This window comes from Rattus norvegicus, chromosome 1, assembly GCF_036323735.1.
Source record: "Rattus norvegicus strain BN/NHsdMcwi chromosome 1, GRCr8, whole genome shotgun sequence".
NCBI classification, from domain to species: Eukaryota; Metazoa; Chordata; class Mammalia; order Rodentia; family Muridae; genus Rattus; species Rattus norvegicus.
In genome coordinates, this window is record NC_086019.1 from 21,660,873 (window position 1) to 21,870,872 (window position 210,000).

At 44.3% G+C, this 210,000-nt stretch overlaps 2 protein-coding genes and 1 long non-coding RNA gene across 52 annotated transcripts in view; 1 reads left to right on the plus strand and 2 right to left on the minus strand.

Moving 5' to 3' along the window:
• Positions 1–17,360, plus strand: part of Smlr1 (small leucine-rich protein 1) — a 21,513-nt gene extending 4,153 nt beyond the window's left edge. Inside the window, exon 2 of the mRNA NM_001195606.1 lies at positions 16,995–17,360. Coding sequence (NP_001182535.1) covers positions 16,995–17,074 — 80 coding nt within the window. The 3' untranslated portion in view covers positions 17,075–17,360. The remainder of the gene's footprint in view (positions 1–16,994) is intronic.
• LOC134482583 (uncharacterized) lies at positions 2,629–12,673 on the minus strand. Its single transcript, XR_010058870.1, has 2 exons — positions 10,747–12,673; positions 2,629–5,895 (listed from the first exon to the last, which is right to left on the minus strand). It is a non-coding gene; the product is annotated as an uncharacterized LOC134482583 (long non-coding RNA).
• A 4,103-nt stretch (positions 17,361–21,463) lies between the features above and the next one.
• On the minus strand, positions 21,464–196,234 carry Epb41l2 (erythrocyte membrane protein band 4.1-like 2). Of its 50 annotated transcripts, none has more exons than XM_063265386.1 (23): positions 196,054–196,202; positions 124,101–124,269; positions 101,863–102,350; positions 101,068–101,283; positions 85,219–85,323; positions 77,413–77,455; positions 76,235–76,310; positions 71,880–72,098; positions 70,463–70,550; positions 66,221–66,373; positions 65,191–65,288; positions 60,429–60,601; positions 55,646–55,809; positions 51,149–51,211; positions 49,211–49,357; positions 44,795–44,962; positions 43,212–43,268; positions 42,453–43,013; positions 40,796–40,918; positions 38,746–38,844; positions 37,189–37,269; positions 33,638–33,746; positions 21,464–22,694 (listed from the first exon to the last, which is right to left on the minus strand). In XM_063265386.1, the coding sequence occupies exons 3-22, from the start codon at positions 102,334–102,336 to the stop codon at positions 33,639–33,641; spliced, it is 3,216 nt and encodes a 1,071-aa protein (XP_063121456.1). In that variant the 5' UTR covers positions 102,337–102,350; positions 124,101–124,269; positions 196,054–196,202; the 3' UTR covers positions 21,464–22,694; position 33,638. The 50 variants fall into 50 exon arrangements, with proteins under 50 accessions (XP_063121456.1, XP_063121500.1, XP_063121465.1 ...); XM_063265430.1 differs by lacking the exon at positions 44,795–44,962 and adding an exon at positions 47,951–48,040; XM_063265395.1 differs by lacking the exon at positions 196,054–196,202 and adding an exon at positions 141,725–142,904.
• Between the last annotated feature and the right edge of the window lie 13,766 nt (positions 196,235–210,000).

Genomic DNA, 210,000 nt, shown 5'->3' on the forward strand with positions numbered 1-210,000 from the left:
AGAGGAGAAGTGGGTGTCAGTCAAGGACCTGCATTCTTCACATACTTAAGTTTTATCTCCAGCTGCCTCTTTAGCAAGATAAACCGTACAATGTACAGTCCCCCCCCCCAAAAAAAAAACATATCAAGCACAAAAGGAGGCAAACGGATCACAAAAGCCTCTTGGATTTCAGTCTCCCAGTGGCCTCTGCTCAACAGTTACAATAGATTGGATGTAGTCTATAAAAAGATGACAGCTCGGTTCCACAGCTTTTCATATCCCCCGGGGAAACATCTGTACCATGAGAAACACGAGTGAGTACACAGTATTTTACCTCATATTTAGATAAGTTTGAGGTCTAAGCAAATCACGCTCCTCAGAACACCCTGGAAAGACCACCCTGCAGCTGGAAGTGTGGCCAGGCAACCCTGCACTGCTTCAGGGGCAGCGCAGACCAAGTGTTCTCTTAGTTATTGTGCCTGTCGCTGTGACGGAACGCCATGAACTTGAAGAGGAAAGGGCTTATCTGAGTGACTTTTCCTGAATCACAGTCCATTAAGGGAAGGGAAAGCGGAAACTGAAACTAGGTAGGATGGGAGGCAGGGGGTGATGCAGAGGCCATGAAGCGATACCGCTTACTGGCTCACTCAGCCTTCATTCTTATAGAAACCAGTACCACTAGCCCAGGGTAGGCACTGTCCACAATAGATTGGGTCCTTCCCAATCAACCACTAATTAAGAAAATGTCCTACAGTAGTTACTTCATAACTGTAATTTTGTTATTACGAACCATAATGTAAATATCTGATGTTCAGAATATCAGATAAGCAACCCTGTGAAATTTTTCCCAAAGGGGTTCGGACCCACAGGTTGAGAACTGCTGCCCTATAGTCTTGGCTACAGTCCAATCTTCTGGAAGCATTTTCTCAACTGAGGCTTCCTCTTCTCAGAGGACTTGAGCTTGTGTCAGGCTGACATAAAAACCAGTCAGGACAGTGTTGCGGACCACACTGCTCAGTTCAGAACTGCCCGATGTGTACATAACCCTGTAACTGTCGCATAGTGACCTCCATCTGTCCTAAGCACAGATGCCTAATGCCTCCCCCGGGAAGCTACCAGGAGATCCAGTCACAATAAATACTATACAGCTACATCTGTGGGTCAACAGATGGGGAAGTGCTTGGAAGCGTGTGGCCACAGAGGGCACATAACTAGTATACCTCCATCCCTTCTCTCTCTTTACCCCTTGTGATGGACTGTATATGCTTGGCCCAGGGAGGGGCACTATTTGGAAGTGTGGCCTTGTTGGAATAGGTGTGACCTAGTTGGAGTAGGTGTGTGGTTGTGGGTATATGCTTAAAGACCCTCCTCCAGTCTTCTCGCAGCCTTCAGATGAAGATGTAGAACTCTCAGTTCCTCCTGCACCGTGCCTGCCTGGATGCTGCCGTGTTCCTGCCTTGATGATAATGGACTAAACCTCTGAAGCTGTAAGCCAGCCCCAGCTAACTGTTGTCATTATGAGGGTTGCATTGATCATGGTGCCTGATCACAGCAGTAAACCCTAACCAAGACAGCCCTCCATGGTCTGACATGCTAATGAGCTTGTCCTAATCCTGGATTTTCAAAAACCATGAGTATATCCCTTCCCTCTCAGAACTTTCAGCTTTCCAGATAAGATTAAACCCAGGAGGTGGGCAGTAGCACTGGTAACCTCATACCACGAGGACCAGTCTGTGAGTGAAGTCCCTTAAACAGTTTTAAAACTTCCTCTGAACTTACATCCTACCTCTAGAAAGCAACCAGTTGTCAGTCATTCGACAAATATTTGTGAATCTGCCTGGGGCAGTTTTCTCCTCCTATGACTGAACACCACAGACTGAGTAGCTTTTTTAAAAAATGAAAGTTATTTTTCATACTTCTGAAGATAGGGAGGTCCAAGGTCATATGGCCCCATTGAGGTACCGCTTGCTAATACAGACTCTGTGGTCCCATAGCAAGAGGGATACACCTAAAAGACAGATCCAAATTACTTTTTAAAATAACACATAATCTCGTTACTTGTTACTCCATTCATAAGAACACAGTTATGTTTTTTTATTTATTTTTATTGGATATTTTTTATTTACATTTCAAATGTTATCCCCTTACCCCCACCCAACCTCCCACCCCTTCCTGCCTCCCTGCCCTGACATTCCCCTACACTGGGGCGGGGTGGGGGGCAGCCTTGGCAGGACCAAGGGCTTCTCCTCCCTTCGGTGCTCAACAAGGCCATCCTCTGCTACATATGCACCTGGAGACATGTGTACTGTTTAGATGGTGGTTTAGTACCTGGGAGCTCTGGTTGGTTGGAATTGTTGTTCTTATGGGGCTGCAAACCCCTTCGGCTCCTTCAATCTTTCTCTAACTCCTCTATTGGGGACCCCACTCTCAGTTCAATAGCTGGCTGTGCGCATCTGCTTCTGCTTGTCATGCTCTGACTGAGCCTCTCAGGGGACAGCTGTATCAGGCTCCTGTCAGCTTGCACTTCTTGGCATCAGCAGTATTGTCTGGGTTTGGTGGCTGTATGTATGTGGGCTGGATCCTGAGGTGGGGCAGTCTCTGAAAGGCCATTCCTTCAGTCTCTGTTCCAAACTTTGTCTCCATATCTAATCCTATGAATATTTGTTCCCCTTTTAAGAAGGATCGAAGCATCCAAGCTTTGGTTGTCCTTTTTCTAGAGGTTTTTGTGGTCTGTGAATTGTATCTTGGGTATTCTGAGCTTTTGGGTTAATATCCATTTGTCAGTGAGTGCATACCATGTGTGTTATTTTGTGACTGGGTTATCTCACTCAGGATGATATTTTCTAGTTCCATCCATTTGCCTATGACTTTCACGAAGTCATTGTTTTTGATAGCTGAGTAGTACTTGGTTCTCTGGAGTCTAACTTCTTGGGTTCTTTGTATATATTGGATATTAGCCCTCTATCAGATGTAGGATTGGTAAAGATCTTTTCCCAATCTGTTGGTTACTGTTTTGTCCTAATGACAGTGTCCTTTGACTTAGAGAAACTTTGCAATTTTATGAGGTCCCATTTGTCAAGTCTTGATCTTAGAGCATTGGCGCTCTGTTCAGGAAATTTTACCCAGTGCCCATGTGTTTGAGGCTTTTCCTCACTTTTTCTTCTATAAGTTTGAGTGTATCTGGTTTGATGTGGAGGTCCTTGATCCATTTGAACTTAAGCTTTGTTCAGGGCGTTAAGAATGGATCGATTTGCATTGTTCTACATGCTGACCTCCAGTTGAACCAGCACCATTTTTGAAAATGCTATCATTTTTCCACTGGATGGTTTTAGCTACTTTGTCAAAGATCAAGTGGCCATAGGTGTGTGGGTTCATTTCTGGGTCTTCAAGTCTATTCCATTGATCTGCTTGCCTTTCTCTGTACCAATACCATACAGTTCTTATCACGATTTTGTCACAACTGCTTGAGTTCAGGGATGGTGATTCCCTGAGAAGTTCTTTTATTGTTGAGGATAGTTTTCACTATCCTGGGTTTTTTGCTATTCCAAATGAATTTTCAAATTTTCTAACTCTTGTGTGTATTTGCTTCTTTTTGTTCTACAGGTTTTAGGTGTGCTGTCAAGCTACTAGTGCATGCTCTCTCCAGTTTCTTTTTGGAGGTGCTCAGAGCTATGAGTTTCCCCTCTTAGCACTTCTTTCATTGTGTTCCAGAAGTTGGGGTATCTTGTGCCTTCAGTTTCATTAAATTCTAAAAAGTCTTTAATTTTTTTTTTACTTCTTTCTTGACCAAGTTATCATTGACTAGAGTGTTTTTCAGCTTCCATGTGTATTGGGCTTTCTATCATTTTTGTTGCTATTAAAAACCAGCCCTAGTCTGTGGTGAGCTGATAGGATGTATGGAGTTACTTCAATCTTCTTGTATCTGTTGAGGTCTGTTTTGTGACTGATTATATGGTCAATTTTGGAGAGGGTGCCATGAGGTGCTGAGAAGAAGGTATATTCTTTTGTTTTAGGATGAAACGTTCTGTAGATAACTGTTAAATCCATTTGGTTCATAACTTCTGTTACTTTCACTGTGTCTCTGTTTAGTTTCTGTTTATATGATCTGTTCATTGATAAAAGTGGGGTGTTGAAATCTCCCACTATTATTGTGTGAGGTGCAATGTGTGCTTTGAGCTTTAGTAAAGTTTCTTTTGTGAATATGTGTGCTTTTACATTTGGAGCATAGATATTTAGGATTGAGGGTTCATCTTGGTAGATTTTTCCTTTATGAGTATGAAGTGTTCTTCCTTATCTTTTTTGATAGCTTACAGTTGAAAGTTGATTTTATTCAATATTAGAATGGCTACTCCAGTTTGTTTCTTGGGACCAATTACTTGGAAAATGGTTTTCAAGGCGTTTGCTCTGAGGTAGTTGAAAGATCCCACGCAGAGAGACCCTTACTCAAGTCTTGGGAAATCGCGGACCCCAGACACAGAGAGACCATTTTGGATGTAATAAGCAAAGGTGAGGTTTATTACGGAGACCTATTACAGAGATCTCCGGGCCGACACGTATCCCGCGCAGGAGACAGAGGTGTCGACCCCGAAACTCAAAAGTCAGAGGGTTATATAGAGAAGGCTAGGGGGTTTTGGCGTGGTTACATACAATTGGCTCATTCAAACATAGCAGTGAGAACAAAGCAGAAAGAGTACGTGCTAGAAGTCAGGGGCTTATCAGGGGCCGGAGGATGGCCCTCAGTGAGCTGGGGGGAGATGTCTTCCTGCCAGACGTCCCATGAATCAGTCCCATTAACTCAGGCTGGTTCCTGCATTCCTTTTCTTTATGGCTTGTCAGTCCTGCCTGAACAGTGTTTCCTGTGCTCCTTTATCTTTATGGCCTGCTAGTCCTGGCTGCAGGGCTTAGCCCTGGGTCTGTGGCCTTTTGGGGTTTATTCTTTTAATTTTTATATTTATAAACCTAGAATTCGTATAATTTTCTTTTCATTCCCGTCTTCTCCTATTAAATAATTCTAATCTTAGAATTTTGATATCAAGTCTTATTTGGTCACACCAGTTGTCCTAACTGACTGGTACTGTTGTCTCACAACCATCAACCGCACAGCACCCACTCAATTTTTAACAAAAGCAATTAACCTGTTTGTCACGCAGGAGCCAAAGACTAAAACCAAGAAAATTATTAATAATGGCCCAGCTGTAGCAGAGAGTAGGGTAGTCATCTAGGGAGATCTACTAAACTAGCTCTCGAACCATCTCTGATGTGTTTTCCTGTCTGTCTTTTGTCTAACCTTTTTTAAGTTTATTTATGGAGTCCTTAATTACTCTTGAATAAGCAACATTTTTTCAGTGTAGCACACAGGCTCCTTCTTTAAGGAATATCAGGTCTAATCTTTTCTTATTTTGAAGGACTACCTCTGAGAGGGAGGTTAGGTATTCTTGGAGGTCAGCTAAAAAGTCTTTGGCATCAGGATTCTATCTGGACACTATCTAAACCTATACACCAAGGTCATGACTGTCTTTCAGAACTTCTAAACTTATATAGGTAGTGATCCCTGAGGCACAGTCCCAAGAAGTGTTAGGAGTATTAACATATGTAATGTTACATCATTTGTAATAGAAATCAAGCCTATCCCCACACCTATCTCGATGGAACCCAGGACAAACATGACTGAATTTCCCTCTAGGTCCCAGCTCTCAGCCCTAACAGCTAGTACACGGCTGGTGAGGGCTGAGAATTGACGGCTGTCAGGGTGGTCAGCAGCACCAGGTACGGTCCTTTCCAGCGAGGCTCGAGTGTCTGGGCTCAGTGTAGCTGTTTCCGACCTGGAACTGATGGGATGTCTCAGGGGTCTCCGGGGCATAGGCTGCTGTCAGCTGTGAGCAGATTTCTTTCTGTATCACCTGTAGGTCTTTTAGCCTGGCACACAAATCATTATTACTATGACATGTTGGTTCAGTAACATCATCTAATACAGTCAGGGGAGCTGAGGCCCCATATAAGATCTCAAAGGGGGTAAAGCTGAGTCTGGAAGGGGTATTTCTTGCTCTGAAGAGAGCAAGAGGGAAGGAGTGTCACCCAGTCTGTGCCAGTCTCTATGGTCAATTTGGTCAGGGTCTCTTTTAGAGTTCTATTTATTTACTCTACCTGTCCTGAGCTTTGAGGTCTGTAAATACAATGTAATTTTTAATCGACCTCTAAATACTTGGCCACACCCTGGCTTACCTTGGCGGCGAAAGTAGGGCCGTTGTCTGACCAGATTACCTTGGGCATTCCAGACCTGGGGAAGATTTCTTCCAGTATCTTCTTGATGATTGTAGAGGCCGTCTCTCGTTTGGTGAGGAAAGCTTCTATCTATTCCTGAAAAAGTATCTACAAGCACTAGGAGATACTTGTGATTATATTTTTTTGGTTTTATCTCAGTGAAGTTCACTTCGACTTTTTATTAAACTCTCTAGGTCTCTTTGCCCTGTTTGCTTGTTAAGCATTTACTTATTGACATATCTTATACTTTTTACTGTCTCTCTTGGCTAAAATCTTAAAGTCTATTATATATATTTTAACTATTTGGACAAACTTCTTATCTCTTAAATGAGTCCATTTTTTAATTTGGCAAAGTGAGTCTTTTGTTTGTTCTTTGGGGGGTATAGCTTTCTCCCCAAGTGTGTCATTGTCCTTTTATCTTTTAAACAACTTGGGCCTTTTCTTCTGTTGTACATTCTAAGTGAGGCCATCCCTTAGTCCGATCCTAGTTCTCAGTGGCTGTTTCTTGTAGGCCTGTAACCAGGATAGGCTCCTGCATAGCCACTTTATCTGTTTTGTTATTGTCCCATGTCACTGAATCTCTTTCCTCCTGATATCCTGAGCAATGAATAGTACTCACAGTTGTTGGCTTCATCAGGGCATCTAAGAGATGGCAAAGGCATCTGTGGCGCTGATGTGCTGGGGGGGTTGGGGTTTAGCCATTCTAGATGACATTGTGTTGTCCACCATGGCAGCACCCACTTGTCTCTGACCTTCATTCATGAAGAGAACTGTTCCCGTCTGTGGACAAGGTCCTCGGCTTTCAGCAGGGGTCAATCAGCCAGTCGCAGAGGTCTTTCCTCCACCCATGTGTTTCTGTCAGTGTTTGACACTCGTGCTGTGGTGGCTCCAGGTCCGGATTGGGCAGCAAGGTGACCAGATTGTCCCCAACCGGTGGAGAATTTAGTCCATGGCAGCTGACCAGTGGTCCCATCTTTAGGGACACTCTATCCAAAGGCAAAACATCAGCCACTCTATCACAGTTTAAGTCCTGAATTGGGTGATAATTGTTAGTGCCCGGCTGGCAGGAGTGATGTGTTTCAGGCCGAAAAGCACTAAGCCACACATCTCCCAGCATCAGGTACTGGTGCACTGAGACAGGTCTTAAGCTCCACATTTATAGTCTGTAGATATGCATACACCTGGCCTCACCCAGCCATTTTAGCCCACGTAAGCCATTTTGGAGAACAGTTTTCTCATGAGCAAGGGATAGGGGCAGTCAGGGATGACCATGAATTAGTGGGTGGGTTACCCGGCCCACGCCAAGGTCCACTGTTCTTCGGGCAGTCTATAAGTATTGTTCGTTGTCAGTAGCTCTTTGTACTCAAGGTCTTTGGATATTGGCCCACTGGGGGGCATAGGAGCACAGAGCATTGGGTCCCTGTATCCACAAAACAACTGGGCGGGCTTCCCTTCTATCTCTGTGTATAGCCAGCACCAAGAGGCTCTCCAGTGTCCCCTCTTGTTCTTTTTGGGGCAGTCCCTGACCCAATGTCCTTTTTCTTCGTATTAGGCACACTGATCTTTAGCCAGGAATTCTCTTCTGTTGTCAGGTACTATCTTCCTAGGTTCCCTAACTACTGTGGCCAGTATATGTTCCTCTCTTGTCTTTTATCTCTCTTTAGCTCTCTAACTTCTTTTTTTTGTCTCTTTTCTTCCCTAGCTTTCTGTTCTTTTTACCTCTTTCTTTTTTAACCTTACTTTCTCTGTAACTTACACTAACTCTCAGCAACTTAACTTAACCCTTCAAATTTTTGTAACTTTTTTTTTTATATCCTTTCTTTATCTTAGCCAGATTGGTGGGGCATTTTCTAGCCCCTCAGAGACCCACCCTTGGAGCCTGGCAGCAGACCTGGCACTCCCTACCTTTAGGCGTCTGAAGAGAGCAGGCAGAAGTGAGGGCCTTCTATCCATCTCTGGAACACTTTTTCTGGCCTCTAGTAGGATTCCGTCTTTCCTCGGTGGTAAAGAAGACCTGTAACAGTTACTAACAAGCATCTCAAATGGGATGGTGAGAAAACAAGGGAATCTTGAGAATAGAGGTCCACTGAAGAGGGCAAATAGCATTTAGTCACACAGCTAAGCCAGGAGGCTTTCTTGGGACAAAAAGACCTTGTGTCTGTGAAACAGAAAAGTGAGCAGAGGGGCAGCCTATCTGTTACCGGCTGTCTCTCTGGACTTAGATTTTCCCTTAAGGAGTACCTTTTTTTAGTGCCAGCTCAGTGGCTTTATCGCTCAAGAGACCCATCCTCTAAATGGCACTAGGCTTCCAGTAACAACTAATAACAAAAGGATGGAGAGAAGGTAGAACCTGGGTGTTAGATACTAAGCAGCTGACAAAAGAATTGTAACCAGTTTACCTGGGGCTTTCAGGACCTCAGTAGCAGCCCTTTACCAAACTTTCTCAGTGGGCTAAAGGCCCATGGAAAAGAAAACATTAATCCTGACCTTCGCCACAGCCAAAGTCTGAATTCTAAATTCAAACTGGCAAAACAAAACAAAGTTCTTTACAGTTTGTTGTAGATTCTTTGAAACTATTTTAGGGGCTTCTCTGTCCCCCAACCTGGGACATTTCTACCACAGGGGCAGGAACTGGCTGCTGTGGGGATAGGATCAAAGGCATTCTCCATGCTAATGATGACCAGTGAGAAAAGTAATTTAATGCTGGAGACTGGCTCCTCTCTTGGAATAGGGCCAGCAGATAAGGCAGGCTCCTTAAAGAACTTCTAATGAGCACTCTCTTTCTGTGAGCAAGAGTTGAAGGTCTGGTCACTAAAAGCAGAAATTCCTTTCTTGTTCTTGTTTTTCTTAGAGTCCTCTCTCACCTCACTCTCAGCCTTTTTAGATTATTCTTTATGTAGCATTTTTAACACAGCCTGTCCCTTTTTTATAGCCTGTTGACAGCATTTCTGATCTTTTAGGCAGCTAAGCACTAAGTGTCATACCGGCTGAAACTCCACCTTTAAGATTTCTTTGTTCCCAAGCAAAATTTAAATCTTTTTTTAGCTTATCTCAGCTGTCCACCATGAGATTCCCAGAGATCGCGAACCAAGGTGTAGTAATTCACTAAGAAATCTCTCTATAGTGTTTCTTTTTATCTTAAGCCTTTTCCTTTTAAACAGCTCCTGAAGAGCCAGAAAAATTGGGTGAGACTTGAGAAGTCCCCATGCTTGCTGCAGCAGCTCCGCAGCTAATTTCGCTCCCCCCTACTGTGTGTTGGGAGCACAAGCACAGATAAAACACTATGTTTTAAAAACTTAACATTGGCTATCAACCAACACACCGCCACTAGAGCGTGGTCCATAAAATTAAGTTTCTTACTCACTATACTTGTTTTATACCGGAGGCCTAATCTGGGGAACTTTTTTATTTACGAGCGGTTTTGTCCTAAAGGTTTTTGTTAATGTCTGTTTACACAACTGTTAACAGCAGCTAGGCTGATCAAGGGGAGTAAAGGGAGGGGCATCTCTCCTTGGGGAGGAGGCTCAAGAGAGAAAGACAAAACTCCCTGGCAGAAAACAATTTTTCTCAAGCAAATTATTTTTAACTCTTAACTTAAGCACCAAGAGGACCAAGTAAAACTCTATGACGAACAAAGCAAACAGTTTCATGATTTCAAACACAGTCGTCAGTCCAAGATTTTAAACACAGTCATCAGTCCAAATTCAAACACAGTCGTCAGTCCAAAAGTCAAAAACGAAACAAAAGCCAAAAAGACACTCGACAATACCACAGAAAACAAGCCAGACAAACAATATCAAGACAAAGCATCTTATAACCAACTTTCACAGATGCCTGGTACCTTCAGTACGTGGCCCAAACTGCAGCTTAACCTTAGCTGCTTTTGGGATGAGATGGACCATCTGATTCCACCTCCCAACAGGATTCCAGAGTGTCCTCTTGTCCTAACGACCAAGCACACTTGTCCGTGCCTATATTTAAATAGGCAGCCGAACTCGACCTCTGACGGAGTGGGATTCCTCGTCCACTCCCGCCTAGGTAAAAGGAGCATTCCATCTCCTTTGTTCCAGAAAACCAGAGTCAGGTCCTCCTGACTGTCCATAGCCGGGCTCTCCCGACTGTTCTCCGCCCGTGGAACGTCTTCCAGGGGCTGCAGCCTTGCGGGCCCGGGGCGTCCCCCCTTCCGCAGCCAGAGGGTCCTCACGAACCACAAAGGCAGCTGCACTGAGTGGGGATACACATCCACTCTCCTAGAACAGGGCAGGAACACACATCCACCCTCCTAGCACAGGGCAGGAATACACATCCACCCTCTCAGCACAAGGCAGGAACACACATCTGCCCTCTTACCACAGGGCAGGAATACCCATCTGTCCTCTTAACACTGACCAGTATTAAGACACACATATACACACACACACACGGTGGAACCAAAACAGAGACAGACACAGACTGACAAATGCGGCGCCGCTCACACAGAAACACTCAGACAAACATCTAACTCACCTCCAAGGGGTCTTCGGAGTCTGGGGTGGTCGCGAAGATCCCGGACGAGCCCCCATAAATATGAAAGATCCCACGCAGAGAGACCCTTACTCAAGTCTTGGGAAATCGCGGACCCCAGACACAGAGAGACCATTTTGGATGTAATAAGCAAAGGTGAGGTTTATTACGGAGACCTATTACAGAGATCTCCGGGCCGACACGTATCCCGCGCAGGAGACAGAGGTGTCGACCCCGAAACTCAAAAGTCAGAGGGTTATATAGAGAAGGCTAGGGGGTTTTGGCGTGGTTACATACAATTGGCTCATTCAAACATAGCAGTGAGAACAAAGCAGAAAGAGTACGTGCTAGAAGTCAGGGGCTTATCAGGGGCCGGAGGATGGCCCTCAGTGAGCTGGGGGGAGATGTCTTCCTGCCAGACGTCCCATGAATCAGTCCCATTAACTCAGGCTGGTTCCTGCATTCCTTTTCTTTATGGCTTGTCAGTCCTGCCTGAACAGTGTTTCCTGTGCTCCTTTATCTTTATGGCCTGCTAGTCCTGGCTGCAGGGCTTAGCCCTGGGTCTGTGGCCTTTTGGGGTTTATTCTTTTAATTTTTATATTTATAAACCTAGAATTCGTATAATTTTCTTTTCAGTAGTGTCTGTCTTTGTCACTGAGGTGTATTTCCTGTATGCAGCAAAATGCTGGGTCCTGTTTACATATTCGGTCTGTTAGTCTATGTCTTCTTATTGGGGAATTGAGTCCATTAATGTTAAGGCATAGTGATTGTTGTTTCCTGTTATTTTTGTTGTTAGAGGTAGAATTGTTTGTATAGCTCTTTTCTTTTGGGTTTATTGCAATAAGATTACTTTCTTGCTTTTTCTAGGGTATATTTTTCCTCCTTGTGTTGGAGTTTTCCATCTATTATCCTTTGTAGGGTTGGATTTGTGGAAAGATATTGTGTAAATTTGGTTTTGTCATGGCATATCTTGGTTTCCACATGTATGTTAATTGAGAGTTTTGCTGGATATAGTAGCCTGGGCTGGCATTTGTGTTCTCTTAGGGTCTGTATGACATCTGTCCAGGATCTTCTGGCTTTCATAGTCTCTGGCGAGAAGTCTGGTGTGATTCTGATAGGTCTGCCTTTATATGCTACTTGACCCTTTCCCCTTACTGCTTTTAATATCTCTCTTTGTTTTGTGCATTTGATGTTTTGACTATTATGTGACAGGAGGAGTTTCTTTTCTGGTCCAATCTGTTTGGAGTTCTGTAGGCTTCCTTTATGTTTATGGGCATCTCTTTAGATTAGGGAAGTTTTCTTCTATAATTTTGTTGACTATATTTACTGGCCTTTTAAGTTGGGAGTCTTTGTTCTCTTTTATACATATTATCCTTAGGTTTGATCTTCTCGTTGTGTCCTGGATTTCCTGGATGTTTGGGGTTAGGAGATTTTTGTGTTTTGCATTTTCTTTGACTGTTGTGTCATCATTTTCTATGGCATCTTCTGCCCCTGAGATTCTCTCTTCTGTCTCTTGTATTCTGTTGGTGATGCTTGCATCTGTGACTCCTGATCTCTTTCCTAGGTTTCCTATCTCCAGGTTTGTCTCCCTTTGTGATTTCTTTATTGTTTCTACTTCCATTTTTAGATCCTGGATGGTTTTGTTCAATTCCTTCACCTAATTGGTTGTGTTTTCCTGTAATTCTTTAAGAAATTTTTGTGTTTCCTCTTTAAGGGCTTCTACTTGTTTACCTGTATTGTCCTGAATTTCTTTTTTTTTTTAAATGATGGGCAGAAGGGGTATTATATGTATTTTTAAGTAAATATAAAATAATATGACCTTAATACTTTTTTATCTTTATTTTTTTAATTTTTTAAAAATTTTTTATCTTTATTAACTTGAGTATTTATTTACATTTCGAGTGTTATTCCCCTTCCTGGTTTCCGGGCCAACATCCCCCTAACCCCTCCCCCTCTCCCTCTATGTGGGTGTTCCCCTCCCCATCCTCCCCTCATTACTGCCCTCCCCCCAACAATTATGTTCACTCAGGGTTCAGTCTTGGCAGGACCAAGGGCTTCCCCTTCCACTGGTGCTCTTACTAGGATATTCATTGCTACCTATGAGGTCAGAGTCCAGGGTCAGTCCATGTATAGTCTTTAGGTAGTGGCTTAGTCCCTGGAAGCTCTGGTTGCTTGGCATTGCTGTTCATATGGGGTCTTGAGTCCCTTCAAGCTCTTTCAGTCCTTTCTCTGATTCCTTCAACGGGGGACCTATTCTCAGTTCAGTGGTTTGCTGCTGGCATTCGCCTATGTATTTGCTGTATTCTGCTGTGTCTATCAGGAGAGATCTACATCCGGTTCCTGTCGGCCTGCACTTTTTTGCTTCATCTATCTTATCTAATTGGGTGGCTGTATATGTATGGGCCACATGTTGGGCAGGCTCTGAATGGGTGTTCCTTCTGCCTCGTCCTGTATTTTTTTTTCTTTTCTTTTTTTTTGGAGCTGGGGACTGAACCCATGGCCTTGCGCTTGCTAGGCAAGCGCTCTACCACTGAGCTAAATCCCCAACCCCTAGTCCTGTGTTTTTTTAAAGGGGTTATTTATGTCCTTCTTAAAGCCTTCTATCATCATCATAAGATGTGATTTTAAAATCCAAATCTTGCTTTTCCGGTATGTTGAGATATCCAGTATTTGCTTTGGTGGGATATTTGGTGGGTGCTTTGCTCTGATAATACCAAATAGTCTCGGTTTCTGTTGCTTAGGTTCCTGCACTTGCCTCTCCCCATTTTGTTGTCTCTGGTGTTAGCTGTTCTATCTGTAAGCCTGTGTCAGCACTCCTAGAGACTGGCTTTTTCCCAGTGGGATCTGGGTACAGAGAGCTGTGTCACAGGCTCAGCTCTGGGCCCAAGTGGAAACTGGAAGGATCCTGTCCCAGACTGCTCCTCAGTTCCTGTGTCCAGAGGGCTCCAGACTGGTTCCTCTTATGCCAGGAATGTGAGCAGAAGTGGTGGTCTCCCCTGTGCTCTCAGGAATGTCCGCACTTCTGACAGTCCCTCTCTCCCCCCCATGAGATTTGGGTACAGAGAGCTGTGGGATCAGTTTAGCTCCAGGTACAGGCAAAAACTGGAAGGATCCACAGTTCTGTTCTTAAAGCCCCCATCTGGCCCTAGAGCTTTAGGACCTCACAGTGGGTGTGGGTAAATTTTTGGTGGCAAACCAAAGTAAAGCACTACTATGTACTTTGGTTTGCCCTAGGCACTGGGATAGACTTTCAACTATAAAAACTTTAGTTCAAGAGGAAACGACTTTGCATTTAGAAAGCCAAAATTATTCATCAGAAAAAAAAAAAATAACCTAACACCAGAGATGTTAACTTTGTTTCTGATATTGGCCTCAGGCCAAGTTAAGGCCGAATTCTGCCCTTGAACCTAGCCAAATCTAAACCCTAATCTTTTACTTCTACATCTTTTCCAAAGTGTCACCTGTCACCAAGCAGGATCCTCTGAACACCTACGGACCACCCAGTGGTGAAATATACCACCTTCTTCATTGTCACTCTCTTTTGCTGGCTCCTAATAAAGTGTACCCAGGCTGTGGGCAGGGAAGGGAGTATGGGAAGCTGGAGACAGTGGAAGCACTGTTTCTTACAGGGGGACAAGTGTGTGCATCAGTTATCAAACATAGTGGAAGTCTTGCCTCTGGCCTGTAGCTTAAAAACTGTAGTTCTTCCTGTAGTCATTTCCCAAAGGGTGTGTAGTACCGGTCCCTCTGCAGTTAAGAGGGCAAACTAGATCCTTAGGCCACAGATTAAAACATCACCAGTTTGTACCCCTATTTAACAACATCCACTTCAAAATCATAAACATATAGGCAAATGCCATATAGTTTATCTTCTACCAAGAGCTACAAGTGTACCAATTCCCATTTTGCTTCTATAAAGAGCAGGACATTGACAGATTAACTGGTGTGTTCATAGAACCCCAGAAGTCCAGAAAAACAGAAAACCAGCTTGTGAGCTTCCTAGAATGTTAGACAACTGGGCACTTCAGGATGGGATGGGAAGTGTATGAGGATGGGATGGAAAAAAAATTGTCTTAGAATAATTATGCCACCCCAAGGTGACTCGCCTGGAAAGCAGTAGGCAAGAGATGAATCTCAGCAGCCTGCCTCCAGTGCTAGCCTTCTCAGTCCACACACTACCAGGCAGGCTTCCTATGAGCTGAGTGCATCGTTTGCTTGTTTCTTGTGGGGGGAGGGGGGTCAAGCAAATAAACTTACTGGCAACTGTGGGAAGTCTGTAAATAAGGAAAGAATGCTTCCAAAAGCTTTGGGTGGGTTGATATTTTAATATAAAAGAAACACAAATGAGTCCTAGGGAGGGTAATTCACATAAACATCTACCCCATGCCAGGAAGACTCTTCCTTCACCCAACAAAGAAAATCCTTATTGCTTTCAGAATTCTCCATAACAAACTCAGATGCTTTCCAAACCACCTGCTGAATCTGCACATCCTCCCCAAAAGACTTCAGGGATTAAACTGATAGCCCAGTTGCAAGCTCTTTTTGCAAAGGCAAATTCCACTTCTCTTATTCTCTGCAGAGTGAACAGTTTTGTCACTGGCTGGATGACTGACCACAGCTGGCTAAGCTCATCTCCCTCATCCCAGTCTCTGTTCTTTTAGCTGTCTCCTTTCACTCTTCTATTTGGGCTGCCCACCTTCAGCTCTCTAATGTATATCTTAGTCCTGCATTTAAAGCACTTCTTATACACTTCTGGAAGAAATTACTATTTCAATGAGTTCATAATCTGAGTCCAGGGTTATCTCAAAGGAATATATTTGAAATAGCAAATCATCTATGTGGAAAAGCAATGTAACCCAGTGGCTGAAAGCACAGACTCTAAAGTCAGGTTATCAAACCCTGGTATCAAATCCTGAATACATCCGTTTCTGTAGTTTGGGGAAAACTGCATTATCATGGTCTCTCTCTGCTCACTCATGAATTACGAAGTGACCAATTTATGTCACAGCAAGAATTAGACAAGTTAAACACATGCAAACTTAGCCCAGGGTATCTGGTACACGACTGCTGAACAAATGTTGACTATTAAGTACTGTGGCTCACATAGCCTGGATATATCCTCATGTAAAACCCAGAGCATTTCCTAAGTATGTTAAGTAAGGGATCTCGGAAGGATCCAAGCCAGGTAGAATGTTTACCAGGTACATCTTGAGGGATTGATGCCATAACTTGGTGTAGATACCAAGAATATGGTCAAGGTCAATTTCATACGCATGGCATTGGAAATCAATGTAGGTTGCTGTCAGGAACAAATACTTGTGAGTGTATGTCTCTGTGTGTGTGTGTGTGTGTGTGTGTGTGTGTGTGTGTGTGTGTGCGCGCGCGCACGCGTGCGCGCGTGCGCCAGAAGCATCTACAGAATGTATATTTAGATCTTAACAGAGATCTCAGGGTTAAAGTCAAATTTGGTTGCTGACACACTAGTTGAAGATCGGCGGTCGGCGAGAAGGTTGTATGCAAGGCAAACATATGGGAGTAGGTCACTGGTGGGAGGGATGAGCGAGGGGCTGTGCTGCTGTTAGAGATCTGGAAAGTGGGGACTGGAAAATGCCACTGGTTTAGTAAATCAGCATAAGTAGTGCGCTGCCTAAGGATTTTAGTATTTAAAGAGCGGTGTTAACTTAGGAATTCACAGGCTCTGGAGAGTTGCAAGAATTGCCAGTAAAAGAGTTGCCTTGTCTAAGGATGGCATATTCCCAAGTGTATTTTGGGAAAGGAGAAAGGGCAGAAACTCTGTTTTCCTAATACCTCTACCTCCAACCCCTGGCCCACACACAGTTACTGGACATGAGAACCTAAACATACACTAAACAAGACGTTAATGATCTTTAATTCAGTGACATCTGTCCTAAGCAGGGACAATTTTAGGAGCGACTGAGGAGGGCCAGAGAGACAGTGCAGTGTGTAAAGGTGCTTGCCACCAAGCCTGATGGCCAGGGACCAATCCCTGGGAGCAAATGGTGGAAGAACAGACCAGTCCTTGTTGTCCTCTGCCCTCCACATGGGCTGTGCCATGTCCATGACTACATGCATATACACACAGAGAAAATATTAATACAACTTTTTAAAGGAAGCCAAAGAAGGTGAGATTCTACAATAGACACCCGGTCTTCTGTAACTCACGGGGTGGCCAGTAGCTCCTAACGGGCTCTCAGATGTCTCCAAATTCACCAGTGTTTTTTTTCTTTCAGTTGAAGAACAACTAGCTCAGATGTCTGGTCACCAGAACAAGTTTGGTTCTTCCCCACACAAGAGAATGAGACAAAGGTGATGATTGGTATCATGCAATGGACAAAGCATCATGAATTAAAGGTCACAGAGCAGCAGTCAACAGAACCACCAGGCAACGAGAAAGAACAGTGAACACATCAGGTGCTACCAGAGGACTTCCGTGTGAGCCCATGTTAACGGCAGATCCTTGGAAAGTACCATGAACTTATAACTTCTCTTTAACATGCTCAATGTACTAGGCATTCCATGAGTTTTCCTTCACTGTGACTATGTTTATTTACTTTGCAGGGAATATTTTTAAAATAAAATTCCTAGGTCTCACCATATAACTTACTCTATGAAATCTCATATAATTTTCCCTTTAAGAGTAAGGAAACCCTGAGAGGAATCAAACAATTAGCCAAAGATGGTGCTCTGAGGGAGCCCAGTGGATGCTGTCCACGAGTCCTTCTACTTGGCCCTCTAGCTAGTCTGAAACATGGTAGCTTCAGACAGTGTTCAAGACCTGACCTTGTGTCTCTCCTTTCCCCAGCTTTTAATGTAACCCATCTCTGTGGCACCAAGCACGTGAATCTCAGTATTAGCTATGGGTCAATCACCAACGAAGCTTTCCCTGTGGCAGAGATATTGATGAGGTGATATGTGTGGAAGAAAGAGAAGCCAAGTGTTCCTCTAATCCCCCGAGGAGACCAACTCAAGTTGGTCTTTTTGTTTGTTTGTTTGTTTGTTTGTTTGTTTAGCAAAACCCAAACACCAGGGAGCTCTAAGCAGAAAGTCAGCATTTCAGAAGCAGGATTCGTATCATTCACTGGGCTCTAAAGAACATAGATGACGGAAGGCACGTCCTTCAAGGCTGCAGTTAAACAGATTACGTACACTACTGTACTCTCCATAGTTGTCTAGTTCATAGCAACAAATGCCCAGCAGTCTCCAACCCTGGCTAAAGTCCACCCTTTGTACACGATTCCATTGGTGAGTGGTTTTACGAAATAGCCAGTGTGACCATCTGGTTTGTTTTGTTGTTGTTGTTCTTTAAGCACCAAATTTGGCAGTGACAGTCATCCAAGACTGTAAAGATTGAAAATCACCACACCTCACTCAGTGGCCTGGTGTTTCCCACCTTTTCCTTTCAGCCCCACCCTGGAATTCTTCACAGGCACCCAGTGAGCTTTCTGTTGACACACATTGCAAAATTTCTCAGATCAACTGACACCACTTGTTTCTCCATTTAATAGTGCTCAATTCTATGGAGACTGTTGGGTCTTCCAGAGTTGGGTAACTTCTAAGTGTTCATGCCATGTGGAAGAAGTAACCCTATTCTTTTGGTTCTGGGAAAGATCTTTAGCTCCTAGTGGAAGCAGTTTGTGTAAAGCTGTGTGAACGGTCTGAGAGACAGGACACAGCAGAGTCCCAGACTGGGCAGCTGTCAGCCAAATCTGGGGCTCAGAATCAGCTGGCTTGCTTTTCCTCCAGAAATAGGAACTTCAGACATCGGAGCTTGTGCTTTGGTGGCTGCCTGACTGACCACTCACTTCACTGTGTAACAGATGAGCTCGAACACGCATGTTTTGAACAGTAAGCATGATCGATTGTTACAGGATGGCTTCATGGTGTTCATGGTGAACATGAGAGCGAAGAATTGACAAAACTATATGCCTGTGCTTTTTATAAAAACATTAGTTGGCTGGAGAGACGGCTCAGAGGTTGGGAGCACTGGCTGCTCTTCTAGAGGACCCAGGTTCCATTCGTAGCACCTACATGGTAGCTCACAACTGTCTGTAAGTCTGGTTCCAGAGGATATGCATGTGCGTGCAGGCAAAATACCCATAACATAAAATAAGTAAATGTTACAAAAAAACGTTAGCTGTCTGTCTTGAAAAGTCCCCAGGGTTTCATTACCAACTCAGTGAAGGCCCTGGCAAATCCGAGGACAGTCAGCAGCTGCAGGGTCGAACCTTTGCTCAAATGTCAGTTTAGATCTCATTCAGTCCTCACAGCTTTTGGCAGCTACCTCAGACCAGTCTGTTTACATCATCCCGAAGCTAACTCAGACCACAGTCTCCTTACATCACCCGAAGCTAACTCAGACCACAGTCTCCTTACATCACCCCAAAGTCAGCTCCATGCTCCGAATCCCCAGGGAGCCACTTCTATTTCCCACAACCCCAAATCTTCTCATCCTGGGACTTCCTCTTTTCTATCCCAAACTCACCTTACTGCTAATATTCCTGTCTACTATCTAAAAGAAGTATCCAGTAGGTGTTAACAGTTTTCAACTCCACTCTTGTATTAAAACTTCAATGTGTACTTCAATGGCTCTTGAAGTACGTCAATGAAAAGAACTAAAAACTGTTATAGAGCTACGAAAGCTTGGGGGCAGGGGGCGCAAGTATGTGGTCTAGAAGTCAGACAACTCATGGTCCTCCTGCCTCAGTCCTTCAGAGTGCCAGGATTACAGGCAAACATCACCACACTCGCGCAGCTTTAAGGCTGTGTTAGTTTTCCAAAGCGTTTTTGCTGGGCTGTGTTGTTGTTGTTTTGTTTCCTGAAGTAGCATTTGGCAGTTTGGTGTTGCCCAAGATGCTCCTTCAAAAGACTTCTAGAAATGGACTGCAAGTCTGTGGCTACTTCATACCCTGAACCGAGTTGGTAAGTCAGAAAATTAGGCAAAGGTAAACACTTCGCGTCCTCCAAGGCAGTATTTGCAGTCTCTTACCCATAAGGTGATGGTTAACGATTCCAGGGATTCCGGTGTTTCCAAGTAGCAGTGGAAAAGTCAATAAATTTTTCTTGAAATCTCAAGTTCTCTGGCAAAAGTGTATCTTAGACATCCAAATTCATACCTTGTAACTTGTCATAATTTAGAAATGTTAAACACAACTTCAGATAAAAATCATAAAGGTCGTGCTTCAAATCTGCAATGTCCCCCCCAGGGCAGGTGTTGAGCGCCCCGCTCCCAGCTTTACTCAGCTCTGGATAGAGCCTTTAGGTGGGCCCTGCTTGGCAGAAGTGAGACACTGTCCCTGTCCATGGTGCCTCCCCTGATGCACTGCTTTCCCATGCATTATGAGAGGATTCTGACACATGCTTGCTACCTGCTCCCCTGTGCCCCTCCAACTATAACGGACTGTAACCTCTGAACTGGAGAGACTATAAACTTTCCTCCTTTAGATCCCGAGTTACCAGTGTCAGGGTGCGGTACGGATCCTAGCATGCATGACCAAAGGGAATGGAGCAGAGAGCACGCATTGTAAGATCTGTGTTTACAATCAGGAAGACTAAGACTTAAGAAACATTCTTTCTACTTAGAAATCTCAAACCTGTACCTTGAAATGCTTCGAGCCACTTTCCTACTTACCCTGCCATTTAGCAAGTGATGGGATGAAGGCGTCCTGCTCCTGCTGCCTCAGTAGAGTAAAACTGAGCCATGCACTGCTTCACCCATGGCTAATCTAGAAGCCCTTTCCACCACTGCTATTACCATTAGATACACGTACAAAAGAGTTCTCTCATCCACTGCCACAGGAAGGGGAGACAGATGATTTTTTAAACATGGACTCTATATCCCCTGACTTTGTGATGGGAAGTATATTTACAGAAGCACGGTTGGTCTCTTAAGATCCCCATGGCTTGGCTAGTTGAGACAGGCTTCTGCAGACAGTTGTTTCTGTGACAATTACAGAGAATGTGAGAAAGGCCTTTCGTTTGGTTTTTTTTTGTTGTTGTTGTTTTTCTGGAGCTGGGGATCAAACCCAGGGCCTTGAGCTTGCTAGGCAAGTGCTCTACCACTGAGCTAAATCCCCAACCCTGAGAAAGGCCTTTCATAAGCTGAGAGATAATTTAGTAGGAACAGATCTCAAAGAAGACAGTCTTGTGAAACATAGTTCCTGTGCTCATTTTAAATGACTACAGAAAGACACTCTGTGTGACACTTTAAAAAAAGAGCGTATGGTTGACCATTTTCTGTATCATGTTTAAAACACCAGTGGGTCCATAAGGTGGTATGCTTGGTGAACGCTCCCAGTGAGACATTTTAGTCACCGGCGGATGCGGTCCCTCAGCAGCCTGCTCCGTGCTCCGTGAACACACAGCAGACACAAGGCTGCACACAAGGCACAAACTGTGCCACAGAGATATCGCCTGAGGCACACAGGGAAGAGGAGGCCGCCTCCCCGGTGCAGCCCATCCCTTAAACCCTGTAACTAGCCAGAGCATCATTTACCCAAGTGCAAGGACTCTGGTGTGTGGGATGCCGGATCTGCAAAACTTTTCACAGCTTCCGCTAGTTCATCAAGGCTGGCAGTAGTAACAAATTAAAAGATAAAACAGAGCTTAGCCACTCTTAAAATGCTACTGTTTTAAGTATCTTGTAAAAATAGCACTCCAGTTGATTTCTTTAATGTTTATGAAAAGAGAGGTGACACATTCATAGAATAAACAAACTTTTATTTTTTAACAGTATTACATAAAGCAAAATATCATTTAACACAACTTGAAGCTGCAATAAATCTAATCAGGCGTCATAACTATACATAGTCAAAAGCAAATGAGAAAATGTTCAATACAGTTAATAAATCCCTATCAGCTCTGGTGTTAGCTTTACATGGTACAGCTTTCTTACAACCAAATCCCCACTGTCCCCCAACCTGGTCTCCCCAGCATCCACAAAGCTGCGAGTCCTCAAACTATCTCAGAAATACCTGCCCAGTGGCAGAGGGTCAGTTTACATGGAGACAGAGGAGTTTCGTACAAAGCGAGTGTTCTACTCAAGTGTTCCGATAATGGGAAGAACTGGGATAGGGAAGGTTAAGAAAGGAAGCTCTAAGGCTCGAAGCTGCCTGGATTTCTTTTAGTAACAGGAAGGGCACATGGAGCGGTTCTCCTGCTCTGGAATGCTGTGGCAAAGCGCATGTCTGAGAAGCACTGCACTGCGGACCGACGGTCTCTCACACAGACCCGGTCAGTGAGCTTCGTAATTCTCCAGTCCAGAGAGTCTCGGACTCTAATAAAGTACAAAGACATAGGACTGGAAGGTCAATGGTCAATGTAAAAATCATCCATAATGAAACTTCCTAATATTAGAAAAATTTTAAGATGTAAGAAATGCTTTTAATCGGTATTAATATGTTCTCACGCAGTATAACTACTGCAGTCTGAAAACTAAATATTCGCTGTAAGAGTTGAATGGAAACAATCTTGAAGAATGAAAATTGCTATCTAAATTAGTTACAGAGTTTCCTTTCCACATAACAGCACCTGTTCAAGTGAACGGCACCTTACCAGCCCGGCTGGCTTTGTTCACTGTCATTTGATCAAACGAGTCAAAAAAAGCAGGTAGGGACAGGAAACAAATACAAATCCCTAATAAAAAACAAAGACTTAAAAAAAAAAAAAGAAAAAAAGGACAGCAGGGAAAGAAAGAAAAATAGGGGAGCAAGGGTGTCTAGAAGTGGTTATAAAACAATAATATATTAGATATGTATGGGAGAGTAGAGACCAGAGCTGTTAAGGTACAGTTTGCTGTTGGCTTTTAATTCTTCAGGCTTCTGGTCATTGCCGGAGTACAATTTTGCTGCTGGAGTAGTGGTGTGGCGTTAAGACTTGGAATGGTCAAAGTTCTTCAGACTCATGAAGTTAAATGTTGTTTAAAAAAAGACTTTCTAGAAAAGAATAAAAAGACATACATCTTAAATATTCCAAAGCCAGCAGCTTAGAAACAAAGTTAAACAATCAAAGTTGTCAACCTAGTAATCATAGTTATCAGCCTACTTTAACAGGAAACAGTGTATCTACCAAAGCCAAGCATGAGGCAAACCCAGAAGCCTTAAATTTCCCGGAAACCCAGCAAGAATAGAAGAGGCAGCAAGACTTCGTTAACGCCAAGGAGACAGCATGTACAGTGTGACGCCCGCAATGCCAAGTATCCACTGCCCTTCTACAGCTGCAGGTCCCCAGAGCCAACTGTGGCCCACAGACACAAGAGAAACTCAAAGCTAAAGCTTGAAACATAAGACGGATGGTCTCTCGCCCAGCCCCACCCACTGTACGAGCACACCCTCCTCTGTCCAGCACAGAGTACTGCACAGGGCACTAGCCATTCTCCACTTAGCAGCTGTTTGGTTATTAAGTCAAACACCCCAGTATTTCAGTAGTTGCCTTCTAGTAACCTCTCGTTTTCTTATTAATAGTCTCAAAGTGCCTGAGCAGAGATGTCGACAATTCAGATTTGCTAAGAAGTCCCAGCAGGTTTCCCTTGACTGAAAAGCAAAAGCACGCACCAAAGCGGGCAGCGTGTGGAGGTTCAGTACTGGTTGGTTTCAGGCATCCTAACGGAGAGGTGAGACATAGGAGCCCTGGTAAAGCCCCCACCCCAGCCCCACCCCAACTATAAAAATCAAAGTTATCCGATGCAGGCTTTAAGCTCGGCCTCGGAAGGTCTGCCTGCTCTTTACTCACTGAGGTGAACGGGTGGTGACTTCAGGTGGTGAGAACAGGCGAGGAGACACAGAAGGCACAGAGTTACGTCCTGAGATGGGCTTAGATTTATGTAAGGAGACTGGAGTGAATGAAAGACAAGTACAGAGGCAACACCGTCAGCATGGGCACACGGTAATAAGGGTAAGATGGATCAGGTCTCTTCTTAACCAGAGTAGAAAGTACAGACTTGAGCCAATAAAGGTGGGTGTGTGGGGGAGAGGAGGCTCATGGGAAAAGTCAACTGTAACAATCTAGAGCAGAGTGCAGAGCCAGGGAGCAGAGGGGAGTCAAGAGTGAGAGGGTGAAGATCAGAAACAGAGAAGATGAAATTACTTCCCCTTCCTCCTGAGGACGTCTGGCAGAGTTGGATTCATATTCTGAAAGAGAGCCTTGTTACAATTTCAGTGGCTGAGCCTGCTGAAGGGGAAGAGGAAGAAACCGAGGCCAGAATGCTGGGCAGAAGCACCCCAGGTCTGGCTGGCTGAGGAAGACGGCGATGAGCAGGCGTCATCATGAGAGGGGATGAGACTTGAGCTCCTGCCACAGAATGGGACCAATGATGCCCAGTGGCAGCCCACGCCTTTCACCCTAGCATTCAGATGCAAGTGGAGCTCTGGTTTTGAGGCCAGCCTGATCTACACACTGAGCTCCAGACCAGCCAACGCGACACCCTGTCACAAAACAAAAGCTAAAAGCAACAAAAGAGTAAAAGTGGTTATATAATACTACAAAGTCTGGAACCTGAAAGGAGGCCCAGAGCCTGTGCGAGCCACAAGGCCTACAGACAAGGATCCGTGAGTCAGCACACAGGGATCCAAGCAAGACCAGCAAGTGCAAGGAAACCGGACGTGAGCATCGGAAAAAAAGGCAACAGTCTTGGGAAACTCCTAAGCCCACCATTAAAGGCGGACAGCAGAGAACAAGTGATTCACCATCCCTGAGCTAGCAAAGGGTTTTTACTGTAACTGTTTTGTATTCTATGTCAGCTTGACAAAAATTCTGGTAAATGTGCTAATTACAGAGGACAGTGGACATTAATGTTCTTTCCAGAACATACCAATCCCAAAATAAACTGAGAATGTACAAGGTATTGGTCAGATAAAATTCTTATTTTGAGAGGGAAAAACTACTCCCCATTACTCAGAAGCAGCATAGATGATATTAGAACCTTGATTAACCAGGGCGGGGTGACTGATGAAGTCCATTGTTTCCCACCCGCTGTCTCCCTTGGGCTATCTCACTACTCATTAGCACTTCTGCTTGAGCCCAGGCAGGGAGATCAATGGAAGCAAAGTCTTTTGGCTGGCAATTCCAAAGAGGAAAGTGGGGGATGGTGACCAATCAACTGCTCCCGAGGTTATCTGTGACCTTTGGCCTGGCTACCCCATCTTGCACTTTGAAACCAAGTATCTCTGCTCTGCCTGGTAAGAATGCATCATTTCTTCAACACAACTGCCACGGCTGTCTAGTCCCTCTTTCCACTGAAATACTGCTGTAGGCACAACGGTTAGGCACTTTTTTAAGACTGGAGGGAGAAACAAGGTCGGTGTCGACTGTCGGAAAGTCTACAGAAGAGATGGCATTTACCACTCTTCATGGCATTTTTCTCTAGGTTTTTAAAAACGTTTAATAAAAATATTATAAATTGAAGATGAGAATAAATAATTATGTTTTTATATTATGGGAAAACTAGGAATATATGAAACTGAAGACAATAGAGAAAAATCTTCAACCTATTCAGTTTAACAAAATAAAAAATACATTAAAAAGTCCTTTACTCCCATCTGGTTACAATGAAATCACAAAAAGGGGTATAAAAGGCTAATTTTTCTAGTAAAATCACAAAAAGCAACAGGCTTCCAGAATTCCAAGCAGCTTGTAGATTCTAAGAAACTTACATTTCAGTGTCAAATGCATTAACTACTGTTGAGCCTGCGGTGAGCTTACAATCAGTTAACGGATCCCACTGCAGACGGAGGAGCACTAACTCGAGTTGTACCTGCGCTCCTGCGTGCAAACACAGCACATGTCCCTAAGACCTAAGCATCCAAACTAAGGATGGACCCATTGACATCTGTCCTGCACTGGTGTGGACAAAGAGAGAGCAGTTAGGCTAAGGGTTCTGCCATGGAGTTACATCTTCAGTGCACAGCCCTCTTTTTCCTTCCCTTTTTTTTTTTTTTTTTGAGACAGGGTCTCCCTGTGTAGCCCTGGCTGGCCTCAAACTTACAGAGATCTTCCCAGCCTCTACCTCCCAAGTGCTCCGATTACATGTGTGCAGCTCGGCCTGACCTTTTTCATCAGGACAGAATTCTGTCTTGTATTTTTACAGAATCAATACAAACTGACAGGCATTGGTATCTTCACTTCACAGTTTGTTACAGGTCAAATGCTTTAAGCTTGTGGTTATATTTTATGTATTATAAATGTGGTCACAGAAACAAGAACCACCCTGGGTTTGTGCAATGTTAGCAAACGTTTCTAACTACTACAGTTGTGCCCAAGCCTCTGTCCCCCTCATTTGGCCAATATGAAAATGAGTCAATGTGGCTACACATGATAGGTCTAATTCCATGGTCAAGTGAGTCAATGTGGCTACACATGATAGGTCTGCTTCTTTAAGGTCAAGATTTCTCTTTCAATGTTTTTACATTTCATTTTATATTTAAGTAACAATCAAGATTTATATATTATTCCTTCTCTTTAGTTGCTCTTGATAAAGTGGTAGTCTCCATTGCTTTCCCTGTTTTTCCTCAGTTGAATCACTTTCTCAGTCTCATCAGGTATCTCAGAGTTTGGGAGGTCAAGTTCTTTAAGGGCACGCACTGTCTCCATGCTTACTTAACCTTTCGCTCTCATGGCTTTAGAGATCAGCTTTACTTTCCCCAGGGGCATCCGAGGAGCAGCTGAGAAAAAGTCAGGTTTGCAGACGAAAAGTGCTGTGGTCTCACTTTGGAGGCAGAAGCTTAGGTTTGAGGTCACGTCTCAGCCTTGAGACTGCTGAGCTCCAGAAGGTGAGTCAGAAAACTGGCTTTAAAAGCATTTAATACTGCCTGTAAGCAGTGCTATCCAGTGAGGAGTCTGAATAAAGACAAAACCATGGGTTTTATACAAAATAATGAAAGAGAAAAATGAAAAACTAACACAAAGTCTTCAAAGTAAAGAAAATTCAATTACTGCAAGGCAGTAATAGAATCAGAGATCTACAGAACAAACATTCATGTAAGACACAATACAACTATTTCTGAAATTGCAAGTTCTGTATGGTCAAGCATGACAACTAGGGATACAAGGGACACCTCAACAACACGAAGGCCATTAACAACCAGCCCACAGCCAACATCAACTCAAGTGGAAAGAAACTCAGAGCGTTTCCACTATAAACAGGAACGAGACAAGGATGTCCACTCTCTCCACATCTATTCCACTTATAAACTAGAGCACTCTTAGCCAGAGCAACAGGACAACTGAAGGAGACACCGAGATGCACAATGGAAGGAAGAAGTTAGTGTCTTTATCTGGGTGGCATGACAGACAGTGTCCACCAGGGAACTTCTGCAGCTAGGAAACACTTTCAACAAATGCAGGATACAAGTCTAACATACAAAACCCAGTAGCTTTCCTACCTATAAATAACAAATGAACAGAGAAAGATAGCAGAGAACAGCACCTTCCATAGAGCATAAGTATATATCATAGGTTAACTCTATTCTATAATAAAAACATTGAAGGCATTAAAAGAAGAAATCAAAGAAGCTACCAGCAGATGGAGAGGTCTCCCATGCTCATGGATTAGCATAGTGAAATGGACATCTTACCACAAGTAATGTACAGACTCAATGCAATCCCCATCAATTCCACACAGTTCTTCACAGAACTTGTGAGGTCGATTTTCAACTTCAAAAAAACTAAAACCAAAACCGAAACACAGGCTAGCTAAAACTATCCCAATCAATAAAAGAACGGCTGGAGGCATCTGACTCCATCTTTCAAGTTGCATTCCAGAGCTGTAATAAAAAAACTGCATGGTGTGGCAGAAAAACACACACATACTCACATTGATCAATGGAATCAAATTGAAGACACAGCCATAAGTCCACATACCAATGGACACCTAATTTTTGATAAATAAGTCAGAAATATACACTAGAAAAAAAGCATCTTCCAACAAATAGTGCTGGTCAAACAGGGTGGCTGTGTGTGGAAATTGCAGAGATCCAGTCTTTTCACGCTGCACAAGACAACTGCAAGGGAATCAAGGACCTAATGTAAGGCCAGGCACGTGGGATGTGTCTGAAGGTAAAGTGGGAAAGAGTCTTGAACTCACTGGCATAGGAGAACTCTGAACAGAAGACCACAGAAAGCACAGAACCAATGAGCAATTAATGAATGGATTCTCGTAAACCTGAGAAGCTTCTGTATGGCAAAGGACATCATCGTTTGGGAAGAAAGTAGCATCTGATAGAGGGCTAATATCTAAAATCTATGAAAAACTCAAAGAACTGCACACAAGGAAAGCCAATCAGCAGCACGGTAACCCACACCTTTGATCCCACCACTTTGGAGACAGAGGCAAGCAGCTATCTGAGTTCCAAGCTAGCCTGGTCTATAGCATGAGTTCCAGGCCAACCACAGCTACACAGTAAAGCCCTGTCTTGAATGAAGGAAAAAAAAAAAAAAGAAAAGAAAAACTTGAATTAAAAAAATCGGGTATCGATCTAAATGAGAATTCTCAAAAGTAGAAACTCAAATGACCAAGAAGTGCTTCAATGTCCAACATCCTTAATCCTCAGAGATGTGCAGATCAAAACTACTTTTGAAAATACATCTTTTACCAATCGAAACGGTCACAATCAGTAAAACAAATGACGGCTCCTGCAGGTGAGAATGTATTTAAAAGGGAGCGCTCCTGTGCTGCTGTTGGGAGTGCAAGTCTGTAGAGGCACTAGGAAATCAGTGTGGAGGTTCCTAGGAAGACAGGACAAGTTCTATTTCAGGACCCAGCCAAAGGACTCTACGTCTGTGTACAGAGAGCCTTACTCACTCACGTTCATTGATGCTCTACCAATAACAGCCAGACTGTTAACAGCCTAGATGGCCATCAACAGACGAATGAGTAAAGAAATGTGGCACATTTACAGAGTATAATACAGACAGGTAGGGATGAAATCATGAGCTCTGTAGGTAAACGGAAACAACTAGGAAAAATAAGTCCAGCTGGCTGAGGTACCCCAGACCCATAAAGACAAAGTGGTCTGTGTGCACATGTGTGTAAAGACTACCTGTTACGTCTTGTTAAGCAGGCTAGAATTCATATAAATGCAAAGCAAGGGGCAGTGTGGGGACAGAGAAGCAAACGGAATAGTTATGGATGGAATGGGGAGGCAGACTAGACTGGGAGATCAAATGGGGTGGGGAAGAAAGGGTTACAGGTGACGAAGGAAATGCAGAGAGGGACAGCTCAAACTGAAGGCCATTTGAGGGGTCATGTGGAAGCCTACTAGAGTAGAAGTCCCTTAAAATATATACACATGTGAAAAAATCTAAATAAATCACCAACCAATGGGAGGAGACAAAGGCCCAGGTGTCCATCTCTCGCCCCTAAATGAAAGCTCAGTGTCAGGAATGGGCTACACCTAACTGATGGCTGCTAAGGGACCCTAATCACAACAGCTTCCTGCCAAAGGTAGTGGCCGCCCTCCACAAGCTGATGCAAAGCCGCACCGCTGCCCGCTGCCGACAACAGCTGCACACCTCACTGAACCTGGAGAAGCCAAGCTGCTGCCTACACAGAGCCTTCCCCCCTCACGGGCTACTGCCCACGGTACCGGAAGGTACTCTGCACACTACCAAAAGACTGCACCACAATCAGCTACGAACCTGACTTACAGAGGTGTCCTGCCTGCAGGACACGCAGGTGCAGTGGTGGCACAGAAGCTGTGGCAGTGACCAGCTGCTGGCTGACTGTTGGTTTTTAAGGCCTGTTTCATGAGATGAAACACATGCTCAACGCTGCTCATACGGTCAAGAACCTAAGACTAGCTGGGTAACGGGTGTAAGAGGAAACCTAAGACTACTGCCCTGCTAAAGAAACAATACGACTCCAGCACCACTCTGCGACGCTCGCACATCAGTGCCTTGTCCAGCCGTCATCTGAGTGGCTTCTCTTGAACTAGATGCTAACACAGAGACCAACAACTGGACAGTGTGCAGGAAGTGAGACCTGGGAACACTTGGTCCTGAATAGGACGTCTCCATCAAACCCCTCCACACAGAGCTCAGTGACCTCTGTAGAAGACGGGATGGAAAATTTAAGAGCCAGTAGGGAAGACACCAAAGAAACAAGCTTTCTAGACACTGCAGGATTGACATTATCACGCACGGGGGCTGCACAGGTCTAAGTCAGGTATGGTCCCAGTACTGAGAGAAGGGACACGAGTCCCACCCCTAGCCAGAAGGTACCTCCAAATGATAACTGCTCTCAAAAGAAAAAGTTATTTTCTCGAATGAAGTCTCACTGGATACATACACTATACACCTTCCCAGATGGCCAACACACACACAAAAAAATTTCAGTTGTATCTTTAGAGGTTTTATTTTTATTTTGTTGTTTGTTTATAAAACGGTTTCCAACTTTTGTTTATATGGGTTTTCTGTATATGCAAATGTGTCTTTGCATCTGTATGTGTTTCTTGTGCTTTTTTTTTTTTGCTCCTTTTTATTGTTTGTTTTGTACTATTTGTTTCAATTTATTTTTTAATGACTGTTTTCTAAGGAGAGAAACAAAGGGTAGAGATTTGAGTGGGTGAGAAGGTGGAGAAGAGCCGGAAGAAGCTTGGGGAGGGCAATCATAATCAGAAAATATTATATGAAAAAATTCCATTTTCATTTAAAAAGAGACATACATCTAGGTGCTCAGAATCCGCACTGAAGTTCCTGGTGCTGGAGAGATAAGCAGCTACCCAAAGTGGGTCCAGGGATGCAAACACAGTTCCTCCGGAAGTACAGTCACTGCCCCACTTTTCTTCTACATAAGAAGACTCATGGATAACATTTGGAGCAACAATAGTTTCCCACCTTATCTTTTGTACTGGCTGATTTGTTTCGTCAACTTCACAGAAGCTACGCTCATCAGAAATGAGGGAGCCTTAATTGAAAAGATGTTGCCCTAAGATCTGGCTATAAGGCATTTTTCATAATTAGTGATTAATAGGAGAGGCCCCGACCCATTGTGGATGGTGCCATCCCTAGGCTGGTGGTCCTGGGTTCAACAAGAAAGCAGGCTGAGCAAGCTATGAGGGGCAAGCCAGTAAGCAGCACTCCTCCACAGCCTCATCAGTTCCTGCCTGCCTCCAAGTTTCTGCCCCGACTTCCTTTGATGATGACCAGTGCTGTGGAAGTGTGAATCGGATGAACCCTCTCCCCACAAGCTGTGCTCCATCATAGTCACAGACACCGAGCATCTGCAGCCCCGGTTTGTCCTCCAACATTGAAAAAAAAAAATAAAGGAAAAGGTAGAGAAAAAAGAAAACTAAATACTCAGGACTGAATTAGCAGGCTGATTAAACCATCTATATGGCAATAAAGAATAAACAAGAAGAACAAAGGTGGGGACACACATCGACTATCAAGAGCTAGCATGAATCAAGACAGCGAGGCAGCGAGGCACAGATCCACAGGAACCAATGGAACCAAGTGCCAGAGCACACCTTCCACACAAGCAGCTGAGCCGAGACACTTCAGCATAGAAAGGACCAGCTTCCCAGTAAGTTGCTGGACGGCTGCCACTGCTTTTAAGCACGCAGGAAAGGCAAGTGAAGGTAGTTTGATACTTGCTATATGAGGAGCTTGTAAATTCAGTTACATTAATAATGAAGTAAGCACCACAAACCTCAGGCTGTCATTTGTAACATATGACAACATAAAGAATTAGTATTAAGATCAATTCTAACACCATGAACCCCCTATTTGTAACATATAGTATCAAGAATTAGTATTAAGAATCAATTCTAACACCATGAACCCCCTATTTGTAACATATAGTATCAAGAATTAGTACTAAGAATCAATAAAACCATGAACCTCATTTTGTAACATATAACATCAAGAATTGGTACTCAGAATCAATAAAAATACCATAAACTTCACATTTGTAACATATGACAACATAAAGAATGAGTATTAAAATGAATAAAAACACCATGAACTTGGTATTTGTAGCATATGACATCATAGAGAATTAGTATTAAAAATCAATAAATGGAGGTTGGAGTGCTGACTGAATTATTAACAGTGCTCACTGCCATTACAGAGGACTTGGATTCAGTCCCAGCACCCACATATTGGTTTATAACCCCTCTAACTCCAGTTTCAGAGGATGAAATGCCTTCTTCTGGCCTATGCAGGGCCCAGGCATGCATAAGGTACAACATAACAAGCATGCAGGCAAACAATCGGACCTATAAAAAGTAAATAAAAAAAATGAGCAGGAGAAAAAGAAAACGGGTCTTTTACAAGGTGAGCAGCAGTTCTTAGAAATGTTTTCAGTTTTCTGGCTATTCCCACTTTCACAGAAGAAATATGAGAGGCTAAGAACCAAAGAAAAAGATATTAGTGGAAGGAGCTGCAATTCCAATCATAGTTGTGTTTTATGTCCCCTAAACTAGCACAATAAAAACGTCAGAGCTGAGGCTGTGAGCTGGCACAGGTCTTCACTCCCTGCAGATGGACTGGCAAGTGCTCTTACTGGGCAGGGCAGAAGGTAAATAAACGCTCCATGGCCTGTCACTCCTGTGAGCCATCCGCCCTCTGACTGCTCAAAGTACAGACGTAAGTGATCTCACCCTGCACTCTTGGTGATAAGCTGTTTGGTAAAACCCCATGAGGCAACTGTGACATTCACGCAGTCCACGGGGGCTCCTCAGCCATCACACAGAAGCAGCGAGTGCACGAACGTCTTCCGTACTATGGGTCATTTTAAGTGCCTCACGTCATGCTACAAGTGTGGGTTGGTCTGATGTTAAAGGCCTTACGGTATGAACACTAGTGTTGCTACTGTTATGCCCAGGTTCCTCATGGACAGATCTGACTGGCTTTTTAACAGCCATGATACTTCTGAAGGGGAGTCTCGGCAAACATCTAAGTATTTAAGCAAATATACTATTTTAATTTTTATATTGTTTATTTAGTGTGCACATGTATGTATTTGTGTGAGGTACACATGACATAGCACACATGTCAAAGTCAAAGGATAACTTGAGGGAGTTGTTTCTCTCCATCTGGCGAGTGAGTCCCAGGGATGCAACCAAGGTCGTCTGGCTGACAGCAAGAGCTTTTACCTGCTGGGCCATCTCACTGACCCTTATTAAAATCTTAAAGGTAGTTTACAGGGAGGTAACTATAATGTAAATACTCTGAGAGAGGATTTTCCAAATTGTCTTCTAAGAAATAAAATATACAGTATGTAAATAAAAATGGTTCCTTCCCACAATCTCAAAACACACATTTTTACCACGTGGGTGAAAACTGTTATATTAGACCTGTAATTCTTATGACTTAAGCAATGGGATCAGGGCAAGGGTTTTCGTTTTCACACGGTTTAACCTGTGTAATCACCAGTCCATTTTTCTCCACAAGTGTTTACATTTTCTTTACTAGGGTTCTCAGTTTGTTGAGAATATTAGTCCTTTTCTGCTGTCATATCAAATGCCATTTACCATCACGTCCACCCTTTGATCCAGCTAAAGCTTTAAACTTCTGGGCAGTACAAGCTTTTTGCTCTCTCTAGAGCTCACTGTTCGATAGATAATCTTTACTGTGTAGGTTTTAAAGACAGACCTCTCACATAACAAATCTAGCTCACAGGTGGCAGCACCACCCTTCACAGTCCCTGTGGACACTGACACACCTGACGAGAGAGGGAACATAAAGGCCCACTGCTCGCAGCTTCTACGAGGCCATGAGCACTGGACAGACAGCAGACCGGAGACTCTGATCATACGCCCTTGAGCAGGCACACGTAGAGGACAAGAATCTAGAGAAAACCATCCAAACCACGGAAAGCAAAGACACTGGTGTAACACAGGGTCACAGAGCAGTCAGGTAAGGCCATGGTGGCCAGGCTTACCTTAGTCTTCTCCTTCCTCCGCCAACTCTGTCTCTTTGTGCACTACCACCCTTGTGACCGACATATCAGGGTGTTGCTCTCTGGCCTCCCGTATGGCCTGAGCCAGCGCCTACCAGGGCCAGAAGAACAAGGAAGTGTGAGCTGAGCATACGTCTCCGCCCAAAGATGGTGGAGAACATGCACCTTCACCAACCGGACAGAGTCCCAGCAAACGGCCCTGTGTCTTCACTTGCAGTAACGGGGATGTTTGAATCGGGGCCACGGCTCATTTCTGACAACACCTGCCATTTTCTACACTTGCTGTCCTTCCTGCATGCCTCCAAGGAGTGATGCATGAAGAACTCGCTGGCTTTGATATCCCTGCTCACTGGGTACTGTCCTTGCACTCACATTAGGAGAACGTGGTTTTTCTCTGAGCCTTATATAACTCTTACCTGGAAGCTCAGACTAAGGCAGTAAAGATCATTTTGAGGTTTGCTGTATGAATTACCTATGTAATGATGTCAACCAAAAGTGTAGCCACCACACAAAGAGCTCGAAATTCCAAGACATGGGACCAGGCCTCCTAGTCTTTGCAATCTAATTTAAAACATTAATAGAAAAAAATGTCTATAAACCTAGAGGAGACAAAAAAAAAAAAAAAAAAAAGAGCAGCAATGACAATAAAAACCATCACTAAGAGAAAGACCAGGAGGACTAATTCCCTGCAGGCCCTTATTTGCATCTGAAGACCCAAAGGTCAGCTGCTGTTTCTCAAATCCCTGCGGCCATCATTAGCAGCAAGTGAAGAGGATCCAGTGTCAATAGCACTGCTTCACGGTCTCATCCATGGACAAGGAAAGGAGAAAGAATACCTCTGTCTCATCAGAGAGCAAACTATGTTAACATGGAAAGACCCCAGTTTTGAGAGACATACCTTTCTTAATTATTGACAATTTTATTTGTAAAGAAGGTTTGGGGGAAAAATAAAGAAATCAAAACCACACAAGAACAAAGTCTTGGAAAGAATCTTAAAAGAGAACAAAAACAAAACCCCCAAATTCCTCTAAGATACAGGTCTCCTCCTTGCGTAAGGAAACCATGTCGTTGGAAGCAGCAACGAGCAGCTCGGCGTTTCTTTTGCCGGAGCCTGCCTGCGGGACTGTGCACCGTCGGATCCCAGTGCAGCTTCTCTCTGCTGTAAGGCCATGGAGCACATCCCAGAGCTTTGCTCATTAAACCCAGAAGAGCTAACCAGCACAGGGGACGAGCAGGAGCCCTCGTCAAGGCCTGACACACCGATGTTTCTCTAAACGTGCAGGGCATTTCGCTTGCATGTGTGCCTGTGTACCCATGTATGCTGTGTCCTCAGAGGCCAGAACAGAGTGTAAGGTCTCCTAGACCCGAGTTACAGATGGCTATGATCCACCAAATGGGTGCTGAGAAGCAAGCCCAGTCCTCTGGAAGAAAAGCCACAGTCCTGTAACCACTGAGCCACCCTTTCAGCCTGTATCTAAAATCATGCCTGTAATCCTTTCATTCTATATCAACTCAAGAAATTAAATGCAGTAACATGTTGAAAAGACATAATATGGCAACAATAAAGATCATGACAAAATATCACTGTCAATTTTCACAGGAAAAAAATGTGAATGGGTCTCGGTAGAGTCGGTTAGTTTTGAACTTCTTGGGTTCCTTCCACTCTATTTTTGGTTGTGAGCCCAGTCTTTAACGGCTGAGCCACCTCTGCAGCCCAGGTTCCTTCTACTCCAGTCTCCTAAGAGCGGAGAACTGTTTACTAGGAGGAAATGCGTTCAGAAAAGTATCTATGGTTGTGTGCTGCAGGATGAAGCAGGGGTCGTGGCCAGCACAGAGCTCCGAGCTGGTCCTAGGGCAGCAGGCCTCTCAGACCTACCGATGGGAGGAGGCATTTCTTCTTGAGTCTCCCTCCGATAAAGGGATAGCCAATGAGGTTTCTCCTACACAAGGAAGTCAGAAGAACAGGTGCGAATGGAATATCAGGGTCACTATGTAACCAGAATCGGTGTTTGCCGAGAAAGCCATTTTCACTTAAGTTTACATAGTTCCAAAGATCCCAGAACAGCTTTAAGGAGACTGCGAACCTATCGTGGGTCTCTGGAGGGGAGTGTCCAGGTTGGACCTCACTTTAGCAGTGCTGAGGCATGGGGAGATGGCATGGTCTCACAGCCACAGTTAAGGCTGCTGAGTCATCCTTCTAAATTAGGATTGTGTTATTACTTTCCTATCCATACGGTTCATATTTGTTGTATTTGCCTTTCACAAGCAATGCTACACAAATGTGAGTTTTCAAGGCAAATAGGCTAAAAGGTGAAAGAAAGCACTGAACCTAAGCTACTGGGGAGTGGTCATTACAAAGCAAGTGAGGCCTGCATTTCTTTGAGGAGAGAGTTAAAGAAACAATGGCTGGGAGAATTTCACCCTCCTGCTTACAATGCTGAAGGAAGTTACCAAAAGGTTCTTGAACAAGAAACCCAGAGGGAAATGAAGAGTCAGGTAAGCTCCACCTCCAGGTCAGCGGAGTCCAGATCCTAGAGGGCAACAGTGGACCACACCCTCTGTCTGGGAGACTGTAAGCCTCACTTCCAACCCAAGGTTCTTTCCCATGGTGAGTGTACTAGTCGCCTCCCAGGAACCCCTCATCCTAAGTTCACACTGAGCATCCACAACTTTATCTCTAACACTCAGGAACCAAAACCAAAACAAACCAACAAGCAAATGAAGCCCCATAAATTATACAACATGTAATTAAAATGTCAAGCACGCAGTTTTTACATCTAACACCACACTGTGTTCAAAGCTGTATCTACCACTGCCCCTCTTCCCCAGCAGATGCAACCCACTGAAAACTTCCTTTCCTTTCTTGAAGTTGTGAAAGAAACAAAAACAACAACAACAAAAGAAAAAAAAAACCAAAAAACTCATTCTCCTTTTAAAAATCAGTTAAAAAAAAAGGTAGAGAGCTAGAAAGGAAGGAAGAAAAGGAGAAAGGGAGGGAGGAGGGAGGAGGAGGAAGAGGAAGAAGAGGAAGAGGAGGAAGAGGAGGAAAAGGAAGAAGAAGAGGAGGAAGAGGAGGAGGAGAGAGATAGGAGATAATCTTTTCTTCCCTCTATTATCCCAAATTATAATAGGGAAAAATTCTTAGTAGTCAATTGCCTAACTTTTTCCTTTGCCTCAAAAATGCCTTGAAAATATTCAACAACTAGGCATAAGAAATCTTGGTGGCTTTTGTTTTGTTGTTTGATTTTTAGGGAACTGTCACTAACTGCCATTTGTTTTAAAATGTGTGACGACTTTAAAGCAGGCCAGCCAGAATCCCTTCACTGGTGACCAGAAGTCCCCGCTACCTTACAAGTAGTCACTGCAGTTGGGTGATGAACAATACATCCTACTGTATGCCAATGTGCTTAGGACCTCTCACAGGGCGGGGTGCTCCAGGCTCAGCAGTGACTATCCTTTCTAACAAGGGAACTGGACTCCATCCAGGCTGCACCAGGAAGTCACCACAGAGACACGGCGGGAAAGGCGCTCACCTGATCATGATCCAGAGCCGCGTCTCCTGTGATCACAATGCGTTTCTCAATCCGTGTTTCTGAGATCCCACCTTTCACAGTCTAAGGTAGAGAGAAGAATGGACAGTAACCGGGGCTGGCCATCAGAGAAAAAAGGTAAAGCCCGACTTCCACCTGTCACCATCTTAAGACCAGAGCAGTGCAGGACTTGGGCTCCAGATATTTTCTGTGCTGTACTTCTCAACTCAACACAGAGTCCTACTGCTGGAATTATTACATTACCATACGTGTCCTCTGATTGCAAACCTCCCTTAAAATACCCACATTCTGGTGAGATTAAAATGGACCAGATGCCATTTTAAAATCTAAGTTTTTCTGTTGGGATACATTCCCTAAGTTTCTTCCCTATCAGTTGACCAATTTTTGAAAAGGGAAAAGTAGAAAGAAGAAAAAACTTTGGGATTTGTAGAGTTTCAAGCATTTTAGATGGGTTTTTACATTTAGGAAATTGTTTGATACTACAGTTTTGATGCTTGATTCCAGTCATACAAATTCATTCCGTGAGTTCATTCAATTCAGTGCAATTAAGGAAAAATACTTATACTTGCTTAAGATAAGGAAAGCAAATGAGCTTTTCACTAAAGGTTTGAGCTGATGACTGCTTCCCTGTGTGGTTGTGCGCACGGACCGAACACACTGCAGAGGCTATGCAGACTGGAAGGACAGAGGCCCTGAACGAATGGCCTCCCCAGCGTTACTGCTGGAGACCCTCTGAGATCCTTGAAACTGAACACAGCCAATAGCAGAGTCCTGAGAAAGCACACAGGTAACCTGTACGACCTTCACAGTTCACATACCAAGCCCCAGGGAGTGGCGCTTAACTGAGGACCTGCTTATTGCAAGCTTTACGACTTGACAGTGTGAGCGCCCACACATACTGCACCTTTAATTTACAACATTTCTTGCTATTTTTGTTTGCTTCTTTATTGTCCAGAAGCATGGGTGGAAAGGGTATAACAGACACATTTAAGACCATTAAGCACTAATGCAATGTGAAAAGAGAAGCAAAATGAAATGCTGCAAAGTCAGCCTTGAATGCACTGATGTGCGGCAGTGACAGCTGGACGCTTCCTCCCAGGGTCTCAGTAGGTCTGCAGTGACCGTGGTCTTTCGACATCCACACCCCAGAAGCAGCTAGCTGATGCTGTCAGGCTGAGGACTAGGGCTGATACAGTATTAAATGCTTAGAAAAGGCTCTGGGTAAATGTCAGGTCTACACACTTGGATTTAAATAAGCGAGAGAAGTTTCACAGTTTGGCTAAAGTACTACTGTCTATGCAGCTGTCTTAAGTACAGCCAGTCATATTTTTACCCCCTTGTACTTTACAAAACTGAAATTTGGTTTGAAACAATTTGTCTTTGGAGCCTGATTTCCTGGACACTTTCAGAAGGACATTTCAGTCCGCTGGCACTGTCTACGTCTGTCCTAGAAGTGTGCAAAGAAGCAAAGGAGCGACACAGGAAAGATCTGTTTGCCATGTACCATCCTCTCCCTAGGGCTCCCCTAGGTTGCTTTACCTTGGTGATGTGTGTGGTGGTCGTTGTTGACGCGGACTCAGATGTGATGGTTTGTGCGGTCAGTAACACGCCCGAATCACCACCAGCCCCGCCGTCAATCTTTGGACAGTTGGAGGAAAAATACAAAGTAACGCTTAACGTCCATGTTGTCAGAAAAGCCCCCCCACTGTTAACGTCCATGTTGTCAGAGAGCCCCCCGAGCATGCATCTTCTAAGACTTCCACACTGGCAGGAGGTCCTAGCTTCCTATCCTCTGCATGTTGTGGTTCATGGTCCAGAGAGCAGCTGGCATTGGAAACAGAGCTGTGAAGACCGAGGTGTACAGAGAGAGACGAGCCGTGTCAGAGAGGAAGAGTGAAGGAGGAGTGGGGCTGTCGGTCGTACGAGAGTAAAGAGCATTTGTAAAAGCCAGAAAAAGAACCCGAGGACCAGAGGAAGACGTCTCCACAGTGACCAGAAGTGCTGGCTTTGCTACCGTTTTTAAGCACAGGTGGGTAAAAATAGGTAAACATTTCTCAGGATACTAAGTAATGGCACCTGCTGAGGACAGACTGAACCTTCGTGATTTGGTTACTTCTCTCCAATACATTCTGTAAAACGTACCAAGTTCTTCCAATGGTTGACATCTCATGAGTGTGTGTATATGAAAGCACGTAATAACACTGCATGTGTGGACATACGCACATTATGCCGCTGTCTACATTTTTAAAAGAGCTACTTTGTTTAACACTAGAAGGGGCAGAAGACTCTATAGAGTCTGCCAGGAAAAATAACAAAGCAAATTAACAGCTTAGTTATGTGAGAATCACAGACACAGCTGCCTACTTCCTGACAGGAACGCAAGGAAGCGTCTCTCAAACTCACCTCAGGCACCCGATCCCCTTTCTGAGGGGCTTAACCACACTGCAGACCTGGTCAGAGCAACATTCTCATTCTGCCCACAAGAAGTCTGCCTGCTCTTATGTGGGATCCACACACACATACAGATGACATGCTAGAAACTGTTTTAATAAATGTTGCATACATATCTATCCGGTCTTCAACTATTTTGAGACCTGACATCTTCACCACGATGCAATCCTACCAGAAAAAGGTAAACTACTTATTGCATACATTTTTGCAAAGGCCATTTTGAAATGATGAACCTTTTTGTTCCATTTTATTTGTTGATATCTGTATGCATATGTTTGTGGAGCCCAGAGGACAGTGTCAGGTGTCTTCCTCAACTCCTCCCCACATTGGTTCTCGGGCAGAATCTCTCACTGAACCTGAAGATTACCAATTTGAACTTGGCCGCAGTGCCCACAGATCCCCCTCCTCAGCACTGAGATTACAGGTATGTGTTACTCCCAGCTTTGACAAGGGATCTGAACTCAGGTCCTCATGCTTGTGTGAAAAGTACTTTTACCATAAATCTAAGCAATCTCTCCAGCTTTCTCATCTAAAAACATCTTTGCAGAACCAGAGCCTGTAAGAGCTGAAAATCAAGTATTTGGTTCCTGTAGTCACTTGGACTGCTACATGGAATTCGCCACACATGTCTAAGGGAAATGACCCAGGGTAAAAGAGAGAAAGTATGTGGGTGCCCCTAAAGACAGAAAGAAATCTGAATTTATTTGGCCCGCCTTCATGAAGTCAGTACAGGGAGCTTATAACATTACAAACCTACATATCATATCATATATCTCGTAAGCTGTGCAAGATCATCTGATTCCCAAGAATGTGCATTTTTAGATGCAACAGGCCAGAAAGGCCCCGTGGTAACAGGATAGGGCTTGTGTCGTAACTAACAACGTGCACGCCTGTGGAAGAACCAGGTTACCAGCATGTACTTCCTCTCCTTCTCTATCTGAGGTTTCTCTTTAGGTACCTGGGACTGAGTGCAGCTGTCTAAATCTAAGACAGCAACAGGGCTAGCCGTATTGTTCAAACAGGTGCGATGTGTGATAAGTTATGTCAAAGCCAGGAACAGGGGAAGACACCAAAAACAGAATTATTCATGCTAAACAAGAAAGGGGATTCAAATAGTGCAAATCTTGAGTTTTTGTACCTGTGGAGACTCATATGTGATGGTTTTGGTCTCAGTTTGAACAATGGGGACTTCCTTGGTGGAGATTTCTGTCCTTTGTGAGGCATCAGAAATTGTTACCATCTCTGTTTTTACCACTGGTGGCTGAGGTAGAAAAGGGAAAGATAAATTCTAGTGGTCATGAAGTAGAAGTGTTTAAAGGAACCTTCAAAAATAATTGTTAAAAAATATCCAAACCCGCGCTCATGCATGGAAAGTAAGAGTAAAAGCCAGTGAAGTAAGATACAGAAGCTGTATGTCCCTCAAGTACGCATCACACACAGACACATGGAAAATAGGCCAAAACCGTGGCTCCCTAAGCTGCATTTACTCTTCAAACTGTGGTGGTCCTAAACCACTACACTGACACTTGCTCATTTTACTCTGGAAAAAAATGAAGGGAACAGTGTGTACTGTATACAGTAAGTACCCTTACTGTTACTGAAGCTTAAAAACCAAATGTGAAGGCTTGTTATTTTTAAATTGATTGTAAACTCTGTGAACCAAGATTTGCTCCTTTCCTCCCCAATTTCTGACACCATTGTCAGAAGAAGTATTTTCAAATGAGTATTTTCAATTACACACATCTGAAACTTTGCTCTCTTTTGTATTAAGTACAATAAAACGTTATATCTAAAAGTAGTGAATGCTCTGAACAATTCTAAGCATGAAGAGCAGTTCTGTGTCTGTAAACCCCGCTGGACATCCATAGCACAGCAGATGCCAGCACTACCAAATGTTAGAGCATGCCTTTGAGAGAACGCTCCCAACAAGCAGACTTACTTAAATGGAAAAGGCAGTTCAGAGTGTTCAAAAGACTCTTAACGATATCTTTTCTGAAGTGAAATGTGAAATTTAAAGTAAACGATTTACTCCAAAACAAGCCACTTAAAGATTGCCCCCTCCATCAGAGAGAATGCTGATAAATCCTGACAACGGTAGGCATTCTGGAGTTGAGAGACATCCCTGGGCAGGTAAGCTATCAGGTGAGCTCTCCCGATCAAGAACCCGTCTGAGAGGAATGTGCAAGGTTCTCTCTCTTGAAAATAAAAGGAGGAGACATCTAATAGAGATCGGTCTACAAAATACTGGCAAACCATCCAGGACCAAAGAACATGAGGCATGCACTTCCAGTGGACTGTTTAGTCCTTGGATGCCAAGAAGAAACAGACTTAACCAAACCACATTCTCCCTGGACTCTGAGGACAAGTCACAGTGGCGCTCCCCACTGCCTTACAGCAGTCCTTACCTCAGGAGCACACACTAAACCCAGTGCCTCTTAACTCTCAACAGTACACACACAGTTTACTACGTAAACCCATGAGGAAAGGCGTGTGATCAAGGAAGCCGTGCAAAGAAAGGCAAGGAAGCATCCAGAACATGCAAAGGAGAACTGGACTGCGATGAGAGACAAACGAGGCGGCTGCAGCCGCCCTGCGGCCAGTCGGGCCGAGGCACAGAAGGAAGCAAGTGTGACCTTTCGAGAGGCTACAAAGCAGTGCCATCCCTTCTTCCCGCAAGACAGAAAAACCAGATCCTTGCTGAAAAAGCCAAGGAGAATCAAGGGAAGGTGAAGAATGGCAGGCGTTTCCACCTGAGAGACAGCTGCGGCTGAGCTCATGCCGAGCCTCCCATTTACCTCTGAAGGACACACAATCTCTGGCAAACCATCAATGTCAAGATGGGGCACCTCTCCATTAACTCTGTGCTGGTCTTCCTCGGCTTCTTCGCTCATGTCTTGCTCAGCAGTGCCTCGGTGTGCACCCTTCTCTCCAGGTAACTTTTGGGCAACTACATTTTCCTGGGCCTCTGTCTCTACCGGGAGCACACTGGCCCCTGCTTGTCTGTCTGGGATGGCTTCAGGCATTGCTGCCTCCCTCTCTACTACCTTGGCGCCTTGGCCGGGTTCTTCCTCCAGCTCTTCTTCATACTCCTGCTCTTCCCTTATGGTGCCCTCGGTCACTCGGTGGTGGGGCTGGTACTCGCCCACGTCCTCCTCACTCTCACTGCTGCTGCTGCTGCTCTCAGAAGACAGGGAGGTGGAGTCTTTGTGTGCCATAGGCTCCACCTTACGAGTCTCCCCAGGACCACTCCCCGGTGACAGCTCTTTACCATTCATTTCTTCTGTGATTACGCTTTCGCCTTTCCCAACCTCTGCCCGCTTCTTCTCCTCCACTACATTCAGAGTCTCATGTGAACTCTGTACAAAAACAAGACGGATGAGGGAAAACAAAAATGTATGAATAAATAAAAACAGCGGAAGCCCAAATTAACTGATGGCAGATTCATGTCATGAAGAAGAACAAAGATGACTGTGACACTGTGATGCGGACTGAAAGGGAAGGGGACACGAGGGGATGAGAGGCGTGAGGGAACGGCATTAGCATGAGAGGAGAACCTTAACAGCGTCCCTGGTTCCAGTGCAGGGCCCTTCCGACACGAGAGCACGAGGAGTCTGCGGAACAAAAAGCAACCGAGGACACAAAATCAATATGGTTTTACCTCAACAACCACCAAGACAGACACGAGACAACGCAAACAGAGAATGGCAGGACTTAACTCTCCTGAACCCTGTCTCAAGGTCACACACGGGACAAGTAGACAGATGCCGTAACACACACACACACACACACAAAACAAACAACAGCAACAACGACAGCACCACAGCCAGTATTCTTACCAAGACAATTTTAAGAAATTATTAGGACTATTTATAGACTTGAAAGAAAAATATGCTCTTATACCCAAGCTCACTAATTAGCTTACAGGATAAACTTTACAACTTAGAAGTCTGCCCCTCAAATATTCTAGTCTGCATCTAGAACAAGGGCTGGGACCCTACACCCTAAATAAATGCGGCATCAGGATAGATTGATTTCCTCCTGTTTGGATGATGCTTTTAAAAACATCCTGGATTGGAAAAATCATGGTTGGTCTCAGCTATTAACATTAAGATGTTCGTTCCAGAAAAGTTTTTAATGCCTCAATTTGTAATAGAGATACAGCAACATAAATTACTATAGTCCAGTATTAACTGGGGTACAGGGTTCTTTTAGAGGAGGTTTGATGCTTCATGCTAACTTACACTTACAGAAATAAAGTACAGAAACAAGTTTATGCCCTGTGGTCCTCTTATTAGTGACCCAAAATAAATTAATAATAGTAATAGTAATAATAATAATAATAATAGTTGCTGGACACTAACTCTTGTGTCATCAAGACACTAGCTGTAACTCAGAGGTCTTCCTCAGTCACATCATGGGTCCCAGCAACCAAGGACACCCAGAGCTGAGTGATACAACTGTCTGCAGCTCCTGCAAACACATGCTACTCTAACTAACCGGTCACTCTGGAAGGCACGGCCACTGCATGCCGAGTTGCTCAAGATGCATGTCAGAATCACTGAAAACTCAGGGGTTTCAGATATTAAACTGAAAACCTCAAGCCTGTTTTTATAAGCAAGCAGCGTTTAACTACAGACTCCTCTGGAGATGAAGATGCCTAGTGCTCAGGGCATCTCTAAGGGACGTGTCCAGCTTCCTACAGGCCAGCGGCAGAACTGTTACTGAGCCTCAGTGGCTAGACAGGTCTGGCTTGTTCAGGATTCCAGAGGATCATTCCAACACACTTAGAGCAGCAGCTCTGGTCGGGGCGCGAGTGCTGCTTTAAATGATAGACTACCAGAAGCTCCTCAGTTAGGGTTTGGAAAACTTGAGCCTGCAAAGCTCCTAGCTGGCTCTGCTCAGGTGAGGCTTTTCTTCTGTGCAGTAACCGCAGACTGGACCTCAGTGCTTTAAACAGTTCCCAGAATTCTGGCATTTCCCCCCAATCTATGAGAATAGCTCTATCATCATGGTCTCTGTCTCCTGATGTTTCTCCCAGTGACTTCGCTAGTAAGTGGAGGGAAAGGTGCCTAGACGCCCGCAAAATGAAAGTCCATCTCATGTGCTTTTAGTAGCAGGGAAATGAAGTAAAATGCACCTCAGGCAAACGTGAAAAGGGCGCAGAAGAAAGCGGCTCTCTGGGTGCATTAGCGTTCACAACAGTGCCCTCTGCTGTCCAAGTGGTGGCTGAAGGGAAGGAGGCTTTCACACTATGAGAAAAGCCCTGTCCACTAAACAAAATGGATGTTATCTCCTCTTCTAGGCTCTAGAGGTCAGAAAAGGAAGAGCAAAGAGTTAGCGATACATCAGGACAGACAGCAGTGACCTACTGAAGGAAAGAAGGTTACACAAGAAAGAACAACAGAACAGCATACAACGAAAGGAAAGGTGAGAATGCTGGAAGCAGGCTAACGTGAAGGCCGGCCTGGACGCCAGCTTTTGACTGCATCTTGACTGGCAATGTCTGGCAGCTGTAGCCTACAGAAGCCAGCTACAATGCCATTTGTCACTGAACTGTAACAAACGGCACCCCAAGCCCTCAAGCACTGATGTCTGAGGTAGCCCCTTGGCCCCTTTCCAGCAGGCCCTCCATTAGAAATGCTTCCTTCCTGTGCTGGAGCCTGCTCTCCATGAGCTTGCTTCCCACGGCACCATGGGTCTCTGACCGCCCTCAGACAAAGCAAAACCACCTGACTCCTGCGCTCTCTGCTCTACCGCACAGAACTGAACCGTCTTCGAGGAACATGGTGGGGCCCACTTTTTTTTTCTTTCAAAAACAATTTGAAAAATAAGACAATCCCAAAATTGAAAACTCAGTGTCCACACATATTTAACTTTCAGGTTTCTACCCTTTAACCAACACTCCCTAGCAGCCTAAGAGGACAACAGACAAGCTGAGACAATCCTCAGAAACCTGGAATGCCAGGAGGAAGGCACCAGGAAATCCCTCCACCCCTCCCACACCCACCAAAAGGAACTTTGTGAGAATTCTTAATAAACCACATTCTCTAGCAATCTTCTTAAAAAGATAAATGCTTGTCATGTATAAAGTGTTCTTCAGAGTGGGAGAGTGTGGAAGTTCGTAAAATTTTCAGCAGAGGAAAAGTTTCTGATCTTAAAAAAAAATTGTGAAATGAATGTGCTATGCACGGAATCAGTATTGTCAAAAGTCTCTCGAGGACTGGGGATGTTGCACACATCGAATGTTTGCCTTGCACGCTCAGCATCCTGGGGTCCATCCTCAGTACTGCGGCCCCCCAAGGTACCTTAAAGCAAAGTGTAGCTCATCTTTCCTAGAGAGTCAAGAGAATACAAGTTGTAGAATACACAATGGTTACTTACCCATTAAAGACTAAAAATCTATTGGCTTCTAGTTTTCCGTTCTGCCCCCCAAATTATTCATGGTCAAACCAAAGCCATTTTGAAAATTCAATGTATTTAATTTTTAAATAAGACACCACTTCTTAAAAAAACCCAACCCAACCAATCAACCGACCACCTAGGGGTTAGAGATGAGAGATGGCTCAGCAGTTAAGAGCCCTTGTTCTCGCAGAAGACCGAGGTTCGATTCCCAGCACCCACAAGCATCTGTAACTCTAGTTTCGGGGGATTGGATGCCCTCTCTCTGACTTCTCTGGGCACCAAGTGCACAAGGCACACATACATATATGTTGGCAAACACACATAAAATAAAAATGAACAAATATTTCAATTATTTTTCTTAGACCAAGTTACGAGGATTTTGAAAATTTTAAGCAAATACATGTACATGTGTACATTTTCCCCCACTTTTCAATGATTATTACTCAAAGATAGATAAAACCCTGGAAAAATCAACAGTGAAAGAAAGACATACAAATACTGACACAGCATCAGCTCAAGTCAGAGCCTGAGCGCACACTTCCAACAGTGCTATGTTACCTCGAGAGGAAGAAAGAACATGGACAAGTGGCCAGTGAAGGTTTCATGGGTGAAAAGGCAACCAGACAACAGGAACTAGATCACCTGATATATATAGTCTAGACTTAGACACATGACAGAAAATAGTCATTTCAAGTGTATATAATCCCTCTAGGAAAGTTCCCCGATTAAATGTCACATAATTTCACTTTATAAATTATTTTATACTGTACATTCATAAAACATGAGATCCAGAAAAATGATAATTTAAAATATCTTCACCAAAATTCTAGGTCATACTGCCGAAAGCCCTTATCAAATGATGCCATTTGAGTTGGCTTCTGTGCACCATGGTTGATATTCCCTCGTCATTTAGCCATTTTGGGTCTTTAAGGCTTAGACCTCGGCGGTTGTGTGTGTTCTTCCTTTAGCGTGGGAAGATCTTCTGGTCTAACGTTCTTACCACTAAGAACCCACTTCAAATGCTGTCTCCTCCCGACCCTTCTAACACACACGAAGATTTACCCTTTGGCACTCGCAGTGAGTGGCGATCCCTAATCACTGAGTGTGTGTGTCTGCTGCCTCCCTCCCCAGCAGACTGTACGTTCTCAGGGCTAAGAAGCCAGGTAAGCAAGCAGACAGGAGGGAGCGGTGGGAAGAAGTGGAAAGTCTGCCTCCTCCCTTGGGACACATCGGGGCACAGAGAGAGAGAGCAGCTACATACAATGGTGTATCTTTTGTCACATTAAATGTCTGGAAAATGAAAAGTCAGATGATTCCCACATGTGATTAGTAAGTTATGACCCAAAGCACAAGTAATGTATTTTAAGAGCAGCACTGTGAGCCTAGGGGACATACAGTGCGTTCCCATGAGGCTCCTTCCCAACCACAAGCCACTCGTGTCAAATGATGGATCATTTGTCACCTAACACGGTTGATATTCCTGTACTGCCATACTCTCAAAGTACACGCGAGGTGTTAACACAGCAAGTTTCTCCCCAGTGTTCCTGTAGTCCTGATACACAGGAGCCCAGCTTTTGTTAATTTTGTTTTGTTTTTCCAGACAGGGATTCTCTGTGTAGCCATGGCTGTCCTTGAACTCACTCTGAAGACCAGGCTGGCCTTGAACTCACAGAGATCCACCTCCCTCTACTTCCCCAATACTGGGACTAAAGACATGCGTCACCACCCCTCTGGCTTGGTTTTTGGCTATTAGGAGCCTAACTTTTTAAACATTCAAAACCTATCTGAAGATAAACTGGCATTAAAGATCGTATTTCTGGCTGTGAGCAGATACTCATGGAGGAGGGGAGCGGAAGCAGACACGAAGACGAGCGGTGAACACCTTATGCACCTGGGTTGCCTCTTCAGGTGTCCGTGCTGCCGCCATCTGGGACATCAACTTCGCGGACAGAATATCCTTGAAAAGAGTCTGGCTGTTTCTCTATTGTTTTAAACAATGACACAATCAACACAAAGACACATGCATCACAGCTCAGCAACACACATAAAAGCATGGTGGGGTGGTGGGGTGTTGGGGCGTTGGGGCGTTGGGGCATTGGGGCGTTGGGGCGTTGGGGTAGACGGGCAAGCCAACGGAACAGTACACAAGCCATTCAGCCCTAGGTCAGAAGCCACTGCTTCTCTAGAAATCCCAGACCAAGCTGCTGAACCTGCTCCCTGGTAAATGCTGGTCCCCTCCTCACAACACCCAGCTTAGCTCAGCTACTTTCTCTATCTGACAGGTTCTCTTCTTTAGTTCAGCAACTGCTTCTGCTCACTGGTTTTAAAGCTCTGCTTCCCATTCAGTGCCTTGAACTTGGAAACTCATTACTACTTGGGGCTTTGCTCTGAGGAGGGGTGAGCAAAACCAACATCGGAGTATCCAAACCGAATGTGGAGACCTGGGCTACATAATCACTACATACTCACTATTAAGTCACTACGTAATCAAAGGGACATCATAAAATTAGACCATAGTAGCTTTCGAAAGTGAAAGCAAACTACATCAATCTCCTCATGGGACGAGCCCATGAACTGTATCTGGAAGCATCAAGGAAAAAAAATGGGGGCAGAGAATGGAAGGGATGCAGAGGGATTCTGAGAGGATCCTAAAGGCAATTCCCAGTGACGTAAGCAGCAAAGACAAAGAAGACTGTTTGGGGCTCACTGGTGCTTATAATGTTTTGCCGAGAAGTTTCATGAGTGTATAATGTTACATCTCAGAACTTTTCAACAGAGCTTGTCAATCTCCAAAGGTACTTAGCTCCTTATCTTCCTAGCAATGACCTTAAACCAATCTATACACAGTATATTTTCCTTCACAAACCGCCAGTAACTAAGCTTCTCACATTAGTTCCTGAGTTGTCCTAACAATTCAATACTACTTATTTATTACCTAAATACAATGATAAAATTACAGTGAAAATATTTCCAGTATACTTTGAAACCTGATAATTAATCCAACAAATATTACATTGTTAATACTTAGTAGTTTAAAAATTGTTAGCAATACAAAAGAATTTACGTGGGAACATTTTCTAACACCTGAGAATCAACAAACAATTTGCAGGAGCATGTGAGACACAGAGCTGCCAGGCAGCCGGTGACATACCGCTAGTATCTGGCAGGACAGAGGTGTGACTCGCCGCTTCTCCCACTCACTGGGGCGAGGCTCGGGTGTGGACTCCATGAAATTGCGCTTGAGCTCACTAACGCTAGCCTGGTGTTTCAGAATGGCCTCCTGGGCCTTATCCAGGTCCTAGCAACATGTAACATGACAAAGGGGGAATCCAGACGAAAAACCCAGCAGGGCAAAAAGCAGAACCAAAAAAAATACGATAAAGTAAACTTATGATTCAAAAACATAATAAAGCAAGAAAAATGCCAAGTCTCAAAAGCCATATTATTATCTGTGGATAGCCCTGAGTTCATAGAAATTTGAAAACCAAGTCATTGAGTTATTTTAACTCATATCTGAATGATTTTAATTTCTTCTGTTTGGGACTTTAAAGGATTTTAAATTACTCACATTAGAAGGGAGCCAGGGTACAGACTATAACAGCTAAGAATTCATATATACACACTTAGATTTAAATAGCAGCCTGTGACCTTGTTAACCCAAATTTATCTTTGAGATAAAGGCTACTACTAAGTTGTATTCTGTGAATACAGTAAAACCAAGAAGGGTAAACTTACAGACGCATTTGGCCTGTAGGAAGAAAGCCAGTCCAGAACCATCATCAAAAGTGGAAAAAGCAAGGGTGGGCTTTGTCAGGAAATTCCAAATTCCAGTGTCTTTTAATTCTTAGTGAATAAAAATTAACTCCTTCCAGAGACCTTTTCTCACTGGTCTCTCTAAATGAACTGCAGACTGGTCTCATGCAGTAACAAGAACAGATAAAACCCATCCATCTCCTGAACACAAGAGAAAAGTGGACTTGTTCTGTGGGCCTGACGAATCGGATATTCAGTAGATTTAGAAGAAAAAACAACAACAAAAATCAAGGCCAAATGGACCCTGGCTCTGGTAGGTAGTGCATGCTTAACCAATGTTCAGGAATTTAATGGAATTGTAAATGTTTTGTTGTATTTCAAATGTAACAGGCTGCCTGTAAATGACAGTCCCACTCCCAAAGGCAAACCATGCATCTGATTAAAATTACCTAATCCACTGTCAGGCACAAGCGTTAATAGCTCACCGTGAGCTCCTACGGCCATCTGCAAAAGGTCAGGAGACCCTGAAACTGTTGCATGGCATGGGAAATGAATGGCTTGAGATCAGGCACGTTTCTTGCATCCGTTCACAACAATGTTACTTATTATATATACAGCACTTTAGTAAGGCAAGCGACAATACACTTAACATTACCAAAGCTGCCAAAGCAACTGAAGAGATTAGTCAGTTACCGGGAGCTGCAGGTGTCCCTGAACGCTGCACACCCCTCAGCACAAGAAGGAAAGATGCTCTTCTGAGACATGGAGAGCACTTTACAGCTCCCAGTGTCTCTCTATCTGCATCTCTCTCCCCCCTTCCCTTCCCTCTCCTCTCTTCTTTTAGTAGGAACAATCCTATTCATTAGCGTATTCTCAGTTCCAACTCTTTAAAGGGAGCACACACCTCGTCACAGAGATGACAGTGAGACATTAAGCAGGGGAAGCCATAGTTCAAGGGTCAAGTAAGTGGGCCAAAGTTATATAAAAATTACCTACATTGTTTAATGTATATTAAACTTGAGGTTGTGTTACTTGTATAGCTTAAAGGTAATCTATTAAAGGAAACAGGCTTACTTAGTAAGGAATAAATCCAATTTAATAAAAAGAGCTTTTCTCCCCCGCTTTCAGTTTGCGAGCTTACAGCAGATACATTCCTACCTAAGCCATCTAGGAACCAAGGCGGACTGGTCGCATGCGCTCCCAAGACCAAGAGCCCCATGCAGTGCATGCACCGTGCGTGCCTGGAGAGAGCAGCCAGCCAGTCTGTGCGTGCCCCCGTCCACAGCAGCCTGACAGCCAGAGGGCAGAGTGCAATGCTTTCTCAGATCATACAAACCTCCAACATTAAATTGCTATGTCTGACATAAATATTATCCCCGTCTACTCTCAAGGTATTTTTCTGTGAAATTAAATCACACACAGGGAGAAAAGGCAAATAAACACGTGTATCAGTCAGCAAGCACCACAAACAACTCAGAATTTTATAATCTAAGGTTTTTAAAATAAAAGAGAGTAAAAATCTTAAAAGCCACAACAAGCAAAACTCAGGTAAAATCCCAAGAGTGCATTCGGCCGTCATCGCCCAGCCCACCCGGACCCCTGCCCAAGGAGCAGCAGGCAGCAGGCAACACTTATCGTCTGACCTAAGAGAAGTGGGCACCTGCTCCCGGCACAACTCTGCATCCTTCCATCTTCCCTGCAAAGCCACTGGCACCCGGGCAGGAAGGACGGCTCCGGGAGGGCTCCACCACCAGGGCAGATGCGGAGTCCAAGATTACAAGCCTTGCCCCTGGGCCTCGGGACACGCTAAGCCAGTGGCTGTCTTCACCTAGGTGCTGGACGTGATGAAATGATCCTTTGTACGGGGGGATGGGGAAGGCAGCTCACTCTTTCTCAGTCCCTAGAGCACGTTCTGCGTTTAAGAATTTTCTTTTTCTTTCTTTTTTTTTTTTTTTGAGCAGAATCAAAGTGAGGGTACAAACGATGGCCAAAGCCAAGCAGTGATGGGACAAGGTACAGAGACACCAAATTTGTCTTCAGCTCCGAGTGGGTTACAAATTCTACATCATTATACACTGTCCCATCCGTTTTTAAATACAGATTTTCTTGGGGCAAAATTTGCCAATTAACTTTTTCGTTACTTCATTTATTAAAATGGGTATTTACAAATAACCTTTCAAATATAGCCACTTTCTTTCCATAATTTTTTATGCAATAGTTTTCTGCAGTTGGAAACCCAAATATTTAACGACCCCAAAAAATCAATTTGGAAGTAGGACTAAGAAACATTGAGTAAACACTGACATTGGAGACTCATGTCAGAAACAGAAGGACACAGAAGGGAAGATCAGGTTCCCAGGCTAGCCCATCCACGTGCTCCGCTCCTGGCTGTGGTGACAGTGCCACAGTTGGAAGGAACCCTGTTTTCTAACCGTCCATGGTATGTGTGAGAGTTGGGTGGGAGCTAAGGGCTTTTCCCACCTCCATATCAGAGGCGAGAGACACAGCAGAGCCACTGCACATTTGTGAAGAGTCCGCCTCTACTTTCTTGGTCAACATTTAATTCACTAAAATGTGGATCTGTGGTATTTCTCAAGCAAATGTAAAGAATTACAATTTCTCCTACATGGTATATTCATTTCATTTCTTCTATTTTTGTTATGTTTGCCCTGAATTCTGTGATACGTACTCTTTGTTGATAGAATCCGTAAGATACAAGACACCTAACTCAATCAATGAGACCATATTGAGCAAAACAAAAATGCGCTGCATATGGTAAGGTGACCTCCTAGTAGTGCAGCAGTGAACACTTCAAACGAGCTCTGACGCAGGAGTAAGAAGTCTCAGACACTTAACTTTAAATACAGTAAGAATGGAAAGGCCAACCTCTCATATTTAGTCTAATGTCTCAAAGCCATGGTTCATTTTTAATACATACTATACAGAATTATCACCTATCCTATAAAATACCTGGTAATGACTCATATAATTATACAATCCGAGGGAGAAGAAAGAGGGCCAAGTAAAATTTATCTACTTGGCCCCCAAACACTAAGAGTGCAACAGATAAGGAGTTTCTGAGACACTTTCTGAGACGTCGGGAGTGTAATTTACATATTGGCTTGGCTCATAAGTGTGAGTTCAAGCTTGAACTCTGATCAGGATTAAAATACTAAGTTCCCCTGGCACACGTTAGCTATGCTTCAGAACCTGCTTAAGGAATACCACTGGTACTCATCCTCAGAGCATGGCCCATATGGGGACACTACAGACTTCCAGCTCAGACACTCCGTTAACACCCTGGCACGATCTACGATGTGTATACAATCATCTTACCAGTTTGCTCTGAATTTACAATGTGTATAGACCTGGACTTTGGACAGCAATGCGGAGAAGTATCTTAACTTACTGCTCTGCACGCATGTGTGTGTGTGTGTGTGTGTGTGTGTGTGTGTGTGTGTGTGTGTGTACTATTTTGAGGGTTGTCAGTTAAATTGAGGCACATGTTTAGACTATGTTACAAAGGGGCTGTAACAAGAACAGGTGGGTAGGCTTTGGAAGCTGAAGCTTATGGAGGCATGGTGGTCACTGCTTCTTCTTCCTCTGGTTTGTCATTCAAATCACAGTCATAAGAACCATGCAGTGAGGTAGCCTTCCCCTCCAGATAGCAGAGGGCTAATGCCAGGGGAAGGGAAAAGGTAAGAGAAAAAGCAACTGACTGAGAAGCCGAGAGCAGCAGCCCGAAGCTGAGGACGAGAGAGGGGATGAAGGAAGGTGATGTGATGGGGACATGATGCCGCACGTCAGCAGGGAGGAAAGAAACCCAGAGCTTGGGGAGGCTGGGGAATGCCAGGTACCCATCTTCATCAAGAAGGGATGGGAGGCCAGAGGCAAAGCACTTGTGAAACGTGAAGGCAAAGGAACCCAGCTCAGCATCCTTAGGGACGGCCGGTTCCAGAGTCTTCTCATGCATGGACGGGCCCTCAGGCTGGGGAGGGGCTTCCACAGGATCTAAGACAGAATCCAGTGTAGCCACCTCAGGGTCACCCTGCTCTGATGCCCCACCCACAGAGAGCAGCTCGAAGCTATCTAGTGTGGTCTCATCAGCCTCCCCAAAAGGGTCTTCCTCTGAGATGTCGGACAGCAAGTCCACTTCAGGGACTGGCAGGAGGTACGGGGTGAAAGGGGAAGGAGAACAAATGAGAGGTGACGGGGGGCACGTGCACACGCTCTATTGTAAACAACCCACGGTTGGGTATGAATCCCACAATGGTTATGGTCAAAGGAACAAGAAGGAAACAGGAGAAAAGAAGAAACATTAGTGAAAAGTCTACTCCCCAGAAGGTTTCATAAAAACAGTGATTAAAAACTTAACGGAATAACCCACTTTTAAGGAAAGAAACCAGACTCCTTTTATCACATAAAATTTACACATATTAATGACTATGAGTTTTTAACTAACATTACTCAAACCTAGTTGCTGACATATATATTAAAAATGCTAGCAAAATGCTCACAGAACTAGTCATTTGCTAAAGACAAGAAAGATTTCATTTAGAATCCAATATAAGAAACTTTTGTTGTCCAGATTTTTTCCCTTAATTACATATATCAACTTGAGACAAACTGAACAGAAATACTGAACTTTTTTTTTAGTGGCTGTTTTCTCAGACACTATGTAAACATAATTTAAAAGATCCTCGCCCCTTAGCACCCAAAGGATTGCCATGGAGAACATAAGCTACTTTGTTTTAACTAAATGGTGTTTAGACAAATAGTTTTCAACAGGACAGTCACAAACTGTTTAACAACAGGATGAAAATGATTTTGTATTTCCCGCTGTGTAATGCCCTGTCCTGTAGCCATGCGTCTGTGGTGGCCGCAGAGGTTGCCAGGCCACAGGAACTCCTACAATATCAGCAGATGCTTCAGGTACAGTTCCTGTAGACGTTCATCTGGCATCTTTACATTTTGTAAAGCCAGAGTTAAAAAAGCACAGTAAGTCAAAAGGATGATTCAGGCCGTGTGTGTGAGTGTGTGTGTCTGTATCTGTGTGAGTGTGTATGTATGTGTCTGTGTCTGTGTGTGTGTCTGTCTGTCTGTGTGTGTGCCTGAGTGTGAGTGTGTGTGTGTCTATGTGTGTGCCTGTCTGTGTGTGTGTGTGTCTGTGTAATTTATTTCCAAGGCTACATATAAAATAATGCTTTGTGCGGGCAGGGAAATGATTTGTGAGGAGCTTAAAAGCTCTTTACTCAAGTGACTGAGAGCCACCGGAAATGACATTAGTAATAAAGTAACAGAACTGACAGAAGTGAGAATGTCTCATTGCTGTTGCTTCTTCGTTCACTATGGGGAATGCACAAACAAGGCAGAGACTGCATACAATCATTCACAGCTATGAATTATTAATAGATTTTCTTCATAAAGAATATCTTCATTTAAAAGAATTAAGTCAATGTAATAAAAGACAGGGATTACCTTTGAAATTGACTAGTAATAAAATATGCAAATTTCAACCCAGGTGGCTTTTATCATCAGCAAGTCAACTGATAATAAACTAAGAAAACAGGAAAGGCCGGTGCACTGCTTTCTTATGTCAGTGCAATTTACTGTTCTGACGTTAGTATAACTTATACTGAAACAAATATTTTACTCTGAAAAATAATAAAAACAAAGTTAGAAATAACAGTGCAAAGTAGCAGCTCCATTTGAAACACCGGAGATTGTAAGCATAGACTACACAATGACAAGAAACTGAGTCCTCCAATACTAAAGGCAGCAAGGGCCTCTCATCTGAGCATCCTCCACAGCAGCACAATGCTAATGGCCGTACCTTTCCCTCAGCGAGCAGGGGTGTGACTTTAGTTGGGCTCTTGCCGTCCCTCCGGCCATCCTGGACTGTAGTATAGCTGACAACTCCAGGGCCAGGCACTGATCCCTCTCCAGGAGGGCCCGGAAAATCCTTCATAAGACTTTGGTCCACAACACCAATCGGGGCTAATCAAAAGATAAGTTGAAATACATTAGACCTAGGAATGTGAAGCCTGGAAGAATATAACCCCTTAACCAAATGTAGCTAGAGTTTTGAACGTTGGATATATCAATATGTAATATAAACTCGTTTTTAAACTAATCCAAAACTCTAATATTCTGGGTTTTTAAAAATTAATCCATTCGGCAAATCAGATTTTTGAGCATGTGGCTCACCCAGAAATGGTCCAGTAGGAGGAGCTCTTGGCCCGACTGCAGAATTACAATGTAACTAATACACTGGGATATCTCATCAGTCCTAAATCTACCTTTAAAAAAATAATTATCAAAATAATTTTTTCAAGGGATTTTAAGAAATCCCCTACAAATTAACTTATTTGCATACTAAAAGATAGTAGATTTAAGAAATAACCTATCTTATGTTTTTCATTTTTCTGACACTTCTGAACTTCTCAACCTCAGTCAGTGTCCAGGACCCCAGCTGCTGCCCCAAAATGGCCCTGTGCCCTGCCTTCTCTCACTGTGAGGCAGAACCTACTGTGTGCTGCTCTCCCCTCTCTCACTGTGAGGCGGAACCTACTGTGTGCTGCTCTCCCCTCTCTCACAGTGAGGCGGAACCTACTTTGTGCTGCTCTCCTCTCTCTTACGTTGAGGCGGAACCTACTGTGTGCTGCTCTCCTCTCTCTCACAGTGAGGCGGAACCTACTGTGCTAATGTTTTTGTCATAAAGATGGATCACCTTAAGAGTCAGCAAGCCAAATGACAAGTCTTTCCACCAGAGGTTCTTCCTGAACGATGGAATTCCCCCCAGGTCTTTTCCTCTTTATAAAATGCTTTACACACACCCTGTGATTTGCTTTTCTTCCATGCACCAAGAGAAATTCCAGTAAACATAAAATCCCACAGAGCTTGAAGGTGTTTGGAGGGTGGTATAGTAAGCCATTACAGTTCACGGAGGTATCCTATCCCTTCAATCTTTGTTCTACAAGGTAATCCCTCGCCTGCCCTCTGACAACGATGTGCTCCTTCCCTAGCCCTGATTTATCATCAAATGATAATTCTACTTAAATCCATCTGCTTTAGACAGGAACTTCAAATTCTAGAACATGATCCCTTGCATATATTTTTAAGCATGGTGTGTGTGTGTGTGTTTAACCTCTATTTCTACACCATTTCAGTCTTTAAAATTTTTCCAATCTATAATAAACGTACTTTCCAAAACCCACACAAATTGTTAGAATATTAAAATGAGCTCACATCTTACATTATACCTACTTATTTCCTGGAGCTGGTTTTTGTTTGTTTTTTGCTAAGATTTTACTAATTTTCCAGTGTAGAAGCATATAATTATACATACCCCTTTGACTTATTTACAATTTTAAGCACTCACTGCAATCACAAATTATTACAAAATGAAAAATTCTCACCTAAAGGTAGTTTCAGCTATGCTGATACTGAAATGAGTTAATATAAAATTAAAAATTACAAAGCCGAGTTGACAAAATGTTGCTAGCACACGTTTAAACACTCTCCCATTCTAATGTGCTGTAAGCAAGTGATCTGCTCCAACCCAAGGTGAAGACACAGCAGCTACTGTCATGTGACCACTGCAAGTCAGTCTGTGGGCTTCCTGACTCAGTCCCCTCTCCCCATTCTCCTGGGACCAGTGGATTCTTCAAAGCTAGCACTGCTGTCTACACGCTAACACCAACACACTGAGGATTCCCTCAAAGGCCGCCTCAGAGTGGACCCAGCAAGCCTAGCAGCAGCAGGCTCTCCTACAAGGCCTAAGTGTGCTGTCTTTTCTCTGCACCTCCCCCTGCCTGAGATGACCTACGTTCTCCTCTCATGTCATGGCTGCCTCCCTTCCATCCTTTCAGGCCCCTGAGGGAGGCTTCCCTTCCCTGACGACCCTGCTTAAGCAGCCCAGCATCCCTGGCCCTGCTTCCCCACTTCCTAAGCATAGAGGAGGCTCCTGCTTTACCATGGCTACTCTCTCTGGGTGATCTTCACTCTTAAGTCTTCTATGTACCTTAAACGCTGCCTTTTATGCAATCACTAAGTTATTTTCCTAAACTTTAAAAGGCAGGTTATTTACCTCTCTATCCTGTTCTAACCTTCAACACAACACACATCGCAACACTAATGGAATGCTGATAAAAAGGGCTCAAGAAGCAGCTCTGGCCTGGGTCAGAGCAGCTGTGCTTTGCCGGGAAACACGTGCCCCAGCCAGAATCCACTTGCCATTCTAGCTTGAAGTCGCCTACGGCTCACAGTAACACAATCATCCTTTTGATGACCTACCCGTCTGATGGATCAGTGTCCAAACACAAAGGGGACATAAAGGATTGGTGCCACGCCTGTTGCTTTTCCTTGGCAAAACTGTTTCCCTCTGTGTTAACTGCTCAATCAAGATACAGTGTTTCCTAAACAAATGCACGGACCACAAAGATGCCCTGGCTGACTGGTCTTCATTAGCCCTAATACAACATGAGAACTCCACAGCCTCCTTTCTTAGAACAAAAGCTGGCAACAGTCCCCAGAAGGCTCCTTGTGGGGCAGAAACAACGGCAACTGCGTCTTTTTGAGAGTTGCCTACTCAGATTGGCACATTTCTCAGATCTACTTACGAACACACTTAGCTGTTGGCTGACGCTGCCAATTCCCTACATTGAAAGTCTTATCTGGAAATAGAGACATTCATTTGCTTGAAGCATGAATTTTTCTGGGGGTTCTTTAAAACTCTACGGAAGACTCTCCCAAGTTAACTGTTGTTGTAAAATTATAAAAAAAAAAAAATGCTGTCTTTTACCCTACACTAGATCTGGCACCACAGTGCCCCAAGATATCTGATAAATATCTTCATCTCAGTCAGCAAAGCCTCTCACCCGCTTTGCTCTATTCCATATCACACTTCTGATGGCCTCTCTCTGAGTCTGGCAACAATCTCTCTACCCATCTAGTTCCCAAGGCAGGTTATCACCATGCCAGACATATATATCCCAATTCCTAGTGTCAGCTGCCACACTCTCTTAGACTTAAATCGCCACATGAAAGAACACACAACACAATAACCTCTGATCCAACTGATAAGATATAATTGCCCATCTAGACATACAAAACCCTGTACACGTCTATCCCTTAAGAATATTCCTAACAATCTGTAAAAGTACAGAGTGGAATCTTAACATCAACCTCCATGTTCTCTCAGCGGCTTCTCTGCCTTTCCATTCCAGTCTCCTCCTCTTCTGTCAAACTTTTCTCCCACCCATCCTTCCTTCTCGTCCAATGATAGGCCTCGTTCTATCTTGTACCTGCCTCACCTGTATGACATCATCCTACAGTTACCAATCACATATATCAAGATACCCACAAGCAAAGCCCAGGAACTAACTGTGCACCTGCACCTATTCAATGATGACTTCTACCAGGAAAACAGAGCAAGGCTAGTCTGTGTGAGTCCTCTATTAATGAAAGACTAGTAGTCTAGGAATCATCTGGTTTACCCAATTATTTAACATCTTGCCATTCAAGTTTACATTTTCATATTTGTGTAGCTATATACAAATTTGTACAGGAACAACAATCATAATGGGATTTTTGTTAATAATGCAATTTCAAATTCTAACTTGTCAAACTACTTAACATTAATATTCAGTATAATGAAAAAGGTTGAAAAACTACTTCTTGTCACTAAAAACTACCATTTTGCTCTATAACAAGAAAAGTACTTTAATAAAAGCATTACCACCATCTTTTGTACAAGAAGCATATGAATTCCTAGTTTACTAATAAGCAATATGGCAAACGCAAGAAAGAAACATCCCCTGACTTCCACGCAACTCTAAGAGAAACCATTAATGTCTACACTCTCGCCCCAGACACATGCTGAGTACGGATTTCTTGTGTTATGGTTATTTAAGGCCATATTTAAAGTTAATACTTTTGAAACCTAGAATGGTTTTTATTTCGTGAGTTTGGTAAACTTCTGAAAGCACACCTTCAAATCTGAGTAGGAGAACTGTTTTATAATTATGGGAAATTCATGTGCAAACATTCCCCCAAACCCCCTCAGACTGATGTGAGCGATTAACAAATATAAGAAATTGAGTCACCTTAGAGATCATAATCAAATAAAACCAAGAGACACACATTCATCCAATAGCTTAGAACCACAAAAATACATGTTACTTATACATGCTGCCAACAACATACATAAACAACAACAATAACAAACATGTGTGTTCAGAGTGACAACCTGAACACCAAGTTGTTTTATTTGAGAACATCAACACTTTACTGTCTATCCCTTGAGACCAGTGGTCCTCAACCCTATGGGTTGTGACCTCTGTGGGGTCCCATATCAGATACCCTACATGACAGATATTACAGTCCATAACAGAAGCAAATCAGTGATGCAGTAGCATCAAACTGGTTTTATATCAAACTGGTTTTATAGTGGCGGTTACCACAACAGAAGAAACTGTATTAAATGGTGTCAGCATCAGGAAGGTTGAGGACCACTGCCCTAAAGGGTGTCTGGTGGTCTTATTAACTAGATCACTGTTTTCTGACCCCACTGGACTAGAAAAGATGAGTAGAATCCAAAATTATAAATGTGTTACCTCCATCTAGGCTCCTCGAGACGCGCTTACTAGAGGCGCGCTCAAACTGTGGCGCCGGCCTGTCTATGAGGGTGCTTGCTTCTCGTGTCTGCGCCTGCGTGCGGCCACTGTAGCGGAATTTGGACCCCAGGGTCAAGAACTTGGTCTTTGGTGGCTGCTCTGGAGACACGAGTCTACAAAGGAGAAAAAAATAAATAAAGACAAAGTCTTCGGGTGGATTAAGAAAAACAAAAACACAGGTATGTATTTTAAGATCTCATTTCATATATGATTAGTCAGAACCACTGCTCCATAGCTTTAATAAAAACACCCTTCCTACATATGTGCTGTGTTATCGTTTTGGGTTTTGGAGACGAGTGCTGGAATTAAAGAGCAGCATGGCACTGGGTCATTGCAGTTTTGAACAGTAATGTGCTCACTTTTTTTTTTTAACCCAACCAGAAGAGCAGCTGCTGTGGGTGTGTACTGAGAGCATCTATGTGATTTAGTGTAAATCACTTACGTAAACACGTATGTTTGGATCTGTGCTGCTAGCTCTAAGGGTCAAGTAAAGCGCCCATTATCATTAGCAATTGTTAATATTTATTCCTCTTTCTGGTGGGGGAAAAAACCTGTCTAACTCAAGGATCTATGCAGCCAAGTAATCCTTCCTGAGGAAGAGAAACTAGACAGAGAGTGGTCCTCAGAGATGGCTAATACTCTTCCTACCCCTCGGAACTCTACCAAGCAACTGGCTTCACAATCCGAAAATCCAAACCTTAATGACAGAGCATTTTCTGACCTATATAAAAACATGCATTTAATGATACTGTCTTTGAGACAACTGAAATTATCTTGCCATTATCTGAATTGGAAAAACACTTAACAAAAATGTCCTCTCAGAGATCTTACAACTTATTGCAACTTTAGTTGACGGTTCAGAAAGAAGGAGATTTTATTCATTTCCCAAGGAAAAGTTGGTTTTTGTAAAAATTGTTTTTCTAAAAGCATTCTAAGTATTCCCAGATCTTCTGCCTAAGATTTTAGAACTCTTCTGATTAGGGAAAGATGAGTTCTAGGTCAAGGTGGTAAGGAATAATAATGCTCAGAGGTAATCTAGTCCTCTGTTACCTCAGAACAGTATTCACTCAGAAAGGCACAGTCAGAATTAAATGATAAGAGAGCCAGAGACTTCAGGCGTTCTTGGCCCCGATCTATTCTTGTAGAGAAGTACACAGAGCTGTGTGCACGTCATAACCATACTCCACTTTCTACCTGCTGAGATACAACACAGAGCACCGCGCTGAGAGCACGCACTCTGGTGACTGGTCACCTCCGCCTGTCTCCTGATGGGCTGAACATGGAGTTTCCCTAGCTAGCGATGCTATGAATATGACTGCTCTGCAGGAAAGCAGTCAGCTACAGAAATGGGAGGAAGATTGCTGGGAGGTCTATCCGTGCTGCCAGTGTTTGAGGAATACTCTCTAGCCAAGTCCCAGGGCTCCTTCTTGTCTGTTACTGAAGTCCACTGGGGAACAGAGAATATTTAAAGACACATGGATCCCTCTTGTCTGTTAGCAAAGTCTACTCAGGAACAGAGACCACTGCAACAGAGAAACACGTGCTGAGCCCTGGAAGAGATCGCCACGGAAAGATCTGAAATACAGGCAGGGCATCTGTTTTCACAAACTATGAGAAAAACTTAAAGATCATGTATTTTCAAGAGATATTCCTCTTTCAAACTCTAATATATTTTCTGTTTCTTTTACAAAATAAATGTAAAACAATTAAACTTCTTATGCTTCAGGAAACAATTTTAAGGAAAATGTAAACCCTCCTGAGGCATTCCCCAGCTTTGCAACTGTTAATTTACTTTTCGTCACTTCATCAGAACCTGTGGGTGCTTGCAGGAGACCTGGGGCCACTGTCACCTTAACTCTAGACACATCCAAACCCCAGCTCAATGGGCTTCTTGCTTTCTTACATTTGAGGGTTTCACTATGTTCTTAGACCGGCCTCAAACCATGAACTCAAATGACAGCCTGCCCCAAGTCTCATCTGTGTCTGTGCCGCCATCATTGACATGCGCACATGTGCACACACACTCGTGCACAGGCACACACACACACACACACACACACACACACACACTCACTCGTGCACTCACACCATACACACGCATGCACAGCCTCTTCGGTGCTCTCCTTCCTGGTATCTCAGGGATGCAGCCTTAAGGAAGTGGTTTTTGTGTTCGGCACTTTAGAAATTTAGGAAAAAGCAAGTGCTGCAAGCCCAGGCCTTTGACCTCTGACCTCTGACCCACCACTCCAGCTGTTGCGGAGAGGCTCATCCTAGTAGAGCATGAAATATTAGTCCTCATCCTCCTCCCAATCTGAAAGCTGACCTTCTCGTTACCATGGTTTGGGATGGCATCTACTGTCCTTGTCCATGTGAAAGGAACTCTACACAATCAAATTTATCTTCTGTTAAGGTAATAGTCAGCCGGTTGGTTACTATTTAAGTATATATCCAGATGTTTAGCCATTAGAGTATTTTGCATGAAATATTTTATATAGGTGACCACTTAATTATTTTTTTGATCTTCCTTCCATTTTACACAGCACACTGCTGCAAGGCCTGTGTCTCCATAAAAAACCTTGCAGTCTAAGACATGTGCTGCAGTAAACCGCGTCTAACAACAACACTCCTAGCACTGTCGTTTCCAGCAGGAGCCTCGCTGTTGGTACTGTTATTTGATGGCAAACCTGCTATCTGTCCACTCAAGACCTACAGGGCTGGTTATCTAGCTTTAAATAAGACAGGCCCACATTTCAGAAAACATTTATTCTAGCTACCAAGAAAGAAACTTTTCAAGGACTTCTACAATTAGTATAGCTGAGTCAGCCAGATTCAAATATATGCTGAATTGTACGTCTTCTCTAAAGTTAGCATATTAGGGTGTGCATGAAAACAAATCTGTCCCACGTCCCTGTAAGAGCTGGTCATCTGTAATAACTACCGTGTGTTTTAACTGGCACTGGTGACATTATTTCACATTATTATACACCAGAAATAACTTATGTTTGCTTCTCATGTAAAACGCCATTTAATCTTGAAAACAAGCCCTAAGGAAATAAAGGAACCCTTCATTAGCATCGCAGAGGGACAGCGAAGGTAAAGTAGGGACTGTATAACCCGTCACTATTACATGGCTAGTATGTGAGAGACCAGCACTCCCTCCTAAGCCTGGAGACAACACTTAACCCAGTCTGGCTTTACAAACCAGGGACCAAGACAGAGGCGACGAAGGTGACCAAACTCCCTGTTAACAAAGCAGGAAAGGGGGTTAGGTCCCCAGCTCCGGAAAAAAAAAAAAAAAAAGAACCAAAAAAAAAAAAAAAAAAAAAAGCAGGAAAGGACTTACAGTGAGACGAAACTGTAGCTATGGCTTGGAGTCCAGGGAAAATTGGAGGGTTTGTGGGTTATTGTTGCTCTGAGTATGTTTATTTATTTCTCTATGTAGCTACAGCTAGCCTTGAACTCAGAGACCTGCCTTGCCTCTACTTCCCACATACTGAGATAAGAAGCTTGGGGTTTTTTTTTTTTAGTTTGGGGCTTTGGTTTTTAAGGAAGGCATGGATATGTAACTGGCCAAAGAAGTCAGAGGTGTCTGGGCTGGAGAGAAGGCTCAGTGGTTAAGAGTGCTGGCTGCTCTTCTAAAGGCCCTGAGTTCAATTCCCAGCAACCACATGGTGGCTCACAACCATCTGTAATGGGATCTGACGGCCTCTTCTGGTGCATCTGAAGACAGCTAGTTATATAAAATAAATAAATCTTAAAAAAAAAAAAAAGCCAGAGGTATCTATTAGAACATAAATTTACCAAGCAGGACTCCTTGCTGTCTTCTAGACTGAAGTCTCTGAACTGTTGCAAGCATTCAGTAACTTAAGTGCTGATACACAGCCCTCACTCAGCACCCTCCGCTACAAAAGACCGGAGACGACTCCTGAAGTCATCACTAGTTCCCTTTCCTCAGAGTTAACTTGGGCTAAATAATACAGGAGGGATGAAATAAATAGACCAAAACAATGTTTACCCATTCGTTAAAACTGGAAGGTGGTAGAAGGAAAGGAGGCAATTAAAGAAAGGTCCCCCAGTTTCTACAGTGAATGCACTGCATGAAGGGCAATCCTGAGGAGAGGCCAGTGTAAGAGGCTCTAGAAGACTATGAACGGGAAGACTAGGAACAGTTCAGATGCCACAGGAGGCTGGCAAGCTGAGAGGCAGCAATGAGGATCCCACTAATGCTGAAAACTAGTTTCTCAAAATAGCATTAATACACAAGGTTGTGATACTGTATCAATCACCATAGGAGTAGTACTTAAGCTAACACAGAAATAGCCATGTCAGGATATCAGATATCAGATGTAGCAGCACAGGGGTAGCTGGTATGCTAGGAGACAGGGGCTTGAGGGGGCTAAATCCTCTTAACAAACCAACCAAATAGAGCAATGACAGGCTCTAGGTGACTGAGAAAGAGCTGATAAAAAAGCCTGAATCGTGTAACTAAGAAGACAGAGACAGAAAGGACGGCAGGCAGCAGGTGGGGTTAGCAGATAGTGATGGGGACAGAGGGGACAGACAACCAGAGGGCACACTGAAGCATGGCAAGCCAGCGTGAACTACAGCTCTGACGTAGGCAGGGATGCACCTGCAGGCCGCCCAGCCCATCTGACCCGGGCAGGGTTCCACTGGCAGGCAGCCAGTGCCTTCTTCGCCTCACCTGTAGAAAGTGTGATGCTCCACACAGACTTTCCATAGCCTTTTAGCTGCCCGGTGGTTTGGTAGTTTGAATCCAATGGTGCTCTCAAACTGTTCCAGCTGGAATAAAGCCATAGAAACAAACTCAGTCCATTCTTTAACCAATGGCTTCTGTCAGAAGTAACTCTTTAGAAGATAAGTGTTAGTCAATCTCTACGTATAGGATGTCATACAGGTGAGGGCAGGTACAGGATAGAACGAGGCCTGTCACTGGACGAGAAGGAAGGATGGGCGGGAGAAAAGTCTGAGGGAGGAGAAGGAGACTGAAACAGAGAGACTGGAAGAGACTGGAGGAAAAGCCGCAGAGAGAACATGGAGGCTGCCGTTAAGATTCCACTCTGTGTATTTACAGGTTGTTATGATCTTAAGGGATGTGTACAGGGCTTTGTATGTTTAGGTGGGCAATTATATCTTATCAATTGGATCAGAGGTTATTGTGTTGTGTGCTCTTTCTTATGGAGAGTGTGTGGCGGCAGAGACACTGGGCTGCCACGGGGTTGGGATCTGTGCTTCCTGGCAAGATATTCTGCCAGACATCTTGGGGCACTGTGGTGCTGGATCTAGTGGGGGCAAAAGACGCTTTTTTTTTTTTTATAATTTTACAACAATATATATATATGGTCATGCAGAATAGCAAATTTCCAACTGTGACACTGTTCCTATGAAAAGCAATATTAATTGCCCACTGCCTAAGTGAACTGATTACTCAATGCCACTCAACACATTCCCTCATTCACCTGAGTCAACAACAACATCAAAAGGCTCCCACTACATGTGGGCGGAGAAAAAAAAATCCCTTCCTGTGAACAACCTAGTGGTTTTCTCTATCAGTAACAAGTAACATATCGTCAAGAATGATGTCTTGTCTAGCATAAAACGACAAAGAAGGGTTCCTTCTGCAATATTTTCAGAGGAATTCATTTACCTCTCCTACTGGGAAAGGGGACACTAACAGTGCTTTAGCCATGCCGAGGGTACAAGACACTGCTCACCTCTCCTGGTCTAACTTTAATGTAGAAATTACTTCGCTTATAGGAAATCTTCAAAATCTTCGGCCAAGCAAAGCGATTGATTCTCAGTCTGTCTTTGTAAATGAGAAGGCCATTAGCGCACACACCCAGCTTGATGTCCACACCTTCAGAGTCCTGCCAAGTGGAACATAAGCCATTCGACAGTTAGAATGACAAGTTATGTGGACTGAGGCAAATCAAACTTCAAATGATTGAAAATGTCAACTTAATACATTTACATTTCAATTTTAGTGAGAGTACCTAAATTACTCCAAGAGTAATTCACATGATCATATTAATAAAATGATTCTTCTTCCGGGGTCAGGTTGAATTTACAAAATGATATGAAACTATCATTTATAAGATATAATCTGTAAAAAAATTAATTTATGCATTTTCAAGCTCTGTAAAAATTTAACAAGGAAGAAAGAAGAAAAGAGTCATACTGAGGCATTGTGAGGACACAGGACAGGACATGTCCTGGAGCAAGGCTAGCCCTCGTGGACAGTCCGCTGGCCTGTTCTTAGGCACATTCTACTATTTTAATTCACCAAACTTACAAGATTATTCTAGCTGACAATTGGTAAAATTATACCTCTATTTTGCAAACACCAACCACAGTCTTCTAGACTGACAGTGTTGAGGCCTCTGAACTCTTGCTAACACTCAGTGATTTAGGTGCTGATGCACGGCCCTCACTCAGAGCCCTTCATCTACAAAGGACTGGAGACGACTCCTGACGTCATCATTAGTTTCTTTTCCCCAGAGAGTTAACTTAGGCTACATGATAATACAGGATAACCACAAGCCTCAAGAGGTCTGGTTTATTTACCCACATAAACATACACACGAAAGCAGAAGGCTGACAGCTTGACACATGTTTAAAAAGGAACTTCCCCCATTAGTCACTCCATACTTAAAGGATGCACAATGTTCAAAACACACAAGCAGTTTTTCCACCAGGGGGCAGGTGATCTCGGCCAAGATAGGTAAACTTAACACTACCACTCAAGAGAGGTACACATCTTAAGAAATCATGAATAACATGTGATAAAATTTCACACAAAGCAAAGACAAACACATTAAGTCTCAATTCAGTGACAGCACACTTGACAGCACAATTACAGAGAATGATGTGGGGATGGGGATTTAGCTCAGTGGTAGAGCGCAAGGCCCTGGGTTCGGTCCTCAGCTCCAAAAAAAAAAAAAAGAATGATGTAATATAAGTTAGTTTTTTTAAATAAAAGTACAGTATAGACAATTGATACTAATTTCATTCTCTGCTATGATACCTGAATAATTCAAATACAAGGACACAAACTTAAATCACACCACACTGAGCAAGTTTTAAAGCACTGGGCTGCAGACAGCCAATGAAAGTTTGCAGCAAAAGTCCAATGACCAAAGCTCAATCTCCAGAGCCTATGGGTGGATGGAGAAAACAAACTGCAAAGTTGTCTCTGACCTCTACAGACCATGGAGTGTACACCATAGCATGTGCACACCCACTTACATATCACATGCAGAAGATTTTTTTAAAATGTACAATAGCCTACGCTCTCTGGTATCCTACAGCCTCAGCTCTCTCTAGGAATAGCAGATAAAGCTGGGTGAATTAGGCACAGGTGCCCAAACTACTTGGCATCAAGCATAAAGTGTTCAAGATAATGAAAAGTGGTTTATGAAAATAAAAGTTTCCATGGTATGTACATCGTTAAACCCCCATAGGGCTCCTCCATGGGCCACAAATACAATGGTCATTGGCAGTCTAACAGGTGACAAATAGGATGAATGATGGCACTGGGTGTTTTTACTGCGCTGTTCCTTGCTGTGCAGCAAAACCTGACAGTACGTTCATAACCAAGCTTGCTTTTCTAACTCGAACGTTCTAAGAACCCTGACACTTTCAGTACTTGTAAGAACTGGGTTCCACACAAGGGTCTACAAAGCAAGGCAACAGAACAACTACATACAGGAAAGGCTGCAAGGTGCAGCATGGCTGCAGAGTATTGCCTAGCATGGCTGAGGCCCTGGGTTCAAGCCTCAGTCCTCCCACCCTCTCAAGAAAATCATCTATTGCAAATTTAACAGGAGGTTAAGATTAAAGAGCCTTCTTTGGTTCCAGACCTGTCCTCTCTCATCCTATTTTCTTCTATAAACAAAAAGAAACTAAAACAAGCAAACAAACAAAGCCACCCCAGCATTAGTCGGATTAGATTTACTGTGTACTAACATTTATTAAAGTCTCAGGCAAAGGTGACTGCCAGCGGTAGACAACATCAGACAATGTGTTCTCTTTACTATTTCACATATTTATAAAACAAATACATTCAAATCTCAAAAGACAGTACGCATGAAAGCATTTTTTAAAACTAAAAAGAACTGCAGTTTAAAATATGATATTACAGAATCTCTCAGATGTTGATTCTAGACAAACCAAACCTGTTTATCACTTTTCCTCTTGTCCTACTAAAGTCTCACCAATCCATGTAGGATCACAAAACAGGGAGGCTTGTTAGTGATATCCTCCCAATCAACCCAGGCTTCCTATCACAAGCCTCCATCATCCCATCCATGCACTACAGCTGAAGCCTCCATCATCCCATCCATGCACTACAGCTGAAGCCTCCATCATCCCACCTGTACACTACAGCTGAAGCCTCCACCATCCCACCTGTGCACTACAGCTGAAGCCTCCACCATCCCACCTGTGCAGTACGGCTGAAGCCTCCACCATCCCACCTGTGCAGTATGGCTGAAGCCTCCATCATCCCACCTGTGCAGTATAGCTGAAGCCTCCACCATCCCACCTGTGCACTACAGCTGAAGCCTCCATCACCCCACCTGTGCACTACAGCTGAAGCCTCCATCATCCCACCTGTGCACTACAGCTGAAGCCTCCACCATCCCACCTGTGCACTACAGCTGAAGCCTCCACCATCCCACCTGTGCAGTACGGCTGAAGCCTCCACCATCCCACCTGTGCAGTATGGCTGAAGCCTCCATCATCCCACCTGTGCAGTATAGCTGAAGCCTCCACCATCCCACCTGTGCACTACAGCTGAAGCCTCCATCACCCCACCTGTGCACTACAGCTGAAGCCTCCATCATCCCGCCTGTGCACTACAGCTGAAGCCTCCACCATCCCACCTGTGCACTACAGCTGAAGCCTCCATCATCCCACCTGTGCAGTATAGCCGAAGCCTCCACCATCCCACCTGTGCACTACAGCTGAAGCCTCCATCACCCCACCTATGCACTACAGCTGAAGCCTCCATCATCCCACTTGTGCACTACAGCTGAAGCCACCACCATCCCACCTGTACACTACAGCTGAAGCCTCCATCATCCCACCTGTACACTACAGCTGAAGCCTCCACCATCCCACCTGTACACTACAGCTGAAGCCTCCACCATCCCACCTGTACACTACAACTGAAGCCTCCACCATCCCACCTGTGCACTACAGCTGAAGCCTCCATCATCCCATCCCATCCATGACTTAGAGCCAGGGCAGATCTGTACAGCTTCTGGCCCTTCCATGCTTCTGGATTTGCTTTCTTTTCCCAAAAAATAGGAGAGGAAGAGAGAGGGAGTCCAGACAGCAGCACTGGGTGTAACAGAGGGGTTCTCAACCTTCCTAATGCTGCAACCCTTTAATATAGTTCCTCATGCAGTGCTGACCCCCAACCACAAAATTATTTTCACTGGTACTTCATAACTGTAACTTTGCTACTATTATGAATCATAATGTAAATATCTGTGTTTTCTAATGGTCTTAAGCAAACCCTATGAAAGGGTTCCTCAGCCCCCACACTGAGTCATACACAAACCACAGGTTGAGAGCCACTGGTCCAGCAGAAGATGGACCATATCTATAAACCAGAATCATGGGGTAAGGAGTAAGGGCTACCAAAGACATCTATAGTAAGAACTCTTTTTTTTTTTTTTTTCTTTTTCTTTTTTTTCGGAGCTGGGGACCGAACCCAGGGCCTTGTGCTCAAGCACTCTACCACTGAGCTAAATCTCCAACTACAGTAAGAACTCTTAAAGAGGCATTAATAAAACTGACAAAAGAAGAAAGTAGAGAGATGACAAGGGATTCCCACGCCATGAATTTTATGAGAAAAAAGTGTAGAGAGACAGCCTTTTCCAAAATGAACCAGGCTCTGTGAAACTGGAGATATCGCAGAGCTACAGTCACCGAAATGGAACGTACGATACCTTGGCATGGTGCAGGTCAACGCCGTACATGGAAAGCCTCTTCGCATTTTCTAAGAACTGAGAATCAGCCTGGGCTGGAGATAAGCCCCTGAGAATAAAAACACTGTGTCACCAGGAGGTGCAAGCGTGCTCACAATAGGTACAGCTGTGTGCAGGGCTACAGGGGGTGACTGCCCAGCTGTGGAAAGGCACAGCAGGAGACGAGTCGCAGCTCTGCCTGCCTCGCTAAGGTCAGCGAACCTCAGCTCACTCAAGCACATGGATGTCCCCCTCCCCACTCTGTCCTTAGCTGGACACTCTTCGTTGTTCTCTCGGTGGAGAGCAGCCCGCAATATGGGTGCAGCACAGGCTAACCAGGAGAGAGTGAGCAAACTGCGACTTCACGTTCAAAACTGACACATTCTCAGTTCATTCAAGTGTGCTAGGACTGGTCTGAATTACTTGTATTTGACTTTCTATTTCTTCAGCCAAACAAACTTAAAAGCATCTGGCAGACAAGCCTCTGTGCCAAAAGCCTTCATTTCCATCATGGAATTCCATGCCTACCAATTCAAATCTGGGTGACAGAATAAATGTCTGTTGAGTAGACTTTCGATATGGGGGAAGGCAGAGGGGCTGGTCAAATGATGCTCTTTCACTTTTTTTAAATAAAAGTTAATGTATAATTCCCCTTAAGAGTTTTAAATCTCTGAAAGTTTTTCAAATGATTTTAGTCAATATTCTATACAATTATGGCTTTAATATATAAACATTTTGTAACTTAGATATTAAAAACTCATATAGAACTCCGTTAGCCAGAAATATGAAAGTATTCAAAAGTACGCATACCATTCAAGTAATTTAAGTACTCCTAAACAAGAGGACATTTTCTGTGGCTCCTAGGGCAGCTGTCCATTTCAGCTGTCCCCATCCATCAGCATCTGAACTCCTAATTCAAATCCACAAGCTTCAATACCTTCCTAGCTTTTAAAAAAATACTATTTTGAAAAATTTCAAACATGAGTATAGTGTGTTTTGATATCTACCCTGACTATCTCCCCAGCTTCTTTATAAAACATAGTGATACTTTCTATTTTAAACTGAGGCAGAAGAAATGTTCTGTCAGACCGGTATGCACACATGGTCTGCTTCCGTGTATTTGTTGTATTTGTGTATTTGTTGAGGATGATATGGTGAGGGAGAAGTGTCCTATAGGAATAGACGTTATTCTCACACAGGGGTTTATCAAGAACACAATCCCCATACCACACTGAAAAGAACAGTAAAAGGGCATCTCAAGAGCTGGAGGTGGTGTCCATCATGTTGGACAAGCTCCCGGAGGAGCCAGGAGCCAGGCTACCATGCCCCTCAAACGCTGAGCAGGCACTACCCCACGTCTACCTGCCATGGCGTCGGTCTCCCCCGCTCATCAACAGACCTGTGAGTTTTATGCAGTTCTGCCACCTTTTCCTCCAGCTCCTTGTTGTGGGTTGGGGCAAACTGGAAGTCACCAAGATCAATACTGTCATACTCTTCTGGGTCATAGTCCCCATGCTCAGCCTGCAGGGTGTAGGACCCCAAGAGGGCGTGAGTCACAAAGGAGCAGGGCAGGCGGCCAGAGGAGATGTCCTGCCTCAGCTGAAGGCATAGGAAGTATCTGTGAGAGGCAGGGAGAGAAACATCAGTCACCCTTGCAGGTGAGCGGTCCGCTGCAAACAAATACACAGTACTGGGGCTACTGATAGTCACAGCGCAAACAGCCATTTCATATCATGAATACCTGCTCCTTGAGCTCCTAAACTGCTGGCTCATTTATAAAACTAAGTCTGAAAGTTAATTAAGACAATAGACATTTTGACAGTAATCATTTAACAAAAAAAAAAAAAAGGAAAAAAAGAGAAAAGAAAGTAATCTAGTCACTCACTCCTCCCACTCTACCCTTTCGTGCTAAGTTCTTCTTTTCCCAAAATGCCTTTAGCAACACTCCTGCTAATGTACCCTGACAGCCTTGCTGGTTGGTCCCTGGAGGGTTAATGTACTTGCCCAAGGCTAATGTGTTGCCTTTGCAATGAGAAGCCTTTGAGAGTGAGAGTTAAGGTGCCACGGAGCCCGGGAATCACTAACTGACCGCTGTAATAGCAATAGCTACCTGCTGTGCTCAACGATCTAACTGTCTCAGTACGCCACTGTATGAGAAATGTTATTTTTACTAACTTACATGAAATGTGATTTGTTCTCTATGGAGATTTTTTTTTCCTTTCAGCTCCATTATCAACCCCTTTTGGGGACACAGATTAAAACCTAATCTCTGCTCTCCAATGTTACCATTTGCTGAAGTTTCCAAGGACCCTGAGATGAACAGCAGTGACCTCACTTAAAAGATCTTTTCAGGGTTACCCTTCATGATGACCTCCCCCGTGGTTGATGGATGAGCTTTATCCACACTATCTGTCCCACTGTGACTCTTTTATTTTCTTCTTTTTTCTTTTTTTCGGAGCTGGGGACCGAACCCAGGGCCTTGCGCTTGCAAGGCAAGCGCTCTACCACTGAGCTAAATCCCCAACCCCTCCACTGTGAGTCTTAAGAGCTGTGAGTCTCCCCCTTTTCTTGCTCTCTGTCCTTCAGGCAGGGGTGGCATGGTCTCTGGGCAGGCCTCAAGGCTGGTAAAGCACAGAGCAACCAGACAGGGTTCCAGTCAGCTTAACTGCAGCCCAGTTTCCATGGGGTCATCCCACGGGAGACAGACTCCAGGATCAGCACAGTCCCACACTTAGAAAAGGACTCACATAAGCATTGACAATTGCTCTAGAATGTTCTGGTTAAAGGATCTTCTCATGATGTTACAGTCTGAGTATTTTCATGCACTTCGAAGTCCTCTTTTTAAGGAAGGTTGTGTTCCTTTGACTTGAGAACCAAACATAACAGCTTTTCTGGAGAACTGAATTTTAAGCTGGACCCCAGGCTGCTGGACCCGACCATAGTTGTGCTAGGTCTCCTGCAACTGCAGCTCCCTCATGAGACCCCAGGCCTTGCATACCAATCCTCCCGTTCTCAGCCAAGTCAGAACATTGTCAAACAAGAACAATGATTTCAAACAAGCAAATGATTGCTGTCAAAATGTCTGTTCTCAGTGGAGTGCTGGTACTCAGCTCTACATGTTATGAGACTTCAGTCTGAACAGTGCTGCAGGCCTCCCTGAAAGCCTGTTGACCTCCATGATGTCAACTCACGGTGAAGATTTCAGTTGGGACTTCCACAGTCTGGAGGAGCTAGTCCTGCTACTCACTGAGGTCTTCAATTAGCATAGCAGACACAGATCTTTCTTCCCAGGACAGGGACACTTCTCAATACTATTTATATAGAAAACTAAGCATATGTCTATGCAATAGTCAAGATCACTAGAGGATTATCATTCCTCAGGCAAATTACTGCAAGGAAAGGGAAGAGTGCATACCAGAGGGCACTGAATGGAGTCCATGACGTCCATTGCTAAAAGGCACTTCTGCAGGGGAGCCATGCCCTACACACCAACACACAAAGGACTGTGCCCAAGAAAGTCACTGCCAGGTACAAGAGCTACTGGTTACTCTTTGCTAGCTAGGGCTAACTGAATCAAGGTGTGGTTATAATGGGAGTGGTGATCAGTGAGCACAGAAGTGCTCTGGTTCTCAGCAACGGCAAAGTGCTAGTGCTCAGTAACAGGAGTGCTGGTACTCAGCAACAGCAAAGTGCTAGTGCTCAGTAACAGGAGTGCTGGTACTCAGCAACAGCAAAGTGCTAGTGCTCAGTAACAGCAGGAGTGCTGGTACTCAGCAATAGGCAAGTTGGTGAGAGCAATAAATCTTGGCAATAAACATCCATCATTTCAAGTATACATGAATATTAAACACTGCCAACCAAACTGGCCGATCAGAACCAAAAGCAAATGATCCACAGTCGGTCTCCTCTAAGACCATCTTGTTTTCTAATGTATAGAAACTGCAGTCTTTCTTCCCTGGCCATGAGAATGATCATCAAAGACTAACATAGGAATCACCATTTGCACTAACTCTCACGAAGTTCCAAAATCCTAACACTTACACAGTCTACACGGGACTAAGATGTCCGTGAACTCCTCTGCCCACAGCCTTCCTCGGTTACCATGAAAGACCCTGTCAACCCAAGATCAGCAAACACTCTTGCTTCTAAACTGAATCCTGTATTTGCAACTTACAACTATGTCCTTGTGGGCCACATCGTCTCAGGAGAGATGAAAATGAAACTGCTACCACTGGCTACGCAACTTCTACTCTGTTGTTTCTGTTATTGTGTGGGGTAGGGGAGAAGGAAGAAAAGTCACCAGGCCGTATGACTTTTAAGACAAATTTACAGGGCAGGGAGAACTCGCACAGCAAAGTGATTGCTGTGCCAGCAGGAAGAGCGGAGTTTGAGGTCCAGCACGCATGCAAACCTAGGCAAGGTGGAGTGTGCTGCAGAGGGACAAGGGGCCTCTGGGGCTTGCCAACCATCCCACAGTGAATTCCAAGTTCACAGAAGACAGTGCCTCTAAGAGCCAGGAGGGCCGCAGGGACTGCGCAGTGGTTGAGGGCTCACACTGCTCTTAGAGGACTGAAGATCAGTTCCACGCATCCACATTAGGTGGCTCAGAACTGCCTGCAATCAAATCAGACGTCCTCTTGTCTCCTGAGGGACCTCCACTCAAACATACATACTCACATGTATTTAAAATAAAATGTTAAAACAAAATGACAAAAGCCAAGGTAGGGTTAGAGAAATGGTTCAGCGGTTAAGAGCACTGGCTGCTTTCCAGAGGTCCTGAGTTCAATTCCCAGCAACCACATGGTGGCTCACAACCATCTGTAATGGCATCTGATGCTCCCTCTGTCATGCAGGTAAAATACTCATATACATAAATAAAAATAAATATTTTCTAAAAAAGACAAGGTAGATAGCTCCTGAGGAACATGTCTGAGGTTGACAAGTGACCTCTAAATTAATAAGAATGCTTCCATGTGTGTGACATAAAGACAGACAGACAGACTGACAGACAGATTCTTTACCTACTAACTGGGTAAATATAAATCTATGATACCTGTATACACGAGACTAGCACAGGTATACATGGGACAAACTATTAAAAACCTTTCGCATTAAAACCTGAAACACTGAAGGTCAGTGCCTTTCACCATATATAACATAGGACATACAGCTGCTGCGACACTTTTCTTTAAGTGTTTCATTACTTGAATATAAAATAAGAATCAAAGAAGAGTAAATACAAGTCTTGACACTGGCAATACTTCAAGCTGTTTGGGACAAGATCCAGTTTCCAGTGAATGTCTAAGTCTGTTTGTTTTGTTTTGTTTTGGAGGTTGCTGGAGGCGAGCATGAAGGTTCAGCACATGAAGCCCAAAGATGTGTGCTTACTAACCCCAGCTCAATCCCGAGAATCCAGACAGAGGTGGAGAAGAAAGCAGAGTCCACAAAGTCACCTTCTTACTTCCACGTCTGCCCCACACACTCTCTGACATGCACAATAATATGTATTAACTGAGAGGGCTCAGCTGCACTTACTGCTCTTACAGGGAGCAGAGACTGGCTTCACAGAGCTAACACACAGGCTCAGACCCGCCTGCAGCTCATCGCCCTCTTCCTGGGGACACCAGGCATGCAAGTGGTACACATACAGATACGTAGGCTCTGACTTTCAGTCCCAGTTACAAACATACTCACAGAACACAGAAATAAGTGATAATAAGAAAAGATGCTTTTCAGAATGTCAATACAAGGTACCTGGTGATGTCTTCAGTCAGCTGAGAAGGATCCGGAGGGTAAAATTTCACATTGAAAGTGAACAGCCAGGGAAGACCTACAATTATAAAATGTCAGTTATTTATCAAATACCAGGTTTGGCTGGGTTCTACTTAGACTAATTTGGCATCACCTAGACATTAACAATAAAATGTTTTTAAAAACTAGACATTAACATAAATAAGCCTGATCTACAAAGGAAGCAATGAAACAGCCAGGGCTGTTATACAAAGAAATCCTGTCTTAAAAAAAACAAAACAAAAAACAAACAAAAAAAAACAAATAACTAAAATACAAACATCAAAACAAAAACAAAAAGAACATACAGTTCCAAATAGAAATGAATAATACAATCATATTAGGTATCGCAGAGCATCTCAAACGAAAGGTGGGATCTGAGGCTGCTGAGATGGCTCGGCCTGCACAAGCACGAGGTCTGAACTCCATCTCTAGCGGCCATGTGAGTGCAGGGTAGAGTGAGGACATGCACCTGAACTCCAGGCTGGGGAGGCAGACACTGTAGAGCCAGGCAGACTGGTAAATTCAATGTTCCAGCAATCAGTCAAATTGATGGACTCCAGGTTCAGTGAGAAATTGATATCTCAGAAACAAGGTGGGGAATAATCAAGGAAAACACCAAAGGTTGACATCTGGCATGGGCTCCCACATGCACACACAAACACACACACACGTGCACACACACGTGCACACACACGTGCACACATTCAGATATATACAACATATACATACAATATAATGTCACCTCAAAAAGGTCCAGTTTTTTTTTTTTTTTAAAGCCAGGCTGTTATCTCTTACAAGTAGGCTTCACAGACATGTAAGACTAAGTCGATTGCGTCCTCAGAGGGAAGGCTCTAAGGAATACAGTCACAGACTCTTGGTTTGTGGTTTGAGGTAGAGTTGCACCGTTGCCTGGAGCCCAGGATCCTTGCCTCAGCCTCCTGGGTGTTAGGACAGCAAGCACCTGGTACTATGTCCAGCTAAAGTCTCTTTCACAGGTATCTTACAGTATTGATGATTTCAGTATGCAAAACAGAACCAGCACCCTATTCTATGTTACAATTTTAGTATTTATCCCCATAGGTTTTTATTAAAAGTAGAAGTAATATGGACTAGTTTAAGCATGGTTCTTAAATACTCACTTCTCAGCTGTCTCTTTATTTCCTTTGCAGGATCTAGCCAGTTCTGCAGGAGGAAAGAGAAGTTAGTTATGCATAAGAACTATCCCATGTCCCCAAAATAAAATGGAACCGTTTACAGTCCATACCTCACATCTCATATCTAGTTATATAGCTTTCACTTGTCAGCATTCTCCTGCGTGTACGTGTGTCTGCATGTGTGTACACATGTGTGTGTGCTTTGTGTATACATATGATAAAATGTTAAATCTTTGCTACAATAACAGTAAGGGGCAAATTATCTCTGTATAACTTTGTTACATAGACCTGCTTCACAAATCACATTGAAATAAGTTGTTCCTAGTTTCTTGTTACTTAGGGCTAGAATGTGAATTGTAAATGTTGGCTCAGAAGTGTGCATGCCCCGATCCAATCACATCAACCTCTATAGCCAGTTTCTTCATATCCCTCAGCCTCCTGTCACTAGACAAGACACGAAGAGATAATGTCAGATTAGAGACAACACTTACCTTTCTGTCTTAAGAAAAACCCTCCCTCCACCTCCCCCTCCCTCCCCCATCCCCTCTCTCTGTTTCTTGTTTGAATTTAGAAAACACAATTCTAACGTTTTTGGAATGTAACATCCTTCTATTTCCTCTCATTTCTACTCTCTGAAAAAGCCAACCAGAAATCAAACAAAAACATCTTAAATGAGAGAGAGAGAGAGAGAGAGAGAGAGAGAGAGAGAGAGAGAGAGACCACATGAGGATAGTAAAGCAAACAGTCCCCACATATTACCAAAAATGTGTACTTGTGTTTTCTCACCCTACTGTTAAGTCATAGGAAAGCCATTCACCTTCCTAATGTAGGACAAGTACGCTTTTTGAAAAATAACACATTGATTCAAACAACTGACTTTACATACAGCAAGGAAGTCCGATGTTGAGTCTCCCACCCAATGTGTTACAACACTTGTATTTAAACACAGTCTTGTTCCCACGCAGAAAGAATAAAATGTCTGCTGTTACCTATGAAATAATTGCCTGTCAATCTACTGAATACAACAGAACATGACCCACCACAAAACATATTAACAACATCATCTTCTGAAAGCACCCCTCAGATTTTACTACACCATAAACTCTGGCAGCAAGAATCCAGGCCATAACCAACAAGGTGTATGTGTCTCTGTCCTAACACTGGTGACAGGCAATGCTCTCATTAAAGGGCCAGCATTGCATGGTCCACTATTACTGATGCTCCAGCTGCACGGAGCACTGATGTGAGGGGCCAGTGAGACCCTGTAACAGCACCTCGAGTGCTGCCTTAGGAAAGAGCTCTATTTTTTTCACTCAAAAAGTGTAGCATTCAGCTTCCTTACTCTGCAGCTGCTGTCCTAACACAGCTAGTCACAAATGGGTGACTATGATAAGGACACAAGAACAAGAAAAGCACATCTTTCAGCTTCTTGTCAGGCTGGACTGAGGCTGGGAGAGGTGAGGGAGGGTTAGATGTGTGGCACTGAAACCAGGACACTAATGATCACAAGGGGACGACATCAGGGCCAACTGGTACAAACCCCACTGACAAGACCCCTTCTATCACTGACACAGAAAACACAGTCAGGGAGCACTGCTCATCTCACAGACCTCCCAGATTCCAGTTTCCTTAAGGGTAAGCTCACACAGATGGCCTGCAGAGAGAAGCAAAAGGTTTCTGTGTTCCAGGAAGGAACAATGGAACCCCGCACATGGGCCCTAGGTCCCAGCTACCACACTTTCCAGCCTCAGCACTAACTCCTCCCAGTCACCTGATCACGGTGAGGGAGGGAGGGGTCTACAGATCTAGACATTTATGAGTGGCAAATTGGCAAATGAGTTGAGGCTGTCACCTGTAGGCCACTTGTCACAACACTGACTGCTAAGACGTGTGAAGGCTGCTGTGGCATCTTGGTTAGCTCTGTTCTAGGTCGCTTTCCTATTCAGATGCTAATCACCGACAAAAGCATCTTGTGGGAGGAAAGTGTTTCTATGCACTGCACTTGTAGGTCATACTCCATCCCTGGGGGAATCAGAGCAAGAACTCAACCAAAGACCCAAAGCAGAGACCACAGAGCAATACTGCCCAAGGCTTCCTCTTCTGCCTCTCCCACTGGTTCATTCTCAGCAAGGTTTCTTTTTTTTTTTTTTTTTTTTTTCTCAGCAAGGTTTCTTAAATAGCCCACACCCACCTGCTTACAGATGGGACTGCCCACAGCAAGTTGACCACACCCACCTGCTTACAGATGGGACTGCCCACAGCGAGTTGGCCACACCCACCTGCCTACAGATGGGACTGCCCACAGCGAGTTGGCCACACCCACCTGCCTACAGATGGGACTGCCCACAGCGAGTTGGCCACACCCACCTGCCTACAGATGGGACTGCCCACAGCGAGTTGGCCACACCCACCTGCCTACAGATGGGACTGCCCACAGCGAGTTGGCCACACCCACCTGCCTACAGATGGGACTGCCCACAGCGAGTTGGCCACACCCACCTGCCTACAGATGGGACTGCCCACAGCGAGTTGGCCACACCCACCTGCCTACAGATGGGACTGCCCACAGTGAGTTGGCCACACCCACCTGCTTACAGATGGGACTGCCCACAGTGGGTTGGCCACACCCACCTGCTTACAGATGGGACTGCCCACAGTGGGTTGGGTCTTCCCCCATCTCCCATCAATCAAGATGATCTCTAACAAACATGGCCATGGGCCACTTGATCTGGGCAATTCAACTGAGGTTCCCTCTTCCTACATGACTGTAGGTTGTATCAAACTGACAACAGACAGTATCCAGCACACGGTCCTTACCCGGAGATAACAGAGGCTGTGTTTACACAACAGGACTGAGCAGAGATCCTGTTTCCATGTGCCTACCTGGTTTCTCGTCCTAACCACACTGGCTTCCATTCTGCAAGCTCCGCTTCTCCCATGGAGGCAGGAGATCGATCCTGTCCACTCTGGGACTACAGTGTGCACAGGCATAGAGAGACTATTATCTCTGTTCTCTAGGGTGCCTGGCGTTCTTAGGGAACCTAACATTAAATATTACAAATCAGAACCCAGAGTGTTATCTGTCCATTTGCACTTTCCTCCTCCCCTCAAGTCTTCTTGAATGGCTCACATTATTTGATTAAATTTGCTTTTACTGAATAGTAATCCTTGAGTATGTAGGTTATGGTCGGTATATAATTTCTTGACTAGTGTTATAAATTCTCGAGCAAAAGTTTAAAATATTTTAAGGTAATATCATAGAGGAACTCAGGTATGTTCTCTGAATTACCAATTACATGTAAACAAGCATAAACATTTTGTGCTGCTCTGTTCTGACTCCTAAAATAGAGACACACTATACAGTCAGGCCGCTCTTGGTACTCCTGACCCTCCGCCTCACTTTTCCAAGTTTTAGGAAATTATGTATGTGCACCACCATAGTTCACAAACAAAAATAAAATAATGAAAACCACCTTCTCTGGATTGACACTTGGAGAAAAAGTGAATAAAGCACGGGACACGTAAGAAAGGAAAACCAGCATCAGTGAGTAAAGGAGATGTGAGATTAAAGTGTGCCGAGAGGACACAGGCACACGAGTGTAAGCACACACACCAGCCCTCAGGCAACATTAGGATGTATCTTACTGTGTTGAAGAATTGGCTACTGTCACCACAGTACACTCTGGGCTTAGAAATAAATGGAGCAAAATCCACACTTCCCACCAATTCCATGACCTCAATTCATCTCTCACCCCCCTGAGCCTCAATTTCCTCAAGAGCAAACAGAATTCATGACACCTACCCAACCCATCCTAGAATCTCTCACTGTTCTTCAGGCTGGATCTTAGGATTTCAGAGTTTGAACCGCTCACTCCCAATGAAAGTTTGCCCACGTCTTTGTTTTCGGAGTCTCAGGATGGCTATGAGAGTTTAACAAATTCAACCAAATTCACTTGTGTCGGGCAAATGCTAATGGACGAAAGCAGCCTTTTCTTAACCCTCCATTCTCCCTCAGGAACACGTACTGCTTCACCAGATCCCCTTCACTATGTCCACTTAACCACAGGAGAGAAATTCCGGGTTTTCTGCATCACAGTGAAACTTACAGCCCATCTAGAGAACAGAGGATTGTAAAGTTTAAATGAACTAACTGTAGGATCTTGCTTCAAGTCAGTTACTACAAGCCTTTAGTTCTGCTTCTGGAGACAGATGGTTGGCTATTAGTCAACTCCGTGAATCTTCACAAAGGCAGCATGGCTATCAACTCGACTTCTGAGAAGCACTTCTTGCAGTACTGCTTATAGGAAACTGATTTATATAATGCCCGGGCCAAATGTCGGACTGTTCACAACAAAAACTCAAGACGTTCCACTCTGAAGAGAGGTCAATGTCTTTAATGATGAATTCTTTTACACGTGAATAACAAAACTCACAGACTTACAATTCCGTATCGAAGAAAAGCATGTTGCTGGAGTCTGTAAACTTTTAGTACTTCCTACAGCAAAGTTTACATGGGACTTTAACAGATGGTGAGAAGTTTGACACTAACTCACATGTTCATAATCACTTCCAACTCCATGTCACAACTAAGAGACACAATACTACACACTAAAACGAAAGACAGCATAGATTTTCCCATATGACAAATTGTTATATAAACTACTTACAGCTCTGTCTAAATTCTACTTTACAAAAGGCTGAGATAACCACCCAAGGCTTCTTTAAATACACATAATAAGTAGTGGGAGAAAGGAGTGCAGAGCGGGAGTCTGGCGAAGTGGTGAGCGCGGGTTTGGCATCTACACAGCACAAACAGACACACCCCATCTCTTACAGTGGAAATCAGGAGCTTCAAAGGAGGACTGTGAAGCTAAGTCTGACAGTAATAATTTTCTGGGGAGAAAAAGGAAGATGTAAACATCTATATCGGGAAAAATGAAAGTTCTTTTGCCTAACTGTATTTGAGACTTGGATTTTTCCTACACTATTTATTATATATAAGCACATTATGTCTAAAATGATTATAGTCACATAAATATGTAACTTAACATATTCAAACTATATCTGAGTGCTCACTTTCTGAAAAGTGAGTTTCCCAAAGGACACAGATGCAAAGCATAAGTACTAAAGTATCCATCCCAGTTTACCAGCTTGTTCATGTGACATTTTGTAAGAAACACTGACCACAAACTAGGTAAGGAACGTTCGACTCTTCTTCAGTAACTGGTATCTTTCTGTCACTGAGAAGGTCACAGTAATCCCACTACAGTCTAGCCTTACATTGTCTTAGAGAAGACACAAATTGCCCCCCTCTGAGCTATGCTCCCACCCCCCTCTAGTCTCATCTTCTTTTTTTTTTTTTTTTTTTTTTTTTGTGGTTCTTTTTTTTTTTTCCGGAGCTGGGGACCGAACCCAGGGCCTTGCGCTTCCTAGGTAAGCGCTCTACCACTGAGCTAAATCCCCAGCCCCTTAGTCTCATCTTCTTAACCTCCCAGACTGTAGCCATCCCCTTCGTCACCACACAACTCCCCACTTCATTACACTTCAGCGTCCTGTTTCCAGATACAACCAGGGTAATGAGGAGAAAAAGCAACACACGTAAGGTTTGTATTAATATTAATATGCGGATGACAGAAGAAACTGCTAAGTCACCTCCTTGGGCTGGGGAAAGGATGGTAGCAAGGCCATGGGTGGGGGAAGGACTTCTGACAGTAGGATGTTTAGAAAGGCAAGCATTGAGATAGTAAGGGAAAGGAACTGCCAATGAGGCATGGTATGCACGAGCTGACAGACACACCAGCAAGGCTCCCTTGGGAAGCAGAAGCTGGCATGCACTGACTACAGCTGCTGTGAGTCGGTGCTGAGGAGGACACTCATGCCAACTGTAGCGGATTAAACTGCTGTGTGCAATTCCTAAGTGATGGAAAGATCTCAGACACCTGACTGTTCAGAGGCAAGGAGAAACTAGAGTCCAGAGTGAGCCTTCTGGGACAGATGACATTTAACGGGAGGATAAAGTTTGCTTTGAAACCAGGAGTGTTCAGCACACAGCTGAGTACGGGGATCAGAGGCTCTGGTGTAACGTGGGGACTAGACATGTATACTAAAAGTTTAAATGAAAAACAGTAACAAAAGCATTTACAACATACTGAATTATTTTACAAAAATTAAATGTTCCTATGAATCTACCAATAGACAATCTCAAAAAAAGAAAGAGAAAGAAAGAGAAAAAGAAAAAGAAGGAAAAAGAAAAAGAAAAAGAAGAAAGGAAGGAAGGAAGGACGGACGGACGGACAGACGAACTGGCAAGTCGCTTTCTCCTTTGAGTTTTGAGGGTGACGAGAGCACTTGATTGGAACCATCACCAACTTGCTTCCCAGGTAATTTACTGCTTTACAAGGCACTCCCGTTTACTCAATGCAGCATGTTTGCTTCTGAGGAGAGCACCCTAAACAATTCTAATAAAAACACACACTATTCAACAGGCAGGCATGCAATTTGTCTTTAATTTAAAAGGTAGAATTAAACCCCTAAATTACACATCAGAGATTTAAAGCTGAACAAGTTGAGAAAATTTAATTTGCATATAATTATCATGCTTAAAAAGAAAACCCTTTATTGCGTTTCTGGGATCTGTAAATACAAACAATGGCAGTGTTTGGGCAAATAACAGCATGCACACTATGCCTCCTCCCATGACGCCTGTGTTCTACTGGCTGAGCTATGAAGGCTGACATTAGACAGAACCCTCTCTCTCACTCTAACTCAGGGCTCTATATGTCCTAACAGGATGCTCCCAGTGAGCCCGTCCACACGGCAATCTGACAGACTAAATGGGCTTCCTCTGCAGGGTGCGACTCTGGACAAACTCACACTCTTCCCTCTTCCAGTAAACATCTCACCCACACCAAATCTAGACACTCAAAAAGTAAGGCAGAAGAGGAAAAGCGCTTTTCCTAACAATGTTGATGACTACAGGCTAGCCCTGGTCCTGCCAGAAAGGACTAATGTTTCGATCCTTAATTTACCCATGAAACTGAGAATCTTTTACTACCATCAGATCAACCACCCTGCTCTCCTGCTTAGTGTCTTGGAAAAGGCTCAGCGCGCTCCTGACATCCGGCAGCTCTACTCCCAGGCCAGTCCAGTACCGGCTGGTCAAACATCACCTGAGAAGAGCTGGCCCTGCCACCTCTTTTGCCAACAGCCCAGTCACAGAAACTCCAGTTCTTTCCCACACAACGCCACTCAAGTCCTCTAAGCAAGACAACACTTCTCCCAAGCCTCTGGCGCCCAGCTCCCTGTGGTTCAGGCTTCTTCAATACTACACGGGTTTTGCACATCTGTGTTAGTAACAGAAGCCCACCTGGCCTCTGCACTTAAGAGCACCATGAGGCAAAAACAGGACATGGCTGAGGCAGTATTATTTAAAAGATTCTTCACAGTACAGCATCAATTTCCCCCACTGAATCTTTTAATGTATATTTTGAAATCCTTTCCCCTCAACAATTTACTACATAAGTTGATTCCACTGTGAATTCAAGGCTAAAGCTTTCCCATAATTGTAAAATCAGCTTTTCAATCTCAAACAATTAAGAAACCACTGCATTCCATCTGCGTATAATACAGGGTACACACCCAAAACGCCAGAAAGTTTTACTGAGCCTCTCACATAATCACTTTTAAGTATTTGCCAAAAATCTCTTTACAGTCATGTAAACCAGAGTTAAATTTATTCTGAAATTAAACTACAAAAAATACACATAAAGTCATAAAGCTGAAATCACTTACTTTCTGCTCGGGATGCTCCTGAAATATAAGTCCAAAGTAGTCCTTCTCCAAGAGGTTCAGGTGCTCACACACTCTGTCAAACAACGCTTGTCCCTTAGCGCGTTTCTGCAGAAAGACAGAGCAAGCCTTTACTTTTCTAAAGGCGATGAGGAGAGAGAGGGAGGAGGTTGGTGGGAAAGGAGGACACATGGGGCACAAGAGAAGGTGGGGAGCTGCGGTGGGAGCAAAAGGGATGAAAGTGGGGAGAAGAGCAGACAAATTTTTCAGAAAACCGCCATAATAAAATCTACTTTGTATACTGACAAAGTTAAAAGATTATTTTAAAAGCACCAGTAATTTATTACAAATTAATATAAAGTATTTATTTTCTAGTGTCCTAACGATGCAAAGTATGATTCTAAAATCCATAACCAAATGCATTCTGCTTTATTGCTACTCTCACTAACTACTAATGAAATTAAAAAGCAAACTGCTGAGTACTTGTCTACTCATGTGAATAAAAACGTTATATCCCAAGTTCTCCCTCAAAACCTGAACACGATTCACAACTGTTCTAAACATCCGATGAGACCTCACACAACTCCTATAAACTCCACCCTGTGACCCTGACTGATGTGACCTCACACAACTCCTATGAACTCTGCCCTGTGACCCTGACTGATGTGACCTCACACAACTCCTATGAACTCTACTCTATGACCCTGAGTGATGTGACCTCACACAACTCCTATGAACTCTGCCCTGTGACCCTGACTGATGTGATCTCATACAACTCCTATGAACTCTACTCTATGACCCTGACTGATGTGACCTCACACAACTCCTATGAACTCTGCCCTGTGACCCGGACTGATGTGACCTCACACAACTCCTATGAACTCTGCCCTGTGACCCTGACTGATGTGATCTCACACAACTCCTATGAACTCTACTCTATGACCCTGACTGATGTGACCTCACACAACTCCTATGAACTTCCGCCCTGTGACCCTGACTGATGTGACCTCACACAACTCATATGAACTCCGCCCTGTGACCCTGACTGATTGACCTCACACAACTCATATGAACTCTGCCCTGTGACCCTGACTGCTGGCAGCACTGAAGCTTTATTATTTCCTTGTTGCTGCCATTGTAAGATATTTATACAACACCAGCTTTTTCCATTTAAATTACACTTTTATTTCTAATTTTCAGGATACTCATTCTTTAGGAAACCTAATAAAGATTTAAAGGCCCCAGGAAGACACAGAAGAAGTATCTGCTGTTTAACCGGCGACAAAGCACTCTCATTTCCTGTTAAGATGCAGAACCCAGAAATGTCCTAACTGTGCGTCAGTCAGACAGGCGTCTCCTCCTGACAGGCTTACGGACAGCACAACTAGTCAGCCAGTGAAACCAGAGCAGCACCGATAAAAAGGGGGCTCGGCCACCCCATTATTAAACTATAACCTATCTGTTCATGCAGTGCATAGCAATTACACACACAGAGAGAAAGGGATAAGGAGACAAAAAGGCGGCAGGCAGACAGACAGAGATCTTGGGGCATAAAATCTAGTACTTCTAACTGTTTCATAACAACATTTCAAAAATATGATTATTATTTCAGCAGTAAATGAAAGAAGTTCACACAAATTATATTTCCATAAGCAACGTGCTATGTCTGCACTGTGGATTATCAATCAGCAGCTGACGGTTAAGTTACTATGGGAGACGTGTTTCTACTGTTTACATGATTACAGTATACAAAACTAAATACGTCACTACCTCTTAAGATACGTGACTGAAGGCAAGACATTCACCTTACTCCACCACGTTTCCACAGCTGTGAGAATAACAGAATGTAACACAAGGTATATGGCTAGCATGAAATAAATTAAAATGTGTAGCTACTGGCTACAGTTCTCGAAATTAGGAATATTTTTATTTGGTTGTGAGCCTAGCCTTTAATGGCTGAGTCATCTCTCCAGCCCGAAATTAGGAACATTTAAAAGAGATATCTAAGATAATGTCCATAAATACATGTCATAGAGTAAATACATTCCAGTAAACTTGTGTCTTTCTAATAGTTTCTCTCTCAGACACAAGCTCTACTGGACATTTTATCCTAAAAGGCTAGGAGGAACATATCCACAGAGCCAACCACAGCCAAGCGCACCTAGGCTGAGCAATACACCAAGCCCAGCACGGGGGCTGCAATCAGACCCGGATGGCCACATCACTCAGGAACTTTCCTGTTACTAGACGGCATGGCAATGGGAAACCACTTAGCTTCCTACTTGTAACTCAGAAGCACGAACCACCTCACCATCTGTAACAGTGAGTTAATGAGACAGGATATGCCAAAGCATCTGGATCAACCACAGCCGAGTTTCTACTCTGAGCTGCTCTGACTGGGCCCGCATCTCACAATTAACCAAAATACTGTCTCAATGAGCAGGCCGCACTCCTCCTATTAGGCTTCCAACCCTCCCTAAGACAGAGATATTTTAGCAGCCAATGAGAACACACAGCCATTGCCTAAACTTCCACTCCTAATCTCCACTCCCCAGTGCTATGGAAACGCCAAGGACCAGCAACTGTACCTAAGGAAAACACAGCTCCTTCAAGAATTTGACATTGCATGTGAGTCTCGGAGGAAGAAATGGAGGACACAGGTATCTAAGAGGTCTTACTTCTCACTCTGGTGCTCATTAAGCCTAGTGGAATGAATTTCTCCTCAGAGACACTGCAGGATCCATAATATGAAACAGGAAGCCACCGTACACTGAACAGGCAGTCACTATGGTGCTAAGTCCTGTCTCATTCACACATAGGTGCAGTGTTTGCCGGGCTAGAAGGCTGAATACACTGGCCGAGCAGCTCCCGTGTCAGCCAGTGGAGAAACAATGACGAATAAAACACAAATGGTCAAGAAATTTTTATTCAACTAGGAAGGACAATGAACTCAATGGACAGTAAAATGTGACCTATTGAGCAGCACTTGAAGATGTTGCTGAGAGAATTAACTGAGGTGTGCAACATGTTTAATAAAACACACGAGCCATTTCATGAATTCACAGGTCTGTGTAGAACTTGAGCTCTACTAAAAATTAAAGTGGCGTTAAATATGATTCGAAAGTTTCCGTTATTTAATTCAACCTCCTTTGAAATCATAGGAAGTTGAAATGATCCAGTTTTCCCATCTGCTTTTCTGAATATCTTTTGTAGAATTAATGATAGGTATCTGTAAGTGTAACACTTACACTTCTGTCTAGGGAGGTAGGTTTTTCTGTGTTTGAGTTCAGGCTGGCCTCAAATGTGAAATCCTCTTGCCTCAGTGTTCTGGGTGCCCTGAGTGTTTTCTTATAAACGACTGCAATTCTGTAGGTGGAAGGACTACAAATGCGCAATGCTAATCAAGGGAAATGAAATACGTCTGCTTACAACGTGTAGAAATTAGCAGTCAGTGTATACATGCCTATAAATAAGCGTGTCCAACTCCACTTATGTGTGCCTGTACATAAATGATCTCGGGGCTGACCACCTGACACTGGATAAGCAATGAGGGAGCCCAGCCTTAGGAAAGACTAATTATTCCCTCCACACATATACCAATAACAACCAAAGAAAAGGAGGCCATACACTTGAGAGGGGCTTTGGGTGAGTGTGAAGGGTGAGGGAGGTTGGACGAGGATGACATGGGAGGTATTGTGGGAAGGAAATGAGGTGAGAAAATGATAATCATACAAACACATATATAAATATACATATATATACACATATATATTAATTAGTTCATGGGCTATCATTATAATTTGGTGATTTGGGCCCAGATAAAGAGGACCCTCAAAGTTCTTTCTCTAGATTTAAAACAACTGTATTTGTGTGGGTTTTGTGTGCACCACAAAGCACACACAGAGGTCAAAGAACTTGCAGGAGGGGCTCTGCAGCCTGAACTGAGGTCGGCGAGGCTTGGCAGCTGCTCCCTAACCAGTGAACCAGCCTTTTCTACTCATCTCTGAACGGCAGCGTTCTGCTGTGCTTCTTAGGCAAATCTCTGAATTTTCACCTACTATAAAACCTATTCCAACCTCCTAGTATTTAGATGTTCTTTCTTGGCACCCTTTGGCTTCCTCCCATTTGATGGATTTCAGTGACTAGGTTCTTTAAGAAAAAGCATGTCTTGCCTCAAACCCAGCAGGACAGCACTGGAATGGTTTGTGTCCGGCAGAGTTGAGTACAGAGTCCAGTCTTTCTGGATGACAGGCAGACGCAATCGGTGACACAGCCACAAGCCTGCGTAAGTGTTTCCTTAGTAAAATGAGAGCCTGCCTCTGGAGAACTCTGCGTTTCTCTAGAACAGGCTACACCCACATTTATACGCTCATCTGCTCACTGGCTGGGGTTTTCAGGTCGTGCCAGGTCTTCACTAAGACCTCAGCGGCAGCACTGAAGCACTTCCTGGCTTCGGATCTGTTCTTACGCTATGACTTAGGTAAACTTTGTCAGTCTCTGTTCTGATGATGTAGCACAGTCGTCCATCAGTCAATAAAACCACATCATCAGGAAAGGGCCACCCCCTCAGTGGTACAGCATCCATCAGGCCCTGGGTTCAATCCTGAATATGGCCACAAAAAAGCTCATAAAACTTACCAAGCACATTTGGAAACAGAATTTCATTTTTATATCAAATTCCAACAAGCTTCACATCCCCCATGTGCCTCTTGCTAACCCGATTAGCATCTCATCGCTGTAGAACCAGGGGAAAGAAGGGCGCAGTGGAGAAGACCGCTCTAATCTCCAGGCACGGATCAGACATTTTACGTGTCTGTATGTAGGGCTGATCTGTTTAAGTTCACGCATGTGTGCCCACATGGTAAGAGGTGCACATGCACATGTGTGTGCTGTCTTCCTCATCCTCATTTCTGAAGAAGAGGTCTCGACTGAATCCGAAGCCCACTGGGTCCAGCTAAACTTCTGACCAGCAAATCCCAGGGATCCTCTGCCTGTCTGCCCAGCTCTAACAGGGCTATTGGAGCAATGGCTAGCCTTTCACTCTGGGTCTCTGTGCTGACACTGTACGGGCTGAGACATCTCGCCAGCCCAGAATTTTTGGTTTTGTTTGTTTGTTTGTTTTGGTAGAAGCTGCATAATATATTGGAGACATGCAAAGAAGATACAGTAAGCTGATTTACATGTGTTTTCAGAAATGCTTTACTCGGCCCCCAGCTAAAGGAAAGCAGACTGAGATGTAAGCCTGAGCTCAGGGCTCTGGGTCTGTGCTGTTATCTGTGGCATTTGTTACTGAAGCCAAAATGGGACATTTCTGGAGCCCCCCCCCAACTTGGAGGAATTTGGGCAACTGCTTACCCTGCATATTGCAGAGGATGCCACACACCATGGCAGTTATCAAACACCATCCCTGTCTCTGTGTGGGCCCCTCCACAGGGCCGTCATTGTGGGCCAAGAGGCCAGTAACGGGAAGCACACAATGCAATCCATACATTACTCCCCAGAGCTATGCATTGTACACTGGCTCAAAACTGCACTGCAAATATGAAAGGCCAAGAACGAAGGTATGCACGGAGCCCACAGAACTCTAGCGCTGTGGGGCGGAGGAAGTGAGCTAAAGCTGTACAAAGTGGGAAAGGGCCAGCCTGGGGACAGGATTGTCAGAATTCTTTTCCTGCCAATGAGTCACCTGTCCCCAATCTGTTTCTAAAGTTCATTCAACTTCTGGCGAAAGGAAACCAGAGCCAACGACTTTTTTTTTATATGTTCAAAACATAACTCTACAAGTAAATAAGTCATTTATGTTTCCCTGATCATTGATGAAAATTCAAAAAAATTGAAAAAAGGTTATTTCAAGTACTCAAAAAATTCCTCCCAGTTGAAGACGCCTACAGAAATGCCCTATTTGGAGAAGAAAAAGTACATGTAACTGAACACACATCTTCCTTTGTCCTCATTCTTAAAGTGATGCAATGTAATATGTACTTACACTATATCAACACTGTGTTATAAACTCTAAGTGATCCAGCAGTAAGTTCAAGTCTACAGGAGGATGTGCATATCAAAAATACAAGGCTACTTTACAGAAATAAATTTATATTGTGTGGCTCTGGGTACTTGAGGAGGTTCTGGAACCTTTAGATACCTAGGAACAACCAGATTGCAAGGAAAAAGTTAAACAAAAAAATATATTTTGAACAGAATATCCTTCCATCTCCTAAGACAAAAAAAACCCCTCCATTCTAACCAATTAAATAAGCATGCAAAATAATTTAATTATCTAGAAATGTGTAAGAAAAAGATGAAAGATCAACACTGATAAAATCATCTTTAAGAAAACTAGCAACAGGGGGTTGGGGATTCAGCTCAGTGGTAGAGTGCTTGTGTAGCAAGCACAGGGCCCTGGGTTCAGTCTTCAGCTGGGGGGGGGGGGGGGAGGAGAGAGAGAGAGGGGAGGGAGAGAGAGAGAGAGAGAGAGAGAGAGAGAGAGATCAACAGTGTCAAAATAGAAGTTGTAACCCTGCCAGAACTAATTCAAAGTCTTAAACGACTTTAAAAACCTAACTTTAATATGTGCTACATTTAAGGTAAGGAGCCACCAGTTTATTTAAATCTGGTGATAAAACAAATTATAGAAAATGTTACATAAACTAGGATTTAGAACCGAAAACACACACTTAACTCTGATCTCTAGACAAGCTATTATATATAGTTTAGTGGTGAGGTATGAGAGAATGCACACACACACACACTCTCTCTCTCTCTCACCCAGCCGCTGCCACACTGAAATTCACACCAACCAAACTTCAGAAAGCAGCCTCAAAGGGCAGGAGGTGGGCTGTACATTTCCTTCTTTGCAGCCTGTCCCATGGATGGTAATGCACCTCTCAGTAAGATTACACAGTAGTGTAGGGGAATGTCGGGGCGGGGGGGCCTTATAGAAGAAGGGGAGGGGGATAGGATAAGGGGCTTTCCTGGGAAAGGGAATAACATCTGAAATGTAAATTAAAAAATCCAATAAAAAAAAAGATTACAAAGTGAAGAACTAAGTTATTGATGCTATACTTAGTAGTAATGTATTCAGTGACTTTGAATAATGGCACTAGTCCTAGTTAAAGCCACCCAAGTAAGCATGCTTAGCTCAAAAATGGCAACACTGACCCCATAAAGCCAGCTGGTGGTGTATGGTGTTTGGTGTCGTGTTAGTAGAGTCTTATATACTGCTCTATCTAATATACCGTTCCTTCTACAGACGTTAAGAGGAAGCAAGTCTTCCTAAAGCATTCTGTTGCTGCATGAAAGATGGCATCAAGGACTTTGCATGATAAATTTTGACAAAAATCTGGCATTTTTTTTTGTTGGTGTTTGATAGTCTCTGTTCAAGAATTTGAAGTTGTTTAATCCCTCCATAGTTAGAGATAGAAAAACATCCCTATGTAGACTTTTACCAATTTTATTCTGACTTTTCCCAGTATAACTTAAATGGTTCTTCATTTTCTAAAGAGAAAAATATCCCAAAGAAATGGCAACCAATTAGGTCTCAAACCTAATTAGGTCGCAAATGGTTAACTGTGATGCCAGTTTCTCCCAGAATCCTTCAGTCCCATCAGTAGTTATAAGGTATGGCTGGCAACCCCCAAATCTACCCTGAACTCTCCAGCCCAGAGGCTGGGCTCCCTCCCTATAAAATCCAGCTGTTTTGGTTCCTCGGCCCTTCTGTCTACCCTTACTCTCCTGACCCCTGGCTCTCCTCTCCCCGGTCTCCTAACATGGCCAGGGTCAGGGTCAGGCTCACTCTGGACTGCCCCAGATGCCCCCGTCTCTAGCTATGCTCTCCTTCATACCTACAGTCAGTCTCCTCCTCCTACCAGGAACAGTCCTGTCCTCCATGATAGCTCTTTTCGTCATTCACTACCAACAAGTGGGCACAGGCAAAGCTAACACCACAGACTCAACCCAGTGCCAGGAGAAAGGGTCAAAAACTCACAACTCTAAGTTACTTTCTTTCTTTCTTTTTTTTTTTTTTAAAGATTTATTTTATTATATATAAGTACACTGTAGCTGTCTTCAGATACACCAGAAGAGGGCATCGGATCTCTTCACAGATGGTTGTGAGCCACCATGTGGTTGCTGGGAATTGAACTCATGACCTCTGGAAGAACAGTCGGGTGTTCTTAACCACTGAGCCATCTCTCCAGCCCTCTAAGTTACTTTCAAATGGAAAGTTCATTGCTTTCAAAATGCAGCAACTGTCCCAAAAAAAAAAAAAAAACAAAACAAAACAAAAACAAAAAAAAAAAAACCACCTGGTATTTTAAAACCCAAAGTGCAAAGAGTATTAGAGACTTGCATGACTACTCAAAATTCAAAATCATCCTTTCAAGAGGAGACATTATTAAAGAAAGAAAGTTGGAATAAGGCATCACTGATTCACCCTTCCAAGCCCAACCCAGTCAGAGATTTACTACTTCAGGAAAAGTGAAGAATTCTCACAGTTCCCTGCAGGCTGCCAACTCCAGAAGGCTCCCTTCTGTAAAATGCTCTCACTCCTGGGTCTACACAGCCTTCTGCAGAAATATACCGAACTGTTTTCACTCAGTAAGGCCTGGAGAAATTTCTACACGTCAGCCAACTGCTCCTAAGTACTGAAGAAGCAGTGAAGAGAGGAAAGATGAGATTAGGAACACAAATGCTATCCAGACATCTTAGGAGAGAAGGATATGAAGTCTATAAAGTAGCCGGGCACAACCTTAATCCCATCTGGAAACAAAAGAAGTAGGATCTCTTGCAGTCAAGGCTGAACACACTAACAGCACATGAGCTGAATTCAAATCATGACTGAACACACCAAGAGTATGTGAGCTGGATGGGAATCAGATATGACAGACAAGAGTCATATAGCTGAGGAACACAAAAAGAGAGAGGATATGACCTATGACCGGGAACTTTATAGGAGAGCAGACAACTCAGGATGTGAAGGATGAGATCATTTCGTTTGCACAGGGGAGGGAAGATAGCCTGGGGTCAACACCTAACAGTCCCCAGTGACCAGCTATTTGTGGTGTAATTGAGACCAGCTGCTACAACTATAGGTTCTTTGAATTCTTGAAGTGAAACCAGAGCTTCTACCACTTCCAAGGCATGACACCCCTTGCCACTTTTAAAAAGAAATCAAGTCCTTCAACACAATTACCACCTTAAACCTTTTCTGTAAGGAGTAAATGGTCAGAGAACTACATTTGGATCTAGTCACTGGAATTCTAAACGTGCACATAAATTATTCCCAGCATGTAAGCTGGACGTAAATACACACGCCCACGCCCACCCATCTACGTGGGGTTTTTAGAGTATCACAACTTCTAGATCCACTGAAAGTATGTCGCTAACTTAAGGGGCACAACTGTAGTGTGAAAGCCAGCATGAGGCGGCAAAAGTAGACAGACACACCTGCAGGCAAGGGTAGCGAACGTAAGGATCAGCCTGAGAAGTACAGAGACCTTGCGGCACTCTGTCCTCTGCTGACAGCCTGCTCTCCAACTGCCTTACTCATTAATCAGGAGGAATGGTTCTGACATTCCAGTGTGGGCTGAAACAATGCCTTCAATTCTCAGACAAAGTCAACACGTGGGAAAGCTCGCACAGGCCAGAGGGGAATGTGAGCCTCACTCCAGATACAAGCGTACCCATGCTTCTCAAGTCTCCCCACTTCCACACTCTCCAACTTTCAAAACTACACTCCAATTTACAAGCTGTAGAAGATCCAGCTCAATCCTAGAAATACAGGAAGCAAATATTTTCATTCTTACTGAATCTGAGAATAGAAGAAAAGGCAGGAAGTCACTTGCCCAAGACTTACAAAGAGTCAACAGAAAGTAAACACAACCTCTGGCTATCCCCAGGACTTCAAATAAACCTCACTGTATTGTTCCTTACAGGAAAGAGCCCTGCTGTTTTAGCACACGGAGTATGTAAATGACTTCTGCAGCAGCAGCATAAAGACTCCTACAGCCAAGTGTGCGGAGACAGCAAAAACCCAGAAGACCCTGAAGTCTGCACAGCTTAAGCTCTGGTACCAATAGGTTGTCATATGTCACTTAAACAACAGAAGGAGATGAAAGCTGATGGGACCTTCATTTAAAAGCAGTAATCCTCACTGGTGACAGTGGTGCACATCTTTAGTCTCAGCACTCGGGACAGATGCAGGCCGACCTCTGTAAGCTGGACAACATGGAGAGCTCTAGGCCAATCAGGGCTAGATATATTTTGAAATCCTTTCTCAAAAATAATAGTAAAAATAACAATCCTCAGAAGTAAGATTTAAATTTTGTGTAAATTGTGTATAATTCAATTTATCAAATGATAATTTAGAATAAAATATAAAAGCAATTTTCATGGACAGTAAGTGAAATGTACTTAACAGTCTAAGCAAATGCATGAAGATACAGTAAGCTTTGGATAGAAGGAAATAAATGCATGAAGTCGCCGTGAACTACCGCTTCCTAAGCCAGAGAACACATAACTGAGTGCACACTGTCAAACCATTCCCACGGGGCCCTCTGAGCTTAGACAGTGTCTAATGCACTGTATCCAATCTTTGCTTGTCATTTCCACCTTCTGGGAGTCTGGCAAATGTGTGAGACATTCTTCAACCTGTTAATCTTAACTGGCCTCTCCTTTCTCAGAGGAAAACCAACTTCAAAGGTGACAAAGTTTTTGAAGCCAGTCTATTTGGCAGCTGTCTTCATCCTGGGGCTCCGGAGCAGAAGGGACAGATTCAGGGGGTCCTTGAGAGAAAAAGAATTTTGAAACAGCCAAAAAGAAAAAGAAAAAACCCAAAAACAAAATAGTAAGGGAAGTCACATGTATTCTACTGTCCCAGATACTGGGTGGGGGAGGCTGAGGGAGAATGTCCTCAGCTAAGGAGTTTGAGACCATCCTTGATAACATAGTTAAGCCCATATCAGAAAAGAAAAGAAAAGAAAAGAAAAGAAAAGAAAAGAAAAGAAAAGGGAAGAGAAGAGAAGAAAAGGGAAGAGAAGAGAAGAGAAGAGAAGAGAAGGGAAGGGAAGGAAAAGAGAAAGAAAAAGAGAGAAAGAGAGAAAGAAAACTGTGTGTGTTCTTTTCACTATCCATTCCTCTCCTACACACATAGGGGAAGAATGAATATTGATGGGTATATAGAAATGAACATATTAATACAGTTAAAAAACAGTAAAAATAATATATAATATGTATGTGTATGAGTGCATTACACATAACCTGAATGTTCATTCTATGCCGAGTGATCTAATGAGAAGAGATGACAGGACAAACCAATCTTACAGAATTAAGTTTCCTAACATTAAAGATATTCAATATAATAGTGTCACATCAGACAGTCAAAAATGGACTCTTCAGTGACAAAAACACTGATAGGTAATGCAGACTGCAACTTGCCCAAGTGGCCCAGTGCCTCAAACAAATCATATAACTGTCACCCACACGGGGCCATCCGTGCATGGACCAGTGCGGTGAATTTTTAACACCTACCCCTCCGCTACTGCAACAACACAGCTAACATTTTCCAAATCCTAACTGGCATCTTGGCCTTTTCCGACCCACTGTTCCCGGCCCCTCGGGTCTGGGGTTAGTTTCAATCTTATACCAGTATTTGAGGTCTTCCAAATCTTCTCTATTCTATAAAGACCGTGTGAATCTAGACATCCCATGTGGATTTCCTACAGTTGCTCACTTCTCTTTTCTTTGTGTTTGTTTTAAGACAGAGTTTCTCTGTATAGCCCTGGCTAAACTGGAACTCCTCATAGACCTGAGGAGGCCTCTCAGAGAAGTGGGATTAAAGGTGTGCAGTGTTTGTTTTAAGACAGAGTTTCTCTGTATAGCCCTGGCTAAACTAGAACTCCTCACAGGCCTGCCTCTGCCTCTCAGAGAAGTGGGATTAAAGGTGTGCAGCACCATATGCTTCTGGTTGGTGTCCCTCTACCTCTGTGGGGGAGAAATGATTAGGTCCTCTCTCCTGGCATGTCACAGAACCTAAGAACTGAAAACCAGACACAGTCCATACGGACATGGAAGACGAGAGAAATACAATTTTCTCCCAAGCCACAAAAACCCCTGCATGCCTTGGGCTGGATGTGCCTTTCCCAACTGCTCAAAAATTCACTAACAGCTAGATTCACACACACACACACACTTCCTCAAGCAGCACTCAGACACTAATTTCCGGTGTAGATCTGCAGACGCACAGATGGGCAGCTTCAACACATCACCCAGGAGTTGAGGCCAGCACTAGACAGGAAGCATGAGAGCACCCAACTATGGCTCACCCACCTCTGCACTCCACTCCTGAAGAGCAAACAGTAGGTCTGAGGAGACATCCAAATTAAGGTTGCCAAGCAACCACAGTGAGAAGAAAATTAGATGAAAGAAACATTAATTGCAACAAGGAGATCCAGCACGTAGCTTCTGCACTACTCCAACATCTACTAGGAAGAGGTGAATACGTCAGATTTAAGTCCTGCTCAACAGCTCAAGGAGCAGTCGGTGCCTAACGTCCGCTGCAGGACAGCCCCAGGAGTGTCTGCCCTGTTCTGTTTTGCTTTGTACCTGAGAAGAGTAAGGCATTCCCTCAACACAGCTGCTGTAATGCTGATTTACGACCTACTGTCTTCAAAAGTTTCTTCTTAAAATAGCATGTTAAACAATCCCATATTAAGGAAAAAGAGAATATAAATGAATACTCTCATAAAGTTTCGAGACTCTTATGCTTCCCCAATAAGCTTAATTCCTGGTGAATGAGAGGTGAGCTGCAGCGTTTAGCCTTGGGTACTGTCTAAGCTCTGCTTTGAGGAAGCACAACAAACTGACTTTCTGCAAACAACAGAAGCAACCGCACAAGACCAGCTACTCGTTTACTTGGTAGTATTCTAAAGCTAGGTCAGAGATCTCTACACACGCTGACACAGGCACAGGAGAGGCGAACTCAAACCAGTGTGCCTAAAAGACAGACACTTCCCAAGGAAAAACAAGAAACGTGGGGCACAAGTAAACGAAGACACCGCAAACGCAGGAGGGAGATACAGTCATAGGCATCTGGGCTATGAGAAAACCTGTGTAAACCCACCAGTTACAAGATAAATTTAAAAACTGGTTACTTCCATTTAAAAGGAACGGCAGGTGGTGAAGCAGGCAATTCCTAACCAAAGCAACTCCCTACAGTAATATCGGTACCTAATAAAATGGACTTAAGGTATAACAAATGATCAGGAAAACTGCCAACAATATGTAACTCTGAAGTTACTGATCTAGCCTAAGACTTCAGAAAATATAAATTTACAGGAATACTAAGGCAAATTATGAAATGAATGCAGCCGTTTTAACACACTTAGAAATCAGTAGTCAATGCTGTTAAACCACACAGACAAAAGACAAACATACTTAATTGGATCAAGGACAGATCCAAAGCTGTATAAATAAAAGAATGCCATGCTTACCCATGCTGACCGGATATCCTGGTTTAAGTGATCTTAGGCATAGCAGAATCTCTACTTTAGACCCCATTCTTAGCACAATATAACTAAAAACTGGGATTCTGAAAAAAAAGGAAGATTCTCCCCACATGTCCAAATTCTAAATCATACTCATGAAAAATTCCAAAGTCAAAATAAACTGTAACGCTATAGAAAATACTAGAAGGTGAAATTAAGAGCCAGAAAAAGCAGTATTTCTAAGTATTAAACTCAAAAATTAGAAAAACACAGGAATGGGCTGGGGGGGGGGCATGCTGAGTAAGCAAAGGGGAAAATATTACAAAGTAAAAAAGAAATATTCAGTAAACAAAACTTAGTTGTTGGTTTTGGGGGGAAATAACAGTACATTTGCAACAAAAATATATGGGAGGAGAGGGGAGGGGAGAGGGGAGAGGGGGGGAGGGGAGAGGGGGGGAGGGGAGGGGAGGGGAGGGGAGGGGAGGGGAGGGGAGGGGAGGGGAGGGGAGGGGAGGGGAGGGGAGGGGAGTATCCCTGGAGTGGATTCTGTACTTATCTGCTGGAGTTTCCTGCTAAGTGTTAGTTAGGGTCCTTTAAGTATAAAATCACAGCAAATCAAGATGCTTTGACTTCTTCCTTTACTACTTGTACCTTGATCTCTCAGCTGTCTCACTGCTCCTGCTATGACTTCAAGCATGATACTGAATAGGTATGGAGAAACTGGACACCCTTGTGTCTCTTGGCCTTGGGCTTAACCATGTATTAGGAGGTGGAGCCTCCTAACAAGTCATGAGGGTTCCATCTTCATGACTGATCTTCGTGCACTCAGACAAGACATTAAAGGAGCTGCTAGCCTCCTCTGACCCTGAGCAGCAGTTTTACTCCTCCAGGGCACATGAGGGATCAGCAGAAAGAGGCCATCTTAAAAACAGGAGGCCACCCACACACGCCGATCCACTGATACCCTGATCATTTTCAGTCTATCCGGGGGTTCTCAACCTTCCTAATGCTGTGATCCTTTAATACAGTTCCTCATGCTGTGGCGACCCCAACCGTAACATTATTGTCACTGTTCCTTTTGCTAGTGTTGAGAATTGTAGTATAAATATCTGATATGCAGGATGTGACCCACAGGCTGAAAATCGCTGAACTCTATTCTTTAAAATTTACCTCTTCTAAAGTATTTTGTTGTAACACAAGAACCAACTGAGATTAGGGGTCTTAATTCTTTGTTACTCCATATTTGAAATGCCTCAAATGACAGAACTATTATATATGCACAGGTAGAAGGACTAGACGGTTTATTAAAAAAAGATGATATAACAATTATAATGCTCCCTAAGTATCCTTGCCTGGCAATAGAATATATTCAACTATAATAAAAGCACCATTCAACTAGATAGACACAGATGTTTTTAGCAAGCTGTTAAATATGAACGCCACCGGTGATAGCACATGACTTTAATCCCAGCACTCACTCAGGAGACAGAGGCACGCAGATCTCTGTGGGTTCAATGCCAGGCTGATTTACAGATCAAGTTCCAGGACAGCCAGGGCCACAGAGAAACCCTGTCTCAAAAAAAACAGAATGCCAGGAATTTGGCTAATTTCTAGTCAGACCACCAGCAGTGCCAGACCACCAGACAGCTGTAGTTCCGAGGACACATTCATGAGCCCGAGTGCCAAGCTGCCACAGCTGCAGGCTGGGCTCTTCCAGCACTGGCAGTTACTGAGTCTAAGCCCTTACCTTCCTGCTGTGACCCTGAGAACGGAGTCTTACATGAAACGTAAGGAGCCGTTCAAAGAACTTCAACACAGTTGAGTGGACATTAACTATCAGAGCATGTCCTGTGAAAAAACGTCACTGTGAAGGACTGAGGTGACAGAAAGCCCTGAGCGGGTGCTCTAAGGCACCACACTGGCCCCTCGACATCGGTGCGGGAAATTACACCTCTTACAAAGCAGGCATCGTTTTACTAAACAAAACTGATGACCTAGGTTTACATCATTCTCTTTCTCAAGAGTTTAACTACCAAATTCTCATTATTCTAAAAGTCAACCTAAAACTACCATTTCTCAGGTAAGGCATCCTATAGAGGTAGTAGTCAAAGCTGATCCTTCAGAACAGACACAAACCATAGAGACTGAATGGTCGTGGCAGAACATCACCCTTGCTTGAAGGAAGTTAGTACATCAGGCATGGAAACAATGGCGTTCTTTCTACTTGGCAGTTAGTGTTTTAAAAGCACAATTGCAACAACCTGGCCTAAAGGAACTTGGTGAAAGGGGACACAGACTCATTGTGCGACCGAGAGAGCAGACTGCTTCCATTCTGCCAAGAAGACGAGTCTCTGCTCTGTCCCTGCCTCACCTCAAGGTCACAGCTGAATTCTGTGCCATCTAGGAGGGTCACTTTGGCCAGGACAGTCTTGGTCTTCTTGGCGGCTTTCTGAGAGGCCACCTCTGCCTTCAGCTCACTTGTCTGAACTTCCTTTGTCTCTCTTTTGGCTGCACCTCCTTCCAGTTTCTCTTCCTGTATATCCTGTATCACTTCCTCCTCCTTGTCCTTCCTCACTTGTTCAGCAGGCTGCCAAAACAAAAAGTGAGTCCGCATTAAAGTTAACTTGTAGAAGGCAACGTTAACAGGAAACAATGATCAAATCCACTGCTCCATGCAGACCGGTAACTTATCCAGGTTATGACTACAGCCCACACCCTCAGCCCCGAGAAGAATCTTTAATGAGAATTAGGATTTTTCAGTCTAACCGCTTTAAACTTAAGCTTTTAAAGCTTTTCACCCTTTCTTGTTCATTTTATCACCCACTATTTTGCCCGGTTAGTGATGTAGGCATTAAATAAATAAAAGAAACTATATTCCAGCGGCTATACTTAATAGCACGGAAATAACCAAGTTCCTAAAACCTTAATCCACAAGAAAACCTAGATTTCTACAGGCAAGCCAAACATGTGTCATTCTTTTGTTTGGTTTTGTTGTTTGGGAATGGTTTTTAAGACTCACAGGGAAGACTGAAGTGCAGTAATCCAAGTTTTGTATTCCAGACACACTAGGCTGAAGTAGTATCTCAAACAGAAGGGGAAATGATCCCAAACCAGCCAGCCCCTTTCCCCGTGTGCTGTGCCCTCATTCCAGTCTTCTCCAACCTACCTGGATCTCAGCACTGCTTTTCAAGGCTGATTTTTCTTCCCTGACCTCCACCTTAACCTCCAGGTGCTTCCTCTGAGCCATTTCTTCTGCATCCCCCTTGGCCCGACTCTCTTCTTCGGGAAGGGTATCCTCTTTGTCTAGGATCTGGTCTTCCCCATCAGCTTGAGTAGGCTCTTTTTTATCTCCGCCATCTTTGGCTACTACAAGGCTGTAAGACTTCTGCTTCTTAAGCCATGGGGGTATGAAGCGAGAGATGCCCCTGTTCTCAGATGGATCCTTCCCTCGCTTCCGCCGGTGGGGACTGCTTTGGCTTTCAGCTGTAGGGCCTGGCTGGGAGGCTTTCCCTTCGTCCAGCTCAGACGCTGCAGTCTGCTCATTCTCTACTACTTCTTTAGCTTTCTCCTTGTGGGCATCTGCTCCCGATGGGTCAGAGCCCTTCTTCACTTCAGATGCAGAGGCAACTTCAGTAGTCATGGTTACAGCTTACACTGCAACAAAATAGAAACCACAAGATAATATTTTAGAATTTCCCACCTTCAATCTGGTGGTGAGGGGATGGAAAGGGCAAGGCAGGGTAGGAAGAGGAACAGACGAGAAACCGCAAAGGCACTGTTAAGGAAAAAGGCACAGACGAACTCAAGACTACTTGCTCTATTAGAACTCCGGAACCCAGAAGCATCACAATGGTGCACACTTTGGAACACAGAGTCACCCAAACCTAAGAGAGAGCGATTACTGTTATCTGATCCCAACTAGTTATATAACTACACAGAAAGTCTAGTGCATATGGTTCTCCTTTACTTCTGGCCTTTATTCCTTATTGGCAAGTATTTTAAAAACCACTTTTAAATGCTGGGTGCTTAATAGCAATAATATCTTACTGAAACAAGACTGACTAATATTTTGCTTTCCAGTGTTATATCCTGATTCTCCTGCACTTTTCAAAAAGTTAAGCTTCTAAGAAAATTAAAGCCAAAATCAGAACTCCAAGCCTCTACCCTACCCAATCTCAATCAATCTCTCTCTCTCTCTGTCTCTCTCTCTCCCCCCTCCATCCATTCCTCCCTCCCTTTCTCCCTCCCTCCCTCCGTGTGTGTGTGTGTGTGTGTGTGTGTGTGTGTGTGTGTGTGTAAAAAGTAAAGGTCCTAATCCAAAGTAAAAAAAGATATTATAGAATATATATAATTAGGGAAAATATACCTAATGACCCTCACAACTAATGAAACAAAACTGATCCAATCTAAAAATAACTGGCAGCCTAAACTTTATACAAGCAGAGAGGGCTCCTTAAGCATAGCAGACAGGAGGCACACGGAGCCAGCCCAAGCTCCCTGATCCCCTCCCCCTCATGGTGTTATCCCATAGCGTTCTGAGTGCTGGTGCCCTAGTTTCTTAAAGGGTACAAATACCAACAGCTTTAAAAGGAAACTAAAGCACAACTGTCTTAAAGCAGAGTCACAAACCACACAAGTGACCCTGTGAAAACACACTGTGTCAATATACTAGAATGTGGTTTAGTCAAGAGAAGAAGGCTGTAACACATGCTCTCTCACATGGGCACATACTGAAATCAAGTGCTTCCAGAGCTCTGGAGCCTTACGTACTAATGTGATAAGATTCTTGTTTCAACAGCCCAGCCTGACTGTAGGGTCTAAAATGGGACAGAAGCAGAAAGACAGCTGGCAAGTGGTTGCAAAAATGCAGGCATGGTTCATTTATTAAGGCCAAAGCAATCAAGAAGAGAGTAAGAAATGAATCTCATGAAAAAGACATAAACCATGGAAAGAGAGAAAAAGAATCTTGGGAAGTTATGGGAAGTTGGGGAAGTTATCCGTGGATACAGGATATCCAGGAAGATGGGTCTAGCCAAGACATAGAACTTGACTTTGTTTCCTGTGACTGCCAGATTTGTAAAGACGTCTAGCTGGCCAGTAGAGAAAACAGGCTTTGAAAGAGTCTAGATGTGCACTAGGGACAGCACTTGGGAGCTGTGATCACCTAGGGACCCAGTTCTGCTCAGTACTAGGGGACTCCACAGAGAGTCCTCACTACTACCTACAGAAGGAAGACAGGAAAGGCCTGGGAGCCAGGAGAGAGAGAGTGAAACGGCAGAGCAGAGGGCTGACTGACTGTCTCTGAGCGCAGTACTACAAAGGAAGACAGAGTTAAAACTACCAAAGCCACGGGTCTTCCCATTCTCAGGTATTTACAATTCAAAACACCCACCAACAGGAAGGGAGATACAACTGGATCTATAATGCCCAGAAAATGTCTTCCTTCAATCATATTTAAGATGACTATATATACATTAGTCACATAAAACCAAAGCTGATTTCTAGCATACACTTTCTAAATTACATCTTGAGAAGTGAATAAATATCTAGGTAAAATTAAAAGAGAAACGCCCCACACTTGTACAAGCTAACCAAGATAAGCTGGCAGCTAAGTACTCGGCCACAAGAGACAGGGGAACAAGCACCTGACCATATGGCCAAAACATTCAGAAAGCAGTGAAATACAAAACTGAGGTCCACTGTCGTGTTAACAAACCAATACCTGTGCACATTTCACTCAGGACGGCCCACTGTGCTGGCTTTGGGAACAGCCGCCAGAGTGCGAGGCCAGTGAATGAAGGCCTCAGAGGCTGGCACTATTACCAGGGGTGACTGTGGCCGGAAGTGTGTTGCTGTGGGGGCAGGCTTGAGGTCTCCTTGCTCAAGCTGGGTCCAGTGTGGCACAGAGTGTCTCCTTGCTGCCTATGGATCTATATGAAGACCTCTCAGTTCCTTCTCCAGCACGTCTGCCTGTTCACCATGCTTCTTGCCATGATGTCCGTAAACTAAACCTCTGAAACTGTACGCCAGTCTCGATTAAATGTGTTCCTTTATAAGAATCGCTATGGTCATGGTGTCCCTTCACAGCAACAAAACAATGACTGAAACAAAATCAGCAGCTCACTGTGTCCCACAGTGTGCACTTTCTGTTCTTTAAAACATCCATGAATGGATCACAAAACTCCTGCTTTACAAAAGATCCGTGTCAGTGTGTGGAAATGATTATAGAACATGCTTTAAGTGTGTTCTCTCCATAAGTAGCTCTACCCCACAAAAACTTATCACATTGTATTTGAAAGTCATTGCTTAGCCATGTGATCAAAAACTAAAGAACAGAAGCTGAGACAAACTGCTAATGTGGAAATACAGAGCGCAAGTGAACCAAGCAGAGCTGCCCCTCACACTGCACCAGTGACCCCTGTCCACACCCCGGAGCTGCCCCTCACACTGCACCAGTGACCTCTGTCCACACCCTGGATCTGGCCTCACACTGCATCAGTGACCCCTGTCCACACCCCGGAGCTGCCCCTCACACTGCATCAGTGACCTCTGTCCACATCCCAGAGCTGGCCTCACACTGCATCAGTGACCTCTGTCCACACCCCAGAGCTGGCCTCACACTGTACCACTGACCTCTGTCCACACCCCAGAGCTGCCCCTCACACTGCACCAGTGACCCCTGTCCACACCCCAGAGCTGGCCCACACACTGCACCAGTGACCCCTGTCCACACCCCGGAGCTGCCCCTCACACTGCATCAGTGACCTCTGTCCACACCCCGGAGCTGCCCCTCACACTGCACCAGTGACCCCTGTCCACACCCCGGAGCTGGCCTCACACTGCACCAGTGACCTCTGTCCACACCCCGGAGCTGCCCCTCACACTGCATCAGTGACCTCTGTCCACACCCCGGAGCTGGCCTCACACTGCACCAGTGACCTCTGTCCACACCCCAGAGCTGGTCTCACACTGCACCAGTGACCCCTGTCCACACCCCGGAGCTGCCCCTCACACTGCACCAGTGACTTCTGTCCACACCCCGGAGCTGCCCCTCACACTGCACCAGTGACCTCTGTCCACACCCCGGAGCTGCCCCTCACACTGCACCAGTGACCTCTGTCCACACCCCGGAGCTGCCCCTCACACTGCATCAGTGACCTCTGTCCACACCCCGGAGCTGCCCCTCACACTGCATCAGTGACCTCTGTCCACACCCCGGAGCTGCCCCTCACACTGCACTAGTGACCCCTGTCCACACCCCGGAGCTGCCCCTCACACTGCACCAGTGACCCCTGTCCACACCCCGGAGCTGGCCCACATCACTCAGTCGCACAGCTGCTATAAACAGAAAGCAATGGACAGAGCTTACCAAGCTGTGGAGTCAGCATGAAGGTAGACCTAACTCTATATAAACAAGCTTGTTCTTAAAACAGCTCAACCCAGCTCCACTCTGCTTACAAGATGACCGCTTAAACAAATCTCTGCATCAGGACAGCGTGACTGCCACATGTGCTCACCATAATCACCACGCTTGTAACTCTCGCATTCAGATGTGGAGGGGCCTCCGCCCAGAAAAATGAAGACCGGGTGCCATGTGGTATGCTTCCAAAAACGGAAATCGGGGTTGTGAACTCCTCGAAGGCACGGCTCTTTCTTTCATGCACAGCAGGAGCATCTAGACTGGTCCTCGGAAGGTGGCAATCGCTATTCAGAAAATACTATTTTCTGGGCATTGTGAAACTCTAAGTATCTAGTTCATGTAAACCGGGAGGTGGCGGCTCAGGCCTTCAGACCCCATACTTGGGAGGCAGAGTGGATCTCTGAATCTGAGGCCAGCCTGAAGTACAGAGCAGGCTCCCCGATATCCAGGGCTATGCACACAAACTCTGCCTCAAAAAACAAAAACCAAGAAACAAGCAAAATCTGGTCCGATATCCTCATTTTATCAACAAGGGAAAAGATTGAGCAAGCAGGATGTGCTCAAGGCAGCAAAGCCTAACGAGCAAAGACAAAACAAACCAACATTTCTCAAACTATATAGCGCTCATTAATCTTTAATTAGAATCGCCCAACTCCATCATTAGTATATAGTTATATAATATACTAAGTAAAGATTTCTCTACTTATCAACAACCAAAGGAACAAACAGCCCATTAGATGCTGGTCTGACACAATTGCCATGTTGGCATTCTCCAACTGGGGCCGATGAAAGTGTCTACTATTGTGACAGCTCCAGGGGAGAAAGCATGCATCACTGAACAAGCAATCAAGCAGAAAACTATCAACAGAGACCAGTGATGGTTAGTAGAAATGATATTTAAAACAAACGACAACAAAACACTCTTTATGTCCTTGTGGTTTAAAAAAAAAAACATTTATACCAAGTTGTTGCTGCTATGCCAGCTTAAACCATCTACTATACACCTGCTGTTTAAAACACAGGTTAGTCATCAGCACTACACAAAACACACAGCCACACGACTTCGGAAAAATGTCCAGGGTCAGCGCTAATGGCGGCTCCAGGTGTCTCCTCCAGACCGTAAGGAGGGCTATTGGCTCCCTCCCTGTGCTAAGACCAGAAGCAACCCATTTCTCCTACCACAACATAAAGAAGTATTCAAGGAGCCAAGATTAACAAAAGGGGAACAGGAACATTTTTAAACTTCAACACTAGTGGTAATAGGCTGCGGGATTTTTTTTTTCCACTCTGAGAAACAGAAACAAAACTCTTCTACAAATAGCCATGAATATAAAAATATATTGACAATGTGTGGACAGTTCTAATTCAGCTGTTTTCTAGAGCTAACAAAATTAATACTCATCTGCCATGTTCGTGACAGCCTAAGAGATGAGTAAAGAACCTTGCTAACACCCACAACTGCCCACTTGTTCATCTCCCCAAACTGCCCACAGCCAGAGAGAAGGTCTTTTTAATACCCACGATCTTCCATTAAAACAGACAGATGATTCAGCAGCTACCCAGTTCTACTGAGGAAGCAGAGGGTGATGCTTCTCACATATACTAAACAGTAAAGAGGAAGAAAGGTGGGAGAGCAAAGGGGAAGGGGAAAGGGAAGATAAACATGAGAGGAAAGAGGAATAAAAACAGGCTGACAACATGGCTGCGAGGACTGATGTATACAGTTCACTAGTCTAAAGTGTGCTAAGCGTGAGGGAGGAGGGGGAGGGAAGAGGAGGAGGGAGGAGGGAGGAGAGAGGAGGAAGGAGGAAGAGTCTTTGTAGCTTTGTTTCTCCTAAGCATGAGATGGTCTAGAAATGCTATGCCCGCTATCCACTAAGTACAATACTCTAAAAGAAATGATTGGTCAGTGCACGGCCTCTGCGAAACGGCATCGATGTAAAAATGCTTACTGCTTCTATAAAGACGTAAACTAACATCTGCTTGATATTAAGACCACACACTGAAAAGACATGAGCTACAAACTGCCCTTTGCTAGTTCCAGGATAGGCTAGATCGGGTTTCATCCAGAGCACCGAGTTTCCCTGTCTCTTTTTTTAACAAAACCCATGTTTTGTTCAGTCTCTGTCGCCTAACTCGTGTATGGACATTCACGATGGGTCCCAGGGCAGACTCTGTTGGTTTACAGCAGCCCTGCGGTCTCCCTTTCTTTGTGAAGAAGACATGCATTCATCCGTTCGCGTGTTCCCAGGAAAAGATTCCTCCTCTACGAGGTAGTCAGCTTAACTGGCTCTGAACACTGTAGCAAGGTTGTAATCATCTCCAATCCACTGGGAAGAAAGCCTAAGGAGGAGTCGGCTCAGGACAGAGTGCTGAGGGGAATTACAGAAAAGAGGACCTCCCCGTCACGCCAGACCAGTCGGGTCCCATTTTCTGTGACATAACATAACATGCTCTCCTGTGGGTGAAATAATTGCCAAAAGGCATTCAGAAGTTGACATGGCTAAAGGTGACCATGGAGCTGAAATTTAAAAGGCAGTCAGTTGCTTGCAGTCCTGGTGAGAGAAATGTACCCGAAGGCCAAGCAGGAGCTCATCTATGACCTTGACAGACAGGAAGCTGAACCAAGGTAAGAGGTCAGTCCAACTCTCATCTGGGCTATTTAAAAAGAAAAGGGAAACACAGCTACAAATTTATAGTGGAGGTAACCCCTTAGTCACATGATCACTGAGCACGCCTACTGATAGAGTTGCGTTTGAATACCGATGTGCTGAAGACTATCTGCTACAGACAGCCGAGAAATCAATTTGTGAATAGCTATATCCCAGGGAAGAGCATGATGGTACACACCTCTTATCGAAACCCTGGGGAGGTAGACACAGGTCTTGTAAGTTTGAGGCCAGCCTGCTCTACATTCTGAGTTCCAGGCCAGCCAGAGCTACCAGCGAGACCCTATCTTAAAAAGCAGAAAGCTATCACAATCCCAAATATGTATTTTAAATCAACAGTCTCACTAACCTAAATTTTAGTTTGAAAGCATAGTATGTGAAAGAAATAACGTTCACGTGCACACATGTATCTACTTGTATACTAGGAGACTAAACTAGCTGGTTTTGTGTGTCAACTTGATACGAGCTGAAGTTAGCACAGAGAAAGGAGCCTCAGTTGAGGAAATGCCTCCATGAGATCCAGCTCTAAGGCATTTTCTCAACCAGTGATCAAGGGGGAAGGACCCAGCACATTGTGGGTGGTGCCGTCCCTGGGCTGGTAGTCTTGGGTTCTATAAGAGAACAAGCTGAGCAAGCCAGGGGAAGAAAGCCAGCAAGAAACATCCCTCCATGGCCTCTGCATCAGCTCCTGCTTCCTGCCCTGCTTGAGTTCCTGTCCTGACTTCCTTTGGTGATGAACAGCGATGTGGAAGTGTAAGCTGAATAAACCCTTTCCTCCCCAACTTGCTTCTTGGCCATGATGATTGTGCAGGAGTAGAAGCCCTGACTACAACAGAGACAAACAATAAATGTTCACATGCACATTGTAGCTACGTGTATACTAGGGAGCAATCCGGAGACTCTCCAAGAGTAACCGAGTGTGGGAAGTGAGAGAGTGAGGTGCAGTGCAGGAGAAAGGAGTTCTCACTGAGCCAACATGCTAATGAGATGAAGTACTTCCGCACTGCATGAGGACAGGTTTACACACTGAGAGCGCAGCAGAGCCACCCTGCCCTGTCCCCCAGCTCCAAACATAGAAACAGCGTGAGTACAGACAGCTTCCGGGCCACTCCAACTCAGAAGCACGAAACCGACTTCCTAGTGAATGGAGTTTAATGCCATCTCTTATAATGCTCAAAGTAACTGATTTTTGTTAGTCTACCTGAAATATTCCACAAATTAACCTCATCTCACATAGACTGTTTAAAAACCTATGCGTTTAGAATAGTGGTCCCTTTTTTTATAAAAGTATTTTCATGGGCCTTCAAGATGGCAGAGTAGGTAGAGGCCTTGCCACCAAGCCTGTGCTGTGCACTTGATCCTGGGGCTCACCCATGCTCCTTGGCACGCTGCACACACACCTTATACACTCTTACGTAAATGCAATAAAAAGTAAAACTTATTCTCGGTTCTATATTTAAAATGAGAGGCTGGAGCTCCTGAGAAAGCCTTGCTTGTTCCTTTACCCTTCCAACCTCAGGGCAGTGGAGAAGTATTGTCTTCGACAGAACGGTGTGGTGCGGGGAAGCTGACTGATCACTGCTACCGTGTGCTGAAGGAAGGGAAGCATGGCGTGCACCACTTCTCTGAAAGCAGGGCATCTTTTTTAAAGGGAAGATAAAGCAAAAAGGGAAAGTGGGTGTAAGACAGTCACGTGTAAGTGCTCCTGATCCCTTTCGGCACCTTCCTCTTCATTTGTTGGAAAAGCAGCAGCAAGTTGGCCTCATAATCACGGAGATGTCACACTTCCTGTCCACACCTCCTCTCTGGCCACATCTGCTACCCTGCGCCCATAAAGAGGGACATTTTTGTGAGATGAGTAAAACTTCATGTTCCCAGCGCAATGCCATACATCCGGTGGTTTCTCAATAATACTTTTACGTTGTTCCTAGTAGCTAGGGAACATTTATTAGATCCTCATCAAATATACTTCTCAGAGCAGGGTCAGAACCATGACTCCTCGTGAGTTTAACAGACACGGTGAAACACAATTTTCTTGAGCTCACTACAGCTACCCTCTCCATACAATGCTCATGCAACTGGAACGCTCGCACTTGGCATCAAGTGCTAATCAATAACCAGTTACCTTTTCCTGTCTAAATAAACTTAGTCCTTCGGCAACAAAGTAACAGCTGTATTTCTACAGGCTCTTCCCAAAGAAGCTAAAGACAAAGCCACCAAGGTTAACTGCATGGGATAAACACGCGGGCTGCAGACGCTGCATTTTAATGGGTCATAAGACAAAAGCTTGTCAAAGTTAATCAATGTCCCAGACTATGACATGTCTACCAAGCTGGGGCCTGCTTTCAAATCCTCTTCTGTGTAAGCCCCGGAATGCTGTAATATAAACACGCATGCTCTCGGGGAGGGGGGGTACGGTCCCTCATTACAGCAGGGCAGTCCCTGTGGTGTTAACAGAGCCACAGAGATCACCAGCCGGTCACTGCGTACCACTTTCTACTGTTAGGGAGTAGCGATAAAACCAGTTTGAGGTTTCTCTTCATTTTTAAAGGAAGAGTACTGGATGAGTAAATCCGATAAAGGTAAAACAAAACTTACCTAATCCCATATAAATGTCAGAATCTAAGCAACAGAATGAATTCCCTCAGTATAGCCAAACTAAGTGTTTGGAAACAAGACAGAGAACATTATGAAAAGAGCGTATAGCTCTTGACGACAGCAACTGCAGAGGCGGAACTGTGGGAGTTCCCAGTTCCCATCTCTAGGAGCTAAAGAACAATTCCTTTTCCAGATACATTAGGGGGGAATTCTGTAAATTACTACTACAGTGAGATTTTTCACCCTTCAATGTTAAAAAAAAAACAAACAAACCCAACAACTATGCAACTATGCATTGCCTTCAGAGCCATTAGAGAAGAATCCTATGGTTCCTCAGACAGGAGGTGTCAAACAAAGTAGAAGGTGAGGCAGCAGGACAGGTGGGTAACAAACCAGCCCACTGCTCCCCAGGCCCCATCCGAAAGGCTACTTGTGTTAGATAACCTAGAAAAATGCAAATGACTGGTCTGAACAGGATTCGGGCCACTAAAAAACACCTATGAATGCAGTCTCAGTCTGTCTGTCTGTCTGTCTCCCCCCCACCCACCCCCCCCCGCGCGCGCACACACACACACACACACACACACACACACACTTTGAAAGGGGCTTACAGCAAATGTAACAGCACAACATTCTATTACCAGAGTATGCATACCCGACTCCCATCTACTCAGTGCACTGGCAGACCCCAAATTGCCAACCTCCTAGACTAATAAGCACACTTTCAACAACAAACTTCCTTTCACAAGCAGAAAACAAGCAGCAAGTACCAAGTGCTCCAGCAGAACTCTTCTGGACACACATACGAAAGCAGCATCGAGGTCCACGCCAGCTGCCTCCTGTTTCCCATCATTGGAAGGCTGTGGAGAGCCTATGGAAAGCCAGCTCCTAGAGCTTAGTGAGCAGGCCCCACCCTAGGGGACCCTGCTGGAGAAGGGCATGCTCAGTAGAAAAGCTCAGCTTGCTTCCAAGTCACCTCATTCCTCAGCTAGAAAATTCATGTGGCCCAAAGCGCTTCCTGCTGCCTTCCAATGCAGTTAACTACATAAAGACTGTCTCAGTGACAAACTCCCATTCTGGAACTGCAATTTTCATGATTGAAACCATTACTAAGAATGCCTTACATTTTACATTTTATTTACTTACTTAGAGAGAGAGAGAGGAAGAGAGGGAGGGTGGCATGGAGGGAGGGACAGAGAGACAGAGACAGAGAACAACTTCTGCCAGTCACTCCTTCTCTCATGTGAGTCCAGAAATCAAACTCAGGCCATCAGGCTTGGCAACAGGCATCTTCACCCACTGAGCCAGCTCAGAGGTCCCATCAGTTTGATGGTAGTAATTTTTGTTCCCCTCAAGAGCCAAAGACTCTAACATTAGGCACGAGAAACTCTTCTGAGCTGTTGTTAATAAGGCTGTCCAAGAAACTCACAGAACATGCTAAGTCCCTGCTGTTGCCTGTGGTTGTCCCCTAAAGGGGGAAGTAAATCTGCACTGGTGACACACTGCAGACACAGGGCCAACAGGACTTTGCTTGGATGTAGCAAGGTCTGAAAAGTTTGAAAAGAGTATTTTCCAATCAGAAGGAAAGCATTTTAGATATTTCAATAACCAAGATTTCACCTGTACCAAATAGCCAAGAAAGAATGTCTTCTTCATGAGAAGACGTACTCAAGGTAAGATTTTGTAGCAGCTCCAAAAAGATTCCTCTGTCAAACTACACAAATGTAAACTTTAGTGTTGCTCTACACAGTGAAAGCAGGCTATCCCCAGTTTTCCCTGCACAGTGAAAGAGCAATTTGCTGAGATCCTCAGTAGAACCCATTTTATTTTCAATTCAAAGTATAACCCTTTATTCATAAATTTTAACTATAAACCTACTTTAAACTTACTTACACTTACTTATTCTGTACATTAGAAGCATATACAAGTACGCGCACCATGGTGAGTATGTAAAGGTCTGAGGAAACTTATAGGAGCTAGTTAGTGTGTTCGTTCTCTCTCTCTCTCTCTCTCTCTCTCTCTCCTCCCCCCTGAGTCTCAGACTGAACTTAGGTATTCAGAGTTGCCAAAAAGTACCTTACTCACTGAGCAACTCACAAGCTCTTAAAACACATTTTAATAAATATTGGTCATACAAATTTATTACGTATACAGTTTCAGACTTTGTCTAAAACATACTGCTCCGTGGAATAAAGAAACCCAGCAGCCACTGACCTACAGCACTAACACCAGTGACCTAGGCATTAGCCAGCAGGTCTCCAAGCCCTAGCTCAAACATCTACCACACCTGCATGTCCTTCTTTTCTTTACCCTAGCTGTGGAGTAAGCAACATGTCCCCTACAATCTGCACTCTGTGGTTGGAGGCTTTAATAGGATCTAACAAATTTGGAGTGAGGTTGGGGCAAGGGGTCCTGATGATAAAGGTAATGGGGCTACGAGAACTTAGACCACAGCCACCTAACTATAACCCACAAGGTCTTACTAGGAGTGCCGCTGCCAATTTCAGTCTGGACGTGCAACCTCCAGAGCTGTGGGAGGGACGGTGAGCTTCAGCCAGCCAGTCTCTGATGTTTTGTTACTGCAGCCTGACCCTCACAGCCATGGAAGCCATCGCTACTACTCAGCTTCTGAAGCTTCAAACTGAAGACCCCATTCATGAGACCCCTGAGCCAACCGCACGCTGGAGAGATGGAGAGAACTAAGCGGCAGTGCATCTATTGAGGCTCCAGGATGTGGAAATAAACCCAAAGATACTAAGTGTGCTCCTGCACTCATGCGCCCATGCAGAGGAAGGCCAAAACTACACTGGAGCCTGCTTCAAAGCAGGCAACTTTCCATCTCTGTCATCAACACCCTTGGTTTCTAGATTATCAAACTGCACCCAGGGGTGAAACAGCCTTGGCAGCTTAGCCACAAGATTGTCGGCAGAGAATTAACAAATGTCCAACACCATGTAAATTACTTATTTCTGAAAAGATTCTGAAACAATTCAAAGTACACAAGCTGAAACACGGCTTGCATTTTGTTGACACACACTTGTATGTGTTACATGCGTCTTCAGAAAAATATTTTTAAACTCTATATTTTTAATGCTGTACCATCATTATCATAAAACTAAAATAAGAAAGTTTCTCCTTAAAATGTGGTTTGTATAACTAGTCAAGAGAACTGTTTGTACAATTGTCGGGTAGAAAACATTATCCTTTATTTGTGAATAAGAGTCTATAGAGATTTTAATCTTAAACCTGGGGGGAGGACTCAATAACCTGGCAGTCAGCTCAAGACTCCAAACCCTGGAAAGTGCAAACTCAGGTAGCTGTGGCACCATGAAAGGACCAGAAACATTCTGTGAGTCTTCCTTAGCAAGTGAACATCACCTGTCAAACCAGGGGACACACGGACAGCACAATTTCCTAGCAGAGCCCTGAAACCACATGGAAAGCCTGTCTCACCCCAAATAAGCCCCCTCCCTCCTAAGACAATTGGACTGACTGGGACGAGACATTCCCACCCAACAACCATCTTGTGAGACTGTACACCTCCACCACGACCCCACTATGGACGAGTTTCCTGACTCTTTAAATGGATGTTCATTTTCTAAAAGGCTATTGTGTCTTAGGACAGTGGCTCCTGGTCCATTAAGCTGGGGTCAACAGAAGACAGAGGCAGGACAGGGAGAACACCTGCGGTTCCAGGTGCACACTGTCTGTGGACCACACAGCATCGCTTAATGGCTTTCAGGCTCGGAATACAGACTGATCTGTAGATGAGTCCTCTGTCCTGGCATCATCATGCACACATGTTCAATTGTATTCCTTAAAATGCAGCATTCTACAGATCTGTAGGAAAAAATGCACGATATGACTTGGCTTTTTCAAGTTATACAGAGACAAAGTGGGGCGAGTACAAGGGAAAGGAGAAAGCAATAAAGGGGTAGGGGTCACAGCTCTGTGGAAGAGAGCTTTCTTAACATGCACAGGGAGCTACGTTCAGTTCCCAAATACCAACACACACACACACACACACACACACACACACACACCCCGCAAAATAAGATGGTGGTTCAAATATCCTAATTAAAAAGTTACTGCTTTGAAGTATCAAAAAGTATTCTGACAAAGCTCTTAACAAAAAAAATAAATAAATAAAAGACTATAGCATAACAGAAGTATACAACTGGACTAATGTCAAAATTCAGCAACGGTGTCTGTTTTCCACTCTACTCTGTGACTGTCAGAAGCCAAAAGAACAACCCACTGTCAGTGACCTTAATCTGCTGAAGGCACGGTGGGCGGCACCTAGACCTGGAAGATCCCTCAGTCTATAGAATGAATAATAATAGCTGAGAAAGGGGGCTGCTGGGAGCAGAGACAGAACAGACTGATGTTCTCAGGGCTAGCTGAAGCAGAGAGGACGGACTTTCTAAGTTCAGGTAAACCAATTAGTTACTGTAAATGGCTTTCAAATCTGGCCCTTTCAGAGCTCACTTTGAAGGCGGGACACCTAGCAGAACTCCACTCTGATTTGCTTGGGTGGGGGGCGGGGGAGGGTGTCTGCTGAAGCCAGAGGAGAGGCATTCTCCCAACCAACAGTACCTAAAATTTTTATTTGAAATGCTTAAGAAGCATTTGCTGAATTCCTCCTTGCTATCAGACCACATACATCAGGAGACAGACACATAAACAAATCATTAGGCCACTTGTGATAAGAAATGTAGGTACAGAAAAGATGCAGAGTTGTCCCACCAACTCCCCAGGGACACGCTCTGCAGTGAACAGAGGCTACAGTTAGGTAGGAACAATTCCCAGGCTGCCTTAAAGGTGAACAAGCAAAATAAAATGAATTCACCACAGAGAACAGTACCAAGAGGTAGCCACTCTACAAGGCGATGCAGCAAAACGGGGCTTTACAGAATCAAAGCGGAGGCCAAAGCTGGCCTCACTGTCCATGTACCTTGCCACAGCCCTTAATAGATGGAGAGCCCGAAGCCCACACTAGGGCACTATCTGGACTGCACAGTGAGCCAGCAGCAGGTCTAACCAAGATACATAGCTGATTGTGAGTCATACCCCCCCACCCCCCAACCCCCGAGTCCTCGCCCCATACTGCAGCATGCCCTGCCCGGGCAGAGAAGGGAAAGGAAGACAAAGCTAAAGGAAACAGAAAGGAGGCCTTTACTGTAACGTAACACCAAGAAGCGCAGATCTAAAGCACTTCTCAGCCGGCTCCAACTTCTGTACTTCAGAAAAGCCAGTACCTCCCAAGGACTGCCTTCCCAAGGGCCACTGCTACAAACTTACCTCTTCAGGCTAAAGCGGACGCTAGTGGCCAGGATGGAGCATTTACCAAGCCTGTGGAGGGCTGGGGTCCATTCCCAGCCTACAGGGCAGCTCACAGTCGTGACTCCATTTCAGGGGTCCCAGCACCTTCTCCTCGGACACTTACACGCAGGCAAAACACTCCTATCTATCTATTTCACCTGGGAGAACATTAAACTTACACTCAAACCACTGCCCTTACCTACGGCTACAGAACGAAGGGATCGGCCACTGAAGGCTTTAGCAGGCTGGCATTAGGATCGGTAGAGAATGACCACAGTTGCTGTCAGTGAAGTGCTAACACTGCCAGAAGGCAAGAGACTAGCAAAAGCCTTCGACGGTCAGAATTGTCAGAGTCTTTCTCTGGCTGAATTCGTCCAATATTAATTTCATTTTTAAAAAGATATTCAAATATAATAATCTGTCTAACCAAGCTGATTTATTTTTTTCTCAATATGCAAAATGCAAACTAACCCACCTCCTGCAGTTCTCGTCAAATCTCTCCTCGTCTGGCTTTTAAAACAGCCATCACTGGGGAGGAAGCCCTGAGGCTGGGCCCACAGCATCCACACAGGGCTGCTCTTAGTGCAGTGCAGCTGGAGGCCTGGCAGTGTGGGGGAGGGCCAAGAGAAGATGGGCAGCTCCTTGAGGCTCACTGACGAACAGGCCTAAGCTGTCAGTAAGCTCCAGCTTCAGAGAGTCTGTCTTGACAAATAATGAAGAGAGCAACCAAGAAAGACATCCAACGACAAGCGCTGGCCTCACCGGGCACACACATGTGCACAAACCCACACACAATGTTCACCCATTCACAAAGAACATAGACATCCCTCAGCCTTTAGCTACCGTTAACATAAAGAGGCCACATGGTCCAGTGAGTAACAGTGATTGCTGCCAAGCCTGGCAACCGAAATTCAATGCCTGGGACTCCTGGGGCCATCCTCAGACCTTCGTCCTCACTCCTGTCCACACACAATGCAAACAAGTTCTAAGACAAGCATCAAGTTATACACAGCGGAACACTGATTGCTTCTATTAGGAACATGAAGGTGTGACCTGAGGGGCAGTGCCTGGCGCTCAGTCCAGCACAGCCTGGGAGGTGCACCCCTGAGCTCAGGCTACCTCTCAGCACTTCTGCTGCTGATGTCCTTCTGGAGGTCTCCGGCTCCCAACCGCAGCTTCACTAGCATCCTACCTGGAACTCCATGGTAACCTGAGCAAGAATGCGCTGTCAACCCAGTGCCCTCCGTCCAACACTCAAGTGTGCTAGCAGGCCTGTACACTGTTCAAGACTTTGGCCTAGGAGATCTCCAGCTCCTGGCTGTGTGGGAGGAGGGCTGGAGTACACAGCTGTAAGCATGATAAGGGAAGCACAGACAACGCAACAGTAACTGACTGGTGCGGGAGAAGGCTCCCAAGGTGACCTTGAGGGATAAGAAGGAGCATCCCGGCCTGAGCAGAGGATCTGTGGGCGTAAGTACATTCCAGACTGTGGGAACAGTGGGGAAGGGCCCGGGACGTTAAAGATAAATGTGCTGTTGAGAACGGGGAGTACCTCATCGGCCTGGAACATGGGGTGGGGAGTGGAGATGGGAAAACGGAAGCAACAGCCAAACAATGCACGGTCAGTACTGAACTCAGATGTTCTCACTCAACCCTGTAGGCGATGGAAAATAATATTAACTCTGTGTCTCTGGAAGACTGCTCTGGCAGACATTTGAGAACAAGTGATACAATGAAAGGAAGCTGATATAATGCTCGCCCCAACGATCCCTGACGGGGCAACCGAAGTACAAACAGAGAGGTGGGGTGCAGAACTGTTTGGTGAGCAAGCAGACATGACTGGATAGTAAGCTCAGCTGTGGGAGGAAAGGAGAGCAGAGCTCCTAGGCTGCTTGAAGTCAAATGCCAAATAGGGATACTGCGGGCTTAGAGAAACTTCCGAAAGGACCAGGAAATAGAACAAGGGGATCAAATCTGCCTGGATGGTACTTGGACTGAAGTGCCTACATACTACTCAACCAAAAAGGCTGGGTGTGATGGGACAGCAGAGGCTCCTAGGTAGGTAGGCAGTATCAGAGTGGGTAGAGCTCCCCGGGGCAAAGGGGACAAGGAAGACACTCCCAATGAACTTTTAAGGAGCCTCATGGAGCAGTGCAAGGTCCATCCGAATGGGTGAGGCGTCCAGACTCACGCAGGACAGCAGCTGCAGGGACCCACGAGGTTAAGGATGCTAGGAAAGTGTGGTGCAGGAGGGAGAGGTAAGCAGGCCTCGAGCTCTGACAGCCAGCACCAAGGAAGAGGTAGGGAGGCAGCAGCTACCACACACTTCACAGCTGAGAGGATGACAACACACTCCACTTACATAACTTTAAAGCACGTCTTAGAAAAGAGGGGGGAAAAATCTCTTCTAATAAGTGACGATTCCCCCAGAATGCATGTAAATAAACAGGAAGTGCAGAATCCGTTAGGCTAAACAATGTCCAATGAGAAGGCATTGTTTCCTTCTGTTTTTTTAACTTCTCAATGTTTGGAATTTCCTGTATAATCTTTCATCTTCTGATATATAAGCATGATCTGTAAGTCAGTACTTAGTAACCTACCATGAGGAACACGACCAAACGAGTGTCAATGTGCCTGACTGTATGATGCAGAACTGAGAAACTCACCACTAAAGCTGAAGAGTCTAAGGGCGGGCGACTTGTTCTCATCAGTGTTTGCCAAGGGCCCGACTAAACTGATTTTACAAGGCAGAGACTACAACTGTGATCCCCATTCTGAAACTGAGAGGCCTGTGTCTACTACAAGCTCAGCTCACGAGACAAACCAATGAAGCCCAGCAGCACCGACAGACCCCATAAGCACATGTGAGGTGATGAACAGTACTCCCTTTACAGAGCCGAACCCTTTCCAGGGCGGGCTTTAAGATGTCTGATAGTGCACACAGATCCTATCTCTGGAGCAGAACCAAACAGCACAGCTGCAAGACATCTTCCCCGCTGCTGTAAGCGACTCAATCGCAGCTCTCCCCTTTCAGAAGAGCCTATAAAAGCCAGAAGCAGGACTGGTTCCCCTACAAACTGCTTAGAGGAACTGCACTTTCCTGATGCAAACTTTAGGGGAAAAACTAATAGACACAAGACAGTTACTTTACCTTAAAACGGAACCATGAAAACCTGAGAAAAGTCTCCAACTGAACCAGAACAAAGCAGATAAACGTGCATCTGCAAAGCTGCAGCTGCCATCACCGTAACAGGGAGTTTAGAGCCACAGTGGCAGAAGTCTGAGAAGCTTCTAAGTAGTAGTAATAATAATTTGTATTCATATGAAGAGTATTTATCTGGACAACATATTTATGGCATGTGGCTATTCCATAACAGCTAAGACTAAGAAAAAGCTATCTTAAAAACCACTGAAGTAATACCAAGACAGGCTCCAGCAGCCCAATGGGCACCTCCTGACACCATCGCTCCCACAGCAACAGATTCCCCTAGTCAAATACTTCATCTGCAGGCAAGACAAAAACCAACACCCACTTCTCAACAGCCAAAATAAACAATGAAATCAATAAATAAAAATCCAAAGAAATAGGCCTCCCAAATTTCACCACGCCAGTTCCAAACCCTCCGATTCAGGTGAGCACCAGGTGCAGTTAACCAGTGTGAGCGTCTTCAGGAGCTAAAGACCAAGAACATAAAACTGCCCAACTTCTGGACAATAACCATTCTGAAGAGCAACCACAAGAGAAGGAAATAAGCAACTGTCAACAGAGGAGCTTGGAATGTTACCTGCAACTGTCACAACCCTGAAGGACAGCCAAGGCACAGAGACAACCCCTGTCAGACACACCTGCAGGTCAGTGCCAGTGCTCATGTTGCAAAGTACATGGAGCATTTTCCTCATCACAGTGACCTGTCTGCTTCAGGAACAAGCTCTCCCAAATTCCAACCATCCTGACTTAGGTCAAAGTCTCTGCCATCCCTTAACGGCGCAGAATGGAAATCCCATGGTGGCTAACCATCAGTCTTGCATTTCCACAGTCGGCTGTGGGATTCCATCTCGATCAGCATCCTGACCACCGATGTGGAGCAGAACCTTAACCTAGTTTGTGTTAGGCATTGTAGCACTGCACTGTGGTCCTTGCCTAAGTCTTAAAGCCCAACAGTCCAACCAAACAGAGTCCCATCTCCCGACCGTTCGCATTTAGATACAGATGTTTCCACACACAGGACTGCCTGAATAATTTGTACTCTAATAAATTTTCTCAAAATCATTTTTTAGATATATACAATGAATTATAAAATGTGGAGAAAAATAAACCTACCACCTTGGTCTGTGTTCCAGATACATGTACACACACACACACACACACACACACACACACACACACACACAGCCCTTGCATTTAATGTTAAAGCACTAGCAATGGCTTTGTACAGAAGTTAAGAAGGCTTTGCCTGTTCAAGAACTACAAAGTCACTTAGGATGTGTGTCCACATAGCAGACGTGGTTGCGCATATTTTGAATCTCAGCACTAGGATGGCGGAGCACACAGATCTCTGCAATACTTCAGGTCAGTCCCGTCTACAGAGCACACTGCAGGCAGCCAGGGCTACACAGTTAAACACTGGCTAAGGAGGACAAGGCATGGAGGGGGAAGGTAACAAAGGAACCACGGTACTTCTGAGTTCTAGTTTGTTATACAGTGAGTTTGTAAACAGCCCTTGTACATGTGGGACATGCTGGGCCACACAAGATCCTGGGCCATTGTTTGAATGAGCCATCCTGGCTCCTGGAATGGATCCTGGTTGCCGTGAAGCCAGAGGGTTGCAGCAGAGGTGAGCAGACACTGTGAGTCTGAGTTCATCAAGGAAAGACTCCAAAGCAAGTGCGGATAACGATGCTCAACGGCATCACAGAGCATCCGTGCAGAGCATTCGTACAGAACATTCGTACAGAACATTCATACAGAGCATTCGTACAGGGCATCCGTGCAGAGCATTCATACAGAACATTCGTACAGAGCATACATACAGGGCATTCGTACAGAGCGATACTGGGACCTACACCTGCTACCCAGTTCTCATAAACCGCATGGGCTCTAGGTCTGTGGTGGCCATCATCAGGGAAGGTGAGGTCCACATCTCTACAGCCATGGTAGGACACACTGACTCATCTGAGGCAGCCTGGGGTGGGAGGACATTAGCAAGGAGATTCCATCTATGATGCTAGTAGGCAGGGTCAGAAGAAGGCCAGCTGGGGTTCCAGAGCAGCAACCTAGGGAAAGGGGAAGCCAGGGGGAGCACACAAGCTGCTCCCCACCATAAGGGTTTGAACTCCAGAGTCCACCGAGGACAAACTACCTCTTTGAACAAGAACACAAGCCCATTCCTTTCCCATCAGCATTTCCACCACCCCATCCCAAGTGAGTTTAAGCCCCAACTTTGTGTCCTTTTGTATCCTAGGCCAGCACAATTTGGATCATACCCTTCTATACAAAAGTGGAACATTGTAAAAGATGACCTCACCTTCCCAAAGGAACGACATTAAAACCCTCTGCGTAGGAAGAACAAACAAAAGGGGCTGTCTACAGATACCAAACACATATAGAAATATCCCATTGTCCTGACTTCCGATGCTCTATCTACTGTCTCCTGGGTGAACTTACAGCTCATATCACATTCTCTAGCTGATATAATCACCAGATTTAAGGGTTGAAAAGATATTGCAGATTACAGTTATGAATTGAAGAAATCTGAATGCAAGTTTGAAAATCAAAAGTTGGGCTCCCCAGAACTATGGAGACAGTCTTAAAAAGTGAAAAGCCAGACGCACAAGATGTTCTGGGAGAGAGTGGGTGTGGACTACAAGCCAAGCAGCTGCTTGAGCACCCACTAGACCTAAGTCGCATGCGAAGGTAAGTTACTGTGATGCTGTATGCAAGGATGGCCACCAAAGGACACCAATGAATAATCCTATTCATAAAAATGGGAGGGTCATCCAGGATCATATCAAGACAGGAAAACAACTTGAAAAGTTCAACACCTGGAGTCAGGCATGGTGGCACACACCTTTAATCCCAGTACTCCAATGGCCAATGGCTGAGGCAGGGAGAGCTCTGTGAATTTGAGGCCAGCCTGGTCTATACAGTGAGTTCCAAGACAGAACAGTCAGGGTATAGAGAGAGAACCTGTCTGAAAAAGAGGAGAGGAGGAGGAGGAAGTGAAAGATAGGAACAGGAAAAGAGGAAATAGAAGAGAGCAAAAAAGGAGAAGAGAGTAAGAGGAGGAAATGGAGAAAAGAGAAAGGGGAGAGAAGGGGAGAGGAGGGGGGAGGGAGGGAGGGAGGGAGAGAGCGGGGAGCGATCGAGCCAGTGCATGAGCGCACAGCATTGTAGGGTGATGTCATTATGCAGGTAAAGGTGGACAAGATAAAGCAAAGCTTGTCATTGGATGAGAAGGAAGGGGGGACAAGGGAGGAGGGGCTGAGAGAACATGGCGGCAGATGTTAAGATTCTTCTCTACGTATAGTTACAGGTTGTTATGACTATTTTTAAGGGATCGATGTGTACAGGATTTTGTGTTGTCTAGATGGGCAAATTATATCTTATCAATTGGATCAGAGGCTATTGTATGGTGTGTCCAAGAGACTGTGTGGTGGCGGGATGCACCAGGCCCGCCATGGAACTGGGATGTGTATGCCTGGCATGGTGACAACCCGCCCTGGGAACTAGATGGGTAGAGACTGCTGCCAAGCTCAGAGAGTAGCCATCGGCAGTGTGAGGCGGGACGGAGCTCTGAGTGAGGACAGGGTGCCGCACTGAAACGGCTCTCGGACTGCCTGGATCAGAAAGTACTTACGGCCAAGGAGATAAATTAGCACTAGTTGCAACAGCCCGCCAGAGCTGGAACTAGCAAGAGAGCGACTGCCAGGGTACATGCAGGGAACCCTTCCGCTCTTTTTCACTTTTTACCACAACACAACATCTTTCCATCATAGACACACTGCAAAATCTGCACACAGACACCTTCTCACCACCCTTCAACACTGTACTCAATGGAAGACAGACAGCCTTCCTCTCAATATCAGGAAAAAGAGGATTCTCCTGGACACTTCTGTCCAACATTCATTCAAATTTCAAGCCAGGAAGAAAAGTCGTCCCCCCCTCCCCCCCCCGGGGGGGGGAGGAATCTATGTTTTTAAGAAAAATAAAAAGCATTAAATTAAAACATAAAAAACATCTAAGAGGAAAGAAGCAAATTATCCCTACTGGGAAATGCACAATCTGCAAAGAACAGTTTTAAGATAATGAACCAGTTCAGCAATGATTAATATTTTTAAAAAAGCAAGTGTATTTCTACACAATGAACAACACAATAGGATAATGTTTCCACTCACCTTCAAAAAGAATAAAATGAGAGGAGTAAGCTCAACTGAGGAGCTAGCAGACACGCCACACACTGGAAAACACTGGCCGGCGTGAAGGAAGCCGTGAGTGTAGGAGGAGTGCTGGACGAGCCAGAGGATTGGGGGTGCAGAAATGGCAGTCGCTGCCCTCCACACAGATCTATAGACACAGGAATGAACCAGAGGTCAAGCTGGTTTTTGTGAAAATGACAAGATAATTCTAAAAGTATGAAGTACTGTAAAGAAAGACTTGAAGGGCTACCATATTAGTAGCTAAACTAATATTGAAAGAGAGGACAAAAGTGAGCTCCATTTGAAAATTAAAATACTAATTAAAACATTATAGCACTGGAATAAAAAATACATACAGGGTAATGAACAGTAACTGTTAGCCCAGAACAAGACTGGCAAGTCTATCAATATGAACAAAGTCTTCTAACAAATGGTGATGGGACAACAGCTACCTTTATGCCAAAGAAAACCGCGAGCCCTCATCTCACTACAGATAAAAGTAAGTCCAAAGTGCAACAAACACCAAATGCCAGAGTAAAATCTATATAGAAGCTTTTAAGAAAAAAGTGTGTAAATAAATCTTCATTATTTTTCTGGATTAAATATAAAACCAAGAGCAATACAACAGAAAGCAAACAGATGAACTGGACCTTACCAAATTAAAGGAACCCACGGAGGGGGGGGGGGTGTTAAAGCAAACAAGTGAATAGCCAGAAATACTCGAGAGCATGTATGTGACAAGGGTCTCCAACACAGAACACGTGAAGTGACTTGAACAGACATTTCTCACAATGTATTTACAAATGGCCAATCACAACAAGAAAAAAACAGTTTGATTATAAAATCAAACTCACCTGCTGGGTTAGCAGTTTTAAGAAAAAGATGAAAAACAGTGTTAGACCAATGTGATCACACGCATGTGTAATGCCAGCACTTGGAAGGCTGGGCCAGGAGCTGAAGATCAGCCTGGAGAACATAGCAAATCCCTGCCTAAAGAATAAATCAAAAGTGCACAGGCCTGTGTGTGCGCACGAGAACACACACACAAGGTGCTCCTGAGAATCGGGAAAACCTAGAGCCTGAGTGCTCTGCTCATGGCAACAGAAAGTGGAAGTGAAGGTTCCGGGGCTTTGGGAAGAGTGGGAATGGCTGTTTAGGATGCAAGGTTTCTTCTATGCAAGAGAAAAGGGTTTAAGGTCCTACGACACCATTGGTAGTATAAACACAGTGTAGAAAACAAGGTGTAGAACCCAGGATTGGCAAGGACCAAACAGAAAGCTGTGCAACAGACACAAACAGAAAAGTAAGGGGCGAGATGGGACTTTTAAGAACTTAGGAGAAATTAATCCAGAGAACTTTAAATTCATCCACTGATGTCTAAATGGTGAACAAAGAATAACTCTAACCTAATCCAGGCCCAGAAGAAGTGCATCCTTGAACTGTATGTGAAGACACTGAACGAAGTGGAAAAATTAAAATGAGCAAACTATCTCCAAATTCATACGGAAGCACAAAAGCCCCCGGCTGCCAAATAGTCCTAGAGAGGACGAACACTGCTGCGGGGCCCGCCTGCCATTCCAGAGGGCAGGACACATGCCAGGGACCCAGAAAGGAGCAACACTATATGACAGCAAACAACAACAGACTCACAGACCAGCACACACACACACACACGCGCGCACACGCACACACACACACGCACACACACACGCACACACACGCACACACGCACACACACACGCACACACACACGCACGCACACACACACACACACGCACACACACACGCACACGCACACACACACGCACACGCACACACACACACACACGCGCGCACACACACACGCGCACACACACACACGCACACACACACACACAAACACGCACACACGCACACACACACGCACACACGCACACACGCACACACACACGCACACACGCACACACGCACACGCACACACGCACACACACACGCACGCACACGCACACACACACACGCACACACACACGCACACGCACACACGCACACATGCCTACAGCCATTTACTACTTAACAAACATAACAAAAACATGTGCTAGAGAAGAGAAAACATTCTGAATTAATGGTCTGGGAAAACAGGATGTCCATATGTACAGTGATGAAATCAGACTCCAATCTCACCTTGAACAAAACTACTAAGGGGACCAGAGAGCTAAGCATGAACACTGGAACTGCTATAAGAAACCATAGGCGGTATCCACATGATACAGGTTTAAGAACGGACTTCCTGAGTAGGACTTTGCTTGCCCAAGAATTAAGGCAACAATTGATTGTGGGACTTCATAAGACTACGATGCTTCTGTAAGAAGAAGCCCACAGAGAGGAGGAGAATCTTTGTTAGCTATACATCTGATAAGGGATATCCAGAGTGAATAAATAAATATATATTCATGCACACATATCAATACATATCCATATATGTATCCATATACATAAATACAGATACACACATACAAATGACCCATTCAAAAGTAGACTTCAATTCTAAGCAGAGTTCTTAGACATATAAATAAAACTGGCTAAGAAATATCACAAAACCTGTTTATCGCCACTAACAATTAGAGAAAAGCATATGAAAACGACTTTGAGATTTCATCTTCCCCTGTCAGAAGGCCAGGATGGGCAAAACAACTCACAACAAATGCTAGAGAAGACTTGGAAAGGGAACTCTCATTCACTGTTGGTGCGGTTGCAAAGTAGCCCAGATGCTCTGGAAATGAGTTTCAGATCCTCCGAAAGCGAAGACTAATTTACCATACGCCCCAGCCACAGCAGTCCTGGCATGTACCTAAAGGACTCTACACCCCACTGCACAGATCCCAGCTCAGCCGTGTTCACTGAGGTTCAAGTCACAGTACCTAGGACATGTCCTCTACCCAGCAAACGATGGAAGAAGATGTGGATCAGAAGCCCTATTGAGGACCATCTGTCCCAAAGAAAATAAAGTCTGCAGATACGTGTAGTTCATACCCTTAGTCAAGAAAACGTATCTCTGTAACAGACAAGAAGCTTCAACCATTGCAGAACACTGATCGCAGAGCTATGGAGCCCAACCCTGAGTAATGCACCTACCATGGAACGCTAGCACCTGAGGCTCGGGGCTCACTGAAGAAAAGAAGTGAAAGGGTTCTAAAAAGTCAGGGGAATGGGGATTTTGCTGTGAGATTGTCTCTCAGGAAGCAACACCCTCGATGTGTCACCAACATGGCATTCTAAACATAACCTGAGCAGGGACACCAATAGACGTGCTAACATTGAAGTGGGACAGCCCTGTAAGCCAAATACAGAATGCTGAGAGTGGGGACACAGTCTTCCTCAAGGGAAGAACACACCAATTTATTCTCATACCAAAATGGTTAGCCCTGAAAACATATACAAATAACATCTTATGGACTAAGCAGGGTGTCTGTGTGTGTGTGTGTGTGTGTGTGTGTGTGTGTGTGTGTGTGTGTGTGTGTACACATCAGCAATAGGGAGAAAAGCTATGAGTTTGAAATAGAGAGGAGGGACATGGGAGGGTCTGGAGGGAGGAAAGGGAATGGGGATATCTAAAATGTTTTTTAAAATTCTAATTCAAAAGACGACAAGACCTACTGAAGCTTAAGCTTGCTAGTACTGTCTTTGGATGAGGGGATGACCTTAGGAAAGAAAATAAGGTCTGCTCTATATTTTCTGAAGAACTAGAAGAGAGAGTAATAAATCTGTTCAGTGTTTCACTGTTCTAATGCCTATTCCTTTGTTTTTCAAGAGACCAGAATAAAAACACAACCACTTCCCAATGTTGGGGATTGGGGCTAGTGTTTCGTTGGATATCAACATTAAAGTCAGCCATGAATGAACTCACCTATGTGAGAGTTGTGAAGGAGATAAAGTGAGCAAATACTCAGCAGGATGGTGAGAAGAATGTGGCCAAACAGACTGGGAGGGAGGAGGTGGTCAAGGAGCTGAGCAGCAGAGCCTTTCACTGAAACCATTATCACAGTGAGGGATGCATCCAACTTTAGATTGGGCATCAATAAGACAAAGACATAACCACTAAGTGGTGGTAAACTGAAATCAGACAAGTACTCAATTAACTTGCAAAGACAGGAAAAGAAGAAAAAGATGAAATGGAAAACCAATGGCAAGGCAGCACCCACCTACATGAAAAAGTACATGCAGTTATCTAAGGCACCAACGCAAAGGCAGAGTGCAGTGCGGAAGAAGAGGCCAGAGCCACAAAAGCCAGACTCAGGCAAGGCAGAAGCAGTGGGCTCTGGGTAACTGAAGCTGGCAGCTGCTGAGCCATGGAATTCAGCACCGAGATCAGCCTCAAGACCCAGAGTGTTGTTAAGGGAAACTGCACAGTTTACTTCAAGGCAAAACTGTCTGATTACATTATGGAGATGGTAGCCAAAAAATACAGTCAGAAGCAAATGACGAAAACTGGCTGCTTCTAGGGAACAACACAGCTCAGTTTACCATTTGCCTTCATGGTTATTAGATAAACTCAACTCTGCTCCAAATGAACGTGCATTTGGTTCTCAACCTGTGGGTGGTGACCGCACCGGGAACTGAGGGTCACAGGGGTCAAATATCAAATATTTACATTAAGACTCATAACAGCTGGGAGGAAGAGGAATGGGGAGAGGGGGAAAGGGGGTCAGGATCAGTGTGGGAAGAGACAGGTAGATGTACAGAGGGTCAGGGGATTGAACAGAGGTGTGTAGCAGTGGGGAATGAGGAACTTGGGGTAGCAACCAGAAAGTCCCTGATACCAAGAAAGCAAGAGGCTCCCAGGACCCAACAGGGATGACATCAGCTGAAACACCAACAAAGGGGAGGTAGACCCTGTAGCAACCATATCCAGAGGTTAGGCATGGCCCCCGACTGAAGGATGGGGCCATTCACACATCTCAAAAATATTAACCCAGAATCGTTCCTGTCTAAAGGAAATGCAGGGACAAAGTGTGGAGCAGAGACTGAAGGAAAGGCCATCCAGAGACTGCCCCACCTGGGAATCCAGCCCATATACAGACACCAAACCCAGTCACTAGTGCTGATGCCAAGAAGCGCTTGCTGACAGGAGCTCTGCCACAGCCTGACCAATACAGATGCGGATGCTCTCAGTCAACCACCGGACTGAGCACAGGGACCCCAGTGGAGGAGTTAGGGAAAGGACTGAAGGAGCTGAGGGAGTTTGCAATCCCATAGGAAGAACAACAATATCAACCAACCAGACACCCCCAGAACTCCCAAGGACTAAACCACCAACCAAAGAATACACATGGAGGGACCCACAGCTACAGCTGCATATGTAGCAGAGGATGGCCTTGTCAGACATGAATGGAAGGCGAGGCCCTTGGTTCTGTGAAGGCTTAATGCCCCAGTGTACGGAAATATCAGGGCAGGGAGGCGGAAGTGGGTGGATGGGAGATGAAGCACCCTCAAAGAAACAGGGGAGATGGGTTGGGGGTTTGCAGAAGGGAAACTGGGAAAGGGGATAACATTTGAACTGTAAATATAAAAGTATCTCAAAAAATCTTCAAATAAATTCAAAACTATTAGTGTATGCACAAATAAAAAAGATTCATAACAGTAGCAAAATTGCAATTATAAAGCAGCAACAAAAATAATGTTGTGGTTGGAAGTCACCACAATATGAGAACTGTAGAGACCTTTCCTGAGTGATATAGTATATAAAACCTTCTGAGGGCAGCGCCGCTGAGGGCAGTGCCGCTGAGGGCAGATTTCACGGTTTCTCCAACCTCATAGGAGCAAAAATGTCAACAGTGAAGCCTCTGAGGGAGACAGCACCCTCTGAGGATGGGATAGATATTAAGTCAGACGCAGATGTTCGCACTGATCAAGACCTCAGTTTTGTACAGGACTCCAATCTTGGAAAGCCTACAATGGCCCTTACATAGGTTTCTTCTTAATTCTACTGAGAATTAGCAAACGCCTGCAAGCAGAAATGGAGTTGCTGGAGCTCATTTAAACAGGCTGCAATTTCAGCAGCAGCCAAGCGGGTGGGGGGGTAGGGTCACAGGCAAGCAAGCGGGTGTACAGAGGGCCAGTATATGAACAGGATGTCTGTCTCTGCTTGACAGGATCACAGGCAAGCAAGCGGGTGTACAGAGGGCCAGTATATGAACAGGATGTCTGTCTCTGCTTGACAGGATCACAGGCAAGCAAGCGGGTGTACAGAGGGCCAGTACATGAACAGGATGTCTGTCTCTGCTTTATTCCTTTCCCACTTCCCTCATCTGCCACATTAGTGACATGGCTCTAATTCTAACAGTACAGTATTTCTTTCCCAACTTCTAAAATATCTACACTCTAAAAACATTCAGTGTTATCTGAACTTTCAACTGAACCTGAAAGTGTCTACATATATTCTAGGATTTTTTTTTTTTTTTGGTTCTTTTTTTCGGAGCTGGGGACCGAACCCAGGGCCTTGCGCTTCCTAGGGTTAGGGTTAGGGTTAGGGTTAGGGTTAGGGTTAGGGTTAGGGCACTGAGCTAAATCCCCAACCCCTATTCTAGGATTTTTAAAGCTTAAAATCATAGCCAAAACACTCAAATAACAACATGTGGTCCACAAATTACTAAAAGCAACATGAAGACACATATACACTTGATGCATTTTGCTTTATTATTCTTCAGAAAAACTTACTCTTTGTAAAAGCATGGATATTATTTTTACACTTTTGAGAAAAATGTAAAGAGTTTACAACCATGGCTGTAACTTGTTCCTCTTGGATGTAAACACACACACCAAGGGCTTTAGAAAAATGCTTGTGCAGAAGTCATGTATGGCCCTAAGTGAGCTTCCTGGAAGTTCCAATTCAGGAGGAAGACTGCAGCAGCCGTCAGCCTAACTAGCACAGACCTGGTATGTACTGGGTGAGCACTGGAACATTTGATGAATTTATAAGCAATAGCACAGAATCATGGAGTAAAGGCTACTACTAACCCCCCACTCTAAGGAAAGCACAGCAAGACAGCGGAGATGTGTTCCTGGCTCTCCATCCAGGCCAAGTGTGGACGTCCTCTGTACTTCCTCCTCTCATCACGTTCTCATCTTTTAAGTCTTACTATCAGTGTCCTGCGAACTCAGCAGCTCTGATTTCTTACTTGATGTTGAATCTACTCAGCCCAGCACGTGGAAAAAAAAAATGGACATAAAAATGCTTTGTACTCAAAGGCGGCAATTACCAAAGTCAACTCCTCAACTGGCCATCTCGACGTCCCTTCATTCCTGGGCAGGGATTTACAGCTAGAGACTTGACCAATTCATCTTTAAAGGAAGTAACGTTTAAAAAGAAAAAAGATAACTGCACTAATACCAAGGCTACGGATAAAACTTAAAGGATTAGTTTATATTTACCTAAAATTATACACAAGGTTGTGCCTGTGTGTGTGTGTGTGTGTCTGTGTCTGTGTGCACGCGAGTGCATGCATTTGTATGTGTGTGGTTGTGATTGTGTAAAAGGAAATTAAGCCACTTGAACTGACAATGCTCCCCACAAAACCCCAGCATGAGACACCTCCTTTCCAATGGTTGGCCAGGCTAGTCCATGTGGCCCCCAGAGCATACAGGTTATGGATGTAGTCTTGGCTGCCTTCCAGGGGCTGAGGATGGCCCCTATAACTGAAGATAACACAGTTAGGGGACAAGACTGAGATGATTCCAGGGAGATCCGACCTAAAGTCTCCTTCTGAAGTCTGGCTTCCTTGGCACCAGAAGATAATTCTTTGCAAGCTGCCAAGGGAGGAAGCAATTAACAGTCCCTCCCAGCTGTCGTCCATGTCCCCTTCACAGCACTCACGCCCTTCAACTGCAGCCATACCAACTTCTGCCACAAGAAATGCATCTCCATGTTCCCATGTGCATTAATACACACCTGTCTCTTAGGTCTAAACTGTCCAGTTCTCATGACTACACTTAAAAGCAAACAGACCAACACAACTCCAACATGGCCTTGCAGATCTAAGACTGAAAATAGGCACTACATGACCAAGTAGAAGAGTGCACCTATTACTGATTTTACAGATACGCAGAATGGCACTTGGGCCTGAGCAGAACACAAGAGCTAATTGTGAGTTTATGGTACATACACAAATAACAAAAGCCATGAAACTGAAATCTAGATGGCAAACCACACCAGCTAAATCTGCCAGTAGCAAAATCAAAGTAGGATTTCAGAATGTGTACTAAAATGGGCTAGGTATAACAAGACTCGTTTTCACATGACCCTGAGATAGAGCATGACACTTGAAGCAAGTCCTCCCCATGCAAAGAAGGACAGAAGGACAGGAATCACAGGAGACAAGACAGCCCGGGTGCTCTCTCTCACCTAGCCGTTCACACCCTATGAACCACACACCCGGTGACAGTACAGAATGTGAAGTGGCTGTGTGAAGGGCAGAGTGGCAGGCCTAACGGTGGGTAGTCACCACTGACCTGGGAAAGAAGGCGGCAGAGCCAGAGGAACCAACAGACCTGTACTCTGGAAGGCTAGACATTCCCTCCAGATACAGCAGATCAAATAGAGCGTCAGGATTTGCCCTGGAGAAGTAAGGGCTGGTATGTGTGTACAGAGGTGTATGCACACGCACCCCACATGCACCCCACACCCACACCCTGGCAACTTCCCATTTGTCCTACTTGTATAAGCCTCATTGTCAACACTAATCTCCACATATTCAAGTAGTATGGTATGGAAATAATTGGGAACTATATCATATCTTCCCTCCCAATCCTTTCCTATTTCCTTCTATTCTCCTTGGTAATTTTAGTTTGACCAATTAGAATAAACTAAACCACAAAGTTTTGACTCAATAAGGAATCTGCGTTTTCTGTCATTTTGTCATGGGGTTGATTTTTACATGATCTGCCTATACCATTTTAGATTTACCTTTTAAAGAAACAGATGGGATATCATGTCATGGGGCTTGAAACCACATCACATGGGCATAGCAGACGCCCAGATAGACACAGGCACTGTTAACCAAGTTCAGATAACAAGAGTCAGCTCACATTTGAAGCAGCCCTTGGAAATCTGCAAATCAGCTCTCTAGGCCAAGTTAAGGCTATGTGACTAGATCTCTGTTTCAATAGCTCCTTAACAGTTAGAAAGGACCTGCTGTACTTCTATGATCTCAGAAAATGTCCAGAATGGTGACCTATCCCTTTCTGTGTCACAACTGTAATCAACTAATATACACCCCTGCTACTAAATACAAGCTTGCAAATGAAGTTAATGTTTCCAGACACAAACTCACACAAATGTTCTTACTGCCGTGTTCTGTCAACGGAAGGTAAGTTTAAAAAAAGAGAATGTTGTTGTGTTAATCGACACATGCATACCACAAACCAAAGTCTAGGGATGTCTAGCCAAAATGCTAGCTGCTGATTCCAAAAATATGGGCACAGGAAGATCGAGTTCTATTGTATTTTTCTGTTACCGAGTTTTCTATACATAATATGTGTTGACACTGTAGTAAAAAAGAGTAGGGCCATCGATGGTTCACCAGGTACAGATGCTTGCCACTAAATCTGATGTCCTGATCCAACATGGTAGGAAAATACAACTCCCACAAATTGTCCTGATATACACAGACATATACACAAATAAAATAAATGAAATTGTGTGTATGTGTATACACACACACACACACACACACACACACACACACACACCCAATGGCAGTGTTCCGCTTACCTGAACACAGAGGTGCATTCAGGATGTGCCCCCTGAGCTGGCGGGCACACAAACTGCTGGACTCTAAACGACCAAGGCTGCCTGCCAGACACTGTTACTCCAGGGGACTTCCAAAAGTCTGATTTCAGCTGGATTCAAAAGAATGAGAGGAATTTCCTGCACTTTATCAAGGCAATTTCCCAGCAGATTTTTGCTTCCAATTCTTTTGAATACAAGGGTTAAGACCACTTGGCAAATAAACTCAGAGACATTTAAAGAGCAATACATATCGAATCATTCTAACTGTGAAGCTGGTCACAGTGTCAATCGTCTGTGGTCACATCCAAGTGCAGAAGGAATCATCTGCTTTGGGACCACACAGGAACACATAACATACACCTCCCAAGGATGTCTCTGTTTTGTTATCATATGACAAGTGTTCTCTGTAACTTCATTACAACACCCACCACAATATATGCAGGATTTAACACAGAAGAGCCAACACACTTCTCAGAACTGCAAAATGGCATCTGCAGAATGTCTCAAGGTAATAACAAAGGCACTGTTCCCACTAAAATACTACAGGGCTGTTGACTTTTGGAGGGAAAACCCAGTAAAAATTTACAAAGCAGAACTAAAAATGCAGAATAACAGTCTACGGAGAAAAATTAAAACTATTAGGACACAAATCTCCCTCATTTCAACATGGAAGAGAATTTAGTAAAAGAGAATTTAGTTGCAAATATGAAACTTACAAAGAAAAACTGTTAACAACAACTTCAAAACGAAAGTTATCAGTGGGGTATTTATGGCTTCTCATGAGCAGCGTGAGTCCCAGCTGTAGCAGCCCCCGAGGACCTTTACTTCCTCATGGCCACTTCATGAGAACTTAGTCAAAGCCTCCCTCTAAAGCTAAGGACACTACGTGTCAAGGAGACCAAGTTTTAATTCCAAAAGCCTTCACTTACCAGTTAGCACACTGACTTTCCAAGACTATGAACGAGGAACGTTCACATGGATTAAATACAAGCCATTTTCAAAATGGCCCAAGAGCATCCCTAAAACAGCACTAAAAATGTAGCTAGATTAATGACTCGGGAGGAGAAAGAGAAATCAAGGCACACTAACTCAGTCAAGGAAGTGACCTTTTCAAAACCCTATTTATTAAGAGTCGCTTTAGAAATGAATCGGGGGCTGGTAGACCCTTAGTGGTAAAGCACACACATCACACACCAAGCACAGGGCCCTGGGGTGTATCCCACTCACAATGCAAAAGCAAAAGCCAACCAAGAAATGGGCAGGAAACCAAGTGCCGGAAGTGGGAACCCCAAATAAGGAAGTGCCTGCATGCAGGGCACAGGAAAAGAACACAGGAGATTAAATCACTCTCCTGTGTGCTCAGAGGGCATCAAGACAGCGCCCCCAAAAGGCTCTTTCATGGCTATAAATAGACTAATGTACAAAAGTCACCCACAAGTAAACTGTTCTGCCTCTGTTTCATACAACTTACTAGTCAGCCCTACTTTCCAGGATATTACTTCTCAACAAGTCTCCCTCAATTTCAGTTCTGACAGAATCATCTGTGTGCAGAGAACCTGGGTGACTGCAGTCACAGACAGCAGGTGGAGTTCCTCACCTGGAATGCAGAAACCTGTAGGATGCTGGCTTGAGCACCTTTCAGGCCTCGTTTCCCCCAGGGAGAATGCTACAGGGCAGCAGGGGAAAGCCACAGAGCCTCGAGGCTCACCCCAGGCCTTACTCTGAAGGCAGCAAGCAGGGCTGAGTACCAGACATCACCATAATCACTGAGTTGAGTCCCTGCCACCCATCCTTCACCCCACCCTTCCTCTCCTCTGGGTTCCACTGTGCTCTCCATATCTCAGAGCTTCTTACATACAATGTATGCTTAAAATTAGATTTGAGAAAAGTGGGGCAAATGGAGGAAATTCAGTAGACCTCCATTTTCAAGCAATTCTGACAATTATGATCTTATTTTTCTGATATCCAAGACAGTCATGTAATGATCTCATAGCTATATTATTAAATTAACTAGCACTCTAATGGCACATACATTTTGTCTCATTTTTGTCTCTTACACTGCTCATTAGGAAGTTCAAGACCAGCCTAGACTATGGAGAGAACCCCCTCAAAGACTCTAAGGAAAGTAAAAGAGGCAGTCTCTGAAACAAACCTAGAATGGACCAGAGTACAGACCCTTCTGAATAACAAAAACAAAACCAGCCCAACCAGCACTTACTTCATAACTATCAAAGAATCTGAGAAACTTTGATCTAAGTCCATGAGAGGGCAGCTTTTCAAATGTTCTAAGAAAGGCAGAATGCCCCCATCCCCAGGCAACGGGTATTTGCAATTTGTTTCTTTCTGACTAAACTCACCCTCACTCCCTCTCATCTCAGATGAAGCTCATTTCTTCTCCTGCCTTGCAGGCCTTGCAGGACAGTGCCTGGTACGTTACACTCTTGTAACGCTACCACTCAGGAAGCTGGAGGCAGGACAGGCCAACCTAAGCTATAGTAGGACCTCTTAATATAAATCTATAGATGGACAGACAGACTGATGGATGGATGGACAGATGGGCAGACGATGGATGCAAGATGGCGGGTACTTTTCCAAACTGCAGGAATGTGCAACATAGGTTGTCAGAGCAGGATGGGGAGGCCTGCTCCTTACAGGTTCAAGTTGCTGTTAGCCTTTACCACACCTGATCAGGGTTCTACACAAGCACCTCAGGGAAGGCTTTGTTCCCGGCTGGCGTGGGCCACACATGGCAAGCTCCCCCACATATAACACTATGGTAGGCCTTTGTGCCTGCCTACCAACCCTATGGACATGGGGCTACCATCAAGAGAGCAGGTTTACCTTAAGCCATGCTAGAGATGGAGGACTTTGCTAAGACAAAGTACCTTCCTTCCCAGAATCCCCACTCCTGGCTTTCCCAGGGTACTTAAAAGAGCCACGGCCATGCCTCCTGGCAAGCTGACCGTGTCTGCATTACTCAGAGTCAGCCTTGCACTCCTCCGCTAGCTCTGTTCTAAGCATGCTTTCCTCACATGGCTTTCGTCTGTCCTTCTCTCAGCTGCCCTCCCAGCCCTGTGGCTGCTTGTCTGCCATGTGTCTGACCTCTCCTAACTCAGACAGCATGGCTTCCTCTTCTCCATCTTCTACTCACAGCAGCCACCAAAATTAGTCTGCTGTCCTGCAGCCTCTCGCTTAAATCCCATTAAAGCTGTCCTCAAGCTTCACAGTCTGCTCTTCAACATCCAACTAACACGTCTAAGGACCCAAAGATGAGACCCAAACGTCCCTAATAACAAAATCTTATCAAAGGTAAAAAGGTGCCTGGAAAAGTGGGGTTGCTCTTTCTGGAAAGCAGTGATAGCTATCACAGCCACCACTGACTCTTCTGAGCCCCTCAACTATAACATGCAATGGTAACACAGAACATTTAGGACACTGCTAAATAAAATACAGCTTGCCTTCTAGAAACCTAGTCAGCCTAATGACCCGAAAACCAAACTGGCACAGTGCCTCGGCCGGCTTGCAGCCAACTCCTCACCAGCCAGATACCCTCTCGGGCTGCAACACAGCAGAGCCCTTTGGGACCAAGTTCAGATGTGCATTTTGTTCAGGGAGAGTAATACCATCAAAAACAAACACCGCTCACCACCCGTCAAGCATCAACTGCAGCATCCCAGGGAAAGCACAACACACAGTACCAGTGATGGAGTCCTAAGCGCTCACGGCCCACACCTGCCGTCCAGGTCTGCAGTCACTGACACCACCTTGCTCACAGCCCTGTGCAATCCAAGGACGCCTGGATTAGGATAAACCCTTAAGCAGCAGTGCTGACACAATTCAGTCCCAGCGCTTAAGTCAGAGGCAGCACAGCTCCAGGCCAGGAATAGTGCCACCAACACTGGAACCCAGAGATAAACACAAGCATCTCTAAGAAGCAGTGCTTCCTTCCAATCATAAAATCAATTCCTGAGGTGGCTTACCTTTTCTCCAGCCAAACAGAAAATATCCCCAAGTGTCTTAGAGAGTATACACAACTACTAAATATAATAAATCAACAAGCAAAAGATAATCAAGAGATGAGAACATTCTGGCAACAGTTTTGCACCAAAACAAAGATAAAACAAAAACAATACTATTCACTTTCCCTTTTTAAAGAAAGAGAGCATCCGTGTGCGCTTAGACACACATCACACAGATGGGCCAGGCCGTGAGGTGCCACAGCTGCTTGTGGAATGAGTCATGCCTGCTACACATACTGACACCCCACGGTCAAAAGTGGGGTATGGATGGCTCTAGCGAGAAGCAATTTAGGGGTGTCTATTTCTTCAATCAAAAGGAAGACTCCTGACACTGAAAAAAAAATGTTTGGCTTAGAGGAACTACACATCTACCATCAGCTACATATAGTGAATTAATAAAAACTATTCAAGAGAAAGGAGAGAACTCAAGTACACGATAAGAAACACAGAGTGCTGCCACCGGGGGGAAATGTTTTTTTAGTTGGTTTCCCTATCCTAACTAACCACTTGGCAGGTTGTAGGTTGCCCTGGTGCTGTTCTATTTGCTGTTAACTCTGCCTCCTCAAGAGGGGCTGCCCCCAGGAGTGAACAGATGGCCATTCAGGTGATCTCACTGAACCTTCTCCCCATTTTGATTGGTCAAACAAAGGCTGGAGGCGATGACGAGACAGTAGACAGGAAAGGTGGGAGGGAGGCTTCGGAAGGACGGAGGAAGAGGAGGTGGAAGGAAGATGGAGCAGAACCACGTGGCCTGGAGAAGCCGCATGTGGCAAGGGGTCCCATAGCTGGGGAATACACTAGTATAGTGATAGATCTGCCCCATCTAGGTAAGCAGCTTACAAATATAACAACTGGTTGTGTTTTAATATGGGCTCACTGGGATAAGAAATTACTGCAACACTGGCCAATTTGTTATGTTTTTCTAATTCCTAAGCTGTCATCTCCAGAGAACTTTCCATACCCACCCCAATCACTTTTTAAATCTTGTAGGAAATTATCAATCAACTCTGCCAAGTGACAGCTACACGGACTCCACCGCGGCCTTTCTTTCCATCTTCCTAGTCTCACTCTCGCTCCCTACAAAAAGGTGCAATGATTCAGTCCTCCTCACTCCCTGCTGATGAAGACTTTCAAGACCAATGTCTCCCTCCTCCCTCCTCACTGCAATAGCTCTCAGACCAGGGCAGCCATGCTTGCTGGGTCCTTCCTACAAGACCAGGACCCAGGGAGGCTGAGGCAGGCTCAGAAAATAAAGCAAGGAACTGGATGCTTGCCCATCTGTTTTCAGACACTCCTTCACACCTCACCACTGTGTCTTCGCTCATATAGTCCTTAGGGTCTGAAATGACTTCAGAGATGTCAGTGACTTTGAAGCCATAATAAAACTGTAACTTTAATAAAACCACGGGTGCCAAACATGCCAGGCTTGTTTATCCCTCAGAGATACTCCTATAGATCAGCAAGGCCAGCCTAAACCCAAGAGATCATGTTTCCTTGTGAGCTCCTAAGGTGTTGGAGCATCTTTAGTGAGCCAAGGAGAGAAGCAGATGGCCCTGCTAGGAAGAAGGGAGCAAGCAGAATAAGAGAAAGGGGAAGGAACACCCTTGTTCTTTAGCATAAAGCCTGGCATGGTTAACAGTGCTGAGTAAATTCAAGATAAGAGCAGAGTAAATGGCACAAGAATATGTGCGAACAACAGCCAAAGGGATTAAAAAGCTACAAAATCTTAGGGCAGATATACTCCAGAGTAAAACGTAGGTGAGCTATGAACTACTTCATCAAAACGCTTTTTAAAAGCTCTAAAGTATGCTGGAGAGATGGCAGCCAGTAAAGGGTTTGCTGTGAAAAGACTGAGTTTGACCCCCCAGCACCACACTGGGGGTAGGGGGAGGAAAGAGAGTAAGGAGGAAGAGAGGGTGGGAGGGAGAGCACAGTGTAGGGAGAGCTTTGTGCACACAAAGCCTTCTGAGTCTTATACTCTAAAAGAGTAGAAAAGAAAAATACCCAATATCCACATGCTAAAGGTAAAACACATTTAACTCCAATTCCTTTCAAGCCTATATCAAACTCAAAGGAGCAACAAAGCAGCCATAGCACAGTCCTTCTCAAACTCGTCTGTCCTCAGGCCACAGTACTAAGTAGCTGTGCTTGGGTGGTCTCAATATTTTATTCCTTCATACTCAAAGTGATAGGTGGATTTAAGTCTCTGAGGTCAGTGATCTGTAATTTATTCTAGAACACACACCCATTTGACCAACGGTCCTGGTAAGTGAGGCCAGGCAGAGCTCTGTGTATAGTAAGAGGTGCAGGGACATGGACTGGGGCTGGCCACTCCGAGTGACAGCAGTCCTGACAGTGCCCTGAGGGAGGACAGTTACCCTGACCTAAAGTCGACTCTGGCATGGCATGGCATGGCATGGCATGGCATGGCATGGCAAGCTGCAGACAAAGTGGAAGTGCATGAAGAGAGACTTCTAGGCCCGACACAGCCGAGACCACTTCCCAAAATGTAGACGGATTTGCTCACAGAGCATCTACTGCATACACTATGACTGCAGAGCACAAGGATAAAAACATGAGATTACTACAATTACATGTAAAGGGAGGGAGAAGACTGCCCTATTAAGACTCGCTGCATCGCAAAGTCTATCTGATGCACCTCCAGTAAACAGCCAATCTCTCAGTCCACTTGACATTTAACAAAGTTCTTCAACCTTTAGAAAATAGGCTAGTTATCAATAGCTCTCTCAGGAAAACTGAAAATGTGGTCTTCAGGAGAAACGGAGGGGGAGGGAGGGCAAAGGTTTTCCCAACTTCTTCTCCCTGAAGAGTGAAATCCCTACCTCACCCAGTGTCTTCTCCCAAACCCTCTTAAGCAAGTGACTGAGCTCAAGGCACCTAAAGCGGGAGTTCTAACCCCTGCAGTTTTCAAAGACTGCTCCCACCCAGAACTGATCCATACAACACCTCCCAGCAGTGCCTCACCACAGCTTACTTAACAAGAGCAGACCACAGAGAGAAAAGACAAATGATCTGGCCCCCAGGGAGGAAGGGGGAGGAAGGGGAGAGTTGGGAGGAGGAGGCTCCTAGAGAGCCTCAGCCCGTGAACTGTGCTCTGCTTGGGACACCCTGAAATGTCAATTTCTCTGCTTTCAACTTTTCACAGAAGACAGCATCAAATCCTGCCAAGACAGTCTTAGGAGGACTAACCATTCCCAGCTCTTTTTACTGGGTAGCAGGTCTCAGAGGGACTGGGTCTTGCTCTCCTATCTACAGGCAGTTCCTGAGACTAAAAACTGATTTGGGGGCCTTTGGGATTTAAAAAAAAAAAAAAAAAAAAAAGGCAGCACATCCTTAATCCTTATCTCACCAAAACCAGACAGTAAGCATCTTAGGGAGCACGCAGGCTATGGGCCTCCTCTGTAACAGTGTCTGTCTCTCATGGTTTACCTTCACCATCAACTCAGCTGGACTTGAGAGATGTGTGACTGAGTTCCAGGCCCCCATGCATAGGAAGCACTCTGAATGTGATCACCATGCGTTCACTCCCCACACTCCTGTGGTCTCCCAGGCCCAGGGCATCAACCGTCTGTGCTTTTCCTCTTCTCGCCATTCCCATCCTGTTCCCACGGTCGCCCCGCCTTCCGAGCTTCCCCAACTATGACCCAGAAATATTTACTGCCTGTTGCAACTCACAGGAACATAGCAAACACCGCTGCTTTAAGGGAAACCATGTTTTCAAATGAATGGCCTTCCCTCCTCCCCTCATTCACGTAAGGTCTTTAAAAGCATCGTGTGGTCCCGAGTCTCATATTACTTACTGTTCCCCTTTACGGGCTGGGCATGACCCTCAAAAGAACTCCCTTGAAAACACAGTTGAGCTCTTTCCTTTCGCTGCTGCATCCGCTGAGTATGCACAGGTTACAGAAGAGGCTCGCCTCCAGTGTCCTCCTCTGTGGTAAAAAGGTGGCCGGTTGGACCTCAATGAGACCAACGAAATCACCAACGCCAACTCCCGTCAGTCGATCAGGAAGCTGATCAAAGATGGGCTGATGATCGGAAGCCTGTGACTGTCCATAGCCGGGTCCACTGCCGGGAAAACACCTTGGCCCGCCAGAAGGGCAGCCATATGGGCATAGGGAAGGGGACGGGTACTGCCAATGCTCCGATGCCCGAGGAGGTGACCTGGGTGAGGATCCTGCACCGGTTTCTCAAGAGATACTGGGAATCAAAGAAGATTGACCGCCATATGTATCACAGCCTGTACTTGAAGGTCAAAGGGAATGCATCCAAAAACAAGCAGATTCTCATGGATCACGCCCGCAGAAGCTGCTGGCTGACCAGGCGGAGGCTTGCAAATCTAAGACCAAGGAAGTAGGAAAGTGCCCGGAGGAACGCCTCCCAGCCAAGAAGGAAGAGATCATCAAGACTCTGTATAAAGAGGAAGAGACCAAGACATAAAGCTTCCCTCTCGTCTGTACGTAGTGGCCTGGCTGTGACCTCACATGGATCAGTCATTAAAATAAAACAAACCTTTAAAAAATAGGAAGAAAACCCAGTCTACCCTGCAACCTTACCACACCTTCAGCCTCTGGCTCTCCCTAGCTCTTCAATGCAAACCTCAAACGCCAATTCCAGCACTTGCTTGACCATAAGGAGTCTATGCCCCTACGCTCCTCCTGAAGCAGCCTGGATTCCAAGTCATCAGTGTGGCACCTTAACTCCTTTGCCCACCCTTGCACCACCCTAGTATAGGGCTGCCCACACCCAGGTCATCTAACAAAACCCGCCTGTGTTCATGTATGAAATCCTCAACTAGTGAGTGTATTTTTTTCTTAAACCATCACAGTAACTTCTCTCATCTCAGTATCCAAGCAGGATAAATCTTTAGTCAAAACACTCAGGAGGCTGAGGCAGGAGAACGGCCATGAGCTCAAGGCCTACAGAGGGAGAACCTATCTCAAAGACAAATCAAATAAACTATCTGACAGTTACAAACCTTAACGGGACCTCTACTGAACCCAGAAGCCCTACCCAGTTCTTTAGTTATATACATTTCCACAATCTGACACAAATCAGCTTTCTATCTGTACACACTTAAAAAAAAGTCAGACACTCAGCCATGATCAAACTACAGGTAAGCTTCGATGGAAAAAGTCTCATGCCCTGTTAGCAAACTCTATTACAAAGGCAACGCCAGACACTTGAGGAAAGGAGGAGGGAGGTTAGAGGGCACAGGAGGATTTGCCCATCGGCTGAAGGCCAAACTCTAACAACACTAAGTTTAGGGGTGCACCAGCTGCTTAGCAAAAAAGGAACCTTTACTCTCAAACAGTGCTCTATTTTCTTCCTTGATGATGGTGATATTTATTATTTTCTCTTCCAAAGTAGTTCGAGTGTCCATCGCGGCTGGGTATAACAGCGCATTGTCTAACTACAATCTGTCTAACCGTGCAGACACTAGGGCAGCCAGGCATGGTCAATGTCATGTCCAATAGCACAGCCACGTGATAAGCCCTACTTGTGGGCCTTCTCAATGAAGGAACAACTTTCCCACAGTTACCTCTCATTGAATCCGAGTGTCTATGCTTTCACACAATCCAAAACAATGAAAATAACAGACTAGTTACTCTAACGTGTAATATTTATACACACAGAAGAGTCAACGCTAGAGAAAAATGATGACGCTGTCTCTCTGAAATTCAAGTCAGTACAACGTGCAGGCTAAGGCAGTTAAGCTGTCCAAAGTACAAGGAACCCCAGCTCAGAGCCCAAGGGCTGCAGGAGCTCCATGACTAAACCTCGTCAGGACCTCAAGGACCACTCCTGTCACTCTCAGACCCAGTTCCTCATGACTGGGTAAGATGGAGAGGGAGGGGAGAAGGGGGGGAGGGGAAGGGTACCCAGGACTACAATCCGTCCTCAGAGACAGCCACTACACAAAGATACAGGAGAAGCTGCCGAAGCAAAAGGAAGAATGGGCCAAAACCAAGGCTGTAGACCGGAGAAGTAAGGGGGCAAGAAACACCGGAGGAAAAAATGACTCAGGGAAACGCCATTACCACAACCAAAACAATGTGGCATGTGAGGCCCAGTCAAGAGACACATCTACAAAACAACTCCACACCGGAGGCTCCAGGAGCACCGAGGGACAGAAGACTGTGAGAGCCAGAGGATCTCTGCTACAACTGTCTCCTAGTAATGTCAGCAGCTACACACACTCTCACCAACATGGCTGCCCAAACATAGCCTGAACAAGGACAACCACAGGTGTGCCAAAATGAACACGAGAAAGCCCAGGAGCCCTCCCCCAAGACCGAGAACTATAGGCAACTATGGAATGCTGCATGAGACATAATAGTCTACCCCAGGGAAGAGCACGCTGACTAGTTATCCAATCCCAAATAAACGATCAGCCCCAAAAATACATACATTATACAGACTGAGCAAGTTACATTTAGGAATATGCAGTTATACAAACATATACAAATACACACATATTTTAACAATAATTTTAAAAGGTCATAAATTTGAAAGAGCAACGAGGGGTACACAGGATGGTTTAGAAGGAGGAGAAGGAAGGGAGAAATTATATAATCAATTATAATTTCAAAAATATAAAATACATAATCAGCTATAGACTGCTCCTTTCATCTTAAATGTAACAAAAAAATCATGAATTTATGCTGCAAAACCCACAAGCTGATCACAAAACACACAGAAACATCCATTTCTACTAACAGATATATGACAGAGGTATCAGGTGAGGTAGGGAACAGAACCCAACACAAGGTCAGCTTCTGTCCTGTAGCTTGGAGCTGGGGAAGCAAATAGATACCCTCTTCCTCCAATTCCATAATAAGAAAGACTGCCCAGAACTGAACCATCTCGCTAGGAGAAAGCCTCCTCAAGTCAGGGTCTCTAAAGAATCTGGTATGCGGCCCTGGGTCTCTGCTTGCTAGAACTGGACTGCTCGACCTCTCCAGCTTTAACATTCTGTTCTGAGGAGCAGCACTGCCCATACAGATGCAGCCTCTCTGCTCTGTACACCAATGGACCTGCCTTCCGGTGGGACTGAAAACCTCTGTGCGAGATGAGGGGCCAAAGCTGCTTAACACGAATACAATTATTAAAACCAACACTGCTGAGTATGACGAAACATTAAGAGAAAGATTTTGCCCTAAGTAGTTACTTCCCTGCATTAGTGAAAAGCTTAGGTGCCCCCAACAAAAGACAAATGCCAAAAGTGAGGTCAGAGAGTCCAGCAACATCCGGAGCTTTTTTAGCTCAGTGGTAGAGCGATTGCCTAGGAAGCGCAAGGCCCTGGGTTCGGTCCCCAGCTCTGAAAAAAAGAACCAAAAAAAAAAAAAAAAGAAGAAGCTAAGTGAGGCGGCCGCTCCTCCTTCACACCGGGAAAGTTTACTGCATGATTCAACGCCTAGGTGAGGCAAAGCTAACCTAAGTCAGAGCTTGGTGAGACACTAAGCAAACCAAGACAACCTTTACTCCACATGTGTAAGCACGGTCCACAGGAACAATCCTTCAAGACTTTTATTCTAAAAGATGAGGATCTGGAATAGCAACCACTTAAAATAATTAGAGCCTAGAGATGGGCTCCACATCCCAGCTCCAACCAGTTGTTGGTACAGGACACCCTCTCTAACCTGCTTCCCTTGTGAGGAGCCCTTCAGGTGACATCGCCAATGTTCGGTTATCAGCATTGTGCTTGGTACAGGACACAACCCCTCTGCCTGTAAAATTCACGTTTACCTTCATATAAGGCAAAGGAAAGTGGGTTATCTCTGATGGCCAATATTAGAGTAAAAGTCAAGCAGAAAAGTTACTTCTAACACTACACCACTTTCCAACTTCTGCTAAAGCAACTATTTCTCCAGATTTCTGTCTAAAATCAGCCAAGGCATCATTTCTAGTAATTGGGACTTAAATTCACTTTATAAACTAACTCGTCTGAAAGGTTTAGTGACAGAGGGAAGGATTCTCTCACACAGTCCACAGCCCATCTGCAGTCACTCCTCTGCCTCCTGCTTGTTTTCCAATTTTAAGCTACTACTACAGGTTGTTCAGACCTTTGGGGGCAGCACAGGAAACTGCCCTCCTCACCCATCCCCTCACAGACATGGAGTCACTCTCTAAGCAAGCCCTTCTCCCAAGGGTGCAATGCTTGGTGAAGCCAAATGTACACAACTTTTCATTGAGCAACCAGCCCCAAATATTTTACATTTTTGTGAAAATTGAAAGCAAGTCGCCAAAGACACATAGGCAAAGCTTTATGGAATCTGCTCAAAAGTGTGTGCTATGCCAACGTCAATGTTTACCGGGCATCTGGAGTCGCAGCTGTTTGTGCTATAAATCATCAAGGGCATGGAGCCGTTTCCTACACTTAATTATCCTTAGATTCATTCTCCACTATTCTCAGCCCATCATATTTTATATTATTCAAATAAGGGGCGTAGAGGGGTTTGCTTGTTTTAAGTCAAGCAACTCACTTCTACCTTTGATTTTAATCTCCATTTTGCTACAATCTGATACATCAGGTAAAGGCATTTGGGCAAGTCACAGGATGAAACTAAAGGTCCTTGTGAACTTTTTATCCAAGTTGTTTACACAAACAACTCACAGATTCCTCCATTTATTTAAGAAGTGAAAGCAGGAGGTGTTAAATTACCCAACAACTATAAAATATTGAATTTCTAAAAATAAAGCCGACACTGCCTCTTTAATATAAAATTAAAGACACACTTTTGAAAACCAAGAATTCCTTTGGTCCTCATTTGGCTTAAAATTTCACATACTGATCATTTTATTAAAAAGAAAAAGAAGCCAAAATAATAAAAAGGCAATAAAAAATAAAATTCAACAGTGCTCTGTACTGGGAGAATGCCAAAATCCAATCTGTGAACAAAATTCATGATTCTTAAAGAAAAACAAGTATCTGGCCAGTGTCTTCCAAGCACCATTTTCTGTGTCCAAAGATGACTTCAAACTACAAACAAGTTCCAATAATAACACAGTGTACGCACTCACACACACACTCTGTCTCAGGTAAGTAACTGTTGTCATTCTGCCAGGCCCACTGTACCTTTGTTTTAAGATTGACCCTGACCTCACTATGTAGACAGTGATGGTCTTAAAGCCTGATCCTCCTGCCTCCACCTTCCAAGCACTGGCTTCAAGATTAGCCTTGCCACACCCAATTTTAAGCAGTCCTAGAGACAGCAGCCACACTTTCAAGGATACTAGGCAAGCATTCTAACCAACTGAGCTACATCCCTAGTCCAAGTCACAAACAAGACTTGGATCTTATATAGGATAACCGAAAGACTACTGTCCGTCAGAGTTCAATATGGGGCGGTACACAAATTAGGCTGACATCCAAAACTCCTTTTCAGGGGAGGAGGATGGGATAGGGGGCTTATGGACGGGAAACCAGGAAAGGGAATAACATTTGAAAGATATCCAATAAAAAGAATGAAGGGTGAAAAAAAAAAAACTCCTTTTCAAAGGAACTTTCAATCTTAAAAAACAAAAACAAGCAATACAGATGAGATAAGGGAAAGATCCAGAAGCAGACCAAGGCGCTCCAGAAACTCCAATAAAAATTGACAGCAAACAGGCAAGAAAAGCTCACCTGGTATTTTTGGTACTTTTCCTAAGTTTAAAGACAGCGTCCACAGTGGAGCAAAGAGTAGTTACAGACATTTTAACCCCCACTGGCTTCACTGTTACCAATACCAGTGATGGTGATGGACTATCATCTCCACAAACGACACAGCACAGGTCACTTTACTGTTTAGTATCTTATCAGGGTCTTCAAAGGACGCTGGCCTGTTGTTTTCTACAGTTGAGAAAGCTGTGTGGCAAGAAGAGCTGCTCAACACCAACATCGTTGGAGATGATCACTAAAATCCCAGCATGCTTTTCTCTGCTGGCCGCTCATGTTCTCGCACATTTCCTTCCGAGGACAGGACCAGCTGAAGAGCAACTGGCCACGGTCACGCAGAGGTCTGGCGTACAAAAGCAAAGCTCCAAGTTCAATTTTCAAACACAAGGGTTTTCTGGCCCATGTTAGAAAACTCCAGCCTGGGGAAAATGTGCCTCAGATTTGAGCTAACTGGACAACTGGAGACTGTGTCTCCATCTTTCCCACTGAGGATGTTTTCTGAACAGTAGACTAAGTCAGCAGTTGGTGAAATCCCATCCCACGTGTACCTACAGGCAGCCCATTCTCTCGAGTTGCATTAGCAAATGCACAGCTAACTGTGGCAAGCGGTACGGTGGGCAGAGGCTGGCCCTACTTCTAAACACACTCTTCACACGGCGGGTTTAAGGTGCTGTGCGTGCTCTCTGTGTGTCTGTCTAGTTTACTTTTTACTTTTTACAGCACGAGTGCTGAGTGCCTGTCATGTACCTAGGAAGACAACTGTGGACACCTGGCTCCAGTAGAGCCAGTGCTTTCTTTAAGATGGGTTCCAGCTAGGTATGAATCGCCCAATTTGAGTGCTAGAAAGGCTGAGAGGGGCGGTTTCCTGGGTTGCTGCGACCGATGGCTGACAATCTGCAGTAGCTTGTGGTAGAGAGCGCCCTGAAAGGAAAGAAAACTGCAGTTCCCAAGCTGCTCTGTTCTGCTGTACAAAGTGATGCGGGAGTTCCCATCCTCCTTCACTCATCTTTCCCACTACAGTTTCTTCAGAAAAGTCTTTGCAATTATAGAGCTGTGATCCAAAGGCTAATGGATGGCACACTGGAAGCCTGTTTCAGCAAATGTGTAACTTCTGAACATTTGATTTTTTTCCACTGTTATTCATTAGCAATTAATTCAGGGTATGGTCATTAATTCAGGTATGGCACATTCCTCCCGAATTCATCCTGAAAATATTAAAGCACTTAATAAGAGAGGGAAGAAAAAAACCTGAAACCAACTTTAAATGTGCACACCACACGATTATTCACTGATGGGAAGAACTATGTGTCTGGTCTATATAGTGAAGTCAGGATAACCTGAACTACACCACGAGACCCTGTCTAGGGTAACAATACTCTCAAAGGGGCAGGGTAACAATACTCTTAAAGAGACACATCAAGTGATGGGGGAAAGCAGGCAGAAAGGGATTCTGAGGGCAACCCTAGGCTCACCCCAGGTTTTTAAATGCACACTAAGGATCAATGGAGAGACAGCAACCTTCCAATGAGCTATCATTAGTGCCAAGACCTTATCCCCAGATCTCTCTGATAGAAAGCCTAGCATGGCACTTCTAAACTGTACATGATTTATTAAGGAGTAGCAACTGAACTGAGAACCAGAACAGAACCACCTTATTCACACAAATGGGGATCCCCACAGATGACGACACGCTTCACCAAAGACTTTATAACTTAACATTTTGTCAGCTGTTTTAATAAGCAGATAAAACCGTGTCACACATAAGCAGGCAGTGAAGGTACACGGCTGTGTTCTGAACTCAGGATCAGGCTCTCAGAAGTCACTGAGCAGAAGGCAGTACCTCCTGGGTCAACACATTTCCCAGCAGCTACTGCTGGAGACAGCATGTTTCACAGGTCAACGTTGATCTTGTATGTTTATCATTATCACTATATTCATACTCTTGATTTTAGTTCAACACTACGGTTTTCTATGCTCACACATAGCTCTATTCAGGTCCATGTTCTTTTTTTAACTCCTATATAGTACTCCATCACGAATAAAGTGTTCTTTCTGCCTCCTAATTGGAAGGTAGGTTGTTCCTGATGCTTTGCTACTATAGATGTCTCACCGGAGAAGTACCAGTTCTCCATTGCCTTCTTAACGCAGGACTTTCTGAAAGCACTCCCCAGAATGGCAGGTCTGGTTTTACCCCACAGTCCCAAACTGTTCTCCAATAGGGCAGTATAGCGGTGCTAATTCATCTTCTCAGCAACGGTGTATGGCTGCAACATCTGCAGGTCTCCCCCGTGCTTACCTGGTATGTGTGGATCCATGATGGTTACAAGGAAGTTGCTATGTTGACCTGTTTTCCTAATGACTAGAGAGCTCCATAAGCTATAACTCTGGGGCTTTTCTGTCTGGTACTACAACTTGGCCGCTACAAGGGATCCCTGTTGTCTGTCTGATAAAATGCTGTTTTGGCTATGCAGGAGGTCCCCAGCAGCCAGTCAGCCCTGAGACCTGCCCACTCTAGGCACATCTCACATCCCTTCTTCCCTTCCCCCCTTCCTTTCCCTTCCCAACTCCCCTCATTGACTGTCCACCATCTTCCCTTGCACACCCTTAGAACCTCAGTGATCCACATTGCAGGCTGCATAGTTACTGCCATTTTTAATCTATTATGTTCAGTACTCTAGAAACAGCTTGGTTACAAGAATTCTCCTGTATTCCCTCATGCCAACCACATATGAAAGGGACTAAGCAGGCAAAATATATATACACACCATGAAGTTTTCCATCTGTTTCAAGGCTGGACTCACCATCGCTTCAAGGCTTACTCTCACTACTTGCAAGCCAGACTCATTAGGTACAATCACTGGCTTCGCTCTGCAATACACGCAGTCATGACAGGAAAGCTAGAACTTAGTCCCATACTGAAGGCGCATCACTCATGCAAGCCTGTACTTTAACCACAAAAGATGGTCAGGACATAGCTTTCTCTCCACAGGGCCATGTCCCTATGGACCAGCTTAGTTCCCCTGGGACATAAGTGACTGGGTCCCAGCAGACTGTCGCCTAGGAAGTCAAACAACTAAGCATTACTTCACACGCCTGCAATGTTTGCTAAAGGCAACAAGGCTAATACTGAAAACACAGCCAACAATTGATTATGTAATAGCTCTGTGAATGAGTCAAAAACAGCACTAGCATCAACTTTGAAAAGTTAAGAGGACATTACATCTTCAAAAAGTGACATTCTTATATGGTATTTTTCATCTATCTATCTATCTATCTATCTATCTATCTATCTATCTATCTATCTATCACATAAGTACACTGTAGCTGTCTTCATACACACCAGAGAGGGCATCAGATCTCATTACAGATGGTTGTAAGCCACCACGTGGTTGCTGGAAATTGAACTCAGGACCTCTGGGAAGGACAGTCAGTGCTCTTAGCTCCAACCTGTGCTCTTTAGTATTTATTGTGACCTAATATTTAATAGAGACAGCAGCCTGTATATCGCTGACCAAACCTTCCTGCGTCACAACAGAGATCATTTAAAGCAATTAGGATCATTTTATTTTACATTGACAAACACTCTAGTATGTCACTTCGTAGATAAGTATGCTAAAAACTAGTAATGCCTTACGATAACTACCAAACTGGAAAAACATTGATTTACTAAAGGAAAACAATGACTTGCTCATTCAATTACAGAGTATTGAGCTCTTCATCTAAACACAAACTTTCACAGTTAATGAGTTTGATTTCTCCAAAAAAGTTTTATAAATCATTTAAAACTGACTCAAGTTGCCCACAGTTCTTACAATATTCCAAAGTCAATGTCAATTCACTTTCTGCTGATAATTTTAAAAACTTTTATTAAAAATTCCATGATTAGAAATACTTCTGAAGAGAACAAGCCAATCTTTTCTTCCTAACTTCTACAGTTAAGTGCCCGCTGAGAAGTCAAGTGACTGGCTTACAGTATCCTTATTTGACAGTGCAAGCGCATTTCAAAAGATCTCACGGGGCTGGGGATTTAGCTCAGTGGTAGAGCGCTTACCTAGGAAGCGCAAGGCCCTGGGTTCGGTCCCCAGCTCCAAAAAAAAAAAAGAACCAAAAAAAAAAAAAAAAAAAAGATCTCACAAGCAGCAAACATCAGCAGATCAGCAGTAAGGAAATGCCAGCACTGTGGCAGTTTAAAGTTAGATGCTGACAAGAGTGAGCACGTCTAATTCATGAACTCCATCTGAGTTTTAAATTACTGCTCTGTACAAAAAAGGCTGAGGAAAACTCAGTTAACACTACCAGTCACCTGAAACGTCAGAGCTGCTACATCTTCTAAGAACTAAAAGCTACTGGGTGCAACAAACCAATCCGTAGGTCCCTTTAAAAAATACACCCCAAAGAGGTCCTTCGTGACATGAGCACATGAAGCAGTTTTGTCCTATGCACAGGAATAACATCACCCTTCTGAGACTAAGTGCCAGGTCAGTAACAACCATCCTTTGGTGTGATGACGTCACTCCGTAAGAATAAAGGAATGAAGAAAACACTCCACTGTCTGAAGTTCAGGACACAAATGCTCTGTTAACAGCTGACTCTAACTGGTTCAATATTTTAGAGGCGGCAATGCTAATGCTAACCATACTGTGATGGTTTATATATGCTCGGCCCAGGGAGTGGCAGTACTAGGTGTGGTTCTTGTTGGAGTACCCGAGGCCTTGTTGGAATGGGTGTGTCACTGTGGGCGTGGGCTTTAAGACACTCATTTTGGCTGCCTGAAAGTCAGTGTTCTGCTAGCAGCCTTCAGATGAAGATGTAGAACTCTCAGCTCCTCCTGCACCATGCCTGCCTGGATGCTGCCATGTTCCTGCCTTGATGATAATGGACTGAACCTCTGAACTTTTGAGCCAACTCCAATGAAATGTTGTCCTTATAAGAGTTGCTTTGGTCAGGTGTCTGTTCACAGCAGTAAAACCCTAAGGCACCTATATAATCAAATGATTAACACAGAATCAAATCATGAAGCCGGTTCAGACTTTAAACAGTCATGTGCTATATAACGTTAACATACACATTCCTCACCAGCCTGCACATCTTACGTTTACAAGAGAGGGTCCCAGCTTTCTGAATCAAACACCAACTTACATAGAACAATTTATCTACACATAGACCACTTGTATGGGCAGCCATTTGGGGCACTGTAGCCAGTTACTATAATTACACATCAGATATTGTCACCACTGAACTCCTCTACTTATGCTCATGACCCAAATGCTGCAAACAGCACTTAAAGCAACGCTTCTCAGTCTGTTGTATCTGAACCTGACGTACTTCAGTGCCTGGTTACATCTCATCTCCCAGTCAGTCTAGACTGACCCCAATGGAGAAGAACCCCCTTTAATGCACTGCACACCCACAGGGTTCTTACACCTCTTCTTTATTCCCCAAATTCTGGAAACACAAGACCGTTTTGTTAACGTCATCCTTTAGTATCTAGCACGATGAGAAGACTTTATTCAGTTTATTAGGATTACACATAAAAGTCTGGTGTTTGTTGTTCCTAAAAATTTAAAAATAGCATTGCCCATCCCACCTAAGCATTTATGAAAAAAAAAATCCATCGCAGTAAAATTTACCAGTGAAATTCTGACGATCATGTGGGTAAATACATCAAACAGAGGTTAAGTTTATGTCTTAGTCTCATTCTGTGGACGTAGAGCCTTTAAGACACAACCATACATACACACATAATCAAGGACTGCACTGTTACTTTCTGTATTTTTAAAAGATGCCAACTTCACTTCAGGATCTGAAAGTCCATTTGCCTCTGTGGACCTCTGAACAGGATTCAAATGCCCAAGAATGTCTTAAATGTATGCATTTACTTTGGAAACTTAAGAAACACCTACGAAGTTACAAAGCAACTGCCTGAACATTCCAGCAAAGTTAGTGGCTACCGAACAGCGCAAAGGGAGCTTTAGTCATCCACATCCACTGGTGACACCACAGCTCAAGGTCTGAGCCAAGATCTGATTATTCTGAGCAATTTAATCATCAATACAATCACAAGGTTGGACAGTGGGTTCTAGGGGCTGCTGTGTTGCTCCATAAAGTACTCGAAGCCCAGGGGATTGGACCTTCTGGATGAGGATAACAAGAGAGCTGCAGTCACCTACAAAGACTTACGGACTCAAGTTACAGTCTTGGAACCCTTTTTTGCTTCCTGATAACTACGTTAATGAAAGGTTCAGAGCTCTGCCAAGGGTGAGCTTCCTAAACATGAGGTCTACGTTTACAACAAGAAGCAAAGGCTGTCCTATCAGCAGTGCCCAGCCCATCCTTTACCTAATGAGAGTAAGTCCCAGCTATGTGCTCTGTGGCCCTTGCAGTCTGCATTTCCCATTCTCACAACAACCTCTCTGATCTTTAAAACTATTTGAAGTAATGGCTCACACAGGCTCTCCATAAACTATCTGAATTTTATTACTGGACTTTCTGAACATCATTTCTCAATTGACTATGGCTACTAGTTTGCCCCACCTTTACATGTTTGCCTAAGTTTTTCTTTGGATGACAGTGAGATCCAACTAAACTATGTTGCCTCCTCTACATATTTCAGATCCTCAAACACATCTCTCTAACATGCATTGTCTTAGTTTGCTTGCTGCTGTGAAAAACACCATGACCAAATCCAACCTGTGAGGGAAGGGGTTTACTTCACCTTGGATAGTCGAGCATCAGCAGACACTAAGACAAACCCTCAAGTCAGGAACGTGGAGGCAGGAGCTGAAGCACAGACAAGAAAGGGTACTACTCCCTGATTCATTCCCCACAATTTCTTCAGCTTGCATTCTCATAAAATCCAAGAGAACCTGCCCAAGGGTGGCATCACTTACAGTGGGCTTCCCCCATCAACCATTAATAAAAAAAAAAATGCCTCACAGGTACCTAATGGAGAAAATTCCTCTTCCAGGTGACTGTACTTTGTGTCAGATTGACAGAAAATGGCCAGCAAACACTATATTCCTAAGGAAGCAATTTCTCCAGCACTTACCTCAGTACTGAACTATTCTTAATTGAATCATTTATTTAAAAACTCCAAAGTCATTAAAGCTATCTGCAATTAAAATTGTATAATATTCAAATGATCAGTAAATTAAGATCCTCTACCTAGGAATTCCAAAGGTTCTAACTTAGATTTATTTATTTATTTTATGTATATGAGCACACTGTAGCTGTCTTCAGACACACCAGAAGAAGGCATCAGATCCCATTACAGATGGTTGTGAGCCACCATGTGGTTGCTGGGAATTGAACTCAGGACCTCTGGAAGAGCAGTCAGTGCTCCTAACCACTGAGCCATCTCTCCAGCCCTGGTTCTAACTTATAAAGGCTTATAAGAAATATCCAAGCATGTTGCCACATGCCTACCATCACAACACACAAGAGGCTGAAGCAGAGGATTCTGCCTGGACCCAGAGCTGAAAGCCAGTTACCAGAAACACTGAGGGCAGAGGTAAGACCAACTCTTCTGCTCCCAGCAAACTGACTGCGGGCCTCAGGACACACAAGCCCAGGAACAGTCTGGGACAGGACCCTTCAGGTTTCTGCCTGCTCCTGGAGCTGAACTGGTCCCACAGCTCTCTATACCCAAATCTAGCTGTGGTCTACAGGAGTGCTGATATACAGGCTTACAGGAGGATCAAGCCACTGTCAGAGACAGCAAGATAAGCTAACACCAGACACTACCTGATGACAAGAGGCAAGTGCAGGAACCTAAGGAACAAAAACCAAGACTACTTGGCATCATCAGAGCCCAGTTCTCTCACCAAAGCAAATACTGGATATCTCAACACACTGAAAAAAACAAGATTTGGTTTTAAAATCACATCTCATGTTGATGATAGAGGACTTTAAGAATGACATAAATAACTCCCTTAAAGAAATACAGGACAACACAGGTAAATAAGCAGAAGCCCTTAAAGAGGAAATACAAAAATCCCTTAAAGAATTATAGGAAAACATAAACAGGTGAAGGAATTGAACAAAACCATCCAGGATTTAAAAATGGAAATAAAAACAATAAAGAAATCACAAAGGGAGACAACCGTAGAGATTAAAAAGTTAGGAAAAAGATCAGGAGTCCTAGATGAGAGCATCACCAACAGAATACAAGAGATAGAAGAGAGAATTGCAAGGGCAAAAGATACCATAGAAAACATTGACGCAATGATCAAAGAAAACGTAAAACACAAAAAGCTCCTAACCCAAAACATCCAGGAAATCCAAGACACAATGTGCAGGTCAAACCTAAGGATAATAGGTATAGGAGAGAGTGAAGACTCACAACCTAATGGGCCAGTAAATATCTTCAAAAAACACTACAGAAGAAAACTTCCCTAACTTAAAGAGAGATAAGCCCATAATCATACAAGAAGCCTAGGGAACTCCAAATAGATTGGACCACAAAAGAAATTCCTCCTGTCATATAATAGTCAAAAGACCAAATGCACAAAACGAAGAATATTAAAAGCAGAAATGGAAAAAGGTCAAGTAACATATAAAGGCAAATCATCAGAATTACACCAGACTTCTCACCAGAGATTATGAAAACCAGAAGATTCTGGTCAGATGTCATACAGACTCTAAGAGAACAAATGCCAGCCCAGGCTACTATATCCAGCAAAATTCTCAATTAACGTAGATGGAGAAACGAGGATATTCTATGACAAAACCAAATATACACAGTATCTTTCCACAAATCCAGCCCTACAAAAGATAATAGATGGAAAATTCCAACACAAGGAGGGAAAATGCACAATACAAAAAGCAAGAAAGTAATAATCTTGCAACAAACCGAAAAGAAGAGAGCCGAACAAAGATAATTCCATCTCTAACAAGAAAAATAACAGGAAACAACAATCACTATAACTTAATATCTCTTAATATCAATGGACTCGATTCCCCAATAAAAAGGCATAGACTAACAGACTGGCTACATAAAGAGGACCCAGCATTTTGATACATAGAGGAAACACACCTCACTAACAAAGATAACCACTACCTCAGAGAAAAAAGCTGGAAAACAACTGTCCAATCAAATGGTCCCAAGAAACAAGCTTGGAGTAGCCACTGTAATATCGAATAAAATCGACTTTCAAACAAAAGTTATCAAAAAAGATAAGGAAGGAAGCTTTATATTCATCAAAGGAAAAATCCACCAAGATGAACTCTCAATCCTGAATATCTATGCTCCAAATGCAAGGGGCCTACGTTCAAAAAAGAAACCTTACTAAAGCTCAAAGCACACATTGCACCTCACACAATAATAGTAGGAGATTTCAACACCCCACTCTCATCAATGGACAGATCATGGAAACAGAAACTAAACAGAGACACAGAGAAACTAAGAGAAGTTATAAACCAAGTGGATTTAACAAATATTTATAGAACATATCATCCTAAAACAAAACAATATACCTTCTTCTCAGCACCTCATGGTATCTTCTCCAAAATTTACCATTTAATTGGACACAAAACAAGCCTCAACAGATAAAAGAAGACTGAAATAATCCCATGCATCCTATCAGATCACAATTGACTAAGGCTGGTCTTCAATAACAAAAAATGGCAGAAAGCCCAAATACACATCGAAGTTGAACAACGCTCTGCTCAATTATAACTTGGTCAAGTAAGAAATAAAAAAAGACCCGCGGATCCCGGCCCACAGCAGCTCTCTGCTCCCAAACCCCGTGGGAGAGAGACCTCACCGCCTGATCAGGTGGGCACTCCTGAGGCTGCAGAGTGGAGAAGACCACCAACACTGCCCACCCCTGCCCACGTCCCTGGCCCAAGAGGCAGCTGCGTAAGGCCTCTGGGTTCCCGTAGGGGAGGGCCCAGGAGTGGCAGGACCCCTGCGCCTGAGACACCCCCGGAACCAGAAGGAAACAGACCAGATAAACAGTTTCTGCACCCAGATCCCGTGGGAGGGAGAGCTGAACATTCAGAGAGGCAGACACACCTGGAAGACCAGGGGAGGCTGCACTCTGTGCACGTCCAGACGCCAGAGGAGAACACCAGGCGTCATCTGGAGCCCTGGTGTGCGGAGGCTCCCAGAAAGAGCGGCGCAGATCTTCCCGGTTGCTGCCACAGCTGAGAGGACCCCACGAGCAGTACCCTACGAGCAAACTTGAGCCTTGGATCCACAGGTGGGACCAACTTTTCCCCTGCAGGAAACCTGCCTGGTGAACTCAAGACACAGGCCCACAGGAACAGCTGAAGACCTGTAGAAAGGAAAAACTACACGCCCGAAAGCAGAACACTCTGTCCCCATAACTGGCTGAAAGAAAACAGGAAAACAGGTCTACAGCACTCCTGACACACAGGCTTATAGGACAGTCTAGCCACTGTCAGAAATAGCAGAACAAAGTAACACTAGAGATAATCTGATGGCGAGAGGCAAGCGCAGGAACCCAAGCAACAGAAACCAAGACTACATGGCATCATCGGAGCCCAATTCTCCCACCAAAACAAACACGGAATATCCAAACACACCAGAAAAGCAAGATCTAGTTTCAAAATCATATTTGATCATGATGCTGGAGGACTTCAAGAAAGACATAAAGAGCTCCCTTAGAGAACAAGTAGAAGCCTACAGAGAGGAATCGCAAAAATCCCTGAAAGAATTCCAGGAAAACACAATCAAACAGTTGAAGGAATTAAAAATGGAAATAGAAGCAATCAAGAAAGAACACATGGAAACAACCCTGGACATAGAAAATCAGAAGAAAAGACAAGGAGCTGTAGATACAAGCTTCACCAACAGAATACAAGAGATGGAAGAGAGAATCTCAGGAGCAGAAGATTCCATAGAAATCATTGACTCAACTGTCAAAGATAATGTAAAGCAGAAAAAGCTACTGGTCCAAAACATACAGGAAATCCAGGACTCAATGAGAAGATCAAACCTAAGGATAATAGGTATAGAAGAGAGTGAAGACTCCCAGCTCAAAGGACCAGTAAATATCTTCAACAAAATCATAGAAGAAAACTTCCCTAACCTAAAAAAAGAGATACCCATAGGCATACAAGAAGCCTACAGAACTCCAAATAGATTGGACCAGAAAAGAAACACCTCCCGTCACATAATAGTCAAAACACCAAACGCACAAAATAAAGAAAGAATATTAAAAGCAGTAAGGGAAAAAGGTCAAGTAACATATAAAGGCAGACCTATCAGAATCACACCAGACTTTTCGCCAGAAACTATGAAGGCCAGAAGATCCTGGACAGATGTCATACAGACCCTAAGAGAACACAAATGCCAGCCCAGGTTACTGTATCCTGCAAAACTCTCAATTACCATAGATGGAGAAACCAAGATATTCTATGACAAAACCAAATTTACACAATATCTTTCTACAAATCCAGCACTACAAAGGATAATAAAGGGTAAAGCCCAACATAAGGAGGCAAGCTATACCCTAGAAGAAGCAAGAAACTAATCATCTTGGCAACAAAACAAAGAGAAGAAAAGCACACAAACATAACCTCTCGTCCAAATATGAATATAACAGGAAGCAATAATCACTATTCCTTAACATCTCTCAACATCAATGGCCTCAACTCCCCAATAAAAAGACATAGATTAACAAACTGGATACGCAACGAGGACCCTGCATTCTGCTGCCTACAGGAAACACACCTCAGAGACAAAGACAGACACTACCTCAGAGTGAAAGGCTGGAAAACAACTTTCCAAGCAAATGGTCAGAAGAAGCAAGCTGGAGTAGCCATTCTAATATCAAATAAAATCAATTTTCAATTAAAAGTCATCAAAAAAGATAAGGAAGGACACTTCATATTCATCAAAGGAAAAATCCACCAGGATGAACTCTCAATCCTCATCTTCGGTTGGTTTATATACAAGTGTGCAATTTCTAGGCTTGAAAGTAAAATGATGCTATCTGGTGCTGGATAGAGGAGCCTTATTTTTTATTATGGCAGCTTGCTATTTTTGTAACATGGTGATTTGGTTGAACACAATAAAGTACAGTAGTAACTGATCTCCCCTTCTTCCTGGATGAGTGAGGAGATGATTAAATGTTGATGTCAGCATCCTTGAGCATATTCAGATGAGCTTCTGCTTCTGTTGAAAAGGATGCTGTGTTTGATTGTGGTCCGAAGCTTTGAAGCACTACTTGGCATTTCCTTCCTTGGAGGTCTCACTGTTTAAAAATAACAGATTTGATAGCTTGTTGGTAAGGTGAGGTCCAGCTTGTCTCCACTAGGTCATCTTCATGTGAATCCGGTGGTTATACGGTTTTGTTCTAGGGATATTTCATTTTTTTAATAACGGTTTTAGCTGACATTCATGGAGAGAATGAATCCTTAGAAGTGTGCCACTAGTGAAAGGAAATCCTGTCTAGAGTATGTTTCTTTACAAAGCTGTGTCACACCATCCTTTGGGCCCTCTGCTGGAAAAGTAGAATCAAGTCTCAAATAATGCCTTTTAAATTGTATCCTCTAGTATTATAGATGTAGGACAGTACTGTATCATACCTCTGTGGATGTAAAATAGCTTGTACCTGCTTTATGATACGTAGTAGTGACCGTGCTAGTAGTAGTGACAGAGCTGTTTTTAATGATGTTGCTCAGAATGTTTTCTTTCCAGATGATGATTGAGAAGCTCATTTAAAAAAAAAAATGGTGCCAGGTACCACAAGAGTAACAGAACTGTGCTGTTTTCTCGGGTTTTGTTTTTTTACTTTTTTTTTTTTTTTTTTAATGGAGTGTGCTGGATGTCTCTACAGTTTTGTTCAGATGACTGCAGAACCTGGAAAAGCTGTTGCTGCTGTTGATGCATAACACACTGCTATTATTGGTCTTTTTATATAAATATAAATATATATATACAGATATATAATTTGAATTTTTTGAAACTTTAGCTGTGCTGTCAACTTTTGAAAAAAGTATCTCCGTTTACTGTGTTGAGTTGGCACTGTACAGAAATTAACAGCCATATTGGTCTAGAAATGTTGAACTTAAGTTTTTTCCATTTGTACAGGGGTAACACACTGTATTAAATATGTAAGGTCTTATCAACGTGGGTTTGATTACAAAAACTAATAAAGTATTCTCTAAATTTAAAAAAAAAGAAAAAAAAAAGAAATTAAAGACTCTTTAGAATTTAATGAAAATGAAGGCACAAGATACCCAAACTTATGGGACACAATGAAAGCAGTATTAAGGGGAAAACTGATAGTTCTGAGTGCCTCCAAAAAGAAACTGGAGAGAGCATACATCAGTCGCTAAAAGCTCTAAAACAAAAAGAAGCAAACACACACAAGAGGAGTAGACGGCAAGAAATAAACTCAGGACTGAAATCAACCAAGTACCAAAAAAAAAAAAAAAAAAAAAAAAGGGACCATAGAAAGAATCAACAGAAACAAAAGCTGGTTCTTTGAGAAAATCAACAGGATAGATAAACCCTTAGTCAGACTAACCAGAGAGCACAGAGAGTGTGTCCAAATTAACAAAATCAGAAAAGAGATGGGAGACATAACAACAGAATCTGAGGAAATTCAAAAAATCATCAGATCTTACTACAAAAGCCTATATTCAACAAAACTGGAAAATCTGGAGGAAATGGACAATTTTCTAAACAGACACCAGGTACCAAAGTTAAATCACTATCAGATAAACCATTTAAACAACCTCATAACTCCTAAAGAAATTTAAACAGTCATTAAAAATCTCCCAACCAAAAAGAGCCCAGGACCAGATAGGTTTAATGCAGAATTCTATCAGATCTTCATAGAAGACCTCATACCAATACTATCCAAACAATTCCACAAAACAGAAACAGAAGGAACACTACCAATTCCTTCTATGAAGCCACAATTGCACTTATACCTAAACCACACAAAGACACTACAAAGAAAAAGAACTTCAGACCAATTTCTCTTATGAATATCGATGCAAAAATACTCAATAAAATTCTTACAAACCGAATCCAAGAACACATCAAAATGACCATCCATCATGATCAAGTAGGCATCATCCCAGGGATGCAGGGATGGTTCAATATAAAGAAATCCATCAATGTAATCCACTATATAAACCAACGCAAAGAAAAAAACCACATGATCATTTCATTAGATGCTCAGAAAGCATTTGACAATATTCAACGCCCCTTCATGTTAAAAGTCCTGGAAAGACCAGCAATACAAGGCACATACCTAATCATAGTAAAAGCAATATTCAACAAGAAAGTAGCCAACATGAAACTAAATGGAGAGAAACTTGAAGCAATCCCACTAAAATCAGGAACTAGATAAGGATGCCTATTCTCTCCATACCAATTCAATACTGTACTAGAAGTCCTAGCCATAACAATAGGTCAACGAAAAGGGGTCAAATAGATACAAACTGGAAAGTAAAAAGTCAAATATCACTATTTGCAGATGATATGATAGTATAGTTAAGTGATCCCAAAATACCACCAGAGAACTCCTAAGCCTGATGAACAACTTCAGCAAAGTGGCTGGGTATAAAATTAACTCAAACAAATCAGTAGATTTCCTCTACTCAAAGGATAAACAGGCTGAGAAAGAAATTAGGGAAATGACACCCTTCACAATAGTCACAGATAACATAAAATACCTTGGTGTGACTCTAACTAAGCAAGTGAAAGACCTGTATGACAAGAATGTCAAGTCTCTGAAGAAAAAAATTGAAGAAGATTTCAGAAGATGGAAAGATCTCCCATGCTCATGGACTGGCAGGATTAATATAGTAAAAATGGCCATTTTGCCAAAAGCAATCTACAGATTCAATGCAATCCCCATCAAAATTCCAACTCAGTTCTTCATAGAGTTAGAAAGAGCAATTTGCAAATTCATCTGGAATAACAGAAAACCCAGAATGGCAAAAACTATCTTCAACATAAAAGAACTTCTTTTATTGGATCAAGGACCTGCACATAGAACCAGATATACACAAACTAATAAAAGAAAAGTGGGCACTGGGGCAAATTTCCTGAACAGAACCCCAATGGCTTATGCTCTAACATCAAGAATCAACAAATGGAACTTCATAAAACCACAAAGCTTCTGTAAGGCAAAGAACATTGTCATTAGGACAAAATGGCAACCAACAGATTGGGAATAATATCCAACACGGTCACCTATGTTCAAGCTTCCCCCAGCATTATCCACAGTAGCAGAAGCATACAAACAGGGCAATACCCAACAGGTACACGGGTAAACAACATACAGACTACCTATTGTGTGTACATGCAAAATGAAATACTGTCTTGTCTGAACCAGGAAGGAGGTTCTGGCACATGCTACACCACAGATGAGTCTGGACAACAGTCACTAGAAAGTTAAATACATCAGATAAAGAACAGGTGTGTGACTGTGTGAGGTGAGGTTCCTCAGGGCTAGTGGCTACTTAATGGGTACAGAGTCTACACTGAGAATGCAGGGAGCTGCTCCGTTGGTAAAGACATGAGCTCTGTTCCCAAGACCAATGCAGAAGAACCGTGGTCTAGGCCAAGGAGGGCAGATGACAGGCTGGCCAACCACTGTAGCCAATCGGTTTCAAGCTCAGTGAGAGAGAGGCCCTGCTTCAAGAACTGAGAGTACTAGCAGAGGTCGCCTGACAGTGACCTCTGGCCTCTGCACAAATGTGCACACACTTGAATGCATGCCATATATAGGTACGTGGGCACACAAACATGTTTTTTTAAGTTCTGGAAATAGCGGTGAATGTTGCACGCACTGCGGATATCCTTAAAACCAGTGAATTACAGTTAAAATGGAAACATTCTGTTCTACAGAAAAACCTCACCGGTAATCCAGGCCAGCCATGTACCTACCCCAGGCTGACTTCAATTTGCAATTTCCTACTTCAGCCTCCTCAGTGCTGGGATTGCAGGTGTGCGCCACCATGCTCAGTCAAAAATGGTAACTCGTAAGTAAATGTTATAGAGTTTCAATGCATCTTCCATATAGCCTACCAAAATAAAGGTAAACTACTACAAAGGCTAAAGTCTATAGCAGAGAAGTGTGTGAGCATCAAAGCATTCTCTGGTAGACAGGGGAGCTACAAGTCAGCTGAGTCCCAGAGCTGCCAGAAGCACTTGACAAACTAGAGCACTTCCATTGCAAATACGATGTGACTGTGAGCTCTGATTCTAGTGACCACACTGGAGGTCAGCAAGAGCAACAAAACCACACTCCCAAGAGGTTGCGAATGCCTTGTTGACCGCATAGCTCCAAGACCATCAACCAGTAAAAGATAAAACAAGGTGGAGAGCAGGCCACGCCTCTGCTCTCCTCCACACGGTTCTCCACACGCTTGCTTTAGCCTGCATCTATCATTCAGCCTTCCTCTCCAGCCGCACACTGCATTTACTTCAAAATGGTTATTCAAATGTCTTGAAAATTATATTTGGACAATCACCCTCCAAGTACGTTTCTGAATCTACTCAGTTCACTCTCGGACTCTATGAAGGCTTAGGCTGGCGTAATATTCTGAGTTATTTCAGAGCAACAAAGAACACTAAGCACAAATCCCAGGGGGGAAAAAAATCCCAGGAAATCAATATGCTTAATCATCTTAAAGGTTTACTGTCCCAAGAAGCAAAAAAGAAAAGATTCTTCACCCCTAACTGCATGACAATAGACACTAACTGTCCACGTGACCCACACCACACACAAGGCTCTTGCCAGTTAAGCAGCTCACCAAGGCCCTCAGTGCCACAGTCAAGTTGAGGACACTGACTGAAGATGTTATCTTTCCATGGAAGCTACTCATTAGTACTCTAGCAGAAGACAGTCTCAGTCCCTCCTAACTAAGGAACACCGTATGCAACAAGGAACAAGGCTAGACGTGGCACTGTCATTGGGGATGCTAGAACAAAGTCTCCAGGTACTAAATGAAAACCTTGTTTCCAGCACTAACCAATGAAAGTCCGAGAGCTGTGCTGTGCACCTCATTCTGCTGAGATGTCTCTGAGATGAAGGCCCTAATGTGGTCGTAGGCTTACACTTCAGCTCTCACCTTCTGCTCTCTCTGACACTGCTCTCTGTGTGACCCGAATCAGACACCTTTCCAATTGAGGAAGAAAACGTGTAATGAGTTCTCGGGTAAAGATGCTAAGAGGTATCACTGCCCTAGACCCTCTTATGAAGAGCTTCGCGCTCAGTGAGAAACAAGACACCTACGAGAAACAATTACAAAATACTTAAATGGGCCTGGCTCCGACCAGCCCTCACTCAGACCTAAGCCTGCTCTCTGAAGACTTCACCTCTTACACCTTCCTGCCTTTGTCCTTATTTCTAAAGTGTGGGTATCAGTGCCCTGCAGAGTGGTGTCTAAGGAACAGAGAAGGAACCAGCCCCCAGGTAAGCTCTGAAAGCATGTCATCAGCAACAACAGCACTGTTCATTACTGTGATGGCATCGTGGTCCCTAAATGACATTTGGTGCTGCACCAGAGCCTATGCTGAACTGATAGAGAGACACGGAATGGGAGCTAAGACTTCGATGAGGAGAGCATGTGAAGTGAGCAGAGGCATCCACTATATCCGAGTCTGCGGCTACGTTTCTGGCATAGGTGAGGGCTGCTTAGAATCACTTAAAATGTCAACATCTTGGGGTTTCCGTTTGTAAGGTAAAGGTTCAATTAAAGGATGGCTACAGCGTTCTACCACTCAAATTTCAGTAACTGGTGTGGTTCTATAAAAGAGAGCAATTAAGATACAGTCTATAGACACGGCCAGACAGATAGCTCAGAAGCCAAGAGCATTTGGCTAGTCTTCCAGAGGACCCAAGTTCAAGTCCCAGCTCCCAGTTTGCAACCACCTCTAACTCTAGCTCCAGGGGATCTAAAACACTGCTCTGAACTCTGAGGGAACATGTACACTTACACAGCAAAGATACCCACATATGTGTAAGTAACCAAAAATAAAAATTAAACCTTCTTTAAAATTAGAATGTCATCAAATCTGGAAAAAGAAAGCTGCTGAGCAGCCACAGGAAGTCTCTGGCTAGAATGGACATCCAGGGAGGGGAGACAAACCGCTAACTGTGGACTCTGACACTAAAAAGGAGCTCTTAGCTGCTCTGCAGTAGGGAAGTGACATCATCAAGCACAAAGAGCAGCTCAGAAAGCAGGAGGATAGACAACATCAAAGGGAAAGAGGAAACTAAAGAGTGGGGCTCAGCACTGCAGCGAGTGGAATGGGAATGGGGTCCACGAAGAAGATTCTAGCATCCAAGCTGTTGCCCCACGTTTTCAGAGTAAACAGCTCCTTCTCTTGAACAAGGCCCCAGATCTGGCTTTCCTCTCTTGCTACTTCCAGTGAGTCTAAGAGTCTGGCACCTTTTCCTCTTTGAAAACCCCTGAGATGACTGCAACATCGTCAGCACGGAGCACCACTGCCTACCATAGACAGGAAATACTAAAGAGCTGCAGTCAATTAACAGGACTGTGATTAGGCCAGAAGTGATAGGATTGCAGAGAGTCCCTGAGAGCAGACGAGATGAGACAGCAGATGAGGCCACCTGTCATGAGGGACAGGAGAGAGGCAGCTGAGGCAGTACTCTGTAGAAAAGCACCGTTCCAGCTCCTTCTCCAATGAAGAGCCTGTCTCAAACTCTACTGTAAGGCATACCTCACCACCACCAGCATCCAGAATGTCTACACAGTAAAAGGAACATGCGAGTCAGTGAAGTACGCTCGCTCCTAGGGAGGAAAGAAAAGTAACAGACTGTTGGCGCTGGACTTTCCATCACCGTGACAAGCAGTACACAGAATCAAAGCAAAGCATGTTCTAGCTCAGCCATAGCCATTTGCTCCACTACAGCCCGGAAAACACGCATGCCAAGCAGCTCAGGTCAAGGCACCCCGGAATCAGAAAAGAAATGGGGACGAGGAAGAGGCGAGCATATCCCAGTAACCTACTGCTCCAGCTAGGCCCCATCTCCTAAAGTCTCCCCTGCCTCTCAGAACAGCCTCAACTCAGAAGCCTGTAGGCGACATTTACATTCAAACCATGACAGTCTGAACTTCATTAAGACTTGTGTTTCATTTACTAGTTTTCATTCATTCTGTAAATACCCAGCGAGGGCTGTAACGCATGCCAGTCACTAGGAACACGCAGAGTGTGGTTGCTGCTCTGGGAAAAGGCAGGCACTGGAAACACCTGCACGCTCAGCATATAAAATGGACCTGGTAGATGCTGTGACACCCACGAGTGACAGAGAGCAGTAAACCTACTTGTGGCAATCAAATTACTCGCTTTGAAGGGATCAAGAATTAGGAAAGAACTGGCTCCAATGTATAAAAATCATTCAAGAAATAGAACTTAGAAAAGGCTCAACTACTAAACTTTCTGTTTAAACAGTCTGGCCTCAGACTTGCAGCAATCCTCAGGCCTCAGCGTCCGGAGAGCTAAGATTATGAGCTTCCAGCCTTAATAACAGTAACTTCCCTTTTACAAAATGGTTTTGTCTTATACTGTAAAAACTCATAGGATCGGGAACTTATAGGATCAACACTACTAAAATGTTCGCATTCCGAGCTGAAGAAGCCTCATTTTAGAAGGCAAAGGCCAGTCACAGGGTTCTGTTATAACCTCAGCACTGAGAAGGTGAACTCAGCATTTCTGAAGCTTCCTGCTCAGCCAGCCCAACTTGCAGTACGAGAGCCAATCTCATTTAAAAAATAAATAAATAAATTATACAGTACTTGAGGAACAACACCCAAAGCCTCCAGAGACATGTACATACACATGCATACACATGCATACACATGCATCGCATACACATACGCAAACACAAATACATACACATGAATTTCAGGATTAAAGAAGGAAAATGTCTTCAATAACTGTCAACAAGCGTTTCCAAAGAATAATGGTACATTAGAAATAAATCAGACATTCCACTTCTGTGTGTGTCTGTTTTGCTATTTTTTTTTATATAGAACGAATACTTTTTGGGGTTATAGATCATTAACCACATAGTATTTCTTATACAAAAATAGAAATAAAAAAAACACAATCAAATAAACAGAATATCTTCAAAACCTAAGTAAGGTCACAGTTATGGCTGCATGTATAGATATTTCTCTTGGATATTTGCTTTTAAGAATTAAAACTGTAAGGTGGCCTAAATTCATTGTATGGTAACACACAAAATAACAGCCATTCAACCTCCAGACACTTGTACTGTCATGGGAGAGAGAGCATGGCTTACAAGGGATAATCCCACACAACCTAAATTGAACTTATTCACAATTCAGTAGTGTTATGAATATGAAAAATAACCAAGTATTCATGCCATTCTTGGGGCTGCCCACATCTGGAACAGCCACAGAAAAGCCTTATCTGCTAGAAATGACAGTGTTCAGTTTCTGCAGCTTATGCAAGTTTAGGTATTTGTAAGTGCTGCTTCTTTACAAAATAAGTTTCCTATGGTTATAGCTTACAGCTATAAAATTTTATAGCTGCCATGACTGAAACATATAAAGAATATTTCTAACTATAGCATAGTATGGCTTTTTAATTTTACTTTAAAACTCAACTCCCCGGAGAGTAAACAGAGAATTCCGTTATACTAGTTTCTATTCTTGGAAGAGAAACGGCTTTCCCAAGCACAGCATTTGGTTCGTATTAGCGTGGTATGCAGCTGTATTACGTGTACTGCAGCCCAACATGCAGTGCGTGCCCAAAGAACTTAGACGCTGGAGGTTCCTAGTTAATGCTTAACGAGAGAGCCATGACGGCAACTCGGTGGGAACAGATAAACCAAGCCACATTTACTCAGGAAAGAAAGCCTACAAAACTAAAAGAACTGCTGCCCACACAATGCACACAATGTGCATTAAACTCCATTGTAGGAAAGGGAAGGAAAGCCATAAGCCACTGCCAGATAAAAGGTCAGATACTGTTTTCCCAGAGGTATGGAAGGAAACATGATGTGTGCATGAAGACGATCGGTTACCGAGCCTTTACAAACTCTCACACAGGTCCTAGTGTGACCGGTTTACTCCAGCAGAGGAAGCAGAGCTGCCTCAGGAAACTCTCAGCAGTCTGCTAATCCAGCACACAAGGTTACCGTCCAGGCCGCTTTAGAGTGAAATAAAAGGCAGAGGTCAGCATGCAAATCCTTCCTTGTCCCCTCGGAGCATGGAGCTTGTGACTCTGAAAAACTGAAGGACGTTGGAGCTCTCAGGGCTCTGGGTTGAATCTGTGACCTGGAAAGCTAACTGAATAGGGAAAAAATGATGACACCTAACTTAAAAAAAAATAATGATACACAAACTCTTAAAATATTTTGTTCCAGTAATGACTAGATGGCAAAACAACATTTTAAGTGTTAAAAGACCACAAACCACACAGGGAAGAGAAGTCCTAGACTATCATCCGGTTCCTACCTGTTGATATCATGGCGTACACTCTCCCCCTTCACAGCGTTTCTTTGTATCTTATAAACTGTTTTGTGAAAGCTAATGGGGATTTGATGGTATTCTAAATTAAAACAAAAAAAGCATTGTCTTTATAAAGTCATTCCTTTTGTTTTTTCCAAAATTTGATATGGGTAAGTCAAAAAAAAAAAAAAAAAAAAAAAGACAGAGCCAGGGCTGGAGAGATGGCTCAGCGGTTAAGAGCACTGGCTGCTCTCCCAAAGGTCCTGAGTTCAAATCCCAGCAACCACATGGTGGCTCACAACCATCTGTAATGGGATCTGATGCCCTCTTCTGCTGTGTCTGAAGACAGCGACAGTGCACTCATATAAATAAAATAAAATAAATCCTTATTTAAAAAAGAAAAGGCAGAGCCAGTGTGAAAGGACTCAGGAGGGAGGAGGGGAAAATCAGGTAAGGGGGGAGGGAGGAAAGACAGGAAAGGAGCCCAGAGAGCCAGGAGAATGAATTACACCATGCAGCAGTGTGGGATGGGGGCAGGGGGAAACCTCTAGAAAGTTCCAGAGACCTGGGATGTGAGAAGCTCCCAGGACACAATGGGAATTTGACCTTAGTCGAAATGACCAACATGAGGAAATGGAACCGGAAGAGACCACCTCCAGTGGATAGGCAGGGCTCCCAGTTGAAGCAGGGGACCACCCTCCCATTTTCAAAATTTTTGACCCAGAATTGTTCCTGTCTAAAGGAAATGCAGGGAGAAAATGGAGCAGAGACTGAAAGGCCAGGCAGTGACTGACCCGACTTAGGCTCCACGCCATGCACGCACAGCACACCAAATCCTGACACTAGTAGTACTGAGGCCATATTGTGTGTGCAGACAGGAGCCCAGCATGGCTGTCCTCTGAGAGGCTCTGCCAGCAACTGAATGAGACAGACGAAGATACTTACAGCCAGCCACTGGACTGAAGCTGGGGCCCGATGGAAGTTAGGGGAGGACTGAGGGAGCTGAGGGGATTGCAACCCCATAGGAAGAACAACTGTCTATAACCCTGACTCCTCAGAGCTCCCAGAGACAGAGCCACCAACCAAGGAGCACACATGGGCTGGGCACATGTGTGACAGAGGACCGCCCTGTCTGCCTCAGTGGGAGAGGACGTACTTAATTCTGTGGAAACCCAGGGGAAAGGAAGGCTGGTGGGGCTGAAGTGGGGTGAGTGTGCTGGTGAAATACCACCCTGGAGGGGAGGGGGGCATGAAAGGGACAACACTTGGAATGTAAATAAATAAAATTAATTAAAGAAAAAACAAACATAAAAGGCCTCAGGAAACATGGACATCATACAAGAAGAATGAATGGCCAATCAAGGTGTAATCCAGCATACAGCAAGTCCCAGATTCAGGAGGTGAAAAAATGTCTGGTAACTGCTTGAAATCCACACACCATATAACAGTTCTTAAATCAGTGAACATACTCCCAAAAAAGAGTAGGCTGCATCGTTAGCTTTCCATTGCTGAGAAAATACCTGAGGCAAATTAACGTCTAAGGATGAAAGCTCCCACAGTGAGTGGGCTCCGCCATTCCTAGGCCCACAGCAATCCAGCTCGAGGTGGTTGGCGGGAAGCCTAGCAAGGATGCTTCCCTCCGGCAGCCAGGGGTGCATGGGGGAGACCAAGATTCCAACAGGCCTGCAAGTGTAAGTGCCCACGACTCAGCTCCCTTCCTGCAGGTCCCACATCCTGACCACTCACCCCCTCCCATGCCACAGGCTACAGAAATTGCTATACATGGACATCTGGCAGCATTTAAAGCCCAAAACGTTTTCCAAACTGCAATAAAGCAAAAAATTAAACATTCACCCAGTGTTTCTTATTTTAAAACTATTTTATGGTAACCCGAGACACCACATTGATAAAGGAAAACTACTTAGCAAAGAGCAAGCAAATAAAGTAAAGAGAAGAAGGGCTTTAAGTACCGAGGCCGGAAAGCTGGCTCAGCTGAGCAGCACTGGCTGCTCTTGCGCAGGACTGAGGAGGATTTGGTTCCTAGCCCTGCAACAGGAACTCACGGCTACCTGTAACCCACGTTCCAGGGGACCCGACACCTCCTGGCTTACACAGGCACTACATACACATGGTGGGTGTGCTGAATACATGCAGTCAAAACACTCACGCATACAATTAATTCTCTTTCTTTAAGGCGTCCAAATGCCATTTTGGAATACATAGTTTCAGTGCTGTGAGGATCAGGACATCACCAAGAAAACTAATGCTAAACGATGTGCTTTAAGAAGATCGAGATAGTACCCTTGTGTACTTGGATGACAATTCTTTAAAATTCCTCTTTATAACTTTTGCTAATTCCAGGAAGATAACTGGTTAAAAACCACCAATGGATACTACATTCAGTAGACGTTGGATGAAGAACTAGACATACATGTATTGCCATAACTTTGCTCCTCCCAGATGATACACTGATATCGAAGGGGAAAACCTGATTTCCCAGTTGGAAGATCTATCATGACCTCAGATGACCCTGGCTTTACTAATAACGATTTGTACGGCTCCTGCTGTGATGCAGTGGCTTGGTTACCAAACACTCTACTAAAATGTTTATTCTGGCTTGAATTCTTCAGACAGACTTTTACTTTGACAGACAATAAGAGATACAGAAGAATGCACTAAATACACCATGGAAACTGTAAAACCGAGTTAGAGAAAGGAAAGGTCTGAGTTAGGAGACATGAGGCGACATCATGTCTTTCTAACAAGTCACCATCATGAAAACATACTGAACTGAGAAAGGGGCTGAACTATTTCAAATTAAGACGCCAAGTGGCAAAGGCGCAGCTGAAGTGAGGAAGTGGCCTTTGCAACACTGGTTAAATACGCGCACTCCAGAAGATGCCATGGGAATGACTGCAGTATTATACCAAAACTTAGATGATGTTAGAGAATTTCTGCCAATGAAGTTATGAAAATAGCAATGCTCTGAATACATGTTAAATTCCCCTTTTCACAGATCCGTAATAAAGATGCAGAGATGAAAGGCTCTGAGCTCCGTAAACACACGAGAGTAATGTAATCACACAATGCACCCGCAATAGTAACCTATCAGTGACTACTGATCACAGGTGAAAGATGGGAGAGTTTATAGATCTGCCGGAAGCCCTGACTCACCTTCATCTCGCAGCCAGCCAGCCACAGAGTATCTTTTGTCTGTACAACGCTGTGTGTGTGTTGTGTTTTGTACATGTATGGGGTCAGAGGACACCTGACAGGAGTCACTTCTCTCCTCCCACAGGTGCCAGGCATACATGTCACTAACCCTACAATAGTGTCTTCTGAGGAGATGCAGAACAAAGGAAAGTAATGGAGGAGGACTCTAACTTACACCCACCAATGAGCCTTGAACCTCGCGGAGTCTCTGCCTGCCTACTTACAGGAAAACAAAAGGCACAGCATAGGAAACATTACCACAGATGCAGATTCGATAAAAAAAACTGAATATAAAGCTTCCATAGAGCAAAGCAGCTCCAACAAATAAACTGAAAAAAGAAAAAGAGGCCACATACCACTCAACGGCCACAGCATTAATATAAATGCAACTCAGAGGTCAATCTGAATAACAAAAGACTAAAAAAATAAACAAGGATAAAAATATACACCAAAACACGAACTGCATTGAGGAAAGCCTTGTAGATGTGGGGGTTTGAGCCTGAGTGGTTGGGGTTGCTTGGCTTTCGGGGTCAAGCTCTCCTCTCGCTATGAAGCTCTACATTGAAGTCCGCACAGGCCTAACGCCTGCAGAGACCAGCCTGCCTCGGCCTCCCAGGCGCTAGGATCAAAGTCAAGCCTTTTAGATATAATCTTGAAATTCTGGCTGTGATTTTCCTCTTACGCTTATCCATCAAGACACGAAGAAACAGAATGAGATGATCCCATGTCTTGGATTTGCTTTAAAATAGCGCACACCAGAGACACAGAAATTACTGCAGCTAAAAGCCCGGGGCTCTTCTAGAGGATTTGAGCTTAGCTCCCAGCACCCGCAGTGGTGAACTTACAACCGCCTGTAAATCCAGAAGATACCTGCCTCTGGCACCGGAGAGCATCCATACCCAGGTTACACACACGAACACCCAAGAAAGTAAGAATAAATACTGGGTTGTTTGTTGGTTGGTTTGGTATGTGTATTTAAGATAATCCAACACATAATTGGGGGAAGACCCAGGGGTTTAGATGCTCTACAGAAGAAACTGGATTAGCCATATGTTGAATTAGATGAAAGACGGTACGTGAGATTCATTATTCTCTCCTATGCTTGCATATGCTTCCTGTATAAAGAGAACTCATTTCAAAAAGAAAGACAGTAAGAAGGAATGTCATCTTAGCCATTATCCAGGTCCCTCCACCTGCTACCTAAAATGAAAACCAACCAAAATATATACACAGAACTAGAAAAATATCATTAGCAAAACCAGCATTGCTAAAGACAAAGGACCCACTGTGTGCCGCACGTCTGAGAACAAATGGAAAAAGCAAAGATTCCAATGGACAGCAGTATAAGCCCGCCCACTGCCATCAGAGACAGACGAATGGTGTCCATTACTCTACTGTCTTCTCTGTTTTTGTATCTGAAAAGTTCCATTGAAAGAATCAGAGCTGGTGTGGGACGGGGCAGGGAGGGAGGAAGGGAGGGAGATGGGCATTACAAATGTCCTTCAGAGAGTCCCTGCAGAACACGTATATTTGATCTCCTTACACATCTCGGTGTCATCTCTAACACATCTCTAACTTGTCACTTTCCCTTTAATCCTTACATCCAACTGCCGAGAGAGAGAGAGAGAGAGAGAGAGAGAGAGAGAGAGAGAGAGAGAGAGGAGAAAAAGTACACACGGATACTTGCTTCCTGGGTGGGAAATCTAGGCAACTGGGCCATCCCTGCCCTGGTGTGAGAGAAACCAAGACTGACTCGCACGGCCGTAAAGCATCTTACTTTTACTGCAAGCCAGGTCCTGTTTGAGGTGTGTATCTGGGTGTGGCGTTTGCAGGACATTACTTCTCAAGTCTGTAAGGGTTCAGCTGACTCCAGAAAATGAAGGAATCTCAGCTTCCTTACAACTGGTTTTGGAACACGGCCTTAGTGGTATTAAGAAAAGAACAAGCAAAGCCAGAGTTCTGGATGGAAAGAACGCTCTGCATTGAGGACTGGCTGCTCCTCCAGAAGGCCCAGGTTTGCTCCTAGTACCATGCTGTACTGCACAGCTGTCTGGAACGCTCATCCCAGGAACTCATCCAGAGGCCCCCGACTGCATACAGGTGAGCATACATCCATGCAGTTAAAACACATAAAATTAAGGGTAGAAAAAAGAAAAAAGGGGCTGGGGATTTAGCTCAGTGGTAGAGCGCTTACCTAGGAAGCGCAAGGCCCTGGGTTCGGTCCCCAGCTCCGGAAAAAAGAACCAAAAAAAAGAAAAGAAAAGAAAAAAAAACCGGGGCTGGAGAAACAGCTCAATGACGAAGGACTCTTCTTCACAGGACCTGGGTTTAATCCCCAGCTCCCACAAGGCAGCTTGTAACTTGCTGTAACTACAGCTCAGAGGACCTGACGCCCTCTTCTGGCCTCCTCAGGCACCAACTTTTCATACACATTAATAATACTCATTAATAATAATACACCTCAAATTTTTTCACAGACATTACAAATAAGAAAAAACTGGCAACTGATTTGTTTTAAAGCTTCTGCTTACTCCTACCGACGTAAAAGCGACAGAAGAACAGAGCAGCTGACAGAGATAAGTGGCACCCCAGAAACTGTGGGAATGGTTCAGGACAGATACCCATCACTTCACACAAAGGTTCTGAGAGGAAGCAGAACCTTTCAGTTAAAGAGGACTGAAGAGAACTATCACCAATCACAGTATGTGGGCCGAGTTTGGATTCTGACTCAAACAGTATAAAAACAGCCAGAGCTCAGCTGCTATCCACGACATCCATGTGCCTTCAACCCACAGCACCTGGTGATTCTTAGAATGCCAAGTTTGTCTACCAGCATAAGATGCAGTCTTGGTCTCTTCTGAAGCACAGCTTCTGCTGGGCTGACTGAGGACATACTCCCAGACTTATGATTCTCAATGACACTGGTCTCTTAACCACTGCCCCACTAACCAGCACCAATTCAATGGTGCCGACTTCCTGCTAATCCCAGCTCTTCAGCACCAGCTAACCAGAACCACAGATTCTTAATTCAAGACATCACATAAACAGCACCACTGGAGTCCTTGCTTCCTTCTGAAACTTTGCTCTCCACAGTCTCTTCCAAGCTCCAACAAGACAACTCACTGAGCTCTGAGCACTCGATGGCTTTCATAGCCCATAATTCAATTGCCATAACACTCCTCCCAAAAACACACAGTCACACCTGCCACAGTAAACCCCACTCATGGTACCAATTTCCATCATAATTAGTGTTTCTGTTGCTTTGATAAAACACCATCGCCCAAATGAAAAGGATTTATTTCATCTTACAATCTGGATGCAGTCCATTATCCAAGGAAGTTAGGGCAGGAAGCCCTCAAGGCAGGAACTTATGCAGAGGACACGGAGAGCACTGCCACTGCCTTGCTCCACCTGCTTTCTTCTACACTTCCAGGAGCACCTGCCCAGGGGTGGCACTACCCGCAATGGGCAGGCATTCCCACATCAATCACTAATTAAGAAAATGCCAGGCAGGCTTGCCCTCAGGACAATCTGGTAGAGGCATTTTCTCAAGTGATGTTCTCGTCCCCCAAGTGACTCTAGCCTGTATCAAGTTAAAAACTAGTTACCACAGCCAGGAGAGCACACTCATCTGTCTATCCTGGGGATTGCTGGACACAAATGAGAAAATTCCACTGGCAATGATAAACAGGGAGGTTTTTCTCCATAATTAACATCAAAGATGAGACACTGGTTGCATTTCCTTCTTCGGAAGGTCATCAGCATGTAATGCACAATGTATGTAGAGGATGTAACACTTGGGAGTGGAAGAAGCCTTTTTTGCTGGTAAGCCATGGACAGTAAGCCCGTATATTAATGGGTTAATGCTGACTGTCAACGGGATCTAGTGTCACTGAGAAGGTGGACATGTATAAAGGAAGTTCCTAGAGATGTGGGTAGCATCAGTCATAGGCTGGGGTCCTGGATTGCAGAAAAACCAGGTGTCTTAGCTAGGGTTTCACTGCTGTGAAGAGACACCATGACCAAGGCAACTCTTATAAGGACAACATTTATTTGGGGCTGGCTTACAGGTTCAGAGGTTCGGTCCATTATCATCAAAGCAGGGGCATGACAGAGTCCAGGCAGGCATGGTACAGAAAGCTGAGAGTTCTAGATCTTCTTCTGAAGGCTGCTAGCAGAAGACTGGCTTCCAGGCAGCTAGGATGAGGGTCTTAAGTCCCACACTGACAGTGGCACACCTACCCCCACAGGTAACGGTGCTGCGCCCTACTCCGAGCATATACAAACCACCACATGGAGAAAGCAAGCTCAACTCGAACATTCATCCTTTCTGCTTCCTGACTACGGATGCAATGCTCCTGCTGCCATGACGACTGTAAACATGAACTATGGGCCAAAATGCACCTTCCCTTTATTAAAATAAATAATTATAAATGTTTTCGACAGTTGAGAGCATTGACTGCTCTTCCAGAAGACCCACAGTCGATTCCCAATAGCAGCTCACGTGGTGACCCGTGGCAGATCTGGTGCTGCCTTCTGTCCTGCAGTTCCAGGTGCGCATGGAGTACACAAACATGTATGCAGGCAAAACATCCACACACAGAAAAGAAAATAATTTTTTATAGAACCTGGAAGGAAGAGGCAGAATCTTGTAAAAAGCTAAGCTAAAAACCACGGAGAGTAGAGCCAGTGAGGTGACCTGTGGGTAGAGCCCTTCCCTGTGACCCTGGTAATACACACTCAAACCTTGGAACCAAAGGTGGAAGGAGACTCCGGAAAGCTGTCCTCTGATCTTCAAGTCCAGGTCGTGACACATGCGTGTCCAAACTCTCTCTCTCTCTCTTTCTCTCTCTCTCTCTCAATAATAATGATGATCTCGGTGATAATTCTAAACCAGAAAAGGAATGGGGGTGGGGGGGGGGGGAGAATAAGGTATAAAAGTTGTACCAGGCTAATTCTCACTTTATATTAAAGTGTTTTCACAGAATTTATAACTGGGGAAACTCAACAGCTTATTTCTTCTAGCAAAGTTTGTTTGTCCATCTACTTTGAAACATGGCAATGTATACAACGTCTGGAGTTTCCCTGTAAACTTCTACAATCCAAAGGAGACTGAATTAGTATTTCAAATGGCATCTGTAGGTCAGTGGGGACAGGTACCTACCTGCTGCTGAGCCTGACAAACTGCGGCCGGTCCCTGGAGCCCACGTGGAAAGAGAAAACACACACACGGGTGGGGTGAGGGTGTGTGTGTGTGTGTGTGTGTGTGTGTGAGAGAGAGAGAGAGAGAGAGAGAGAGAGAGAATAATGGGCAAGGAGCACTGAGGTGATTGTAAGTAATAATAACATGTTGTACTATTTTCAAAAGCTTACAAAAGAGAATGTAAATGTTTCACCATAAAGAAATGTTTGAGATATACTGAACATCTCAAATATTTCACAACATACACATGTATCAAAATATCACATGAAAATTCACACACATATACAATTCAACCTCTTTCTGGGGTTGTTTTATTTCGAGGAGACAGAATCTCATGTGTGTAGTCTGGCCTAGAACTCACGACTCTCCTGCCTCCACCTCCTGAACCAGACCTGCTCCACCACACTTAGTTCACGTGGCGCTGAGGACTGAATCCAGGATCCTGTACACATGAGGCATGCACCACTCAGAGACACATGCACAGCCCGATCTTTATGTCACGTATCAGTTAAAAACAAACGTTGATCCTGGGTATGGCGGTATGTACTTTTAATGTCAGCAGTGGGGGAGAGACAAGATCTCCATCACTTCCAAACCAGCATGGTCTACACAGCAAGGTAAAGGGATACATGGTGAGAGCTTCTCTCAAAAGCAATTACAATTAAAACATTTAAAATAAAAGCATCAGTGAGAGCCAGATGGCAGTGGCACACGCCTTCAACCCCAGAGGCAGCGGCAGGTGGATCTCTTTGTTCTAGGCCTGCCAGGTCTGTCGTGAGTTTCCTGACAACCAGGGCTACACTGAGAAACCCTATCTCAAAAACCCAAATAAACAAATAAATAAATCCATTAGTGGAGAAATTATATTGGATAAGAGAGGGTCAATGTTAAGATTTCAGCTGCCACCAAACTGCTTTCCGCTGTCATTTTTCCAAAGTTGTCGTAATGATACCATAAAAACTATCAAATACCCTACCAAAATCTTTCACCTATTTTTTATAAGGAAGGACATTTTAAAATCACTTTCACTACAAAGATAAACTAATGAGTCACAGGCATATGAATCATTTTCACCAAACCTGAGCCGCCAAAGAGAGAGCAGCCACTAAGGCCATGCCATGCTGCCCAGCACTGGACCGGGAACATGGGGCTACAGTCCCACTGTACTTCAGAGGAAAGCGGCCAGAGGCAGCTTCTAATCACCTGATCAATGAATATGCTAAGGACTAGCACACACTCCTGTGAATGACTCCGCACTGGCCGACCACAGCCTGTGCTCCAGTCTCACACTGGCCAAAAGTACTCAGCTGAAGACAGGAGATCTCTGAATCGGCTGCCGCCTTCCTTCAACTCCCGCCTTCACAAGAGCCTTTGTGACTTCTCAGCATTCCAAACGGAATGCACAGACCACCTCAGAGGAAGGGGTGGGCTCGAGAGAGCCTAGGAGGGACGAAGATATTCATCATGTCTCTCTTGAATACAGAGTTTTACTATATGTAAATGAGTCATGATTTTACACACACCTGACATAAAGGGAAAAGGGAGAAGAGGCTGGGGTGCGGAAGAGAGTAGGGGGAGTCAAAGTACATGATATATTGAATGAAGACAACATGTGCTCAAGGTGCTTAAATAAAAACGTCTTTACACTTCACAGTGAAATCAGCTAATTCTTTTTTTTAAGATTTATTTATTTATTATATATGAGTACACTGTAGCTGTCTTCAGACACACCAGAAGAGGGCATCAGATCTCATTTACAGATGGTTGTGAGTCACCATGTGGTTGCTAGGATTTGAACTCAGGACCTCTGAAAGAGCAGTCAGTGCTCTTAACCACTGAGCCATCTCTCCAGCCCAGCTAATTATTTTCTAAAGACGGAAAAGGAAGGGAATGAGAATTAGAACAGAGTATGATTATATGTTTGCATGAAAGGACACAAGGAAATGCATTACCTTGTGTGCAAACCTTTAAAAAGTCTATTTCAAAAGTAGACGTTATATGCCTGTAAGAGCTAAGACAGGAGATGTGTGGGTGCTAATAAAACCCTCCCTCCAGTAAAGATAGACACAAATGTAGACACCACTGGTCACCAACAACTCTCCACAGGCTTCCAGAGTTCCCTCCAAGCCATAAATCAGACCAGCCACAGACCTGGAGCACAGTTTCAGCAACTGTTTCCAAGTTGCTAAATGAAAGTGTCCTCTGGTGAACAAGTTATTCCCAAGTGCAATAAAGCAGTCCTGGCTAAGGGGCCAAAGGTGCAGATACAAACAGGTCTGAAGGGCTTTCTACATTCTTATCCATATACAGGGCAATGTTTAGAACAAAAGACTCTAGACAGAATGTTATCCTGTTAATTAAGTAAGTGAGTTCCTGAAACCTGAAGGGCCTCAACTCTAGGATTCCGCCTACAGAAATCAGTTTCTACCAAACTGCACCACTATCAGGACTCGGCAGTAAACCCGAGTCAAAGCTCAATGCTAGGCACAAAGAAGTATCCAGAATGCTGTGTCTTTAGAATTCGATGCCTTTTCGAAGAGACTGTAATTACATGTAACTTAAAGTGTAAACTAGTTCCAATATAAAAACCCACTTATTAGATAAGAAAAGCATCTCAGTATCTGACTTATCTGTGGCTTTGCTGCCTTTTTCTAAGCCCAGGACATGGTCAGTGTAAACGTAACAACGTTGCCAACAGAAAGAAAAATACCTCGCTTCTTTTAGCTCTCACAAAAACCACAGAACAGGGGTTGGGGATTTAGCTCAGTGGTAGAGCGCTTGCCTAGCAAGCACAAGGCCCTGGGTTCGGTCCCCAGCTCCGAAAAAAAAAAAAAGAAAAAGAAAAAAAAAAAACCACAGAACACCAAAGGACAGAAGGAAAGAAAGGACAAAAAAGGAAAAAGAAAATCTAAAATAAAAAGTCGGATGCAGGGAGAATCCGCATATCCACAAACTTCACCTTAAGAATACACTAAGGGGGGGTTGGGGATTTAGCTCAGTGGTAGAGCGCTTGCCTGGCAAGCACAAGGCCCTGGGTTCGGTCCCTAGCTCCGAAAAAAAAAAGAAAAAAAAAAAAAAAAGAATACACTAAGGGCAGGAGCGGTGGCACACTCCACCCGGCACTCAGGAGGCAGAAGCAGGGGGATGTCTGTGAGTCTGAGGCCTGCCAGATCTACATACGAACTTCCAGGCCAGCCAGAGCTACACTGAGACCCTGTCTCAAAGATAAAAATGCGACAGTTAGATCTCTTCTGCTCTGACTTCACGATCACTTGGAAGTTTTCTGTCCCGGCTCGCTTCCGCACTGCAGTCTGTCTCACTGCTGGTGCTGGCTAAAGCACACACAGTGCTATCTTCACACAAACCTGCTCTCAGTGACAAAAACAATACTCAGACATCTGCTTCACACACGACAACTAAGTACGGTATAAATGAACACCTTACTCAGAAACGAGTCCGTTGTAAAGGCGAACCTCGGACACCAGGAGTACATAACAGGGCTCCCCATCACTTACTCAGGAAATTATATACCGTTCAGAATCCACTTCAAAATACTGTGGGCAAGCCATGGTGAGCAACGAGGAGAGGCACAATACACATGAAGGGCTACGTGCTGAGGCGGCATGGGCACGCGGCTCTCTAATACTGCTCTACTGATGGACACTCTGCAAATTAAGTACACAGGGAAGCTGAGGACCCAATTTGGCTCAGGTCTTAAGTCTGGACCTGGAGAACCAAAGGCAGAACAAGGGGTTCAAAGCCAGCCTCAGCTACAGCCCAGCCTGCATGACATGAGGGTCTGTCCCAGTCGAAAGACTTCTGTTTTCTGTAACTGATAATGATACGGTAGAACTGCTTCCAAAATAAAAAAGAGCAGCAGATACACACACACGCACGCATGCACAACACACACACACAGACACAGACACACACACACACACATCACACACACACACACACACAGCTTCAATAAATTACATACACACAAAGAAAAGTCCTTAAAAACAACCCATCTTCCCCTGCAGCCATGTATGTTGCACAGAGCAACTGACACACAGGTCCCCGTCTACAGAAGGGTCTAGAATCTAGCCTACAGTCTTTAACGTAAGCTCGCAAGCCCAAGACGAAAGAGAACTGGCATCGTGCATGCAGCCACCGCCACGCCTGCCCCACACATGCGCCAATCCAGTCCTTTCAGGGCTGCAGACGTTAGGGAATGCCCTCCTCAGACCTAGTTCTGCTTCCAGGGTTAGGTGGGGGCCCTGAGAGAGAAACCAGTGTTTTCACATTCCCATATGCACCCAATTTAAAACGGACGTGCTTGGCATTAGGAAAATTAAGCCACAAGCTTTAACGGCCATGATCCAAAAACAGTTCTGGCTACAGGTGCAGAGGGAAATCTTGATTTCTTTGTTAGACAGGCTCAAATCATTACTTGATACTCTAAGTTCCCCTATGCATCGTTTTTATTTATTTTATGGAGGGAGAAAGCTTCTCTTTTCTTCATTAAGAGAAGTGGATTAAAGGAAACGTCTCCAGGAAGATGTTCCGTTAGCTGCTTTCTTTCTACTGCAGCCCAATTAAGCAGAGAGTCCCAGGAAGACACAAGGATTATTTATTATAGTAAATATGGTCTCCCAAGCCTCCGCTGACTGTGCACGCTGTCTAGATACCACTGGGGCCACATTTGCTTTGCAAACACTTCTGAAAGCATTTGGCATCGTTTCCCGGTGACCCCCACCGTACCAGACATCCTTGTTTTTTCAGTTATTTCAAAACCTTGACACATTTATTGAGCTATTTTTGGAAGACCTCGGTCTGTCTACCTTCAGGGCTCATGGTGCCAATATATAAAAGCTACAGGACACCCCTTAGCTACGAAACTTGGCAGGCTTCCTGGGTCTCCAAGAAAACTCCAATTAGCTGCTTTATTGCAGCAAAGGAGTAGAATGGAGAAGGGACCACTGAACACAGGAGCCTGGCCAGGCCGGCCGCCCGAGTGGCTTCCACTTAGTCTCTTCCTGGCTTGCCTTTCTTACCTGTCAGAGCTACTGAACAGAACTTTTTTTTTAAATAGAATGATGAAATGTTCTAGAGATTTCTGTTGGAAAAAAATTAACTTTAAAATTAACAGGTTATTTTAAAAATTAAAGAAGCATGCTGGGTATACACATAATCCCAGCACTAAGAAGGCTGAGGCAGAAGACCTGGGCTGCCAGGAAAACCCTGTGGAAGAAGAAAAGGGAAAGAGAAGCCGGTCAGTCAGCACATAGCTTTATACTGTTACCAAGAGTAAAAAGGACTGTATAAAAAAAGCACGGCCCGGGCTGGAGAGATGGCTCAGTGGTTAAGAGCACCTGACTGCTCTTCCAGAGGTTATGAGTTCAATTCCCAGCAACCACATGGTGGCTCACAACCATCTGTAAAGAGATCTGATGCCCTCTTCTGGTGTATCTGAAGACAGCTACAGTGTACTTATATATATAATAAATAAATCTTAAAAAAAAAAAAAAAAAAAAAAAAAAAAAAGCACGGCCCAAGAAACCTACCTTCCTTGGAACCAACCCAGTGGGACTTTGAAGGGTTTGGGTTGTTTTGTTTGTTTGTTTGTTTGTTTTTGGATTTTTTTTGCTTTTGTTTTGTTTTTGATGTATGTGTATTGATATTTTGCCTGTATGTATGTCTGTGTGGGGGTGTCAGGTTCTCTAAAACGGTTGTAAGCTGCCATCTGGACAGCTGGGAATCGAACCCAGGTCCTCTGGAAAGCAGTCAGTGCCCTTAACCTCTAAGCCATCTCTCTAGCTCCAGGTTTTGTTTTTATTTGAAACAGGATCTCCTGTAGCCAAGGCTAACTTAGAGCATACTATGAAGCAGAAAGCGACCTTGAGCTCTGCCTCCGTGTCAGATCACAGGCATGCATCCCCACACCCTGTTTTAGTAGCTTCGGTAATTTGTACAAGACTGTGCGCCCATTTTATAATTTTCCCAAACCCTGGATTAATTACTTGATATCTGTCTCTAGGTCACTTTAAAATGTGAATCCACTTCCAAGACAGGCTAAGTAACAGAAATGAAGGAAGAGTTGGAAACAATTGTTCATCTGCGTATTCAGTCAACCAGAGGCCCGGAAAGTCTGCACAGCCCCTCCATTGTTACTACACTTCAGGGAGACACTGTACTATTTAGAACATGCACTACCTTCTCACAGAAAAAATACAGGGTTTGAATTTATAAACTTCTGAAACCCACTGGGCAAGTTAACAAACCACACATTCGCAGTCCTTAGCCCTTCCTAGACAGCTCAGCCATACTGTCACCCCAATAGCAGGCTTTACACAATCCCTTTTGTGTCTCAACATCCCCAAATCCACTCACAAAACCCTTAGCATCCACATGCACATCTCATAAAGCTCCTTACACCTTACCTAGCAATGAAGATCTCGACTTTACAGTATGGTTGTTCTAATTCCCAAATAATATTCAAATTTACATATGCTACTATTGATAGAGTGTATCAGTTTCAAGGCAGACAAATTAAGAATTTACTATTCTGGGGCTGGGGATTTGGTAGAGCGCTTACCTAGGAAGTGCAAGGCCCTGGGTTCGGTCCCCAGCTCCGAAAAAAAGAACAAAAAAAAAAAAAAAAAAAAAAAAAAAGAATTTACTATTCTAAATTCTGAAAGGTATATAGTCACCAAATCTGTTGCCACTGTGTCATGTTAAATTTACCTAAGATAGCTCATTTTTAAGTTTATACTAAACTAATCCTGGAACAACCACAGAAGTGTGTCTGTGTGAGACAAAAATGAGTTTCCTGACCTCTTCTCAGGAAGAGCAGTTTTGTCGAGCGTCAGTCACCCACTGTAAATACAGACTCACTAATCTGATTTTTCTATGTACTTTTACACATAACTTAAGTCAGCAAGTGAAACAGAAAAAAGAAATAGATTCATTATGGCCGCAATAAGTACACATTAAATACCACAATAATCCAATAATCCTATTTTTAATCAACATAAAACCCTAAATCCAGACAATTGAGCATAGGTTAATTTCTACTCTTAGTAAACTAACAGGAGGAAAATAAAACAAACATTACAAACAAGAAAGGAGAGATTAGGGGCTGGGCAGCACACACCTTTAATGTTAGGAGCTTGAAGCAGAGCTACTGAGAGTTCAAGACCAGCCTGTGCTAAGACCTGGTCTCAAAACCAAAACAAATGAGGGTAAGGAGGGAGGAGAGCTATGCAGACAGACTGTAGGACAGAAAGGACCTGACTTAGCATCAGAAGTTGCAGCCTGGCTCCAGGCTTTGGCAGACCCAAAGGAAACCGAAGGCCCTGGCACCTCAGGCCTGCAGCTTCCAGGCCCCTTGAGGCCTGACAAAGAGTAAAATGCAGACATGGGCTGCAAAACAGGTCCTCAAGCTCTGAGGGAAGTAATCAGTAACCTGGAATCCGATACAAGGATACAAGCCGTCGACTGAAGATGGCAGCCTATCTTAAAACCTACCTGGGTCCGAAGAAACTGACCTCCCACTTAAGGTTTCTTGAGCAATTGTTACCTGAGTTCATGTGAAATCAGAGTTAAATCTTAAGAAATAAATACAATGTACAGGAAACACAGAACCCAGGGAAAAAAGACAGTTAGGAATTCCCAAAGTCTAATTATCTCTAGAGAAGTTCAGAAAATAAAGCCCAGGATGACAGAGGGCCCAGAAAGGAGGGGGGAGGGGCACTGAGGAGATAATCAGTACAGCACTTGCTATGCAAGCCTCAGTCAGTAACCATGATCAATCCCCAGGCACCCACACCAACCCAGCACAGGGAGACAGGGGGATCCCTACAGCACCCTGGTCAGTGTCCCCGTCCACAAAGTAAACAACTCCTGAGAACACCTAAGGCTCACCTCTGCTTCCACAAGCACAGATGTAGACCTGCACACTTGTGCACACTCACATGCATGTACACACACACACACGCGCACACACACACACACACACACACACACACACACACGGAACGAAAGACTGCTTTATGTCTGAGCTTAACTGCAGGAACTGTAGAGCTTCCAACGCATCTGGACTAAAGGGGGATACCAAGAACGCCAGACGAATGAGACAAAAAGCAAAACCGTCTCCAGGATTAGACATAGAAATACTGCTTAGAGGATTTTTACAGGCATAATCAAAGCGTATTACACTGCTCATCTTTCTAAATTAGAGAACTGGAAAGAAGAGAGTAAGTCTTATGAGACTAAAACAAGCTAAGTCTAACCAAAATGGAAAGTAAGTAGCTCTACCATTCACACGTACAAGAAACTGGAGTGAAGAGACATCCGCAGGACTGCAGAGACTTGAGCGTCCCCACAGTGAAACATCAACTAAAACAACTCCTGATGCACAAAAATACCTCCACAGCAGCCGAGGAAACCACAGGGGCTGCTGAATGTCTGTGGAACCAAGTTCGTCACTCCCAGCATGTCCCTTAAAAAAATACAAAAGATTTAACAAATAATAAAATGAAAAGTATTTTATCATTTTCTTCAAGTCAAGAAACTGTTGTGAAAATATAAAAAATAAAAAAGGGGCCATCCCACAAGAAACAAGAGAGTTGTGTTTCTTAGAGACCAAACGCATCAAAAAACAAATTCAGAAATATTGAAAAGTAGTGGCTGCTGGGGAGCTCACAGTCGTTAGGGTTTGGGCAGTGCCTACCCACTGTTTCCCTTGTTTCCCTACATCGCGCCTGATGTTCTAAATCATGCCAAGGTGCTCTAGGGAGTGCCACTTCCACTGTAAATTAAATAGTGAAAGTGTGAAAGCACATGAAGGGAAAGGCTGCTTAGGAGAGGGGGAAAGCCACACTTTATTTTTATACTTTACAGTCTGGCACGTTTTGCTAACATCGGGATAGCAGAGGAAAAGCATGAACGGCAAAGCGGAGGTCATTCTCCACTGGAGTAGGAGGTCAGCTCTGTGGTGCACGTGCAGAGCATGCGGCCCTGCCTCAACCACAGTGAGTAAGAATTGCACAATCAGGCAGTGCTCAGCCGTGGGACACTCGTCACTCAGGGCTTCAAGATCACGAGGTAGGGAGGAAATGAGGGGGTACAAAGCCAAGCAGGAACGCAAGCCTATCTCCTATGAAAGCCAGATGCTGAAGATGCCAACAGCCTCCAGAACGAAGCCCAGTTCTTAGGCACAACATCGAATAACTACCGGCCCCAGTGGGCAAAACTAACATTCAACAACACACGCACTGGGTGCCATGAGTGAGTCAACCTTGACCTCCATCTGTAAAGTGAACTGCATACCATACCAACATGTCTTCCTCCCTGCTGGCTTGGCTTTCTGGCTTGCTTCTCTCTTTCCTTTCTAACACTGTTATTGACTGAGGATGATGCTGCCCTTGATTATGTACACACAGAAAGAAGGCAGCCCCTAAGACTGAATTGAACCCATCTGTGCTGGGACAGTACCAAAAGCTTGAGGGCCACAGACCTGGACTATGGCTCAGTGGTAAAGGTGCTTGCAACCAAGCCTGAGGGTCTGGGTTCAACCCTGAAACCCACAAGCTGTGCCACCAGCTGTCCTCAAACCTCCACAGTGCTCCGTGGTACGCGCAAGCCTACACGCGTAAACATAAACCCACATACAAAACGAAGGTAAAATCAAAATTGAATAAAAGGTATTAAATAAAAGCCTATACCTATGGAACAATCTCACAGAAATAGGAAAGAGGGGGAACGAACGGGGCCATTTTCCTAGATCTAATTACAGATCAAAGGGAACAGGAATACGTTACCTACACCACAGGGATGAGAAAACAAAACCCACACTGTGCTTAGCACACATGACAATCAATTATGCTTCTTCAACAAAATACACTGAAAGAAATAATAAGAAATAGATAACTAAAGGCCATAAAGACAAAGTGTATGTACCAATCTTAACCGATCTTCATACAAAATTTGACCTTGAAGGACTAGAAAGATTAATGTCTCAGAGCACTTGCTACTCATGCAGAGGTTCCATTCCCAGTACCCAGAGTGGGCCACTAGTGTCTGTAACTCGAGTTCAGGGGATCCAACACCCTCTTCTGGCCTCCACAAGGACCAGAACACATGAGGTACAGACATACGTGCAGGTGAAACATTCATACACATAAAACAAATGTTTTAAAAATGACACTGATTAAGTTGACACTTAGCTGGTTGGGAATGGTGGGGATACACCTCTAATCTCGAAGCTGACTCAGGAAGCAGATGATCACAAATTCAAGGCCAACTTGGGCTACATAAAAGAATGTGAGGCCAGACTGAACTGAAAAAAGAAATTTGAAGCCTGTAAGGGCTACACAGTGAGCCTCTGTCGCAAAGCCTCCCACTTAAAGAACTGGCACTTAAGAACACCAGAGACCATGGGGCTGAAGAGATGGCTTGGCAGTTGGGAGAATTTACTGCTCTTACACAGCACCTCAGTTTGGATCACAGAGACTAAATGAGGCGGCACACGATCACCTGTACCTCCAAGCTCCAGGGGACTTTCACAATGTCTTCTGGCCTCCAAAGACACCCACAAGCACTGTGAACACACTAGCAGGCAGGCACACACACAAACGTGCACTTAAATACAAACCGATTTTGAAAAGAAAAAAATTAGGAATCAAGACTTTAAAGCGGACAGACAACTTGGTAGCTTTAAGAAACGTCCAGTGAAGTGATGGTATTGCAATTAACGTTATAAAAGTGTACTGTCATCCAAAACTGAAAATGAAATGAGAATCACAACTAAAACAGCACTTTAGTTTTTCCAGGGCTGCAACGGAAGCTCCATAGGTAGAGTTCATGGGGTCCTAAGCTTGACTCCAGCACCACATAAATCAGGGCTGGTGGCTTGTGAAGCCCTGGATTCTCGATGCTTGAAAGGCGGAAGCAGGAGGAGGAACAGAGGCTCATGCTCATCCTAGTCTACGTGGCGAGCCTGGGATACGTGAGACCTCCTCTCAAAAGGAGTTGGCTTTGAAAATGTAGAAGATACAGAGAATGGGACTTAACCCCATATCAAGCTGCTGCCTCAAAATCTGAACTCTGGCTGCTCCGGTCTTTGACCATGACACCTGGTAATGATCAAAACTACCAAGTAACCAGATAATTAGTTCACTGTGTCCAGAGATGCAAGCGGTGGTCAGGCTTGTTCTGTGAGCGTTTCTACATGGTATACATACTACCTTCTCTAGCCTTCGTAAGTCATGTGACCCCTGTTCTTTCTCAGCATTCGAAAGGTAAAGCAGCACTGCTTCCCCACATAAGCCTCCGCCTCCTCTCTTCTCTCCCAAACACTGCATTTCCTGAGACCACACAGCAAACTGCTGTACAGACTGCTTCACAGCCGGAACCGAGGGGCTGGTGCAACACGAAACAGAAAGGATGAACTGAAAAGCATCACTTTAAAACGCCAGCTAACATCTAAATCAGGCACGGTGGTGGGCTACTGAAGTCTGAAACCAAGCTTTAGAGGATGAAGCAAACTGCTTACCAGTGAGTGAGGAAGTCTAGAACCAAACCGTACAGTTCCATACGTCATTACTGAGGGCTTACTGCACAGTGGACGTGGATCAACCATGACCCTGATGGCGACCCAAAAGCCCCTTCATAGAGGGAAAGGCCCAACGGGAAGGAAAGTCCTACCGTAAGCCACACTACTCACTGTAAGGTCGTATAGCCTCATCTGCTGTCACCTTCACCTGCTGTTAAATAAGTGGAGAATAAATCTAACAGTTGGCTCACACGATGCAACTGAAGCAGTCTAGAGAAGAGTTTCTTAGCCTGTGGGTGGAGAGCCCCAGAGCCTGAACGTCAGATATTTACATTACGATGCATAACAATAGCATAATTACAGTTAGGAAGTAGCAACAAGATAATTTTGTGGCTGGGGGTCACCACAGCATGAGGAGCTGTGTTAAGGGGTCGCAACGTTAGGAAGGTTGGGAACTGCTCTAGAGATAACATGAAAGGGAAATGGGGAGCTGAGACTGAGGCGTTATCAAAAAGCATGCAAGCTCTGTCTGGCTGACGGCCCTTCCGGTCGAGGCGAATGGAACCAGAAGTACCGCAATCCTCCAAGCTTCCCACCCAAATAAAAGTATTTATATTAGAATTCTGGTTTCATAATACTGGCAGATAGTTTAAAATTAAACACTACACTGGGGGAATATATGTCTGCAGGATTACTTCACACATAATACAAGGTACTGGATCTAATAAAGGTTACGTTTTAGTGGTCATTTGCCAGAGTTTAAACAACCAGTAAAACACCCACTTACTATGAGCCTTATTTCAGCAACCTTGCTTCAAGCTACAGAGAAAAGAAGTTGTTAGACAGCATGTGCACACTTCGCTCTCAGGATCTGTTACCGCTAGCAACACCACAGAGAGACTACACTCTCCCCAGACTGTTCGAACCAGATCCCAAGGGCTTCAACACATACATGGATGGCACTTTGTGCATTGTTTTAAAAAAAAGGGCGGGGAAGCAAGATTAAGTTGATAGTTTCGAAAAAGTTTAAAAATATAAAGATACTGTACTAAAAATAGTTTTTAAAAGGCATTCAAAGCACAAAGAATCCCAGCCCCATATCAGACTCTGCTTCCACACAGATAACTGGTTCCTGACTGCAGAAAATGTGCTTACCACAAGCCACACACTAGCTCTTTTCATAGTCGAACAAACAACGCTCACAGACGCCAGGCACTACGTGAAGCATTTTAGAACCACTGGCTCATTTAATTCTCATATCACTTTATGAAATAAGTATGATTTTCTCTCTCTCTCTCTCTCTCTCTCTCTCTCTCTCTCTCTCTCACACACACACACACACACACACACACACACACCATTAAAGAAATGGCTTTGTAAAATATTTTGCCCAAGGTCCCTGGCAGAATGACAGCCTAGCCAACACCAACCAGCACGGACATGTTAGTGGCCTTCTCTAATACAGCTCTGCCCAAGAACCGTCTAAGGAAACAAAAGCAGTCCGCTAAGCTCACAGGTAACAGTGCAGGTGGCTAAGGTTGTCTATCAGAATTGAGTTTCGCCTGGACAACAGCACAAGGGGATCCACTGAAGAACCCAACGGAAAGGAACTAAGAACAGCCAGGCAGGGGAGGAGAGACAGCAGTGCCGACGTACAACCATACCACAGAAAGAGAAGGGGGCAGCGTCTCTGAAGACTTGGGACTTCCTAATCCCCAACATTTAAGAACTAGGTCTGGGATGCAGTCCAGCTATACAGTGTGTGTGGCCCAGGGTCAATCCCCAGCTCCACATAAATAGGATGTTCCAGGTCCTCCTCAGCCACACACCACGTTCGAGGTCAACCTTGTCTACACAAACACTTGGCTCACACAACACTAACTATTACTTAAGATTAAGTGCTGAATTCGATCTGCAATTCGAAACTTCTTCTGATCCCAAGTAATCTCATACTCCTCTTTTGTCTTCCTCGGTGCTGCCCTTACTACATCTTTCTTCACTCACTCAGACAGGACTCAAACACAGAAGGGCTCTTCTTACCACAGCCCAGGCACGCCCCAAGCAACATTCTCACTAAGCTCTCGAACCTCAGGCCAAGAGTGTAAATTAAATTGTCTAAGCACACTTCTGACCAAGTCTCCCCAGAATAGAGGCTGTAGGTGAGTGCGTGTGAATATTCTTAAAAAGTAACCTCTCTGGATAATGGGGAGAAAAAACAAAGAACAGTAGCAAACAAAACGACATCTGAACACCTTCAGACTGATGAGACACAGACACATGCTGTAGAAGATGGTGATACAACAATGAGTGAGCTCGGCAAGGCTGTAAGACCCTGATGGGGTCCCCTCCAAAGCTCACCCAGAGGCCCAGAATTCTGACTTAAAGAGCATACCTGGATGACAGATGAGCCTATATGCCATTTTTTAGTTCATCTTAGAGGGCACTAAATAAAAACGTGCTAAAATGGGGGGGTGGGAGGGAGGGTCAGTTATCTGAATGAAGCATTTTAGCAACACTGAACTTATGAAATTAACTCAAAGCTCATTTGAGGGGAAAAAAACAGAAGAATGTGAAGGCACTGTGAGTCTATAAAGATCTGACTTGGGATCTGAGATGACATTAAAGAAAATTCAGAAAACATCTCATTTCTTATAAAAAAACCTAGTTCTAATAAATGCTAGTCCTCAAACCAGGGAAATAGCGTATAGATGATTTACCGTCCGAGACACGAGAAACATCTAAACCCTACACTGATCCCAATCCTAGTCTTAACAACAAGGGACTATGTCCAGCACTTTTTTTAAGGCAAGTCCTCTTTATTATCTACATGATGTTTCTACATGAGCTATAACCAACCTCTATAAAGTTGAATCAAGCTTGCAAGACACACAGCTGGAATTCTAGCAACTGGAGACAAGAGGAACAGAAGTTCAAAGCCAACCTTAGCTTTTGTATGAGATAGAAAGGAATAGACACACAACACCTATTTTACACATATCTGGTAAATGGGGGATCAGTAGTAGACCCATAGTAGGGTCACCATTCTAAACTGTATGGTTTTGTTGGTTTTGGTTTTTTGGAATTTTGTTTGGTTGATTGGGTTTTTTCTTTTGGGTGGTTGTTGTTGTTGTTTTGCTGTTGTTGTTTTGTTGTTCGCTTTGTTTTGTTTGGAGACTGCTCAGCAGTTGAGAGCACTTGCTGCTCTCGCAGAGAACCCAGGTTTGATTTCCATCACCCACAGGGCTTACACCTGGCCTGTAACTCCAGTTCCAACAGAATCAGCACCCTCTTTTGGTCCGTGTGGGCATCAGGCACCCACATGACAATACATACATACATGCAGGCAACATAATCACACACACAGAAGTAAACCCTTAAAAACATGCAAAAAAGGCTCAATGAATTAATTTTCTACTACTGATCCCCCATTTACCAGATATGTGTAAAATAGGTGTTGTGTGTGTATTCCCTTCTATCTCAGACAAAATACACGTATTTTCTAAAAGAAAAACCTACCCTCAAAAAGTTAGAACTATCCATTTTTGTTTTTGTTTTTTTTCCGGAGCTGGGGACCGAACCCAGGGTCTTGCGCTTGCTACTGAGCTAAATCCCCAACCCAACTATCCATTTTTTCAAACTGTATTAGAGATAGTCTTCTCGTTTCCTTTCCAGCTTACTTGTGACTTCTAAGCACCTATACTACTAATAGGTGCTATGGTGGCCATGTCCTATAGCTAATGACACACAGCAGTCAATCTTAGATTTTAGTTTGGGACACTGCCCAGAGAGACGAATGATAGAAATCCTAAGAATATCAAGTTACTGGTTCATGCTAAAACATGATCCTCCCACAGGTCGCTCTGCCTACAATCCGCAAAGGAATCATACACAAATTCCCTATTTATTAAGATCTTTCAATGATGCTAGAAATGTTTGTGTGGGAAGGAGGATAGGAACAGAGCTAAGAGTAGATTTGCTGACTCTTAAAGTTTTAGCCCTGAGATTCCAAGATTCTATGAAAGAGCAGTAAATTAGGGTTTGGCTAGTATTTGCTAACTATGGAAGCCAGAATAAACATTTACTTGAGGCTTTTAAATCTGAGAGAGTACCCAGTGGTTAGGTACAGCAACTCTAATCTGGAAAGAAAAAAAAAAAAAACCAAGCAAATGTTTCTAAATAAAGGTGGGGTGGAGGGGACAGGCACATTTCCATAAACATTTCAGAAAAGCAACATGACAGCTGGTAGGATAGCTGGTAGGACTGATCTCTAGAAACTTCTGCTGCCATATATATATATATATATATATATATATATATATATATGTATATATATATATATATTAAAAAAAAAGCCAACAACTAGCAATTCATATTTTTTCAAGAATGTCTACCCACAGCTATCTCAGTCCAAGGAAAGGAAAACCTGTGCTCTGCAGTAGAAACAGAAACAAAACCCAAACCTCCCACCATGTAAAATATGAGCCCCACATTCCTAAATAATATGGCAAAGATGTAGCTTACAGGTTGCTAGCCACAGCGTTAAGGGGTGACCTCCGAGAGCAGAAGTCAACGTTAAGCATGAATACACAGAATTTCGAGTTACAGAGAAAAGCTACCAATAAATAACCTTAGTCGGGGACTGCATTCTCATCGTAACTATTTTTAGCTGAATGTGTGTGGTTGGGTAGCCCACGTGGATATGGTTCTGATTTCTTAAACATCTATTTTTTACATTCTGGTCACTGGTTAGGTTTTCTAAACTCGATTCTTTAGACCTGGCAATTTGGAAGGAGTAAACCACAGGAACATTACATTAAAAAGCAGAAGACACCAGGCTCACCAACTCAGGCTAGCTGAGCTAGAAGGCTCTGAATCCTCACAAAAGATGGACCCCTCTAGTCCAGATTCACACGTAACATGAAATGTACACAAACAAAATGTCCTAAAGCCACATTTGCAGGGTCCAGCAAGCTCCTGAGGTTCCTTATTTTTCTGTCTGCCGTTATTTTGGGAGAGGTGGCGGACATCTGTTCAGATTCCTCCCAGACAGCTCCAAATGAGCTTCTCTCCAACTGGACCTAAAAGCTCGGATTTTAAAGATCCACAATCGGTTCCTGTAAAACAATCCCACAGCAGTTTGCATTTCATAGCCAGAATACCAAACCTGTCACTGAAAAGCTACTGAGTGGTGTTAAATAATGCTTCTGACTCTTTTTAACAACCGCCCTCTAATTAAGACTTCAAGAGCTTTGAGGGTTGATAGCTCAACCCATCCACACTTTTTCCCTTGCACACGGTGCCCTACTTCTACTAGAGATAAATGACTGTAGAGCTGTTAAGACTAAGTCTTTCTTAAAGGGGGCTGTTTTCAAAGGAAACTGTCCTCTCCTATCTATTAATGAACAGCCTCTAGTTCTCAACAGTTTGCCATTAAGACCACTGTTGACCTCCCTGGGCATTCTGTCCCAGAAGTGAGGAAGACAGAACAGGATTAAACGGGGCAAACTTCACACCACTACTCCAACTCCTCCAGCTCCCCAAAGGGTACAAAGACCTCTGAGATTTGATGGTGGCTCTCAAACGCTCCCTAAAGGGTACAAAGACCTCTGAGATTTGATGGTGGCTCTCAAACCAAATTATAGAAATGATCGATCACCCTATCCCCAACAGGTTCCATAGCCTCTCTCTCTAAAAGGTATGTCAAACTAGCAGCCTCTTGAGAGGGCTGCTGGCGCTTACCAAGATCCAGGATAACATTACAAGGCAGCTCACCAGTGGCTGCAACAGCAAACCAGAGATTTCTCATGGCAGGGGCCTGCTAACAAATTGACTAGCACAGGAAAATCTGTACAAATACTGAGAGTTCAAAACCCCACCTCCCACGGCCAAGAAACGGATCAAGTTTCCCTCAAATCCACGGGAATGTCTGACAGGGTAGTCTACAATGTTGTCAATGCAGCACTCTAAGGCAATGAGGAATACAGATATAATGTACTCCCACCAAAAAAGAAAGAAAGAAAGAAAGAAAGAAAGAAAGAAAGAAAGAAAGAAAGAAAGAAAGAAAGAAAGAGAGAAAGGGCTGAAGAAAAAAGAGTGGACAAAAATGAGACCTTTTTTGTTTTGTTTCTTTGCTAATCACAGAAACAAGAACATACTGCCCTACACACCCCACATTTCATATGCAACAAAGTTCAAGAAACAGAGAGAATCTTCATTCCCAAAGGAGGAAATATCTGTACAACTCCCCTAGGTGCCACCTTGCCTACCTACCACTCACCCAAGGACCTTAAAAAATCAGGAACAGCTGTTCAGGTGACAGATTTACTCATTTTGAAAGGAAGGCTCCACGGAGACCACTCCCCAAAATAAGACACTGGGGGAAGGGGGCGCTCTTCTAACTTCACCCCAAATAAACAAATAAAACTTGGCCCCGCCTGAGGCTGGCGTCTGGGGACACTTAATGACTAACGTCCACCGCAGACGTCTGGGGTTGAGATTAGGGGTCCCGGGACGCCAACATTAACGCCACCGACTCTGTTATTTCGTCCTCGTAGCCCCTTGCCCTGCAGTTCATCTAAATTGTTCCCACCCCTCCGCTGCCAGCGCCCGAGAAAAGGAAGCCATCCGGGTCGGGTGGCCTGGTGTCCCGGCTGGAAGACTCGCCGCAGAAAACGTGAGAGCGTGCCCACAGCTCCAGACCGCACAGCCCGCAGCGGGGGCGAAGGGTCGCCCGCGTGGGCCCGACCCGCGGCGCGCGTGGGGCTGGTGCGGCGCCCTCCCGCCACGACTCCCGCAGAGCCCACGCGCGCTGCGGGCTCGCGTCCGGCGACCCCCGAGGGGGAGGACGCAGCAAGCGCCCCCCCGCACCCGGGATGGAGCCGCACGCTTTGGCAGGGCCCGGGCGCGTGAGCCCGGGGACAGCGCCGCAGTCCTCGGCGGGGAGGGAGCGAGAAGGGCCAGCAGCCGCCCCCTCCCCCGCCCGGGATGGCCGTCCGGGCTTCCTGCCGGGGTCGGCTTCCCGCCTGCAGCGTGTCGGGACGCCGCCCGCCACCCCGCGGCCCGCTCGCCTCCTTACCCGGACACCGCCCCTCACGAGCTTGCTCGTCCCGGGGACGCGTCCCGCTCCAGCCCCGGACGCAGTCCTCCGCTCCCGCCGCCTCCACCCTCCACCGGGTTTCAAATTGAAATTCCCTGGCTGGGGCCGTCAGAGAACTCGCCCCGCAAGCTCCGCCCCCTCCTGGCGGAAGCCCCGCCCCGCATCCCCCGCCCGGCACGCCCCGGGCGCGGAAACCCCCGCGGGCAGACCACGCCCACCGCCAAGGCCACGCCCCCGGCGCCGGCTGGCGTGGGAGGGGGGCCTTCCCGAGGGGTTCACGCGGCTCCCGGGCCCAGTGCCCCGCCGCAGGGGTGCGTTTCGCTCTCGGAGTGACCCTGGAGATCATGACAACCAGTGCACGTGTGCGAGGCGTTCTTTCTGAGAATCCTGGCCTTAAATGCCCTCTCAACTTCTAAAAGTTCTTTCTTTGGAGTGCTTTCACTAACCAAACCTTCACTGGGTGCCTATTTCGTGATAGACGGTAGAGCAGGTCCAGGAAACCGAATAAGGAAAGCTGGGTCCCCCCTCAGTCTGCAGTGAAAGAAGTGCTTTCACTGGAAAGGCTTGAAAAGAATCCATTTATTCTTCCTGTGGGAGAGGCAGGAGAGATTGGGTAAACCCCCGTGGAGGAGAGGAGCTTTGATGCTCAGCCTTAAGAGTCAGGATTTCTCCAGACAGAGGATTGAGAGAACCTAGGTTGCATAGGTTGCAAAGTATAACAGGGATAAAGCAGTGTCTAAAATAAATTATACACACACACACACACACACACACACACACACACACATTCAAATTCTGGAAAGTTTTACACACCCGCACAGATAGAGTCTCCCCCAGATCTTTTATACAATTAGACCTCAATCTTATTTCATTTTTTCTGAGCATTGCATGTCAAACTGTCAGAAGGGCAGCCCACTGCCTCCAGCATCTGCATCCCACTCACACACCCCGCCCCCAAGTTCCTCTAGTCATTTGCTTCCTCCTACCTCTAATAAAATCTTTAGTAAGTCACCTTTGCCAATTTCTTTCCTAAACATCGTAAAATTAACGAGATCAAATTATCCGTCAGTAGCAATGCCTTTTGTGTGGACAATATTTCCCAGGTAATGACACACGCTCCGATATTTTATCAGTTGGTCCTCCCTATAACTATAAAAAGAGTTGGGGAAATAAATTACTTGCTAAAATCATCCTTGTAAATAAAATTATTGCGATAATAGCTTAGCATTTGTTTTGTGTCAAGAACTTGAGTTGACTGAGTTAACTGCAGTCGACTCTCCCAGTTTGATAAGGTGTGTAATGCATACTAGAATCCTGTTTACATACATTTCTAGCATAAGAAAGGCAGGGAATAATCGGTGTTCCCTCTCTGTTGCTATGAGGAAATACCTGAGACAAATAGCTTAGAAGAGTTTGTGCTTGGGGTTGGGGATTTAGCTCAGCGGTAGAGCACTTGCCTAGCAAGCGCAAGGCCCTGGGTTCGGTCCCCAGCTCCGAAAAATAGAAAAGTAAAAAAAAAAAAAAAAAAAAACCTTGATCCACAAAACTGCAGAGGTGGCTTGATGACCTGAAATCAGTTGCCAGCATCCAGGTACCAGCCAGGTATAGTATTACAGCTGCTTATAACCGTAGCACTGCCAGGGGTCAGCGCTGAGGGATGAGTGAGGCTTGCGAACAAACAGACTAGGCCAAAACACAAAAGGACTAAGTTCAGAGGGAAAGCCTGCCTCAAAAGGAAATAAGACCAAAAGTGATAGAACAATTGATACTCTACAGATGAATGATTTTTAAAATACCAATGCAAACTTGTAAAACGAACATATGTATAAATAACAAACTACATTATGAAAAAGATTCATATGAAAGTCTTGGCTGCACTCTGAGAGTCATTTCTACTTTTTTTTTTTCAGGAGGAGATGGAGAGACAAGATATTAAGCTCTTAGGTAGCTTTTGTTGATGGTTTTCTGTCAACTTGACAAGAGCTGGTGTCATTTTCGGAGAGGAAATCTAATTGAGAAAATGCCCCCGTCAGATCGGCCTGTTTGCAAGCCTGTGGTGCTTTATCACAGCCGTAGAAAGCTAACGGAGACAGTAGCCCATGCTGGCCATGGAGTGGGCTTGTAGCAAAGGCTGCCTCCATTTTTCACAAGTTAGAAGTACAGGCATGTGCGTTGTGCCCAGCCTTATGCCACTTTTAAAGAATATTACTGAGATAATTATATCCACAAGTGCTTTTATATGGGAGCCAAAAAGATTTAGCTTGAAAACATGATTTAATGTCATAAAAAGTTATTACCAAATATGTAATAAAAAGATATGGGGTTGGGGATTTAGCTCAGTGGTAGAGCACTTGCCTAGCAAGCGGAAGGCCCTGGGTTCGGTCCTCAGCTCCGAAAAAAAGAAAAAAGAAAAAAAAAAAAAGATATATGTGTGTGAGAGAGAGAGAGAGAGAGACAGACAGACAGACAGACAGACAGACAGACAGACACCAAGTTGGCCTTGGGAATTTCAGACATCCATATTATAATCTTTTGAGCACATCCACATACCCCATTCCCTCCCTCAGACTCCTCCTCTAATCTCCCACCATAACTTTTCTCTCCCAGTGTCATGGCCTCTGTGGGAACAGGGACCAGGAAATGGAGATAAATGGAGACAGAGTCCACAATGATCCCAGGATTCAGACTTCGAAGACAAGCATCAGAGTTCAGAGCTAACTTTATTGATTATTGCATAAGCTTACATATAGCTTTTTAGCCAGTTAAAGTATGTTTATATATGCATGGGCAAATCAGGGTGCAACAGATACTGCTTAGCAGAATCTGACTCGACTGCCCAAGAACCTGTCCAGGAGCCTATAGGAAAGGATCCAATCCTCCGTGGAGATTTCTTTGAAGGCAGGGAAGCAGCCGCCACCCTGACCTAGGGTCCTTTGTGTTGTCTCACCAGCATGCCGGGAGCCATGTCAGATCCCTCCCTGTGGACAGTAGATCAGGACTATTCAAGGAGTTGCAGAAGCTTGTGGCACCTTGCTATATCCGTCCCACTTCTTCCTCCACATCCCCCACAGCACCTCTTCTTTAAAAGAAAAACGTTTCCTATTTTTAATCTTATGTGTACGGCTGTTTTGCCCACGTAGATGCCTGTGTAGCATGTGCATGCAGTGCCCACAGAGGTCAGGAAGAGGTAGCAAATCCACTGGGACGAGACTTACAAGTAGTTGTAAGCTGCCAGTAACTACTGGGAATTGAACCCCGGTTCTCTGGAAGCAGCAGCCAATACGTTTAACCACCCAGTCATCTATCTCGCTAGTCTCGTGGCCTCTCTCCTTTTCACCTTCTTAAAGCTCCTCAGTGGACTGAGTCCTGCCACTGTATGCGCACAGGCTAAGAGCCACTTACTAAGCAATGGGCGTGAGCTTCGGGACTGGTACCAGTTTGATTTTTCTGTGTCCTATGAATCAAGAATTTGGTGTGTCTTCAGCAGAAGACTCTTAACATCAAATTCTGGCGGGTAATTAATTGTCCTGGTTAGTCTTTATCAGTATAGCCTAAAAACCTGAGAAGAGGAAACCTCAATTAAAGAACCACCCAGATCACATTGTCCTACGACCACGTCTGTCTTGATCCAGGATAGATCTGGGGGAGCTCAGCCCTCTGTGAAGGTGTACAGCCTTAGGCGAGTGGCCCCGAGCCACTTAATTATGAATCAGAGAGCTAGCTAGTAATCGGCATCCCCCAGGGTCTCTACTTCAGTTCTTGCTTCCAAGTTCGTAACCTGAGTTCCTGCCCTGACTTCTCTCGGTGATGGACCATTATGTGGAAGTATAATCTGAAATAAACCACTTCTTCTCTCACGTTCCTTTTGGTCATAGCGTTTGTTCCAGCAACAGAAACGCGAACTAAAACAGTAACAAAGACCGACGGCCATAGAGTGTAGTGTTTGAGGGTCTATGGGACTGCAGTGACAACTCAGAGAGAGGGGACAGAGAGGTGGCACTGTGCCTTTCCTTTGATAGTTTGGGATGCCTGGGAGAGGCATTGCCCCCCATATTATAAGGTGTAGGCATACATTTTTTTGCAACACGCTTTTAATAAACGTTTAACCTCTCCTCTTGCCCACCACCAAGAAGAAGCACTAGAAGAGAGGTTATCAGGATATGGGGGAAGTGGACCTGTTCAGCAGTAGTTCTTTGGGGGCAAGCTCAATCTTCTTTGGCAGCCTTTCAGTCCCACAGCAAACACCATATACGACTCAGGAGCTGCAGACCAGTCCTCTAGGCAGGCAGACACCAGGCATGAACCAGCAGCTGTAGTTCAGTCCTGAAGAAATCGCCAGTCTCCGCAACCTCAGGAGCTGTTCTTTGGCGAGTTTCTCGGGATGTCGTCCACTAGTGGAGATCAATCATACTATGTAGGGAAACCAATACACGTGTGTCGCTAGTGAAGAATACCCAGGCAGCGCAAACCAAACCAATCCTCTGTCTCTTCTCCCACTGTCTGTGGGTCACATCTGGACTCTTCATCACGGGTTCTTTCACGTGTCTGCTATCGCCAAACATCCTTTCACCTGTGTCTGCTCCAGCAAAACATCCTTTCAGCTGTGTGTCCCAGCACAACATCATTTGACATAACTGACTTTCCAAAGAAACCAGAAGTTTCCACTTCGATAAGGTAAATGCACTTAAACACTTTTCTTTGTATTTGTATATGTATATATTTTAGGACTCTTTCAACAGTAGTACATTTTCATGTGATGGTCTTCAGTGTTAGTTAGCTCTCCTTCCTGGGTTTCCCACTCTGCCGGCCCTCCCACACCAGCCTCACTTACACTTCCAGCTCTATTATTTCCCACCCGCTTCAAACCACCTGCGTTCTCCCCATCTGTGGAAGACCCCCCCCCTCATTTGTCCTTACTAGCTTCCTGACTTCCATGAGGACTCCAATTTAAACACAGATATCTAAAGGCTCAAAGCTAACGCCCATGTACTCAAAAGGTGGCATTTGTCGCTTGGAGTCTGAGTTAGCTCGCTCAGAATAATTATTTCCCAGCTTCATTCATTGACTTTCAAACTTCGTTTTATTTTCCTTAAGAGATGAGTCGGATTCCATTATGTAAATTTTCACGTCTTCACTCTTTATTCGTTAGTTTATCAACATCTAGGCTGTTTTCATTCCCTGGCTATTATGAGTAGTAGATCAGCAATGAGTCTAGAGCCTAGAGGAACAAATGTCTCTGATGTAGCATATAGATAAAGTCCTTGGGAATATGCCCAGGACTGGTATAGCTTGGTCACAAGGTAGATCTACATTTCTGAATAAACTCAACACTCTCTTCCACACTTTGCACTCCTACAATAGTGGATACAAGGCCCCTTTCCCCACACCCCACAGCTGGAATTTGCTGTCATTTGTTTTTGTTTGGTTTGGTTTTTATCTTAACCATTAGGGTAAGACAAAAATCTCAAAGTAGTTAATTTGCATTTCCCTGGTGGCTAGGGATGCTGAAGTTTTTGTAAATAGTTCTTAGCCATTTGAACTAAAAAAAAAAAAAAAAACAAAAAAAAAAAACAAAAAAACAAAAAAAAAAACTTTGCAATTAGTTCCAACAAATTATTTGTTGTCTCAGCAGAGTTGTTTTTAGTTCTCTGTATGTTCTACATGTTAACTCTTTATGAGACACAAAGCTGACAAAGTTTTTTTTTTCCCCATTCTATAGCCTGCCTCTTTGCTTGGTTGCTGGTGACTTTTGTTGTACAGATATTATTGTTTTACTTTGCTTTGCTTTAATTTCCTGAGGTCCCACTTACCAACTGTTGGATTCAATTCCTGTACAACTAAGTCCTATCCAGAAAGTCCTTACATGTTCATGAAAGTTAAGGCATAGTCTCTACTTCTCTCTGGTATCTTCTCTTCAGGGTATCTGGTCTTAGGCTAAGATCCTAAGATCCTTTTGGTTCTACCAACACCATACAAGTGCTAGAATTACAGGGAGGGAAGGGAAGGGGCATTTGGACAATCTCCTAAAATAGGGGGTTCTCAGCAACTCAGAAAGGCTGAAACACTGCAGGAATTACCAGGCTATGGTTCAAGGGAAGGCATTCATCCTCAGGAAAACAGACCAGTAATAATAACCGGGTCTCCCTAGGCCAATCAGTAGCAGGTAAGGGACTGACCCAGACCAAAAAATAGGAATTTAGGTACTGTACCTGAGAGTTAACTTATCTAAAAGTACCACCAACCTCAAATGTGAGCACCACTGAAAGACCCTAGGGGCTTTCACCAGCCTTACACCCACCCGTCTCGGGTCGAGGCTAAGCCAGGCTCCATTCTCCACTCACAGGAACATTCTTGAGTAGAAAATTCTCAGAATGTGCTGACTGATGCTTGCTAGCCAATAGATTTAAAGGTCAATATGCTTAGCCAATACGTCTGAACTGTACACAGCCTTGCTGAGGTAACCTGTGCCCCTAAAAAGTATAAATACTGCTTACAATAGCCATTCAGGTCGCCTTCTAGTCACTGACCTCAAGGGACTGATGGAGGGTCAACCTCAACGCACCAGAAAATAAACCTTTTGCATCGATCAGTGTCTCAGTGTCTCACTCAGGGGGATCTTGAAGTAAGTACCACTAACTGAGGGTCAAGGTCTTACACCATCAGCCACAAAGCCAGACAAGCAGTGTAGACAAGCAATGCACTCATGATGCCCCCAATGGCCTTACTAACTCCACCGGCCTAGGGAGAAAGCTGGTCCAGAGAAACACATTGTAGGGGCTCTGGGTTGAAAACCAGCCTCCCCTTTTCATGGTTCACAGACAGGAAGACCTGATAGCACAGTCTTCTGTGACTGACTCATGTGTTCTCCAGCTTGTGTGAAGACAATCTCCAATCCCATTGTCACAAGCAACCAAGACACCATTCAAAGATCCCAGTAGAAAACACTGTCATGGCCAACTTTTGCTGGAGTTTTGTTGGGCTTCAAAGCTGTAAAATAATCATTATTGCCTATGAGTCTTTGGGGCAGAAATGAAGGCAAGCCTTAAAAGTATTACTCATCTCTGTTCCATGTAATATCAGCTGGTAAGCTTAACTGTAGACGAGGAAGCTACGATGGCCTGGTCATCCTGTCTATTAGCTGGAGCACCAAATTTCTCTCCTATGTAGATCCTCACTGCATGTTCTTCCCCTCTATGCCTCCCTTCTTGTCAGCCCCCCGCCTCCCCATTCTATATGTCCTTTCTAGTAGGAAAACCCAGACTTCTTACATGGCACCTAGTTTCCAAGAAACTATGAGCAAAAACTTCAAGGTTTGCAAAACCTAAGTCAAGCTATAGGACAGCATCACGTCCCGTTGTCTTATCAAAGAAACATAGAAGATCCACTGACTTCACCTCTTGACGGAGGAGTAGGTCTGATGGAGAAGAAAAGTTGTTGGCAGTTAACTTCATAAGCAATTCCCAAGCACCATACTACCCCTGTCCCCAAGCTGGTGATGTAAAACAGTGGTACTGAGAACAGCAAAGAGATTGTTGAATCAAGAAAAAAATTAGAAGAGCTAACCCCTTGGTTGTATGGAGTCGGCATTGGATATTGTATAGCCCAGTCTTAATGAGCTCCCTCTTCTTCTCCCTCTCCCTCTCCCTTCCCTCCTTCCCTCTCCCCCTTCTCTCTTTCTTTCTGTCTCTTTCTTTTTTCAATAGGGTCTCACTACATAGTTCCAACTCTCCTGGATCTCACTACGAAGACTAGGTTGGCTATGAACTCATAGAGATCCACCTGCCTTTGTCACCTAAGTGCCATACTTTTCCAACACAGTACCAGAATCTTCCCTCTAGCAGCCTGTCCAGTTTCCATCTGCAGTAATAATCTCTATAGGTTTTGTATCAGAATCATCACAAAGCCCCTTTCCATGTAAGTTATTGTAAATGATCCAAATCTCCTACTGAAACTCCCCAACGGCTAATGGCAGCTGTAGTCTGCTCAAGTCTATGGAAGGGCGGCACCCCCTCAACTGTACTTGTAGTTCTCCACAAATGTATCCTGTTTCATCTCACTCTCAAGAGGAAGGGGCACCAGCATGCTGCTTCCTGTAATCGAGAACCAGAACTTCACAATTGCACATGGATGTTCATGGTCAATTGCTCCCTAGAACTAAAATCAGAATTAGAATGAACGGAGGATATAGCTCAGTGGTAGAGTATTTGCAAGAGGCCCTAGGTTCAAATCCTAGCTCTAAAATAAAATTCCTAGAAAAGGAACTTTTAGAAGGATACAACGAAATATATGATTTCAGTCTACCCATCTGAACATCATTCTATACCAAGTCTTGCTCTGGAAATATAAAAATGAGTGAAACCCCATGCCGGCTGCCAAGTCCAGAGTCTGATGGACAATAAATATGGACCAAAATTTACAAGGATTTGGGAATCCTGGTTCCTGTCTCTGGCCTGCAGAGAGTCCTCACTCCCTAACAGACACTATCTTTGTCATCTTTAAGAGTGTTCGAACAATGAAGATGAAATACTATTTTATATGAATGACAGACTTCATTGATTTCTATTACATGCCAACTCAACTCAGAAAATAACCACAGAATGAATTCAGTAAAAGTTATTCTGTACTTTGATTTAGACTGGCTGGGTAAATAAGAGGTATAGGGATTTAAGATGTCTCTAAATTTCTCAGGAAGAGTTCAGGGGGCAAAGGAGAAGAGTTTAGTTAGACTCATTCAAAGGCCAAAGGAATCCAAGGCAAAGGGACTGCAGAAGGTGCCCCAGGAGCACGGTTACCAGTTTTGCTTGGATCACACAGATGACTCTCTGTGGGGAGAGACTGAGATAGACCACCAATACCATATTTTAGTAAGATGGGAATAGCCTCTGGTTGTTCCTCCCTACTCAACCACACTGCCAGCCTGTCCTGCCATTCTGAGTCCTTTCCCAGGCAGTACTGACAAGAGGGTTTGATCAGGTTGTAGAGAAACACTGTCCTTCTCATACCCATTTCATTGAATATGGGAGGCAAAAATGACCTTCGAGCCTTGGCATTGGACTTCATCTCTCACAGAGATCTACCACCACAATTCCATGGACCAGTTTTCTCACAAATACCAGTCAGGGTTTTACTGCTGTGAACAAATGCCATGGCCAAGGCAACTCTAAATAAAAGACAAGACTTAATTAGGGCTGGCTTTCAGGTTCAGAAGTTCAGTTCATTATCATCAAGGTGGGACCATGGCAGCAACCAGGCAGGCATGGGGCTGGAGTTGCTGAGAGTTCCATATCTTGTTCTGAAAGCAGCTAGGACAAGACTGCTTTTAAGCAGTTAAGACGAGGGTCTTAAAGCCCACACCCACAGTGACACACCTACTCCAACAAGGCCACACCTCCTAATAGTGCCACCACACCTCCTAATAGTCCACCACACCTCCTAATAGTGCCACTTCCTGGGCTAAGCATATACAAACCATCATAAGGCCTTACCCCGCTTAGCTTCAGATATCAAGCGTGTTTGGGATGACATGTCCAAAGCCTATCACAGACAACTTCTGATGTTGAACGCCAAAGGTTTCGAACACGCTATGAGGAAGCTTGCCTGTGGAGTATAATTTGTGAATGGCCTCAGCAACTGGTGTCATAAAACCTAGCAACAGTGATTTTGATATCAATGGGAATACCAAAGAGATTGTTGAATCAAGAGAAAAGTTGGAAGACTTCCGCCATATGGAGTTGGCACTGGATATTGTGTACCCAGTCTTGATGGACCCACTCCTTTGTTCTTAAAGGCCTGTAGAAATGGTAGCGACAGAGTCGTAGAAACAGGAATGTAGACATTTATTTTCATTTTCTTTTTTTTTCTTTGTTTTGTTTTTTGTTGTTTTTGTTTTTTGGGGTGTTTGTTTGTTTGTTTTGAGAAAGGGTTTTTCTGGATCGCCCCAGCTATCTTGGAAGGGCATCAAATGTGGAGAGGATCAAGATAAGAGTGTCTACGTATGAAGTTGTTCAGTTCTCACTGCTTTTCCAGAGGATCTAAGTTAGATTCCCACATGGTGATGAGCAGAGCGGAGGATATAGCAAGATGGTAAGTCCAAGGCCAGTCAGCACTCACAGACGGGTGAGCTAGCCTGAGCTGTACGGATAAGACTGCATCTTACCTCTAAATAAATGAAGGAAGTACAAAGATAGCACAATATTACAAAAGGAAATGAAGATTACAAATCCGTATACACCAATGTTGGAACATAAAATTATAGAACTTTTTTTTTAAAGTACAGATAAGGAAGCACTAATGTGGCTCAGAGGGTAAAGGTGTCAACCACCAAGCCTGAAACCCTGAGTTCAGTTCCCAGAACCCACATGGTGTAAGGATAAAACTGACTCCAGCAAGGTGTCCTCTGACTTCTACATATATGTTGTGCGTGTGTGTGTGCGAGTGCATGTGCAGGTGCAGGTGCGGATGCTCACGTGCACACACACACACACACACACACACACACACACACACACACACACGCACACACACACACGGTGTGGAGATGGAAAGACCCCTGAGTGGGCATGTAAAGAGCGAAGTCCTGAAAGAATGTATATTGCTGACATGGCCGCAGTCATGTGAAGAACTCCAGAGCTTCAGACCCACGGAAATGGCACGGCATTTGTCAACTCCAGGTGTGAGTGTTTACGAAGCGTTGGCCAGTGTGCGCCAAAACCAATCGACCACAGCTTCCTCTTGGGGGATGACTGCAGCCAGAGACTGCTCTCTACAGAGTCCTGCTTCAAAGATGAACTAAATCTGCCTCCCCGTTCAGCCATATACAGTAAGCCCACCTCCTTGACCCAGAGCCAGGACATAAACATGCCCTGTGTTTCTGTGTTGCTGTTGGCGGCTGTCGTGTCTCCATCAGAGCGAGCACGGTGCATGCTACCCAGCCTTTCTGTAGGTCTGTCTGCATTTCCCCAGTGTTGGTAATCTCTTCCTCCCCGAACCCACCCCAGACAAGTTTCCAGGCTGGTACGAGACTTGTGCCCAGCGGCACACTTCTGTAATAGCCCACGTAACAAAACCGTAATGAAGCAATTAAAACAAATTATTGGTAACATCAAACATGGATGCATCTAAAAAGAAATTAATTCTGAGTGGGAGGGGAAAAAAGCCAGACACAAAAGAATACTGAAGAGAGTGCCTCTATTTACACAGAATTCAAAAAACCGGCCAACGTTCTATGATGCTAGCAATGATAATGACGTTAATCACTGGAGATGCACCGTCTGGGAGGAGTGTGTTAGGCTCTAGAAGTGGTTTCTGCTATGAATGGTGGTCACACCGCCGTGTTAATTTTTACGAAAGGTGAAAAAAAAATCACTGAATAATGAAATAGATGTTTCTGAGCCTTGTAGCTTACTCAGCATGAGAAGGCACTTGTCATAGCAGCCTGCCATCCTGGATTTGGTTCCCAGAGCCGGTAAAAAGGTGGAAGGAGAGAACTAGTTACCCAAAGCTGCCCACTGACCTCCATACACACACTATAGTGTGCACACGGGCACATCAACAACAATAATAAAGTTCTTTAAAAAGAACTTGACCTCTGTCCTTGCTTCTGCATAATGCTAATCCTTCCACTTTAAAGTTCACTCCCGGGCTGGAGAGATGGCTCAGCGGTTAAGAGCACCCGACTGCTCTTCCAGAGGTCATGAGTTCAATTCCCAGCAACCACATGGTGGCTCACAACCATCTGTAATGGGATCCAATGCCCTCTTCTGGTGTGTCTGAAGACAGCTACAGTGTACTTATATATAATAAATGAATAAATCTTTAAAAAAATAAATAAATAAAGTTCACTCCCCGGGGGCATCTAAGCGGCAGCTTTACCCATCTCCAGCTCCGTGGGATTCAGCCAGCTCCCATTTCTGGTCTCTGAGGGAACAAGACACACACAGGCAGGCAAAACAAACATACAAAATAAAAATGCTCGACATACAAGATAAAAATAAACAAAATCTTCTTAAAAATTAGTTTAAAATTTAAAAAATAGACGGAGTGCCTAGCTCAGTCATAAAACTCTCCTCTAGCAAAATCAGGCCCTGGGTTCGATCCCTAGAAAAAACGGAGGCGAAGAAATAGGAACTAGGCCCCTAGGGATGGTAACCACACTCCAACTCTTGAGAACCAGAAGACACAAGAGAAGGAAGGACCTGTTGTTTGCTGGCGTTTGGCGTTTGCGTTTTGTCTCTCCAGACAGTCTGACGTAGCCCAGTTTGCCGTAGATGACAGTATTGACCTTCACTCACCTTCACCTCGGGGCGGCATCATCCACCACACCGACCTTCCGAGGCTCTGGGGAATCAAACCTTGGGCTTTGTGTTGGTCGAGTGAGTGGTTTTCCAGTGGTTCCACTCCCCAGCCATTTGCTTTCTTTGCTGGCTGTCGCCCACAGACCAGGTAAGTGCACAGATTTTTTTGTTTTGTTTTGTTTTGTTTTGTTTTGTTTTGTTTTAAGAGATGGGTGTCTTGCTATGTTTTGAAGACTTCTGACCCCAAACATCTGGCCTTAAGCAATCTTGCAGCAGGTTGGCTTTTTAAGATGAGAAAGAAATTCAAACGGCACCCGTGAATTGTCAGTATCTTTGAAGGAGAAGGTGCCCCCCCTGCGCCACCCCCCCCCCCGCGCTCCCCGCACCCCACCCCAGCCCCACCCCCGCTTAGCTGTAACCCGATTAGATTCCACACAACTGGCTAAATGCTTGTTTCGAAGTGGTTTCCTGTTGCTTTTATCCCATTGTTTCCACGGTCTTGTTTTTCATCCTGTCCTCTGGGGATTTAGTAGGATTGCCCCATGGTCCGGTGAAAGGAACCCAGCCACCAAGCGGGGGAAAAACCTCACCTGTTTACTTTCCCCAGCCTGTTATTTGGCCTTCCTCTAGGTAAGTTTTCCCACAGGCTACACCTCCTTCCCCCCTGAGGGAGGGTTTGTTTTTGTTTTTCTGTTTGTTTGTTTTTTTTAAATAGTTGCCACTTTGTGTGAAAATTTTATATTTGTCTTCACATGTCCATTAATCAAATTTTGCTGCTGCTTGTATTCCTCACCTGTTTGTAGGAACCACCAATCCAACTGGCACTGTTCTGGCATTCAAAAATAAATCCATGCAGTGTAAAGAGAGCTAGAAAGAGAGATGGGCATTTTCTGCATGCTTATCTTAAAGTCAGTAATTATTTCTCAGCGCAAAGGAGAACCGTGGTTGACAGACATTCAATACAGTTGCTTGTGTAAGCAATTAAAAATATCTATACTATTTAATTAGTGACAACTAAGCTTTCTTTAAAAAACAAAACAGCTTTCTCCAAGGTGTTGTGACACAAGCCTGTAATTCTAGCCCCTTAAGAGGATAAAGCCTGAAGACAGCATTCAAGATGACCCTGAGCTAGGAAGAGAGCTCTAGGTAAGCCTGGGCTACACGTGGAGCCACTGTTTCAGAGGGAGAAACCAAAAAAAAGCAAAATTAAAACATGCACATCTTTCAGAAGTGACAGAAAGAGTTGGTATATCAGACAGCAGCCAACAACAGGCCAAAAGATAGGATCAAAGTCGACCCAACAAAAACAGTCTTGAAGGCTATTCTAAAACGGGTTATGATATTTTGACACAATTGGAAATACAGCCACAGAATGAGATATTGTAAAATTCCTTCTAACATGAGGGCCTCGTAGAAGCAGTAAGCTACCATCACTGGCAGACCACAGAGAATTTCTCTCAATGTCTGCTTTTTTTTTTTTTAATTTAAACTTTAAAAAGTAAGTTTAGCCGTGAAGCAAACTTGGAGAACCGGGTTCCGGGATTTAGGCCATTTACTCCTCGTGAACTCTTATCTTACTTTTAAATTTTATTTTATGTGTGTGAGTGTTTTGCTTGCAGGTATGTCTGTGCAC

Bases quoted from the DNA above. Each gene is read 5' to 3' on its own strand.
- Epb41l2 (XM_039099066.2), bottom strand. From the start codon at position 102,336: ATGACTACTGAAGTTGCCTCTGCATCTGAAGTGAAGAAGGGCTCTGAC. The intron at 43,269-44,794 runs GTGCATTTTACT...TTTGTTCCGCAG, and splicing joins CCTTTTCACGTTTGCCTGAG to ACTCCTCGTGCTCTCGTGTC. The intron at 43,014-43,211 runs GTTCTCCTCTCA...GTTTTTGTACAG, and splicing joins GAACCAGGGACGCTGTTAAG to AGTTCACATGAGACTCTGAA.